Source organism: Canis lupus, chromosome 20 (assembly GCF_003254725.2).
Source record: "Canis lupus dingo isolate Sandy chromosome 20, ASM325472v2, whole genome shotgun sequence".
In the NCBI taxonomy this organism is placed as follows: domain Eukaryota; kingdom Metazoa; phylum Chordata; class Mammalia; order Carnivora; family Canidae; genus Canis; species Canis lupus.
Genome location: NC_064262.1, coordinates 56815092 through 57072148, shown reverse-complemented (window position 1 = coordinate 57072148; position 257057 = coordinate 56815092). Strand labels below are relative to the sequence as shown.

The window sequence follows — 257057 nt, the reverse complement described above, 5'->3', positions numbered from 1 at the left end:
GGCGCCGAGGGAGGAGGACGGGCCCCACCGGGAGCCGACGGGCGCGGACTGGGGCCGTGCGTCGAAGAAATGGGACAGTGCACCTAACTGTCGTTCAGCGCGGCGCCCGCCCCGTGGGAAATGCTGTTTCCTCGCTGGTGGCGTCTTCCCAGCCGATCTGCGGTCCTCTGAGGAGCGACCTCCCAGCCGTTGCCGTGGGCCCGGCCTGTGGAGCGAGAGGACTGTTCGCTCGGCCAGGATTGGGTTAAAGATTGAAGAGAACGCGCCAGGTGTTCTTCCCTGGCTTCCACGTCTCCCAGAGGGACCCAGGGAAGTCCAGGCTCGGCACCTTGGCAGAAGCCAGCCTGCACTGCCTTGCCGGGGGTGCAGCTTGCACAATCCAGGAGGAAACAGATAAAGTGGGGACGTGGAAGGGCGAGTGGAGGCATCTGCCGTGAGGGTATAGATCAGCGTGGCAGGCGGCAGGCACAGCAGATGCAAAGGCCCTGGGGCAGGATCGTGCCTTGCGTGATTGAGGAGAGAGGAGCTGGAGCAAGGGAGGAAGGAGGAGCTGAGGACAGACAGCGGGGAGTGGTGGGATCAGGTCTCGCGGGCATCTTGCCCTAAAGTGAAAGCCGTGGGCAGGATTGAGCAGAGGGGACACGGCCCGACTCAGCTTTGAGCTGCTGTGCACGGAGGCAGCAAGCTCTGTGACCAGGCCTGGGTGGTGCCCGGCAGGCGTGGGCCAGTTCTGGATACTTTCCGGGGCAAGCAGTGGGGGGACAGCACTTCCAGGCACTCGGATGGTGCCAAGGGGTCATGTGGACCCCAGGGGTTAGGGTCTGAGTGACACAAACTGGGAGGTGCTGCCCGAGGCGGGGAAGCTGTGGGGGAGCTGGTGTGCAGGGGCTGAGAGAGCTATAGGGTTCAGTGACGTGCATCAGATCTGAGCAGCTCCCCTGCCCTCGAATCGCCACAAATGTGGGGCTTGTAACAGCTGGCACTTAGCACCTTCCCGTTTTTGCGGGTCCAGGGTCTGGGCACAGCTTAGTGGGGCCCCGAGCTCAGGGTCATGCGAAGCCACCATCCGAGTGCTGGCTGGGCCGCGTTCTCAACTGAAGGCCAGACCGCAGAAGGCCCTGCTTCCAGGCTCACTGGGGTCGCCGGCAGATGAGGGAGGGCCTGGCTTTGGCAGCCGGCCAGCTGGTGGCCATGCTCGGCTCCTAGGGGACATCTGGGCTTCTCCTCGATGGCCACGTAGTTCATTAGGCCGTGAGGGGGTCGTTAGCTCCAGGCTGCTAAGACGGAGCCTTACATCATGCAGTAGTCACGGCAGGGACAGGCCTGCAGCCTTCGACTGGGCAGAAGAAGCAAGTCACTCCGGGGTTGAGGGGGGACAAGGCTGCCCAGGGCTCTGAACACCAGGCGCTAAGGGCCCGCCGGGTCACCCTGGGTCACCCAGAAGGAGGTCCTGGGAGCCAGCTGGACCCAAGTCTGCAATTCAGTAGATGAGTGTGGCTGGGAGACGTCAGGGATGTTATTAAAACCGCAAGACTGGATGGCATCGCGGAGGGGAGGGCACGTACCTGCAGGGAGGCCACGAGGACACTCATTAAATCTTCTTTAAATGGTCTATTTAAAAAAAAATTTTTTTTTAGTCACTGCAACACACAGTAGAAAACAAAAGGAGGTGAGTGACAATGAATAAATACGTACAGGGAAGGAAACCCACCCCAGACAGACGGGCAGGAGGACTCTCAGTGACTGCAGGAAATAACGTTGTAGTGCAATGTCCCCAAATATCAAGTGAACGCAGGGGAATTCCCGACAAGCAACATATCAATCTTTTATTTTTTTTTGAGATTTTTATTTATTTATTCATGAGAGACACACAGAGAGAGGCAGAGACACAGGCAGAAGGATAAGCAGGCTCCATGCAGGGAACCCAATGCAGGACTCGATCCCAGGACCCCGGGGTCACACACTGAGCCAAAGGCAGATGCTCCATCGCTGGGCCCCCCAGGTGCCCCCATATCAACATTTTAACAAAGATGAGCCTCGACAGGCCTGGGAGGCGGGTCGGGGAGATGGTCCTGCAGGTGTAAGTCCGGGTCCTGTCTTCGGGTCCGATGTCAATGTGCTGTTCATGGATTCTTTTGTTTTGGTGTTGATGTTTATATTTTTAAAAGATTGTGTGAAAATATTGATCTTGACTGAGGTTTTAGGTGTCCCTCTTAAACTTTGCCTTGGAGGCCAGCACCCCGATCGTTTCACCCAAGGCCCTGGGCTGGGTATCCTCCCTGAAGGCTGTGCGCCCACAGCTCACGCCCTCTTTTTGAAAACAGTCATTGGCAAGGGTTAGAGTAGCATTAAGGACACGCTGGCCCTAAGCCGAGACTCTCCGTGGCATCATCGGGAGGCTGGAGGCGGTTGTCCCTGCCTTGTTCCCAGCATGGCTCAGCTTGCAATGTCTTCTTGCTCAGCACTCCCTTGGGGAGCCCCGAAAGGCTCCAGACCCTCCTGGCAGGTGCAGACGGAGAGTAGGGTGGCCAGGTGTCCTGATTTCAGCTTATGACTACAACAGTCCCAGGTGACCTGAGATGACTGGTCACCCCAAACGGGAGTGACTTGCCCAGTGTCACCCCATCACTGCTGAGCTGGGACGAGTGTCAGGCCTTTCGCCTCTGGCCTGGGCCAAAGAATGCTCTGAGCTGGATGCCGGTCAAGCCACAGGGTCCAGTTGGAGACGCCAGAGTTCGCGGCTCCCAACTCCGTTCTGCATGCTCTGGGCTGTTGTCGTGCGTCCCAGAGACCCTTTGCTCTTCCTTCCCTCTATCGTGGTGCACACTGCAGACCTTAGAGCCGGTGCAGGTCTTTCTTGAAGCTTCTACCAATCATTCCCGTAACTGGGAACAGCAAGTCTCTTGCCTGCTCATTCCTCTTATTTTACAACTGCACACTCACTCTTTAGATCTGTCTGGGGTGTTCTCATGTATCTCTTGAGCGCAGGTGGTAACTTATCCTCCGTTTCTTAAAAAAAAAAATAATAAGCTCTGCCTCATCCTGTCAAGGGGTTTCTCTCAGCTCAAGATCACTGTGTGAGCCAGCAATCGCCGTCTTGTGTTCTCTTATTTTCTCTTAATCAGCTATCTTCCCTCGTTGCACTCAGCTTTTGTCATCCATTCTCTTCCACCCCCAATCTTCGCAAAAAATAAAAAAATAAAATACATTCTAGAAGATATCTTGTAGTCTGAGATTAAGGGTGTGAAGGTTCTTCTGGAACCTTCTCTCTTAAGTAAGCTGCCCACTTGTGTAAGATAGCTTGTCTCCATTACATCTCAGTGGAAACTGAGATCTATCTAAACAGGCAGATTTGGTTTTTGGCAGATTTGTTTTTTAAGTCCTAAATGAAAATAAATAAAGTCCTAGTGAACTTCACATCTTGGCCAGAAGCCTACTTCAATTTCGAAATATGAGTGTTTGGGGTAAGTTGGGTTTTATTTTATTTTTTTAAAAGATTGATTATTTATTTATGAGAGAGAGACACAGGCAGAGGGAGAAGCAGGCTCCATGCAAGGAGCCCGACATGGGACTCGATCTCGGGTCTCCAGGATCCCACCCTGGGCCGAAGGCAGCGCTAAACCGCCGAGCCACTGGGGCTGCCTGAAAGTTGGGTTTTAAAGTGACTCAACTTTATGACTGGAGACTGACGATGATTAGCCTCTCATCAGTCTGGCCTTCTGCGTTTGTTTCTCAGCATGAAATGGAATATAAAGCAATCCAGAGAGGCTACTTGGGGGTCTTTAGCCGACTTTTTGCAAAGCTGATATAGGCACACTGACAATTTATTCCTTGGCAAATTGTCAGCTTTTCCCTCAAGCAACAAATGCCTTGTCTGTGCCAACTGTTTGCAGAGGCTTTACAGAAGGTGCATGTGTGTCCTCAAGGAGTTGACAGGGGTCTAGAAAGTTCTCTAGACTGTGTCCATATAGTACTTTATAATCACTTCCCAGCCAGGCTGTTGTTTCCACGGCCTTACTGCTCTCTACTCCGTGGAGCATTGAGCCAGCACCGAACACCCCTCTTTCTGGAATTCACACTCACAAGGACAGGCACAAACTCCTGCTCTATCCGTTCCTTGCTGACTTCCCGCAACAGTTTTTCTTTAATTGCAGTAAGGTACACGCAACATAAAATTCACCATGGTAACCATCTCTAAGTGCATAGCTCAGGGCACCCACTCCCACCACTGTCTCCAGAACCTTCCATCACCCCACACGGACCCCCCACCCCCTGCCCTGGCTCCCACCATCTCCTCTCTGTCTCTGGGGACCTCCTGGGAGTGGGGTCCTGCAGGATTTGTCTTACTGTGACCGGCTTATTTCCAAGCAGAGTCCTCAGTCCATCCATGTTGTAGCAGGTGTTAGAATTTCCCTCCCTTTTAGGGTTGACTACTACCCTATCGTATGGGTGGGCCACATTTGCTCATCTCTTCATCCACCAGTGGACACTTTGGTTACCGTGAATAATGCTGCTGTGAACATGGGTGTGCGAGCATCTGTTTTCGATTTTCTGAGTGTGTACCTTGGACACACTGGGTCTGGCTCCTCTCACTGAGCCCGGTGTCCTCAGGGTCCATCTTTATGGTGGCAGGTGTCAAGATTCTCTTGGGAGCAGAATAAACAGCTGGAGGTTGGAGCGAGGGTCAGTGAGTGAAGTGTTGGGGAGGAGAGTCAGGCCCACGACTGTGGACTTGGTGCTGAGGGTGGCACGGAGCTCCTGAAGGCCGGGGAGTAGCACCGTCCTATTGTACAGACCAGAGTCTCTTCCCCTCGGCTCTGCGGACATTTGGGGCGGGTCACTCTCTACGGGGCATCCTGGGCACTGTGTGAGGGGGGTGTGGAGCAGCATCTCTCACTCCCACCCCCAGTGCCAAGAGTACCGTCAGTTGTGACAGCCACAAACATCCCTGAGCATGTGCTCAGTGTCCCCTGGAGGCAGAATCACCCCGAGGGAGCCCCTGGTCTAGGGAGGTATCTCTAGTTGCACGAAAGATGGGCAGCCCGGGGCAGGCCTGGAGCAGCAGGAGCCACCAGCCCAGGGAAGGGGCGAAGGTATAGGAGCAGGAACGGGTGGGTGTGATCCCTGGAGAGGAGGAAGGGGGTGGAGTGGGCTGCTTTGGAGGTGACCAACAAGGAGGGGGAGGGGGGTGCAGAGTCATGGAAGGCTGAGGTGGGAGTGGGTGCTGGTCCAGAGCAGCAGACAGGGGGAGTGGTTCCCGGAACGCAGGGAAGGGAGGAGTGAGCAGCTTTGCCGGGGTAAGACGCACCCAGCTTGGGACATGCTGAGGTGTCAGTAGAGATGTCTCCAAGTGTCCATTCCCACACGGAGCCCCAGAACTGGAAACTTCTATGTACAGGTTGCTGCTGAATAAATGATCATGGGTGCTGTGGACTGTCCTAGGGGCGGCCCCTGGGAAAGGAGCCACGGAGAACGGGGTGGGAGAGGGCGAGGGCCTGCAGGTAGTGATGAGAAGGGGCTTTTGCATGGCTCTGGCATGAGTGTAACAAATGGTTTGACACACTTTGCTCTGTGGCCACTTACATGGTGCCGTCGAGATGTGGCCGGCAGAGGAGCCAGTTAGTGGGGACACAAAGACCTCCGGGGAGGCCCCTGGTCAGTTGGGGGGGTGCTGGGGAGGGAGTTTCCTCTCCTGACCACCAGCTGGTGGAGGCCGCATGTCTGAGAGTCTGCAAAGGCCCTGGGGGAACGGGCACCCCCAAGTGTGGGGAGGTGGCAACGTCGGGAACTCCAAAGGCCCTGACGTCGTGTTGGCTCCAGTGTTGTCGTTGTTTGGGTTTTTACCACCCACAGCGGAAGAGGTGGGTGAACAGCATTTTCTTCAGTGTCCTTGCAGACGTGGCTGCTCCTGCTGTGGTGCATCCATGAGGCCTGACTCCCGATCTCCTGAGGGCAGCAACTCCATCCCACGCCAGTTCACGCAAAGACCGGCTCCGTTGCCCGGGGAACCCAGAGGACGTGGCCCGTCACCCCGTCTTGTCCCTTGAAATTCTTCCCTGGGTGCCCCTCACGTCCACTGCTCTCCTCCTCCAGGGCACTGCCCTCCTGCTCCTCCTGTGGCCAGGCGGGGTCGCGGCCAGGGGTCCCAAGCCTGCCACCGGCAGTTGAGGAACCCCACTTCCTCCCGGTCATTATTAGTTCAACTGGTCGTGATCCTGTTGTTTCTGGTCTAGAAAAAGGGCGATTTCGTACAATCGAGACTCAGGGAAGACGCTTGGTTGGCTGGCTTGCCTCAGTCACGTACAGCCCCTCGGGCCAACCGCGGCCAGGAGTGACGGGTGGGCGCTGTGGCCGGCGGCCCGGGGTTTGGTGTGGACCTGGCACTGATGGGGGTGCGCACGAGAGCCATGACTGGCGGGCGGCCGGGCGGCCCGGTGGTTGGGGCGACACGCTTGGGGTGAACCTTCCCCGAAGAAAGCGATCCGGGAAGATGCCCCACGCGTCGTCGGAAACGAGAACTAAGGGACAAAGGCGATCACTGGCTATAAGCAGACCCGAAGAGGTTAACTACCTTGCTGGGGCCCCTCGCGACGGCCAGCGACCCCCCCACTAGAGAGCACCTGGGGCAAGGGCAGGCTGGCTCTCAGGGTGTTTTCCTACGAGGGCGTCCAACGTCCTGAACCAACAGCGAGCGTCTCTCCTGGGTCAGCATCGTCCACAAAAGGCCTGCACTGGCTTCCTGCTGCTGCCGGCACGGTGCGGGTCTCCCAGTGTTGAACCTCGGGGGGGCAGGGCTGGTCCCCCCCACTACCCCCGGGGCCCATGGGGACCCGCCTAGTCCCATCCAGAGGCGCCCCCTGCCCGGCCGGAGGCCCCTCCTCCGTCCTCACCACCAGCAGTGCGGGGTTGCCGGCTGGGGCTCCCCCCTCGGGAGGACCTGGTGAGGACACCGGGCCCCCGGGGGCCGTGACTTGCTCCCACCTGCGAGATCCCTTTAATGTGCGAGGGGACATATCCAGGGTCCAGGGGACTAGGACGGGCACACTGTCGGGGCCATTATTCCACCTGCCGTAGGGTCGGCGCAAAATGCCGTTTCTGTGGAAGCGCCGGAGACACCGCCAGACTGTTTGGAGCAAACAGTCGCCGCCTTCTCTGAGCCTCGCTTGGTTCCAAGGCAGATTTCGTAGCTTGACTGACTGGTTTCTGCGCTGCAGCGCCCCGCCGATGCCGACCGGGTGAGGTTCCCCGCGGGCTGCAGGGGCCGGAGTGCGGTCAGCAGGCGCGGCTCTCCCGGCTGTCCCGGTCTGCCCGAGGCCGGCTCCCGGCTCGCCGCATCCTGGGTGTCTCCGCGTGGAACACAGGTCCAGCGTGTCCCACTCTTCCCCACGGTGCTTGGCTTCCTCCTCCCTCCTCCGGTGCGTGCATGCGTCCTCCTCCTCGCTCTCCTCCCCTCCCTCCCTGCCTTCCTTGTGGTAAAACACACACGACATAAAATTCACCGTCTTGACCGTCTCTGAGCGCAAAGCTAGGGGCACGAGGCACACGCACCCTGCCCTGCACCCACCCCCACCCTCCGTCTCCAGAACTTCCATCTCTCCACAGGGACCACCCCCCCACCCCTGGCTCCCACCACCTCCTCTGTCTCTGTGCACGGGCCTCCTCTGGGGACCTCCTGGGAGGGGGGTCCTGCAGGAGGCGTCCTTCTGGGTCTGGGTCCCCTCCCTGAGCCCGGTGTCCTCGGGGTCTGTCCACGTGGGGGCAGGTGTCGGGCCCCTTCCTCCCCGGGGCTGGGTCATATCCCGGGTGTGGACGGGCCACACCTTGTGTATCCTTCATCCACTGATGGACCCTTGGGCCATTGGACATCTGGACACATGTCTTGGCCGTTGTGGCTGCTGCTGCTGTGAACACAGGTGTGCAAGAGCCTCACGACACTGCCCTCAGCCCCCCTGGGTGTGCACCTAGGAATGGACCTGCCGGTTCCCCTGGTCGCTCTGTGTGATAATCCTACGTGATTCCTACGGCAATTGTATTTGTTTGAGGAGCCACCAAACTGATTTTCCCCGGTGAGCACCCTGCCTTCCATTCCCACAAGACTTTTGATTCCACACCCTCACCAGCCCTTGTGTGGCTTTAGGTAGTAGCCATCCTAGTGGGTGTGAAACCTCTCTCTAGTTCTTCCCTTGTCACGAGCGTACGGCCAACTCTAAAGCGAGGCTAAGACCACCCACGCACCTGATAACAGCCTGCAAGTTTGGGAGTGTTTTGCAGTGAACCGCTAACCCTCAGATTTCATATGTTGAAGCCCAAACCCCCAATACCTCGCAATAATCATTTGGAAATAGGGTTTTTATGGAGATGATCAAATTAAGATGAGGTCATGACAGGGGGCCCTAGTCCTGTACTACTTGTGTCCTTAAAAAAAGGACACTCGGACAGACAGGCCACAGGGAGAATGTCCTGTGCAGATGGAGGCAGAGACGAGGCAACGCGTCTACAGGCCAAGGGCCACCATCATCGCTGTGACCAGCAGAGTCTAGGAGAGAGCCTGGGGCAGGTTTCCTCCTGGTGGCCCCAGAAGGGACGAGCCTGGCCTCCAGAGCTGGGAGGGAATAAATCTCTGCTGTTGGAGCCACTCAGCCCGCGAGCCCTGCTGCGACGGTCGGGAGGCTCCGGCAGGCAGGTCCCCCACACCACTCTTGGGAGTGACAATTCCGTAGAATGACTCAACTCACCAAAAGCTGCTGAGGTCACCGTTATTGCTCAGAGGGATTAGCATTCCGGATTCAGATCGGCCGGGGCAAGGCCAGCCCACGCGGCTCCAGCGGGGCGCCGCAGCCCCCATGGCTGATGAGCAGCCCACGTTGATTCCTCACGGTCGTGGAGGCTGGAGTCCGAGTCCGAGGCGCCGGCAGCTTCCACGTCTAGAGTCCTCTCCCGGAGCGGGGGCCGGGAGCTCTCTGGGGCTCTCGTGAAGGTACCATCCCGCTCGTGGGGGCTGCACCCTATGACCTAATCCCGTCCCGGAGCCCCCCTCCTTGCACCATCACCTCGGGAGCATGGTTCCAGCATATGGATCTGGGTGCGCACAGGCATGAGCCCCCGGGAGCAACACCCGGCATGAGGTCTCCACTGTCCTCCCCGTCCTCTCCCTCTCAGGGCACGTATGGCGACACGCATGGTGTTTCGCCAATCTGGTGGCCCCCCTCACTTCCAGTTTCGGGGTCCAGAGTTTTTAGTAGGACTTCGCTGCATGACCCATTCACTGATGGCCCATACGGTTGATCTCGGCCTCCAAGGGATCACCTCCCAGAAACTGAGGGCAAAGTCTGGGATTCCTTTTAAGCAATCCTAAATTTTACCTATATATCCTCTTAACGAGCTCCCTTTATGCTTTTGAATTCCCACTCTGTTCTCTTCTGGCCAGATTTGCCTTCTCAGATGCTTCTTTAGGAAAAATTAAGAGAAGGGAAAACAAGGCACGCTGGCCCCACAAGCACTCCACGGGCCACGGGTACATAGAAGGGGTTTTGCTTGGGACAATAAAACCCAAAATGTGGCCTTTTCTTCCAAGGACACCAGGACCCCGACCTTGGTGGAGTGGATGCTGTGTGTGGGCTAGGAACAGCAATCCGTGTTTTCCAGGTGGGATCAGTTGGACCCTGGGGACCACAGCATCCTAGGTGGCGTCTGCCCAGCCGCGTGGCTTGATGTAACACTGATGGTGACCGCTAAGGACAGCTTTGGCTGCACCCGGTATTTCAACATAAAGCATATTCACTATCGTTCAGTTCTAAATGTTTTATTTAGGGGTACCTGGGTAGCTCAGCCAGTTAAGTGTCCAACCCTTGATTTCTCCTAAATATTTTATTTAATTACCTGTAAGTTCCTCCTGGAATTATTAATTTTCTAAAAGTAACTTTATTTTATTTTTTTTAAAGATTTTATTTATTTATTCATAGAAACAGAGAGAGAGAGAGAGGGGGGGGGGCAGAGACACAGGCAGAGGGAGAAGCAGGCTCCATGCAGGGAGCCCGAGGTGGGACTCGATTCAGGGTCTCCAGGATCACGCCCCGGGCTGCAGGCGGCGCTAAACCGCTGCGCCACCGGGGCTGCTCTAGAAGTAATTTTAGATTTTTAATCAAGGTTTCATTATTTCTAGTTATCTAATTTAGCTGTACTGTTGTGAGACACGTGGGTTGAGTGTAGAGTTTTTGGGGGTTTTGTTGACATTTGCTTTGTGGTTAAGTGGGAGGTTAATTCTTGTAAATATTTCATGTGTACCTAAAGAAGTAACTTTATCCCTTAAAACAGGGAATATAGATCCATTAAGTAAACCTGTTAAGTGTTGAGTTTTGGTACTGGATATGTAAGAGTTTAGGATTTTTCTTCCTTCCATTTTGTGCCTTTTATTTATTTTTTTAAAGATTTATTTATTTATTTATGATGGACATAGAGAGAGAGAGAGAGAGAGGCAGAGACCCAGGCAGAGGGAGAAGCAGGCTCCATGCAGGGAGCCCGACACGGGACTCGATGCCGGGACTCCAGGATCACACCCTGGGCCAAAGGCAGGCACGAAACCGCTGAGCCACCCAGGGCTCCCCCCTTTTATTGTTTATAAGAGACTACTTAAAACACCCTAGCTGGCTTAAAACAAAAAACAAAACTTAAGCTCACAAATTCTTCTAAAGTTTAGTATATTTGTACTTTTTCTTTCTCTGCTTTTCTCTCTTTTCTCCTGCATTTTATTTTATTTTTTTAAGATTTTATTTATTTATTCATGAGAGACCGAGAGAGAGAGAGAGAGAGAGTGAGTGAGAGAGAGAGGCAGAGACAAAGGCAGAGGGGGAAGCAGGCTCCCTGCAGAGCCTGACATGGGACTCAATCCTGGGTCTCCAAGATCACACCCTGGGCCGAAGGCGGTGCTGGGCCACCAGGGCTGCCCTTTCCTGCATTTTATATCTTTCTCACTCTACTTTTTGGAAGCTAAGCATTTCAGTTCTATTATTGAAGCTGCTCTTAAAAGTTTATCATGCATCCTTTGTTTAACGAAGTGTGAAATTAAACACGAATCTCCCCTTTTTCCTCTGAGCCTTAGAGTCTTTCAACTGTACTCATCCCTCCATCTTTTTAAAATATATATATATTTTTAAAGATTTTATCTATTTTTTGATGAGAGACGCAGAGACACAGGCAGAGGGAGAAGCAGGCTCCATGGAGGGAGCCCGATGGGGGACTCGATCCTGGGACCCCGGGATCACGCCCTGAGTTGAAGGCAGACACTCAACCGCTGAGCCACCCGGACGCCCCGAGTAGGCAGCATTCTCAGAGGTTCCGAGGATTTCTGCTCTCTAGCACACGCCCTGCATACCCCCTCCCCCTGAGTGAGAAGGACCGCTGAGTATCAATCACTCCTGTGATTAGGTCACATTAGATGAGCAAGGCTGCCATTGTTGCCTTATGTTCTGTGCAACTCCATCCCAGCACACTGCAGTGAGTTTCCCCCACTGGCCCTGATAAAGTGGCCACAGTGTTGTCAGGGGCCTGGGAGCGAAGACCAGCCCTTGGTCAACAGCCAGCGAGGAAGTTAGGGCCTCAGCCCCACAGCTGCAAGGAAACAAATTCTGCCGACGGTAGGGAGCTCAGAAGCAGATGCTTCCCCGGCTGAGCCTCTGGATGAGAACGCAGCCCGGCTAACACCCGGCTCGCAGCCTCCTGAGGCCCGAGCAGAGGACCCCGCTAGGACCACAGAAGCTGCAAGACAATGACTGTGTGTTGTTCTAAGCTGCTGCGCCTGTGGTAACGCGCTGAACAGCTGGAGCTGATACGCGCTTTCTCTGCGTTGGCCCTTATTTTACCCCTCCTGCTACAGGGCTTTCTGCGTTTTGTCCTCGCTGTGTGGAAACCTGTTCCTTCCATGGGCACTTACTGAATTCCTGCTTATCCTTCAGAACTCAGATAACACATCCCTCCCCCAGGAAACCCTTCCTCACCCCCTGTCTAGATCAAAGCTCCTTTCTACACAGACACAAAACCCCAGGGGTACATCTTTATTTTCAAGCCTTAATTGTAGCTCTAATTTTAATTTATTTGGGTCTCTGCCATCAAGATTTAAACTCTCTGAGCTCAGAGAATCTCATCTATCTCATTCAGGGCTGGGTACTCAGCACAGAGAATCCAGGCCTGGCCCGTCATAAATATCAGATGGGCAGAAAGCTGAATGAATAGTGCTTCTATATTCGATGCTAAATAGCATTGGGCCCCTTCTGTGCCCTAATGACAGTGATGACAAGACAATTCGGAGAACACAGGAATCCTTAGAAAACCCACGGCTTGGTGCGGCGGGGGGGGGGGGGCGGGGGGTAGCCAGGGCAGCTGGGGCTGAATGAATATAGTGTGTGTGTTTGGTCGGGGGAGTGTCAATGAGCTCATACACTAAACTTGAGTTTCCAGCCCTAATCACAGAGGTGAATCTTGGTGTCTTTGTCCCTAAAACATTTCATCAAGTGATTCTTAGAGATTCCCTGGCTCCTCAGAAGGCAATTCAGCTCAAGTGTAAGAATAAAGGGGTAAGTGTTATACAGCCTCACTCCCCGCCACCCCCGCGCATCTCCCCTTTCTCATCAGCTCCAGATGGTGGCGGTGAGGCATGGAGTGGCCGTTCCCATCGGGGACGCACTCTCTTGCAGATGGAATATTTTGGCTGGGCCCCAGCACAGGGTTTCAGACTTTAACAATGAACATACAGCACAGTCACATAAATTTGAATCTCAAATAAACAGCAAATACTCTTTTTTTTTAGTATAAATATGCCCTAATGTTGCACAAAATACGAGAGACCGTATTAGCGAGGCTCTTCAGAGAAACAGAGCCAACAGGAAGGAGCGGGGCACGTTAAGGAACTGGCTCACACGGCCACGGGGGCTGGCAAGTCGGCAACCAGCAGTCAGACTGAGCCCCAGGGCAGGGCTGGTACTGCAGCTCAAGTCCCCAAGGCCATCCGGAGCCACATGTCCTTTCCTCCGAAGGCCTTCAACTGATTGCATGCGGCCCATCCACAACAGGGAGGGTCATCTTCTCTACTTAAAGGTCTATTAATTTGAAAGTCAGTTGCATCTAAAAATCAGCTTCAGGGCAACATCTACCATAGTGTTTGACCAGAAAACCCGTTACCATAGCCCAGCGGAAACGTGGACATTAACGACGCCGGGGACAGAGTCATGCCCCAGAGCATGTTTTGCTCACCTGAAACTCGGCGTACCTGGGTGCCCAGCACTCTTCCCGACGCCAGCCGCCTTTCGTGCCCACGGGCCCCCGAAGGAGCTCTGCGGCCTCTCGGAGCCATCGGCTGCCTCCTGCACCAACCTCGTCTCTGCAGGATCCTGGTGCCCGAGACCAGAGCCCCGCGGGGGAGGCGCGGAGGCAGCGGGCGCAGGGGCCCTGCAGGCGGCACCCCGGGCTCGGCTCGCGGCCCGCCTGCTGTCCCAGAACCCGGCGTCCCTGGGGGAAAGGCGGGCCGGCAGGCCGCACTCTGCCCACCCGGCAGGCGGGAGCTGGAGGCCCGCGGCGAGGCCGCAGCTGCTCTTCCCGCCCCACGGCCTCCCCAGGGGACCGAAGGACCCGCAGGCCTCGGCCTCGGCTGCGGCGGACGCGCGAGAAGGCCTCCAGGGCCCTCGGCGGGGTCTCTCGCGAGACTGCGCTCGAGGGGCGGCCTACGGGGACCCCAGCTCGGATCTCTCGCGAGACTCAGATTGAGGGGCGGCCTAGGACCCCCACTCGGGTCTCTCGCGAGATGCGCTTGAGGGGCGGCCTAGGAGGACCCCCCACTGGGATCTCTCGCGAGACCGAGATCGAGGGGCGGCCTAGGAGGACCCCACTCGGGTCTCTCGCGAGACCGAGATCGAGGGGCGGCCTAGGAGGACCCCCACTCGGATCTCTCGCGAGACCGAGATCGAGGGGCGGCCTAGGAGGACCCCACTCGGATCTCTCGCGAGACCGAGATCGAGGGGGCGGCCTAGCAGGACCCCCACTCGGATCTCTCGCGAGACCGAGATCGAGGGGCGGCCTAGGAGGACCCCACTGGGATCTCTCGCGAGACCGAGATCGAGGGGCGGCCTAGGAGGACCCCACTCGGGTCTCTCGCGAGACCGAGATCGAGGGGCGGCCTAGGGGGAACCCCAGCTCGGGTCTCTCGCGACACTGCACTCGACGGGCGCGTTGGACTCGTGAACAGAGAAGCACGTGGCTCCTCCCGGTCCTCAAAGAACTGAGGCCCTCAGACCGGGCGTCCTGGCGGCGGAGGGGGCGGAGGCCGGTCCCTCCGGCGGATGCTGGCGGCCGCGGGTGGTCACGTGGAGTCCAGGCCACGACGGACGCCGCGGGCACCAGAGCTGGCGCGGGCCCGGCTCCACGGGGGCCCGAGACGTCCCCGTCCCGGGCAGGGGGCACCTGGTGGAGGCCGCGGGGCGGGGGTGACCCTGGGTCCCCGGGGCCTCCCAGAGACGGGCAGACCCCGCGCTGCGGGCGGTGAGGACGGAGGGGGCGCCTCTGGGAGGTGGGGGCGGGGGGACCGGGCGACCAGCCGTACCCGCGCGTGGGCTTGAGGGCGTCCGAGCCGATGTGGTTCCTCCCGCGCTAGGTGAGCCGTGACGGTGACCGGGGCCGCAGGGAGGTGGAGCGTCGCGCCTGGCGGGTCACGGAGCCACGCCGAACCCGCGTGTATGACAGGCGCCCAGCCCCCCTGCACCTGCGACACCCCTGCTTAGGGGCGGGAGGCGTCCTCCAGCTGACCCTGTCTTTCCACCCTTTCTTGCAGCGTCCGGGTCGTCTGCTCCGTGTCTGGGAGCCATGGAGCCCATCGCTGGGGACCTGCAGCTCGTGCCTGGGGCACCAAAGGAAGTCCCGGCTGCGGGCTGCCGCGTGGCCCTCTCTGCCCTGGCGGCCGCCAGCGTTGTGATGGTCACCCTGGGAGTCCTCGTGGGTAAGCGGCCGTGGGCTTGCACGGGTTCAGGCACTAGGTGGCCTACACGAAAATGCTTAGAAGTGGCTTGGTGGTATCCGCGTTAGGATCCCAGGACCAAAGGGCTGAGCAAGCAAGCATGGAATTGAATCTCAGGCCACCAGGAGAGAAGGGAGGCAGGCCAGGAGCCTGGGTGGCAGTCTGGGGCGGATGGGTGCGAGGATGGGCCAGGTATTCACGTTTTCCACAAACCGTGTTCTCCCAGGAAGTTCTCACCATGGAGTGAGAAAGGAGGCAAGTAGGAACAGTGAAGTGAACTCCTTTGGATATTGAGAAATTTGAAAAGTACTCATACTTTTCAAATTGTAAGAAGCGAACAACGGGGCGCCTGCTTGGCTTGGTTGTTAGGCATCCGACTGTTGATTTCAGCTCAGGCCTGGATCTCAGGGTCCTGGGATTGAGCTCCAGGTCAGGATCCACACTAGGTGTGGAGTCTTCTTCAGATTCTGTCTCTTCCTTTGCTGCCCCACCCCACCCCCCACCCAAGCGAACAGTGGTCTGTGTTCCTGCGATTCACAGTGGCCTCTGTTTCCTGTTTGCTCCCAGTAGAAAGTCACCTTATTTACGGTGAACCGTACAAAACTGTGGTCTCTCTGTAGAATGTGGGGTTGCAGATGTAAAAATAAACAGGAAGCTCTTTTTATACTTTAAGAAGAGGATCCCAAGATGCTAGTTGAAAAAGTAGGGAGAGGGGATGCCTGGGTCGCTCAGTGATTGGGCGTCTGCCTTCGGCTCAGGGCATGATCCTGGAGTCCTGGGATCAAGTCCCATGTCGGGCTCCCTGCATGGAGCCTCTTCCTCTGCCTGTGTCTCTGCCTCTCTCTCTGTAGAGCCTCTCATGAATAAATAGATAAAATCTTAAAAAAAAAAAAAAAAAGAAAAAAGGAAAGAGTAGGGAGAGATGCTGAATAGCAAGAAAGGGAAACGTGTTTGCCTGTGTGCATAAATTGTTTCTGGAGGGAGTTTTGGAGCCTAACTGGTTACCTCTGGGGAGGACAGCATGCAGTCAAGCACAGGAGGGAGATTTGTCACCAGATTCGCCTTTTGCTGGCTTCTGATTTCGAACCACGTGGAGCCATTACACCTATTGACCATGTTGTCTGTTTGTAAGTTATAAAACCCATCACCGCAGCTGGCCACGGCCTACCTTGATTTTCCATGTGACAACTCTGTGGTATCAGCAACTGTGAGTGGTTTGCAGCCTGACAGGTCTCCACGCAGAGACATGTTTCCGTAGATGATACCTAGGGCTGTCTCGTGAGAATTCACTAGGTGACAGCAGGGTCTGCGTACCTCTTGGGGCTTGTCCATTTCCTTCCACTGCATGTCCTGGATTTGCCGTAATGTTTGTGGAGAGTGTAGATGGACATTCCCCGTGAGACCGTGGATATCCTTAGCCACCACACACAGCAGCTCTTCCCCTGTTGCCTGCCTTGTTGCTACTGGGGATGGCAGCCCTGAGCCCTGGGGGCTGGTTACAGTTAAAGCAGTTAACAAATATTATTGAAAAGTCAATTCCTTGGGACACCTGGGCGGCTCAGTTAGTTGAGTGTCAGACTCTTTTTTATTTTAAAGATTTATTTATTCATGAGAGACACAGAGAGAGAGAGAGAGGGAGGCAAAGACACAGGCAGAGGGAGAAGCAGGCCCCATGTAGGGAGCCCGACATGGGACTCGATCCCAGGACTCCAGGATCACACCCTGGCCCAAAGGCAGGCGCCAAACCGCTGAGCCACCCAGGGATCCGAGGGTCAGACTCTTGATCTCAGCTCAAGTCTTGATCTTAGGGCTGTGAGCTCAAACCCCACGCTGGGCTTCATGCTGGGTGTGGGGCCTACTTTAAAAAAAGCCAGTTTCTCATCCCCACCAGCCACCTTCCTGGGCAGCTGGTGGATACCACACTGGACAGCACACATCTAGAACATTCTGTCATTACAGGACATTCTGGGCAGCGCTGCTCTGGAACAGGCTGGCTCTCAGGTGCTAAGCTTTCTACAGTTTGTGTGTGTGTGTGTGTGTGTGTGTGTGTGTGAGAAAGTCCCCTTTTTGTCATGAAGTAATGATAATAAGTGACAGAGAGAAAACATTCTTCTCTGATAGACAATAAGTTGGCAATCCTACGTGGATTTCTTTGGTTTTTATATGTAGTACACATGTATATTTCTTACCTATTTTATTTTTGTATTTGTGGAACATCTGGAGTCCCTCACAGCCGGGGGTGACCGACAGGCCCCCTAACAGCAGTGGGAGTCAAATGCAGGAAAGTCCGTGCCGTGTGAGTGTGTGTGTCCTCATCTGACGGGGAGGCATCCTAGAAGGGGCATCCTGGAAGCCCACACGCATTGAGATTAATACAAATAAAATCCTCATCAGGACCCATGAAACTTAAGGAAGGCTTTAAAAAACATTTACAAATTTTTTAAACTTGTAAATAATTTGTTTTTATTATTTTCTTAAAGATGTTATGTATTTATTCATGAGAGACAGAGAGAGGCAGAGACACAGGCACAAGGAGAAGCAGGCTCCCTGCGGGGAGCCCAACGTGTGACTGGATCCTTAGTCTCCAGGCTCAGGCCCTGGGCCAAAGGCTGCACTAAACCGCTGAGCCACCCGGGCTGCCCTAAACTTATAAATAATTTAAAGTTAAAACGTATCCCCTTCCCATACAGCTCAAAATTTTAATTGGTGGTGGTAGCCTTGAGGGAAGCTGGGGGTCAGACACACGGGACCTTCCTGCTATTCCTGAGCTTTCTGTGAGTCTGTCATTATTGCAGAGGGAAAACAGGCTTAGTTGGGGGTACCCAGCTGACTCAGCCCATGGAGCAAGCGACCTTCGATCCCAGGATCGTGAATTCAAGCCCCATGTTGGGGGTAGTGATTGCTTTGGAAAAGAAAAAGAAAGAGAAGGTTTAGAGTACAGAGCATAAACATAAATACCTTGATTCACACAACAGAGTGGTCATTTTTATTTTTTTGTTAACTTTAACTTTTTAAAAAAATATTTTATTTATTTATTCATGAGAGATACACAGAGAGAGAGAGGCAGAGACACAGGCAGAGGGAGAAGCAGGCTCCATGCAGGGAGCCAGATGTGGGACTCGATCCCAGGACCCCAGGATCACGCCCTGAGCTGAAGGCAGACACTCAACCACTGAGCCACTCAGGTGCCCCAACTTTAACTTTTTAAAAGATTTTATTTGTTTGAGGGAGAGCGAGCGCAGAAGCAGGGGGAGTAGCAAGCAGAGGGAGAGGAAGAAACAGGCTCCCCCATGAGCAGGGAGTCTAATGTGAGGCTTGATCTCGGGACCTGAGATCATGACCTGAGCCGAAGGTAGATGCTTTACCAACTAAACCACTGAGACGCCCCAGGGTGCTCATTTTTGAATACAAGCTATGTTTAGAATTGACTTAGCATATTCAACTGTATTGCTTTCAGTAGAGGAGAGGAAAAGGGAGAAGCAGACTCCCAACTGAGCAGGGAGTCGGGATGTGGGACTCAATCCTGGGACCCTGAGGTCATGGCCCGAGCCAAAGGCAGATGCCTCCCCGACTGAGCCACCCAGGCACCCCTATCATCTATTTTTTTTTAACTGAGGCAGAGCAGGCCTGCAGCGCTACGTCTGCGGCAGGGGTATAGCACCGTGGGTGGACAAGTCTCTGGGTTGTGCTGGGCTTGTCGCGCGTGTGGCTGCCGGCCCGCACCACGCACACCGCGGGCTGTGCCCCGCTGCCTCCGCACCCGCCCCTCTGGCAGCCGTCAGTTTGTTCTGTTTACAACTCTGAGTCTTTGCTGTTGTGTTCTTTTGACACAGTACTTCCAACGGTTGGAAATCTGTGTTCTTTCGAGGGTGGCATCATGGGACTGTGGTCCCAGAGTCCTGATGCCTCCTGGTTGGGATCAGGCCCCTGTGGCATTTTGTGTGAATTGCTCCAAATTGGAGGAAGGGTCTCCTCCTGAGGCCATTTAGCCGTTCATGGCTGAAGCCAGCTTCAGGCCCTGAGCCAGGCACACCTGGTGAGCAGGAGCTGGTCCTGTCAGAAAGCCTGGGGACATCTGGGTGCCTTCAGAGGGTGACCATAGGGTCGGTCATCGAGCCAAGAACATGTGTGAGAAGTGAAAGGGGGCCCTGTTGATGACCATTCAGGCTCCCCGCCGGAAGTCAGCCCACCACCTGTTTGTTGGGGTGATGGCTCCGGGGTGGCTGGGGACATTGAGGCTGACTTAAGTGCACCCTGACCCCGAAGTTGGGCTCTCTCACGGGGCCCTGGTCTTGTCCGCAGCTTCCCTCTCTACACAGGGGGTCGACGTGGAGCACACGGCTGAGCTGCAGGGGGTCCGGTATGCCCGCAGCCTGCAGCGAGAGACCTCCGAGTACTACCGCGTGCTGACGCCCGCTCTGGAAAGGCTGGTGAGGGCGGCCACGGGCTGTGACCAGGCGAGCAGAGCCGGGGGAGGCCCGGGCAGGCGCTGAGGCAGAGAAGAGGGCACACGGGGCACGGAGCACGAGGCCGCTGGGGCCGGCGCTGGTGGGCCCTGAACACGGGGGAGTGGCAGCAGTGGCGTCTGCCCCTGCTGGGCTTGGGGCACTTTGACAGGTTATAAGTTGTGGTGGGATCAGAACCCTCACACCGCTGCGGGGGACCTGACGGAGGGCAGCTGCTGTGGAAGCCGGCAGGCAGCCGGGCAGGTCAGGCGTGACTTCCATATGATCCAGCGATTCCACCCAAGAGAAAAGAAAGTTCATGTCCGTGCAGCCCACACACCTGTGTCCACAGCCGCAGGGTTCATGAGAGCCAAAAGGTGGAAACACTCAAATGCCCGTTGATGGGTGAATGAACAAACACAGGAAGTCCATCCACACTCGGGCACGTCCCTCGGCCACGAAGAGGAGTGCGGCCCCCCTACCTGCTGCCCTGGGGACGGACCCTGAGCCCAGGACACTCGGGGAGGGAACCAGACACAGGAGGCCCCACGGGGTGGGGGGGAGTCCATGTGTGTGACACGTGCAGGACGGGCTCCTGCATGGACGAGGAGAGGGCTCGTGGTTGTCAGGGGCTGCCAGAGGGGGGTGGGCTGTGTGTGACTGCTCATGGGGAGACGGGGTTGCTTTTGGGCTGACGGAATGTTCAAAAATTGGTTGTGGTGACGCCTGCACAACCCTGTGACGGCACTAAAACCCATCCGGTTGTATGTTTTTAAAAGCTGTGTTTAAAGGTGGGTGAGTTTTATCTCAAGTTGAGAAAATATTTTAAATTTCGTTCCAAGAGAAGGAGGAGGGATCACTAGGTGAGAATTCATATTTTGAAAAGAGCACTCTGCCTGTGGCCTGGAGGCTGTAAGATAAGACGTGAGAAAAGCAGGGCAGCGCTTAGGAGTCCCCACCACCCAGACCAGGGGTCAGCACGCTTTTCCTCTAAGGCCAGACAGGCTTCTCCGGCTCAGCGGCTCAGCAGGTGCCACAGAGGACTGTAAGTGAGTGCTTGTGGCTCTGTGCCAATAAAACTTTATTTGTGGACGCTGAAATACACATTTCAAATAACGTGTGTGTAACATGAAATACTATTTTTTAAAATTTTTTATTTATGATAGAGAGAGAGAGGCAGAGACACAGGCAGAGGGAGAAGCAGGCTCCATGCACCAGGACCCCGGCGTGGGATTCTGTCCCGGGTCTCCAGGATCGCGCCCTGGGCCAAAGGCAGGCGCTAAACCACTGCGCCACCCAGGGATCCCTGAAATACTATTTTTCTTTTGACTTTCTCCAGCCACTTAAAGACATAAAAACCATTCGTAGTTTGTGAACTGTATAAAAACAGGCCAGGACTTGAATTCAGCCTGTGGGTGTTAGCTTGCTGACCTCGGTCCCATACCCTAAAGCACTGACTGAAAGAAATAACAACACAAGCCCTGTGCATAATTTAAAATGTTTTTAGCAGCTACATTAAGGAAAAGAAAGCAGGTAAGTTTAATTTTAATAACATATTGAATTTAACCAAGAACATTGAAAATATTTCATGCCCTCGACATAAAGTAGGTATTAATGAGACAATTCATTCCTTTTTTTTATTTTTTCGTATTGAGTCTTCAAAACCCAGTGCGTTTTGCCCTCGCATCTACGGATGCTAAATTTTCGTCAGGAACACAATCAATACGTAGATTCTATAACATTTACATACCTGAGTTGCTCCAACTATACTTAAGAGTCTTCTGGTAACTGGAGTATCTTTTAAAATTTAAGTATGAATTATGTGAAATGTGAAGACCAGTTCCTCTGATCCCAGCCATGTGTGACCAGTGGCTGGCACGTGGGGCAGGGCAGGTGTAGAACACTGGCCAAAATTTGTGGACTGTTCTGTGGGCCAGTGCAAGCCTGAATGTGGGCAATAGGGACATGGACTCAGAAAGTGGAAGTAAGAGAAACAGAGGGACTCCTGGGAGGGAGAACTCTGTATCCTGTGCTTCAGGGAGCGGGAGTCGTGACCATGAGGTTTAACAGCCAAGCTAGAACACTGACCATGAACAGGGATGCCATTTCATAACTGCCCTGGGAGAGCAGGTAAATTGGGACATCTTGTCACCCTAGGTACAGGTCACGTGAGGTGCCAGGCAGCTCTCGGGAACCCCCAGCCTTGGTGCTGCTGGGGACAGCATCCAGAACAATACTCATCCCAGTTCCCAGGACAGGAGCCTTTCAGTGCTAAACCTGAAACAGCCCCAGGAGAAGTGGACAGTGGACGGTCACTCAACAGCACACGAAGGATAAGCAAGTTCCTAATAGCATCGATTTACACAAAGCAGGATTTTCTTAATGTAAAATCCATGTAAAATAAAATTAATTATTTTTTAAAGTTTTATTTAAGTGATCTTTGCACCCAATGTGGGGCACAAACTCATGACCCTGAAATCAAGAATCACATGCTTGGGGCACCTGGGTGGCTCAGTTGGTTAAGAGTCTACCTTTGACTCGGGTCATGATCTCCAGGTCCTGAGATCCAGGCCCACGTTGGGATCCCTGCTCACTGAGAAGTCTACTTCTCCCTCTACCTCTGCCGCTTCCCCTGCTTGTGCTCTTGCTCTGTCAAATAAAATCTTAAAAAATAATAATAATAATTCAGTGGCATTTAGTATATTCAACAATTCTTGCAACCATTATCTCTGTAGTTTCAGAACATTCCATCACCCCTAAAGCAAATCCATCCCCATCAGCCATCAGTCCCTAGCACCCACGAGCCCTGTCCCCATCAGTGGACAAGCCCGTCCTGGACGTGTCACACAAATGGAATCACAGTGTGGCCTCCTGTGTCTGGTTCCCTCCCTGAGCGTCGTGGGCTTAGGGTCTGTCCCTGGGGCAGCGCGTGTAGGCACCTCACCATCATGTGGATGGACATTTTATTCATCCATCTGCTGATATGGCAGTTTTTCATCCAAATAACCTCAAAGTGCCCTTGTCATTTACATGGCTCTGTGACTGCTGGGTGTACTGAGAGTGAGAGGGGTGCTTTTCTTTGCCCCCCAGCTCTGGATGTACACAGCAGGTCCCAGCAGGGCAGGTGCCTAATCTGTGTGCTGGTCTTGTCTATGTTGCAGTTTGTAAGCAGCTTTCAGGAGACAGAGTTGGAGGCCAGCTGTGTGGGCTGCACTGTGCTGGGTTACAGGTGAGTCGGAGTCTCCTTCAGGTGAAGGAATCCTAGTAGACACCCAAGAGATCCCACAAGATTCCAGCAGGAGCCCTTCTTCTCCAAAGACTTCTCTCCTGCCTGCAGGGATGGGAATTCCAGTGTCTTGGTTCATTTCCGGCTACACTTCCTGCTGCAAGCCCTGCAGTCACTGAGTCTGGGCCTGGAGGAGGAGCTGTTGCAGCAGGGACTCCGAGCAAGGCTGCAGGGGCATGGTATCCCCCTGGCTGCCCACGGCACCATTGTGTCTGCTGAGCTCAGAGGCAAGTAGGCAGCAGACACTGAAAGAATTAGGAGGAGGTAGCTGTAGGAGAGGAGGCCGTGGAAGGTTGCATTAAAGTTTAGGTTTTCAATAGTTGCTCCCTCCCATGAAAAGTAAACCCATACACAGTGCTTTACCCTCAGTGGTACAGAGCGGGTGACAGCAAACTGCAGGTGGCCAGAGTGTAAATGCTTTTGTCTTTGCAGCCCACTGGATGGATCTCTGTTGAGACCACTCCACTACGCTACTGTAACGGGAAGGTTAAAGACAGCACATAAACAAATGGGGACGTTTATGTATTGATAAAACTTTATTCACAAAATCAGATGCTGGGTTGTATTTGGCCCACAGCCATTGTTTGCCAGTCCTGGTACAGGAATAAGAGTAAAAGCTAAACCGCAAAATCTGATGATGCAGGTTCTATATCACGTACCAGAAACTGCACATAAAGTCTGATGATGCAGTGCATTGTGATCTGAGAGCCAGACAGGAGTTCAGTTGTGTCATCAGGTCAAAGATCGATCGCCTTGACATTTGCTCCGCAAGACATTTATGGTCCTTCCCCTCCCCCAACTCTGACATGCTGGGTGGGGGTTAGTAACCTCTCTGTCAATGCTATCTCATTGAATTCTCCTCAGTTTCATGCCTGCATAATCCACTGAGGTGACCACTGGCCCCATGTGGCTCTTGAGCACATGTCATGCAGCCAGTGAGGCTGAACAAGAGGTGGTTTCATTTGATTTCATCTTAAATTGATTTAAGTTAGAACTTAAGTGGCTCCCGTGGTAGACGGAGCAGCTCTTAGCTTTGCGATCCAATGTTTTCAAAGAACTAGTGCAGCTCTCGGCTTTGCAATCCAGTGTTTTCAAACAACTACAGAACTCGCTGAATAAGCTTATATCTCTTGTCTGTTTCACTGCAGGAAGCCAGAAAGGCCCATTGACGGAAAGAGACTTAAAATCAGGTATGTCTTACCCTCTCCCCTGGAGCTCCCTGCCCTCCGCAGAGTTTCTCTGATTGTAGTCCTGTGGAGAGGTTCCCAAGACTTCATTCCAGTACACAAAGAAATCCCTCAAATGCAGTAAATGCTACTTTTGCACACCAGCCTCCTCCAGAGGGCTGGGAGGGAATAGATTCAAAGTCCTGTGTGGACAAAGGATTTAAAGATGAGACACTTTGAATTACACATGGCCAAACATGAATGAGAGAAAACATTACTGATCTTTTTTGGAAAGTGGTGGGAATCTGCTGTTAAAAGAGAGTTTAGAAAATAAGAGTGAGTACCACAGAGTCCTCAACTAGGAGTGATCCAGGCCCCAGGGGACGCTGGGCAGTGTCTGGGGACATCTGTGATTATAAGGAGTTGGGACTCCTGGCCTCAAGTGGGTAGGACTAGGACCCCACAGAGAGCAGTCTGGCCCCAGAAGTGAAGTGTATATTTAAATGGTTAACATGATAAATTTTATATCGTATATGTTTTACCACAACTTGAAAAGTTCAGTTTCACCCATATCTTTTAAAAACTATGGGAAAAAAATAATAAAAAAATAAAAAATAAAAACTATGGGTATTGGGATCCCTGGGTTGCTCAGTGGTTTAGCACCTGCCTTTGTCCCAGGGCATGGTCCTGGAGTCCTGGGATTGAGTCCTGCATCGGGCTCCCTGCAGGGAGCCTGCTTCTCCCTCTGCCTGTGTCTCTGCCTCTGTGTGTGTGTGTGTGTGTCTCTCATAAATAAATAAATAAAATATTTTTAAAAAACTACGAGTACTAGAAAATGTGGAAATTCACATGGTGCAACTCTATTTCTATTGCATAGCTCTGGCCTTTGTGCAGATCGACATTCTTGTGTTCCATCTCTGTACTAATTCTGAGGAAATTATTTCAGAAATGTTCAGGGCTAAAAAAGTAAAAAAAAAAGGAGAGGTTTTCCATGCTCTAGAGACTCTTGGTGCAGCCAGGAGAGATGGAGCGGGGATCAAGAACTTGGTTCATTTCTGCCCTCAGGTCACTGTCCAGGGAACACCTTTTCCTGCCGGAACAGCCAGTGTGTGACCAAAGTGAACCCGGAGTGTGATGACAGAGTGGACTGCTCTGATGGATCTGATGAGGCCCACTGTGGTCAGTCTCCTATCTGGATGGTCTCTGGGCCATGTCCCCTTTCCAGGGTCAGCTTCTGGTTCTGTTCTCTCGCCCACTGTGCACATTACACGTGTGCACATTACTGGAGCTGGGCTGAGAAAAGGAGAGGGCACTCATGATATGGCTGAAAAGACAGATCCTCGCCAAACTATGAGAAGCCTCAAATGCCAGGAACTGGAGCTCTGTCCTATATGCAATGAGATTTGAGCAAGGGAGTCTTACAATTAAAATGCTGTAAGAGTAGCCAACATTCTCTAGCAGTGCTAGCCCATGCAATAAGGTAAGAGCAATAGTTTAAGTGTGGAAAGGAAGAAAGAAAACCATCACAGTTTGTACTGGATCTGATTGTTTATATAAATGAATAAATTGACTAGCCAGCTATTAGAAAATAAGACAGTTCAATGCTGAGGGGAGAATAAGACGAACAACACATAAAAACTATTGCTTTGCTTTATACAACCAACAACAGATTAGAACATAGAAGGCAAAGAACCCCACTCGTGATCAATAGCAACAAAAGATGAGTGTGTGGAGCGTGTAATGTAAAATTATAAAGCTTCATTGAAGGCTATAAATTGAACTAAGCCAAGACCCAGCATTCCAGGAAAAGACGTATGTATAAGAATTTTGAAACTTGCAACATACATGGTGAAGGAGACATTTGTCGCATGTGGCACTTGGATGTGAGGAGTGATGTGTGGAGGCTGGTTGAGATTGGGGGCTGTGGTTGGGGTCCGCAAGGCCCCCTCAGGGTCAGGGATTCCCTTGAAGGACTCGTAGAAGTCAGGTGTTCTATGTATGGTTATGGCTTCTTCAAAGGAAAAGGCGCAGAGGGCAGAGTGGGCGAGACCAGGAGTGAGCAAGTGTCCCGCTGCCCTCTCACAGTGGAGTCACGTGGACAGCCCTGAACTCACTGTCCCAGCAGCAGCATGGACTGCACACTCCCAAGTGTTCCCAACCAGGGCAGCTCGCCGAGCCTCACTGTCCGGTGTTTGTCCTGGGGGTTAGTCACGTGGCTGTGTAGCCTCGGCACAGCTCACTTCATGTAGGAGAGACCCGGGGCTGCCGTAAAGGGAGTGGCCTAAACAGCAGACACGTCCTCGGTCACGATGCAGGGGCTGGAAGCCCAAGATCAAGGTGTCCGAAGGTCTGATTCCTTCAGAGCTGGTGGAGAACCTGTTTCCTGCTTCTCTCCCAGCTTCTGGGGTTTGTTGGATGCCTAGTATTTCTTGGCTTGTACAAGTGTCACCCAGATGTCTGCTGGCATGTTCACAAGGCATTCTCCCTGTGTGCAGGTCTGTGCCCAGACTTCCCCTTTATATGAGAGCACCAGTCATTGGATTTAGGGCCCTGCCTTCTGGGGCTCCTGGTTGGTGACCTCTGTCTTGCAGACTGCGGTCTACAGCCTGGTTGGAAGACGGCAGGCCGGATCGTGGGGGGCATGGAAGCATCTCCTGGGGAGTTCCCGTGGCAAGTCAGCCTTCGAGAAAACAACGAACACTTCTGTGGGGCTGCTGTCGTCAGGGCCAGGTGGCTGGTGTCTGCGGCCCACTGCTTCAACGAGTGAGCCCCGTGCCCCTTGGTCCCACCTGCCTTCCCACTGTTGGAGGGCCACCTTCCAGCATCCTCAGAGCCCCTTGGAGCTCTTTTCTCTTTTCCTTTTTTAAGTATATTTTTTTAAGATTTTATTTGAGAGAAAGAGGGAGAAGAAGAGGGAGAGAGAATCTGAAGCAGACTCTGCCCTGAACGCAGAGCCCAACGTGGGGCTCAGTCCCACAACTGGGAGTTCATGACGAGCCAAGAGTCGGACACGTAACTGACTGAGCCACCTAGGCGCCCGTCTTTTCATTGTTGAATCTGAGAGAGGGCGGGCTTTGTGGAACAGAACCGAGCCTTGTCCCGTGTTCCTGCTGGGAAGCGTGCTGTTCCGTGGACTGGGTGCGGGGCCCGTGAGACACATCAGCTGTAGGGCCAGCGTTAGGGTGAAGAGAGCGAGGTACTCACCTGGGAGGGGGACGTGTAGGGGCGGCCTCCAAAAAACAGTCGTCGTGACAAGTAATACTTTCATGTCATGTTGAAAAAAAAAATCAAAATGAGTGCAAAGAAATAAAAAGATCCACAATGAACAGAATAGCCAGTTCTGAAATGGAGACCAGGTCAGCCAGGCCGGGCGAGTGGGGCCCGGGCAGGCCGGATCCCCGCTTGGGGCAGAGGTCAGTGCTCTGTTCATCGTGGGCCTTCTGCGTTCGTTCAGGTGTTCGCCGCAAGGCGTGAAGATCCCATGTATCACGAGGGCTGGGGTTTGGGGCGCCCCCTTACCATTTCGTACCCAGGTCTGTAGCTTAAAGTGTTGGTCGTTGGTGCAGGATGGATTTCTTCTGCGCGTATGTTTGTTCTTGACAATGTTGCATGGAGATACCAGTTGCGATGACTGGGTTTCGGGGCGCCCCCTTGACCTTTGCCCCCCCAGACGGGTGCCTCCCTTGCCTCTTGCTGCTGCCCGTCCCACGGGTGGGCCTCTGAGCTGTGGTCTGTCTGTCCTGCAGGTTCCAGGACCCGAGAGAGTGGGTGGCCTATGCGGGCACGACCTACCTCAGCGGCGCAGGAAGCCAGCACGGTGCGGGCACGCGTGGCCCGCATCATCCCGCACCCGTCGTACAACCCGGACACGGCCGACTTCGACGTGGCGGTGCTGCAGCTGGACGGCCCCCTCCCCTTCGGCAGGCACGTCCAGCCCGTGTGCCTCCCCGCCGCCACGCACGTCTTCCCGGCGCGGAGGAAGTGCCTGATCTCGGGCTGGGGCTACCTCAGGGAGGACTTCCGTAAGTCCCCGCCGTCCCGGGTTCAGTGTTTGCGAGCGCCGCCGCCTCGAGGTGTGTGCAGCCCCGGACACGCGGGGCCGCGCTTGCAGCCGGGGCCGAACCGGGCAGTGCGCCCGGTTACTGTACCAGCTCAGACCGGGACCCGGTGTCTCTTCCTGGTGTGTTCGCTGCCACGTGGTTTGCATTTTTGTGCTTTCTGACGGTGATTTCTGAAGGGGCCCCCAGGTTTGGGGACAGCTTTGCTCTCTAAAGGGTCTGGAGATCCGACGCGGCTGACCTCCCTCGCAGGGCCCACCGCCTGTGTTCTGGGGTTTTCTCAGGTGTTTCTGCCTGACATGAAGGAAAAAAATGCTGGGTGATTTTTACACCTTCTGAAAAGGAAAGGATTGGCCCCATGGACCTGATTAGGAGGGAAGACAATCCCGACACATCCGAGCCTCCTCAGTTCACTGAGCACCGGTCCAAGGACTGGGCAGGAAGCAGGGCAGCCTCCCCACGAGGGGCTCAGCCCAGACCAGCGTCATCCAAGAGCGCTTTCCTTGGAGCGGTCATGCTTTCCATTTGTGTCACCTGCGGTAGGAGCCACCAGCCCCCTGCAGCGTGGCCTGTGCAGCTGAGAATCTGAGCTGTACATTTTATTTCATTTTAACACACTTATGTCTGCAATTAAGTAGCCACATGGGGCCTGACGGCTGCCATACCGGACAGCACAGCTCTGGAGGGAAGGTGGTGATGAGCACAGTGGAGGAGAGTGAGGTAGGGATGGAGGGTGGGGGCTGCAGCTTTAAATGGGTGGTCAGGAGGGGCTTCTTGACAAAGGAGATGAGGGAGGAATGCAGGCAGGTTCTGTAGGGTCAACATTCTAGGCAGCTGGAACAGCATGCCCAAAGCCCTGGCGTCAGCAGTCCAGACTTGGACTTTTAGTTTGAGCTGAGGGAAGAGGGGGGTCACCCCAGAAGATTCGAGGAGACAGACAACATAATCTGATTTAATGTTGAGCAAAGATGGCACTGGCTGTTGGGCTAAGAAAAGATTTCAGCTCAGTAGGACGGAACAGCCAAGGCAGATGCGGGGAGGCTCAGGAGGGGAAATGAGGAAGGAGCCGGTCCTGGCTGTTAACTTGGATGCCTCTCTGCTGCCTGGGCCAGCAGGTTAATGGTGGGCATTGGTAGAGCGTTTCCTGGGCCACTTTCTGAGCTTCAGCAAGTCCCCTGGGGGCGGTGGGGACACAGGGTCAGAGCGGACGTCTACAGCCTCCAGGCTCATCCTGCTGGTCCCTCCCTGTCCCGGGCAGTGGTGAAGCCAGAAGCGCTGCAGAAAGCCACCGTGGAGCTGCTGGACCAGGGCCTGTGCGCCGGCCTGTATGGCCACTCGCTCACCGACAGGATGATGTGTGCCGGCTACCTGGACGGGAAGGTGGACTCCTGCCAGGTGAGCCCCGCAGCCCACGGGCCCTGCCCACCTGCCGATGGGGCTCATGGCTCCCCTCCCCGAGACAGGGCGTCCTCACGCTTTCTGTTCCAGCACCAAGACTTCCCCTGCTGGACTTGGAGCGCGGCTACGGTTGTCTGAGCTGCTGGGTGGGGAGAAGGTGGGAGAGGGCGCTGCGTGTGCTCAGGGCGCCAGATCAGAACGGGGCCTGGAGAAGGTGTTGGGGAAAGCTGGGGAGAGCCTGTGTCTGAGGGTGTGAGCCGGTGTGAGGAGAAGGGGAAGGGCAGCAAGACCGGGCAGCTGCTGCGGGAGATGCTGCGGCAGCCTGTCCGCCGCGGCGAGCGTGACATCCCCAAGGGTCTCGTGGGATGGGGAGAGGAGGGGCTGTTTATCTGGGGTGGGCTTTGAACTGCCAGCCGTGGAACTGAAGATCTCAGACACCCTCTTGTATTTTCACAGAAGAGACAACGGGCTCTGAGCCGCGGGCTGCCGGCCCCCCTCTGCCCCGTGAGCTGGCGGGCAGACGCGTCTCAGGAGCCCCGTCGGGACTCCTTCTGTGACTCCGCAGCTCTGGGATTGGGGCTGCAGCGGCCAGGAGCCCCGGCCCCCCCTGGAGGTGTGCTTTTGTCTCCCAGGGCGACTCAGGAGGCCCCCTGGTCTGCGAGGAGCCCTCGGGCAGGTTCTTCCTGGCCGGCATCGTGAGCTGGGGGATTGGCTGTGCCGAAGCCCGGCGTCCCGGGGTCTACGCCCGAGTGACCAGGCTGCGTGACTGGATCCTGGAGGCCATCAGCACCGCGAGCAAGCCTCTGGCTCCCACCGTGGCTCCCACCTCCACCACCCCCAGCACGGCCTGGCCCGCCCGTCCTGAGAGCCCGGTGGTCCACAGCCCCGCCAGACCCACGTGGGGCCCCAGCATGGCGCCTCCTGACGCAGTGACCGCCTCTAAGCCCCAAGGTACTTCCTGGGGGCACAGGCAGGCGTCCCCCCCCCGCCCCCGCAGGGCTGGGTGGATTGGTACTGGGAAGCAGACGGGCAGTGGGCCGGTGACGTCTGCCCTGAGCACAGGCGAAGGCACGCTGGCCGCCCTTCAGACGGCACGGCCAAGTCAGGCAGTGCACGAGGGTGGACTTGGAATGTCCTCAGGGCTCCACCAGGGGCTGGCGACTTGGAGCCGTCACACTTGGGTCCTTGCACACACCTCACTCACAGAAACGTACACACGCAGAGGTTTTAATGCCCGAGAGCATGCATTTCTTTTTTTTGTTGTTTTCAAATTTTCCTGTACGTGCTTGTGTGCCTCCTTTCCCGTGAGAAGAGCAAATTAGCTTGTCTAGTTTTTTAATTTTTTTTTTTTTTTTTTTTTTTAATTTATTTATGATAGGCACACAGTGAGAGAGAGAGAGGCAGAGACACAGGCAGAGGGAGAAGCAGGCTCCATGCACCGGGAGCCCGATGTGGGATTCGATCCTGGGTCTCCAGGATCGCGCCCTGGGCCAAAGGCAGGCGCCAAACCGCTGCGCCACCCAGGGATCCCTGTCTAGTTTTTTAATTTCTATTTTTTTTAACTGCCACGTCAAACATAAAATGATTCATCCCGAACTTCCTTGGGCATCCCATTCGTTAGTGTTAAGTATATTCACCTTGTGTGACGGGTCTCCAGAACTTTCCATCTCTCAAACCTGAGGCTCTACAGGTTTGTCCACTACACAGCAGTTCACGTCCCCCCACCCTCAGCCCTCGGCCGCCTCCGTGTCTGTGACCGACGGCGCCCTCCCAGGGGCCCAGTGACATCCTTCCGTGATTGGCTTCCCGGGTTTACGCAGGCAGAGTTACAGCTGGGCTTAGGGGGACTTGGAATCCTCGCGTCTCCGTGATGCGGTCTCCTTGCTCGGGGACAGGGCGCGTCTGTCCGCCTTCGTTCGCACATCTCTTCATGGGGTGTTTGCTCGCAGAGCTGGCGCGGCCACGGTGGACGGGATGCTCCTGTTCTGTTCTCAGCTGGTTTGCAGCCAGACGGCTCGCGGGGTTGCCTCCCTGAGCTGTTCCATAGGACAGACCCTGGGGGCCAGCGGCGAGGCTGGCAGGACGCGCCCTCTCCTGAGGACGCTGCGCGGGCACCAGGGTGCACCCGCCACCTTCTTCCTCACGCGACCTCTTCTGTAGAATCTGACGGCAACGTTCAGTGACAGTCGTCACGCACTCTCTCTGGGGGCACCTCAGTGTCTTCGGCCCCGGGAAGCTGCCTCAGTTACAGCCTTGGTGCCAAGCCCCGGAGAAGGGCTTTCCACGCACAGCGGGCGACGTCTCGTCCTCTGTGGTCTCTGAGGGCCCGGGTGCAGTCAGCCCAGATCGGATGCCATCCTCCCTCGTGGTCAGCCCCACCTGCCATGCTCTGAGTGCATTGAAACTCTGCTTCGTTTAAGTGTCACCCACACACCAGCCTGTCCCCAAATCCTGTAGTGCCCTGATTGCCACAGTCCTCCCGTGTGCGGCTCCGTCCTCACCGTGAGCCCGTGAGCCTGACCTCGAGGGCCGCAGGCCGGTGTCTGGCGGGCTCAGGCCAGTGGGGCCAGGGCACTCTGTGATTTTCTCTTGTCCTTTTGAACTCACCTGCCCCCGCCGTGCCACGTCCTTGCCAGGAGACCCTAGGAGTTTCGTCATCCGTATAATAGGGAGGCTGCACTCAGGTGGGCGAGGCCCCTCTGGAGCCATGGTGCTCCCTCTTGGCGCGGCTGGGATGCCAGGACCCTCCTCTCTTGTTCCTCACAGAGTGCGGGGCCAGGCCTGCCATGGAGAAGCCCACACGGATCGTGGGCGGGCTGGGAGCAGCCTCCGGGGAAGTGCCCTGGCAGGCCAGCCTGAAGGAAGGTTCCCGGCACTTCTGTGGCGCCACTGTGGTGGGTGACCGCTGGCTGCTGTCGGCTGCCCACTGCTTCAACCAGTAAGACCCACCACAGCCCCAAGGGCAGCTCAGCCTCCCCTCCATCACCAGGTGCCCCCAGCAGATCCCCCCTGGGGCTCCTGGAGGGTGTTTGCATGTCCATCCGCACAGCAGAGAGGAATAGGAAGGAGCAGGAGGGGTTGGGGGGGGCATCTCTGGGATCCTGGTCCTGGGAGGCAGCTCCTGTCTCTGAACTGGCCTTTGGAGGACAGATAGGAGCTGACTAGGGGAGGGGAGAGGGGATGGGGGCGGGGGGGATGGACGGAGGAGGGGATGGGGAGGATGGGGTGAAGGGAGGGAGGAGGGGGAGAACGGGGTGAAGGAGGGGAGGGGGGAGAAGAGGGAGGAGAGGGGATGAGGAGGATGGGATGGAAGAGGGGACAGGATGGGGTGAAGGAGGGGAGGGAGAGGATGCGGAGGGGAGGGGGGAGGATGGGGTGGAGGAGGGGAGGGAGGACAAGGTGAAGGAGGGGAGGGGGAGGACGGGGTAGAGGAGGGGATGGGGGAGGATGGATGGAGGAGGGGATGGGATGGGGTGGAGCAGGGGAGGGGGTAGGGGGTGGAGGAGGGGACGGGGGCTCCCAGAGCGCAGTGTCTGTGTCGACACCCCAAAGCACCAGGGGCCCCTCGTGTTGCATTGTGGGGTTGGCTCCATCTTGTTCCCTCCGGAGCAGATGAACCCAAGGGCCTTGCCCTGCCCCCAGCTGGGAGCACTTGGGTACCCGCCGTGTGGCCCCTCCGTCCCCCAGGCACCCTCCCCACAGCCGGGCCTGGGGCGGCACGGGTGCCAGCAGGGGTGCCAGCAGGGTCTGAGCCGCCCCTTGTCAGCAGCACGAAGGTGGAGTTGGTGCGGGCGCACCTGGGCACCGCGTCCCTCACGGGCGTCGGCGGAAGCCCAGTGAAGATGGCGCTCAGGAGGGCCGTGCTGCACCCCCAGTACAACCCCGGCATTCTGGACTTCGACGCGGCCATCCTGGAGCTGGCCAGGCCCCTGGACTTCAACAAGTTCGTCCAGCCCGTGTGCCTGCCGCTGGCCATCCAGAAGTTCCCCGTGGGCCGCAAGTGCATGATCTCCGGCTGGGGGAACACGCAGGAGGGAAACGGTGAGCTCCGCACGGGCCCGGGACCCTCCGCGCCAGGGCACGGACTCGGCCCACGGGCCCCGGAATGGCCGCAGCCCCGCCGTTCGCTTGCAGAGGGTCCCGGGCTTCCCTGCCACAGCAGCACAGCGGGTCGTCCGTGAAGCCAAGTTTACGTACTCTGTGGGTCCCCGTGGAAAAAGCTTGCAGACGCTTGTGCTGTGCCCTCCAGAGCCCCCAGGAGCTAATGCTAGCTTCGGGGCCTCAGCGGCCTCCCTGCGGCCTGCACGGTGCTAGGGAGGCTGCTCGGGGACGGTGGTGATTCTGGGCCGCGAGCGGGGCTCGGGGCCGGGCTCCTTCCCACTATGTGACTGGATGGGCGTCCCTGCAACCCTGTGGGACTTGGGCTCTGCATCCGCAGGATGGGGACGGCAGCTCGCTCTCGGGGTTGCTGCCACAGCTGAACCGAGGTTGGGGGGGTCTCCTGTCCTTGGCAGCTACCAAGCCTGACATTCTACAGAGAGCGTCGGTGGGCATCATAGACCAGAAGGCCTGCAGTGCCCTCTACAACTTCTCCCTCACGGACAGGATGCTCTGTGCCGGCTTCCTAGAGGGCCAGGTGGACTCCTGCCAGGTGAGCATTCAGACAGGAGGCGCCGTGTGCAGGCGTGGCGCCCACACCCTCCCTCGGGCAGTTCCCCTTGCTCGGGTCTGGGTTCCGGGAGCTCTCCTCGTGTGCGCAGAGGCAGAGGGAGAGACTTGCCAGTGCCACACAGCAAGCCGGGGAAACCCGAGAGAACGCACGTGTCTTTATTTATTTATTTATTTTATTTATTTTATTTATTCATGAGAGACAGAGAGAGAGAGGCAGAGACACAGAGGGAGAAGCAGGCTCCATGCAGGAGGGACTCGATCCCGGGTCTCCAGGGTCACGCCCTGGGCTGACGGCAGGCGCCAAACTGCTGAGCCATCCAGGGATCCCCCGCACGCGTTTCTTTTTTTTTAAATTTATGATAGTCACACACACAAAGAGAGAGAGAGAGAGAGAGAGAGAGGCAGAGACACAGGCGGAGGGAGAAGCAGGCTCCATGCACCGGGAGCCCGATGTGGGATTTGATCCCGGGTCTCCAGGATCGTGCCCTGGGCCAAAGGCAGGCGCTAAACCGCTGCGCCACCCAGGGATCCCCCCCGCACGCGTTTTTAAATGTAGGTTTAGAGAGAGGTTATTTCCAAGCAGAAGATGAGGTGTGTGGTGGATGCACATGAAGTGTAGACACGCTCCTTGAGAAAGACGCTGGAGGGGAGGCTGACCCCAAGTCTGCACATCCGTGACGCTCTGTCCAGCAGGGCAGCTGCTGAGCGCCTGAGCTGGGGGACCCGTCCTAGGGGAGGCCTGGCTCCAGAGCCCCGCTGTGAGAGCTAAGGAAATCCGGTCTTACTTGGAAACATCAGTGCAAACCCTTAGTAACACGTTGGCGGAATAACTCTAGGAATGTATTAAAAAGACAATAAGTCACAACCACTGTGGGTTCGCCTCCTAAAGGCTGGTCCGACACAGGAGAACCAGGTACCACCAGTCCTCATGTTAGTGGAGCCAAGGAGGGAAAAGGCATCATCTTCAAAACACAGAAAAAGACATTTGATAATTTTTTTTAAGGATTTATTTATTCATGAGAGACACAGAGAGGCAGAGACACAGGCAGAGGGAGAAGCAGGCTCCATGCAGTGAGCCCGATGTGGGACTTGATCCCGGGTCTCCAGGATCACGCCCTGGACCGAAGGCAGCACTAAACTGCTGAGCCACCTGGGCTGCCCACAGTTGATACATTTTTAAACATTTATTTATTTATTTTGGAGAGGGGCGCGGGGAGGGCAGGGGGAGAATCTCAGGCTGACTCCCCACTGGGCATGGAGCCCGAAAAGGGGGTCGATCCCATGACCCTGAGATCAGGGCCTGAGATGAAACCAAGTCAGACGCCTAACTGAGCCCCCCAGGAGCCTCCAGCATTTGGTCATTTTTAACAACCACTTGTAATTACAATTTTTAAAAAGGCAAGTCCTATGTAGATGACAGACACCAACAGCAAACATCATCTGTGGTGGCGAAACAGAAGCTTCTGTCAAACACAAGGCTGCCTGCTGTTGCCAAACATGTCTAGATTAATGCAGAAAGTCAAGAAAAAAGAAAGGACAAATGGAGATTTGTAAAGTTGACAGAAATGTGATCTGCAGTAACATGCTGCCTCCCAGAAAGAAAATAAACTGGAAACGCAGAACCAAAGGAGAAATCCGGAAAACTCTTGGAGCCACGGCATGGCTTGAGATCAGCGTACGAGGTCAAGGACGCTGCTTTTCCCAGCAAAAGTCAGTGTCGTGGAAAAAGGGGTCCCGCTGACAGGACAAACCCCGTCTGATGCCCAGAAATAAACTCGAAAAGGTGTTCAAGGTTTTCATGGAGAAAATCCTTGAAGTCTGAAGAAAATAAAAAGGTCTGGATGGACGGGACAGTCCACTGTGTTTATGGAAGGGAGGCCTCGAGGTTACGAGCACCGCGTCTCCCCGTTCGTTCTAGAAGTCCGTGCGGCTCCAGGCGCGACTCCAGCAGCATCTGCCGGGACTCGGGACTCACAAGCTGGTGTTGAAATTCACGCAGAAGAGCGAAGGAACGTCCCCGCCGGGGCAGGAAATCTGCTAAAGAATCGGGGTGGGGGGGTGCTGCCAGGATCAGACAGGAAAGAACCCAAAATAAAACGGAAAGTGTTGATAACTCCTATTTTGGGGTAAACAACCAGCCCAAGGCTCAGGGACCTGAAACAACAGTCGTTTATTGGGCTCCTGGGTCTGCACTTTGCTGAGGGCCCAGCGGGGCCGGGTTATCTCTGCTGCCCCAGCAGCAGCTCCGGGAACCTGGGGACCCACCTCCCAGCCATTCCGACCCCCGCGGCCCGGCGTGCTGGCTTCCGGGCGCCGGCGTCCCAAGAGGCCCGGCAGGAGCCGCGTCCTGTTCCGTGACCTAGGCTCGCAAGTCGCATCCAGTGACGCCTCCGAGCCCGCCAACTGGCCCCCACGCCGGGGGGCCACCGCAGTCCGTGGGGCGGGAGGGCGGTCACCCCATCTCTGGAAGATGCAGTCTGTCCTGCAAAGTGGTAAAGCCCGCACCAGGACCGGGGCCGAGGCAGGCGACAGAAAAGCAGCCTTGGGAGACCACGTGAAGCAAAGGCCGCTTCCCCCAGGTCTGCAGTGAGCGCCCCGCGAGCTCGCAGGGCTGCCGCGCCATGGCACAGGGGGTGCAGGGGGCCGCCCAGGTCTCCAGAAAGTGGAACCAACGGGCGTGGAGGCCGAGAGCGCACCTGCGGCAGAGGGAGGCCGACCCTCAGCCTACGGGGGGGCGGGAGCGGAGGGGACCCAGCAACACCAGCGACTCCAGCCGAGAGGGGCACATCTCAGGAAGCTCTGAACACGGACGGACACGATGCCCACGGTTTCCGGGGGGGGGGGTCGGGACACGGCGCCAGGGCCCCAGGGGCTGCCGCTGTGACACCCCGAGGTGGTCAGAGATAACCCCGTGTACTTTGTGAAACTACAAACCAACATAAAGGCGTAGCAGACACCCCCCCAAAACTCCCAAGTCGTCCCCCCTCCCCGGGGCAGTGGGGCGCCGGGAGCAGGGGCGGGGTGGGTCAGTCCACGTTGCCGCCTGCCCGTGGGTTGGAAGTTCCTGGGTGGGGGGACCGGGGGCTCGGGTGTCCCGCGGCATCCGTGGCCTCTGCCGGGAAGGCTCAGAGGCCGATAGGCCAGAAGCACGTGGGGGGGTTTGTCCTCGCCCTCGTGGGCTGCGACCGGGCCTCCCGGGGTCCCCCCCAGCGGGTGGCTCCGGGAGCGCCCCGGAAGCTCATGGCGGTTTTAGGACCTTGCTCTGGGAGGCACCTGGCACCTCCCGAGTCTGGAGGTGAAGGCAGCCACGGGGTCGGCCCGGGTCCGCGGGAGGCAAGCCGGGACCTCGGGGTTCAGAGAGCACGTGGGCCCGGAGAGGCTGCAACGTCCCAGGGTCCCAGCAAAGCCCTCGCCACTGGGCCATCCCTCCGGAGCAACAGGCGGGAACGTCCCTGGCCGCGGCTTTGGTGTTGCGCGTCCTCCGCGGTTCACGTTTCTATGTTTCCAAAACAAATACAAGAACAACCGAAGCTCAGAGAAGTGACTTGATGGAGGTCAGGCAAGGTCACACACGGGTCTGAAGCCAGGTCCCCCGCTGCCGGGAACACGGGGCCTGGCAGGGCCGTCTGCGCCCCGTCCCTGTTTAATTGAGAAAGAACTGACCTCGTCCCCACGAACGTAAGGCGACTGCGTGGGGGAGGCGTGACTCACAGCAGGTTCAGCTCACATCCATCTTCTCCTTCCTTCACTTTCAGGGCGACTCCGGGGGACCCCTGGCCTGCGAGGAGGCCCCCGGCGTGTTTTACCTGGCGGGGATCGTGAGCTGGGGGGTCGGCTGTGCTCAGGCCAGGAGGCCCGGCGTCTATACCCGGATCACCAGGCTGAAGGGCTGGATCCTGGACACCATGTCCTCCGGCCCCCTGCCCAGCCCTCCCCCACCCACTGCGGGGACCCCCCCCACCACCAGGCTTCCCTCCAGGACGGTGGCCGACCTCACAGTCCCGGGCGACCTGGCCAGCAGAGCCACCCTCCAGGCCACCAGCCGACCTGCCAACAGGACCACTGCGAGCACGCCTGCCGGTGGGCAGACAGCACTTCCCAGCCGCCCAGGGACCACCACGGGCTCCCAGCCAGCAGGTGGGGGGGGGACGTGTGGGTGGCAGGGGCCCTGCACCCTCTGCTCACGCTGTTGTCACAGCAACCACAGCAGACGTTTGTTCTCTCCCGGGGCTGGAGGTCACAAGTCTGTGTGGCCACTGTGCCCTCCCCGTGACCTCACTGGGCCATCCTGGTGTCTGTCCTCATGGCCTCTTCCTGGAAGGACACCATTCACTGCATCAAGGCCCCCTGTGACCTGAAACTTAGTCACATCTTTTTTTTTTTTAAGATTTTATTTATTCATGAGATTGAGAGAGGCAGAGACACAGGCAGGGAGAGAAGCAGGCTCCATGCACGGAGTCCGATGCGGGACTCGATCCCGGGACCCCTGAGGTCATCCCTGAGGTGAAGGCAGACGCTTAACCAGAGGCCCCCAGGTGCCCCTTAATCACCCCTTTAAAGACTCGTGTCCACGTGTCACATCCTGAGCTCCTGGGGGCTGGGACTTCCCCTGTATGAATTCCAGGGAGGACACGAGCTGGCCCCAAGTAGGTCCGGGAGCCAGGGACACGGGCACACTGTCTAGCGGCCAGTGCCTTGTCCCAGACCCTGTCTGCAGCTGTTTACCAGGGACTGTTCGGGGGCACCTGGGTGGGTGGGGCCCACGTGGCAGGACCGTCTCCAGCCGAGCTCGGCCTGGGGTGCAGGGGGAACTGGGGAGCTAGACACAATAAAGAGGCCAGCAGGGGTGAGGGGAGCAAGCCGGCCCCACAGGTCCCGCGCTGCCGTGAGGGACACTGCTGTGGGCTCCTTGGCCTCTGAAGGGTTGTTACTTTGTGTTGTGTTACCCCGAAGTACAGGAAACAGGGTCTGCGCCTCCAGAACAGAACCCCAGCAGGCGCCGGCTGCAGGGGAACCACGGGGAGGGCCAGGCCCGGCTTCTGCAGGACGTGGGGTGCGCTGGCTGGGCCCCCCTGAGCCACCACCCGCCCCTCCCACCCGGCTTCAGTGTGCAGGGATGGGACGGTCACCCGCGCCAACTCCGAGGGCAGGAAGTGTTTTTGTCACTGAGGCGGGGCTCTCTAGGGAAAGGTTGGGGGGGGGGCGGCAGGAAGGTGGAGGGGGGTTGCCAGCACCCCTGCAGCAGACGTGGGCCTGGGGCGCCCCCACCCAGAGGCCAAGGGTCAGGTCAGCTTCCTGCAGGTGGGAGGCAGGTGGCAGGGGCGGGGCCAGCTCCCGTCCCGTGGAGGCAGGTGCTGCGCACGTTGCCGCACCGCGGCCCCAGGATTCCCGGCGTCCCAGTCCGTCTCCAGCATCCCTGACTACTCCCCCAGACCGATCCAGGGCTTTGGGCCTCCCTGGGTATTGGGGGGTGACCTGGCCCTGGCGCAGCAGCTGGGGGCCACTGCCCGGTCCTCCGCCCCCCAGCCTCTCCCGCACGCGTGCCTGCGGTGTCCTGGCCCCGGGAGCCAGACGGACCCGGTCGGCCGGGCCATCGCCCCCCGGGCAGCGCGGGGTCGGGCCGGGTCTGGCCTCGGGTCTTGTTTGCCTGGGAACACGCAGCGGAGACCTGGGGAGCGTGGGTCCTGGAGCCCCTGAAGCTCCGCACACACGGGGACGGAGAGCGAGGCAGGCAGCCCACGACCCAGGCCTGACCCAGGCCCCGCGGCAGCCGCCCCGCGCCGCCTTTCCAGATGCTTCTGGCAGCCATGCCGCGAGGGGGCAGGGGTGCGCTGACTGCAGCTGGGTCTGGCCCCCCATCATTTCTGCTTTTCTCCTGGCTACAACCTGCAGGTTCTCAGTCTGGGGCCCGGGGTGGTGCGGAAGCCCCCGAGTCGGCCCACAGTTTTGCGTTGTTCAGCGTGGGGCAGTGTTTCCACAGGAGCGCTTCCCGTCACACGGCCCAGGCCTGGTCCACGTGGCATCAGGAGCCTTCCGCTGGGTCTGGCTGAAAGGGACAGTGCGGGGGGCCGGGCTCCCCTCCCTCCCCGGGACAGGCGGCAGAGGGCAGGCTGCGGAGGGGGCACCGCGCTGCCTTCCGCCCCGGGAACCGGGAAGGCTGCTGGTCACGCGGGCCGAGAGCCAGGAGGGCCTCCAGGAGCTGCTGGGACGGGGCAGGGCGCTTGGCAGCAGCTCAGGGTGGGCAAAGGCCCTGGGGCAGCGGGGGACTGGCTTCTAGGGCACAGAGACGTGCCTCAGGGTGGACAGAAGGCGAGAGGGGGTGCTGGCCTGAACTTCAGCTGGGGGGCGGCTGGAATCCTAACTGCATTCCGAGAACCGTTTGAGAAGCACCGGGAAGCGCGTTCCCAGGCACCGGATCCAGCGCTCGTCCCAGGGGAGCTCACCGGAGGGCCCCCACCCACTGCTGGCTTCTACCCCGTGCACTTGGGGTGCAAGGCGGGGCTGGCCTCACCTGCTGAGCTGACCCCGGCTCCCCGGCAGACTGCGGCCTGGCACCGGTGGCAGCGATGACCAGGATCGTGGGTGGCAGCGCCGCCGGCCGAGGGGAGTGGCCGTGGCAGGTGAGCCTGTGGCTGCGGCGCCGGGAGCATCGCTGCGGGGCCGTCCTGGTGGCCGAGAAGTGGCTGCTGTCGGCGGCGCACTGCTTCGACGTGTGAGTGTGGCCCGTGTGCTTCACTGGACCCACTTTGTGGGGGAAAACTCCCTGCCCCCCAATGCCTGGCCCTGGAGGTGGCCCCCAGCCCCGCGCCCACCGCCCCAGGCCGTCCCCTCCACGGCCCTTGTCTGCTCACCCGACCCGCCTGACCCCGACACCAGGGACTGGGTGGGGAGTGGGTGTGGTGGGGGGCGGGGTCCTCCAGGGAACTTTGGCCCTGGCTCACCCCGCTGGGACTTGGCATCAGACCCAAAGGCCCCCCGGCCTGTCCTCCAGGGGGACGCCCAGCTGGGGGCGCACCGTGGGCCTCCCGAGGTCGGGGGGGGGGGGGCGGCAAGCGGGTCCCGCAGGTGTCACGTCAGGGCGCGGTAGCGGGGGGACCCCGCGCCCCGAGGAGCAGCCCGCGGCGGCGCCAGCAGGGCCGGGGTCTCGCCGACGCCTGTGCCGCGCCCGCAGCTACGGGGACCCCAAGCAGTGGGCGGCCCTCCTGGGCACCCCGTTCCTGGGCGGCGCCGACGGGCAGCTGGAGCGCGTGGCGCGCATCTACAAGCACCCCTTCTACAACCTCTACACGCTCGACTACGACGTGGCGCTGCTCGAGCTGGCGGGGCCCGTGCGCCGCAGCCGCCTGGTGCGGCCCATCTGCCTGCCCGAGCCCGCGCCGCGGCCGCCCGACGGCGCGCGCTGCGTCATCACCGGCTGGGGCTCGGTGCGCGAGGGAGGTAGGCGCGCCCGGCACCCCCCCGCCCGGCCCCCCGCCCGCGCCCCCCCCTGACCCCGTCCCGCCCGCAGGCTCCATGGCGCGGCAGCTGCAGCAGGCGGCCGTGCGCGTCCTCAGCGAGCAGACGTGCCGCCGCTTCTACCCGGTGCAGATCAGCAGCCGCATGCTGTGCGCCGGCTTCCCGCAGGGCGGCGTGGACAGCTGCTCGGTGAGCGCACTCCGCCCGCGCGCCCGCGCCCAACCGCCCTCCCGGAGCCGCCTCCCGGGGCCCGGCCGGCGGCGGCCCGCGCTCAGGCCTCGCCTCTCGCCCAGGGTGACGCCGGGGGACCGCTGGCCTGCAGGGAGCCGTCGGGCCGCTGGGTGCTGACGGGGGTCACCAGCTGGGGCTACGGCTGCGGACGGCCGCACTTCCCGGGCGTCTACACGCGGGTGGCCGCCGTGCGGGGCTGGATCGGGCAGCACGTCCAGGAGTGACCGCCGCGGCCGCCGCCCGGGGCCAGGAGGAGGCGGCGGGGCCGGCCGCGCGGGGGAGGGGGCTGCGGGCGGCGTCCCCGCCAACCTTGTTGCAATAAACGGCCGTGCCCGTGCCCGTGCCCCTGCCTCTGGCTCCGCACCTCCGCGCCGTAGCAGGGGCCCCTGCCCCGTCCCCTCCCCCGCCCCGAGGGGCTGCCGGGGGCCCCCCGGGGACGCGCGCGACCACCGCCCGCAGAGCCCCGCAGGAAACAGCGCCCGGCTTCTCTCCGCCCCTTTTATTCGTCCGTCCACCGTCAGAGGTCACAGCTCGAGGGTGGGGGGTAGGAGGCGACCGCACCCCCAGGTCCAAATGCGCATTCTCCGCTCGAGGCCGAGGTGGGCCTGGCCACAGCAGGGGCCGTGCCGCCGCTCCAAGTCCCGGGCCCCCGGGCCCCCGGGCCCCCGCCGCGCTCGCCGGCCGGTCTCACAAGCACGCGCAGGCAGGACGCACGGGCGGACCCCGCCTCGCAAAGGGCTTTTATGGAAACAGAGTGAGAGGAGGGGGCCGGGCGCGGCGCCCCGGGGTCACATGTTGGCTCGTTCCCGCTGCAGCCGCGAGTTGTAGGCGCGCGACACGGTGTTCCAGGCGTCCATGTAGCGGTCCATGCACATGGCGATGCACTTCTGCAGGCGGGGAGGGCGCGCCTCAGCTCCCGCCCCGCCCCGCCCGCGCCCCGCGCCCGCGCCCCGCGCCCCCTCCCCGGGCAGCGGGCTGCGCACGCGCACTGGTCCCGCCGCGACCGCCCCCCGGCCCGCGCACGCGCAGCTGCTCCCCGCCGCCCCGCCGGTACTCACCTGCTCGGAGTTGTCCAGGGAGCCCCCCGGCTTCCCGATGCATTTCCGGAAGCACTTGTCCGTCATCCTCTGTGGGGACACGCGAGCTCAGCCGCGACACCCACCCCCGTGGACCCCACCGCCCACGGCGCCCGCCCCGACCTGGCCCCGGACCTGCAGCAGCTCCTGTGCGTTAGCCACGGCGATCTGCACCTTCACTTGCTCCATGATGAGCCCCGGGTCCAGCTTGCCGCCGCCGGAGCTCCCGAAATCCGACCCGAAGCCACCCTCCATGGCTCCGCAAAATCAACCGAACCGACACCGCGTGCGCCGATCCGTACCCACGCCGGAAGTCGGCCGCCCGGGGCATCACGGGAAATGGAGTCTGGGCGTGGAGCCGAGTTGGACTACAACTCCCACAAGGCCGTGCGGCCCCCCGAGCGAGCCGGCGGCGGCGGGTGGGAGGCTCGAGGGCCGCCCGGGACGTCCTCTAGTCGCACAGCGGGTGCCGCCGCGCATGCGCACAGCGCATCACGTGAGCGACAGCGCGGGCCGCCCCGGGGTCTCCGACCCTCCCCTCCCGCCGGGCGGGGCCGCCGCGTCACAGCGGACTCGGGGGCAGCACTTAAAACCAAAACGTTTATTGGAGCGTCGTACAAAAAGTTTCCAGTCATAAAATGCATATTACAAATCATCGGAGAAAGAAAAAGACCACACGTTTGGCATGCAAGGCCCCGGGCGCGGCCCGGCAGGTTGAGCCGGCAGCCGGGGCTCCGGCGCGGGGGCGGGGCGGGGGGCGGGCGGCGGGGGAGCCCACTCCGCGCCCCTGGAGCCCTTAAAGCTAAGGACGTCGGACCCCGAGCTGCTGCCCAGGCCCCCCCCCCCCCCGGGACGCCTGCAGCACGGAGGCCACCCGCCCGGTGCACCGCGCCCCCGGGGCCTGCCGCGGCCTAGCGTGGCCGCTCCCCTCCTGGGGAGGCCGGGGCTGCGGGCCCAGCTGCCCCGAGGCCCAGCCTCCGCGCCCAGGTCCGCTGCGGACGCCCCGGGGTCGGGCCGGGTCCGGCCGCCGTCCCGGGGCCCGTCAGCATCGGGGGAAGCGGGGACACGTTTCCGTCCTTGAGAAGCGAGCCCCGGCCCGCGGACACTACACCTCCAGGGGCCTCGGCCCGGCCGCAAGCCGCGTCCCAGGGAGGCGGGCGTGGCTCAGTGTTCGTCTGCAAGACTCAGCTGCCCTTTCGGAAGGACCCACGGGGCAGCGCCCCTCCCCCGGGGCGGTCCCAGCGCCGCCCGCACAGCCCTGCAGTGGGGCCGGGGCCGCAGTCTGGGTACTGACCAATGTAGAAAAATAAATATCCATTAAAAAAATAACTTCTGTGTATCTATGTGGAGGGTGTAAACGGTGAGCGGACGCGGCGGCGGGGTGGACAGGTCCGGGGCCACCGGGGGCACCGCCACAGCCACAGCAACGTCCCTTCAGGGGGAGGCTGCGGACAGGAGCGGGGCGGGGGGTCGGAGCTCAGACCCAGCACAGGGCAGAGGCCCACACCGGGCGCCGGCCACGGGCGCCTCCCCTGCCGTCGCTGTCGCTCCCCGCACCCCGCACCAGGGCGGACCGGCTCCCAGCCGCGGGCAGTGGCGCCGAAACCCAGGGCACCTGCTCCCAAGGTGATCCCACTTCCCCCTCCACCTGTGCCCTTGCCCTTTACCTGGTGACAAGCCTCAAAACAGAGCTGTCCCCGTTCCCATTGCTTCCCCCCCCTCTGCTGGTCCTGCAAGCTGAAGAACTTGACTACAGAAAGCTCCAGAAACCCAAGGGCCAGCCAGCCAGGAAGGGAAAGGGGCACACTGCAGGGCGCCCCAGTACGGGTGCCGAGCCCCGGCCAGCAGCCGTGCACCACCAAACCAGGAGTCACCCCGGAGCCCAGGCCGGCAGCCATGACCTGCACCCCAAGCCCCCGCGCCTGCGGCCGGGCCACCAGAGTTCCACAGCGGATGGGCCTGCCTCCACCAGCTCAGAACCTGGACTCTGGATTTGGTTTTGAACGAGCTTGACAGACAATTCAACTGCTACCAAGTCCTGCCCTCCGTCCACTCAAGGGCCCCAGGGTAGCTCCCAGAGGGGGCCCCGCGCGTCTGTGGTGGAGGCAGTGGGGACCCGGAGGAGCCCCCAGCCCGGCCGGGCCCTCCAGCCTGCACGCCCAACCCCCGCGAGCCGTCCGGTTCCTTGGCCTTGAATTCAACCAAATAGTGAAATGGGGCACCAAAAAAAATGTCTGGCCAGTGGCGAGGAAGGGAGGGTCCGAGGAAGGCGGAGGAAAGATCCCAAGCCGCCCCGTGTTCCGGCAGTATGCCTACAAATTCTCTAGAAACGTATCAAGGACTAAAGACAGCCAATGATATAAAAATAGTTTTCAGTGGCTCTGAGTGAAGAAAGACGAGCCATGAGGCGAGTTCCGTTCACATCACGCGGCAGCCTCGCGAGGTGGTCCTGGGGTCCCCCTGGAAAGAAAGGCCGGCAGCCTGAGAGGCCGATGCGTGCCCACCTGGCCAGGCAGGTAGCTGGCGGCCCGCCACCCTGCCGGGGAGAGGCCGGACCATGGCCTGCCCACCCCAGGACAGCAGCTCCCAGCAAGCGGACGGCCAGCAGCTTCAGCCTCACCTATCCCTGTTCCAGAACCTTCCACATCCCCTTGCTTCTGCTGGGAGCTACACAGCACGTCACAACTAAAGGTCAGACACCAGCCTTACCTCGTAGAGCTGCTGCAGCTCGGCCCCAGGACCTCAGGAGCCCTTCCCCAAAAAACCATTTCTTAAGCCCCGGTCTCTCGGGCTGGGGGAGCAGCGGCGTCAGGGCCCGTTCGCGGAGGACCCTCAGGGCTACACTGCTGCCTGGAGGTGCTCCTGGGGGCCCCGGGCCAGAACCCGAGGTCCACACAGCGGGCAAGAACCCAGATGCAAGGCACTGCTCCCACAGCCCACCCCGGCGGCGAGCTGCAGGGCATCCAGGCCCGGACCCGGCCAGGTGTGCGTGTGCACCTGCCCGCGTGAGCATGCGTGTTCCAGCGCACATCCCCGGCTGCCACCTTGGGGCCTTTACCTGCTGATGGAAAAGATCCTCCTCGCCAAACTCCGCTGTCTCCTCTTCTCCCTCCTCCCCGTTCTCGGTCTCCCGCACCACCGAGGACTGCTTCACGGTTCTCATGGCCACTTCCTGTGCAAGATTTGAGCCACAAATGCTTGACCCCTGGGGGACGGACACCAGCCCGTCGTGCCGGCGCTCAGGTCAGGATGTTCCGGCCAAACTCCGGACGCTGCAGAGCCACGTACCAGACCCAGGGCTGCACCCACGGGCCCCACGAGCCAAAGCTCCGCCCCCGGGCCCCTGTGCGCCCAGTGGTGCAGTAAGGGTTGGACGTGGGGGGGGGGGGGTGCCTCTAGGAGGGACCCTGGCAGGCCTCGGCACCCACCTCCCCATCAGCGTTGATCAGGACAGTCCGGAAGCTCTCGCCAGTGCCCCAGCTGTTCTGGGTCTTCCACACGAGCGTCGAGGGGGGGCTGTGGGCCACTCCCGCGCCAGCTGCCCACACCTGGGGACACAGGGGGGCCTCCCCGTCAATACTGGCTCGGTCCCCAGTACCACATTCCAGCAGCCAGCTCCCTATCGCCATCCCTGGGTCCGGCCGAAGGATGACATGTCAGGGGACCGACAACCCCCAGCTCCACGGTGGCCACGGGCTCTCCCATCAGTAGACACAGGCCGAGCTGTGCCCCGCGGCCCCAGGGCGCCACTCCTGTGAGTCTTCTATCCCTGTGCAGTGCCCGCCAGCCCACACAGCCTGGCCCCCCGCACCATGAATGCTGACACGTCCCAGGGCGCTGCAAAGGGCTCCAGTGGCATGACGCTGGCACAGGTGACCCGTGACAAGAGGCGGATGTTCCCAGAGCCAAATCACTCCATGCCTGCCCCCGGCCCAGCCCCATGCCAGCTACCCTTCCCAGTAGTCCCCTGGGCAGTGAAGACTGCCGCTTCCCCCTCCACGAGTGGCCCCACTGTCCCCACCGTCCCAGCAGCCCGCCCTTCCACGGCCACCTACCGTGACAGTCTGGCCGGCACGCAGCACGTACTTGGGCGTGAACTTGTAGGCGATCTCCTCCCCTTCCAGGACCTGCCTCTTGATCCTCCAGTTGCCCAGAGACTGGTCCTGGCACAGGGGACACCCGGCCTCACACACAGCTCGGGGAGGAGGCCCCGCCCGAGCCCGCGGGGACGGAGGCCGCTCACCTTGTCCGAGCTGTTCTTCAGCTGCACGAACCTGCCCTCCAGGTCGATCTCCTCGATGCTGACGCCGCCCGAGGCCGAGGCCTGCTGCGCCAGGTGGAAGCTGGTGGTGCTGCTGCTGCTGCTGCCGGAGCCGATGCCGCTCGAGCCGGGGCCCGGCGACTCCTCCGCCTCCAGCCGCTTCCGCTTGCTGCGGCCCGAGCGGCCGGCCGTGGACACGCTGCTGCTGCTGCTGCTCGACGTGGCCCGCGATACAGTGATCCGTGACGACGGGCTGGGGGTCAGCTTCAGCCTGCGCGACAGAGGGGAAGGGGAGACCGGAGCTCCTGAGCGGCGGAACCCCGGGGGCCCCCCTTCCCCGCCCCTGCCCCCCACGCCCCCAGCCCCACCTCTCCTCCTCGCCCTCCAGCAGCTTGCGGTAGGCGCTGATCTCCATGTCTAGGGCCAGCTTGACGTCGAGCAGCTCCTGGTACTCGGCCAGCTGCTGCTGCATCACGTCCCGCATCTCTGTCATCTCCTGCTCCTTGGCGTCCAGCATCTTGCGGAACTTGTCCCGCTCCCCGGCCATGGTCTCCTCCAGCTCACGAATCCGGTCCTCTGCTGCGCTGGCCTGGCAGGTGGCAGGGGACCCGGGGCCAGGTCAGGCCTGCCTCTGCGGCTCATGCAGAGATGCCCACCCGGCTGCGGCCTCTCCCCACTCCTGCCTGAGCCGGCGGGCGCCCACAGCAGGAAAGCGGCCCTGGGGTGGGCGGGGGACAGAAGGACCCCCGAGCATGAGGTTCGTGGCTCGTCTACAGCCAAGTCGCCTGAAGGAGGGTCCCACTGCGGGGGCGGGCCCGGGACCATGGCCCTCGGGAGTCACCTGCTTCTGGAGGCCGGAGAGCTGGTAGCTGAGGGACTCCAGCCGCATGCGGGCTTCCTTCAGCTCCTCCCGGGCAGCGCTGGCGGCCTTGTCGTTCTGGTCAGAGCTCAGCTTGGCGCTGTCCAGCTAGAGGGACACGGGCAGGCCGGTGAGGGGCTGGCGGCGGCCAGGGAGCCTCGCCGCGCACCCTCCGGCCCCGGCCAGCACCTTGGCCTGGTAGGTCTGCTCCAGCTCCAGCTTGTACAGCCGCACTTGCTCGTCATGCTGGCTGCGCAGCTCCTCCAGCGCCTGAGCCATCCTGAAGTCGTACTCCTGCTGCCGGCTGCTGTCCACCTCCACCAGACGCCGCTCGTGCCGCCGCCGGGTCTCCCGCACCTCCTGGGGCGCAGCAAGGTCATCACTGCACTGCAGTGGGGCCCCGGCCCTGCCACTCACCTGCCTCCTGGTCACCAGTGTCGTCAACCCAAGTGCCACGCCCAGGCCAGGGCTCAAAACTATGCAAACAATGAACCGCTGGGGAACCTTCCCGGTTCTTGTTCACACAGTTCACGGCCGCAGGAGTCAGAGTCACCAGAGTAGACACGGCCCAGATGTCCCCCAGCTGACAAGCAGGTAAATACAAGGTATCCCCCATGCACAGGAACGCTACTCAGCCACGAAAAGGAATGAGGCGCCCACATGTGCCACCCGGGGAACAGACCCTGAGCCCAAGACGCTCAGGGAGGGACCCAGACACAGGAGGCCACACAGTGTGTGAGTCCACGTGTAGGACACGTGCAGGACGGGCTCGTCCAAGGACGGGAAGGGGACTTGGGTGTGGGTGGGAAGTTACAGCTGATGGGCATGGTGTCCTTTTAGGTTGACGGAATATTCTAGAGTTAGAGATGAAGGCTGCACAACTCTGAATGTACCAAGATCAACCACATTGTACACTTCAAAAGTTTTATGTGTAGGCATATTTTAATAAAGCTGTTGTTAAAAGAATTCCTGATGAGGGGCACCCAGGTGGCTCATTCAGTTGGGCATCCAATGGGTGGCTCTTGGTTTCGGCTCAGGTCACGATCTCAGTGTCATAGGATCAAGCCCTGAGCTGGGGCTTTGTGCTCAGTGGGGAGTCTGCTTCAGATCTTCAACCTGCCCCACCCACATGCACCTTCTCTCAAATAAATAAAATCTTAAAAAAAGAAAAAGAGGGCAGCCCCGGTGGCTCAGCAGTTTAGCACCGCCTTCAGCCCAGGATGTGATCCTGGAGACCCTGGATGGAGGCCCATGTCAGGTTCCCTGCATGGAGCCCGCTTCTCCCTCTGCCTGTGTCTCTGCCTCCCTCTCTCATTCTGCATCTTCCATGAATAAATAAAATCTTTAATAAAAAAAAAAAAAAAAAGAAAGAAAGAAAAAGAAGAAAAAGGAATTCCTACCAAGCCCATCTCAGGTACCTGGGATCCAAGACAGAGACCCGGCCCTCAGGACCAAGCCTGCGGGTCGCCATAGCTACAATAAATAAACCAACGGCTCGGGCCCTAGACTTGGTAGGGTCAGGTGCACCCAGAGGGCACTGTTCACCAGCCCCGGGCTCCAAGGGAAGGGGGCTCCCTCCTCCAAGAAACTCACTCCAGCACAGAAAGCAGGCACTTACCACACTGTGCCATCAGTTTGCAAGAACAATAGGACTGTTTCTCAAGGAAGCCAATCCTGTTTACAGAGAGGCCATGAAGCTCATGGAAGCCAGAGCAGCACACCCCCCCGCGCAGCGCCCCCTGCGTGGCTCCCCGCCAAGAGCTCCCAGCTGCCAGCCCCTCCAGGAGCCCCTGCAGGCTCCCCTCACAGGTCCCCGCATAGCTCTCTTCCTCCGCCCCTTCCAGATCCCCTCCGAGGCCCCAGTTCTCCGGCAGATGCCTTCAGGGCTTCCCTCCCGGGCTCTCCCCACCTCCCCTGGCAGCCCTGGCCTGGCTCTCACTGGGCCTGGCTGCAGCTGGAAGCCACTCCTCAGTCGTACGGGCATCCTTCCTGGCAGCAGCTCCCCAGGGGCACTGAGTGCATGCACCAGCTGGCCTGAGGTTCCATTCAGGACCATGACAGGACAATGGGCTCTGTCATGATGAGCTAGGGGGCCGCCAAGCCACGTCCCCTTCCAGAAGACACAGAACCCCTCGCTCTGCCAGGAACGTCACTCAGGAATGCCATACCCAAGGGCCCGGGCCCAGGGATTAAGAGGCGGAGGGGTGGGGGGGTGGACCCAAGAAGCAAAGGCAGCAGTGTGCCCTCCCCTGGCCTTTCACAGAGAGGGTCTGCCCTGGGTTCGGGGGGGGGGGGGTGCCCCCAAACATGTCCATGTCCTAATCCCCGGAACGTGGGGGTGTGACCTTATTTGGAAAAGGGGACTTTGCAGATGAGATTAATAAGAGTCTCACAATCAGATCGTCCTGGATGACCTGGGTGGGCCCTAACCCAATGACAGGGCCCTCTTCGCGTCCTCTTAAGACACGAAGAGCAGAGACCGAGGAGAGGCTACGTGAAGGCAGCCCGGGTGGAGGGATGCAGCGACGAGCCAGTGTCCCCGGAGGCTGGGAGAGGCGAGGGACCTCGGGAGGAAACGCACCCCGCCTCCCAGAAAGTGGGAGGACACCGATGTGCCCACACAGGGAAGGCCCCCTGGCCCAGACTCACCTCCTCAAAGACGGGAGGACACCGATGTGCCCACACAGGGAAGGCCCCCTGGCCCAGACTCACCTCCTCAAAGACGTTCTTCCGGAAGTCGAGCTCCTCCTGCAGGCTCTGGCAGCGGTTCTCCAGATCCACGCGCATCAGCGTCTCCTTCTCCAGCTGCTTTTTGGCCACGGCATGACCATCCTCCGCCTGGGAGACACAGGCCAGCAAGCGAGGTGACGACCCTCGTCTGCCGCACCGTGTGGCTTCTGGGGGCCCAGGGATCCCCTCGGACACGCACTCCAGCAGGGGGTGTCGGGGGGCTGGACACCCAGCCCAGGCCGCTCCCCCCACAGGCCGCCTGCCGCCTTAAACCTGCCTTGGCCAGCTGGGCGCGCAGCTCTGCCAGGTCACTCTCCAGGACGCGCTTGTCGCTGAGGGCGGCAGCCAGCTCCGCCTCACTCCGGTGAAAGAGGGACTCCAGATCCTTCACGCGGCCCTGGGCCACGGTGAGCTCGCCCTCCCTCTTCTTGGAGCTGCAAGTCAGGAGCGGGGTCAGCAAGGGCGGCAAGTCTGGGGCTACGGGAGCCCCCCAGGCAGTGTCGGGGGCCCAGGGACAAGCTCCTCTGGCCTCTGGCGGTGGGGGCAGCTGCTGCAGGGGCCAACCTACCCTGGCTCTGGGGTAACGGAGCCCGGCCCGTCGGCCCAGAAGGTGCCCCTTCTTCAAAACTGCTCTGTATCAGCTAACAAATACAAGCGCTCCGAAAAACCTCCAAGAAAGAGCTTGAATGTCAGGTTTTGGTGATTTGGGGACACAGGAGGTATCATTTATGGGATAATGACTTTTTAAGAAATTAATGTATAGCGACCCCTGGGTGGCTTTAGTGGTTCAGCGTCTGCCTTGGGTTCAGGGCATGACCCTGGGGGTCCCGGGATCGAGTCCCCACTGGGCTCCCTGCATGGAGCCTGCTTCTCCCTCTGCCTGTGTCTCTGCCTCCCTCTGTGTCTCTCATGAATAAATAAAATCTTAAAAAAAAAGAAATTAATGTATAATTTATTAAAGTTGCATATTAAAATGTCAGCCTTTAAAAAGTCAATCTTATTTGCAACCTTGACGTATTTTAAGCAGGCTCCTCTGATATTCTAGTAGACGATGCCCCCAATATTAAAGACAGCAAATTGATTTTTTCACAGCCAGCCATTACCAGCATGGGCCTGAGGCTCTCCAACACCTCTCAATGGAATTCTCAGTCTTCCTGGAGTTGAATGCAAGCCCAAGAAGGTGACAGAGCCATCCCCAGCAAGAGTGGGGGCCCCCAGGAGCTCCTCCCAGCACACCTCTCACGGGGGCACTATGGGGGCTGAGCAGCATCCACCCAGTGAGCGAGAACCACGGGGGCCATGGCATCGGCTCACATGAGGTGGGGTGGTGTAGACCAGTGCCTTCAGCTCCCGAACTGCCCGCGTCCTCAAAAGCAGCCCTGGGAACACAGAGCTCCACTCGAACATTTTATCATCAGCCTCCACGAGGGTCTCGGGGTCCTGCCATCCCATTCCTGAGTTAAGCCACACAGTCCTGCCTCCCCTGCTCACGGGGGGCTTCGAACCCTAAGCCCCTAGAGCAGGTTTTGCGGAGTTTGGGGAAACAAATCTTTGTCTGTCAACCATTACCAAGAGCCCACTGTGTGGGGAAAGCCACTCTCATGCCAGAGATACATTTGGGAACACCCTTGCTCTCCCGATGCAGAACGTCTTCGTGGGTGGCGGTGACAGTGAAACATGCCACCTGTCAGACACGAGTCTGCAACAGAAAGGCAGGGGAAGCAGGACGGGAGGGGAGGGAGGAGCATGAACCAGGTGGGAACTGCACTGCTGCGCAAGCCCTGCCAGGGGTAGCCCCCGAAATAGATCTGAATGAGGGGAGCATAAGAATGAGCCACATCCGTTATTTCCGGGAGAAAACTATTCGGGCAGAGGAAGCACAAGTGCAGAGGCCCTCGGGCGAGGTGTGCCTGGGAAGTCTGAGATCAGCAACGAAGCCCGGGTGCCAGGAACAGAGGCATCAGGTGATGGGGAAAACTTCTTTACTTTTCTTAAGTTTATTTAAATAATCTCTACACCCAATGTGGGGCTCGAACTCACCACCCCAGGATCAAGTATCGCGTGCTCTTCCAACTGAGCCAGTCTAGTGCCTCAATGTGAAAATTTCTCAATTTTATCCAATATTCAGATTCTCCAGAGCTACACAGAATGGTCCAGAAAGCAGGGGTACTGGGGCCTCCCACTGGCTTACGTCTCACTGGCCACGTCTTACGAGCTTGAGGGCGTTAACGCAAATTCCTCATTTGTCTAACAGTAAGTCCTGGAGGATTTGTCAGGCCCTCCACGCAGCTACCCACGTTCCTACCATCACAAGGATGGGATAAATTGGCTAGGGAAAGAACACCAGATCTCAACAGCCCCATCTCCCGGCTCTGGAAGGGCTCCTGCGCCTAGAACAGAAAGTGAGGCACCCGAGCGCCGGAGGGCGGAAGAGGCGTCCACAGGCCCAGCGAGGACAGGAAGCCTGCCTTGTGGGGCAGGGGCCACAAATCCTTGGATTGGCCATTCCTCTTGTCCCGCCTGCCACCCGCCAAGCCCAGCATCAGGCCAATCTGCTTGCAGGCTGAGGAAAGTGACTCTTGCGACAGTGGGCACAGCTGCCAGCCACAGACACTGTCGCAGAACAATGGGAGCAGCTTAACACGGCCCCAGCAGCCCCGGGCATGGAACATCCCGGCAGTCAGGAAAGAATCCTGGCACAGAGGACACTTGATGGCTCAAGGAGGGACATCTACAAGAGGCTCCTTGTGGCAAAAGCCCCCTGCAGTGGGGGCATGCAGGGGAGAAAGTACGAGACCAGCCAGGACGGCTCCGTTTGGGTGAAAGCTGCTCCTGCTGCAGACTTTTACTTTTTTCTTTTCTTTTTTTTTAAGATTTTATTTATTTATTCATGAGAGACCCAGGCAGAGAGAGAAGCAGGCTCCATGCAGAAAGCCCAACGCGGGCCTTGATCTGGGGACTCCAGGATCACGCCCTGAGCTGAAGGCAGGCACTAAACTGCTGAGCCACTCAAGGATCCCCACTTTTATTTTTTTCTTTAAACTATTTTGCATTTTCTGCTTTCTTGACAGAGAGCATCTGTGACTGATAAGCAGAAAAAAAAAACAGGGCTTCTTAGCCCAGAGAAGGAGCCAAACACAGGATCACAGGCATCTGGAGGGTTCTGGAATCTGTACTGATCCTAGAGAGTGGCTGGAGTCCCAGGCTCTGGAATTCACTCAATTTTCCCCAAAAAGCACAAATCATCTTTTAATTAAGAAACCTAAAAAAAAAAAAAAAAAAAAAAGAGAAACCTAATAAATTGAGGCACCTGGGTGGCTCAGCAGTTAAGTGTCTACCTTCGGCTCAGGTCATAATCCCGGGGTCCCGGGACCAAGTCCCACATCGGGGTCCCACAAGGAGGCTGCTTCTCCCTCTGCCTGTGTCTCTGTCTCGCTCTGTGCCTCTCATGAATAAACAAAATCTTTAAAAAAAAAAAAAAGAAAAGAAAAAAACTAATAATTGATGAGATACACCGTCTACGTGGCTGTTTAACAGTGCAGATGGCCTTTGCTCCTTGGCCAAAGACCGGGTGCCTTGACTGTGTGGGTCTACCTCTGGACTTTCTGCTGTGTTCTCCACGGAAGAACCCAGGGGCACATCCCTGAGAGAAGCCCATCTGAGGCGGCTACACACCATGTGGTTCCAAGTCTAGGACGTTCTGGAAAAGGCGGAGCTGCAGAGGCGGTGAAAGGACCTGTGGTGGCCGGGAGTTTGGAGGGAGACAGGAACAGGTGGAGCAAGGGTTTTCAGGGTAGTGACGCTATACTGGCAGACACAGCTTCCTTATATACCTGCCCAACGGGAGTGAACCCTAACGTCAGCTCTGGCGCTGCCTTGTCTCTGACATTGCACACTTGCTAATGCGTGGTGTGTAAGGTGTTTACCAGAAGGGAACTAGAGAAGAGATTTTAGATACTTTGTTTCTACTCATCTTCCTATAAACTGCCTAACTACCACCCCTCAAACTCTATTTAAAATAAAATGGAGACACCCGGGCAGCTCAGTGGTTGAGCGTCTGCCATCGGCTCAGGATGTGACCCCGGGGTCCTGGGACCGAGTCCCACATCGGGGTCCCTGCAGGGAGCCTGCTTCTCCCTCTGTCTGTGTCTCTGCCTTTCTGTCTCTCATGAATAAATAAATAAAATCTTAAAAAAAAATAAGTAAGAAGAGAAAAAAAATCCCACAAATGTGAAGGCGACCCTGTTGATAGTTAGGACTGTGAGTGGGGGCTCCGAACCAGGACTCAGTCCTGGTCACTGCCAAGCTGAGGGACCCTGGACAAGCCTGGCCCCTGCCTCAGTTTACCCGAGTAGGGACAAGGACAGTCCGGCCCTGATCACATCTGACCACGTGCTGTCCCGTACAGTGTCCTCTGTGAAGCACTTTGTTCAGGTACCATCCCCACCAGTGGCGCCGGGTTTCCACGCCATCCACGGGCCTTTTACTCATAAGCAGACCCGAGGGAACGTGCCTTAGAAGAGAAGAGGCCGGGCCCGAAGGCCTCCCACCCACCCGGCCTGGATCCACGCTCTGGGATTCCTGGACGGGAGGGAAGCAGACCCCATTCCCCCGGCGGGCCTCCCGACAGGAGCCCTGGAGGCTGAGGGAGCACGTCCAGGTCCCTGGGGCCCCGACATGGCAGGGGTGGGGTGCACACCAGTGGCTCCCGAATCCAGGGCCGAGGGGAGGCTGGGCCCTGTGGCCTGGGGCCTCCTCTCTGGGAGCGGCGGTCCAGCAGGAGCAGCTCCCCAAGACTCTGTTTCAGGGCAGCTGCTCAGGTTTCAAATCTGCCTGGGGCTGAATTACGTGGGGGGGGGGAGGGGACAAAGGTGGTGGGAAGGGGCACGTAGAAAGCCAGGCCACAGCACCCTCCAGGGGTGCGCACCCCCCGGAGCCAGCCGCAGGACCCTGCAGCAAGGGTGCCCAGGTGTGGGGAGGCCTGCCCTGGACACACCACGCCTCGGCGTCCGGGCGGCCAGTGCCGCTGCACACCTACCTCTTGTTCGCCTCCTCCAGCTCGGCCCTCAGTTTCCCCAGTTCGATCTGCAGCCGGGCCCGCTCCCGCGCCGTCTCATCCAGCACCCTGCGGGCATCAGCCAGCTCCGACTCGTACAGCGTCTTGATGCCGCTCACCTGAGGGGAGCAGGAGGCCCAGCTCAGGGAGAACCCCCTTCCCCACCAGCAGCAGGGGCCCCCGGGCTGGACACAGCTCCCAGTGATGCGGGGACCTGCCCAGCCAGCCCCACCTGCCATGTCCCCTCATCCCCTGCCCCGGCCACCCACCAGCGGGCACACGGCTCATGCTTCTCGTGCCTTTTCGCCCCCAGCCTCCCCCCACCGTGCATAGGGCCGGGCGCAGGTATTCACAGGTACCTGCAACCAAACCGGGACAGGGAGAGGCCCTCAACCCCACTAGGGCAGCTAGAGTCAAAGAGACAAAGGGGAACAAATATCGGCAACACAAAGAAATCCCACGGCCCGTGGAAGCCAGCAGGGCAGGTCCCCTCCACCCCAGCGAGTCCACTGCCGGAACCTACCGCCCAGGAGAAGCGACATGCGCATCCACGTGAACCCATGTGCGTGTTCACAGCACAGTTCACAGCAGCCAGAAGGTATAAACGACCCCAATGTCCGTCGGCGGACGAGCAGATACACACTGTTCCCCACGCACGAGCACATCCCTAGGCCGTGAGCAGGAGTGAGGCGCCCACGTACTGCCCCAGGGATGGGCCCCGAGTCCCTGGTGCTCAGGGAAGGAACCAGACACAGGAGGCCCCGCAGGGTGTGAGTTCGTGTGTGTGACACGTGCAGGACGGGCTCCTCCACGGACGGGGAGGGGACTCTTGGGGACCGGGTGGGGGGTGACTGCTGATGGGGGCCAGGCTCCTATGGGGGATACGGGAATGTTCTGGAGCTGGACAGGCGATGGCTGCACACCTCTGAACACGCTAAAGCCACCGATGCGCACAGCGGGATGCGAGAGCCGCAGGGGACAGGAATTCAGTTCAATAAAGCTGCGGGCGGAGGCCCAGCCCAGGCGCTCCCGGGCCACTCTGGGCGCAGCGGGTGTCGCGCTGGGGGTGCACGGTGGCTGGGACCCCTCCTTCCACGGGAAAGGCCCCTGAGCAGAGGGGGCCGGGGAGCTGCCGAGGACCTGCCACGTGGGGTGACCACCATCGCTCCTGCAGGGGCCGAGGAGCTTCCCGGACCTGGGACTTCTCAGAAGAGCTGGGGCTCTAACAGCCCATCTGAGACCCGCCTTCCACACGCGACCCCCCGGCCCCCGCCTGCGCATCCTGGGCCTCGGTCCAGCAGCTCCCAGTCACTTCATCCCATAGGTAAGGCGGGACACGGGCTCCTGGGCCCGATCTCACAGATGGGGAAACGGAGGCACAGAACAGTAAACTGGCCTCTCCTGACCCGTCGCTGCAGGGCAGAGCAGGCCCACTGGGGGCAATTCCAAGAGGATGACACATGCTGGTGGAGCAGAGACGAAGGTTCTCCCTCCTGCACCCTGGCCACCACCGCCCACTGCGACGGCAGGGGCCTCCCTCCCGCAGAGCCGGTCACCTGTGGCCACGCCCGATGTTTCCAACGCTGGGAACTGGACTCCGGAATCAACCTTAGGTCACAAAGTGGCCACTCCTGTCTCCAGAGGTAGCTGGGCACCCATGTTTACGCGCCCAGCTCTGTGTCCTGCCATCCTACCTTCCAGAACTCTCCTAAGCCGGGGGGGTGGGCAAGATCCCCTCCGCCACCCCAGACTGGGGTCCTTTCTCACACACCCCCACATCAGGTGGGGGTCCCGGGATGACCAGGAACCAACACAGCAGTCATAAAGGTGACCTAGTACTGAGCCGGCTTGGGGGAGGGGCAGGAGAAGCGGTCATGACACTGTATTTAAGTTCTCGATGGGGGCACCTGTGGGGCTCAGTGGTTGAGCATCTGCCTTCGACTCAGGGTGTGACCCGGGGTTCTGGGATCGAGTCCCGCATCGGGCTCCCCGCAGGGAGCCTGCTTCTCCCTCTGCCTGTATCTCTGCCTCTGTTTCTCTCATGAATAAATAAATAAAACCTTAAAAAAAATAAGTTCTCCATACTTCAGTCAGTGGAAGCTTTGCACTAATTTTAATTTTTTTTTTTAAGTAAACTCTACCCCCAACGTGGGCTTGAACTCACAACTCCAACATCAGGAGTCACATGCTCCACTGACTGAGCCAGGGGGCATGCCAATAATTTTAATTTTTTAAACATTCCAGCAAAACGTTAGTTGTCCCACTGCCGCAGCCCGACACCAAGGAAACACCAGGTGGACCCCAGCAGAAGGACATCCTACAAATTCCTGACCAGTGCTCCTCATGACTGCCCAGGGCAACCACACCAGGGGAGCCTCAGAAGTGGTCTCTACCCCAACAGGCCCAAGGAGACGTGACATCTGAACGCCTCGTGGGGTCCCCAGGGCTCCTGGGACAGAGAAGTGAGGGGAAACTGAGGACTCCCAAATGAAGTATGGGTGTTAGCCAATGACGTCGATATGACGTCAGTACTGGTAAAATCACTGTGATAAACGCTGATGGGGGGGGCATTACTAGGGGAACCGGGTTGGAGTACGCAGAAACCCATACTTTCGCCATTTTTCTGTAAATCTAAAACTAGCCTCAAAATAAGGTTGAGGACACAAAAATACACCGTATCGCCTGCCTCCACGACTGAGATGTTTGGCACCCCCCGATTCCCTCGTCCCAACCCTGCACCAAGGCCACACTCTCGCCGCCACCTCCAGCGTCTTGTTTGAAGTACCGCGTTCTGGGGTGCCCGGCGGGCTCCGTCGGGGGAGCGCGCAACCCTTGATCTCAAGGTGGGAGTTCAAGACCCGCAGTTGTCCAGATCACTTAAAGCACTAAGTTCTTGCAGTGGCCCCTGTCGCTTATCTAGGCCGGTGGAGCCAGGCCCTCGGGCCACATTCCATCCCACCCGCTGTGTTCGTCCCTGCCTGCAAACCCAGGACCAAGGTCTGTACATCTTTAAGTGGCTGGGGGCTGGGGGCTGGGGGCTGGGGGCTGGGGGCGGGGGAGAAATCTGGCGACACAGGTGAACTGCAGGAATTCAGATCTCAGAGCGTATAAATAAGGTTTTCTTGGCGCGCAGCCCGGCCCTTCCCCCTGCACGTCCCCCTGCGCGGGGTGCGGGTGGCCTCCCACGGTAACCCCAGGGCTGAGGGGCCGTGACCACACCTCCGGGCCGCGGAGCCGAAAATGCTGACTCTGGCCTCTTCAGAAAACATTTGCCAACCCCGCTGCAGCCCTGGGACAATTCAGAACATTCTTGCAGAGCACAAGCTCCCAGCCTCTTTCAGGCCACTAACAGGTGTGCTCGGGGCAGGCCTCCCGGCACCTGTGACAGTCACTGCGGAGCCCGGGCGCAGCAATGGGAGACCCGTGGCTTGGGCCTTTTGTCTGGTCTTTTATGGCATCTGCAAGCGCCAAGAGTGAACAAATGTGTCAGCATGTGTTGGCCAGGGAGGGGTAGCATGGGGGGAAGTCCAGATAACCCGAGGTGACCCGTTCCTGTTCCTGTGTCTCTGGGGCACGAAGTCTTCCCGGCTGGGAACCACAGCTCTGCGGGCAACCCCCAAACACAGGCCACCCCCAGTGCTGCTACTTCCGCCCACCCAGCTCCCTGGGTCCACCCAAGGGAACCCCCTACCCACCCCACCCCCCCACAGCAACAGGACACCTGAGCAGGTAAGGGAAAAGAAACCGAAGGCTAGAGAAACTTAACACCCGACTGGGGAGGCTCCCTGGAGAACTGCCCCCCCTCCTGGGTCCCATCCCTCCCTGCCAGCACCCAGGAGCTCTCTCAAACAGCAATTGCGCCCAGCCCGGCCCCAGTCCTTCCAGAAACCCTCCAGCGATACGAGCACACGAGTATTCAGCAGCACTGCCCACCCGAACAAGAGAAGTATCCTCGGATACCCGGGTGGACTCGTACGTGGGCACGTGAGAGCGAGCGTGTGTGTGAGAAGGGCAAGGGCTTGGCAGCTTGAGGTTTCCCTCACGCACCTCAACTGGACTTTACTGCGAGCGTGTGGTACGCTTGTAACGTTTTACAGACATCCTCAAAGGGTTCCTGAGGTGGCTTCTCCTGATGGCATTTGGGGCTGGAACATCCTCTGGGGTGGGGCCACCCTGAGCACTGGCGGGGGGCGGGGATGTGCGGCACCCCTTCCCCACCCACTCAATGCCAGGAGCACCTGGAACACAATGAACATTAATGTCCCCGGCATCACGCACGTCCCCTGGAGCAGCGTCCATCCAGGTGAGAAGCTGCTGTACAGGTAAAGCGCACACCGCTCAGCCCACGTCCCTCCTCCTGGAGCCACCTTCCCAGCGCCCTCTGCGCCTCTGCCCACCCACCTCACCGCAGCCCATCAAGCCTGGACCCCACTGTAGCCCAAGGCCGTTTCCAGGTCCAGCCCTCTGAACAGCCCATGAGGGCACCCTAGGCTCGCCGCTCCAGCACCCCCCCACCAGCAGTCACCAGCTCCCCCCACTGCCCAGGTGAGAGGGACACTCATCACCTGGCCCACAGGCAGCTGGAAGCTCCAGGGGAACAAGCTGGTTGCAAGTCCCAGCTCCAGCTGAGGGCACACCCCTCACCCCCAGGTGACACCTAGAGCCCCTGCATGGCCCCTGAGGTCACAGTGGGGCAGGTTTATCACCCACAGCAAGACTGCCTTTGTTCCCGTGAGTTCGTCTGGATTCCAGAAAGCCCAGACCAGCCGAGGAGTAACGCTGCTGCCCAGACAGACGGGCCTGATGGGGTTCCCCTGGCCCTCTTGCACGCACTCTGGGTACAGCACCCACGCGGTGCAGGCTGGCACCCACTTCCACTGGGCCCAGCAGGCTCATCACCCCATCTGCAGGTGGCACAACCAGGCCAAGGGAAAGACGAGAAATGCGGACGGCGCAGCAACCAACCCGGGTTCCCTGCAGGCAGGCACCAGGCCGCATCCTGAGGACACACGCGTGGCCGAGGCAGGCGGCCACGCTCGCTGGAGGGCCAGGGCGGGCGAGTCTAGCTCCTAGCTCCGTGTTATAAACAACAAAACCCGCCCAAGGTCACACAGACTAAAAGCAGGGTGCATCTGAATTTGAATCCAAGCGCAAGCAGTATAGACAGCACCTCCTACCAACGAACCTTCTTCGTCTCCATCACCCAAGCCACTTTCTGAGCCATTCCCTATCCTGGCAACTATCAGAGGCAACAGAACCCACGGGATACCTCCTCTGGGCGCCTGTCCTCCTTCTACAAAATAAACACTAACAGGCAAGGCCTCGCAGGTAGCACAGGAGGGGGCAATGTTTCCATTTTACAGAAGAAGCACCAAGACCCAGAGTGTAAGTGACTTGCCCAAAGTCACACAAAGGGCAAGTGGCTCCCAGAAATGACCCCCCAGCTGCTCTCCCACGAGTCTGTCCCACAGTCCACAGTCAGGACAGGGCAGCCGAGGCTCAAGCACATTCTGGCTTCAGGGCCTGGCTCTCCTACTGGGCCCTCAGGGGGAACTACAACGTTGAGCACCGCACCCCTGATTCAGAGGAACCCCATTTGGGTTTTAAGGGGCCAGCAGGGGTCTGGCTGAGTAGGGGGGGGAGGGCCTGGGCCCAGTGAGGGCTGGTGTAGAGTTGAGCTGGAGCCACAGTTCCCAAGCAAGGAAAGAACTCGGCCTGGACCCCTGGACACCCGGCCCCTCGAATGCCCCCCCAGGGGTGGGGCTTGCCCAGCCCCTTCCTCCTCCGTCTGTAGTGAAGCCCTGGGACCCATCTGGAACCCAAAACTTCCTGCTGGATCCCCAAAACCAGACGTCACCCCATCCCCTCATCCCCTCCAGGTTGTAGAGCCTACCAGGCTCCATCCCATCAGCCAACCGGGTGCCCCAGGGCCCAAATGAGGACCTCTCCAATTTCCCCTGGGGCATCAGACGCCCCCCCCTCCCCTCCGGCGCCCCCCCAGCCCAGGTGCGGGTAGGAGATGGAGCCCGCAGCCTAACCACCTCCCCGGAATTCAGCACAGGACTCCGCAGAGCTGGATGGAGAGCAGCGCATGGGACGCCCCCCAGGGACCCCCACGAGACCCTCCACCCTCCACCCTCCGCAGGGCCCCTTCCCACAGCCTGAACTCCCAGGCTCCTCGGAGACCAGAGAACCCCACCACATCTCCCAGGACGCCGGAGCATCCGGATGCATCCCGGGGCTCCCCGCCACTCCTAGGGGAGCTAAGAGATCCCGGCCAGGGGATCCCCAGATCTCCGAGCACTCAAGGCTCGGGGCTGCCCCAGCTCCCCCAGTCGCCCAGAGATCCCTTAGGGGATCCCTCGGAGGACCGTATGCCTCACTGGGGGGGGGGGCGGGTACATGAAACCCCCTGCCGGGCCCTCGGCGGGCGGGGCCTGCCCCAGGGTGCACCCCTCGCTTACAGGCGCCCGAGAAAGCCGGGGAAACCTTCGGTGGGCGGGGCCCGGTCCAGAGAGCATCCCGCATCCCTCGCTCACAGGTCCCCCAAAGATCCCGCGGCCTTCTCCGTGGGCGGGGCCTGCCCCAGGGCGCACCCCCCGCCTGGGCCCCTCTCCCCGAGACCTCCTGAGGGTCTCCTCGGTGGGCAGGGCCCGCCTGGCCTCCAGACCTCACGGGGGGGGGTTCCCCGAAACCCGCGGGGCATCCTCCGAGGGCGGGGCCTGCCGAGCGCCCCCTCCGAGGCCGGAGCCCCCCCGCGCCCCCCCAAGCCCCGGGGACCCCGGTGGGCGGGGCCCGCCGAGCGCCCCCTCCGAGGCCGGAGCCCGGCTGCGCGCCCACCTCGCGCGTGGTCACCTCCTCCCTCTCGGAGATCTTGAGCAGCAGCCGGTCGTTCTCGAGCTCGAGCGCGCGGACGCGGTCGATGTAGTGCGCCAGGCGGTCATTGAGCTCGCGCAGCTCCTCCTTCTCCTGCAGCCTCGACAGGCGCGTGGGCGACAGCGGGGTGGCGGGCCCGCCCGCGCGGCCGGACAGCGGCGTGGCCATGGCGGCGGCGGCGGAGGGGGCGGCGGCGGCGGCGGCGGCGGCGGCGGCTCGGGGCCCGCGCGGCTCGGGACGGCGGCCGCGGCGCAGCGGGCTCATTCAATCCGCGCCGCCGACCAAGATGGCGCTCGCCGCCCGCCGCCGCGGAGCAGCCTGGGACTTGTAGTCTGTCGCGGCTGCGCGGGGCGGCCCGGGAGCTGTAGTTCCCTGCGCGGGCGAGACCCCCTCCCGCGCTGTGCTTTGCTGTTTGTTCCTCCAACTGCTGGCGTCCGGGGCCGAGTCTCCGGCCTGAAACCCCCAGCTCGACCGCAAATGACACCGGGTTTCTTTCCAATAACCACTGTCCCCGCTTGGATCTCCTACCCCCCTCTCTGGAGTCCTATTACAATTAGAGGTGAAGGAAACTCAAAAACAAGCTCAGTGATGTCGTTTACATGTAAAATAAAATAATAAAATAAAATAATTAAATTAAAAATGGTAAAGGTTTAATTTATTTATGACAGACAGAGAGGCAGAGGGAGAAGCAGGCTCCATGCAGGGAGCCCAATGTGGGACTCGATCCTGGGACTTCAGGATCACACCCTGGGCCAAAGGCAGGCGCTAAACCGCTGAGCCACCCAGGGATCCCCTTAAACTAAATTAAAAAAAAAAAAAAAAAAAGATAAAATGTAAAATGTAAAATAAAAAACTGAGCTCACAGCAGCACCTGACTGGCTCAGTCAGAAGAGCATAGGACTCTAAATTATCAGTTTGAGCCCCCCCATTGATTGTAGAGATTACTAAAATAAAATAAAATAAAATAAAATAAAATAAAATAAAACAATAAACTTAAAAAAAAATAACCGAGCTCACAGATACAGAGAACAGGTGGTTGGCGGTTGCCAATGGAGGGGTGGGAGGCAGGCAAAATAGGTGAGGGGTCAAAAGGTACCAACTTCCAGTCATACAATAAATAAATCAAGGGGAGGTAATTAATAACACTGTATCCGCATATTTGAAACTTGCAGAGAGAGTAGACCTTAGACGTTCTCTTCACAAGAAAAAAAATTATGTGTGCTGATGGACGCTAACTGCACTGACTGTGATCATTTCAACAATGTACACAAATATCAGATCATTAGGTTGTACACCTGAAACTACTACAATGTTATAATATATCTATTATACCTCAGTTTAGGGACCTCAGGGTGGCTCAGCGGCTGAGTGTCTGCTTTCAGCCCAGGTCATGACCCCGGGGTCCCAGGATCGAGTCCCACATTGCGCTCCCTGCATGGAGCCTGTTTTTCCCTCTTCCTGTGTCTCTGCCTCTCCCCCCACCCCCTCTGAATAAATAAATAAAAATCTTAAAGATAAAACAAATAAATAAATAAATACTTCAATTTAAAAGAACAAAAACACCTCAGGGAAAGAAGCCAGGCACAAAAGGCCACATATCGTCTATATGATTCCACTCATATAAAATGTCCAGAAGAGGCACATCCACAGAGCAGGGTGTCAGCGCCCGGCCATCCCGGCCGGAGTTTCCTGTGCTGGGCCAGGGTGCAGGGGAGCATCTCCAGGTGCATGCCAGCAGCACCATGCCCCCCTCCAGTCTGATCAATCAAAATATCTAGACATTTCCACCTGTTGCCTGGAGGCAAAATTGCCCCCAGTTGAGAACCACTCCCTTCCTCTCACCTGGGACTCGCCAGAAGAACCATCCTTCCCACACATCCCACGTCGGGGATTTGCCTTAAACAGCCTGCTCAGGGACTCCAGCAAAAGGCACCCGGAGAACTGATTGCCCTTCCAGCCTTCTGGGGAGGCCAGAAGGTGTCCCCGCCACGCATCCTCACCTGTCAGGAACACCTGATGCTCACTCAACTCCCCTCTCTCCGGGGCGGGGGGCGAGGGGCACCACCTGAGAACCAGGGCAGGAACGAGTTCCCAGCTCACTGTCACTATGCCGTCTTCCCCAAAGCTCCCTTGTGCTTTGATTTTTAAAAATATTTTATTTAGGGATCCCTGGGTGGCGCAGCGGTTTGGCGCCTGCCTTCGGCCCAGGGCGTGATCCTGGAGACCCGGGATCGAATCCCACGTCGGGCTCCCGGTGCATGGAGCCTGCTTCTCCCTCCTCCTGTGTCTCTGCCTCTCTCTCTTTCTCTCTCTCTGTGACTATCATAAATAAATAAAAATTAAAAAAAAATATTTTATTTATTTATTCATGAGAGACACAGAGAGAGGCAGAGACACAGGCAGAGGGAGAAGCAGGGTCCCTGCGGGGAGCCCGACGCGGGACTCGATCCCGGGCCCCGGGGGTCACGGCCTGAGCTGTCGGCTGCCCCTCATCACTGGGAATAGCCGGCGCCGCAGACGGTCGGGAGGATGCGCGGGCGCTCAAAGCGGAGCAGGGGTCCCTGACGCCCCTGGGGCGAGGGGGGGAGGGACTGACATTGGCGGGCGCCGGGGGTCTCCTGCCCCAGAGCGAGCTGCAGCGCCCTCCTGGTCAGAGCTCCCGCTGACCGGTGCCCAGAGCCCCCCGGGACCTGGTCCCCACTCGGGGCCCTGCGGGGTCCCACCCGCGCGACCCTGCGCTAGCGCGCCCATCCTGTCCCGGCCCGGACGCCAGCCCTCCTCCCTCCTCCGCCTTCCCGTCGGTGACCCTATTGTGGCCCCAATGCCCCGCCCAGATCTCCGGGCGCCGGGGGCTCCCCCCACCCTACGCGGGCCCCCCGGGGGGGCTGGACTGCAAGTCCCAGAGAGCCCTGCGCTTCCCGTGGGTGGGGTCCGGGGCTCCCCCTCCCCGGGCGGTTTGGGAGGCGTCGGCCACTTTCAAATTTTGGCGCTGGGCGGGCGGGCCGGGCGGCGACCGCGGCTCCCAGCCCCCTCCTCCCCCGCGAGCTCGGGCTCCCCCTGCGCAGGCCGCCCCCGCCCGGAGCGCAGCGGGATTCGAACCCAGGACGCGCGGGCCCGGGGCGCAAGAGGGTTACAGGCTGTGTCGGGGCGGGGGCGGCGCCGGGCGAGCAGCTCCTCCAGGCGCTGCCCCCCCCCCCCCCCCGGCCCTCCACGCCCCTCGCCCCGCGCGGGCTTTGGCGCCAGATCTTTCAAACTCTCACTGCAACGGCTGCCCCTGGCTCGGGGCCCGGCCCGAGGACCCGGATTCCGGAGCCTGGATCTGTGCGGCCTGGATTCCGGAGCCCGGCGCGCGGGGAGGGCTCACTCCGGAGCCGGGCCAGGCCTGGGGGCTAACCCGGCATCTAGGGGCAGAACTCGGCCGCCCTCCCAAGGGCTGGAGCCTATAATCCCAGATGGAATCTGGGTTGGTGGGGGGGGATGCTGAGGCTGGCGGGCGGCTGTGGCCTACGGGGTGGAAGGCTCTAGAGGCATAGACCAGTATTGATGGAGTCCCCTGTGCCAGGCCTCGGAGCCGCATCAGTGTGACCCAAACAGAGATCCCTGCTGGGGGGGTGGCGGGGTGGAGAGGACACAGATACACTTCACAAGCCAACCACGTGGCTGGTGGAAGAGGGAATGTGGGCAAACAAGGTCAAGGGGCTCGGGAGCCCCTGCGTAGGGGGATGCACTTTTTTTTTTTTTTTTTAAGATTTTATTCATTCCTGAGAGACACGGAGAGAGAGGCAGAGATACAGGCAGAGGGAGAAGCAGGCTCCCTGTGGGGAGCCTGATGTGAGATTCGACCCCAGGACCCCGGGGTCACACCCTGGGTGGAAGGCAGATGCTCACCCACTGAGCCACTCAGATGCCCCTGAAAAGGTTATTTTAAAACTGAGCTTTGAAAAAATAGATAAATAAATAAAAATTAAAAAAAAAAAAAAACTGAACTTCGGGGGCACTTGGTGGCTCAGCGGGTGAGCATCTGCCTTCCGCCCAGGGCGTGATCCTGGGGTTCTGAGATCAAGTCCCACATCAGGCCCCCTGCATGCAGTCTGCTTCTCTCTCTATGTCCCTGCCTCTCTCTGTGTGTCTCTCATAAATAAATAAATAAACTAAATCTTTAAATAAAATAAAACTGAGCTTTGGGGGCCCCTGCGGGGGCTCAGCAGTTGATCCCGGGATCCCAGGATCGAGTCCCACATCGAACTCCCTTGCAGAGAACCTGCTTCTCCCTCTGCCTGTGTCTCTGCCTCTCTGTCTCTCTCAAGACTAAGTAAATAAAATATTTTTAAAAATAAAACAAAACAAAATAAATAAAACCGAGCTTCGTGGAAACATTAGTGCAACCATTTTGATTTTTATCCAGCTTTATGCTTTCAAGCAGTTTCGGGGACAGATGTGAAACAAGTACGTGATCTAATGTTAGTGTGCTAGTTATCTGTCACTATGTAACAGAGACCCAAACGCAGTGGCTTAAAGCAACTCACCTTATCTCCGTGGCTCAGGAATCTGGGTGCGCAGTAGCTGGGTCATCTGGCCAGGGCTTCATGAAAACTCACTTCAAGCTCACTTGCACAGAAGGATCCAGCCCCTGCAGGCTATAGGCCTTAGAGTGTCAGGCGGGCCGTTGTCCAGGGGCTGTCTCAGTTCCTTATCACATAACAGAGGTTCTCATTCGGGTTTTGAAACCCTCTGTATTTGTTGTAATAGGAAAAACAAAAACAACCCAAATATCTATCGAACAGTGGACCCAAACCTCCATGGACATTACACGGTGGAAAATGATGCTGCGGTGAAGATGAATGCCCCAGGGACACGCATCCCCAGAATGACCTCCCAGGTGTAAGATTGTGCAAAGAAAGCAAAGCCCACAAGACTACCAGCAATATCCTACCATTTTTATAAAATTCAAAACCTGGCTAACCTAGCTGATGTGATGCAATTGAAAGGAAAAGTGGAAACATGGTTACTCAGAAGTCAACACGGTGGTGTTGTCTGGTGAGGAAGGGGGTGACAGGTGGGGATGGGTACATAGTGGTGGGGGCTTCAACACAGGGTCACATCCTGTTCTTTTTTTTTTTTTTTATGATAGTCACACAGAGAGAGAGGCAGAGACACAGGCAGAGGGAGAAGCAGGCTCCATGCACCGGGAGCCCGACGTGGGATTCAATCCCGGGTCTCCAGGATCACGCCCTGGGCCAAAGGCAGGCTCCAAACCGCTGCGCCACCCAGGGATCCCCCACATCCTGTTCTGAAGGCTGGTCGTTGTGAAGTCTCTACTCTATAAGCTGGACATGTAAGTGACAGATGCTTTTTCTGTGTTTGATAAATTTCATATATCAAAAATGAAAAAAAAAAAAACACACCAACTTTCCTTGGGCTGCTTTGTAGAACAACGTGGTCCCGGGGCGCCTGGGTGGCTCCGTTGGTGAAGCATCTGCCCTCGGCTCAGGTCGTGATCTCGGAGTCCTGGGATCGAGCCCCACATCGGGCTCAGCAGAGAGTCTGCTTCTCCCTCTGCCCCTTCCCCTGCTCACGCTGGCGCTCTGTCTCTGAAATAAATAAATAAAATCTTAAAAAACAAAACAAAACAGGCTCAGCAGTTTAGTGCCGCCTGCAGCCAGGGGCCTGATCTTGGAGACCCGGGATCGAGTCCCACATCAGGCTCCCTGCGTGGAGCCTGCTTCTCCCTCTGCCTGTGTCTCTGCCCCACCCCAACCCCCTCTAATAAATAAATAAAATATAAAAAAAAAACAACGTGGGCCCAATATAAATAGAATACCCTACCGCCAAAGAGCAATGGTAATCCTGTGACCTCATAGACCTGTTAACTATGCTCCCTGGTAATCATGTTGCAATATGTAAATGTGTGAAATCAATATACATTGTACACCTTACAGTTGCACAAGGTCATATGTCAACTACGTCTCAATTTAAAAAAAAAAAAGAGTATCCTAGGGGTGCCCCTGGGTGGCCCACTCTATGAAGCATCTGCCTTCAGCTCAGGTCATGATTTCAGGGTCCTGGGATGGAGCCCTGTGTTGGGCCCCCTGCTCAGTGGGGAGTCTGCTTCTTTGTCTCCCTCCCTCCCTGCTCATGCTCTCTCTTGCTCTCTCTCCCTTTTACTCTCGGTCTCAAATAAATAAAATCTTTAAATTTTTTTAAAATTAAAAACAATTTTTTAAATGAAATCTTATTTAAAATGTGGTTTCAGGGGACGCCTGGGGGACTCAGTGGGAGCATCTGCCTTCGGCTCAGGGCATGATCCCGGGGTCCTGGGATCGAGTCCCGCATCGGGCTCCCCGCATGGAGCCTGCTTCTCCCTCTGCCTGTGTCTCTGCCTCTCTCCGTGTCTTTCATGAATAAATAAGTAAAATCTTTAAAAAAAATTTTGGTTTCAAGATGGCTGGCTGGCTCAGTTGGAAGAACATGTGACTCACGATCTCAGGGTCATGAGTTTGAGTCCCATTTGAGTGCAGAGAGGACTTAAAAAAAAAGCTTTAGGGATTCCTGAGTGGCTCAGTGGTTTCGCGCCTGCCTTAGGCCCAGGGTGTGATCCTGGAGTCCCGGGATTGAGTCCCGCATTGGGCTCCTGGCATGGAGCCTGCTTCTCCCTCCTCCTGTGTCTCTGCCTCTCTCTCTCTATGTCTATCATGAATAAATAAATAAATAAATCTTTTTAAAAAAAAACTTTAAATCATTCATTAATTATTTATTTATGAGAGAGAGCGGGAGAGAGATCGAGCAGGATGAGAAGCAGAGGGAGAGGGAGAAGCAGGCACCCTACTGAGGGGAGCCCGATGTGGGCCTCAATCCCAAGACCCTGGGATCATGACCTCAGCCAAGGGCAGACGCTTAACTGACCAGGCGCCCTCCCCCTCCAAAACTAAAACTTAAGAAAAAAAAAAAAGGTGGTTTCTTAGGCACACCAGCCACATTTTAAGGGCTCCGTGGCCACACATAGCTGCTAGCCACCGACCAGCACAGGTGAAGAGGGTGCTGGGAGAGTCACCCGGGGAGGGACTGTCGAGCCCAGGGCTGCGGTGGGTGCTGCGCTCAGACACCCTGTCCCCCGCCTGGACCTCTCCCTACATCCTTGTCCAGGCCTCACTGCAATACCCGGACTCACAACCCCCTGTCTCCCACCCTCTGGAGCCTCCTCCCAAGGCGCGCTGCGACCCCTTGTGCACAGTCCCGGCCTCAGGTAGCAAGGGGCAGCTGGGGTTTTTTGGGGGTGGGGGTGGGGGTGGCGTGGATCCGCGAGCTGGGAAGCCCCCTGCGTGCAGGTGAGGACCCTTCTATAGAGCAAAGCCCAGGGGGAGAGAACCAGAGGCAGGCGGTGTGGGCTCCGGCCGCCTTCCCCACGCCCCCCCGGGAGGAGAATGTCAGCTTCAGGCTTCCCGGGAGCTTCCGAGACGTGGGTCCGGGTCTGTCTCGGGGTAACAGCTACAGACTGGCTTACGTCTCACAGTTCCGGGAGTCGGGAGTGGGGCTCAGAGGGGAGGTCCTCTGTCCCAGGCGGGTCGATGGGGTCCCTGGGTGGCGTCCAGCTCGCGGGCGGGCCAGGCTGGGGCCTGAGCCACCCCCTCTCCCGGTCCGTGGGGTCCCACGTCCCCACGGCTGCAGCGCAGCGGGACGTCTTACGTGGGATCTGGTCCTGCGGTGGGCAGGGGGTCCCCACGAGTGGCGAGTCCCGGACGCAGCCCAGATGTGGAGAGGGAGGCGGCAATCAGATCCACCAAGGGGAGGGTGTCCCAGGACTGCAGCTGGGATTCCCCAACAACTTTATTGAGATACAAGTCACAAAGTCACATAGCATACAATTCTCGCCCAAAAGTGCACAGTTCAGTGATTTTTAAAAAAATATTCACAGCACTCGGCATCCACCACCATCCACATTAGAACATTCCATCTCCCCAAAAAGAAGCCCCATCCCTTCCCGTCCCCAGCGCCCAGCCCCTCTCCGTGGACGAGCCGTCCTGCCACCCCGTGGGGCCTCCTGTGTGTGGCTCCCTCGCCGAGCGCGTGGCTGGGGGTCCGCCGGGGTTCGTGGGGGCCTCGCCCCTGCTGCAGGTGACGGAATTCCAGCGGGTGGAGAGCTTCGGCCGTCTCAGCCGCCATCAGTCCATGGACATTTGGGTTGATTCCACATTTTGGAAATTAGAAACACTGCTGCTGTTAATATTGGGACGCGCGTTTTGTGGGGACAGGGCGTCGGGCTCCCTCGGGTGGAGCTCCCAGGCGAGAGGCACAGGGCGCACCTGGGGAGCAGCCGCCAGCCTCCGAGGGCTCCCTGCCGCGCACGTCCTCCCTGCGTGGGTTAGGATCCATCCTGGGCTGTGAGGCCGCCCCGGCCCGATGCTCCCTGTGTCTGCGGCCGGAGTGGGGGGCTGGACGGGAGCCCAGAGTGCACTGGGCAGCAGCAGCTGGTTCTCACTGGAGGGTTTCCGAACGTGGGTTCTGCGACCCCTGTGCCCCGAATTCTTGCCCTGGTCCCACTAGTGTGAGAGGCAGGCTGGCTGGCCGTGACCCCGAGGCTGGAGAGAACGGGTGGGTCTGAGAGCCTGTTTGGGAGCCAGAGCCGAGGAGTTAGGTGCTGCGGGGCAGGGAGGTTCAGGGGGAGCCCCACCCTGGCCCCTGGAGCACCCCTCTGGCACCTCCGACCTCCGCTCCTGCTGGCCGGCCTGTCTGCACGTGTGGCCCTCCTCCTGCCTGGGAGCTCCGAATCTTCACTGTCTGTTGGCCTGACCAGGGTCCCCCTTCCCAAAAGTCCCGTCCCTTGGAACCTGTGAGGGGGACCCTGTGGGGTCTTTGCAGATATAACTAGTTAAGTTCTGATGAGGCCACTGGGATTGAGGCGGACTACGTCCTTGTGAAGACACAGACCCCCAGGGAGACGCAGAGATGGGAGCCGGGCGCCCGTGAGCCAAGGAGCGCCAGCCCCGCCAGGGCCCAGACACGTCCCCAGGGAACCAGCCCTGCCACGACCTTGACCTTGGACCTCTGCCCTCCAGAACCCGGAGAGATAGATCCCTGCCGTGCTAAGCTGCCTGGCGTGCGCTATTTGGACTCGGCTACACCGCCTACGGTGGTCAGTCCAACACTCCCCCGCGTCCCGTGGCTCTGGGCCCCGGCCTGTCCCGGGGTCTGGGGTGAGGGTGGTCTGCGGTCTCCCCGGAACTGCATCCTCCAGCCAGCGGTCGGCTCAGCCCCCGAGGGGTAGGAACTCCCCCGCGAATGATAAAGCTTGATGCCGGTCAGCTCACTGGCGGCCACCCCACCGGCCCCTTCTTTGGTTAGGGGACTCCTTCAGGCGTGCGACCAGTGCCTCTTTTTTTTTTTTTTTTTAACATTTTATTTATTTACTCATGAGATACACACACAGAGGCAGAGATGCAGGCAGAGGGAGAAGCAGGCTCCCTGTGGGGAGCCCGACGTGGGACTCGATCCCGGGACCAGGGGATCACGCCCTGGGCCCAAGGCAGACGCTCAACCGCTGAGTCCCCCAGGGGCCCCATGACCAACGCCTCTTTATTGAGCACCTACTGTGTGCTGGAACTACCTCGGTGAGCAAAACACACGAACCCCTGCCCTGGCGGAGCCCATATTCTAGCAAAGGGCACGGTAATGGAGGTATATAGCATGTGTGCCGGTGTTAAATGCTAAGAAGAAAAAAAGAGGGGGGTATGAAATGTGCCGGTGGGGTGTGTGTGAAGCATCTCGGTCGGTGGCCAGGGAAGCCCCGTGGAGAGGGGGACAGAGGCCGGGTGACCCAGGGCAGGAGGGGTGTTCCAGCGAGAGGAAAGGCAAAGGCTGGGGCAGCAGGAAGGGCTTGGGGGGGGGGGCCGGGGGGAGTATTTCATTTGGGGAGGGTGAGCAGAGGAGGGACCCTGGAGGGCAGGGGTGTCCGGGGAGTGGCTCCTAGCAGATTGCCAGGTCACCCCCGCAGGGGAGGGGTGCAGAGAAGCGCTTTCCGTGCTTCCTGTGCGTGCACCAACCGCTGTCTAGGTCACCCTTTCTTGCAGCCTTTTCACTAGTGTGATTTTTCCATGAAAAGAAGGAGTTTGAGAGATTAAGTCCCCAGCTCCAGGACCCTCAGCTTAGGAGGGCTGCAGGTGGGGTGCGCGCCGGGTGAGTGTGACTTCGGAGCAGAAGCCCTTCAACCTGCTGCTCCCCGCCCCCGCCCCTCCCCAGCAGTTCCCAGCCTGCCTGGCCTTCTCGCCTCCTGGCCTTTGCTCTTGTCACCTCCTCCCAGCCCGTCCAGTCTTACCAACATCTCAAACTTCAGGTGATGACTCACGTCCAGTCCACCCGGAAGCCTCTCCTTAGGGACAGGAATCAGGTCTTGCTCATCTCTGAGAAAAAAACAACAACAACCCACATGATATCAGTCATGACATCAGCACTTTTCCTGCTTCAAACCTGCCAATGGTTTTCTGGCACATCCAGAGTCATACCCAGACACCCCGGTCACTGTCCCCGAGGCCCCCGTGTCTGGTCTCATCTCCCCCGTTCTGCCCGTCACTAACTCTGCTGCAGCCCCCTGGGGCTCCCTGGGCCAGGTGTGGCCTCACCGCAGGGCCTTTGCACATGCTGCGCTGGAAGCGCTCTCGCTTCATGCTTCCCAAGCTTGGCTTCTTTGTGTCACTCAGGTCTCAGCCCCAGTGTCACCCCCCCTACCCACCCCACCAGAAGCAGTCGTGTTACTGCCCACCCCCAGCGCCGTATCAGCTCCCCTCGGGCCTCCAATCAGTGCCGCAGAGATAGAAAGCACCCCGAGTCCGAGTCCGAGGCATTTGCTCCCCACAGGGCCCTCTTCTAAGTGGACCAGAATGAACTCGGTGGGTGGGTGCTCAGAACACTCGTGGCTCACGCTGTGGTTTCCGTGAGCAGAGAGCGGAACGGGGTGCCCAAGCTCACGCAGCGGGACAGGGACAGAGCCGGGATCCAGAGCCCAGCAGTCAGAGGTGCCCTTGGTCCTCCCATCCCCTCCCTGTGCTGTTTGGGGGGGCCCTGTCCGCATCCACACTCCGCCCCGCCCCTCACGCCCTCTCCGGCTTGGCTCCGGTGCCACAACCAGACGCGGTGGCCTGGGGTGCTTCAGCCCCGGTCCCTGACTTGTCACCGTCCTGGAAGTTGGAAGTTGGGGGTTGGGTGGCAGCAGGGTGGGCTCTGGGGAGGCCTCTCACTCCTCACCGGTCCTCACGTGGTGGAGAAGAAAGTGCTGGTGTCCCTTCCTCTCCTTATAAGGGCACTAATCCACCCTGGGGCTCCACCCTCATGACCTCACCCAGCCCCAGTCCCTCCCAGACGCCCCACCTCCAAGTGCCACCCCACGGAGGTCAGGGCCTGGGCTTACAGAACCCGAACTTGTGGTCCCTAACACCTCCTATCACCGTGGGGGGCTCCAGGCGGCACCCCCACCCTCCTCCCAGGCCAGGGGCTCCTCCCAGGACATTCCAGCCTCAATGCTGGCTGGGAGCCCGAACCCCCCCTCCTGGGCAGGTCCACCCCTCAACCTCCTTGGTTTCTTCCTTCATCCATGGGGAACAACCCAGGTTTGTGCAGGGGTGGGTGGAGGTAGGGTGCTGGGGTTTGCAGGCGGGATCCCAAGAAGCAGGGCCTGGACACGGGTGAAGCAGAAACTCAGTCAGGATGAGAAACCCTATTTTTGTTTTGTTTTGTTTGTTTTAAAGATTTTATTTATTTATTTTACAGGGAGAGAGAGAGAGAGAGAGAGAGAGAGATGAGAGCGCGAGAGCGAGCGCACCAGCAGGGGGAGCAGCAGGCAGAGCCAGAGGGAGAGGCCGACTCCCCGCGGAGCCTGAGCCGGGAGCCCCACCTGGGGACTCGATCCCAGGACCTCAGGATCACGACCTGAGCCCAAGGCAGACGCTTCACCATCGGAGCCCCCCAGGCGCCCTGAGAAATCTTATTTTGATGTCATGTTTTTAACCAAGTCAAGCCAATGGGAAAACACAACAACAACAACAACCCACAGATACATTTTCAAAATTTTTAATGAGGGCAGATCAGTCATCCTGATTTTTCCTTTGGGCCGGGGCTCGCACAGGGCTTGCTGCGGCACCCTGATCCTGCCTCGATGGGACACCCTACGATTCCGTCCATCCTGGATTTGGGGGGGCATCTGTTTGAGTCAAACTGTCACATCAAAATATTTGTCTCACTCTGGGCCAGTGGTGATGGTTGCACAGGCTGGTCACTCTTCAAAGCCCTCTGAGCTGGACACCAGCTCAGCTAAAAGCGGGCTTGATGGTTTGTGAATTATATCTCAATTTAAAACATGAGAGAAAAAAAAAAAAGACTATTTTGGTGACTGAGTTCTTCGCTGCTCCCTTAAACCTTGCCTCCCCCCGACCCGAATGTCCATGCTGCCTGCACCCCAGCGCCGCCCTGCCAGCCAGAGCAAAGCAGAACCTCAAAGAACCCGTGTCCGGACCCTTCCCGGGAACCAGCCTCTTCCCGAAAAGCCAGGCCTCTGCCGGGCAGGCCCGTCCCGCCTCCACCAGGCCAGCACCTGCTCAGCCTCCCTCACTCCCCTTGCTCCGTCCGCTCCCCAGGCGGCTTCCTTGACCCCCGGGTGCCCCCCCACACCCCGTCCTCTCTGGGCTCCAAACATCCCGGTGTCACCCCCGGGGTCTTGGGCTACCTGGTGCGTCTGGGAATATCCTCAGAGGACTCGGAGCTCTGTGCCCTTGAACTCATAACGCCGTCTGCGGGGGCCTCGATTCCTTCCCTGTAAACTTGCCATGACCCCGAAGTGCCACCTTGGGGAGGGGGGGCGGGGGGAGCCCCCAGAGAGGGCCGCCTCCAAAATGCTCAGCAGCCAATAAAAGTTTGGTCTCATTAGCACCTTCCCTGCAACGTTACTAAAAATGTGGCTCCGTTGATCAATTGTAGAGACAAAGGGTCTCATTCTTGAGGTGCAGGTGGATGTGCCCGTTTTCTTGCTGGGGATGTCAGCAGGGGGCGGGGGGCTGTGGGTCTACCCTCCCCTGTCAATGTGGTCAATGGTCTCACATGGGGGGACTGTGGGTCTCCCCCCCAGTAGATGGGGTCACCTGTCCCTGGGGCATATAGGGACATTCTCAAGGCCTGGGTCTAGGGTAAGGTGCACGGGGCATTCGCCTCAGGAATGAAATCCAGGGGAGGGCGCCAAAAACTCAATCATCAAGATACATATTTTAAAAATTCAAAATCAATGCAAAAGGATCCATGGTGAAGGAAAGGTGAAAATCATAAATAAAGAGAGGATCCGACCCTGTACCTGCACAGCTCCCCTGCTCCCTCGCCCCCACCCCGCCCTGCCCCGCCCGGCCCTGGCCCTGTTGGACATTTTAAATCTTGATATTTTGTTCATCATAGGTGGGGTGTTTCATTTTGCATACATTTTCATTTTTACTGCTTTAGAATGTTGTTGATCTTGATGACGGTGTTTTGTGGCATTCCCTCGAAAGTTGTGCCTGAGGCAAGTGTCACACACTCCCTACCCCACCCCCCTGCCCTGCTTCCAGTTAGCTTCACTGACGAAAACAGGCAACCAAAACAGCCAAAAGGCACAAGCAACCCCATGTCCACCGATGGACGAATAGATAAGCAAAATGTGGTCCGTCCAGACGCTGGAATATTGTTCAGCCTTAAGGGGCGCCAGGGTGGCTCAGCTGGTGGAGCCCACCAGTGATTTCGGCTCAGGTCATGATCTCAGGGTCGTTGGATCAAGCCCCGAGTGGGGCTCACCCTTAGCGTAGAGTCTGCTTGTCCCTCTCCCTCTGCTCCTCCCCCTGCTCGTGCTTTCTTTCTCCAATAAATAAGTAAATAAACAAAATCTTAAAAAAAAAAAAAAAGGAAGGAAATCCTGGGGCACTTGGCTGGCTCAGTCTATATGGCCTGTGACTCCCCATCTTGGGGTCGTGAGATCAAGCCCCACCTTGGGCTAGAACTTGCATTTAAAAAAGAAAAAAAAAAAAGGAAGGACATCCTGACACCTGCTACACGTGGAGGAGCCTTGAGGACATTGTGCTCAGTGACATAAGCCAGACACAGAAGGACAAACACTGTCTGATTCCATTTATAGGCGGTGTCTGGGATAGAGAAATCCAGAGACAGAAAGAATGGTGGGTTCCAGGGTCCGGGGTCCTGTTTAAGGGGCGCCGAGTTCGTGCGGGGGCTGATGGCTCCGGCCGGCGGTGCTGGCTTCACTGCACCCTGGATGCATTTCATGCCTCTGGATGGTGCATTTACAGATGGTCTAAGTGTCTTTCACCATCATTTAAAAGGCAGACACCCCCGGGCAGCACTTTGCCTCTTTGCTTTTCAAAAGACAGGACATCGATAAAGTCACATGTTGCACAAGATGTTGTGTCTATGAAATACAGCGACCGTCACCCCAGGCCCAGCCTCCTCACCCGCCGCCTCACCCCTCCCCGCACGACCCCCGTGCGTCCCTTCCGGCGCTTGGGGCGCAGGGACCTCGTGCGGCCACCAGGTGGCGCCGCCCCGCCTCTCGGCGCCCGGGAGGTTCGGCGCCAGCCCGGTGGGCGGCGCGGAGGCGGTGCGATGCGTCAGCCGGACCGCGGGGCCCGGGAGCCCCGGGAAGCAAGCCGCGGGGCTGAAGGCCAGACCCCAGGCTGGCGGGGGAGGGGACGCTGCTGTGAGTCACGCGGGAGCCCCCGATCGGCCGTGGGAGGCAGTCCCACGCTGCCTGCCCGCCAGGCTCGTGAACCGCCTTCCTGGGGGAGACGGCGAGGCCGGCGGCCGTCCCCCTGTCGCACACGTGTGGCTCCAACACGCCCTGCACGGTGGCTTGCGGGAGTGCGTGTGCGAGGGAGGGGGGGGGACTGCCCGTGCCTCAGTTTCCCCTTTTGTCTAATGCACATAAGCATGGACCCTGCTTCCTGGGTCCTGGAAAATTAAAAGACTCATGATGCCGTGAGCCTGGTGCACAGGACGCGCGCTCCGTCCTCATCAGCGTCCCCTCCGGAAGGAGGGATCAGAGTGGCCACGGCCCCTGCAAGCCGACCTGAAGGGGCGGCGCGGGCGAGAACAGGGCGCCCCGGCCTCCCCCGCGGCCAAGTCCCCGCACCCTCAGGTGCAGAGGGGCGCTCAGGGGTGCAGCGCCAGGCGCCGGCAGGGGGCGCGGGCCCGGCTGCCGCAGGGCCACCTGCGCCTCCCACGCGCGCTCCACCTTGAAACTCGCGGCGGGGGGGTGACGAGGGGGCGACCACTCTCGTCCCTCGAGTGCCTAGAGCTGTGCAGCCCTTGCTGCTGGGGACCTCGAGGCGGCCAGCCGGTGCCACGGGGTGACACTTCCTGCGTGTGCCCCTTATTTTATTCAATGCTTCCTGCAGCTCCGTGAGGCTGGGACGCGTTCTCAGGGGGCAGGTGGCCACACAGAGGCCACCTTCGCAGCTCCCAACCTGGGGGGGCCTCGAGGGGGCCTCCTGCGACCACCACCATCCATGGGACATCTGTGTGCCCTTTATTTTATTTAACGCTCCCTCCAAGCCAGGGAGGCCCGGGCTGCAAGGCCATCAGACAGGCTGGGACCCAGAGCTCCAGACAAGTCACCCCGGGTCTGGGGTCTCCGCGGCCACCCCCCTGCCCGCCTGGGTGGGATCAGGCTGCGAACTGGGGCCCCCCGCCCCGTGCAGGCCTCGAGCACAACTTGGGAAAGGCGCGGGCCGGGGACTCTCCCGGGACCAGGAGGGGATTCCAGGCGCCCCCCCTCCCTCCACCAACTCCGAAAGGCCGCGCCGGCCTTGCGCGCTGGAAATCCCGCGCGCGCCCCGAAACGCGGCTCAGCTGCCGGGAAATCAGGAGGAAAACTTCTGCTTTTTTTTTTTTCTCTTTTCTGGCGCTCGCGCTCCCCCGACCCCGCGCCCTCCTCCCCGCTCCCCCCACGTGGGCCGCGGCGTCGGCCAACCGCGGCGCGCCTCTCTCTCGCCTTTGTGGACTGGCCAATAGGAGGGGCGGACGCGCCGCCGAGGCCACGCCTCCAGCCCCGAGGCTATAAAAGGCAGCGCCGGCGGCCGCGGGCTCAGATCGCCGGAGCCGTGGACGCGATCCCTCCTCTGCGGCCGCGCGGATTATTCCTGCCGAGGACTTGGGCATTTTTCTCCGCCTTCTCTGGGGGAGGATTTCGCTGCCTCCCGAAGGTCTTGACCGAGCGCTCGGGCTCCGAGGGAAGGGTTTGGGCTTTCCGGCCTCGGATTTTGCATTTTCTCGCCTGGGGCTGCCGTGGGGCTGCTTTCCACTGTGGATTATAACTGCAACATGACGCTGGAAGAGCTCGTGGCGTGCGACAACGCGGCGCAGAAGTAAGTAGCCGGGCCACGCGGGGACCCGAGCGACCGGTGGCCGGCAGGGCGCTGACCCTCCCTCTCTCCTGCCCCCAGGATGCAGACCGTGAGCGCCGCGGTGGAGGAGCTGCTGGTGGCCGCGCAGCGCCAGGACCGCCTCACCGTGGGGGTGTACGAGTCAGCCAAGTTGATGAATGTGTGAGTCACACCACGTCCCCGGACTGGGCGCGGGTGGGGACCCCCTCCGCTCTGCACGCTCCCTGCTGCACCCCTCTCTCGCACAGGGCTCGGGTTTCCCCCAGCGTCCCCACCGTGCGCTCAGGGCATCTGTGCCTTCCATCGGAGGGGGGGAGAGGTTGCAGTATCCTGACGGCACCCTTTGCAAGCACCCACCACCCTGTTTGCTCCTGCCTGCCCCCCCCCCAAGTCCTGAAGCGTGCATCTTCTCCCCACTCCCCTCCAGCTGCATGCACATGCGATCCCTCACTGGGCTTCGGTTTCTCTTTGCCTTTCGAAACTCCCCCGTGCCCCGTGGCCTTTTCTGAGTCCCCAGCTGATCCCGTCTCCTTCCTCTGGCCCCCTTTAGGGACCCTGACAGCGTGGTCCTGTGCCTGCTGGCCATTGATGAGGAGGAGGAGGACGACATCGCCCTGCAGATCCACTTCACGCTCATCCAGTCCTTCTGCTGTGACAACGACATCGACATCGTCCGGGTGTCAGGCATGCAGCGCCTGGCCCAGCTGCTGGGAGAGCCGGCGGAGACCCAGGGCACCGCCGAGGCCCGAGACCTGCACTGCCTCCTGGTCACGGTGAGTCGCGGCGGCTGGCCCCACCCTGCCCAGGCACCTGGGCCCGTGTTTGTCAACAAAGTGGAGCTGGCCGGCCTCGCACCAGCTCAGCACTCAGCCACGATCGGCATGTCCCGTGGGCCGCCCGCCGGGGCCTCCTTCCCCCGGGGAGCTATTTTGAGCTGGCCTGTTTTCCCCAGAGGGGCCCTGGGAGACGGAGGCTTCCTGCCCACTCCTGGGGCTCCCACTGAACCCCCTCTTTTCACCCCGTCACAGAACCCTCACACAGACGCCTGGAAAAGCCACGGCCTGGTGGAGGTAGCCAGTTACTGCGAAGAGAGCCGAGGGAACAACCAGTGGGTTCCCTACATCTCCCTCCAGGAGCGCTGAGACCCTTCCCAGCATCAGAGCCTGTTGAGTTGCTACCAAAAAAAAAATAAAATAAATATTTGACCCCTCCCCCCAGAACAACCCCCCAAAACAACCCAACCTGTGAGACCATGGGGGCAGAATCATTGGAGAAGAGGGGAGCGTGCAGCCGCCCCCAGGGCGGTGAGCCCGGAGCAGCGCCCGTGGCGGCCCCCGAGAGAGGAGAAGAGGGGGACCCGGGCCAGCAGGAGACGGGAACCTGGAGCTCAGGCTTTGCGACAGAGCAGCTGGAGTGGGGGAGCAGCGGCCTCCCCCACCGTGGAGGGCCTGGACTCCACACTCGGGTGGAGTGAGACCTACTGCGTCCCCCACCCTTCTTGTGACCGGCGCTGACATCTGCATGAGACTCGCTTGACCGAGGGTCTGCACCCTTGCCGGGACTATACTTTGGGACTTGGGAGCTGGGGCCGAGGTTGCTCTGTACCCATGAACTCCCAGTTTGCAAATGTAATAGACAATCTATTTTGTTACTTGCACTTGTTACTTGAACCACTGAGAGAGCTGGGAAGCTTATATAGATACATATATTTTTACTTCTATGATGACCTTGTAATAAATTTCTAAAGCTTCTGGGTTCTTGTGTATTTGCCACCTCTGAGAGGGGCCAGGACCTCTGCGCCCCTCCCCGCGCCCCAGCCTACACTGCCCACCGAGCCCCCTCCTGCAGGCTCACCAGGAAGTGTTACTTAAGTCCCTGTTAGCAGCTCCAGGCTCCTTTGCAAAAACAGTGCCTCTTCTCTCTGCAGCCGGCGCCAACCAAGCCCAACAAACCTTTGCCTCTTTTTTTTTTTTTTTTTTTTATCCTCCCTCCTGCCCCATAGCAATTAAAAGACCGGTTTATTACGAAACCTGGCCGCTGTGCCACAGCTGTTACTGGCTGTGCTGGAGTCAACCCCAAGCTCTGGGCATATAGAGACGCAGCCCTGGGGGGCTGGCTGCAGCCCCTGCCTGCCCGCCCCTCCCCCCACCCAAGGCCAGAGAGGTCAAGGGGGCATGGACCCCGGTGGGCTCAGGGCTGCGGGGCAGGGCTGGCCTTGCAGGAAGGGCTCCTCCAGGCAACCCCCCGGGAGCGGCCCTCCACCCACCCAGCCTTCTCCCTCCCCAGATAGGCTCCTTCACTGCACTGAAGAAAAAAAAATTTTTTTTTTCTTTCCCCAAACTAAGATCAACAAGCAAAAAACACCCAAGGAAGTCGTGCTCCCAGCCCAGCCGGACTTGGCACGGGGCTGCCTCTTGCCTCTAAACCGAAACTGTGAGGCCGGCGGCCACCTCCCGGTTCTCCCGGCGCAGGCGGTGCCTCCCCCGCCGCGGGCTCCCCGCCCCAGCTCCCGCAGGCCCCGCTCTTCCCGCCCCGGCTGCGGGGTGGGCCGGCCGCGTGTCCCCAAGCCCCGCGGGGAGGGGGACGGGGCGAGCCCCGCCGCAGGCCGCGACCTTTCCACGGAGCCCTACGTGGGCGCGGGAGGAAAACCCCGGCGGTGCCCCGGGAGTCACGGGGCTGGGGGGAGCCCCGCCGGGGCGGTTGGGAGGGAGGGACAGGTGGAGGGGGAAGCCCCAGGGAGAGGGAGGGAGGGGTGGGAATTCATCCTGGGGTGGAGGGAAGGGGAGACCCGAGCTGGGGAGCTGGGGAGCTGGGGAGCCGCCGTCCCTGGGGCAGGGAGGAAACCCCGAGGTGGAGCCTTCCATGGGGACCCCGGGGTGAGTGGGGGGAGCAGCAGAAGAGGTGTGCAGAGGTTAGGGGGAGGGGAGATGCTAAGTGGAGCGGCCAGAGCCCTGGGGGGTGGGAGGGGGGGAGATTGGAGGGGAGAGGGTTTGGGCTGGGGGGAGCCTGGGAGGAACCTAGAGGGGCTGGCAGCTCAGTAAGGACCCTCGGGTGGGGGAGGGGCAGATAGGGAGCCCCAGTGGGGAGGGGGGATCCCTTCTGGGGTTGAGAGGTGAGGAGGGAGGAAGGGGACTCAGAGGGTGAGGGTGTGGGGGGAGGGGGAGGGGGATCCCTGAGAAAAAGCCAGTGGGGAGGGAACCCCCGCCTCAGTGGGATGGGGCTTAATGGGGAAGAACTAGCGGGAAGAGGGTCCGCCCTCTGTGGTTGGCTCCTCTGGGGGAGGCTCACCTGCCTCCTGCTCCACCTATCTCCATCTTGATTCTGGCCATCCAGAAGGACCTGTGACCTGTGACCCTCTCAGGCCTAGGTCCCCTGTCCAGTAGGGCAAGACCCCAGGCTCCTGGGCCCCAAGGACTTACAAAGGCCTGGGTAGGCTCCCAGTTGTGTGACTCTCAGCTGGTACCCTAGCCCCTCGGTGCCTCAGTCTCACAGCCCAAAATTCAAAATAATAATGCTGTCTTCCTCACAGAACGTCGAGAAGGTTAAATGAAATATGTATTGTTTAGACGGGGGCTTCCCACATAGAAGGTTTAACAACGATTGGCCATTATCATTGCTGGCCCAGCACTATTATGATGCCCCGTGCATTTCCAGAATCATCTCCTTACTCTACCCTGTGACATCATGGCGAGCCTCCCATGCAAAATTTAAGAAAGCGGGTGCCCCAAAGTCAGCAAGTTGAAGACTATTTTCAAGCAATGTTTTTTTTTTTTTTTTTTTTTTCCAAGCAATGTTTTAAAAACTCGAATGGAAGGAAAGGACAGGACACTTTTGCTGGCGGACAGAATCGTAGATCAGAATCGTAGATCACGGTAGGGTTGGTGTGGCTCATTTTTCCTTCTGTCTCAGGACCCAGCGCATCTCTTTCCCTCGCCCCGGTTTGACCCAAACTTGGGATATTTGGTTCCTTCATGTGGCAGGTGAAGAACACAGGCCAGGGAGGGGTGAGGCCTCCCAGCATGGAGACAGACCCACGGCCTGGAATTCAAACCCGCAGCTCTCTGGGCATGAGCCTGTGCAAACGCAGGGGCTCTGGCCTTAGGTTCCAGCAGTGGTTCTCCTGCTACGGTCCCCGTTGCTGTGGTGGTGGCGGTGGTGGCGCATTAACAGAAGCTTGAAGTTTCCCTGACTCACCGAGGAGACATGAGCGTTGGGTTGTGGTGCCGCCGTCTCACGAGGCTTATTCCATCTTCCCTGGACAGAAACACCCTGACGCCTTGACTGCAGTCCTGGGTGCTGCTGTCCGTTTTCCAGAAGCGAAGATGAGGCCCAGCGTGGAGGAGCCACAGACTGGCCAAGATCTTGAACTGTCACCGACGGGCTGGTCAGCCCCTGGGGACAAGGCAGGCTCAGGAGAAAGGGGATAGACGGCACCGGCCCCAGGACACTCCCCCGCACAGTTCTCTCCAGAGGGGGCCAGAGAGAAGCTGCCCGGTCACCTCTGCAGGTGGCTCCCCTAGGCTCCCGTTGCCAGGAGACAGGGCCCCGTCCGCAGCAGGAGGGTGCAGGTGGACATGCGTGGTGGGATGCAGGTTCGCTTCAGGGTACCCGAGCTCGCTTCTGCCCACACCTACGCCGCGGACCTGAGACACACATGCACGCACACAGGTGCACACCCAGGTCCCCAGACTTCACACACCCTGTCACCCAGACACTCCTGGGCAGAGGCCGGAGCTCCGGCTTCCCCTTCTCCTTCCCCTGGGGCCAGTCACTTAGCTTCTCGGAGCTCCCCCTCCGTGTTTGTCCCTTAGACACAGCCTCCCCTGAGCATCTGTCTGTGTGTGGACACACACCCGCCAAAATGGACGTGGACGCAGAATTACATGCATGTTGACAGGTATGTAAATACAGATGTGGTCTCTGCCCCCAGGCCCTCACAGCTTGTAGGATTCACCCATTTCCCGAACCCCCGATGCCCGGAGAAGGGGGCTGGCCTTGTGAGCGTGTCATGAAACACATAGCGTGTGCCTGGACTTGAGCACAAGCAGGGGTGTGGGAGGAAGAGGGCCAAACACGGCAGCCAGGTTGGGAGCAGTGATAGAAGCGCCGGCGTTGCCCGGGGCGGCTTCTGCTCGGCTATCTCGGTTTGGCCTCCAAACAACTGCACAAGGTACTGACTATCCTTATCTGCTTTTCACAGAAAGGGAGCGCACGGGCTCAGAGAAGTGCAGCAACTTGCCCAAGGTCACACAGTTGGACAGTGGCACAACCGGGGAGCAGGCCAAGGCCCGTGTGATTCGCAGTTAGGATTTTATATCTATTTATATGTTCATTTTTATGTAATTGAGATATAACGTACATACCATAAAATGTACCCCCTTTAGGGGGATCCCTGGGTGGCTCAATGGTTTAGCGTCTGCCTTCGGCCCAGGGCATGAAACCCTCGGGACCAAGTCCCACATCGGGCTCCCTCCATGGAGCCTGCTGCTCCCTCTGCCTGTGTCTCGCCTCTCTGTGTGTCTCTCATGAATAAATAAATAAAATCTTAAAAAAAAAAATGTACCCCCTTTAAAGGGTTACTTAGTGGTTTTGAGCATGCTTCACAGATTCGTGCAATTATCACTGAGGTCTAGTTCCAGAACATTCCATCACCCCAGAAGAAGGCCCGTCCCTGTTGGCCATCACTCCCCATCCCCTTCCCCAGCTCCTGGCACCCATGAGTCCGTTTCCTGTCTCTGTGGCTTCGCTGTGTTCGGCACATTTCACAGAAATGGGATCACACACCAGATGGCTTCTCATCCTTACATGATGTTTGGAGGTTCACCCATGTAGCGCGTGTCACGATCAAACTTGGATGGCCTGCCCTGGGTCTGTGGTCCCATGTGTGCACGCTAGCAGCCCCCCGTATGGACCAGGACACGGGGGAGGGCACCCAGAGTGTCGCGCAGAGCTGACATCAGCGGGCACGCCAGGCGGGGGCTTTGCACCAGGCCTCCCGCCCAGACACTGCTTGCACACCCGCCGTGTAAGCTCTGGCTTGTGCACACGCTGACCCCTCTGCCCCGAACCCTCAGGACGACCTTTCCCCAAGCTAACACCGGCTCACCTTCCCAGGTTCTCAGCACCTGCGAGGTTGTAAGGACAAATTCAATCCTGCCACCGTTGGCTTCTCATCTGGGTCCCGGGTGAGGCTCAGGCCGCGAGAGGACTGGGACGCCCGGTTCTTCACAGCCGAGCTCCCAGCCCGCGACCCCTGCCCTTCGTAAATGCCCGGACACAAAGCCTCGGGTCTGTTCTGGGCTGTGTTCGGAGATGGACCCACCGAGATGACCTCCTTCTCCAGGACAGATTGTTTTGTCCCTGAGGGACACGCGCTGGCCTTGCCAGGTGCCGGGTCCTGAGCAGACGGTGACACCATCCCAGGGAAGCTGGAACGTGGCCCTGCGGAGGCGGCGGGCTGGGTGCCCCAGGAGGCTGCTTCAGCTCTCCGGGCTCAGTTTCCTCAGCTGTGCAGCGGGGCTACGGGTGGGGGGCCCACCTCTCGGGCTGCTGTGAGCGTCACTTGGCTACAACACGCAGCGGGGAGCCTGGCGGGGGAGCCTGCGCCAGGATGCGCCGTCTGCGGGCTTCTTTCTCCCGAACCGGCCGTCTGTCCGTCCACCCGTGGGTAGCGGGCGCCCAGAACTCCTAACCGACCGGGGCCTCACGACTGTACCCAGGGCCCCTCCCCCCGGGGGCTGCTGAGGCAGCGAGTGGCCTGGAGTCTCCCTGAGAAGTGGCTCGGGGCGGACCCACGGGGCGGGGCAGCGGTGTGGCCGGTGGCCAGAGGACTGTGCATTCTAAGCTGTGGCCGTGGAGGCCCCGCGTGTGTACACTTGCACGCACGAACAGCACGTGCTCAGATACTCAGGCTTGCCAGTAGGCGCAGAAACACACACACACGCACACACACACACACACACACACTTGCATGGTTCTCACCCTCACACTAGGCCCACGGTATGAGTGTCCTGGGGCCGCTGTAACAAAGTGACTTGGGTAATGGCTTCTGGCTCCGGAGGCCAGATGTGTGAGCCGGAGGTGACCTTCTTTTTTTTTTTTTTTTTTTGATTTTTTTTATTTATTTATGATAGCCACAGAGAGAGAGAGAGAGAGAGAGAGAGAGGCAGAGACATAGGCAGAGGGAGAAGCAGGCTCCATGCACTGGGAGCCCGACGTGGGATTCGATCCCGGGTCTGCAGGATCGCGCCCTGGGCCAAAGGCAGGCGCCAAACCGCTGTGCCACCCAGGGATCCCCCGGAGGTGACCTTCTGTGGCTCTGACGGCGGATCTCTCTGGGCCTCTCTCGCTTCTGGACGGCCTTGGGTGTTCCTGGGATTGGACGGACTGTTCTCCTGAGTCTTCACGTGGGCTTCCACGTGTGTGCGTCTCTGGGTCCCAGTTACACCTTCTTGTGAGGGTGCCAGCTGGATCGGGTCGGAGGCCGCCCTCGAGAACCCGTCCCGACTCTATCGTCTGCAGAAAACCTACCTCCAATGAGACCCCCTTCCCAGGTACCCAGGATCAGGACTTGAGCATGCTTTGAGCCGACACGATTCACCCCATAACCACCACCCCCCCCAACAGAAATACCCAAACGTGTCCTCCCGTCACACGTGCAGACACTCGGGAGCCCAGTCTCACACTCAACAGACGAGAGCACATGCGCACACATGCATGCACGCCAGCACACACCCCTCTTTAGCTTGCTCTAGGTTTTCCCGGCAGGCGCCCGAGGACCAGGAAATGAATAAGGACACCCACCCAGGCCCACAGGTCTTCACGCAGGAGCGGGGAGGGGGTGGGACAGGTCCTATTTATCCACCAAAGGTGTTCCAGGGACCTTCCTGCCTGCCCCGCGGGCGCCCTGCCGGTACTGCCCTACCGCCAGGCTGTGGGGTGCTGAGGATGGCCCCAGGTGACCCCTGGGTAGGTCAAGGGCATCTGGGTAGCATCTGTGCAGCGAGGTTCTCCCACCACAAGGTACAGGGCAGCTCGTAGTCTCTGTTGACCTCTGGCTCCTTCCACCAGGGGGTAAGATGGCACGGGGCGGGGGTGGGGGGCGTGTTTTCCAGGAGATGCCATCCCCTCTTCTAGGAAAGCAGCAGGAGGAAGTCAGGGCCTTCCTGGTTTCTGAAATACTTCTCCCTCCTTCCTCGCAGGGGTCAGGGCAGGACTCCCGCGGGTCCCAGCCCTGCCTTCAGCTTTTACCTTCCCTCTGGAACCACCGCCAGCATCCGCCGGCCGCGGTCCCGCTCGGCCTGGGCGCCCTGCCTGGTGCCTCACCCCGCTGTCCCCTCTCTGGCGACCCCAATCCCCAGGCAGGAGCCGTGGCCTCTCTGCTAGATTTTCAAGGTCCCAGTGGCGCCAAACTCCTGGCCCGGGCTGCACGGGGATGGGGAGGGATGGGGAGGGATGGGAGAGCCCGCTTCATCTGTGGGAAGGGAGAGTCTGGGAGGACAGCCGGGAGCTGTGCCGCGAGGGAGAGACCCGCACGCCGCCAGCACGGGTGGGGAAGGTCCTTTGCCAGGGACCGCGGTGGCCGCCACCGCCCCCACCGCCCCGCGGACGCCCAGCCTGACGCCCAGCCCCGAAGCCACCCCCGCCCCCAAGGACGCACGGCAGACACTGTCGGACGCGCAGAAGCTCCATCTGGAGAGCCCCTCCCTGCCCCTTCCCTGCATTGTTCGCGGCTCCCCGTTCCCACCCCGCCCCCTCCTCCCGGGCGCCGGAGGTTCCCAGGCTCTAGGGCTGGGGTGGGATGGGGGGGCGTCTCGGGGAGGCGGAGGCCCAGCGCAGGACCCTCGTGCACGCGTCGGAGCGTGAGCCTGCGATCTGGCGCGTGCACGCGTGGGGCGACGACGGTGCCGCAGTCCACAGCCCGCGCGCCATGGATCCCTCTCGGGTGGCTGCAGGGGGAGGGGGGGAGGAGGGGGCAGCCGCCCAGCTCGGGATTCGGGTCGGGTCGGGGCTCTCGGCGGCTTTCTGTCTACCGGCGGGGCGCGCGGCGCGCGTGACTCAGTTTCCCCAGCCATAAAAGGGAAAGTCTAATCGCCCTCCCACGTGGCGAGGTGGAACCCTGTACTGCACGGAAGCGCTCTGCAGAACGCTGGGCCTTGAGAACCGCGACCACGCCTTCCCCCCACCCCACCCTCCCGCCAGACACTGGGGGTGGAGGGGGGCGCTGACCCCGGCCCGAGACGCCCCTCCCGACCCAGCAGGCAGGAGTCCCCGGCTTCCTCGGTACTTAAAATTGGGTAATTGGACACAGAGGCGGGTGTGCGAGAGCCAGAGGAATCCCCGAGTGGGCGAAGGGCCGGGCCTGTGCCCCCCGCTTCCCCACGGCGGCGGCCGCGACCCTCTCCGGGCCCCCTCGAGTGCGCCCTGGGCGCGCCGCCGGTGCGCCCCGAGCCCCCGCGCTGGCCGCCGCCCCCCTCCCGCGCCCGGCGGTGCCAGCCTCCCGCTGGTGCCCGCCAGGCGCGGTGTCTGCGGCCGCCCGGTGGGGGGGTCTGCGCCGGCGGCGGTCCCCGCGGCGTCGCCCTCCCCCAGCCCCTGGCGGCGGGCGGCCGGGCCGAGGGCGGGGCGTCTGCACAGACCCTCCTTTTGTGAGAGGCGCCTTCCCCGGGCGGCCTGGCGCGCAGGGCCCGGGCACCGCGCCAGCGCCCGGAATAGCCTCCCTGCCCCGCTGGCCGCCCCACGCCCCGCCGGAGCCGCCGGACCTGCCGGGCCGGGCGCGGGGGTGGGCAGGGCCGCGGCGGCGCGGGGACCGGTGCGTGCCCAGCCGCACGGCCCCGCCACCACCCCGCGGCCGCCCCCTCCCCCCGCCCCGCCTGTGCGCGCACGCTGCGGGGTGCACACCCGCGCCTGCATGCGGACCGGCTGGCGCGGACCTCCGCCGCCGGCGAGCCCTACTGTGCGCAAGGCCGCTGTGCACCGTCCCTCTCCGAAAATGCGCATGTGTGCAGCACCCCGCCCCCCACCTGTGTACAAACACCTACAGAGAGATGTCCTCGCGTGTGCAAATACTGGCCGTGTGTGGCACCGGGAGTGTGGGCATGAGCCCACGGTGCACAGGCACAGACGTGCTCACAAATATCCATTGGTGAAGAAGTCCCCTATTTTCAGATACTCTCATCCGGGCGAGCACCCACATGTGAGTAAAAATCCCAATGCACGCACACCTGGCATTCTGCTGCACCCTGCGTGGTGGTGGTCAGGATAGGGCAACACTGTCCAAGTTCAGATGCTCACTCTGCAGACCTCCTACAGCAGCTGGGGGCGGGCGGCATTTAGGGCGCCCAGGGGAGAGCTGAGACCCTCCCCTAGGGTCCTCCGGGCATGCTTGAGCTTACCCCACGTGGAGAGACTTTGCTCTTTCGGTCTCTTCTGGCTCTGTGGGGGCGGGGGGGGGGCTCTGACTGTGTGGGAGGAAGTGGGTTGGACACCCCCCTGCATTGTGTGTGGGTAGAGGCAGAGGACTCAGTCATGCAGGGTTGGAGGCAGGGCCTCCTGGGACCTTCCTGGAAGCCCAGGGGGCAGGTGCAAGGGCAGGATGCCAGCGGGTGGCTTCCCTGAAACTGGGCACAGCAGCTGGGAGAGGTTTCCGGCCCGCCCGGCCCCACCTGGCCCCGGGCACTCTCGGCGCATGGGCGGGGCAGGCAGGTCCCAGACTGCACATGCCCGCCCAGGAGCCGCCAGTGGACCTGCACACACACTCCTGTGTGCGTGCATGTGCGTGGGCCAGGCCGCTGCTAATTCTGCAGCCCGTATCACAAACATGTGCTTGTGCATACACCCAGGCTTGCCCTCGTGTGCCACACGGGAGCCACAGAGCACAGCCATGGGGATCCACGTTCACCCTGAGGCTCTGTGGGACAGAGGTATCTGATTTGCTCACTGCTTCGCTCTAGCACCTGACGGTTGGTTGGCGCTCTGTAAATATTTGTGCAGTGAGCAAATGAATAAAGGGACACATCATTTTGCAACTATGTGCTGAGTGTCTAGTGCACTGGGCTCTTGTACATCCAGGAACAAGAAGATCCTTAGACACTGTAGACTCATCGTCAGGGATGAGAATACGCTCATACCTGCACATACCTGTGGACACCGTGCACACTGATCAGGAAACACGTGAATCACTTTAATCGTTCACTGCGGAAACCAGAGCCAGGTGGACACACACAGCTCTCGTGGATGTGCGTGCATTTTTGAGCAAATGATTATCCTTCTATTTCTCTAAAATCTGTGCTATCCGTCCCAGCCACCTCTCCCAAGGCTACTGGGTGACCACACCTTGGTTTGGAGGGGTTCCCCAGGGCACGGGGAGCCTGACACCCTGCTCCCCAAACATCTCTCTTATCACATGGCCCCAAGGCCTGGAGTTTCCACCATTCGAGCTGCTCCTAGGGCTTAGGCTGTTGTCTGCAGAAGGCTCCAGTAAACGTGCAGCCAGAATTGGCAGGGTCAGAGCCGTGCAGGTTGTGGGACTTGCAGAGTGGCTCCTGGATATTCCCAGATATCATCTTTCCATTTTACAGCCAGGGAAACTGAGGCCCAGAGAGGGGAGGGTGTTCCTGTGGACTTGGAGAGGGGAGGGGCAGACTACGAGAAGCAGATGCTCGCCGGGAGGGAGGGGAGATCTTTCCTTCTCATCCCCTTGCAACTCAAACCAGTAGATTCCCACGGCTGCCTGCTGGGGTGGGAACAGGAAGGTGGGGGATTGCACTGGGAGGAGGAGGCCTGCGGGGGGGGGGGGGCGGGTGTCTGTCTGCGTCCTGGAGACAGACAGAGAGGCGGGAGGCCCAGAAACACCCACACACAGCTGACAGAGACCCAATCTGGGACGCGCAGACACAAGTTGGCTCTCTCCCGACGCACGAGGATGCCCTCTTCCCAGCCTTCAGATGGGGCTCCTGGGGGCCCCTGCCCTGCCTGGGCGAGTGTGACTGTGTGTAGGTGTGTGCCCACGTGCATTTGGAGAGTATGCACGGATGCGTAGGTGTCACGCATGTGTGCACTGCATCTATTTCTGTGTGGATAGAGGTGTATGTATTTGTGTGTTCCGTGTGCACAGCTGTATGTGGGTATTTGTGTCGCTGTGTGTCTGTGTGCGTATTTTTGTGAGTGCCCATGTGCGCAGATGCATGTGTGTGTATACTGATAAGTTTGTGTGCATGTTTTACGTGCACGGGCACACGTGTGTGTTTCTCTGCCTGTGTATTTTGTATGTATGCACACACATGTGCTTGGGTGCCTTGTGTGTTTGTCTTCGCGTGTGCTCACACACGTTTGTGGGGATGCGTGTGCCTGTTTTTTGAGCGCCTGTAGACATGTGTGTGGGACAGGTGCTGTTGGGTGCTCTAGATGTCCCAGCATCCAAGCTCCAAATCCAGGGATCTTCAGGTTCATGGGATCTGGGGCCACTCGTACACACTCAGCGACAGTCGTGGTAATAACAGCCTGTGGTCTATCGTCTCTCTACTTCACAGTAGGCTGTTTTTTGCTAAACACCTTGTATTTATTTATTTAAAAGATTTTATTTATTTACTTGGCAGAGAGAGAGAGCACAAGCAGGGGCATGGCAGGCCGGGGAGCGTCTCCCCTCCTTATATATAAATGTATGTATAAGGAGGGATGAGGGACTCGATCCCAGGACCCCGGGATCACGCCCTGAGCCGAAGGCAGACGCTCAACCGCTGAGCCACCCAGGGGTCCCCAGGTTTATTTTTTTAAAGCTGGGTCCTTTGAGGTATAATCCACAAATAGTAGATTCATACTTTTTAGATGTACAATCCCTTAAGTCCTGACAAACAGACACCACTGTGAGGCCTTACACAATCAAGATTTAAAGTTGGTCCACCATCCCGGAAGCCCCTTGCTGCCCCAGGTCAGCTTCTGCAACTGGGCACCTGCTCTGTTCCCCTCTAGTTTGGCCTTTTCAAGGAAGTCATAAAAGCAGGATTACCCAACCTGCAGCCTCTGAGTCTGTTCCTTAAACTCAGCACACTGCATTTGACGGGCGTCCACGTTGCCGCACAGATGAGTACTCTGTTCCTTAAAGAAAAAAAAGATGCAATTATTCACATACCACAAAATTCACTGGTTTGAAGGGTATAATTAATTCCCTGGTTTTTAGTGTTTCATAGAATTGTGCAGCCATCACCTCTGATTACAAAATATTTTGATCACCTCGAAAAGTAACTTTGTCAGCTGTCACCCCCTCCTTCCCCAGCCCCCGGCCCCCACCAGCCCCCTTTCTTGTCCAGGGACAAGCCGGCCAGGGACGAGGCACACACGTGGACTCACACGGTGCGCGGCCTTCTGTGTCTGGTCCCCTCCCTCCCTATAGGCCCTGCGAGGTCGGCTCCTCCCGGGGCCCTGCTGAGTCCTGCTCCCTGGTAGGGACTCCGGTCAGTTGACCGGTTCTCCAGGGACGGACAGCTGGGCAGTTTGCAGTTTTTGATAATTAGGAACAAAATTGCCATGAACATTCACCCCGGGGTCCTGGTGGGGACCTGTTTCCACTTCCCTTGGATAACACCGAGGGTGGGGTGAGTTCACAGCTTAGTTCGTTTATTCCTCCTAACCTAGGAGGTACCTACTATGACTAGATCCATCTTATGCATAAGGAGGGGAGTCGCTCCCACGAGCCCTCTCTGGGCCTCACACACACCAGGCCGCGGCCCTGCAGGACCCAAGCAAGTGCCCCCGGCTCCCCGCTGCGCGCACAGCAGCGTGCCCTTCATGCCCCACACCCCGGGAACAGACGCTGGTGGGGCCTGCAGACCCAGACGTGCTGCAGACACACTGCGATTTGTTCATCTTTCCAGCCAACCCGTCTCGTCCTGACAGTAATTAGCTCCCAGACTGGCGGGGAGACAGTGAACAGGCTCCGAGTCATCGCCGCGGCCCCACGCCCACAGACCAGTGTGTGTGTGTGTGTGTGTGTGTGTGTGCACGCGCGTGTGCGTCCAGGCTGCGCCCCCACCCCTCTCCTCCACCCCACACCGTGCAGGCAGGCCCTGGGGAGTCGGGCCTGGGCGCTAACCCCTCCCCAGAGCCAGCAGGGCTGTGCACGCGCGCCCACCGTGCCTTCCACGCGGGACCGCGTCCCGGGGGTGTCGGAGCACGCACGCGCTTGCTGTGCCCCGCGGGGAGTCGCCGCGCGCGCCGGTGGAGCGAGTGCGCGCGCCCCGGGCCGCGTGGGGGTGGGCCCCGCCGGGAGCACGCCCCGCCCCGCCCCGCCCCGCCCCGCCCCGCGCCAGCCCCGGCGCCGTCCGGAAGACCTGCGGCGGCGACGGCGCTGGCGTCACGGGTTTCCACGGGGGCCCCGCGCGGGGGCCGGGATTCCCTGGCGCAGGAACGCCCGTGACGGGCTGGGGATGACATCAGCCCCTGCGTGTCTGGAGCCGCGCAGGCGGGAGAGGGGCTGGGGGAAGGGACTCCGGCCCCCCCCCCCCCCCCCCGCGCTCGCCCCCTTTCACCGACGCGGACACTGAGGCCTCCGCAGAGCCTCCGGAGAGCGCTCGGCGCCGCCGGCTGGTGGGGCCGCCCCCGGGGACCCGGGAGCCCCGATCGGGAGGGAGGCCCCCCCCACATCCCCGCCAGCCCCCCACCCCCCCCTCACCCCCGGCCCTGCTGCAGCGGGAGGCCCGGCCGCCGCGGTGGCAGAGGCGGGGCCCGTCCGAGCCTGGGCGCCCGGGCAGCCGGGCGGGGCGTGCACCCGCGGCCTCCGCGCTCCGGCCGCGCCAAAGCCTAAAAGTAGCTCGGGCGGGGCGGGCGGCTAAAAATAGGCGCAGCGGCGGGCCCTCCCAGCGCCCCGGGTCAGCGGGGCTGGGGCTGGGGTCGGGTGAGGAGGCGCCACCTCCGGGGGTCCCCCCGCCCCCCCACGTGACCCCGGGGTCAGCGCGCAGCCGGCGGGGTGGGGAGGTGCGAGCCCTGGGGGGGAGGCGCCCCAGGCCCCCTGCCCTCCGCAGGCCCCCACCCTGCGCCGACAGGCCTCGGGTTGGGCGGGGAGGCCGCCTTCTATTTTGGGAAGGTGTTGGAATAATTTCCCCGGCTATTTTTAGCCGGTTCGGGGATTCCTCCGCCCAGGCTGGCCACCCGCCTCTCCTCCCCCGCTGGTCCTCCGCCTCCCTGCTGACCCAGGGCTGGCCTCAGCCGTGAAGGGCACGCAAGGACACACAACCTGGTGTCCCCCCACTCCCCGGGTGGGCATCTCCCTGGAGCGGGGAGACCCCATATATCCTGGTTGGGGAGGCAGCGGGAGCTGTCAAGGGCGTTCCCACGTTCCAGGTGAGCCAGACGTTCGGGCCTCCAGGAATCCGTGACACCCCACAGCTGGATTCCATCTCCAGGGCAGAGTAGGTCTCCCCAGTCTCTGACCTTTCACCTCCTTTCAGTGTGTGACAGGTCTGCCCTGCTGAGAGCACATCTTGACCCCCACACGTCTTGGTTGGGAGGGGGGTGTCCCATGGCCCCAAGAGGAAGATCTGTTTGGTGAGGGTAAACTGAGGCAAAGAAAGGATACAGGACTGGGCCACATCTTAGGCTACCGACGTGTTCATCTCCATCCACACTTGACAGCTTAACACCTGGGTAACCTTGGGATAGTGACTTGACCTCTCTGTGCTTGGGCAGCCCACCTTCGGGAAAACGGGGTAATGATGGAAACGGAGTTACCCTGAATGTGCAAGGGAACACGTGGAAGCTCTTAGAACAAGATCCTGGCAGGAGATGGAGCAGGTGGCTCCAGAAAGGACACCGAGATGAGTCTGGCTGAGAGGAGAGGGAAGTTGTGGGCTCCAGCTGGCTCCGCACCTTGAGACCACTCTCCCCGGCCATCCCCTGACTCCTCATGGTCCTTGAGGCTGGCGGGAGGGACCCCATGCTACAGCTGAGGAAACCAGGGCTCTGGAATGATTTCATGGCCAAGGGTCTCATGCCTGGTGACACACGGGAGGCCAGCGCCGTCTCCTGACTCTCCTGGCTCTGACCCACGGCGTATTCCACAGCTGCCTTCTGCATACTTTCAGACGTTCTTTTGCTCATTCAGCAAATATTTGTTGGGCATCAAATGAATTTCCTATGGCTGCTGTAATAAGTCACCACAAAAGTAGTGGCTTAAAGCAACACAGATTTCTTCTCTCTCAGTTCTGGAGGTCAGAAGTCAGAAACCAGCCTTCCTGGGGTCCAGGTACAGACTTCCTGGGGCTCCCAGCTTCCCATTACCTTCTCTCTCTGACTCTCATCTCTCTTATAAGGAACCTTGTGATGACATTGCCAGCACTGCCCGCCCCCCTCCCCCTGCAGTTCTCCCCATCTAGAAATCTTTAATTTGATCTCATCCGCAAGGCCTGGAAAATATGCACAGGTTCTGGGCATTAGGATGTGGCTCTCTTTGGGAGAACCATGCAGGCAGCTCCTTTGGTCAGACCCTGCTTGGCACCGACAGCCCGGCATAAAAACTGACCCGTGCCTGCCCTCTTGGAGCTCACAGTCCGGGGTGCATGGCCACCTCCATCAGATGGATACAATGATCAACAAATTATTATAGAGTTGCTAGATAAAATACAAGATACCCAGTTAAAGCTAAATTTTAGGTAAGCAACAAATAACTTTTTAGTATAAATATGTCCCACATAATAATATGTCTCATTTAATGGTTGTCATACTGACACTGAAAAAAATTTAAGAATTTTAAAAAAGTATAGGATTTGTGTATGTGAGTAGGCCACAGGTTATAATTTGTCACGGAAGGATTTTATCGGAGGTGACAAGCCGCAATGCGCGTTAAGGTCACTCAGGCCTGGGTGCGGAGAACCGGGCCCAGGTACTGACGGAAGCCCAGAAGCCCGGCACCCAGGGGCGCACCTACTGCCTCTGTGCAGTGAAGGGGCCACTTCCTGTGTTTTATAGCCTCGGGGGTGGGCGGGCCTATGTGGGAGGCTCTGCCCCTTCCGACTGCACGTGCATCCTGCCCTCCCGTGGGAGACCCCGACAGCCGTGGCCCTGGCCCCTCTGCCCCTCTGCCCCTCGCAGGACCCGCTCCAGGGTTGGCCCTGCTGCAGAGAAGGGGGCCCATCGTCCTCCTGGGGCCTCGCGGGCTCGCAGACCTGAGGCAGCACTGGACCCCCCCACCGGCCCCGGGAAGGTGGCTCTGCTCCCTGGCTGGCTCCCAAGGCCTGGCCGGAGCCCCGGGACAGCATCCCCCTGCCCTGAGACACAAGGTTCCTCGGGACACCATCCCCCCCTACCCCAGGACACCATCCCCCACACCAGGACACTGTCCCCCCATCTCAGGACACCTATTCCCCACCATGGGGTCCCCCAGGGCACTGCCCCCCCACACTACCCCTCCTCCCCAGGGACACCATCCCTCCCTACCCTGGGACACTGTCCCCCACCCCAGGACACCACCCCCTGGAACCATCCCCCCGACGTGGGTCCCCCTGGATGCCACTCCCCCACACCATCCCCCAGAACACCGGCACACAGGCACACTGGACCCCCTATCCCCACCTGCTCTCTCTGGGGTCCTTGCCGGAGGTGCACCCTCCGTCCCCAGCCCCACCGTGCAAGGACCCGCCTTCAGGGAGCCCATATTCCCGTTGCATCGCCTTGAATCCCAGCAGCCATGACAGTGGACGATGCTGTCTTTACATTTACTTATTTTTTCTGCAGCGCAGGTTTATGTCTGTGAGCCGACTGCCTCTCTCCAGACAGGATGGGCTGACTGCTGGAGATAAGGCTCCGGGACAGATAGTCAACCCGGCGTCAGCATTCAGCAGGAAGCGCTCGCAGGACTCAGAGGAGACGGTTGTCACTTCTTTGTACCATATGGCCGCTAGAAGTTGAGAGCATCACAGCCTCTCAAGCCCGTCAGCCAGTTTTACTTGGTGAAAGCCTGTTGCGTACTTCACACCTGTTAAGTGTCTTCGCACCGACCTCGGTGCTACTGATTACGCTCACCTGACAGAGGAGGACACTGGCTGCAGAGCTGCGCTGCTGGAGCGGGCCCCTCCTTGGTGGCAGAACTTGCCCTGCCTGCTCCTCCTGCATCCCACCTTGTTGCTTCTTGTTGGGATGTGTTCGGAGGAGGCTGTGCAGATGCCCTCCTGAGACCGTCAAGGGGGGACAGTGGGTCCCCCAACCCTGGGCCTGAGTCCACCGCAGGCCTCCCGACCCGCAGAGGTGTGTTCTGAACACAGAGCCTCAGGGCCCCGTGGAGAGCGTGTTTCCATGCATGCTGGCCAGGAAGGAGGCCAGACACGAAGGGCATTTCCTCCTTTGCTCTGCTCCAAAGGTGGCTGGGACGGGGCCGGCGACAGGCAGCGGGCGCGTGGGGGTACTTCCTCCCGGCCCGGCCACTCTGGGACCTCAGGGTCAAGTTTGGCTTTATTTTACCCTCAGCCAGCATCCCCGCCGCCCCCCCCCCCCATTGCAGCAGATGGGTGAGTGGAAGCTCTGACCCCACACTGGAGCCCAGGGGGTCCTGGGCTGAGAACCCCTCCTTTCCAGAGGCAGCCCCCTGGCTCTGAGGAGGCGGACGTGCGTGTCTACGGGCCTCGGTACTGCTCTGGATTCTCCAGGTTCTTAGGGGGCAGGTTGGAGGCGAGCCCAGCCAGCTGGAGAAGCACGGCTTTTCCTGAATGTTCTCTAGAGTCGGATCTCTTACCTGGGGCTTGAGGCAGCAGAGGGGGTGGTGTCACCAGTGCTTGCCCCAGAACCCCCAGGCTACTCCATCTGTGACTACGAACTTTCCCGCTCATGGAGCGGTGGGGCAAGGAGGCACCCCCGAGATCCTCCACGGGAACCGACGGAGCAGGAGCAGGAGGGACGTGGTCGGAGCTGGGCCTGAGGCCCTGACACCTGCCGCTGGCCCGGCTGCACCCCGCCTGCCCTGCTCCCGGTGGGCCGACAGGCTGCGCTCCGACCGGAGGAGAAGTGTCCTGTCGAGCTCGGGCTTGGAGTTCTTCCCCGGGTGATACACTTGGCCAGAGAAGAGAGCCACATTCTCCGGGCCGGCCCGCCAGTGAGGCTGGCGCGTCACTCTTTCCACTGCGAGCCCCGGGCTGGCTTCTGCGCGTCAGCCACACGTGCGTGCACAGCCGGAGTGCCCGCCTGACGTGGCCACCCACAGGGAGCCCCAGCCTGGAGCTGCTGTCTCCCAGGCCCCTTGGGTGGGGGCTCCCCCATCTTTTTTGGGTCTGGGTGGGGAGGGAGACTGCATCCTGGGCCCCCTGATTGGAACCTGGTGGGGGCGGGGGGCGGGAACTGGCGGGGCCGCAGGCTCCGGGGCACAGGTCCTGAGGGCCGGGGTTAGGGTCCTGTCCCTGGGATGGGCTGGGCCTTCTGCGCCACAGCTTGTGAGAGTCTCCAGGTGGAAACGCGCTTTCTGATTGTTGGGAACAGGCCGGTGCAGCGCAGGCTCTTCTCTCATTTGCATCAGGGAGTTTCCTGAGGTTTCTCTGTTGGTGGCAAAGGTGTACGCAGGGAAGAACCTTCAGGATGACGTACAGATGGACATTCCTGCCGGGATGGCCGAGCTGCCCCCCCCCCAGGAGCCCCCAGGCCCTTCGGGGGTCGCTTGGGCGGCACAGCTGTCTTGCCCAAGGTCACAGCCTGCAGATGGCCCCCGGCAGTGGCAGGTCCCGCTGGCGATGGCCTCATAGGAGGCAGTTCTGACCAGCTGGCCCGGGCCTCGCAAGGCCCCTCCTTGGCCCAGATCCCAGGGGGCCTCGCCGGTAAAGCTGTAGAACACCGTGCAGTCTGCTTCTCAGAGACCCCGGCCCGGTGTCCGGCAGCGGCAGCCGCGCGTGGGCATCTGTGTACTACGCCGCCTTTTGCAGAGCAGGAGCTGGAAGTTACGGAAATGAGAGAGTGTCCAGGTGCGCGGCAGGGCTCTCCCGGCTCCTACAGTCCTCTCGTCACCATGTGTTGATGCAGTGTCACTGTCTTTGTGATGACAAAGAACCTCCCCGAAGGTCTCCCTGTGATGCTTTTGGCCTTGCTTCCAACTCTGAAATGAAGCGCCTGGTTGTTAGAGGGACTTGCTCAAGGTCACGGGGAGGCTGGGCCGTTTCTACCTGTCGAGGTTTTAAAATATGTATATATATATTTAAAATAATAAGAACGGGGGGCAGGGTGGGTGGCGCACCCGGCCGGCTCAGTCGGGGGAGATCGTGTGACTCTTGATCGCAGGGTCATGAGTCTGAGCACCATGCCAGGCGTGGAGATGACATAAAATAAATAAATGAAATTTAAAAGAGGAAGACGAGAAAATACTGAAACAGGATAAAGGAATCGTGGACGAGAACACAATTGCTGTTTGCAAAGCCACGGTGGTCTTCCAACCCTGTCTGCCTTTGCCTCTCTGTTACACCTGCTGTTGGAGGGAGCGTCAAAGCCCAGAAGAGGCCCCGAGGTCGGTGTCGGAGATGCGCAGAGATGCGGCGTCCTAATGCTGTGCCCTCGCCGCCACCGCCACGTGCCCACGCTGCACTGCCCGGTGTCCTGTGCTCACGAATTCAAGAACAAGAGAGCCGCTGTGCTGCTGACCTGGCTGCGAACGCGCGCTGTGATGCGGGAGCTGGAGCTCCGAAAAGCCTTGAGACACGACCCCGCCGAGTTCAAGGTCAGCCTCTTAATTTCATAAAGACAATGCATTGGTGGGATTTGAAAGGGACATAGGATTTTTTTTTCCCTCTTGAACAGAGGTTTTGTGAAGTAGAACCCAAGGCCGCTGCACATTGTGCTGCGTTTCCTGGGATGTTGGTTGTGGATGCAAAGGGGGTGGTCCAGGCTCCCTCGTTCTGAACAAACCCTCTTCGGAGCTCCGGTGCTGGGAGGAGTCCCTGGGGCCCGAGCTCGGGAGGGCTGGTGCTTGGTTCGGCGCTCGACTGTTCCGTCTTGAAATTCTTCATTTTGAACAAGGGGCCCTGAAAACTCTGTAGCTGGCCCCATGGAGAGGCCTCGTGACTCAGAATTGGCCACTTCTCCCCTCATGGGTGGGAAATGGTACTAGTGTCTCGTGTAGTGGCCGCGCTGACCATCGTTCTGAATTTGCGTGCTGTCTCTGTGGACGTGCCCAATTTCTCGCTCTGACTCAGTGGTCGGCCGGGCCCCGGCGGCTGCCTCTTCTGCTGGCTGCCATCCTTGGAGTCCCCAGAGCTGACTGGAACACTCCAGACCACCGGCGCCACCCCTGAGGACCTCCGTCGCTTCTCCAGCCCCGGGGGCTGCCCCTGCCACCACCACCCTCGGCCCTCGGCCCGCCCGCGCACCCTGCTCCTTGCGGTCCCTGCGCCCTGCCCCCTGGCCTTGGCTCTGACAGCTCCTTCCACGGCTGGCCTCCTGGCTTGGGTGGGCGCCTGGCCGTCACCCGGCCGTGTGCGTTTCCTGGGTCCCCCCGGGACAAAGCCCCACAAACTCGGTGGCTTGCAACCACAGAGATGTCTTCCTTCTCCATTCTGGAGGCCGAAAATCTGAGATCAAGGTGCCAGCAGGGTTGATTCCTTCTGGAAGCTCCGAGGGAAAAACTGCCCCAGGCCTCTGTCCCGGCTCCTGGGGCTGCCCAAAGCCTCGGCTTGGTGTCCCGCTGCTCCCGCCTCTCCCCAGTCTCCCTGCCGCTCGGGACCCAAACCTTCCTCCTTTCTCTCTGGCAGACGCCCGTCGTCAGACCTAGGACCCCCTCCAGCCCACAGGCAGCTTACCTGCAAAGTCCCTGTTTCCAAATAAGGCTTGTTCACAGGTGGGGGGTAAGGGGCCTGACTTGAATGTGGATTTTGGGGGGGCACAACTCAACCACTGCGCTAGCCTAGCTGAAACGCCATCCCCTCCTTTGCACGGTGATGACTATTGACTCCGTTGACCCCACACTGTGTCGCGGGACAGTCAGGGGTCCATACTAAATGGATCAGTGAAGTGCGTTTGGTGGGAACCTACGGAGATATTTCCGCAGCCTAATGCAAGAATCTGGAAGCATCCATTGCACTGGGTTGACTAGGGTCCCCTCCAAATTCCCGTCCACCTGGAACCTCCAAATGTGACCGTTTTTGGAAATGGGGTCTTTGTAGATATAGTAAGTTAGGACGGGGTCATGCTGGAGTGGGGTGGGCCTTGCATCCAGGGGTTGGGGTCCCTGCGGAGGATGAGGGACACAGGGAGACACGGAAGGGGCCTGGTGACGATGAGGCAGAGACGGGATGAGGTGTCCCCCCGCCAAGGGACACCGAGGCCGCCAGGAGCCACCAGAGCTGCAGGAGGAGGGAAGGGTCTTCCCCTGGAGCCTGCAGGGCGCGAGAGCATAAATGCCTGCTATTTCGAGGCACCCCCCCCGTCCTTGGCCACAGTAGCCCCAGAAGCTCTGGCACCCACGCTGTCTGGGAAGGAGGGGCCCCTGGGTGGGAGTGTGCAAACCTGAGGCGTGAGGAGGGCCCCCAGGTGCCCCCAGGTGCCCGCGCTGGTGCTGGCGGGTGCAGGAGAACCCCCCCACCCCCCGAGCGGACGAGCGCGGGAGCTGCCTGTCTCCCCAGTGTGTGTGGGTCAGACCGGGAGGCGAGGCTCCTGAACTGCAAGGTGCTTGCGTGTCCGTGGCCGGGAAAGAAGCCCGCAGAGTGGAGGGGGTGCTCCCGCCTTGGGGAAGAACAGGTGCCCGACGGCGGCGCGGGGCCTTTCCTCCCAGCGGGCTCAGGGGTGCTGTCTGGCCCTCCTTCCACCTTTCGGGAGGTGCAGTGCCTACCGGGCTTTGGGTTTGGGGGGACAAGGTGTGCCCGTCTGGATGCACCCTGCCTGCCAGCGACGCCAGCCCTGCGTCGGGGGCCTGGGTGCCGGCACCGTGCCCTGCACCCAGCATTCACTCCAGGAGCATAGGTTGTTCGGTTTTTTAAATGTGCCATGTCGTGTATGGCCCCGACGGCATCTTGCGGCAGGCGTCACTGCCCGAAGGGACCCCTGCGCTCCCTGCTCATCCCTCCCGCCCTTTCCCAGCCTCAATTGTTCAGGTCTCCGAGGCTGTACCTGGCCCAGAACTTTCCCGGGCTGGAATCACGGTGCACAGCCCCTAGGCCTAACTCCTGCGGCCTGCCCTTCTCAGCTTCTTGTGAGGACGCCGCGCCCAGGGAGCCCCCCCAGCTGCAGGTATTTAACTACCTGTCACCCGCGGGGTTCCTTATCCATGGGAGGTGGGGCAGTCACAGGCTCTGGAGAGGGGGCTGTGACTCCTTGGGGGAGGCCTGCCCGCTGGTTGTCGGGTCCCCAGAAGTGCGCGGCCATCCTCCTGGGTGCTGGGGCTGAGTCCGCCAGGCCGCTGCACGGGGGGCAGGGGGCAGAGGATCCCTCACCTGCTCAGTGGGATTCGGGGCACAACGGGATCCCAGCCTGTTGATCCATTCACCTGCTGCTGAATACCTGGGATGTTTCCAGGTTTTGAGTATTATGAGAAAAGCTTCTCTGAACATTCCTCCTGAGACCTTTGGTGACACAGGTGTGATCCCTGTCAGGTGAAGGTCCAGGAGCAAAGCACCCAGGGCTCTTCCTGGGGTGGCCCCAGCATGTCCCCGCCAGAGGCCAGTGCCAAGGGGCCAGGCCACTCCACACTCTCGGCAATACCTGCCTTACCTTTCAGCCACTCAGGTGGATGTTGGGCAAGGCTGTGTGTGTTTTACTTTTTGTGGTAAAATACACATAACAGGAGATTCTCCTTCATAACCGTCTCTAGGTGCAAAGCTCAGGGCACAAAGCACACTCACCCTGCCGTGCACCCCTCCCATCTCCAGAACCTTCCATCTCCCCACACGAAGACCCCGTCCCCAGGAAGCACTGACCACCCCCTGCCCCACCCCTGGCTCCCACCACCTCCTCTGTCTCTGTGGATGGGCCTCCTCTAGGGACCTCCTGGGAGTGGGGTCCTGCGGGAGGTGTCCTTCTGGGTCTGGGTCCCCTCCCTGAGCCCGGCATCCTTGGGGTCCATCCACATGGAGGCAGGTGTCGGGGTCCCTTCCTTCCTGAGGGTGGATCGTATCCCGGGTGTGGATGGACAGGACTGTGTGTATCCTTCACCTGCTAATGGACCCTCCTGGGTGTTGTGAATCATGCTGCTGTGAACATCCACGAGTGTGCAAGCACCTGCTCCAGGTCCTTCTGTGTGCACAGCCATTGGTGGGGTTGCTGCATTAGGTGGTAATTCTATGTTTGGGTTTTTTATTTTTAAAGATTTTATTTGTTTATTCATGATAGTCACAGAGAGAGAGAGAGAGAGAGAGATAGAGAGACAGAGAGACAGAGAGACAAAGAGGCAGAGCCACAGGCAGAGGGAGAAGCAGGCTCCATGCACCGGGAGCCCGACGTGGGATTCGATCCTGGGTCTCCAGAATCGTGCCCCGGGCCAAAGGCAGGCACTAAACCGCTGCGCCACCCAGGGATCCCTATGTTTGGGTTTTTTTTTTTTTTAATTTTTATTTATTTATGATAGTCACAGAGAGAGAGAGAGAGAGGCAGAGACATAGGCAGAGGGAGAAGCAGGCTCCATGCACCGGGAGCCCGATGTGGGATTCGATCCCGGGTCTCCAGGATCGCGCCCTGGGCCAAAGGCAGGCGCCAAACCGCTGCGCCACCCAGGGATCCCTATGTTTGGGTTTTTTTTTTTTTTTTTTTAAATTTTTATTTATTTATGATAGTCACACACAGAGAGAGAGAGAGAGGCAGAGACACAGGCAGAGGGAGAAGCAGGCTCCATGCACCGGGAGCCCGACATGGGATTCGATCCCGGGTCTCCAGGATCGCGCCCTGGGCCAAAGGCAGGCGCCAAACCACTGCGCCACCCAGGGATCCCTGTTTGGGTTTTTGAACTGACTTCTGAACTTATAATTTTTGACACAAAGTGGGTAATTTTTATGTAGGTGAATCTATAAGTGTTTTACACAGAGAACATTCTCTGCTGGGAGGTCAGAACCTCTCATTGACAGATTTGTTATTAAACTGGAACTCTTTCCACGGTCTGGTTGGAGTCAGACCACGGCTCATTCGGCTTCTCCCCTGGGGTCTCTGGTGGCCAACGGTAGCCCCTGGGTGACTGGAGGCAGGTGGCACCGGGCCTGGAGCTCTCCAAGTCCTCAGGAGCACGAAGCACTTTCCCGCAGGTCGGGCCAGACAGTGGCAATCCCGAGCCGAGGGGCACAGGGGCTCAGGCCTGCCAGTCCTCACACGGGGCTCCCCAAAGTTTCCTTTTTAAAAATTTTATTGAGAGAGAGAGAGCATGAGTAGGGGCACAGAGCAGAGGGAGAAGCAGATTCCCCACTGAGCAGGGAGCCCCACGCAGGATGCGATCCCAGGACCCCGGGATCATGACCTGAGCCGAAGGCAGATGCTTCACCGAATGAGGCCCCCAGGTGCCCCTCCCCAAGTTTTCCACCTACAAACTGGAACGCCCCCGCTGAGGGCTGCTCTGTGGGGCCGCCCCTCACCACTGGCGCCAATCCCACCCCCCCGCCGCCCCGGGCGGTGGGCACAGAGACAAGGACCAGGGAGTCTTTGTACTGGGGATTAGTTCACTCTGTATTAACAATTCCACACAATATTAAAACACTGCAAGAAAGTGGGTGTGGCACACCTGGAATTGTTTTTGTTGTCATTTTTTTTTTTTTTTAAATCAGAAATAAAAGCCACGGAACATCCAAATGGAGGTGGGATAGAACCTGCTAGAACCACAGATGGCTTCTGCGAACCGGAACCGGTCTTTGCAATGTTTGGCAATGGTTTCCACGGACAGAGAAGGAGGAGGGTGGAGTGTCCGACATATGGCTTCTTTCCCGGAGACTCCGTGGCAGGCTGGCTTTTTGTAAGTGTTTTTGACGGACGAGTGACCGTTGGTGGCCTCATTTTGGCCCGGAAACTGGCCCTGGTCACTCGCCCTCGGGGCGGGCTGACGGCCTTTCCTGCCCCCAGAGCTGAGAGGGGCCGGGCGGCGCAGAGATGGACGAGCTGCCTGGAGGCCCGGCGCCCGGAAGGACGCGGCTGGGTACATGGTGGGGACGCAGGGACACGGTGGGGATGCGGTGGGGACACGTGGGCTAGAGTCACAGGAAGAAGGGCAGCACCTTCTGCCGCCAGCGGTTCACATCCCCGGGGCCAGAGGTCACCCCCCAGTCACTCAATCCTTGGCCTGGGAGTCACCTGTGGGGAGGGGTGCACATTCTAGCTCCTTCCTGGAGTGGGGGAGGGACACCCAGGCAGGCTGTAGGAGAGAAGGGGACCCTGTGTCTCCCAGCCCTGTTTTTTGGGGGGTGTGCCCTTAATTTCCCCCCCGTGATGTGGCCTAGAGACACTGGTCCCCCCAGGCCCCTTGCCACCTCCGCTAGCTCCCGAAGGCACCGCGCACACCATGTTTCATGCGGGACACTCGCGGGGAAGCACAGGCAGGAAACGCTGTTGCGTGTGCACGGCGCTCGGGGGTCTACACTACGGACACTGGGATTTACTCTAGAAGGAAGAAAGGAGGGGTCTTTTCCTCAGCTAGAAAGACACCCAAGGTGGGCCTCTGCTGACGGCCACCCCCGGGGTCGAGGCTGGGGCCCCTGGGGAGGCAGCTGGGCAGGGGTGGCCACGTGCCTCCTCACCCTCTCTGGGCCTGGTTTACCCACACTGCTTGGCCCCGGGGCTCTGACTCGAGTTCGAGTTCATTCAGGGCTGGGGTGCTGCCGGCTGAGCCCTGAGCTAGGTTTTGGGGCCACCCGGTAGGGACACTGGGTGGGGCTGGACGCGGCACAGCTGGCGGGCAGGGGTCGGACTGAAACCAGGGCCTCGCTGGGGACCCGTGACCCAGGACCAGCCCGGGATGGTGGGGATGCGAGGGAAGGCGGGCTCCGGGGATTAAGGCTTCTTTCACAGAAGTGGCCGGACAGGGCTTGCTCTGCCAACTGCCCCTCGAGTGTTGAGTCTCGGGGTGGATTCGCCGGCGCCCCGGCCCCCCGCTGAGCGAACGGGTTTTGTTCCGTCTTGCTGCTCTACTGGGGACAGCAAGAGGCTGACTCCCCGCCCAGTGAGAGTGGCCAGGGCATCGGGCCCTCGCAGCTTCCCCGTCCAACGGCAGGTTTGGGGAAACTGGGCTCCCCAAAGCCCCCGGTGCTCCCGGACCGGCCGGAGAGAGCTGGGAGCCGAGGAGCAAGGCTGGGCCCTGCAGCCAGCCCGCATGGGGACGTCACCCACCGGCACAGGGACACATCCCTCTCATCCCCAAACCTTAATGCTGGTGGGATCTGGGCCTTGGCACTTGCAGGGGCTCGGTGGGGGGAGCAGGAGCCTTGAGGTTGGCACGAGGACCCAGCTCCTGGCCTGTAAGGTGAGGACCCTCTTGGCGCAGGGCACACGGGTGCAAGGGTACAGGGGCAGGTGGGGGACAGGTGTGCACGGGGTCCTCCCTTTGCCTCCTGCTCCCTTAACTGTCCAGGTCAACTGTCACAGGAGCCGAGTGATCAAGGAAAAACCACGGGAGGGAAGAGCCAGGAGCTGTCTGGGTTACGCATCTCACCCCGAGGCCCTGCAGCTGCTTTCTGGAGCTTCACGCCTTTTGACCTGTCAGGCAGGGCCTCCCCGGGCTGCACTCCTGTTTGCAAAATGGCCATGGCGACGCGCAAAAAGTGGAAAAAAACAAAACACAACACGACAACCCGGCAAAGCCAAATATGACCACAGCTTCTAACTGCTCAAATGGCCGTTTCGTGCTCAAAACAAAACAGAACACAGCTGACCGTTCCAGTGACCAGGGCAGGTTGCTGGAAATCCGCTTCCCTGTGGGGTGGGGTCCCAGGAAAGGGCGGGGGGCCGCAGCGGGGCTGTCGGGTGATGTGTGCCACACAAACGCCACACAAGTGCCACACAGCAGGGCGACACTTGGCCACGCAGGGCACGCTCCACAGACAAAGCCTCCCTTCTGGCCTCTAAAATCCGCGGGTGCATTCTACACAATGTGTGGCTGCAGGCTCAGCCGCTGAGCTCGGGGCTCCGGGGTGTCGAACAACAATTGTTTAAACGGAGAGGGGACCTGTTTCCAAAACACGCCGCTGTGCCCTTCCCCCACTACCCACTTTTAGTCTGCTGAGCACAGAAGAAACAGTAAACGCACTGCAGCGTCGGCCTGGCACCAGTCTTTGCACAAACAGCCAATTGTGCGAGAATCCCCACCCGCCAGGGCGCACGGGACAGTGGCCAGGTCACCCACCTCCTTCCCTTCTCCCAGCCCGGCGCCGCTCTGGACCGCAACCCGAACGGCAACCAAGTTTCAGAAAATTGTTAGCACATCACTTGGGCATTTCTGCTGTTCCTGATGGGAAGTGGCAGCGGCACCCCCAGCGTCTTCCGGCCGGGCCTGGGAGGGCAGCGCTGCTGGGCTCGAGAATCCACCTAAGGCCGGGAGACACATTTTACCCCATCCGCCGTGGGGGCTGTTCGCATTTCTTTGGGTACTGGAAGTTTTGGGACTTGAAATGTTTTGCTTGACTGTGTAGTGAATGAGGCCCTAGCTGAGAGAGACAGAGGGAGGGACACACCAGAAAACAAGGCTACAGAATAATACAGGGCTTCTTGTCCTTAAAGGGATTCTCGGAGGCGGGGACTCCGACCAGGAGGGGGTCATTCCGGGCGTGCTGCTCGCAGTAGCTCATGAGTTCTGACGAGGCTTTGGACACCTGCGTGTGGGCAGAAGGACAAGAGAGGACAGGTAAGGGCGGCTGCCACACGCACATCCGCCGCAGCCAAGACGGGAACGACCCAGTGTCCACCCACAGGTGAATGCAGACACCCAAGGCGCCCACACGCTGCCCCAGGGATGGACCCGAGCCCATGACGCTCAGGGAGGGAACCAGACACAGGAGGCCCCACCGGGTGTGCGTCCGCATGTGTGACACATCCAGGATGGGCTCCTCCACAGATGGGAAGGGGGCTCGGGTGGGTCTGGGCTGGCAGGGGTGGGGTGGGGAAGGGATGGGGCTTCTTTTTGGGGTGATAGAATGTTCTGGAACAAGATAGAAGTGGTGGTTGCAAAACACGAATGTGCCATCACTGCTGGTGATTAATTTTATGTTAGGTGTGTTTTACCACAATTTTAAAAAGATCAAAGAAGAGACCGAGTCTCCTTTAGCAGGAATAGCCCAGATTTTGGACAAAAAGGTCAGGGAGAGACGGAGGCCTCTTTAGGATTCAGACCAAGACTCCATTCCCACCCAAGACAGGAGGGCCCAGGAAGAGCATGTCTGAACCTCAGAGGGGCAGCCAGAGCTGGCTGGGGCCCGGTGACCTGGGTGAGGGAGCTGACACCTAGGGCCACCTGCATGGGGGTCCCCAGAAGAGGAGGGGGAGATGCAGGGAGGGGCCACTCAGCCCCTGGGAAGGCCAACACAGGGACATCACAGCAGAGGACACGGCCCAGGCCTGCACACCCCCCTCCAGGGTGTGCATCCAGGTGTGTGGTAGGCACCGGCCCACTCCGCTCCCTGCCAGGCTGGGCTGGGGGCTAGGTGCTGGGGTGCAGGGGTCCTGGGCCTGGGTGAAGGGGCCCCTGGGTCTCCTCTCCCATGGCGGGAACTGTCAGAGGAGCTCGGGCCCCCCCTGCTCTCCCACCTGCAAGGTGACAAGAGGAGGAGCTGCGTGGGCGTGAGAGGGTAAGACAGACAGGGGTGAGAACCTTCCTTGGGTCTGTGGTCTGGGGCCCTCCCTGTTCCCCTGAATGCCAAGGCCACCCGACTTCATCTCCAGGGCTGCCCAGTCTGCAGCCTGGCCTCTGGGTTCATCCTGGGGACACTCCTGCCCACAGACAGTGACAATTGCCACTGTCCTGTGCCTGTTGGCCGCTCCCAGGGCCACCGCCTTGGATGAGTCTGTGGAGCTTGGTTTCTAGAGTTGTATTTGGAAAGCAAGCCTCCAAAACGACAAAAATAGCCCCTGGACCCTGGAAATAACTGATGCTGTGGCTTGGGCATGTGGCCCCCTGCTCGCACCCCCGGCATCAACAGGAAGGCCCTGCCCAGAGGGCCGGGCCACAGCCGTGCCCGCCTCCCTGCCCCTCGCCAGGCCATGGCCCACTGGCCTTTCAGATGTGCCGATGTTTGTGGTTCGTGTCGCCTCAGGCGGGACTGGGGTGGGGAGGGTGGGCCCCGTCCTGCTCCCCTCCTCCCGACAACGTTCAAAGGGGCGACGGGACTCCTCCAAAACATCAAACGGGGTGGGATGAATCACGCTCTCCGCCAGGGCTGGGGCCAAACCGGCTCGCTACAGTAAAACCACTTCAACCGAGGTTTTCAAGGCTTTCTCTTTCTTCAGCCCGAAGGAATGCTTTGAATGCTCAGAGTTCTGGAACATTGAGACACCTCATGGGAGCCGCCCCCACCGACTCGGGGGGCTGCAGGAGCCCTCCTACCCGCCCACTGGGCTGGAGGTGCACTGCTTCCCACTCCCATGCACCGGGCTATCGGTCAGGTGTGAGTCTGTCTGGGAGCTGGGCTGCCCCCAGCAGGGACCAGGGAGTGGCAGGCGCTCAGAAAATCGACATCTGAACAACTCTGTGGGGTTGATGTTTGATTTTATGTGCCCACTTGGCCAGGCCACAGTACCAAAGTATTTGGCCAAACACCAGTCTAGATATCACTGGGAAGGTCATTCTTATATGAGATTAACATTTAAATTGGTTGACTTTGAGTAGAGAGATGAGCCTCTAAATGCGGGTGGGCCACATACAACCACATACAATCAGTTGAAGGCCTTCCCGGGAAAGGGAGTCTGCCTCCAAGTGGCCTTGGGGATTCAATCTGCAGTGTCAACCCTGCCCTGGGTCTCCAGCCTGCCCTGTGGGTTTCTGACTTGCCAGCCCCCACGGTCGTGTGAGCCAGTTCCTTAAAAATACCCCTTTCTCTCTGCACATCCTAGTGGCCCTGCTTCTCCGGGGAGCCTTGACTGGCCCCAGGGGTAGCCAGAGCGGGGCCAGGGCAGATGCAGAAACCACCTGGGTCTCTCCAGGGAGTCTCCCGGCCGCGTGAGAGCTGGGGCAACCACCTGTTGGAGGTGCCTCGACATCCTTTATTGAGTGGACACGGGGGTGATGAGGTGATGAGGTGACCCCTTCCTCATGTGACGAGGCCACGACTAGACCGCTGGCCCCTGCAGAACCAACGGCCCAACCGGGCACTATTGTACTTTGTTTTTGGGTCTCTGGTCCCTGATGGGTTAAGTGTCTGTGAGCGGGAACTGCTTGTCCTTTTTCTTTTTTTAGCATAAAAAGCAAACACACTTATTTCAAAAAATCCAAACAACGCAGAAGTGAAGAAAGCAGCCGGCAAAGAGCCCTGGGTCCTCCCTTCTCTGGACCACATCTCTAGCTTCTGTCTGCATCTGCTGCAACAGGGCGCCAGGCTGAGCCTGGCAGACCAGCGGGCAGGAGACAAGAAAGCCTTCTCTGGGGCCCTTGAGGGAAGGACTCCAAGAGTTGGGGGTGGGCTCGGCCCTGCCTCTGACCCCACTGCAGTGACAAGGCACTGTGGCATGTCGGGTGGTCACAACAGCCCAGGACACAGTTTTTCGTATCAGCTGGGTCTTTCCATTGAGAAAAGGGAGGCCCAGAGAGGTTAGGGAGTAGCCCAGGGTCGCACAGCAAGGGGCACGGCTGGCACGCAGCCCCTGCTCTTGAGCCGGACCTCGGTGCATGGGGTCTCTTCCCTCCTCCACCCACGCCCGACCAGCTCACCTTGATGCGCTCGATGCCAGCTTCGATGCGGAGCTGCTCCACCAGCTTCCGGGCCTGGGCTATGTTGTTAGTGGCTGACATTGTCTGCCATCAGCTCTGGGCCCCTGTTGTTCAGAGAGCTGCGGGGGGAAGCAGATGGACATGAGCTGGCTCGTGAAGCCCCAGGCCTGGACCTGAGCGGCAGTGGCCATGTCCCTGGTTGAGGTGGGGGTGGTGGGAGGCTCAGTTGAGCTGTCTCCCACAGTCCCTGTCCTGTGCTGGTTGGGGGTAAGTGCTCCCTGGATGTGACCACCAAGCATTTCAGGACAGTCATCGACACGTGGATGACTCAGAACGGACTCATGGGGACACAGTTGCTGACCCCTGCCCTGTTCCATAGCCCCCCAGTGCCACTGACACTGAGCAGGGTCTCTCTCTGGGGGTGTCACCCTTCGATGCCAGGATGTCCCAGTTGTGATGGCCACAGACGTGCCCAGATGTGGCCAAGTTCCCTGGGGCAGAGTCGTCCGGGTGAGACTCTGGCTGTGGACCAAGGCAGATCACCTGGGAAGCACCTGTGTGCTGTGCATCCTGTGTCTGGCATCCCATCCCTTCCTTCATCAGTGAGCTCATGTGCCCAGCAAACTGTCCCAGAGAACAGCCCCCCATGTGCCAGGCACTTCTCTGAGAACCAAGCTGAGGGGGAAGCCCGTGGCTCCTGCCTGTGTGGGTGGCTGGTTCTGACTTCCCACCCCAGGCCCAGCCGTCCCTGGGACGCAGCCAAGTAGCATGACCCGGGCTCCCACAGGAGGCTGCCTGGGGCAGGGCAGGAGCACGAAGCGCTGGCTCCTGCCTCTGGCATGGGAGAGGCTTCTGGGGGTGGGAAGGGGGTCACCAGTGAGCAAAGGGAGCCCACTTGGTTTTGCAGGTTTTCCAGAGCTTTCTGACGTGCTGACGTGGCTGGGACAAATGACCACAGACTAAGGGGCTGAAAGCAGCAGAAATTTGTTCTCCCACATTCTGGAGCTTAGCTGAGATCCAGGTGGGGGCAGGGCTGGGCTCCCCCTGAGAGGGTCCAGGGAGGGTCTTCCTGCCTCTTCCAGTGGCTGCTTTGGCCACGGTCCTTGGCGTCCCTTGGCTGTGGCCACAACACTCAGTCTCTACCTGTCCTCACATGGCCTTCTCATAAGGACACCTTCATCCAGTACCATCTCTTCTTGATTAATTGCATTTACAAAGACCCTATTTCCAGTTAAGGTCCCTGTTCTGAGGTTCTGTGGATATGAATTTGGTCACTCCTTGAGTGTAGATGGTGTGCTCAGAGCAACCACACAGCACAGGCAAACGATTCTGGATAAGCCTTCTTCCTGAACCCCAAGGAGCCCTCCGCCAATTCTCCCAGGACCGTCGCTCTGTGGAGGGGAGTGCTTGCTGCTTTTATCGACTGAAGAACACCTGGTGGCTTGCTCGCTCCCCCGCACCTTCAGGAAATGGGTGTCACGCCTAGCAGTTCATGGCAGGTCCGAGTGCCTCCCCACCTGCTCGCTCACCGAGAAGACCGATCCTTTATTGCTCCAATGATTCTGGCTTTGCTATGGTTTGGGGTGATCTATTTTCTTTCCCAAATATTTTTATTAATTTATTTTAAAATTAAATTTAAACTGCTGAGATACCTGGAGATTCACATGCAGTTGTAGGAAATAATGGAGCCCGTGTGCCCTTTGCCCGGTTTTCCCCAAGAAAATGTCTTACAAAACTGCAGTCAGCATCATGGCTGGGAGGACCGTGGGGCGCCTCCATCCATAGGATCCCTCCTGCCCCAACTCACCCCCAGGCCCCGGCGACCACTGATATGTTTTCCTTTTCCAAACTTTGGTCATTTGGGGAATGGTGTATAAGTGGAACCGAATGGCCATAACCTTTATGGGTTGGCGTTCTCCCCGCGGGGCCCAATCCTCTGGCGACACATCCAGGCTGCTGCGTTTATCGCCAGCTCTCTGCCGAGCAGTGTTCCCCACCTGGACCGGCCGCAGTGCAGTAGTTCTACCTTTTGGCTCTCACGGATTCAGCTGCCACAAATCGTGCGCAGATTTTTGTGCAAACACAAGGCTTTATTTCTTTGAGATAAACGCTGAGGGATGTAACTGCGTGTTCAAGTTTTAGAGAAAATGCGAAGCTATTTTCCAGAACGGCTGCACCATTTTACAATGCACACCAGCAGTATATGAGGGGTCTTAATTTATTTTCATAAATCAGCTGTGCACATTTTCCCCCTGTTCCTTAAGGTGATGAAAATTCTACTTCCCCTGAGGTCTTCATTTAGTGAGGTCTAGCATAAGGGTTCTAACATGGGTGATCCTACCCCCCTGAGGATGCTGAGCTCCACGACCGGGGTGCTCCCAGCACCGAGGGGTGGGGGCCAGGGATGCTGCTCAGTCCCCACCATGCTCAGGGCCACCCCAGAGGATGACCCACCCTGATGTCTACAGCGTCCAGGCTGAGGAAGCTCCCAGGAGGACCTGCACGGGCGTCAGGGCCTGAGGTCAGGAGTCTGGGAAGACACTCAGTCGGTAATAAGCAGCACTCTGTGCTCTGTCATGGTGCAGTGTGCGCAGTCTGCCTCGTGGCCACCAGAGCCAGGGAGCTGCAGAGTAAAGGCAGGTTTCAGGTTTTCTCCCTGCCTCCCTCCCTTCCTTTCAGTTTCAATTATTTATTTAAGTAATCTCTACACCCAGTGTGGGGATCGAACTCACAACCCTGAGATCAAGAGTTGCATGCTCTTCTGACTGACCCAGTCGGGCGCCCCAGGTTTCAGATTTTCAAAAACATATTCTATTTAGCAATAAAAAAACAAAACCAAAAACATGCTGCTGATACCCACAGCACCTCGAGTGGATCTCCAGCCAGTTATGTCGAGTGAAAAAAGCCAATCCCCAGAGGTTACGTTATGTGCGCTTCCATTTATAGATCATCTTTGAGATGATGGAACTGTTGGAATGGAGCATAGATTTGTGATTGTGGGGAGTGGGAGTGTAGGTGTTGGCAGGAGGGGGCTCCTTGTGGCGCTGGACACGTGGACTGCCCTGAAGGTGGCCGTGGGTTCTTGCCCCTGAACATGTGATAACCTTGCACAGAATTTCATACAAACACACAAGTAGAACAGTGGCAATGGGATAAGGTAGATGGACGGTATCAGTGTCGATGTTCTGGTTGTGATATTGGCCATACTTCCACAAATGCTACCCCTGGGGAAACAGCGAGTGATACACGAACTTTCTCTCTGATTTGTTGCAACTGCATATGAATCAAAAGTGACCTCCATAAAAGTCTCAATTAGGAAAAAAAAAAAAACCCTTCCACACTGCCTGGCTCCCTGTCCCTTCCGGCAGACATCCAGCCCCTTTTTGGGTCAGAAAAGGCCTGAGTGTGTCTGTTCTGGGAGCACAGAGCCCACGTGTGGGTTTCTAGAGGGCTCTGATTCAGCAGAGAGCTTCAAAGCAGCCACAAAACATCCAACTCAGGGAAAACTGCCCTTGGTTGGGCTTACAAATACCTAAATTACTCAGCGCTAAATATAGATGTGTACGGAGAACAAACGGGCTGGCCCCATGGTGTGTTTTCCTTGGAAGGCCGGGGAGTCCTGTTCAGCATCCACACTCAGAAGTACCCACCCAGGCCCTAGGACCCCCACACCCGTGTGGCCACCCCAAACTGTGGCCTCCCTCTGAAGCATGAAGCCCCTAAGTGTGGGTGGCTTCCTGTTCTAGGCACAGTGTCCTGAGAGGCACCCTCTGTGCTGGGTTATAACCGTGGCCCCAGAGAATGGCCAGGGATGGCTGCACTGGGGGGTGCACATGCATGTAAGTGTATGTGTGTGCATGTGCATTGCACGTGCATACATGTGCGTATGCGTGTGCGTGTATGTGTGAGCATGTACATGTGCGTGCTGAGACGCTGGGACCAGACACTGGTTGCATCACCACAGTGCATGCAGCAGACTCAAGCCTCATCCTGGCTGGTGTCATAGCCAGTCACTGACTCATGGCCCAGCCGTGGCCCCCAGGATTAGGCCAACTCTAGCAGAAGAGGCAGTGGCGCTGAGTCAGCCCAGGGAACATTCCTCACCAGTTTCTGCTCCGCAAGAAGCACGTGATGGCGCTGGGCGCTCAACCTGGCCGGACCTGCCTGGGCCCAGCAGAGACTCACCAGCCCCGGGAGCCCAGGACAGCCTTGGCAAGCTGGGGGGCAGGAGGGAGGGGGCGGGGAGGTGGGTCACAGTCCTAACTCCCGGGTCTGCCCCTGCCGAGGGGCCTGTGGGGCATGGCTTGGGGTGAGGTTCACCAGGCACTGCCTGGCCTCTGTGTCAAGGGCCAGGAAGCCACCATGCCACACATAAAGGGGCTCCTGCACAAGACTCATGTGGGAATGTGTGAAAGGCAAGGACCACTGAGCTCCCCAGCCCTGGGGTACATTGTGAAGCTCTGGTGATCATAAAGGGAGGGCCGTCACCCCCAGATGGAACAGGTCTGACATGACACACGCGGCTCCAGGGCACACAGGGTCAAACCAACCACGGGGAGGGGCAGATTTCTTCCGTGGTGGGCCACAAACACAGCAACGTGGGGAAACAGTTAGAATGGGGTCTCTCCCACCTGGCCCTGCCGACCTGGGGCCGGGTCATTCTCCATGGGGTGTCCTGGGTGTGTGTGTGGCTGAGCAGCACCCCTGGTCCCCACCCCCCCATGCCAGGAGCACCCCAGTGTGACAGCCACAGATGACCCCCCGACACCACGCAGTGTCTCTGGAGGGGCAGGATCATCCTCAGGTAAGATCCCCCAGGACACTGTGCTCTGTGACCATCTGACTGAGGTCCCAGGATGCTGCACACACTTATTGACACACCATGAGTGGGGGTGACTCACAGATGCTGGGGTTGCCTGATTTGTACCCTTTGACCCCTGGGGGTTTACTCTGGTGTCCAGCGTGAGCAAGGGTCAGACTCAATTTTTTTCCCCAAATAATTAATGCAGGGTTTTTCCAGCCTGAGCACTGCGGACATTGGAGCTGGGTCGTTCTCTGGGGGGCATCCTGGATGCCATGGGGGCTGAGCAGCACCCCCCCATGCCAGGAGCAGCCCACAAATGTCCCCAGACATCACCCAGTGTCCCCAGAGGGCACAGCTGCCCCTGGTTGAGAACCACTGGATTCAGACCTTTACTTCACACCCAAAGAGATTCCATCTAAAGAGCCATAGAATAAGGAAGAAAATATACACAAGTTGGTAAAACTGCACAGGATACTTATTCTCAATCATGGAGAAGTTACGTTCTAGCAACTGAAGCAACAGAATGAATGGAGATTAGCAGCTCTGATCTTAGTAAAAATATAGAATTTCACGACAAACGCCAACTAACGTGGAAACCAAGACCGCCGACCCAGGAAAGGCCAGGGCAACGCATAAGCTGACGGGTGACCCCGTTAACATGCTAATAACACTTCGGCCGGGATGTGACACAGGGACTCACTGATGCAATTCTTCTAAGAAGTAACTTCACTGGTAAAAAAATTACAAAACGGCCTCGTGAGCCACGGAGGGCAGCAGGCGGAAAGCACCACGAGCTGCCCCTTTATTTCCTCGCGACGCCAGGAAGGCCAGAGGAAGAGCACCACCTGACACACTCATTGCAGACTCCCTGGTCTGGTCACCCCGTCTCAGCCTCATAAACCGGACATCAAGGACTCCAAGGAGGTCCCCTCAAATCTCTCGCTTGAGCATTCATCACAAGGAGGGGGAGAACGTCAAAAGAAATACAAAAACTGTATACAGAGAGGTGTTTACAACTGTGTTATTTATAATAGTGAAAGCTCAGAACGAAACCACAACCTCCTGCTCTGCGACGGGGGAACGGCAAATTCATGGGATGTTTCCCAGGCGGAGCGTTACGTGGCCATTATAAACAGTACATAAAAAGGCGGAGCACCGAGGAGGCGCATTCAAACGTTCAGTTATCTACCATCGTGGCAAAATATACGTGGATAAAGGCAGACAGGGAACCTCAAAGTGACGATTTTAAGTCAGCTCTACACCCAACGTGGGGCTCGAACTCATGACTCTGCGATCAAGAGTCATATGCTCCACCCACTGAGCCAGCCCGGGGCTCTGCAAAGAGACAACTTTGTTAGTGATTGTTTTCATGACTTCCTTCGGTGAAATGCTTCCTGTTAAGGTATAATTTGCATACAGTAAACTCTGTCCTTTTGGGCACACAGTCGGGGTTTTACAAACACATCCCGTCATGCCTCTGATACCTGCCGTCTGGAGGCTCTGTCACCCTAGGAAACTCCCCGTGTTGTTGCCTCCGTAGCCAGGCCCTGCAGCCCCTGATCTGCCCTCTCCTTGTCTAGTTTTGCCTCTTCCGGGAAGTCTGCAAACAGAGTCACAGTGTGCGGGGTCTGGCTCTGTTGCCTCCGCATGATGCCCTTGTGGTTTGCAGTGTTGCGGGGCCCACCAGCATTTGGCTCCTTTTCCGTGCTGTGTAGTATTCAGCTGGGGGCTGTGCTGGGGTTTGGTGGCTCACTCACCAACTCGGCGGCCCCAGTGCTACTGGTCATTGTGAAGAAAGCTGCGGGGAATGTCCACACGCAGGGTTTGTGGGAGCCCACATTCCCACTCCTCCTGGGTGAACCCCAGGTGTGGGATCCCTACTTGATTGGCAGGTGCGTGTTTAACTTTATAAGTTAAATATTTTCCAAACAGTTTCCAAAGTCACGCACTGGTTTGTACTTTGAAATAATCACAGACAGGGAGTTGCAAAAATAGTACAGGGAGTCCTGTGTGCCCTTCTTGGGTGACATCCTGTACAACTGTAGGGTAACAACAAGCCGAGACACTGAGGCTGGCCAACGCCATGCTCAGGAGTCACCAGGTCTCTCATAACTCATTCGTGAGCTGGATGGAATTTTTTCCCTACCTGTCCCTCCAGGAAGGCCTGGCCACCATCCCTGACCCAATGCCATGCCCCTTCCTCCCAAACTCTTCATGGGATTAGGCCGCCTGCCTGCAGGCCTGCCCCACGTGGCCGTAAGCCCCACAGGGCCGACGAGGTTTGGCATAAATGTTTGTTGAGTGGATGGATGGGCAGACGAAGGTGAAAAAGTGTCACCAGATCGGTGGCAGCTTTGGCAGAGAAGTCTGGGCTTAGCCTGCAAGGCTACAAGGTCGGCTGAATGCTTGTGTTGATCACATCCTAAATGTGCTTGGTCAATAGTGGGGAGTCCAGGGTCTCTTCCCACTCTGCGCCATGGAGAGTGGGGCCAGATTATTCTCTGTGATCATTCTCCCATAGCACCCGCTCCGTGCCTGGAGCACCCCTGTCGTGACAACCACAGATGTCCCCAGACACTGCCCCAGGTCCCCGGAGCAGAATTTAAGTCCTTCATCGAAGTCCTTTATCAGAAGAAACTGCAGTCAAGAGAGGCTCATTTGGACAAAATGTAAAGTTCTTTTGGAACTGAAATGGTACTGAATGAAAACAGAAGCTTCAAAAGGGGCTTAATTTTCTTAGCATCCACCGACTCCCTGTGACTAGAAGTCACATGGGGGAGCTGCCCCTTTGAACTTAACCAACCATACTTTTGAAGTGGGTGAGGCTTCAGGTGTTGGAGAGAAGAGAAGTGGGAGGGGGTGCTGAGTGGAAGGTGGCAGACCTAAATTCTGCATGGATCCCAAAGCTGCGTGACTTTGGGAAAATTGCCTCCCCTCTCTGAGCTCCAGTGAACTCTGCCATCCTCAGAGTGACACTCCCTCCATGGGTCGGGCCTGGCAAACCTCTAGGTCCTCAAGTTCCAGTGCCAAGGAACGAGGTGCCCAGAGGCTGGCAGCCATGGACGAGGCCCTCTTTGAGGCACCTCTGACAAGTGCTAACTATAAACACGGCTGCCGGAGAAATGGAACCAAGACAGGGTGCCCTGCACATCCTGTGCCCAGCAAAGGTGGACGGGCAGGTTTCCTGGAAGCTATTGAGAAATCCTGCTCCGCGTGGAGCTGCTGTGCTGAAGTGGCCACTCCCCTCAGCTGCCCAGGGGCCGGGTGGGACAGGTGTCCCAAAGCCCATCTGGCTCCAGGGAAAGCTGGGCAGTGTGAAGTTGATCAGATTAAAAATAGGACTGGATGACGATAGTGAGAGAGCCAGAAATTGAGAGCCCCAAAACAATCCATTTTCTGTTGTCTGACTTAATGCTTGCACGTCTGCGTCCCTTCTGGGCCATGCAGCAGAGGCGAGGCTGGATCCTTTCAAGCTCTGCTATGAGCCCCCAGTCCATGATGCAGGCCATGCCCTGGCTATGTCTGAGCCGTTCTGAGTGTGATCAGAGGTGCTCTGGCCTCTGGGGACCCTCAGCCACAGAGCCCACTTGCCAAGACCCCAGAGCTTTCAGGTCTCAAAAGTGGGGTGATTCCCAGTCACCTCGTTCCAAGGGACAAAGGTGGCCACCAGGCCCTGAAGGTGCAACAGGCAGTACATGTCTGGAAGTGGGTTCACGTCCCGGTTCTGCCCTGCCCCGGGTCTTAGCTTCCTCCACTGGAAAATCAGAGGGCTGTTCTAAAAGCTGAGAAGGGATCCTAGTTTGTCACCTGGTGGTTCTAAGATCCAGATGATCCATGTTAATTGCCTCCGCCTAAGGCACTTGGGTTTTTGTTTTTGTTTTTAAAGATTTTATGTATTCATTTATGAGAGACACACACACAGAGAGAAAGAGAGAGAGAGGCAGAGACACAGGCAGAGGGAGAAGCAGTCTCCATGCCGGGAGCCCAACGTGGGACTCCATCCTGGGACTCCAGGACCATGCCCTGGGTCGAAGGTGGGTGCTAAACCACTGAGCCACCCAGGGATCCTGGCACTTGGGTTTTGAATACAAACCTCCATCTGCAGGGTCTGGCTTACACCACAGTGGGCCAAGCCAATGTGGACAGGCTCTCCTGCTGAGGGCAACCAGAAAATCTGGCACATCTGCTTGAGGGTGCTGGAGGGTGATTAGTGAATAATTTGTAGCTAGGATCTGGGGGAAGACGGAAGCCCAGGAGTCTGGCTTTTGGGGTAACTTTTTTCCAGGACGGAAGGTTTGCTAAGAGGCCAAGTGACGCTTCCATCAGCCTTGCAATGCTGGCAGTACAGAGACTGAGATCCAGGGCCCTCCAAAGGGAGGGAGCTGGGCAAACTCCTCCTTGGTAGAAACTGAACAAAGCACTACAGTCTGAGCATAGGAAAAACTCAGGTGTGGGAACAACACGGGCAGATACCGTGTGTGTTTTTCTTGGGCATCTGAATGAATGGCATTTTTGGACTCGACTGTATTTTAGACGGAATTTAATTTTACTGTCACTTCTACTTTAGGTGACATTACCTGAGAAAACGCTTCCCAAATAATCATGCAAAATCATGTGGTCCTAGCATTTATTACACACACAACAGGATATGGGTAAACAGGAAGCAGGAGGGCCCTTAAAGCAACTGCAGCTGAGTGCCGAATAAACTCAGTCCTCAGTACTGGACAGAAGTGACCCTAGGTTGCTGGCAGCCCCAAATGCCAGGCACGAGTAAACAGACACCATCTCTGGTGGAAAACAACATTAGCTTAGGATTAAAATGATTTCCACAAACAAGGCTGCAAGCACAATGTCTAGCACACAGCTAGCAATAACCAGGCATACATGGAGATAAGATGCCACAAACGAAAACAAGCAGGAATAACGTTCCCGACACTGGAGTTAACCGACGCTTTAAAATAATTGTGTTGATTACATTCAAGGAGATAAACAGGTGAGATTGGCATTTTAGCAGCACTGGACACTACGGAAGAAAGAAACAGTGGACATGTGCATGATGCCAATATCTGAAACTTAAGGACTCAATGGATGGAACAGTATTATTAAGACAACTAAGGGGAACACTGGTGAGCTGGTGGACAGGTCAGGGGAAAACATCAAGAATGAAGCAGAGATGCAGAGGGGAAGGAAAGATGGAAGAGAAGGTAAAAGACATAGAGAGAGAGAGAGCAGTAAGGCCTCGCACACATGTGAGCAGGGCTCTGGAAGGAGAAGAGGGAGGATGGAACAGTGATAACAACAGATGATTTCCCCAAACTCAGGATTAAACAAAATACTACTTTCAGCCACAGGTTCAAGAGGCCCTAAAACCTCAGGCAGGATAAACATCTTCAACAACGACAGAGAAATAGCCAGTAAACCCATGAAAAGGTGCTTCCTGATTAGTTGTCAGGGAGATACGAATGAAAACCATAACGGGAGGCTGCTTCATCAGCTCAATGGGGGCAAAAATGAAAAAGACTGGCAACTGTATATATTGGGGATGGCATGGAAATGCTAAATAATAAATAAATAAAGTCTTTCATGAGACACACAGAGGGAGAGGCAGAAACACAGGCAGAAGGAGAAGCAGGCTCCCCGCGGGGAGCCTGATGCAGGACTCCATCCCAGGACCCTGGGATCATGACCTGGAGCTGAAGGCAAATGCTCAACCACTGAGCCACTCAGGTGCCCCATGTCACACGTTTCTGATGGGAGTGTAAAACAGTACAACTGCTCTGGAAAATGGGTTGGCAGTTTCTTAAGAGGCTAAACACATACCTAACCGATGACCCAGCAATTGTGCTCCTAGGGACCTACTCAAGATAAACAAAAACATACTTCCACAAAAGGACTTGTACGAGATGTTCATACGTCTTTATTTATAACAGCAAAAACTGGAAATGACCCAAATGCCCGCCAACAGGAGAATGAATAAACAAACTGTGCTAATTCATGCCATGAAATATGACAGCACAATGACAAAAAAAAAAAAAAAAAAAAAAAAGAGCCTGCAGAGGAGAGGAGTCACACGTGTGAATCTCAAAAATATTTTGTCAAGCAAAAGAAGCCAGACACCAGAAACAATCTATGTCCTGATGGAGACATCAACTTGTTGGTGTTCACAGGTATATGTTTGTCTAAATTTGCCAAGCTGTATATTTAAATCTGTTCATTTTACTGACTCTGAATCACACCTTAATAAAATCAGTTAATTACAAAGCAAGCAAGCAAACATCAGCTGCTGGAGGGAAAGGGACCAACAATTAGGCAGACTCGGTAAAAACCAGATCTGGTGAAAAGAAACTTCAAGATTTAAGGTGAAATACAGACGTTTCGAGACTAATAGGAACAGACTGCCTCTGCAGCAGACTCGCCTTGTTGAAGTAGAATAAAAGGATATTAGGGAAACATGAGCCCAGATGGGAGGGAGGAAATGCATGAAGGAGTGAAGGAACCGGGACAGAACCTGACAATATAACTTGAGAGCTCTCATGGAAAACTCAACAGGGAGCAGAAGCCCCTCGAAAAGCCTTGGCGCACCACAGGAATCACGAGCCGCCAGCTCCATATTCACCTCCAACCAGTTTTTCAACAGCTGTTCTGTGTGCCGGCCTTAAAAATTTTAGAATGTTCTTTTACATTATGCTATTTTGGTCATTGTGTTCCAGGACTGCAGCCCTGGGTGCTGCTTCAGGCGGCTGCTAGTGACTTTTTCTCTGGATTGTGTGACTTCACACACAGGAGAAACGAAGTCAGCATCTGAAAACTCCATGTGCGCCGGGATCTGGCCCGGGCCAGACGGAGAGACCCAAGGCTGGCTGAGCCCAGGGGCTTCCTGGCCCGCCAGGCCCTCCCCATGCTGCCCGCAGCCTAAGGCAGACCCCTGTGCCACCCCAGCAGGGGCACCGGCTCCAGTCTGCCCCCTAGCCATCCCTCCTTCCGACAGCTAGAGCCTGACCCTCCCCTAGCAGAAACCACAAGGGGCTCCTGCTCCCTCATAGAATCGAATGCACGGTCCAAGCTTAGCACTCACTGTCCTCTGCCAGGAGTTCTTCTGCCAGCATGTCTCCTGCAACTGTGGCCCGAATGTGTCTCCCCAGATTCATGTAGAAATCCTAACCCCAAGGTGATGGTATCAGAGGTGGGGCCCTCCTGAATGGGAGCAATGCCCTTAGAAGGGGCTAAAGAGACCTGAGTTCTCTTTTTCTACCATCTGACCCCACTCTCTGAGTGTGAGTGCTCCCCAGGTAATGCAATGGGCCATTCCGGGTCTCCCTGTACAAATTCCCACGATGTGTGGGGACCTGCGCTTGCCCAGGGGATCAGTACTCCTGTCTGCCTGCCTCTCCTGAGGGCTGTCAGGTCCTTGGGGATGGGGTCGATGTCTTTCTCCAAAATATCTTTTGTCCTGGCCCCTGTCCTTTCTTTCTAGGAGAAATCTCACCACATGACTTCTCTGCTTAAAACCATCCCCAAGCGAAATTTTAGAGAAACAGGACGTGTCACCCACGTGGACTCATGTGCCATGGGGCCTCCTATGTCTGGTTCCCTCCCTGAGTATCATGGACTCAGGGTGTGTCCCCCGGGCGGCACGTGGGGGTGCCTTGCTCCTGTTCAGGGCCGAGTGATATTCCATCATGTGTGCAGAATAACATTTTTAAGCAAACAGTTTTTACAACAAAAGGAAGAAAAAGGAAAGACCTCATCTTGCTGCTGTTGAAGCCAAAGCCAATGCTGTTTTCCTAATCAGAGCTAAAACCAATCAACAGCTTGCCAGACCTCAAGTGCAAAATGTAAGATTCATGTTTTTGGCGGGGGAACAGAAACACAGAGTGCTAGTTGGCATGGGGTGCTGTGATGGCATGCAGACCCAGTCCTGGGCATGCCTTGCTCTCTGAGCCCCGGCTTTCTCATCTGTAAAATGTGGAGGTGGAGAAGAGTTTGATTTATTATATAGCTTACGTACAGATGGGTGCACCTGGGGTTGCAGCCTGTTGAGTGACTCTCAGTTTCAGCTCAGGTCATGATTTCAGGGCCATGAGATTGCCCCATGTGCTCTGTGCTGGGTGAGGAGTCTGCTTGGGATTCTCTCTCTCTCTCTGCCCCTCCCCCCTAATATAAATAAATAAATCTTTTAAAAAATTTCATTTATTTATTCATGAGAGACACAGGCAGAGGGAGAAGCAGGCTCCCTGCAGGGAGCCCGATGTGGGACTTGATCCCAGGACCCCGGGGTCATGACCTGAGCCGAAGGCAGATGCTCAACCACTGAGCCACCCAAGTGCTCCTAAATAAATAAATCTTAAAAAAAAAAAAATAGATGGTGCAGCAGCTCCGTCCTATGTAAGCCATGCACACGGGAAGCTCAGTCGGATACCTTCACGTACACCTGTGAAACCATTGCCTTCCTAGGATCATGGACGCATCTCTCACCTCTGGAGGCGCTGCGTTTCCCAGCTTCTCTTGCTGCTCAGAGGCCAGGCGCTTTCTATTTGTTCTGACCTCACCTTGTGGATGGGGCATCAGAGGCCTGGAGACGCAGAGGTGTATTCAAAGTCACCCACCAGCAACTTGCAGAAACGGCAATAAAGAGTACTAACAGTCCCTATCATCCGTGAGGGCCCTGATACCGGGCACCAGAATTAGTGTCCCCACTTTTTACACATTTGGAAGCTAAGGCTCACAGATATTTGTACGTTAATAACCTTCCTGACATCACGTGGCTGGTAGAGATTGGAAGGGTTCGAATGTAATTCCCAAACCAGGACTCATCGGGAGAAGAGACCCAGGGGCAGCCTGGCCCCGTCCAACCACACTGCCCTGTCCCCCTCCGTGCCTGTCCCCCCGGCACCCAGAGGCAAGCTTCAAGGTCAGGGCTGGCATGGGCTTTGTATCCTCCACGGCCCCCTGTACTTGGCAGAGGGCTTAAAGGGTAGGACCTACAGCACTCCTGGTCTGAGGGTCGGCGGTCCCAGGGTTCTAACACCCACAGCAGTCCCAGGAGCCTCAGGACCGCTTCTTCCTTTGGGCAAGGACTGGCCACTGTCCGTGCTGCAGAGCACTGCAGATGTTGGGGGACCTGGGGTGCTGGGCCCCAGGCAGCCCTGCCGGCTGCCAGGTTCCGAGAGAACTCTGAGTGAGATTTAATGATCAAATGTCTTAGCTTTGTGCTTCCTGCCGAGAGGTGGTGTGTAGGCGAATCCGGGACTCTGAGTCCTGGGAATATTTTCCCAAGGACGAGAGCACACTTCCCTGCCAGCTTCCAACAGGGCTGTCTGTGTGAGCCTGAGAAACCTGTGCGTTCCTCGGAAGGCGTGTTGCTCCGGCACCCTGTGGGGGACCCTGGAGAAGGCTTCCCAGGATTGTATTTCTCCTCCTCGGCCCTCCTGACGCAGGCTGGCTGTGCTGCAGCTTTCATCTCTGAGTCAGACGGAGTAACGGGTACCAGAGGCTGCAGCTTAGGCCCAGACGTAGCAGGCGCTGAGAGGTCATTCAGACCCTGCGTCTGGCCAGTGTTTAGCGTGACGGTGTCTGCACTGCCCACAGGGGGATGCATGGCCAGCAGGTACCCAGGACTCGCTGGGGTGGCCCTGGCCCCTGCGGGGATCGGGGGTTCTGAGCCGCTGAGCAAGTGGGTCTGCACACATGTGGGCTGTTTGGCCCCTCGAGGGAGCTGAGGCAGCCCCTCTGGTCAGCCTGGGCGACGCCTCCACCCTCGGAGGTGTTTTCCAGCTGCACAGGAAGCAATGACAGCCAGACAAAAATGCCGGCGATCCCTCTGAATTCCACACATAGCTCTCATAGCTGGGGAGAGCGCCACTCCCAGCCTGCTCTGGGAGCCCGCACCCCAGCAGCCTGGGCCGTCTTCTTACCAGAAGAGGAAGAGTGCTGTGCCAGTGGAGGCTTCTGAAAGTTGGCGGGCTGGGATGCGTAGCAGGAAAAGAATGTGAAAAATGTGCCTGGTGGGGCAGCAGCCAGGAGGCAAGGGCCTTCGAGGAGCAAGCTCGGGGTTCTGGTGGCCTGAGGGCGGTGCAGCCCAGAACGGCTCACAACCCCTCCTGGTGCCTGAGGCTCAGCAGCCGCCCGGTTTAAAAAGAGGAAGGTCAGGGAGGAGGTCTGGGCTGCTGGGGAACGTTGTTTCTGCACCCAGTGGGCTCCGGCTTCCGAGAGCTGCCTGCAGGCCGACACTGACACGGGGCACATGGAGCTGGCCGGCTGGTGGGAGGCTGCTGGGGGCGGGGGGGGAGGGGTCTCATGTGACCAATTCTGGGCGCTGAATGTTCACTGATAGCCCTGGGACCCCGCGGGAGGCCTGTCTGCGTCTCTTCTGCAAGGTGCAAATTCTCCAGGCGCGGGATTCCAGAGGCAGTAACTCCCAGGCCGGAAAACAAGACCGGGTACTGATGGCACCGGAAGACAAAGTGAGCGGGGTTCAGGCAGTCAGCCCTCCCGGTAATCCACCACTCAACCATGCCGTGTCTCCCACACAGACACGTCTTCCGGAAGCAGGCCTGGGGGAAGGTGGGTCAACGAGCCCTGGATCTCAGATGGTGAGTGCTCCAGCAGGGCCACTAGGGTCCCGGAAGCCGCAGGGCAGCCCTCCTCAGAGCCAGGGGCTGTGTGCCTGTGTGCCTGTTGGAGAGATGAAACACATCCCTCTACGATGACCCCCAGGGACTGCGTGTAATCTCTTGGCTGTGAGTGTGGGTGGGATCCAGACCTACCATGGTAATGTTGCTCCAGGCAAAGGTACTGCACTGGCTTTAAGGAAGGGAGATTGCCCGTGGTGGGCCTGATTTAATCAGGTGAGCCCTTAAAAGGGAGGAGAAATGATCTGAAGCTTGAAAGGATTTGGTGCAGGAAGATCCTCTGCTGCCGACTCTAAAGATGGGGGGTGCTGGGTGGAGCAAGGAATGGGGCTGGCTGCTAGGAGCTGAGAGCCAGCAAGGGCATGGGGCCCCCCGTCCTGCATTCTGGAACAATCTGAATGAGCGCAGAAGACCTCAAGCTCCAGATGAGACATTTTGACTTCGGCCTGGTGAGATCCTGAGCAGAGAAACCAGGCACGCCACATCCAACCTCTGACCTCCACACCTGGGGACCAACCTGTGGAGTCACTGGGTTTGTGAGTTTGTTACACGGCACAGGGCTGGTCCCAAGGCCCAGGCGAGGTTGGAACAGGGCCTCCGGGCTGTTGAGGGGGCTTCCTTTTAGCATTCTCTGTGCAGGACATGGGTCCTGCAGCCCAGGATCGTCCCAGTTGGCATTCGCTGCTCACAGCTGAGTGTGGACACCACGCTCAGTGTGCTGCGTTCATGACTTCTGACATTTTTCCTCTGAACCTCCTGGAGATGTAGGCCGAGCATTAAAACCAGGGGGGTTCCCAGCAGCTCCCCACTAGCGGCTGAAGCCATCCCTGTGGCCCCGGTAAACGGGCATGAGTGTGAGTGCATTTCATCTCCCGATGGCAAAGCCTTGCCACGCCTGGCCCAGAGAGCTCAGCGGCTCCCCGGCGGTCCTCTCATGGGGCCGCCGGGGTTGTGGGGCTGGTGCTGGGGGGGTCAGAGCCTCAAAGGGGGAGGTAGGGGCAGTGAGCTGGGAGGGCAAGGGCAGGCGGCACAGCGACCCCTCATCTTCAGGGAGAACAGACACAGCCTTCAGTTTGCTTTAAAACTTCTGGAACGGATGACTTGATAGCCCACAGAGCTTCTGAATTTGTCCCTCCTGGGCCCACAGTGAGACCCTCGCCCCTGCAGACCATTAAATGGAAAGGAAAAACCCCAAACCTTCCAAAACACTACCCTGCAGCCAGATTCTGTTTGGGGGGCTGAGAACAATGCTGGGAGGGGGAACGCAGCCCCCACCCCCCACCTGCTGGGGGAGGACTGTTGCTGGGTACACCGCATGCAGGAGAGACAGGGTGTTGATGTCGACGGAGGAAAAAAATCCCAAACCAAAACAAAGGGAGACAGAGGAGGGGGAGAGGAGGCTCTGAGGTGCCGACAGAACACGCTGCCCCCTCGCAAGGTGTGCAGACGGCGGCGGCGCATTTACCTTGATCAACATACATTTCCTGCACGTTCTCTGCATGCGTGAGGCCCTGGCTCTGCACACCTCCAGGGAGAGCCTGCACTGTAGCGCATGTCATGAGACCTCCTAGAACCGGGACCCCCACCCAGGGGTGACGGTGTCCCCAGGGGACACAGGGCGGTGTCCTAGTACATCTGTGGCCCTCACAATAGGGGGTGCTCTTGACACTGCAGGGGTGGGGCCAGGGATGCTGCTCAGCCCCCCACAGCGCCCAGGACGCTCCCTGTGAGGGCGACCTGCTCAGAACGTCAGCAGTGCCGGGGCAGGTGGGAGAGACCCCGCTGCAGACTCTATAGAAGTGCGCAGGCAGTGTGCACAGCAGGCTCTGGATATCATTGTGAGAAAGCGGGGTGTGTGTGTGTGTGTGTGTGTGTGTGTAAGGGCAAGTGCCTCAGCGTGTCCGCAGCAGCTGGGCTGGGGTCACGCCCCAGTCCTGCGAAAGGCCCTCGGGCGTGTCGGCATTTGCACATCCATCTAGGCAGACACAAAACCTCTCTGACCCCCCAAGCCTGGTCTCTGCCACCCACCTCCGAAGTCCCTCTGGGGCTCCAAGCACTGGGTCCCCCCACCCCCTGGCCTGTGGCTTCTCCAGGGTCACGGTCCCCCTGGCCTGCTGTGGGGTGGGCGGCCACATGAGGGCCTCCTCTGAGCCTCTGTGCACCCGTGACCTCTTGGTGGGACGGCGGGGGTGGGGGGTGGGCAGGGAAGCTCTAGCTGGGATTTTGCCAGGTAGATATTTCCCAAGAGAAGCCACGGACCCTCTGGAAAACAGTGTCTCATGACTCTCTCCCTGTCAGCCTGGTCCTTTTGTGCCCAGGCTAAATCGGTCCCCCAGGCAGCTATATTTAGAAAGGGCTGGGGATCCCTGGGTGGCGCAGCGGTTTGGCGCCTGCCTTTGGCCCAGGGCGCGATCCTGGAGACCCGGGATCGAATCCCACGTCGGGCTCCCGGTGCATGGAGCCTGCTTCTCCCTCTGCCTGTGCCTCTGCCTCTCTCTCTGTGTGACTATCATAAATAAATACAAAAAAAAAAAAAAAATTTAGAAAGGGCTGGGGACTCGGGGATGAATGAGGCGTCCACAAGCGAGGGAAAACAGCGCTGCAGGGCACGTGGGCGCTGCCTGGGGCCGGGAACGCAGAGCCCAAGAATGAGCCGGCCTGTGGGCGCGGGCAGTGACCAAGGGTGACGATGTGGCTGATGCGGGAGCAGAGGAGAAGGCTCCCTCTGTCACCCGGAGGATGACTGCAGTCATGTGAGGGTTTGCAAGCTGGGGACGACGGGGCCAGGACACTGAGCTCCCATGGCTCATGGCACTCCTGCTCTTGGCTTCCGAGCACGGAGGAGATGCCGTCACCCCGGCCCCACGAGGGGCAGGGAGGCGGGGGGCAGAGTGGAGTGGAGGGCAGACCCAGCCTTCCCACCTTGGTTCAGGCAGGTCCTTCTCCGCCTGGGCCCGGACAAACTCCTCTGTCCCCTACAAAGCCCTGGGAAGGTCATCCGCTGAGATGCCCCTGGTTGGCCATCGGAGCACAGCCAGAAAGCCCTCCTCCGGGAGTCCAAGCTCTGTGTGCGTTCCTTGGCCCATGATGCACTCCCTGTGGTCCTGTCCCAAATAACTACCAACTTGGTGGCTACACATACATATTCTCTGACAGCTTTAGAGGTCAGAAATCTGACATGAGCCTCCCAGGGTAAAACCCAGGTGCGGGCAGGATTGGTCACCCCTTGTCCCCCCGGGGCCCCAAGGAGACCCTGCCCCCGCATCTTCCAGAGGTGCCCCCTCCCGGGCCTGCAGCCCCTCCTCTGTCCTCACCACCAGCAGCGCGAGTTCTGCACATCTCTGGGATGCCTACCCTCTGCCTCCCTTTCAGGAGGACCTGGTGAGAACGCTGGGCCCCCTGGGAACCCAGGGTCACCCCCACCTTGGCGGCCCTCATTACTCCCCATTGCCAGGTCCCCTCTGCTGTGGAAGGCAATATATTCACAGGTTCCAGGGACCAAGACAGGGATTCCTGGGCACCTTAACCCCTCTCCGCTCTACAGAAGGGGGACAGCCTGTCCAGGCACATGCGCAGAGGCTGAGCCTCGGACCCAGGCCAGCAGTGGCAGCTCCTGGCTCTTGGGCTCTGGGTTGCTGGCCAACACCCAGCTCCTGAAGGCTCCGCACTGCACCACAGAGCTGTCAGTGGTTCCTGGGCATCTGTGAAGTCCCCAGGGACGTCCCACTCCACCTTTAATGTTGCTGGAAAGTCCTGGGATGAAGCAGACCCAGAGGGGCTCTTCCTAAGGGCTGGCCATACTTAGGGGCATTCTTCATGTTAAAAATAAAGAACTGCAGAAACTAAGAGCCAATACTGGGACGGACTGAACAGTTTCCGAGACTTTCCTGGTGTGGGGGACGCAGAATCTAAAGTGGGGTCTTGCTGGGAGTGACTGCCCTCCACAGCACCAGGGTCACTCACTTTGTGCTATGGTCGTCACATTGAAGTGTGAGGCCAGGGATGCCCCCACAGTGCCCGGGATGCCCTGAAGAGAGGGCCCCAGCCCAGTGTCCACAGTGCCAGCGAAGGAACTCTGGTCTGGGGATATTCGGCCCCACAAGGCAGCTTTCCCATGAAATCTGTGTGCTGTTCAAAGGAGCAGCCCAGCTCATAGCACCTGCTCCTGGTGCACACCCTGAGTCCTTCGTGTCCAGGTTAGAACTCCTGAGGGGCCCCAGAAGCCCACATGGTGCAGACAGGAAGGCCTGGGGTCAAATGTTGGGTGCCTCTCTGCACTATAGCAAAGCGTCAGGATGTCTGCATGGAACCCCCATTCAAGCGCCAACCCACGTGGGTCCAGATGGAAGCATGACCCCCAAACACAGTAAAGGTGAAGCCCAGAATGCAAGTTCCAGCCAGCGCGGGCAGAGGGGAGGGCTTCGAGGCCCCAGCTGAGGGGCTGCTGGTTACACTCATCCGAGGGCATGGAGGGGGGGATAAAGGAGCCACATCAGCCACGTGGTGCTAAGAGTGGGGTTTTGCTCTCTTACAAAACCTTCCAGAGAGGACAACCACAGTAGCCATGGGCCCCAGCGACTGGAAGGGAGGGATCTCAGTGTCTGGGTGCCGACTGGTGGCCGTGGGCTGCTGGGCACCAACTCCGAGTTTGTGGGAAGCCTCTTCTGGGAGTGAGTTAATCTCCACTCCCAGTGGCCTCTGCCCCAAGATGAGGTTTCGATGACCCGCGCGGAATTTCTAACAATGAGATCGAGTGTCTGGTTCTGCTCACGCTGACATCCCCTTTCTCAACCGTCCAAATTCCATTACGCCTTTTCTTGTTACTGCAGGAAGGCAGCCAAGCCCGGGGCTGCCCAGGGAGTGCTGAATCTCCTGTGACTCTGGCTGGAAGGGGAACTGCGGCTGCCTGGGGGGCTCGGTGCCCCAGCCCTCAGAGTCTCTGCAGGACTGAGGGGACCAGCACACAGGAAGTGGAGTTTGGCATAGAACCCACGAGTGCGATCTTGTGGGATCCACAATGGGGCTTCCGTAGGGCAGCCAGTGCATTGTCTGGTGGAGCCTCCTGCACTTGGGTCCCCACCTGTGAGATCTTCCTTGCTGCCGTGGCAAAGTGCGGCTGTGTTTAGAACCCATGTGGCAAGGGGCTGTGGGTGAGCCCCAGGAGCTGACGGCAGCCCCAGCTGACAGGCAGCACGCACCCGGGTGCACAGTCCTACAGCTGTACCCGGAGGGAGCTCAGGGGTGGGGTCTTGCCCAGGCTCCAGGTAAGGGTGCAGCCTGGCTGACACCTGGATGGCGGCCCTGTGGGAGTCTAAGCAGAAGACCCAGTTAGGCTGTGCCCAGATTCCTGACCCACAGAAACTATGGGAGAACGCGTGGGTGGCGTTGGGGGTAACTTGTTATGTAGCATCACTAACTAATACAGCACAGGAGTGTGACTAGAGATACTAGAGCTAGAAACCAGGCTGGGAGGAGATGGTGGGGGGTAGCCTGATGTGGCCCCCGGGACGTCCCCCCATTTTATCCTACAACATCATGCCAATAGAGCCTTCTGCTTCTAAATGGATTTGACTGTAAAAATAATCTTAGAGAATACAAAAATAAGGCAAAATGATAATGTCTCTCTCATGACTCCCAAATCCCTGACTAAAATGAGCTCTCTAGGAAGAAACAGCTGTGTGTCCTGTTTGGGGGTGCAAGCCCATGGCCACACAGCTGGTGAGGCACAGAGCCAGGAGGGAGCCCTGGTGCATCCGAAAAGGAACCATGCCAGCAAATATGGATATTTGCTTATCAATCAGTTACAGGCCAAAGAGCCATCTAAAATGAAACATTCATCACTGGGCCATGTCCTTTGCTGCATTTTATTTTTTAAAAAATATTTTATTTATTTATTCATGAGAAGGAGAGAGAGAGGCAGAGACACAGGCAGAAGGAGAAGCAGGCTCCCTGCGAGGAACACGATGTGAGACTTGATCCCAGCACCCCAGGATCAACCACTGAGCCACCCAGGTGGCCCCCTTTGTTGCATTTTAGAACAAAACACCTGAAGACCGGTGGACCTTTCTGTGACCATCAGAGGAACCCAAAGGTCCAAGACTCCCCGCCTCATCAGACAGCTCACCAAGCACAATCCTGCCTCCTCCTCAGCCGCACACGTGCCCCCGTGCTCTTGTGTGTGCCCAGCCTGATCCCACACCTGCACGCCCAGACAGAGACCAGGCGGGAGTGTCTGAGCACTCACATCTGCTGTTTCGGGCGTTTGGGAAGGCCTGTCCCCATGCCCTTGGCATATGCATGAGATGCTGGAGCACCAGAGAGCCCCGACTGCGACTCTGGCACCATGCCGACACCCTCCACAGCTTGCTGGGGTCTTCTTCCTCCCCTTCCCTACACCACTTCTTTTTAGCAGCTTTACAGAGATGTCAGTTTAGAACCAATGCCATTCACCATTTAAAATATACAATTCAACATTTTTTGGTATATTACGTTGTCAGGTTTTAAAGTGCATACATGCGGTGAAATGTATATAACAGAACACTTGTTTTAAACATTTTTTAAAAGTTAAGTAGGCTCCACACCCAACATGGGGCTTGAACTCATGACCCCGAGATCATGAGTTGCAGGCTCTACTGACCGAGAGGCCATGTGCCCCTTGTTTTAACCATTTTTAAGTGCTCAGTTCAGTGGCATTAAGTATATTCACATTGTGGTGCAATCACCACACTCTATCCAGTTCCAGAACATTCATCCCAAAAGCAACCCCATCCTCATCAGCTTTAACTCCCATCCCTCCCCCAGCCCATGAGCCCTCTCTCTGTCTGTGAATGAGCCCATCCTGGACATGTCACACACGTGGACTTGCATACTGTGTGGCCTCCTGTGTCTGGTTCCCTCCCTGAGCGTCGTGGGCTCGGGGCCCGTCCCCGGGGCAGAACGTGTGTGTGGGTGCCTCGCTCCTGCTCGCAGGCAAGGGACGTGCCATGTTTTGTTCATTTATTTATCTGTTGATGGCACCTTCTGGCTACTGTGAACACATGTGCACAAGTATCTGCTGGAGTGTCAGACTATCCCTTCGTTGGCATCCTGCCCCTTTCATGGGACGTGGCAGTGGCCCCGGGGCTCCAAGAGGCAATCCGGTGACCTGGGAGACCAAGGGGCAGTGAGTTTTCCATGTCTGCTTGGCTGGGCCACAGGATGCCCAGGTGTGTGGTCAAGCATTATTCTGGATGTTTCTGTGCGGCTGTTCCTGGATAAGATCAACATTTACACCAGTGGGCTTTGTTAAGACAGGAGAAAGATCTCAGATCCACGACCTGACTACATTTCAAGGAAGGAGAACGGGAAGCCCAAGAGAAACCCGAAGCCAGCAGGAGGAAGGAAGTGACAAAACCAGAGCGGAGATAAATGAAACAGAGACGAGAAAAACCGCGGAAGAGTCAATGAAACCAAAAGCTGGCTCTTTGAAGAGATGGACAGCGCTGGCCACCCATCCTCTGGACTGATCTGGAATAGCAGGGGGAAGGCAGGCGTCACAGGATGGGGAACAGGAGCGACCGGCTGCCATCTAGAGCTGCACGTGGCTGGCGGGGACACCCAGAACGCCCAGCACCAGCACGGGCAGCAACTGAGCCGGCGGGCTGTGCTTCCTGCACGCACATGGCACGCCCCGCCCCAGCCCCAGTGTCCACTCACATCTGCCAGAGACCTGCTCCAGGGCCCGGGCTGCACGTTTTTAGATCTATGGCCTCGTTTAATCTCTGCAACATTCTTCGGAAGTTGGGGGATGTTGTTTCCGTGGCAGAGATGAAAGGAATCTGCCGAATGGGACAGAGCTGGGGAGAGGCGGACCTGGGGTCTGCACTCGGGTTTCCTGGCCACGCGCCCGGAGCTCTCTCCACGGCGACATGATGCCCAGTATGTCATGTGCGCACCAAGTACTGTGGTTTGCTTGTTCCTTTTTATAAAAAACAACAGATTCCAAACTTGTGAAGTAAGATAAAAAGCTACATACCTTTTCCAGTTTTTCCAAATGAAAAGAGAGAGACAGAGAGAGGAATGTGGTTCAATAGTTTTGACTTAACCACCTCCTGCTTTTCTCAGAGAAATAATTTGCTGTCGCCAAAGATGGGGCATGTGAACCGGAACCGGCCATGTCCTCCAGAGAAACTGGCTGGGGGGGTCCTGGAGAATCTGCTTTACTCTTTACAACGACCCAGTCAGGAGAGACCCTGTGTTTCCTGGGGGGTGGGGGGTGTCAAGTGTTCCCCTGGGACTTCCACTCTCCCATTCCGGAGCATGGCGGGCCGGGCCATCTGACACACCAGCATCAGAAAAACAAAACACTCAGGGACCGAGCCTTGAAATGTAATGCTCAGTGTTTTTCCATGTCTGGTTTTCTACTTTGCTGGAAGCCACGTGCCGGGGCCAAAGAGGGAGAGGTGGAAAATGCAGACTCCGGGCAAACCAATTAACCTCGGGTGGAGGAGGTGACAGGTATATGGGCACAGGAAGGCGCGGGATCTGAGGCTGGCTGCCGAGGGCCAGGGGGTCAACAGGAAGGCCAGGAAGTCCCGAGATCACACTAGGGGTGGGCCCGGGCACTTTGGAGCTGTTGTTTTCCAGGGAACGGGACCTCTGGTCCAGGTGGAACCCCGGACAGAGCCGAATCTCTCCTGATCCTGGACAGTCACACAGCATGACAGTCCGTGGGGGCCACTGTGTGCAGCTGTCGGGGTGACCCCAAGACTCAATACCACCTATACCCCATGCTGCACTGGCTGCCCTGCGAATGCACTGTCTGGGGGGCTCCTCTTTCCTACTTCCCAACCACGGCCATGGAGAGAGGCAAGTGGGACCTCTGTCTAGTCCAGCTACATCACCGTGGCCAGCACCCGTGAGTCTGGGAAGCTCCAGGCTGCGAAGGCCAGGCAGATGCCTTGGTCTCTGCCCCCCAAGGGGCCCCCCTGCAGCTGCTGAGGTCCTGCAAAGCCAGCAACCCCTCAAATTTGGGGTGGAGGGAGTGGCGCTGGTCCTTGGGGCTGATTCTGCTGTGGGCTTGCCCTAGGGGGGCCAACAAAAGCCCTTGCCCCTGGGCCAAAGCAGGGCTCTGTGTTTCTGGCTCCCAAGATCTCCTACGCTCTTGAGAGCCAGCCCCCGTTCCCTTGCAAACATTATTAGCTCTTTCCACAAACCAACAGGTTTTTTTCCACTTGCACAAAGGGTTGCGCCACTGCTGCCACTCCTGGGCCACATGAGCTTTTCTCAGCCCCCCTGGGCCCTGGGGGCTAGCATCACAGGCCAGGGGGTGGGGGGCCTGACTTCGGGTGGAAACCTACCCCACGGCCTGGTGGGGGAGGTCCAGTCAAGGCTCTGGGAGGCTTCAGGGTCTCAGACACAGGAAGGAGGCAGCTGAGTGGTTTTCTCTAAAGCAGGTCTCTCCTGGGGCACTGGGGACACTGGGGACACTGGGGTGGATCATTCTCTGTCGGGTGTCCTGAGCGCTGTGGGGTATTGGGCAGCATCCCTGGCCCCCACCCACTCCACGCCAGGAGCACCCACTGGGGTTGAAAAAAACAAACATGTCCCCAGACATCACCAATGTCCCCTGGGGAGCAGAATGTCCCCCAGGTGGGACCACCTGTGTCAGGAGGTTCCCCTGACCCCCAGGAGACTGCACTCTGTGACCATCTGACCCCTGAGGTCCTGGGATGCTGCACACACTTAACGACACACCCTGAGTGGAGGGGACTCACAGACGCTGGAGTTGCCTGGTTTGAACCCTCCGACCCCTGGGGGTTTACTCTGGTGTCCAGCGGGAGCAGGGGTCAGATTCCACTGTTTTCTCAAATAATGCAGGGTCTCCTCCATGGCATAGACATTTGGAGCTGGGTCGTTCTCTGGGGGCATCTTGGGTGCTGGGGGGCTGAGCAGCATCCCTGCCCCCCCCCAATGCCAAGAACCCCTCCCTTTGTGACAACCACAGATGTCCCCAGATACAGCCTCATACCCCTCAAGGGCAGAACCAGCCCTGGTGAGACCCCTGCCTTAAGGGAGGGTCGGGTGAGAGCCACTGTGGAGGCGCAGGGCCTATGCCAGCCTGGCCAGAGCAGGGTGGGGGTGGGGGTGACAGGCGGCACCGGGTGGACCCCTACCTGTGGGCCAAGCTCCTGTGCTGAGTGCCACCAGCTCTTGCCACAGCTGGAGTTCACCATCCGCAGATTCCTCTTTCTCGAATTTACCTCATTGTTAACATTTATGTGTAACCCCAGTCGATTCTTGGGGGGGGGGTTGTTTCTCAGTCATCCTCAGACACATGCAGAGCAGTGACAAATCTGTCACCCACCCAGCTCTTGGCTGAGGTGGGACGAGACACCGAGGGTCCATCTCAATAGCAAACGTCACAGGGTTTGCATTTTGTGCTTCTGGTGGCTGAGTTGGTCCAAGTGCAGAGTGGCAGTGCTGGCTGGGGTTCTGGAGCACAGAGGGCTACCATGACCTCGCGGAGAAAGGACACGTGTCAGATATGCTGTGTGCAGCAACACTGACTGCGCTATTGGCTGTGAGCGCGGTGTTAACGAGCCGACTGTATGTTAACTGAGGCATCTTTGCACAGAAGCTTGTGTGGCGCAAGGTCACGTACACATCAGCTGACGAAGATGTGACCAGAGGCTTGTGGGAACCTAACCTGGTGTTTCCCCAGGAGCCACACTTCATACTCACTAACTCAGCGTCCACAGTGACATCACAGGACAGAACTGTCACTGATAGCAAGAACCCACTGTAGACATGCATCTGAATACAGAAACATAAATATATTTTATATGACTGCCCATTACCGGATCTTAGGTTGTTTCTGATCTTTTTCTCATCTTAAATAAATTTACCATGAAAATCTATGCACATAAAACGGATAACCACGCACACGAAGCCTGTGCACGCCTCTCCTTTTCCCCCCCGAAGACAAATTCCTAATGTAAAATCCTAAGTTCAAAGGGACAGGGGCTTAACCCAACTTCTCCCTCAAGAAGGCTATGAAAAGGTCCCATCGGAGCCACAGGCACTCTTGCCATTGCCACCACCCTGCCAACACGCCAGGGAGCTCCGGGTCTCGGACCTGGCCACCGTGTGTTTTCCTACGCTGTCTTGTTTCAAGTATAACACACTGACACTGCTACAGAAGAGCGTACAGAGCACTCTTCACAGCTCCGTGCATGTAAAGTGGGACACCTGTGTCACCAACACCTGCATCCAGACACATAGCATTTCCCGCACCCTGGGAGGCATCCCAGTGTCTCTTCCCAGAGGGCACCACTATCCGATTTTCCATCATTCAATTACAATTTTCATTATTATTAACCTGACCCTCGTTTCTGAAGACACAAAAGAGGGTAGTTTCTGATCACGGGATGAGCTTCCTAGAGGATTCCGGAAGGTTCTAGAAGATAGCCAGCCAGCAGCATCTGCTCAGAGGCTTTGAGAGGTCAGGGTGTCTGGCTGTTTGGGCACGTTCCTGGTCTGGCTCCAGGCATTTGTCTGGACACCTGCCTGCTCGCTCTGTGAGCCTTGATGCCCTGAGACACGGGGGCCCCATGGCATCGCTCCCAGGTCACTGCAAGGACAAAACCAGGTGAGCGAAGTGCCCGGGGCACTTCCCACAGCAACGGTGAAAAGAATCATATAACACACGCATTACACAGAGCTGCGTGGAAGTAAATCCAAATTGCTAGAAGTGGGAGCATGGGCTCCCAGGGTCAGGGCCCCACTGGCCTGGGTCAAGTACAGAGGCCCTGGGTTGCAGGGCTGCTGCAGAAGGGCTGCACCTCTTCAGTTCATCCTCGTGTCACACACGGCAGAACCTCCCTCGGGGTACAGTGGGACGGGGCCACGTGGGGCTGGGGTGCACATGTCATGTCCCCCCAGTGCTTACAAAGGGTCAAAAGATTATTTTCCCTCCTTTCTCCTACACCCCTGAGAAACATGTTAGGACTGCCATTGCACAGCACGTGGAGCAGGGCTCCCGATGCTTCTGGAGACACATGCTACACGTGGCTCACGTGTTAGATGGGAGGGAGGAACGTTCCAGAATGCCTGGCTAGTTGATTCTGTGCAAATGCATGAGCAAGGCCCTTCTTTATACGCAGGAGCAGAAGGAGCACATGTGCATGTGTGTGCATGGGCATATGTGGGGGGGATCGCTGGGTCAGGGGGTCTCACCTGGGGGACCATGTCTGAGCATGTCTGTGTCTGTCACGACTGGGAAGTCCTGGCACCGAGCACGTGGAGCCTGAGGACGCCCTTCAGAGAACAACCCGGCCTGGTGTCTGCAGTGCCGGGGACACTGGTCTAGGTCACTTTGCAGCCATCACCGCGAGCAGGCGCTGCTGCCTCTGTGCCCACACTGCCCCGGGGCCCTGGTCTGCGGCTTCACATCTGGGTGCCCCTGCCTTGGCCCTCGTCCTCCCAGCTCCTGCCACCGGGGCGTCTCCTAGAAGCACTAGAACAGTTCATCTGTCTACCCTTTCCCTCGGTACATCTCAGAAACGCCGAGCAAACCGCCCCGCACAGGAAGCTGCTCCGGGCAGGGAAACAAACGGGAAATGCTGCTTTCTGATTGTGACCGGCTCTTCTGGGCAGCTGGCGGGCAATCCTCGGCCTGGGCACCACTCAGAAGTGTCTCTCTCTTTTACTTCTGGGAATGAAACTGGGCTCGCGGCTACCATTCACAGCCTTCACTCGCTTGGTGCCCGGCAAGAAGATCCAGCAGATTGGGAAGGTTCAAATCAAACCCTGACCGTCAGGCACCATAAAACCCCAGAACAGCTGCTCCTGTCCCGTGAGCTCTTGGTCTGTTCTTTGCCTGAAAGCAGGGTTCCAACCTGTCCCAGTTGCAGGGAGACACACTTATAGTTCTTGCTTTTTTTTCCTTTTTAAATGTGACCAATACATAAACAGTATTCATGTTCTGTTCAAAGCTGTCCTTCCTTTCAGTATCTAGGATGGGGTCCTCCCCACCCCTGCGCTGCTGACATCAGCAGAGTCACTCTGGTGGGTGTGGGGGGGTCCCCAGCATGGCAGGGTTTGAGCAGCATCCTGGCCCTACCCCCTCCATGCCAGGAGCACTGAGTCATGACAACCCCAGGTGTCCCCAGATGTGGCTCCGTGTCCCCTGGGGGCAGGGTCACCCCCTTTCCATCAAGAACCCACCACTCGGGATCCCTGGGTGGTGCAGCGGTTTAGCGCCTGCCTTTGGCCCAGGGCGCAATCCTGGAGACCCGGGATCGAATCCCACGTCAGGCTCCCGGTGCATGGAGCCTGCTTCTCCCTCTGCCTGTGTCTCTGCCTCTCTCTCTCTCTCTGTGTAACTATCATAAATAAATGAAAAAAAAAATTAAAAAAAAATAAAAAAATAAAAAAAAGAACCCACCACTCTAGGATTATTGAATTAATGTCTCCAAATCACTTCACCATCTTCATCTGAAGTATGAATTTTTAACATAGCTGTCAACTTACTTCTGAAATATGTACTTGCATTGAGATAATGGACATACAGCACCGTGCACTCTGCAACATCATCACCAAGGTAACCATCAGTTGCTGTGAACATTTCTACCTACCCTCCCACCCCTCCCTGGTCTGAGGATTAGAGGTGGTTATGCAGGTGTGCGCAACACACACATACACACACATGCACCAGTCATGGGGGAACGCAGGGGGTGCTGGGCTGGGGGGATGGCAGGACAATACCGAAGAACCAGTCACAAAGCAGGGAGTGTGGTTCTGTGTAGGGACTGTTCTGGGTTCATCTTAAGTACAGGTAGTTTTCAGCAAGATGGAAATAATGTCCGTTGGTTGTAATGGGGTGGAGACTGTCCCCCAAATTCATGTTCTCCTGGAAGCTCATCATGTGACTGTATTTGAAGAAAGAGTCTGCACATGTGAGAGGTCATCCTGGACTGAGGGCAGGCCTCAAATCTAACATTGGCGTCTTTCTTGCAGGGGCAAGGGCTGATGCTCAGACACACAGGGAGAGGCCCCGGGGCCACAGAGTCGCATAATAGGGGGGATCCTGGAGCCCTGAGGAGCTGGAGGAGGCAGGAAGGACCCTTTAAAGGGAGCAAGGGGCCCTGAAACCTTGATTGGGGACTTCTAGCCTTCAGAATGTGAGAGCATACATTTCTGTTCTAAGTCACCAAGTTTGGGTCATTTGTTACAGCCGCTCCAGGAAAAGAATACCTTGGTCATTAAAAAAAAAAAAAAAAAAAAAAAAAAAAAAAAAGGCTGTAGGTGTGTCTCTCTGCAGCTGTGACATGCCAGGACCCCAAGTGAGAAGGGTCCCTTGGACTGACAGCCTCAGGGCAGTTGGGGAAATGCAGAAAATGGATACCCTCACCCCCAGCCCCAGTACAATGCCCCCACCTCTGGGTGGTCTGCATGGGAGGAAGGGTCTGTTGGTTCCTTCCATCAGGGCGAAATCCATGAAAGTGCAGACATCTAGGATTAAGGAACCAGGAACGCAAGGCTCCCAAACCTTGGAATCACCCCGGGGCCTCGATACACAGAGGCTGCATCCTGCTCCCAGAGAACAGGATGGAGTTGGTCTGGATGTATCCTGCTGGAGGGGGCCCAGGTGGCCCCAGCGCCGCCGAGGGCGGGACCCCCAAGGCAGGCCAGTACTGCCTCCTGCAGGAAAGTGAGGCCCAGGAGTCCAATGTGTTCTGTGCTCCCAGATGGTGAGAGTGGGGAATATTTGCAAATGTTTAATGATAGTAAGAAAAAGAGATCAAGAAACAAAAAATCAAATTCTTGTCCTAAGGGAACTTTTTTTTTTTTTTAAGATTTTATTTATTTATTCATGAGAGACACACAGAGAGAGGCAGAGACACAGGCAGAGGGAGAAGCAGGCCCCATGCAGGGAACCAGATGCAGGACTCAATCCCAGGGACTCCAGGATCAAGCCCTGGGCCGAAGGCAGGCGCTAAACTGCTGAGCCACCCAGGGATCCCCAGTCCTAAGGAAACTTTCTGTGTGTGTGTGTGTGTGTGTGTGTGTGTGTGTGTCCATGTGTATAGGATTTTAAAGATACACAAATAGCTGATTACTATATGTGAATAAGGTGCTAAGTTATAAACACACTTTTTCTGTAAAAGGCCAGATAGTAAATATTTCTGGTTTTATATGACACATGGTCTCTGTTGCAACAACTCAACCCAGTTGCTGCCATAAACAATAGGTAATACACATGCTGTGTGCCAATAAAACTTTATTTGCAACGACTGGCAAGGGGGCCAGATATGATTGCAGTTTCCAGAACCCTAACCTAGAGGGATGAACAGACTCTGAAGATAAGGGATGGCAGCTCCTCATAAGGTTAAAGTGGAGTTTCTATCTCACCCAGAAATTCCATTCCTAGGTGTCTACCCAAAAGAAATTAAAACATGCGTCCACACAAAAACACGTACACTGATGTTCACAGGAGCATTATCCATAATAGGCAAAACATAGAAACAACCTAAATGTCCATCAATCAGTTAATGGATGAATAAAACACACACACATGCATAGGTATATATATATGCATACAATGAAACATCACTTGTCCATGAACAGAAGCCAGATGCCCACACATGCCACCCTGGGGACGGACACCGAGCCCACGATGCTCAGGGAGGGAACCAGACACAGGAGGCCCCAGGGTGTGTGAGTCCACATGTGTGATGCATCCAAGACAGGCTCCTCCATGGACGGGGAGGGGGCTCATGGGGGCTGGGAGCTAGGGGAGAGAGGAATGGGGTATAGGGTAATTTGAGGGATGAGAAAGTATTCTGGAATCAAATAATGGTGATATAATTGGATGATCTTGTGAATGGACCAAAAATATTGAACTGGATACTTTAAATGGGTGAATTTCTGGCATGTGAATATCTCAATTTTTTCACAAAAGGAGTTAAGGCAGGAGGCCTCTGAGAGCAGTGTCCATGCGTAAGGGTGGAGTTGGAGACCCATGGGAGGCCCACGTGGGGACGGTGTCTGGAGTTGGGGCCGCGATGTGGGCGGTCAGAGTGGAGTAGATGGGGGGCCAGTGGCCGAAGCCAGACAAGTGTGGTGAAAAACAGGCATGTCTGCTGTGAGGAGAGTCTGAGCCTCTTACTGGGGCGGAAGGAAGTTTCCACACCGGGAGTGATGTATCCGGGGTGGAAGGGACAAGAGTGGGGCCTCATTCTGACTTTGGAAGTCCCTCCCCATGAGAAAATACTAAACATATTTTATGACCCCACTGGTGTAAAGATAAATATGATCCAGTTTGGAGTATTACGTTCACAATTCCTTGTGATTTAATAGGAAATTAAAGTACCCTGTGGGCTTTATGGGTAGGCAGAGCTGCAGACCAGGTGGGATAGGGGGTTCGATACCCCGAGGAGAACCCCTCAAGGGGTGTAGACCTTGGCTGTGATGGGAGGGAGAGGAATCTGAGTGGCTGGGAGCATGGGGGAGGGATCGAGGATGATTGAGGTTCGGGGAGCCCCTCTGCACCCAAACCAAAGAGCAGGGCTGTGGGGAAAGGGACGAGCAGGACCCGAGATCCAGTAAATGGCAGGGTGTCTGCTCTCTCAAGCAGTGGCAAGGGCAAAGCCAGACACATCCTTCTGTCTAAGAAGTCGCTGCAGCCAGAGGAACAAAGCCTGACCTGCAAGCACAGAGCTGCTTCTCCCCTTGAGGCCTTTGGTGCTCGGAGTCCAGCTTCCGAGACCACGCTGGGGCCTCAGCAAGAACCAACCCTGCCGACACCTGGTCTTGGACTTCTGGCCTCAAGTGCAGGGAACCCAGTGTGTGGTACTCTGTTACGGCCACCCGAGGACACTCACAGACATCCTTGGGTGTCGGCTTGGTCTGACTTTGTGCGGAAGAGTCAGTGACAAGGGGGCCAGAATTTGGGCCACGGTGACCCCTGCCCCAGTGTCCCCCACCCCCCATGGCTGAGGCCTGAACAGAAGCTACAAAGCAGGGTCAGCACCATCTACCCTGTAAAGTAGTTGGGAGTCGAGTCACGTCATGGCCATTCACTTGGTCCCTGCGGCAGGAAAGCGGCTATGGCCACTGTGAAAATGAATGTGTGGCCGTGTGCCAATAAAACTTTATTTATAAAACACACTGTGTGGGCCTGTTGGCAACCCTGGTCTGGAGGTTCCCTGACCCGGTTATGTGCTGTGATCGCTTCTGGGCGTTTTCCCCTAAAACACAATTCGCCTTTTCTATCTGCAGATTTATCTTTCCTTCGGTTTCTTCTCCCTTATCTCACTGACATGTTGTCTGTGGCAGCTTCTGCACCGTAGTGGCCAGTGGGGTCATTGAGACAGAATGTCTGGTGCACACGGTCGGCATACTCGCTGTCGGGCCCTTTCCAGGAAAGGTGTGCCTGCCCCGGCGAGGATGGCGTCCTTTGAGCTCCAGCAGAAGGAGCAGGCGGCCCAAGAGGAGGAAAGATGAGCACCCTCGGCAGTACTGGGTGCGATGGAGTGGAACAGTCTGTGCCGTGTGACGCGCAAGTTCCCCAAATGTGTCCGCGGGATGCTGTTCAGATGCGCAAAAGTCAAGGAAGGGCATTCTCAGCTTACACGGACTTAGGGAGTGCACACGTACAAAGTCCGTCTGGACAAGGTGCTTCACGATGCAACCCAGGCATTCCAAGATGGATTTACACACAGACACACTCAATAACACATGTACACACACCATGTGCACACAGGTGCGTATGTCCGTGTATACTTACACATGTATACACAATCACACACGTGCAGTTATACACACGGAAGGTCCTTCATGCGGCCTGCAGGTGTGCCCTCACTGTGCTCCCCACCCCCCTCTTCTCTCCCCTACGTGTCCATCCCTTCAAGCTGACTTCTACTGACACTGCATTTAGGGCCACCCTGCTCCCCGGAGCCTCATCTCCATCCTGCTCTTCCCTTGATCACATCTGCAAAGACCCTATTTTCAATCAGGGTCACATTTGGAGGCTCCTGATGGACGGGGATTTTGTGAGGATGGTATCCGAAACACTCCACGCCTGTTGTTCGTGGGGAGGTGAGTAATGCCCTCAGATGACCTTGGGGTCCCCTCCCTAAGCTCCGGGGTCAGAAGGCAGATATGGGGTATTCCCGACAGGCCGACATGTAGCAGCGTTACTGTCTGTTCCTTGAAAGCTACTGATGAGAGGGGACCCTGGGCAGGGGGTGCTCAGAGCTCACCCAGTGGGTGGGAAGCCGGCTTGTCACCCCCGTCATGTGACCCTTGCTTCCTTCCTGTCCACTTGTCTGAGGCAAGTGCAGCAGCAGCTCACAACAACCTCTTGTATATCTCTGGTGCTGGGGAGCTCACTTCCCTTCTCAACAACCACTTGAGCCTTCACAATGCACTGGCGAGGATGGAGACCAGGACTTACCTATGCTGTGGGCCAAGGTTTTGAAACAGCTTCACTGAGACAGAATTCACACACCTCACACTTGACCTATGTGAAGTACACGACTCAATGGCATTTGGTGTCCTCCCAACCAACCCTGCTGTAAATCTCAGAACCTTTTGTCACCCCACAAAGAAACCCCTTACCGTTAGCTGTCACCCCCAACTCCTTTCCTCCCCAAGCCCCTGGCGATCACTACGATCACTAACCCCCTTTCTGGTGATTTCTGCTGGCAGGCTCTAGGCCGGCATGACTCCTGTCCATTAGCCCGACAAAAGCAATCAAACACAGAAGCTCCATGCTTCTGTGACTTGCTCTCTGACACAATCCCGCAAAGACTACGACGCTAGCTCTCTGCTCTTCTGAGCACTGGGGTATCAGGCAGCTGGGCAGAAAGAGTGGGACCCTCATGGACGGGAGTGAAGGTTCAGGAAGGGCGCAGGTGGGTCACAAGGGACGGGCTCCCTGAATTTCACTGACACCTCCCAGATCATGGCTCTCAGTGCCTGGCCCCCACCAGGGGTCTACACTGATGGAGGAGGCCAGGCTGATCAAAGGGAAGCAACCAGAAGACACAGCCCAGTCGCTCACATCTGTGTGTCCTCGGCCGGGCAGCTTCCCTGCTCTCGGCAGAGAACCATCTCAACGTGAAATTGATAGCCACCCCCTGTGGTTTTGTGTCTGGAGAAGCTGGAGAGCTGGGCGTGAATGTGACAGGCTGCAGTGGTGGAGGCCCGCTGTGGTAGGGCCCACGGCTCGAGCTCTGCAGCCCCGGGAAGCCAGGAGCACCCCAAGATGGGGGAGGCTTTCTTTGTACCCATGGGCCTGGAGGCCAGCCAGGAGCCGTCACCTGTGCTGGGCGGAGTCCAGGTAAAACCCACCTGGCTTCTGCCATTGCCTCTCTGAGGGTCCTGGTTCTAAACATTCTGCTGTCCTACCTGACGCCAGACAACACCATGGTCTTGCCTGTTGACTAGAGAACATCCCGACACCTGCCCCACGTGGACGGACCCCGAGGACACTGGGATCAGGGAGGGGACCCAGACCCAGAAGAACGCCTCCTGCAGGACCCCACTCCCAGGAGGTCCTCAGAGGAGGCCCGTTCACAGAGACAGAGAGGAGGTGGTGGGAGCCAAGGGTGGGGCGGGGGGGTGGGGGGTCTGTGCTTCCTGGGGACATAGCCTCTGTGTGGGTAGATGGAAGGTTCTGCAGACGGATGATGGGCGTCCTCTAGTGTACTCACCATCCGTCCACATGGTGGCAGGTGGCAGGGTCCTTTCTTTCCTAAGGCTGGATCGTATTCCGAGTGTGGACAAACTGCACTGTGTGTATCTATTCCCCTGTCAACGAACTTACTTTTCAGCTACTCTGAGTCATGCTGCTGTGAACAGGGGTGTGCAAACATCTCTTCGAGTCCCTGCTTTCAGTTTTTCTGGGTAGAGACCCAGAAGTGAGTTGCTGGATCATACAGTAATTCTATTTTTAATTGTCTGAAGAAAATCCATACACCCACTAGACAGTTTTCCACAGCAACTGCCCCATTTTACATTCCCACCAGCCGTGCAACAAGGGTTTCGACTTCTCCATATTGATACCTGCTTTAAGTCCCATTTTAATCTGAATCACAGAATGGGCTCACGGTTTCCCCACTGGCCTGCCGGGGACCCCGTGCCAGAGTGTCTATGTCAGGCTTTGTTTTGCTCACAGGGCACAGGTTGTCCCTGGACTCTTGGGAGCCAGGGAAAAGATCCTAATTGGGTTTTGTCCTGTGTGTGTGTGTGTGTGTGTGTGTGTGTGTGTGTGTGTGTATTTGGGCCATTCCTGAGACTGCTCTGGAAAGCCGCTAGGAGATAAACAAAACAAACCAGGGGGAGGGACGTTACCCTGGCGCACGCAGGCACACGTATGCATGCTGCATGCATACGTGTTCCCAGAGCAGGGGTCGCAGGGCTGGTGGCCCCCGAGACTGAGTCTCCCACCCCGAGGCCAGGCCGTGCCGGGTGACGTGCAGGCATGCAGCCTGGGCGGGCCGACAGCAAAAACAAACATGCCGGGTCAGTTCCAGCAGCGCGCTCTGTCCAGCCTGCATGTGGGGTGCTGGGGAGCTGCACGGGGTGGGGTCTGCTCTGGTGTAGGGCCACCATGGCTCCCAGACACGTGCAGAGCCCCCAGAGGACGGGGCCACCAGCATGGGACGGAGACAGGCTCAAAGCCACTGCTCTATACTCACATGCCCGGAAAAGGGGAGCCTGACATCGCATTTGTTCTGAGCTCATGGACTCCAGTGACCAGGGCCCCGGAGCGTAAAAAGCTCTGGAGGCCTGGAGGCTCTGGCTGGTGGGCTCGCAGACTGGGCTCCTGGTCAGTGGTGGGCTTTCCATGCCGTGTAACTAATCACCACCAACGTGGTGGCTTCAGACACCACCCATTTAGTGGTTCTGGGGGTCCCTGCCTCAAGGCCCCCAAGAACCAGCTGGGCTACTGTCTCACCAGAAACCTGACGGAGGACGGCTTGACTGCTCCCTCAGGTTGCTGGTACAATCTGCCTCCCTGTGGGTGCAGGAGTGGGGTCCCCACCTTCTTGCTGGCTCAGTGCCCAGAGGCCACTCCGGGGTCTTAGCCACATGGCCCCTTCCAGGACCCCCCCACCCCCAACGTGGAAGCTTGACATCCGTGACTTTTACTACACTCCCTGGGGTGGAAGCAATCTTGCCCACTGCAGCGAGAGGCACGAGGGGCACAGTGCCTGAGGGGAGGATGCAGGCCACAGGATCAAGTCTGCAAAGTGCCTGAGACCATCTGCCTGGGCTCTGAAGACGGACGGTTTGCCTGAGGTGCTGGGGCTCTAAGCGGGGAGACACCTGCCCACTGCTCCCTAAAGCAGGGAGGCCCTTCTGGCAGCAGTCTGGGCTGCTACACGTGTCATGGGTGCATAGAACTCACTCACGCAGATATTATGTATGCCATGCACTTGCAGTTATGAACAAATCTGGAAAGAAAAGCAGAGCTTTCCTACAGGACGTGTCATGGTGTCCACAGGCAGCACCGTGGTGCCACGGCCAGAGGTGGGTTTTAGACGTGAGATTTGCCAGGATGCCCTGGAGGCTGAGCTGGACCCTAGGAGAAGCACTGGGGAGTCTGAGCACAGCGGGTAGCCCCACAAACTTCGCCCCAGACTTGACTTTATAAAGCTACTTGTGTTTTTCGTATTTGACTGAATGTCTGACTCTTACTTCAACTCCCCGATACGAGGCGGAATATGAGTAATGGACGCACAGCTGCGTTGTGGCGCATGCAATAAGCCCATCGTCTTGCAGGGCTGTGAGGGCTGGCAAGCTGCCCCAGGGGTTGGCTCACTGCGTGGTGGCCCCTGGCCCCATTACTGCAGAACCCAGAGGATCTGGCAAAGCAGCACCTGCCTGCTGGCCCTACAGACCACCTCAGCACAGCTGACGTCAGGCCGGCTCATTTTCTGGGGCATCCTGGGCACTGTGGGGTGGAACCTCATCCCAGGCCCCAGAATCATCCAGTCCCAATGTCAACAGTATCAGGTGCAGACACACCACTGGAAAGGATTTCCAAGTCACACGGCTGGGAAGGGGTGGAGCGGGGGCTGGAACCCATGTCTCCTGCTTCCCAGGTCGTGGGGTAGGGATCCCAGACTGACCCCCCTGCATGGAAAACAACCAGCCCTGGCCAGGTGCCAGTGCCGCTGGTCTGCAAGGGGCCAGGAAACGGGCCGGAGAGAGGCTAAAAGGGAAAACATCCTGAGAATGCAAACTGCCCCTCCCCAGCCCTGGCCCTCACCCACCCATCACAGCCAACTCTGGAGGGACCCCCTACCCTGGGTTCCTGCTCCTGCCTGCACAGGTCTGGGGGCAAAGGCCTGGGTGGTGGCTGCCCAGACACACCTGACATGTGTCGTGTGACTCTAGGTCGTTTTGAAACTTCAGGGTGTTAATGAGAGCAAAGGCGGCTCCTCCCAGCAGCTCTGGCCACCATCCCAGGCTGTGGGTCACCCTGTCCTGCACCGGCTGGCTGGGTGGGCCCCCAGCGCTCTGGCCAGTGACTCACCCAGGACACAGCCCACAGGGCCCAGCCACGCTAACCATCCGGCTGGTTATGGGACCCGGGTGGGCAGGGAGACAAGGGAATGTGGGAAAGTCAAGGAGTAGATATGGAGAAGGCAGGCAGGGGTCCAGACAGCAGGATTTGGGGACTCCAAGGCCTGAGCACACACCTGGCTTCATCTGGGAAGCGTTGGGAGCGTCTGCCTCAAGTCTGGAAGCGTTCAAGGTGACAAGGTAGGGAGACAGGCAGTTCTGTGTCTGCTCACCTCCTCTGGACACCAGAGGACAGGCCACCCATCTGAGGCTTTGCAGGACCAGGCAGGAGGGCAAAGGATTCTTTTCTAGGCATCAAATCGGCAAACAACAGGGGTGCAAATCCCTACCCTCAGTAACCGTACAAGTTCTCTGGGGCGAAGGTAACAAAACCACCCGAACCATGGCTTAACCCCACACCAAGCTGCTCTTTACTGTTCTGGAGGTCAGAATCCAACATGGGCCTCCCGGGGCAAAATCCAGGCATGGACAGGGCAGGTATCTGTCCCCCACCCCCAGTCACCCTGGGGCCCAGGGAGACCAGCTCTTGCCTTGTCCTATTTCCAGAGGTACTGCCTCCCTGGTCCACAACCTCTTCTCCATCCTCACTGCCAGCAGCGCGCAGTCTGTCTGTCTCTAGGGCTCCCCCCCTCTGCCTCCCTCTCAGGAGGACCTGAGATGCCAGGGCCCCTCGGGGAAGCCAGGGTCACCCCCGCCTTGGGGTCCCTTCTGCCACAGGAGGCAACCAGGTTCCGGGACCAGGACAGGGAGGTCTTTGGGGACCACAGTGGACACACACACTATTCTAAGAAGGATCTTTTATAATGACTGCCTGTGTTTAAAATCAAGATGTTATAGCAACTCGTGTGATCCACGCCCCAGGTTTTGTAACTCCTTATTTTCTTGGATCCCCTACCCTACCCCAAGCCCATCCACCAGCCTTCTGTTGGCCTCTAGGCTGCCTTTCTTTCCAACTCGGTTAAGCTACTGCCTCCTCCAGGAAGCCTTCTTGGCTTTCCTTTTCCCTGGACAGGCTGCCTCAGTGCCATTTCCTCCTCAGCCACTCCACTAAGCTATATCAGGGCAAAGCAATCTTTGCAGCCCAGGGCCAACCCAGGACAGACACTCAATAAATGAGCTATGAAGGGATTATGGTGGAGGGTATGTCCCCTCCCCGCCCCCCAGCCTCGGGTCCTGTGCCCAAGAGCCCTCAGGCCCCTCGTCAGATGGAGGGACAAAGCAGGACACATCTCCGAGCCTCTTGGGGCTCACCTGTTTTCTTGCCCTTTTGGCCCTTCTCTGGCCACCAGGAAGACCTGATGTGGGCCGTGTAGGACAGTCTCCACAGCCCCCACAGCCAGTGCTGTCTTGGGCAATCCCTGCCTAACAAGTCGTTAATCTGTGGTTTGGCCCCAATCCGCCCCCGACAGAAGTTTTCTTAAGGACATAAGGTTCCCAGTAAAGAGATGAGAGGAAAAACAACAAAAGGACAGGCTCGGTGGCAGAGTGGCCTGGGTGCAGGTGTCAGTGTCCTCACTTGCAAATCACCCAGGACGGCTGGGGGTGGTCTCTGAGTCTCTAAGCACAGCAGGTGAGGGTGCCTGCTGCTGTGAGGTGGGGGTGGGGGGCCCTTCACTTGCCCCCAGGTTCCCCAAACACAGCAGCAAAGGCTCACTGGTGGCCAGACGCCCCGGCTGCACGCGTGGCTTTGCACCCCACCCTGTGCGGACAACGCTCCCTGCTCCATCTACGGGGCCACCTGCCTTTGAGGATGGAGACCATGAGACACGCCCCAAGTGCCTGCAGAGTCCCGCTCACTCCTTGTCACTCAACAGATGCTGGGTCAGAGAGAAGCACGGTTTGGTACAGGATGCAAGTTTGCTCATGACTGGCACAACTCGGTGGGGTAAAATCCCAAGGTTTTCACAAGGCACTGTGTGGCTGCTTACACAGCTGTGCTGGGGAACCATGGATGTTTGAGAGTGAGTGGGAGCAGTTTGGGGAGGGCCCTGGAGGTACCCAATGCTGGTTCTGTGACTCTCCACTTAGGACAGTAGCATCATCCTAGGAGACCCGTCCACTGTCTCCTGTGAGGATCAGAACATTGGTCTATAGGATTCCTAATTTAGTATAACTAAGCAAAAAGGCAAAATGAGAAATGCTTTGTCACAGGAACAAGCGACAAAATGTTGAGGTCCTTAATATATAAAGATCTCCAACAAATAAGAGGTCAACAAACCAGCTTAATGAATGTGAGATCCTGAATAGCGTGAACAACAGAGAAAGCCCACTGGTGAAGTTCACATCAGTTCTAGGCTTTGGTCAATGGCATTGCAAAAAGGTTGATTTCTGAGTTTTGATACATGTTTGGTGGTTATGGAAGATGTTGACCAAGAGGAAGGTGGGTAAAGGGTGTATGGGAATTCTCTGCCCTGTTTCTGTACCAGTATGTGTCACTTTTATAAATAGGAAACAAGAGCTGTTTTCTGTAAGTAGCAAAGCATCTCAAGATTTTAAAAGTGAACTGTTGACAATGGACATAAGCAATTCACAAATAGCATTGTGAACGACCATGAATGAAAAATGCACCACGCTGCAGTAATCCAAACATCCTTTTGGCCTCTGACCCAAGGAGACCAATAAGCCATAGCACCTGGATGCAATGAGGGGCCCTGAATGGGGTATGTCTGGGAAAATGGGAGGGCAAGTGACAGAATTTGGACATGGAGCTTGGAGACAGGGTTGGTGTGGCGTCTCCCGATTTTGCTAACTGTACTGTGGTTACGTAAGAGAACGTCCTTGTTCTCGGCAGATTCTCAGTAGAAGGGTTAGTGGCTACGGGGCTGCTATCTCCAAGTTAATCTCCAAGGCTCAGAAAAAATTAATACTCACTCACACACATTCAACTACACATGTAGACATAGCCACACATGTACAGGCGAGTTGTTACCGTGTACGCTACAGTCATCACTCTATGCACGTGTACACATCCCGTGGACACACACCATAAACACACACATGTACACACAGTATACACACACCGTGCACACACATGCAGCACACACAATACCAGGGCACAAGCATGCATGTGTGCACAGACGCAGGTACACACATGTACATATGCACACACGTGTACACACACACACAGAATGAACAAACAGGGCAGGTGGACACACTGGCAGTGCTATGGAAAAACGGGCATGGGGAATTCCTCGCACTGTTCTTGCAAGTTTCCAGTAAGCTTGGAACTACAGCAGACACCAAAGTCAGTCTGGAAGGTCTTCCAGTGGCTATTACAGGTGAACTTTCCTAATTTTTAAAATGTGGGAACAGCATTCACATACCATAAAATCCATCGTCCTAAAGTGTACAATTCAGTGTATCCTGTCTTCTGTAAACCTTACATGCTTCCTGAGAAAAACCTTTAAGATGATTATGTGTCACTTTTATAAATAGGAAACAAGAGCTATTTTTGAAAAGCCCTGACCTCTTGCCCCCTTTACAGACTGTGGCTGGAGGGTGGGTGGGGAGGGTGCTGGCCAGGGTCCCAGGGGCTCGGGGATGGCATGAGCCTGAGAGGAGCTCAGCCCAGGGTGTGACAGCCAGGCCCCGTGTTGGTACAGGTGCCGGGGCGGCTGGCATTTCCCACCCTCTGGAGTGCCTTCCCTGGCCTCTGATGAGTTTCCCATCTGCTCTGCAGGCCCATAAATTCAAAGCGAGGGCTGCATGCGGGAGCCGCCCAGGGCGGCATGTCTGGCCTGGGAAGCTGTGAGCCAGGGTGCACACCACGCTGCCAGTGGCCCGGGGCCCGGGAACCCAGCTGAGACTGAGGGACAGGGCACAGTGGGAGGGAGATGGGCTGGCCCAGGCACACATCCCCGTCTGGACATCTGCTGGCCAAGGGCCTTGGTCTCTGATACTCAATTCTTCAAATGGGAAAAGACACAAAAGTGATGCACACACCCGTCGGCGGGAACTCTGAATAAATACTATATTTGGCTCCAACAGAACATGACCTCGAAGTCATCTTGGCCTGGACACCAAGGTCAACCACAGCAATGGGCCACGGTGATGGCACAACCCCTCATATGCTGTCAGAAGGACACTTCACCCTAGGGTCTTCTTCCTCAAGACCCATCACCCCAGTCTGACTGCAGAAAAACACCAGACAAACCCTAGCAGGGAGACTTCCTACAAAATTTCTGGCCAGTCCTCCCCGCTAACTGTCTAGTCACAAAAGCTAGGAAAGCCTGAAAACTTGACACAAGCAAGAGGGGCCTATGGATACGTGGCCAAGAAGCAATGGCCAAATGCCAGGTGAGACCCTGGCATAGGAAGCGGATGTAATGGCAGAGCCAGTGACACTAGGGTAAATCATGGAGGCTGACACACCAGCGTGGATTCTTGGCTGTGTCACTGCACTGCAGTCACATCCAGGCCAATGCGAGGGGACACTACCCGGCGGTGGGTGGGCACTCTCTGAGCTGGCTTTGCGACTGCTCTGCAAGCCTCAAACCATCCAAAAGGAAAAGGTTCACCCTGAAGATAACCAGAGTTGGCAAAGTGCTTCCTGAGGGCTCCATTCAGCATGGCCCCGGCTCCACCCACGTCCCATGGGGTAGGAGGTCTGAAAGCTGGAGCGTGGCCAGCGGGCCATTCTGGGGAGGCATGTCACGCTCGTGCCTCATGCCCCTGCAGTGGGACACCCCTGTGGTGGAGGACGTTGCATCTTTGTACAGAGCCATCCCCTCTTGGCACTGATAGGTCAGCATCTTTAAGATAATGGTCCTGTGTTCCCAAAATGTTCCCCTGACAGTGTCAGCATCTGCTGTGGGTTGAATCGTGCCCCTGAACCCATGATGTGACCTTACTTGGAAAGAGGATTGTTGCAGATGTAATCAAGTTAACAGGAGGCTGTTCTGGAGTCGGGGGTCCCTAATCCAATACAACAGTGTTCTTATAAGAAGAGGGGAATTTGGACACAGAGACACACAGAGGAGAGGCTGCGGGAGCCTGGAGACAGGCTGGAGTGATGCTCTCACAAGCCAAGGCACCAGAGGACACTGCTGGAGCCTCGGGAGGGAGCATGGCCCTGCCCCACCTGGATGTCGGATGGCTGGCCTCTGGAGTTGAGGGACAACGGATTTCTGTGGTTTTCAGCCGCCCTGTGTGTGGTGACTCCGCCATGACGGTCCCAGGATGCTGACACAACAGGCGGTGGTGAGCTATGCCTCACGTGGCCCTTTCTGTGGTTATCAGCTGTCCTCTACATAGGAGCATCCCTTCCTCTCTGTGCCATGGGGAGAATAACAAGTCCAGGGAGTGGGACGTCCCACAAGGTGAGAACGGCAGCCAAGTAGATGCGCGCAGGCAGCACAGCCTCCGGCTGGGCTCTGGATCAGGAGCAAACCACTGTGGCAGCTCCGAAAGCACAGCTAAGGGACAGTGTGGTGGTTCTGGGTTCGCACTGGGTGGGCATAGGATGACACGACGGCCCTGGTGTTGTGCGGACATGGGATGGGGTCCCTGTTCTTGCCCAGGAGACAGTTAGGGGCCGGGGTATGACACCTGGAAATCACTTGCAAACCAAGATGCACGTGCTGAGGTGAGTGGGACTGTGGGAAGATGGCAGGCAGGGTGACAGGGAGAGAACGTGTCCACAGGTGGACAAAGACACAGACACAGAGGACTGACAGGTGACAGACCAACGATAGATGGGTGGGTGCCAGATAGAGCAGCTGCAGCCAGGCACACCTGTGCACACACAAACACACGTCCCCTCCGGGTATTGCCTAGAACATTCCTGAATCCAAGTTCTCTGACACATTCCCCCCAAACCTCCTTCCCATGTCCCCCTCGCCCATCCTGCTGGCCCCACTTCCTGCTTCCTGTCTCCCTGCTCACTAGGGACTGTCCCTGCTGTAGTCTTGGCTCCCCCAGCACTACGGACATGGGGCCGGGTCTTTCTCTGGGGGTGTCTCGGGTCCTGTGGGCGGCTGAGCAGCATCCCTGGCCCCCACCCACTCTATGCCAGGTGCCCCCTAGTCCTGACAACCATAGGCATCCCCAGGTGTCGCCCAGTGTCCCCTGGGGGCTAGTGACGGGCAGTCCTTGCCCCTGCCATGAGGGTCACTGTCAGGATGGAACACGTTGGGGGTGAGGTGGGGGAGCTGATGCTGGGCTCTTTGCCCAGGCTCTGGGCTCAGAGGGAACCAAGGTCACGGAGACTTGGAGTCAGGGAGGGGCAGGCTGCTGACAGGCTCCGGCTGGCTGGTCTCTGGGGAGCTGTTTGCTGCGTTTTCCCTCCCAGAGAGCTCAGAGGTGCAGATCCCCCTCCCCAGATAAGGATGGGGATCCTCACTACAGAGTCACGTGGAAGGGAAGCTGGTGACCCCTCATCCCTCGTCCCAGTGACCCTGGCCCGCACCTTCCAGTGTCAAACCGTGCAGCTGCCCCCAGGCCAGCACACACTTACCAATGCCCCCCACCAACTTCTTCTGCAACTCTATTCACTGAGTGTACGTTTAGGAGGGCAGACGGGTCCAAGCTACAGCCCCCCATTTTTTAATCCTGGCACGGGGCTAGAGCAGGGTCCCCTGACCCAGCCATGAAGGGGGCGGAGGTGGCGGGGCAGTGGGCAGGCAGCCGGAGAGGTCCAGGGGTGGGTGTCAGGGGGCAGATAAAATAAGTAGATGTGTTGGGGATACTCAGAGCCTTTCTGTGGTTGGAGAAGGTGTCTGCAAACACAAGGAGGAAAGGCAGGCACGAGCTGGGATGGGCGGGGCTGGACGGGTGAACTCAGTGCGAACGCTGGACAGCTTCCTCGGCAGGAGGCAGATGGACAGGTGCATGGGTCACACGTATACACGTACTCAGAAGATATAGAACTAGCTAGAAGCAGTCACAGGCACATGCACACAGACTGTGGTGCACATGCACCAGGCCGCATGGGGACTCCCTAGCTCTGCCCATGGAGGGCACCTAGAAGCCGTGACACCCCCAGAGTGATGAGCCCAGACAAGGGAATCGAGGGTCGCCGCGAGATTTATTTCATTTCACACCACAGGCCCCATGTCTGCAGCTGGTGGACAAGACACCTGTGATTCCCTAACACCCACCTAACGGTCCCCAAACACGTGCCCGTCGTCTTGAGCTTATGGAAGCGGCCAGTCTTGCTACTTGTTCACCAACACTCGGCAAAAGGAGAGACTCAGACGATTCTCATCACAGCGCTGGTTCCCGGGACCAGACGAGGCCAGCTACTACAGACTCAGCTGAGGTCAGCAAAGTGCGCAGTCCCATCCAGCTCACTGCTTGCTTTTATTTTTATTTTTATTTTTTTTATTTATGATAGTCACAGAGAGAGAGAGAGAGAGAGAGAGGCAGAGACACAGGCAGAGGGAGAAGCAGGCTCCATGCACCGGGAGCCCGACATGGGATTCGATCCTGGGTCTCCAGGATCGCGCCCTGGGCCAAAGGCAGGTGCCAAACCGCTGCGCCACCCAGGGATCCCCTTGCTTTTATAAATAAAGTTTTATTTATTGGAACACAGCCACACACATGCGCTTCCAGATGACCACAGAGGCCACGTGGCTGAGCTGAATCAGTGGAACAGAGACTACATCCCCAAAGCTGCAAACACTTGCTGTCTGCCTGGCCCTTCACAGGAAGTTGGCCTGCTTCTGGGTAAGGTGGACCTCAGGGTGGGCTGGCGGCTCTCCGTAACACGAGGCATCGCCGGTCTTCTTTGTAGAAGACTTCTGGCACTTCTCAGGCACGCTTTCGGTGGGGGCCACCATACTCCCTGCTGCCTCTGGCCTTTGAGGGGCCATGTGCTCTGTGTCTCCCTCCTCTTATAAAGCAGCACCTTCACCCCGCTGACCTGGGAGGCCCCCGCAGCCTACCTCATCCCAGCCAATTTTCCTTTAAAAGAGAGATCGTCCCCAGGGAGGAGTTCCTTGCCAGTGTTTCTCAACTGGGGGCAATTCCTTCCTCCCACAGGGGACACCGGGCAATGTCTGGGGATGTCTGTGGTTGCCAGGACTGGGGTGCTCCTGGCATCAAGGAGTGGCAGTGTGGGATGCTACTCAGCTCTGCCCTCCAGCACCCAGGATGCGACCAGAGAATGACCGGGCCTGGTGTCAGCAGTGCAGGGCTGGGGTGTTGGGGAGCCACTCTGTCTTAAGCCTCAAGTAGCAACAGCCAGGATATCTGAGCAGAGAGGCTAAGGCATCCACCCGGCTAGGGGAGGCCCAGCCATGCCCTGGTCCGGGGAACCAGGATTTAGCTCTTCACCAGGCTCTGCTTTCCTACACTCTGATACAAGAGACCACTGAGGACAGGGACTGCCAGACACCTGGCGAAGGGGACACTGGTGAGTGACCAGACATGATGCAGGACCATCAGTGTGATCATCAGCTCTCCAGTGCTGCAGGGGCACAGAAAAAGGAGGTGCTGGGGCTCTGCTCTACACTGTTTCTGTGCAGCACTGTCCATAGTGTCCCACACCAGGCCCAGGGCTCGGCATGGGAAGGTCTGCCTTCCATCTTGCCAGGGCCACTCACGGGGTCTGCTCAGACTGCATGGGGTTGGCCAAACTCTTCCACTCAAGTCTCTGACATCCTTTTTGCTTTTCATTTCTATTTAAAAAATTTTGGGGGGCAGCCTGGGTGGCTCAGTGGCTTAGCGCCGCCTTCAGCCCAGGGTGTGATCCGGGAGACTGGGGATCGAGTCCCATGTCTGGCTCCCTGCATAGAGCCTGCTTCTCCCTCTGCCTGTGTTGTTTCTGCCTGTGTCTCTGCGTTTTCTCTGAAATCATTATAGATTCCAAAGAAGTTGCAAAAAAAAGGTATAATGGAACCCTTGCCCAGCCTCTCCCAATGGTGACAACTTGCGTATAGTTAGTATCATCGATTAACAAACATTCAGAAAAATGATGTTTGGTACGATCCACAGAGATTACTTGATGACCCTGATTTTCTACATGCATATTGGTGTGCACTCGAGTCTATCTTTCTAAGCCATGCGAACACACATGTAGATTCACGCCCCACCACCCCCGTCAAACCCCCTCCTGCTGTCCCTGTAGCGCCCCTCCTCCTCAACCCTAACCCTTCCCCACTGTACTGACCACATGTCCACGCTCCTCAACAAGACAGAGCAAGCTGGGTCTAGCAGTACCTGCAGGGGTTTCCATGGCCACCTGGGGTGTGTCCCAGGAGCATACGGTTGGTTTAACACCCGCAGTGGGTCAACATGACACACGGCACCAGTAGAACAATGGATAAAACCACAGTCACCTCAACGGATGCAGACAAAGACCTAACAAATCTCCACACCCCTTCGTCATAAAGACACTCCTCAAATTGAGAACAGAAGGGAACTTCCTCAACCTCACAGGGCCTCCGCACGAGCCACAGCCATACTTGTACTCATGACGAAAGCCTGCAGACCAGGGGAGGGTGGGGAAGACCGCTGCTCAGTGTCATACTGGACGTCCTGGCCAGGGTGGCTGGGCAAGAAGGTGAAAAAAAAGGCGTCCAGATGGGAGAGGAAGTTGGAGAACCATGTCTGCACTTGCACACGACACCGTCTGGTGCGGCACGAGCCTGGGCACAAATGCACGGCAGCGGCATGGCGTGCTACAGGCTGCCTAGCACGCATGTAGGCTGCCAGCCTTTCCCTAAGCACGGCAGGGGTGCAGGAGGGGCTGCCAGGTGACAGGAGTCCTGCTGAGCCAGGACTAGCTGTTGCGACCCGATCAGCCAGAAGGGCATCAGATTGACAGTCACATGGAGATGATGCCATGTGGGCTCTCTGCACAGGGACAGGTAGCAGATCTCATAAAGCACGTCAGGAGTTGTTTTTTGCCTTTTGTTTTGTTTTGTTTTTTGTTTTGTTTTGTTTTGTTTTAAAGTCAACAGCTGCCCAGGGCTCAGCAGGGGGGTCAAAGGGCCTGTTCCTCCGCTGGGAACAGGGTGGGGCCAGAGGCGGCTGGAGCCGGACGCCAGCCCTGCGGGAACGTTGTCCCGTCAGGGGCTGTATTTCTTCTCCATCCTCCTCTGACCTTCGTTCCAAACTGCCTGCTGACGCATCCGTCCTTGGCTGTGTCGTGGGAACCCCAAACTCAGGGTGTAGAGCTCTGGGAAGCCGGCAGCACCAGCAGACCAGACCCACTGACTGTTGCAGCTGGTGCCTTCCCCTCCGGGACCCCCATGGTTTCGTGGTACCATTCTTCTGCCTGTTGCTACGCTGAGACATGGGGTGGGGGGTCCCCCTGCTGCCCCGGGTGCCGGCTGACTCCCAGGTCCCCCTTCCTTGTGGCTCCTCACAGTCTTGGGTCTGCTCTAGACCTTCCCGTACCATTCCCACCTCTACTTCTCGAATGGCTTCCTCCTCCCCGGGGCCAGGCAATGGGAGCAGTGAGGACAATACCACATGGATCTGGTGCCCCTGGGCCCTCTGCACGTGGCTGTACAATGCTTGTCATTTAAAACATCACTGCAGGGGCGCCTGGGTGGCTCAGTTGGTTAAGCATCTGCCTTCGGCTCAGGTCATGATGGTCGGGTCCTGGGATGGAGCCCTGCATCAGGCTCCCTGCTCAGCCATAGGTCTGCTTCTGCCTCTGCCTCTCCCCTGGCTTATGCTCTCTCTCGCTCGCTCACTCACTCACTCTAAATAAATAAATAAATAAATAAGTACGTAGGTACATACATGCTTACATACGTACGTACGTAAGTAAATAAAAAAAAGTCACTGCACACGTGCCACCCTGGGGACAGACACCAAGCCCACGACTCTCAGGAAGGGAACCAGACACAGGAGGCCCCACAGGGTGTGAGTCCACATGTGTGACACATCCAAGACGGGCTCGTCCATGGACAAGAAGGGGGCTTTTGGGGGCCAGGGGCTGGGGGAGATTGTGGGGGGAGTGACAGCTAATGAGGGCGGGGCTTCCTTTGGGGTGATGGAATGTTCTGGAACTAAATGGGGGTGATGGTCGTGAATCCTGGCAGATATACTAAAAGTTGTTAAATTCTACACTTAAAATGGATGAAGTTTATAACGTGTAAATTGTGCCTCAATAAGGTGTTAGAAAATAAATTATAGGCAACATTACCAAGAGGTCAGGCCCTTTATCTAAATGGATTTTTCAGGGGATTCCTGGGTAGCTCAGCGGTTTAGTGCCTGCCTTTGGCCCAGGGCGTGATCCTGGGATCCCGGGATCCTGGGATCGAGTCCCACATCGGGCTCCCTGCATGGAGCCTGCTTCTCCCTCTGCCTGTGTCTCTGCCTCTCTCTCTCTCTCTGTGTGTCTTTCATGAATAAATAAATAAAATCTTTAAAAAATATAATAAATGGATTTTTCGAGTGTGCCGGTTTTTAAATGCATCAGTAAAACAGAAAGATTAGAAGCAGTATGGAACAAATAGACCAGGTGAAGGAGAAGCGGAGGTCAGCGTTCAGTTTCACTCTGTCAAGTACATAATCATTTTCATGTATTTTATAGATAAGAAAACAGGCTTAGCGATGGTGGTTATGTGAATTACATGCTGGTAGAGCCATCCTGTCTGTCTGCATCCATCCATCCATCCATCCGCCCATCCCATCTGTCTGGATCCGTCCATCCATCTACGCATCCTGTCTGTCTGGATATGTCCATCCACCTTGCACCCACCCAGCCCTCCATAGACATACGTGCAATACAATCAGTAGAACTGCAAGTGGAATCCAGGGCTTGCAAACCATGGTCCAATACTATTCTTTTCCTTTTCAGTTTTTTTCTTCTTTTTTTTTTTTTCTCTTCTTATCCTTTTAAAATGTCAATACCTATTTTATGTTTTCAAAGTTGAATGCAACGATAAGTACGATAAGTACGTTGCTCCTTGGGTTCCTGATGTTCCTGGTAACCAAGCAACCGTCGTCTCTCCGAGGACATGGGAGCATCCTGCACAGCATGTCTGCCTCATACACAAGTGCTCCACACTCAGAGAGCTTTTGGGAACTGATGATGCACAAGTTAGAAATAATCAAGCCTCCTTGCCACTTCTTATTGGATTTGTAAGGAATACTCCTACGTGCCTACACTATTTGCTAGCATGCCTCCCTACCTCCACTCTGCCCAGCTTTCTTTCCTGGGAACCACCAGCGATGCATGGGGTCTGGCGGGGCGCTCTGCACACTGCGGGGTGTTCTGCACACTGCGGGGTGTGTCCAGGAGCCAGGTTGCCACCTGGCACTCCAACACCACCTGGCCTGGACGGCTTCAAAGCAAACCTTGCTCTACTGAAGCCCAGGCTGAAGGGCAGAACTGGCATTTAGGAGAAAAATGTGATTTCTGCTGCTGCTTTATGACTTTAGGGTTTTTTTCTAGAACTCACCACCCTGAGATGGAGAGTCACTCGCCTCCCTCTGCTGACTGAGCCACCCTGGCAACCCTGCCATCCTTACTTCAGGTCTCCTCCTGGATTTCAAGTAGTTGAAATCTTTTTATCCCCCGCACGTAACTACAACACCACTATTACACCCAAAATTCACCACAGTGTCATCATCTACTCCCCAGTCCATTAGCAACAGGCCCTGATTGTCATAAATGTCTGCTTTATGGCTCTTTTGTTCAAACTGGGAGCCAGTGAGGCCTGTATGTTGCGTTTGCTTGGTTTATCTCTTCAGTTACCTTCTCTGTCAATTATTAGTTAAAAAAAAAAAGTTTTAGTTTTCAGAAACCTTTTAGACTTACAGAAGCAAAAAAAAAAAAAAGAAAGAAAGAAAAAAGAAAAAAATAGACTTACAGAAGCATTGTGAGGATAGTACAGTTTCTGCATCCCCACACTTCGTGGCTCCTATTGTTGACTTCGGGTATTACTGTGGTACATTTTTCCCGATTCCTGAGCCAACACTGATACTTTGTTATTAACTAAAATCCATACTTTATTCCGATTTCCTTACTATTTCCCCAATGTCCTTTCCTCCCATAGGACCCCACACAGGATTCTACTTTGCACACACTTGTGGCAATGGTTAGTGTCCACCTGAGTAGGCCAGGGAGTGCCCTGGGGTGTGGTGTGGTGGCAAGGGACCCCTGAATCTTCAGCCTGAGGAATGCAGGCCATCCTTCCCCGTGAGGGTGCACCTTTCCAACCCACTGGGGGCCTGAACACAACATGAGATGGAGTCCATGAGAATGTGCTCTCCTTACTGCCCAGCTGGGACATCGGCCTTATCCTGCATTTCCATCTTGGACTCAGACAGGGACTTGCTCCATCAGCCCCGTGGGGTCTCCTGCTGGCCCACTGCAGTTCTTAAGCCTTCTCAGCCTCCTTGGCTGCACGGGCCAATTCCTTATGAAAACTCTCTTCATTCATATATGCTGTTGGTTTTGTTTCTCCGGAGAACCCAGATCATACAGCTGTTGAGCTTCCTTAGGTCCCTCGGGCCTGAGACAGTTTCTCAGATTTTCCTTGTTTTTCATGACCTGGACAGTTTTGAGGAGGCCTGGCCAGGAATTTTGTAGGAAGTCCCTCATTTAGGATTTGTTTGATGCTTTTCTCACATAGTTAGACTTGGGTGATGGACCCTGGAAAGGAAAAGCACAAAGTGCTCTTTCCATCCCAGTGTATGAAGAATATGCACTTCATGGGTATGACACCAAAAGCACAGGAAACAAAAGAAAAAATAAACAGAACTTCATTAAAATGAAAAACTTTTTTTTTTTTTTTTGAGAGAAAAGCAGCAGGGAGGGGCAGAAAGGAGAGGGAGAGTGCTAAGTGGACTCCATGCCCAGTGCAGAGCTCAATGCAGGGCTCAATCTCACAACCCTAAGGTCATGAGCCAAAATCAAGAGTTAGATGCTCAACCAACTACACCACCCAGGCATCCCATAATTAAAAAGTTTTGTGCATTAGAGGATATTTTGAATACAGCAAAAGATAACCCAAAGAATGGGAGAAATTGTTTGCAAATCATACACCCGATAAGGAACTGATATGCAGAATACATGAAGAACTCCTACTATTAAGTGAGCAACAATTTGATTAAAAACATGAGTATCTGAATAGACGTTTCTCCAGGGAAGACCTACAAATGGCCAGGAAGCACATGAAAAGATGCTCAGCATCATTAATCGTTACAGAATGCAAATCAAAACTACAGTGTGGGGCTGCCCCGGTGGCGCAGCAGTTTAGCACCGCCTGCAGCCTGGGGTGTGATCCTGGAGACCCGGGATCAAGTGCCACGTTGGGCTTCCTGTATGAAGCCTGCTTCTCCCTCTGCCTGTGTCTCTGCCTCTCTCTCTGTCTCTATGAATAAATAAAATCTTTAAAAGAAAGAAACACTACAGTATGATCCCACCCATTAGGATGACTATTATAAAAAAAAAACAGCAATAATAGAAACAACAAGATTGGTGAGGACGTGGAAAACCTGGAACCCTTGTGAATGGCTGCTGGGAACAGAAAATGGTGCAGCTGCTATGGAAAACAACATGAAGCTTCCTCAAAAAATTAAACATAAAATTACCATAGGGTCTAGAAATTCCACTTTTGGGTGGTTATGTACCTAAAAGAATGGAAAGCAGGTACTTGAACATATACTTGCACACCTGTGTTCACAGCATCATCATCCACAATGGCCAAAAGGTGGAAGCAATCTAGTGTCTATCGACAAATGAATAAATAAACACAGTGCAGTCTACACACACCTGGGATACGATCCAGCCTCAGGAAGGAAGGGACCCCGACACCTGCCCCCCATGTGGACGGACCCCAAGGACACCAGGCTCAGGGGGGAGACCCAGACCCAGAAGGACACCTCCTGCAGGACCCCACTCCCAGGTGGTCCCCAGAGGAGGCCCATCCACAGAGACAGAGAGGAGATGGTGGGAGCCAGGGTGAGGGGTGGGGATGGGGAGTCAGTGCTTCCTGGGGATGGGGTCTCTGTGTGGGGAGATGGAAAGTTCTGGAGATGGTGGAGGGGTTGGGTGCAGGGTGGGGTGAGTGTGCTTTGTGCCCTGAGCTGTGCACTGTAGAGACAGTTAAGATGGTTCATGTTGTATTATGTATATTTTACAATGAAAAGAAGCTACATATGTGTTTAAAAGGCCAGGACTCGGGATCCCTGGGTGGCGCAGCGGTTTGGCGCCTGCCTTTGGCCCAGGGCGCAATCCTGGAGACCCGGGATCAAATCCCACGTCGGGCTCCCGGTGCATGGAGCCTGCTTCTCCCTCTGCCTATGTCTCTGCCTCTCTCTCTCTCTCTGTGTGACTATCATAAATAAATAAAAATTAAAAAAAATAAATAAAAAAAAATAAAAGGCCAGGACTCGCTTAAGGTTTCATCATCAGGTAAAGACAGATGCAGGGGATCCCTGGGTGGCGCAGCGGTTTCGCGCCTGCCTTTGGCCCAGGGCGGAATCCTGGAGTCCCGGGATCGAGTTCCGCGTTGGGCTCCCGGCATGGAGCCTGCTTCTCCCTCTCCTCTGCTTGTGTCTATGCCTCTCTCTCTCTATGTCTATCATAAATAAATAAAAATAAATTAAAAAAAAGACAGACGCAGACGGACACCTGCCCAGCTGTGCAGAGACACCCGGCGTCTGTCCCCGTCTGGGTCTTCAGGGCTTCTCTAAGCACTGGTAGTCATAGCCCAGTTCTTACCCTAAGTGGCTCAGAACCCGGAGCTAAGGAGTCAACATAAAATGTGGTCCCGCACATCTGGGGAACTTACCAGAAGCCGAGCCACTGTGAAGGGACATGTTCTCAAGCCAGGGCACCAGGGATCACCTAGATAAAGCTCAGCATTGCAAGTGTGCAATGCACTGGGTGTTGTCACATATTCACCTCTGCGTGGGGGCATGTGCCTGGGAAAAGTCTGCAAGAGTCTCAGGGGGGAACAGGAGTGGTGAGGACAACAGGAAGACCAGTCTGTATGTAGCACAGACTCTGGCCGGGCCTTCTATTTAGCTTCTCCATAAGTTCTCCAATTCAATGCTCACAACCACTCTCTGCAATAGATGGGTCTGAGTCCACCACACAAACACACCCATCACTCTTTGTACGAATGCAGATGCTGAGACTCAGGAAAACCAAGAAACTAGCCTAAGACTCAAAACAACAGTTTGTGGCCAGCATTGGACTGGACAGTTGTCCACCCTGCCCACACCCCCAGTGCCGGTTAAAGCTGGGAAACAGGGTTTGTGGTGGGAGATTTCGGTTTCCTCATGCCCGTACTGTTACGTGTATTTATAAATACATCCTCAGTGGGCGTGAAATTTGACTGGAGGCGGGCGACAGGGGTCTTACTCTGCACAGGTGCAGTGGTACCGGTAGCATGTAAAGGGACCCTCGGCATCCTGGCGCCCTTCACCTTCCACGAGTCTCCCGCACAGACCATCTTCTTCTCGGCTTTTTGATTCCCAGGACTTCACTTCTCCCCAGTAATGTGCAGCCTCTGGAGGTGTACGACTGAGATTTTAGAAGTGTCACACAAACTCAGGGCATCTAGATGTACGATGCGTTTTCACCCGCTGCTGGCTTTGCGTTTTCTGACAAGCACTCAGGAAAAGAAAGTCCCCAAGGAGGGTAGTCACGAGAGAGAGAAACAAGGCTGAGAAAGCTCGGCCTTACATGGAGCCAGTATCACTTCTGTATTATTTCCTTGTAGCAAAAGGGGGAACAAATATGAAGCTGAATAAAAAGGTCAGCTCACTTCGAGCTGGAAAGAAGTCTAGTTTCTAGAAATGTCTCCAAAAATGGGAAGCTGGGTTTCCAGAGTAGTTTCCACTGGGTGCGGGGCGAGGAAGGGGCTGCAGGGAGGGAGGGGCATGGCAGGAAGTGGGGTGCCTGTGCTCAGCTGGGAATATTGAGGCCACGGGGCTCCACTGCTGGCTGGGTGTGCAGCGGAGCGTGCCTTTTGGGCGTTGTTCTGGTGCACAAACAGCACGTGGTGCCTTGCTGGCCAGCCGCCGGCCTGCCTGCTGTCCTGGGCTGACCTTGGGGAGCACTGCACTTTCCCTCCCTGACCTAGAGAATGTCTGTCCTCGTGAACGTTCACGCTGAGATCTGAGGTTTCGATTCCACCAAAATAAATACAGCAGTGGCCCACCCCTTGCTCAATTAATCCAAATCAAGCAGGCTGGTTTCTGAGCATTTCAAGAGTTCCCAGTGGAGAAAGCATGGCCCTGCCAGCCTCCAGGACGCAGAAGATGGGAGCTGAGCAGACGGCCCTTGAGGCAGCCCTGCATGTAGCTCTTCCATCTGCCTGGCAGTCCCCAAAGTCAGGGAAGCTGGGGCACCTCACTGAACTCAGGTGGGTCCATAACACATCAAAGTTAGAAGGCAACATGGCAGTCCTGGTATGAGGAGTCTGTCAACGATGAAGGGGGTTCCTGGGGACCCGGAACAATAAGAAACACCCTGCCTGAAAGATCCAGGAGCCAAGTACCCCCAGGGCTGAGTGGAAGTGAGACCACCAAGGCTCACCTGCACATCTCGGACCCTGTGGGGTAGGAATTTGCTAGAAGAGGCTTTTCCCCCCATACACTGTGGACATCTGATGCTGGGTCATTCTTTGGGATGGGGCATCCCAGGCACCGTGAGGGTTAGCAGCATCCCTGGCCCCACTCAATCTTGACCAGAGATGTCATCCTATGCCACCCGTGTCCCCTGGGTGAGAGCCCTAGTCTGGAACTCAAGACATCTGAGCAAGCAACTGTCCTTTGCTTCAATCCGAGGAGCATATACTACTTCTCCTGAAAGATTGATTGGGGGCTCCCGCTCCTCAGCTTTGTGGCCCCAGGTAGGTCAGGCCCATACTACAGCTGCACTGAGTGAGGGGAAAATGAACAGACGGCGGTGAAAATGAGACATGGTTTTGCAGGGAAGTCCAGCTCACACTCACATGAGCAGTAAACTGTACCGTTCTTCTCAGTCTGTGTCCCCCTGAGAAAGGTCCACGACTGATAAAACATGGGCAAGTACCAGAGAGACAGGAGCGGGGAGGGGACCAAAGTGAACACAGCACCTGCTTCCTGGGGTTCCAGGCCTTCCAGAGCCAACTTCTGCACTCTCAAGCCTGCAGGGTGGTGGTAGTGGGGCTCACCCCTTAAGGAAGGTTCCTGATGCATTCAGCACCAGATCCGATTTGCAGAAACTCAGGTGGCTGCCCCAGGGGTGGCTGATTGCATCCTGGGGGGAGTTAAGACGAGTCTCATCATTGGCAGATATGGTGTCATGGAACTAGGGATTGTGAGCGGGGTTAAAAATAAAACATGAGGGGCACCTGGGTGGCTCAGCTGGTGAAGTGTCTGCCTTCAACTCAGGTCATGACCCCGGGGTCCTGGGATGGAGCCCCACATAAGGCTCCCTGCTCAGCGGGGAGTCTGCTTCTCCCTCTGCCCCTCCCCCCCGTGCATTCTCTCAGATAAATGAATAAAATCTTTTTTTTTTAAAAAAAAAAAGGGGGGGATCCCTGGGTGGCTCAGTGGTTTAGTGCCTGCCTTCGGCCCAGGGCACAATCCTGGAGTCCCAGGGATCGATTCCCACATCAGGCTCCCTATATTGAGCCTGTTCTCCCTCTGCCTGTGTCTCTGCCTCTCTCTCTCTGTGTGTCTCTCATGAATAAATAAATAAAATCCTTAAAAAAAATAATAAAAAAATAATAAATAATAATAAAAAATAAAATGTGAGACAAGTTTCGTACACAGAGCGGGCTCTGACTCCCACCCACGACTCTCTGGCTGCAGGGGAAGGGTCCGTGCCCAGAGCCAGACGGGCAGCGACTGCAGCTCGGCCATCAAGCCCTGTTCAAGAGGCCCTCGAGATGAAAAGCTCGCAGGTGAAAAGCTTGCAGGGTGTAACTACCTGTAACAACATGGTCCTCTATGCCAGACATCTGCTCCCTGTGCAGGTGAAGGCAGAGCCAACTGTCCCACCCCTGGAGGGAAAACCAGAGGCGATGGACTCCCAGCATGAAGGCAGGCCCGATGGTAGCCCACCCCACCTGAGCGCTCTGCTTTATCTCAACTCTAATCTTTTAAAAGCCTTATTAGAGGAGCGCTCTGGGGGCAGGCGGGTAGGGTCACTGAGTCCTAGCTGCTCCCTGGCTGTGGGATCTGGGAAACCAAATCTGAACTGATTTCCTGGCTCCTCGCCTGCACAACGAGGTGAGTAGCAGCACTGGCCTCAAACAGATGAGGCAAAGGGCTCCTGGATCCCTTATTCCAGCGATTTGTAAACATTCTGTTTCCAGGACCCGTTTCTACTCTTAAAAACGATCAAGGCTACATGTGTGATAACACCAGGCCAGGTGCGGACACACGCACTCGTGCGGTTGGCCCATCTGCCGCCCTGCTCTGCTGCCAGCTCTCCGGAGGCAGGGTCTGGGGGCTTTTCCCTTGCCACGTCCCCACTGTTTGGCAGCAGCAGAGCCACCTGCAGCCAGGCAGCTGATGGCACCACCCCGAGGTGCAAGATTCTGTCCAGGAAGAGAAAGGGTGGTGGGAAGCCCGGTGGCCCCGGTGCCCCCTCCAGGAACTGCAGGGAGTACTCCGCAGACCTGCCTGCGAAGGAAGCCTGCTGGGCCCTGAGACGAGACACGCTCTGACCGGGGCTGAAACATCCCACGTCCTAGCCTTGTTCCACCTGTGCCCTATACTCCCTCAAGCAGACTCTGTCTCCCTTCTGCCTGGGGAGAAGCTGCCAGCAGAAAAGAACAATCCACAAGGGCTCCAGTCTCCACCAGCCCCCCTGAGCCAGCAGAGCGAGGGAGCAGGCAGGCGTGGGGACACCCTGGGCTGGGGCCTGGAGCAGCTGAGCAGGAGCCACTACGCAATCATAACAGCATGTGCTGCCTCCGATGGTATTCTGGGAATCTAAATTAATCCCAGACACCGGGCTGCGAGGCAGAAGCAGAAGCCGATCTCAGCCCGGGCAGCAGGCCACCCGTGTCCTCCTTTTTCCTAGATCAGAACTGCCTTTTATAGCCAGCTCGATGTTGAACAACTGGGCGGGGTCAAGGGCAAGAGAAGCAAGAACTAGAAGTGCAGGACATGCAGGGAGCGACCAAATCAAGGCTGGAACTCAGACCCTGGGCTCTGGGGCGGGCACTTGGCACAGCAGAGCCAAGAGGTCAAGGGTCCAGGGCGCCTGCAAGGGTGAGGGGGCAGGGCCTGGGGGAGTGCTGCCACGTGTGCCAGAGTGCCCTGGGAGGGTGGGTGCCCTGCCCACCTTCCTCGCTTCTGAAGGGGGAGGTACCATGCACCAAGTGGCAGAGCTGAGGTCTGAAGGCACACCTGTGTTCCCACCCCACTGGGCTGGGAGGCAGCGGGGGACCCGGGGTGATGGTGATGGCTCCCTGGGCTGCATATGCCAGACAGTCCCGAGCTTGGAAATGCAAACTCAGGGCCATGTTTCCAGAGGCCGGAGCAGGGTTCAGGCTTGCGGGCAACGGCTGAATCTAGAGACCAGCCATATGGGATCCCTGGGTGGCGCAGCGGTTTGGCACCTGCCTTTGGCCCAGGGCGCGATCCTGGAGACCCGGGATCAAATCCCACATCGGGCTCCCGGTGCATGGAGCCTGCTTCTCCCTCTGCCTATGTCTCTGCCTCTCTCTCTCTCTCTCTGTGACTATCATAAATAAATAAAAAATTAAAAAAAAAATAAATAAATGTAGAGACCAGCCATATGGAGAACGCAAGCAGGTGACGCGGCCAGGAGCAGCCTCGGTGTTTGGGAGGATGATGCAAGTCTGCTTGTATTCACTGTGCACGGAGTTTTCAGTTCTTCGAAGGTCGCGGAGGCTGGGCGGGACTTCGGTTTGTCTCGCCTGATCCATTTCACAGGTGGGGGGAACTGAACACAATAGTCAGGGGCCCCTCTGTTTGGAGCAGCTGCAAGTTTTCTGCCTTGTGCCTCTGAGCTGCAGTGTGGACGCCTTTCCCCACACCTCCCGTGTTGCACCATAGGGGCTGTGTCTCCCACCACCCCACGTTCACAGAAGGAGTGTGGCCTGTCAGGATGCTTTTCCCAGAGAGACACAGGATGACCTGCTCCCCAGAAACAGCAAGCCACAGGGTCCTCGGAGAGCAGCTGCATTCTGGGGGTGAATGAGGTACAGCTATGGAAGTGCAAATCCCTTGCGCAGCCCAGATTAGTTCCTGCAGCTACTGTAACAAATCACACTGATTTGATGCTTAGAACAGCAGAAACTTATTTCTGCAGTACTGAAGGCCAGAGTCCAACCAATATCACTGGGCTGAGGTCAAGGTGTGGTGGGGCCATGCTCCCTCCTTCCTGCCCACTCCAGTTCCTAGGGCCTAGGCACCCCGTGGCTGGTGGCCATGTCCCTGGTCTCTCCCTGTGATCACATGGCCTCCCCTGAGTCAAATCCCCTTCTGCCTCCTTCTTTTTTTTTTTTTTTTAATTTTTATTTATTTATGATAGTCACACAGAGAGAGAGAGAGAGGCAGAGACACAGGCAGAGGGAGAAGCAGGCTCCATGCACCGGGAGCCTGACGTGGGGTTCGATCCCGGGTCTCCAGGATCGCGCCCTGGGCCAAAGGCAGGTGCCAAACCGCTGCACCACCCAGGGATCCCCTGCCTCCTTCTTATAAGGACGCTTTATGATTACATTCAGGCCACATCGGGAAAATCCCTCCATCTCAAAATCCTGAATTTAGTCACACCTGCAAAACGGTGGCCCTTTCAGATGCCGCATTCACAGATTCCAGGGATTTAGGACCTACTACCTCTGGGGGCCTTTGTCCCCAAGCACAGTTTCCAGGGCACATGTGTGCGCACAGGAAGAGCTCCTTTGCTCAGCATCCAGGCACACCTGTGCAAGGACAGGGGTCAGCTGAGTGTGGCTGAGCTCTCGCCTGCAGGATGTGCAGGGCAAGGAGGGGAAGGCCCTATCCGGCCGGTGAGAAAGCCCCAGCACTAGACAGCAATGTGACAGTGATGGCTGCCCGATAGTCAAAGTGAAGGCACGTGTGTTGTCCACGTTAAAAAAAAAAAAAAAAATTCAAACGGTAGCAATTTTTAAAAAAAAAATGAAGTTGGGAAATAAAATTCACCTGGACTCAGGCGCCCACAGGGGCTCGGCCTGGACCCGGGGGCGACCCCCCCTCGCAGGCAGCACCCCCTTCCTGTTGGACTGAAGAGGCGGTGCTGCCGCCAGCTGCAGGCGCGCCAACCTGGCGAGGTGTGTAACCACCAAACACACATGACAGGCTTTCTGGGGAGCAGCCCCGGGACAGCAAAACGCTAAGCTGCAGCCGACAGCAGCACAATTAGCTCCTTCCTGGCCCGAGGCCAGAGAGCACCCAGAAAGCTCGTGGGGGGTCTGCAACGCCTCCTGGAGGGAGCTCACAGCTCAGATGGCATTTGAGAAAAAAGGTCAGGCTGAGCCTGCCGGCTGCCAGCCCATGACACAGAGCAAACCGCATGGAGTCAAAACGATCTGCAGGTGGCTGGTAGGTGGAGCTGAGGAGGAGGAAAACCGAAACAAGAGAGTAGTATGATTCAGCAGAGGCCCTGCCCACACACGATCTGCCCTGCGAGAAACAGAGGCCCAGACGCCATGCGAGGCAAGGCCGGGGACTGGGATGGCAGACGGGGCCGGGCAGGATTCCTGCACGCACACGCACACACGCACGCATACGCACACGGGGGCAGGGATATCCCGCTGGAGGTGCGTGGACCAGCCAGCATCACAGGAGCTCAGGGTACAGCACACGAAGCTCCCCCAGTGACGCAGGTTGGTAATCAGAGATAGGCAGGGGGCTCAGCTGTCCCCAGATGCACGCACACCTGTGCTGCCTTACACACACCCCGGAGTCCCGAGCCGGGGACCCTGCAACTTCCCTAGCCACGGTGCTTCCTCCAGCATCTCCTTCTGCAGAGAGCTGTGAGACCGTGCTGGAGTTCCTCCTGGGGTGACCAACAGTGCAGCACACGGTGGCCCAGGGCCACCCAGGTCTGTCGTTTGCTGGCACACTCTCAGCTGGCACCAAGGCCGCCGTCGGATCCCTGCAGGCCTGTGAACACGCTGAAATCTGCAGGCCTAAAATACAAAGCCACACTTCCTTCTGCCTACTTAAATTTTTAAAAAATTTCTATTTATTTATTTACTTATTTTTTAAGCAGGCCTCACACACAGCATGGAGCCCAATGTGGGGCCCAAACTCACAACCCTGACATCAGGACCTTAGCCAAGGTCAGATGCTTAACAGACTGAGCCACCCAGGCCCCCCGCCTACTTTTTTTAAAAACTCAGATGAGAGTTGCATAAAATGAAATGAACATTTTAAAGTAAATATTTCAGTGGCATTGAGTACATTCACAAAGTTGTGCAACCACCACCTCTACCAGTTCCAGAACATTCCATCACTCCAAAAGAAGCCCTTTCCCTACCAGCATCCCCCTCCCCAGCCCTTGAGAGCCCCCTCCCCCATCCATGGACGAGCTCATCCTGGACGTGTCATACATGTGGACTCACACCCCATGGGGCCTTCTGTGTCTCGTTCCCGCCCTGAGCATCGTGGGCTCGGGGTCCGTCCCCGGGGCAGCGCATGTGGGCACCTCACTCCTGTCTGCGGCTGAGGGCTGTGCCCATGAGTGGTGCCACCTTGATTGTCTCCACCTCCTGCCTCTTGTGAATCATGCTGCTGGGAACATGTGTGTATGTGTCCTTATATGAGCATCTCTGCAGCTCTTCTGCGTACATTCTTAGGACTAGAACTGAGGGGCTGCTGGGCTCCCTTTGCACCATGGCCATCCCTCCAGTGCCCAGTGCAGGCCTCGCATTCTGCACTATGTACTCCTGGAGTCCCTGCAGTGCAACCCCTTGGTGTGCAGGTGTGCACTTGTCTGACGGACATGTGCCCTGAGGTGACGGGCAGCGGGGATCCTATAGGACAGCAAGGAGACTTGGGCACTAAACCAGAGGGACACCCCAAACCAAGCTACTGAGGGAAATCATATTTTAATGTTCTGTTGTAAAAAATCAAAATGACGTACAAGATCTATGAAGAATTAAATCCTGAATTCAAAATCAAGACAGGATTGGTAACTATGTTATGAGAGCTACACTGGAGCCCGAGCCACAAGGAAAAACCAAGGTGCCCGATCCTGTCTGCATTTAATTAACATTTTGAAATTCAGTTTATTGTGGATTTTCACATTAACTTTGAGTTATTCATAGAAATAGCAAATAGTGTTCAGTTAGAATGTTCTACTTTCATGTAAGATCAAATTAGAACAAATTGGAATAAACAAGTTAACGTTAACACGAATTTTAAATTTTACATTACATTGCTGTTTATCTTGATCCCTGTGGTTCTTGATGCCACCCCATTTTGTGTACCCCGGGGTGAGTGCCCACTGGCTGCACCTGGCCCTGGCCCTGGGACCATCGGGGGTCCTGATGGATCTGGCTGAGAGCCCAGCCCTGCCACCTCCTGGCAGGGGTTCCCCAGACTCCCTTCAGTTTGGCCATTGCTAGAACCCCAGGGGTGCAGAGCAGCTGGGGGGTCGGATCCTGGGGCCAGGCAGCCGGCAGGGTCTTGCCTGTACATGGGAGCCAGGCTGCCAGGACCAGGAAGGGGCCAGCGTAACCCAGAAGGTGCTATAGGAAATGAGGCGTCATCTGTCGGTCCCAAGGTAGAGCAGAGTGGGGAGTGGGTAGCAGCTGGTGCATTGTTTTCCTCAGTCCCTATTTCCCGTCGACAACACAGGGGTCGTGACACAGCCCCCACTGCTGGTGGGGCAGGTTTTAGATGAATGTCAGACCAGTCTCTGTCTCAGCCTTAGGGCCCTTAGGAATAACCTCTTAGAGAAGTGGGCTCAGGGCAGGTGGTCCCCCAAATGCCCGCAGCAGGATGCACCCTGCTGGTGAGGGTTAGCGTCCCCTGGACACATGTACAAACAGTCCTAGGGTGTGTGGAGGGGAGGGAAAGAGGCTACCAACTGGTCCATAACTCAGCAGAGGCCCCTCGGGGAGCTTTTCCGCCATGCTGCCACCTGTGAGGCTTCAAGGAAGCATGTCAACACTTTCTTAGAAAATGATCTGGGGGATTCCTGGGTGGCTCAGCAGTTTGGCGCCTGCCTTTGGCCCAGGGCGCGATCTTGGGGTCCCGGGATCGAGTCCTGCGTCAGGCTCCTGGCATGGAGCCTGCTTCTTCCTCTGCCTGTGTCTCTGTCTCTCTCTCTCTCTCTCTATCATGAATAAAGAAATAATAATAATAATAATAAAAAGAAAATGATCTGTTCTGCAGATGGTATCAGTGGGCACTTCCTTCAGCCCCGCCTGGCCTGGTGCTGTGCCTGACAGTCAGTGCAGCCAGGCCAGCTCTAGGTACACTCTGGCACCCTGCCCTCTTCTCCTCCTCGGTCCGAGTGGGATTCCGGCTCCCAGAAAGCAAGCAGAGGTGCCATCATTCCAGCCCCGGGCCTCACAGGGCAATAGTCCAATGGCTGGTGTTATGCGTTAAACTGTGTCCTCAGCCCAAATTCATGTATTGACGTCCTAACACCCAGCATGTAGTTGGGAACAGGGTCACTGCAGGGGTACTTAGTTGAGGTGAGGTCACACTGGAGCAGGGGGGGCCCCAAAGCAATGACGGGTGTCCTTATAAAAAGGGGACATGTGGACCCAGACAGGCTAGAGGAAGCCCCATGAAGATGGGACAGAGATAGGGACGATGCTTCTACAGGCTCCAGAACGCCAAGATTGCTGGTGACACCCGGCCACCCAGCCCTGAAGATGGGGGGCCTGGGACGACTTCTCCCTCTGCAGGAACCAGCTCCATGACACTTTGGTCTTGGACTTCAGGCTCCAGATCGGGAGAGGATACATTTCTACTGTTCCAGCAACCAGGTCATGAGAGTTTGATACAGCCACCCTAGGGGACCAAGTCACGGGAGGTGACTTGGGAGGCAGCAGACCTGGGAGGTCTGGTGAGAGCCTGCTGTGCTTCGATCTCCCCCCACAAACCCTCAGACACTCCCCGTGGTTGGACGGCAGACACCTCAGGAAAAGCACCTGGCAAAGGTCTCAGCCTCAGGAGTGGCTTAGGCAGCCTAAGAAATACGACAAAGACCAGCCTTAACTTTCACAAGTTAAGGAGGGGCTTGGACGGAGGTGCATGGCCGGCACATTTCTCCCAGGCCGGCTGGGTTTCAGGGGGGCTCAGGGTGTGCACACCTGTCTCCTGAGCGCTCCAAGAGACTCTCTGTCCCAAAAGCCAGCAGAGGCAGACACTCAAAGCCAGAGCCAGGCAGGCAGCTGGCCTAAGACCTCCCTGGCTCTGGTGGCATTTTGTGCTGGTGTGAAAGCAACACAGGGCGGGTTCCCTTTCACCGCTGCCCCCCTGCTGCTGAGCCCCAGCCACTCCCGCCCAGACCCTTACGAAGCCACTCTGTCCAGTGATTCGGCCCCTGGCGAGAGCCTCGACAATGCAGTGGGAGATGATGACTGGGAATCCGGATCGCGCACGTCTCTGCACAGACTGACTCAAGGGGACAGGAATTCCGCCGGCGGGTGTCTAGACTGCGGTGTTTCTGGGATGCAGGAACCCGGAGCCAGGAGTGTTGGCCCACGGGGAGGGCTGTGCTGCCACCTGGCGGCCACGGCTGCACAGCTCCACAGGTGTGGGGGTCCAGTCCTTCACGGGGCCTGCATGAAGCGGGAGGCCATACCAAGCCTGCATTTATTTGAGGCAGGATGAGACCCCTGGGTTTGTGGCTCCACTGACCGCCCCCCAGGAGACTGCTCTCTGTGACCATCTGACCCCTGAGGTCCTGGGATGCTGCACACACTTAACTACACATTGAGTGGGGTGACTCACAGAGGCTGGTTTATATGGTGTGACTCCTTGGGGTTTATTCTGTGTCTAGTGTGAGCAGGGACTAAACTTGACTTCTTTTCCCCAAATAAGGAATGCAGGGTCTCCCCATCCTGGCACTGCTGACATTGGGTTGGGTTAGTCTCTTTTAGGGGGTATCCTGGGCACTATGAGGGGCTGAGCATCCCTGGCTCGAAACTCCTGGATGCCAGGAGCACCCCAGTTGTGACAACCACAGATGCCTCCGCACACATGGCCCCGTGGCCCCTGGGTGCAGTCATCCTGGGTCAGAAACTCTGGCATAGGTGATTATTGTTTTTTTCTATTGGAACCAAATGTCCCTTCTTAGAAGCAGAAACTGTACAGGCTGCTGCTGCCAGTGGTACCCGCGGAGGTGGCTTCTGTCCTCTCACCTGTGAGGGGCCCTCTATCAGGGCTGGGTGGTGTTGGGGGAACACGGGAATGAGGGCTCAGGGAAACCCCACATGCTCGGCCACAGGCGTGGAGGTGGGTCTGTCCTAGGAGGGACATCCCACCAGGAGGGCTAACCTTTTGCCCCAAAATTCTGCTTCTGGATTTTGTTTTGACGATCCTTAAGCAGGATCCTTTCTCCTCCTGGCTTTGCCTGGACGCAGGAGTACATGAAGACTCTGGCTGGCCAGTGGCATGTTTGCCTTTGTTACCCTTCCCTTCACTCGGCGACACAGATTATATTTTAGAACCACATCTGGGGATCCCTGGGTGGCTCAGCAGTTTAGCGCCTGCATTCGGCCCAGGGCGTGATCCTGGAGTCCCGGGATCGAGTCCCACATCGGGCTCCCTGCATGGAGCCTGCTTCTCCCTCTGCCTGTGTCTCTGCCTCTCTCTGTCTCTCTCTCTGTCTCTCATGAATAAATAAATAAAATCTTAAAAAAAAAGAACCACATCTGTGTAAAAATGAATATACCTGGGTTTGTTATTAAATAAATACTAATATGTTATTCACCTTTTGTTCACTGGTTTTATTATCTTTTTATTTTTTAAAAGATCTTATTTATTTATTTGAGACATGGCAAGAGAGAGAGAATGAATGGAGGGGGATAGGGGCAGAGGGAGAAGCAGGCTCCCCGCTGAGCAGGGAGCCCAACATAGGGCTGGACCCCAGGACTCTCGAGATCGTGCACTGATCTAAAGACAGACTCTTAACCCGCTGAACCACCCAGGAGCCTCTTGTTCACTGATTTTAAAAGAAGTTAAAACCAACACATTTCAGTGGGCCGTGGACTGCGTCTGTGGGCGCGGGGTGCAGGGCCTTCCCTCCTGCCCAGGCTGGGACTGGACGTGCCCAGCTCCTGTGCCTGCTTCAAAGCCTGGGCCAGGGATGCAGGGCAACATCTGCGGACATCAGTGGCTGTCCCTGGCCTGAGTGGGTGGGCCCAGGGATGCTTCTGAACCCCCCCAGTGCCCAGGACTCCCCCTAGAGAGTGAATGAGCTGCCCCGTGGCACTGAGACCCTGGGCTATGCAACGGACTCGACTGCAGAGCCCGGCAAGTTCTGCCGCCTGAAGTGAGAGGCTGAGCATCAAGGTGAGTGAGGGGCTGGCAGAGGGCTGCGGGCACACTGACTTCTGAGGGAGTGGCACAAACACCAGGTGCGGAGCCCCGTCCCCAGGGCCACCCCAGGGCTCCACAGGGGTGAGGGAACCACCTGGGGGCCGCCCAGAGCTCCCGAGATCCAGGGCAGCACTGTGCACAAGCCAGGCCGCAGGTCACCCAACACTCGCTGCCCACCAGGGGGAGGGCCGGGGGCGGGGGCTGCCCTAGGTTCTGTGTGTCTGAAAAGGCACGTGACATACAAGCTACCATTTTACACTGTTCAATTCAGTGGTGCCTGTGCAACCCACACCTCTCTGGTTCCAGAACATTCCATCACCCCAAAAGGAAACTCATCCCATTAGCTGTCACCCCCCCTTATCCCTCCCCCAGCCCCTGGCCCCCAGAGCCCCCTCCCTGTCCATGGACAAGCCTGTCCTGCATGTGTCACACATGTGGACTCACATCCCGTGTAACCTCCTGTGTCTGGTTCCCTCCCTGAGCATTGGGGGCTCGAGGTCCACCACCGGGTCCACCCCCCGGTGTGGGCACCTCACTCCTGTTCATGGTCAAGGGACATGTCTGTGTATGGGGGACACTGGGGTCATTCCCACCTCACGGCTGTTGTGAAGTGTGCTCCTATGCACACATGTGTGCAGGCTTCTGTGTGTGCACTCCCTTGGGAATGGACCTGCTGGGTCATCTGGTAACCCCGTGTTTACCTGCCAGACTGTCCTCCCCCACAGCGGCCACCCCCCTTCCGTGGTGCATTAGTGCACTGCCATGCTGCACCGCCTTGTTTTAGTGGCACGAGGATCCGTACCTGCTGGTGCCTGGTCTAGTGAAGACTCTCAAGAAATGGGCCTCCAGTCCCCCCCACATCCTTACAGGGGTGTGGAACCCCAGGATGTGGTTATGCCAGGCCAGACAGTGGCAAGGCCTGCCCTGCCTCTTGGGCAGATGCTGCAGGGCAATCCTGTCCATTTCCCGGGGGTCCTTGTCCCCAGTGCCGGCAGGACATCTTCAGCTGCAGGTGGCTGGCACCAGCTCAGGGGCTGAGTTGACACAACATAACAGGACTATTCTTGGGGTGAAGGCCAGTGAGCAGACCCCCACGCTGAGGAAAGGGAGCTGGAGAGAGCACAGGGCTGGGGGCTGCCGGCCTGGCTCTGAGCCTGTTTCCCACCTGCTGGCCCTGTGGGGGACTGGAAGAGAACATGTAGCTCAGAAGGTTCCGGCAAGTGAGATCCTTGCACAAGTGGGCTACCCAATATTCGAGCACCACGGAAACTACTGTATTACAACCCAATATGTGTGAAGGCAGGGCTCCCTCCCCTGCACTGCTCCGTTATTGTCTGTGGGCGTCCTGGGTCCTGTGGGGGGCTCAGCAGCATCCCTGGCCCCCACTCCTTCAACGACTCTAGTCATAACAACCACACACATCACCAAACATGGCCCGGGTGAGCCCCTCTGAGTGAACAGATTCTGTTCACCCCCAAAGGACTTTACATTTCATAATCCTGACACAAACTCTAAAGCTTGAAAGTTTGCCTCGAACACAACTCAAAGTCCCTGTGTGCTGGGATCACGATGGGTCACCGTAGGAAACCCTCTGACTCAGAGGTAGGCAAACCATGGCTCTGGGCCACCTGTCCTTATAAATAAAGTTTTATTGGCTCATGGCCCATTCATTTATAAGGGGCGCAACTGAATAGACAGAGACAGTCTGGCCCACAAAGCCAAAACTATTTACTATCTGACTCTTTACACAGAAGGTTCACAACCCCTGGTCTAGGCAAAGCTGAGGGGACCTAACGTCCTAGACAGGACAGATAGGCACGCACACAAACAATTCCATCAAATAGAGATAATTTCACTTGGCGGCACTGGGGGACAGTAGGTAGTTCAGAAGGACCAGGTACAGTCGGGGGAGGGAGGTGGGATTCCAGGATGAGCTAGAGGAAAGAGGTCTGGCTGAAAGGGGACCTCGGTGTGGGTATGTGGATGGAAGGTGGCCCAGGGGTCGGTTCTTACAACTGTCTGGGAGGGGAGGGGGGCGGCGAGGCCAAGCAGCCACTGTGAGGCGTGGGGCTCTAGGCCTCAGGAGATCAGGATGGGGGGCACGCTGCCAGGGAAGTCACGTGACCTGACGAAGCTTCTGGGGCTGGGCGGCCTTTCTTTCCTCCATGTGACACAGCCCTGACTCAGCCGGGCTAGATGGTGGCCGGGAAGTAGGTCCTACCACTACTTCTGGATATTGGGACAGTTTTGCGGGAGCTGGCCCAAGCTGGCTCTTGACCTCTCGGCCTGCCTCCAGCCCCACCCGGAGCTTGCTGGAAAGGGCGCCCTCCCCGCCAGGCTCCCTCCCGGGTGTAGGCGAGCTTCCTGGAAGCCCTAGGCACAGGGCCACAGCGCAGCCTGCTGACATCCTGCCAGGCTGCTGCCAATAAGACCCTTGGCTGCCGTGGAAGGGCCCTGAGGAAGCGTCATAGGTGTCAGCACCATGCCCGCTCCCTGTTCCAGCAGAGGACAGTCGCTCCCCGTTCACATGGGCTGTGCCGTGTGCAGGAGCTCTGTCCTGCACGGAACAGGAGGCATTCCTGCAGACAGGGAGTGAACCCATGTCCCCGTGACTCCCCACCCACCAGAGTGGAGGGGAACCCAGCCAACATCTGAGACCAGAATCACAGAATCTCACGGCTGGGGCTGGGCACTCTGGGGGGTGTGCTGGGACTGTGGGGGCTGAGCAGCACCCGTGTCCCCAACCCTCGGTGCCAGGAGCACTCCCAGTTGTGATGGCCACAGACGTCCCTACGTCACCCAGTGTCCTGGAGGCAGAACCACCCCCAATGAGACCCCCTGTCTCAGTCCAATGATGGAAACAACTTTGGAAGCAGCTGGGTAGACCCTACATTCAGTGCCCTGCGTCGGCACCAGACGTGTTTGAGGAGCACAGTGAGGAGCCTGCAGAGGTCCTGGTCCCTGGGGCGGAGCCTGCAAAGTTCTCGACACAGACACTATTTCTGGTGGCCTGATCCCTGGAAAGCACAGTTCCCAGCCCTTCTGCTTCCCAGCCAAGAACCAGCAGAGGATTCTGGGTCCAGCAGCCTTCCTGGCATTGCAGCTGGTGTCTTTGCATATCCCCAGGCTGTTCCCAGCAGGTGCTGGCAGAGGGACCCAGCTGTACCCGAAGGACAGGGCTCTGCAGCTCCAGCACCCTGCCTCCCCTCGGCAAAGAACCTGGACCAGGGGTGGCTCTCATGTGGGCCTGACTGTTCCTGGGGGACACTGGGCAATGTCTGGGGAACATCTGTGGTGCTCCTGGCATCCAGTGGGTGAGGGTTGGGGATGCCACTCAACCCCCACAGTCTCCAGGGTGGCCCTGAATGTCCACAGTGCTGAGGGGGAGACGTGCTGTATTAGGTATTTGGCAAAACTTGAGTCTGATCCCTGCTCACACCTGGATACCAGAGCAAACCCCCAGGGGTCAGAGGGTACAAACCAGGTTGAGCCTGGCGTCTCTTCTCCCAGCTCAGGTCACGTATTCCATCTGCACAAAAGAACAAACTGGCTGGGAAGAGGAGGGAAGGTGCAAGCCTACGGCGCAGGCTCCCGGGGGACAGGGCCTGCCCGGGGTACGGGGCCTGGCTGACACCGACCCCGGGTCTCTGTCACAGGCAGTGGGGTGAAGCAGAGCTCCAGAGCCCCGGCCTGCGATGGGCCAGGATTCGCAACCTCCTTCTGGTCCGCCCTGTGCAGCACACACACAGAAGCCCCGGAAGCAAACGTGCACAGGCACCAGGCCAGCTTCTTGGCCTTGCCATGGGAGGAGGACCCAAGGCAGGCGCTCACAGACAGCCAGTGTGGCTAACCCAGCTGGCCGGGGCCCTGCACTGAGGGGGCCCACCCTGTCCCACAATCTACTCTGTCTCTGGTCTCCCCACGGTTTTGGAACCAGGGGCCCACAGGGCCTGTACCTGGCTGATACATGAGGAAGTTTCTGGGGCCCCCCTGCTCTGAGCCCCACATGGGCCACTAACAGTGCTCCCAGGATGCTCAGGATGCCGGTTTGGGCAGATGGGGGCTGGTGTTGGGGACACCCGAGTTTCCCAGCAAAGAGAGACCTGGAGTCCCATCTGAGAGCAAGCCCAGCTCTAAACCCATGTCCAGTGTGAGCAGGGACTGGACTCAATTTTTTTTCTGAATAATTAATGCACGGCCTCTGCCCAGCACTGCTGACGTTGGAGCTGGCTGTTCCCAGTGGGGGCATCCGGGCACTGTGAGGGCAGAGCACACCTTGGCCCCCACCCTGATGCCAGGAGCGCCCCAGCGTGACAACCACAGATGTCCCGGACACCACCCAGGGTCCCCTAGGGCAGACCTGCGTTTTCCTGACAACTGCTGGTCTGAACCAGGAACTGAGCTCCTCCAGGGAGGCTGAGTTGACCGACTGTACGGGGCCCAAGCCTGCACTTGCCCCTTCGGCCCCTGTCACCCTGATCAAAAGCCAGGGGCCAGCCTGGATGGTGGGCCATCCTTGGGGCACCTGGCCATGAGGCTCGAGCCCATCCCCACCCTGCAAGACCCGGCTCATTCCCCCTTCTGCCCCGAACACTCCTCCCTGTCCCCTCCTCAGAGAACCTCCTGGACCCCTCCAGGTCCAGCAACCATGACTGACAGGGGACTGGCACTGGGTCAGGACTTGCTGATTTGCGTGGCCCCAGGGCGGATGCCCCCACCCTCCACCGACAGTGGCCACAGCTCTTAGCCACACTTGCCTTCCTTCTGTCCCATGTTTGTTTGTTTTTGTCCCACTTTTTTTTTTTTTTTTTTTTTAAGATTTTACTTACTTATTCATGAGAGACACAGAGAGAGGCAGAGACCCAGGCAGAGGGAGAAGCAGGCTTCATGCCAGGAGCCGGACGTGGGACTCAATCCAAGGTCTCCAGATCACACCCCGGGCTGAAGGCGGCGCTAAACCGCTGGGCCACTGGGGCTGCCTGTCCCACGTTTTTAAATGAGGTTTTCACTTGGAATAATCCGGGATTTACAGTAAAATTGCAAAGACAGCAGAGAGAGTTCTGTCCACCCTCCACCCGGTGCCCCTCACAGGAGCATCTTCTCTTCCAGGGCGTGTTTGTCGCAGCTGGAAAGGCAACATGGCCATGCCTGACGCGGATGCCCCTGGATTTCCTGTGAATGCCCTTTCCTGCCCCAGGACCCCATCCTGGGGGTGGCTGTCCTGCTCCCTGGTGTCCCTGTCTGCCCCAGTCTCTGGGGTTCCCCTTGCCACCTTCCCATCAAAGCTGCTTGCTTCTGAAAACATGGTTACTTTTCGTTTAAAAAACAGTCACTTGGCATTTATTATTGTTATTTCTGAGTGAATTAATAAATATTTAAATCTCTTCTTAGCTTTAATTTTGAGTCTGGTGACTTTCGATAAATAGAACATGCTCTTTGGAATCCTGAGGACCAGAGAGTTGAGAAGCTCTGTCCTGAAGCCCATCAGAGACCATGGCCCTCGTGGGGTTCTGCGCACAAAGTCTCACTGGCGTGCGACCACATCGCTGTGCCCATGTGTTGTCTCCGGCGGCTTCTGTGTTATAAGGGCAACGCTGAGTGGTTACGACACAGACAGCCTGGCCCGCAAACATTAAAGTGCTCCAGGTATAGGCCTTTCCAGAGAAAGTTTGCGCCCCGTGGTCTAGACTGTAGCAAGTGTGCACCGGTGCTTGTACATAATCAGACTGAAACCTTACTAGTGCGTAGGGCCCTGGGATACCATCCAAGAACCTGTCATGTGACAAGTTCAAGGAAATACCGCTGTGGAACATCATTCACCTGCGAACAGGGGCGAGGCGCCCACAGGCTACCCCGGGGATGGACCCTGAGCCCATGATGCTCAGGGAGGGAACCAGACACAGGAGGCTCCCCGGGGTGTGAGTCCACGTGTGTGACACGTCCAGGACGGGCTTGTCCATGGACAGGGAGAGGGTTCAGGGGGGTTGGGGGGTGGAGGGGTGACAGCTGATGGGGATGGAGTTGCTTTCTGGGGTGATGGAATGTTCTGGAATTAGATCATGCAATGGTTGCACAACCGTGCAAAAGTACTAAAACCCACTGAATCGTACACTTTAAAAGGGTGAACTGTACAGCAAGTGGATTATATCTCAACAAAGCTGTTATAAAAACATTTTTTTTTAACCAGTAGAATTAAGAAAACAAAGCTAACAGGCCTGTACTTAGGCTCCCAGACGCCGCCCTATTTCATCTGCACACGCCAGGTCTCGTCCTCAGTGCCCCGCCCTGTGATCCGTCCCACAGACATAGTTACGGACCCCCCCTACCCCAACGCCCCGGAGTAGGGCCCACCCCAAGGGGCTGCTCAGATGCAAGATCAACATGACACACAGAAGGGAAAAAGTTCAAGTCATTTCCCATCCAGGCAAATGAGAAGAATCTCAGGCAAGAATGCAACACTTTCAAGCCATTAAAAGCAAAAGAAAAGGGGCACCTGGCGGGCTGGGTGGGTAGAGTGTGCAATGCTTGATCTCGGGGTTATAAGTTCAAACCCCATGCTGGGTGTATAGATTGCTTAAAAATAGAAATCTTGGGCAGCCCAGGTGGCTCAGCGGTTTAGCACTGCCTTCAGCCCAGGGCCTGATCCTGGAGACCCGGGATCAAGTCCCGCGTCGGGCTCCCTGTGTGGAGCCTGCTTCTCCTTCTACCTGTGTCTCTGACTCTCTCTCTCTCTCTCTCTCTCTCTCTGTGTGTCTCTCATAAATGAATAAAATCTTTTAAAAAAATAGAAATCTTTAAAAGAAATAAAAGCCAAAGACAAGATTTCAAGGGGACATCCCAGCTGTTGGTGGGCTCCCAGGCCCGTGGTGCCAGCCACCTCAGGAGACCGGGGGCTTCCTTCGTGCCATCGGCACCCCAGGCTAGGAAGCTGGTGCTGGGCACAGAACCCACCTGCGGGGTGGAACTACGGGTGGCGCTCAGGCTGTCCTGTGACCTGGGGCAACCTCTCCCGGCCGTTTCCACCCTTGTTTTTAAGAGGGGTGAAGGATGGGAGTGAAGCTCCTCTCCTGGCAGAGGGCCCCAAAGGTCAGACCACAGCTCAGCTAAGAGACTTGCAGACAGAGGCCCATCTGTGCTGCTCTGATGTGCTCGGGGCCTCCTCCTGGGGAGGTCCCCCCCTTCCCTCTTGCACAGCCTCCCTAAAGGAGGACCGAGTTCACCCCCCACCTCCCATGTCCCCACATGGATATGAGAACCTCAGAAGGTGACTGATAGGAACTGACTTGTGTCCCCCAGATTCCTCTGTTGAAGCTTTAACCCCCAGCATGACTGTCCTTGGACTTGGGGCCTTAAAGCAGGTGATTAATGTAAATGAGGTCACAAGGGTGGTCCTAGTCACACATGACCATGTCCTTGTAGGAAGAGGAGGGTGGCACCCAGATACACACAGAGGGCAGACCCCCTGAGGATAGGGGTCAACAGGGTCTGCACACCCAGGAAGCCACCTCAGCACACATCCTGATCACAGACCTCCCGCCTCCAGGTCCCTGAGAGCAGATTTGTCATTGATGCTGCCCTGACTGTGGGGTCTGGGGGTGTTGCTGCAGCAGGCTTTGCAAGTGACCATATATGAAGAGAGGGAGGGTCTCTGCAGGTGTAACTGCTTATGTTAAAATGAGGCCAGACAGGATTAGTGTGGCCCTGACCCAGGCACTGGTGTCCTCATCAGAGGAGGAGACATACAGGGAGAGGCCAAGGCTGCAGGGTGCTGGGACCCTCAGGCACTGGAGGAGGCAGGAAGGACCGACCCCTGGAGCCTGTGGAGGGAGCATGGCCCCACTACACCTCCACCTCAGGCTCCTGGCCCCAGAATGTGGGAGAAAGAAATCCTGTGGTTCTCAACCCCTTGGTGCACAGTCTTTTGTTACAGTGACCGCAGGACACTGACACATGTCTCTCTGGTCTCCCCTCAACCCACCCTACAGTTCAAGAAACTGGTCTGATGAAGGGGACCTCCACCCATCCTCATCCTCAAAGCATTCCTGCTGCCCTCAGGTGACTGCCACGTGGTACCTTTTGCAGATTGCCTTTTTTTTTCTGTTCTTTCTTTCTTTCTTTCTTTCTTCTTTTTTTTTTTTACTATATTGATGGGTCATATTAGTTCATTCTGGCTGCTACCACAGAACTCACCGACAGGGTGCCTTAAACCACAGACCTTACTCCTCACGGTCCAGGAAGCTGGAAGTTTGAGATCCAGGGGCCTCCAGGGTTGGTCGGTCCCTGGTGTGGGTGGGTATCTTCACAGACGGCCACCTCCTCACTGTGTCCTGGAGAGAGCGCTCTGATCTCTCTTCTTCACCTTACCAGGGTGCTAATCCTGCCATGGGGGCCCCCTCCCTCGTGACCTCACTTCACACTGGTCCCCTCCCAAACCAGGCCATTGGTCAGGGCTATCACATGAATTTGGGGGACACAAACATCCGGTCCCCAACCTGGGGGTACGTCATCATTCTTAAACACCCATTACATACAGACCAGGCCCTCTGAGGCTCCACAGTGCCTGGCAGGTGAGCTTACTTGGAGCCTGGCCATCACAGGCCTGGCTACCTAACAGCACCCCCATCCCTCCCGTTGAGCCACGCCTCTTAATGGCTTCATCTTTGTGCTTCTGAGGGGTGCACAACTTCCCCCTAAAAGAATTTACAGTCAGAGATGACGCCTGGGAGGTGGAGCATGTCCAGGGAAAGACACAGATACCCATAAGGGCTGGTTCCAGGCAGGAAGGCTAAGAGCACAGGGGGAGGGAGATGTCATTCTCAACTTTACCAATTGTACCTTAGGACCTTTGATCTCATGGCATCTCTATTTGTGCAAAAAGTCTATTTTTTTCCTAGACGTGTGCGGGTCCAAGCGAGGGTGGGTGAGGGAGAAGGCATATCTTGGATTCCACAGTTCACGCTGGGCTCCCCTGTGCCTTGGGGGGGAGACACGTGGCCCACAGGCTAGGGTGAGGTGTCAAACCAGAACAAAAAGGTACCTTATCCCCAAAAGAAGTGAAAGCAGGAACTCAAACAGGTATTCCCACCCTCGTGTTCACAGCAGCATGACTGATTCACAACAACCCCCCAAAAAGGAAGAAAAAACTCAAGCATCCACTGACGGATGAATGAACATAATGTGATCCAGCCTCAGGAAGGAAGGGACCCAGACAGCTGCCCCCACGTGGACGGACCCCGAGGACACCGGGCTCAGGGAGGAGACCCAGACCCAGAAGGACACCTCCTGCAGGACCCCACTCCCAGGAGGTCCCCAGAGGAGGCTTGTCCACAGAGACAGAGGAAATGGTGGGAGCCAAGGATGGGGCGGAGGGCGGGGGGTCAGTGCTTCCTGGGGACGGGATATCCATGTGGGGAGATGGAAGGTTCTGGAGATGGTGGTAGGGGTGGGTGCAGGGTGGGGTGCGTGTGCTTCGTGCCCTGAGCCGTGCACTTAGAGACGGTCAAGGCGGTGAATTTTAAGTGTATTTTACCCACCAAAAAAAGAAAAAGAAAATGAGAAGGTGTTCCAATGCTCCGGAGGTCGCCTCTGTCCTGGTTTTGCCGTGTGTGGCGCAATACGGCCTGTGCATAAGCATGGTGGCCACAGGGCCCTCGTGGCGTGGAGCCGCCATCTCGGCTGGGCTCCCTCCAGGACGCAGTGGAGCATGCTGGTCTTCTGGGAAGTGTGCAGAGACCAGCTCTGCCAACCATCCCTGGTAGGAGCCAGGAAGGGGAGTGCAGGCAGTGGGCAAGGAAAGCCGGCCCCTCTGGTCCACCCCACCATGTCCCAGGTGTTCACTGGGCATGGAGAGATCCGCTGCAGGGGCTGGGCTGTATCTGCCCCGAGAACAGAAAAACAAGGTGAGCGGGGACACTGAGTTACTGCACAGCTGTGGCCCTTCCTGGGGGCTGCAGGCTGGGCCTGCAGAGGATGGATTCCGTTTGCCACTTTCCCAGGGGTGCAGGCTCTGGGCCAGGGGCACATTCTGTGCACATGGTCAGCCCCTTCTTTCTCCTCCTCCATCACAGGGACAGGAGCAGGGGTCTGGGGCTTGCCACCAACCTGCCAGAGTGCCTGGGGCTCCTCCCTCAGCCCCAGCGTTTCCATGGGTACCAGACAAGCCGGGTGAACTCAAGGGTCTTTGGGGAGGAAGGAGGCAGAGCCCAAGAGGAAGGGCCCTGGGGAGGCTGACCCCCAATGACCACAGGCGAAGGGACATGCTGCCTGTTCATCCAGAGCCCTGGCTATGCCCAGGCCGGGGGGCTGCTTACCTCATCGACCCCTTGCAACGACCCCGGGAGTTCACCAGAGGGAAACTGAGGGTGGGGGCCAGCTTGGCTGAGGGTCTCAGAACTGGGAGGGGCTGTGCTTCCGGGGCCTGGCTCCAGCGCCCACGGCCATCCCCATCCCCCAGCCGACCTGGCCTGCAGCACTGTGGAACCAGTCCTGAAGCCTAGGGGCCCTCTGCCCACCACCACTGGGGGGGACTGAGCACCCTCACCTTCTCTGGAAACAATGTCAGTTCATTGTGGCCAGGGATGGGCCTGGAACCCACGGCATGAAGCACGGCTTCTGCCCTCGGCCTCCTTGCTTCTTCATCCTCAGCGTATACACCCCTTCCTGGCACCGGCATCAACTCCTGTGCACCTGTACCCAGGCAGCTGCAGGGCATTGTTAACCTCAACTCAGACATCACTTCCTCCAGGAAGGCCTCCCTGAACACCTGCACTCACTCTCACCATCGGTTTGTTCACTGGGGTCTCATCCAGCACAGTCCTGCCCCAGGGGACACTGGGTGATCATGACTGGAGGGAGGGGCTGGTATTGAGTGGGTGGGGCCAGGGATGCTGCTTGACCCCCACCCTGCAGTGCCCAAGATGCAGCCCAGTGTCTGCGGCACCCAGGGGGCCAGCTGGATCTACCCCACAGCGCCAGGACATAGAAGGCCGGTTAATGGTTTGCCAGGGGGACCAGCTGGTGTGACCCCAGCCCGGATCCCAGATGTTGGCCATGTACTCCATGTGCCTGTCCCTCACCCCCGTGACCCCCGCTCCCATCAAGGACACCCACAGCTGGCAGCCTGGTGCCAGGGACATCCACTTGGAGTGCTGCCAGACCTTGCTTTCTGCCACTCCAGCTGCCTCTGGCCTGGCGAGCCCCACGTGGGCCGAGGGTGCCCGGCTGTGGGCGCCCCCTTCCCACAGGAGCAGGGGTCTGGATGAGCGGGAACGTGAGTCAGGCAGCCAGGGAACGGCATGTCGCATTCCAGGAGGCTAATGAGCTCCAGCGATGACGGGGCCAAGGAAGCTGCATGTGATCGTGACTCCTCCTGGGTTCTGTGCTCTGTCCCTGATGTGTCACTGCCCGGTCACAGACTCACCTCTCAGTGCAGGTCAGGTGAGGATTGTGCCGGAACCTTCTCTCTTTCACTCACTTGCTAAGCACTGGCTAAGCATCCCTGGCCCAGGGCATGGACGCAGCTGATGTGAATGTCCCAAAACACTTACCATGTGGCCCTGGGCAAGTCGTTAGCCCCTCTGCCACCATTTCCTCATCAGTGACAGGGACGCAAAGGGGCCTCAACTGAGGCTCTCGGCCTGAAATCAAGTAGCTGGTGGGCTCGGGACCCGCTTTTGCACAGCTGCTAGGAGGCCCCCACTTCCTCACTGACTCCTGGATTCACGACGTGGCCACTTGGTTTCCTCAAGGCCATAGAATGTCTGCTGTTGCTCTCTCTGTCTCTGTCTCTTTATTTTGGCTAAGAACAAACACCTATCTCACCCATTTTTACACGTATCGTTCATTAGCATTAAGAATATCCATGTCTGTGTGCAATGGATGTTCACAACCTTTTCATCTTTCAAACCCGAAGCACTGTTGGACACTAACTCCCTTCTCTGTCCTCCAGACCCTAACACCGACTGTCCACCATCTATCTGCGGACCTGAGTCCTCTGGATATGCTCCTGGTCTCCTTCAAGAGCTGGCCTGATTAGGTCAGACCCACCTAGACACTGTCTCTCTTAAGCCAAAGTCAACCAAATAGGGGTCTTCCTATACCTGCAAAATCGCTTTTGCCATTTCCCGTTAGCCTAAGCGTAAGAGTGGCATCTGGTCTATTCAGGGGTTCCACGCACACGAAGAGCAGGGATTAGACGGGGTGTGGACAGCAGAGGGTGCCTACCTGGAGCAGCATCTTGGAAGCTGCGGCCCGCATGGCCACTGTAAATGCCACGGCCACTGTAAATGCTGCGGTGAGGAATACCCACCCCCGGAACCCCTCTCAGGTGTCAGATTCTGCGAGGCATGGAGAAGACAGTTGAGAACTTCAGGGGGAAGGGGAGGAAGGCTTCATTCAAACAAGGGGATATTGTAGTGGGCCTCCAGGGGTTGGGCAGGGCAGACGAGGGAGATCAGGATGGGGTCTCTCCCCTGTAAGAGCTGGAGTATCTCACCATGACTTTTGGCCCTTCCATGGATGCCAGGACAGCAGAGGGGACAGTGGACCCAGCCTCCATGCTCAGGAAGGTCAGGTGAGTGGCCTGGGTGCGGGTGTGTATGGGACATGCACCTGGACTTGAACCTGAGCCTTCTGGCGCTGGTGGCTCCCACAACTCACACCTCTTCCCTTCTGCAAGGAGATCTACCAGAGGGCTGGCTGCCCCTAGAGTTGTGGGGAAGAGGAGGGCACTGCTGAGTACAGGCGTGGCACATGGTGCCATCGAGGCAGACACACCTGCATCTGTTTCCCCGCTGCCTGCCCTACTGGTGCTGTGCATATGAGTGAGAAGAGCTCTGTCCACTTTATGGACATGGGATGGTCCTGCACACTCCTAAATGAGGCGAAGCATGTGGCAAACAGCAGGGAACCACGCACACACAGTCCTCGTCCGACTGCCTGGTTCTGTACCATAGTTACAAGACATGCCACGGCTGGCGGCAGCTGGATGGGAGGGGGGGCACAGGGCTGTGCTGTGGGAGAGCTCGCAACTCCCTCTGAATCTGTAAGTATTCAAAATAAAGGCTTTTGTTTTGTTTTGTTTTGTTTTGTTTAAATAAGGTAAGGATGCCTTCAGCCCAGGGCATGATCCTGGATTCCCAGGATCGAGACCCACATCAGGTTCCCCGCAGGAAGCCTACTTCTCCCTCTGCCTGTGTCTCTGCCTCGTGTGTGTGTGTGTGTGTGTGTGTGTGTCTCATGAATAAATAAATAAAATCTTCAAAACAAAAAAAATAAAATAAAATAAAAAGAAGTTTAAAAAAATTAGGTGAAAGGATGCCTGGGTGGCTCAGCAGTTGAGCGTCTGCCTTCGGCTCAGGGCATGATCCCAGGGTCCCACATCAGGTTCCCCGCAGGGAGCCTGCTTCTCCCTCTGCCTGTGTCTCTCCCACTCTCTGTGTCTCTCATGAAAAATAAATAAAATCTTAAAAAAAAAAATTAGGTGAAGCCATGAGTAGACTGAGGTGTAACTGGGACAAGACACGCCATGCATTCTCCAAACACCTCCTCTCTCTCCCAGTCCTGACCCCCGGTGTCCTGGCAGCACTCCCAGCAAACACGGGGCGGAAGTCGGACCAGAGAATGAAGACACCTGCGGCGCAGCCCCAGCTGGGGCTTCAGGCTGGCTGTGTCTTAAATGACTGTGTTCCTGTCTTTCCCTCTGTGGCCAGCAAGATTCTGAGGGCCCCCAAATCCTTGCCCTGTGCTGAACACACTGTGTAGACTAACCCTGAGTGTGGACTGGACCTGGGAACGTGATATGATACCATCCCCTGCTTAGACAATTTTGTATGGAAGAAGTGGGTTTGAATGATGTAATTAAGCTTCCAAGTCAGTTGACTTTGAATTCATTAAAAGGGGAATTCACCTGGGTGGGCCTGGCCTAATCACACAAGCCCTACAAAGGGTCAGGGACCTTCCTGACAAGAGAGGCTGGAAGTGTGCGGAGGCCAGCGGAGGAGTCATGTGGCTCGGACAGGACTTGAGAGTGGCCTCTAAGGCTTGGGTGGTCTCTTGCCAGCTGCTAGCAAGACAAAGAAACTGAATCCTGCCAACAGCGGGAGTGAGGATGGAGGCGGTTGTCTCTGCGGAGCTGCGGTGAGAAGTCAGCTCTGGCAGAGCCCTATGAGGCCCCGAGCACAGCAACAGCCATACCGTCCACACTGTGGACCTGTGGAACCAGGAGCTGATACACGGTGATGCTGGCTGTGTCTACTACACTCTGTGTGACGCAGCGCTGGACACCCTGGGTTTCCCAACCACTCTCACGGTCAGTCACACACAGAGGGTGCTCCTCTCTCTCAGAAAGTCCAAAAGCTGGAGAGTGGTGAGCAAGGAGTCATGCACAAAGACCAAGATACAGTATTGCCCCTCCAAAGACCTCGTCGCCAGTGTCCCTTACACGGGGGTCGGCAGTGACAATGGGAGACCACCAGTGATTCAGTCTGTGGGCATCAGAGGTGAGCCCCTGACAACCCATGGGCCTGCCCTTGGGGCACCTGCTCAGACCTCTGCCAGGCTGCAGTTGGCGTAGCAGCCCTTGGGCCCCAGGTAGCATCCCTTGGGCCCTCCCTGCCTCCCTCGCTGGGCACTAGGCCCCCTCCTGGCCACACCTGAGCCCTCGGCTTGCACCCCCACACTGCACCCGGGGCTTCTGCAGACAGGCACAAACAGTTTAGCCCACGGGGCCCAGGCACACACACGTTTGTGGACTTAAAGTGTGAAGCAGGAGAAAAAGAAATCAGGGGCCACCAACCCACCAGCTCCAAGGGAACCAGGCTAAGAACAGGCCCCAGGAAGATGCCAGGACCCTGCTGCCCACCACAGGGCTCCCGTTTCCCCCGCCCCCACCTTCCTGTCACATGTGACTGTCACCCCGTGGGTGTTTTGAGTCAAAAGAGGCTGCAGTTTGATGACCCTCTACTGGCAGCAATTGAGCCCTGCCCTGCCCCGAGGGAGGCTCACTGTGCGAGCTGTTGCCCAGCAACGTGCCTGTGCCCTAGGAGGCGTGGTCTCCGCCCCTGTGTGGCCACAGGGCTGCTCCAGTTCTGGCAGGCCCACTGATGGGGGCCCTGCTCCAGCAGTCTCCCATGTAGGTCTTGATTGTCAAATTGGTAAACTCAGGGTCGGGTAGCATAGAAGGGTCGGGGAGACAGCTTGGGTGGAAACACAAGGGCAAGAAAGTGTGATCTTGACTCCCTCGGGATGTGAGAGTGCTGTGCAGCAGAGATTTCTCCCCTCACCACGGTAGACACCTGGCAGGTCACTCTCTGGGGGCGTCCTGGGTGCTCTGGAGGGCTGCGCAGCATCCCTGGCCCCACCCACTCAATGCCAGGGGCTCCCCGGTCGTGATGGCCACAGACCTCCCAAGAGGCAGCCCTGTGGCCCCTGGGGGAGAAGAGCCCCAGGTGAGAGCCTGCAGTGGAGGGAGGGCCAGACTCATGCATGAGCCACCCCTGCTGCCTCGGGAAGCACCATGTGTGTCCTCATCGGCTGGATCAGCACCTGCGGGCTGCAGGGAGAGGGTTTCGGGCACCGTGGGCTGCAGCAGGGGCCCCCTTGACCCCCTTCAGCATGGCACCCCTTAATTATGTATGTTTTGTATATGTTTTCTGTTGGGAAGGAGGCAGCAGCCCCTGACCTTTCGTGAGGAGAACATTTTAAGGTTTTGATTGTGTATCTTGGCAGTTCTTGCAGGATAACAGCTTGTCCACAGACAAAACTGATAGTAACGTGCATTTCGACACGCCTGGGACAGACCCGAAGCGGGTAGCCAACCAGGGGGAAGGCAGCGCGCTCCGACTTGCAGGCTGGAGTTTGCTCCACGCAAGGGCCACTCTGGAGATAAAAGGCTCTGGCGGTGCTCTCGGCAGGAACGTTCAAAAGCTTCCAGGGGAACAAGGAGCAATCAGAAAAATACACTCTGCTGTTTGAAGGTCGCGGAGTTCTTTTGTACTCTCTGCTGTGAGCAAGAAGCTGGAAATAAATGCCTGTCCTTGTCTGCGGCGTCCTCCCCCTCCCCCAAGCACTGTGGACGTTGGGTGGGCCACTGTGCAGGGGTGCCCCAGGGGCTGAGCTGCACCCACTAGATGCTGCATCCCCAGTATGACAACCACAGGGGTCTCTGGATACCACCCAGTGCCCCCTGGGGGCAAGATTGCCCTCATAAGAATCACAGATTTAACCTAATATATGCAAAATATCATTTCCACTGAGGGCCCACTTCAGGTGCTCGGTAGCTGCCAGTAGTTTCTCCCATGCTGGAAATTGCAGCTCTAGACACCAGATTCAGCTCAAGGACGACGTCTCATCCAAAGGAAAGCTAGTGCCACCATGGCCCAGACCACCCATGCCCAGGTGACTCCAAGGTGAAAGTCTAGTGCCCTCAGGGGACAGGGGGTCTGAGCTGTCCCTGGCAGCTTCCATGCTGAAGGAATGCTGACTTGCCACTCCAGGAGGTATGCACCAGCTGGCTGTGGTCCCCACCCTCAGACTCCAGGGCAGTGAGAAGACCCACCCAGTAGCCAGGAACCCCATAAAGACACAGTGCGAGAGAAACCATTAAGACAGGGCCCTCGGGATCCCTGGGTGGCGCAGTGGTTTGGTGCCTGCCTTTGGCCCAGGGCGCGATCCTGGAGACCCGGGATCAAATCCCACGTCGGGCTCCTGGTGCATGGAGCCTGCTTCTCCCTCTGCCTATGTCTCTGCCTCTTTCTCTCTCTCTGTGTGTGACTATCATAAATAAATAAAAATTAAAAAAAAAAAAAAAAAAGACAGGGCCCTCGTCCTACCACCAGGGGACCCCAGCCCATGTCTGGGGACATGTGTGGTCATTTCCACTGTGGAGGGAGGAGCTCCTAGCATCGAGTGGGTGGGGCCAGGGATGCTGCCCCCCATAATGCTCCCTGTGCCCAGGATGTGCCCCAGGGAGTGACCCACTTGGTGTCAGCAGTGCTGAGGCGGGGGAACCCCCAGTGAGCCTCCAGTTCTTTCAGGGATGTCGGCTCCTAGAGAGCCAAGGGTTTTTACCTGTTCTGGTCACTGCCATTTCCCCAGAGCCCAGCCCAGGTTTACACTCAGAAACCCCTGCTGAGGGAAGGGACGAAATCTGGGAGGGCCACCCTGTGCCCAGGCAGTAAGCACCCAAGACCACAGGTGCTCAGGGCAACACCCGCCAGATTCCACGCCCACGCGGCCCCAGGGGGCTTCTGTGGGCTGCTGTCATGTAGGTGAGTCCCAAAGGAAGATCCGTGTGGGGCTGGAGACACTGGCTGCTCCTCCAGAAGCAAGATTCAGTCTTCACGCTGGGGGGTACAGCAGCCAGGCTGCCCACCCTGTCCTGTGTCATTGTCTCTGCTCTGGCCACTGGGCCGTGCCCGGGGTCCAGGGTGGGTTTTGGGGTACAGGTGTCCTGAGCCCCCAAGGTCGCAGAGCCAGTGCTTCCTAGATCCCTCCTACACCGAGTGGAAGGGGCCAGCTGGCAGATGCCTGTCCCAACCAGGAGAAGCTCCAAATCTGCAAGGCAGGTGGGGGCCTGGGACAGGGTGACCACAGGACTCTCGGTGCTGAAATGCCCAGGGGAAGGGAACAGAGTGGTCAGGCGCTCCAAGAGAGGCCGTGTTAACACCGGGGGCGCCCGCCCACCTGCCCCTCCACCCACGCCCAGCTCAGGGGCAGGTCCTGGGGAGACCCTCATGGGCCTTCTCTGCCCCCTCGTGGCCACCAGGGGGAACTGCAGCACTCTGGCTCGGACCCTCAGCCCCACACCCCAGGGGCAAGCACCCCAAACTCTGGCTCATCTCCCGCTGGAGTGCTGGTTCTGCCACGAGAGCAGGTAGTGGTAGCCTTCGCTCAGCGCCGCCGGGCTGCTCGGAGATGGTAAACCCTGGCCGGGCTCTGGGATATCAGGCCGCCTACAGACACCTCACACAGCCCCCGACAAACAGGATGTGCTCGGTGAGGGACTATTTAGTTAAAACATAACCAGGGAAAGCCTGGCATTCCCCCTCTGAGGAGCTCCTACAGGACAGCACCTGCCAGTTCTGCCCACAGCGTGCCAGCTCACCGAGTCACTCCAAGCCCCTCCAGCAGTGCCTTCCCCACACCACGCAGCCCCGCATGCCCTGGCCCGCTGTGGGGGTCAGACCCATCAGTGAGCCTGCATCGAAGACATAAGCATAAAAGATGCAATTGAAACACAATGTAGGTGAATTGCTTTCTAGCATCTTGAAATTTGGGATAGTGCCAAACAAAACACGCAGGCGAGCGCCAGTGTCCTCAATCCGTGAGAAAACCCGTGGTGAGTACAGTGTAAGGGCCCTCTCAGAGCAATATTCACAGCGCACGGGACGGACGCCAGACAGCGGCCACTCAGAGAAAGACAAAGTTCAAACACAGTGTATAAAGAGCTCAAGCACGTCGATGGAGAGAGAGCCTCACGAGGAAGATTAGAAACATAACCCGCTGCTTACAGAAGGTACACCGGGGTGGGGGTGGGGGGGACATGTGAAAACCCCAACCATCCGACCCCGCAGCACTGCAACTGGCCCGGCTGCTCAGACGGGTGGGCAGATGGCTTTGGAGACAGGCACTCGGCAGGGGCCGGGGCGGGGGTGGGGTGGGGGGTGGCGGGCAGCGGCTGTCAGAAGGGGAAGCCGGGACACCCGGATTCTCTCTCTCCCTCACACGCACAGCACACCTACATATGGGAATCCACCCCAGACGACAACCAAACAGGGATGCACAAGGTCTGCACAAAGACATTCGTCCCAGAATATAAAAGAGGGGGAGAGAGAGAGAGAAAAGAAACAGAAAAAGAAACACCCCCAGAAGCCAACCCATGGATCAATTAAATCAGCTGTAAAATTATTTTAAAAGCACTGAATAACCATTTGCCTACAATATGAAATGCTAAGGCGACGTCAAGAGAGATGAGGGAAAAGCAGGTTTACTGACAGGGAGCATGTTAAAGAGTAAATCCTGTTTATCCAGAATCGTGTGTGTGGACGGAACTCACAGGAAGACAGGAAAACGCTCACCAAGACACCAGCACGCCATCCCCCGGCGGGCACGCCGTCATTGGGCGAGGGCTTTAGGGCTTTGCTACTCCTTTGCCTGCACTGCCCTTTCTACAGGACGTCAGTCCACCTCCACCTGGCCAGCTGCTGGTGGTCCCCAAATACCCCACCTGACTGGCAAGTCTGCGACACGGACGCCACACAGGAGATCATCCCTGTGGACCTGCTGGGCACCCACACGTCCTGCTTGGCTGAGGGTTCCAGCTCCTGGCCTCTGTCCTCTCCAAACCACGTCCCCTGCAGTCTTACTGAGGTGCACGTCACAGGCCATAGAACTCGCCAGTTAGGAGCACATAAGGCGAGGAGTCTGGTGAGGCCACCAGCTCGCCCAACTGCCCCCCATGCACACCCACGGCAAGTCTCCATTCCCACCCCAGTCCTGGTGGCCACCAAGAACCTTCCCATCCCTGCAGACTGGCCTTTCTAGAAACTTCATGGAGACAGACCGACAGGATGTGCATCTTAGGGGTCTACCTCCTTTTCTATCATTTTTTTTTGCTTAAACACACACACACACCCAGTTTAGGAATATCCAATATTATAAAGACATCCAATATCCCTAAAATTTACTGACAAATGAAACACAACCCTAATCAAAGTTCCATCAGAATTTTCATTAGAAAAACACACAAGAGCAGCAGAGCTGCTCTTCCCAGGAGGGTGGAAGGGGAGACTGGGGGCCACCACAGGCCGCTGCACCCCCACCCCACCCCCACTCACCTTCACACCGCCCCTGCCCCACATGCTAAACGCCACTCGACACCCTTTGGGAATGATACCGATGGACAGACAGATGGAGTTAAGAGGGCAGGATGTGAGCCTCAGAGTCCTCCTGGCTGCACAGTGCCTCCCAGTCACCAGGACGGGCACCAGGTTTGAGATCTGTCATGTCCAGTGACTCGGCTCTGCTCCTGGCAGTGGCTCCGGATGGGCCACCCTGCACATGCCAGAGGGCCCTGCCCCTCCACGCCAGGCCGGCCCACATTTACGTCAACAGTGAGAAAACATCATGACACTGACCTGTGCACGAGGCCTAGCTGTCTTTGGTGCCAAGGATCAGGAACCACACGTCCGCTCCCTGGAAGAAAAACAGAACCGTTCAGTGGAGCATCATTTGGTCAGGAATGTGTGTCCATCAGTGGCGGCTGTGAAGAAGAGTCTGGAGCTCACAGTCAGACTGCTATAAAGACCACCCCGCGGGGTCCTGCCTTTGGCTGTCCAGCCAGACTCGGGGACGGCGCACACACAGGCTTCCCAGCACAGAGGTGGGACTTAGGAAAGCAATTTGCCAGAAAGATCTCTTAGAAGTTTGCAAGGTCATCCCTGCTAAATTTTCCAAAGGCTCCAAAACTAAATGGATGAAAGGACTGGATGGTTATGTGATCTTTTGTGCTTTGTCATGATGTTCGCCTGCATCACTTGACCCTTGTGGTCTCCCATGAGGATGAGGTGGAAACCGAGTCAAGCCCCTGCCCCAGGGCACCCACCAACTCACCAGGGTCTGCCTAAGGAGATGTGAGGACCAAATGCAATGTGGCATCCTGGATGCAGTCCCGGGGCAGGACAAGGACATTAGGGGCAAACTGGTGAAATTTGAACAGAGCAGGGCTGGGTTCATGAAGTGCATCATTGCCACAAAGGCACTGTGGGTCCGGAAGGAGGAGCCAAATGAGGGAGACTGGGTGATGGGCAAATAGGAATTCTTTGAAACTCCTGAAAACTTACAATTATTTTAAAATTAAAAAGTTGGGATCCCTGGGTGGCGAAGCGGTTTGGCGCCTGCCTTTGGCCCGGGGCGCGATCCTGGAGACCCGGGATCGAATCCCACATCGGGCTCCCGGTGCATGGAGCCTGCTTCTCCCTCTGCCTGTGTCTCTGCCTCTCTCTCTCTGTGTGACTATCATAAATAAATAAATAAATAAATAAATAAATAAATAAATTTTAAAAAAAGTTATTTAAAAATAACTCAATTCTAGGGCACCTGGGTGGCTAGGCATCCAGCTCTTGGTTTCAGATCAGGTCATGATCTCTGGGGTCATGGGATCGAGCCCCATGTCAGGCTCCATGCTTGGTGAGGAGTCTGCTTGGGATTCTCTCCCCCTCTGCTCCTCCCCATGCTCTCGCTCTCGCTCTCGCTCTCTCTCAAATAAATAAATCTTTAAAAAACAAACAAACAAACAAACAAACAAACCCTCAAAGATTTCAATGCTGGTTCCCTTTCTGGGAGTTCGGGCCATTTCATGGTCACCCAGGGGCCAGGATGGAGAACTGAAATTCCCCACTGTCACCTGCAGGTGGCGCCACAGCCCCAGAAATGCCCCAGACAGGCCGGGGGAGCTGCTGGGACCTACCTAGTGGGAGGACGGCTGCTGCTAGATAGAGGCCAGAGGGCGCCCTGAAAGGCCAGGCCAACCAGCAGGGATGATAGAGGAATGGCCAGAGCAATATGCCCCTGACCCTGGAGGCCGAGACCTGCAGGGGTCACCTATGCACACAATCCTTCAAGTTTTTATTTCTGAATCAATTAAAGACTCACAAGAAGTTGCAAAACTAACCAGTCAGAGGAGTCCCGGGCACTCTGTACCTAGCTGCACCCCTGGTAGCTCCTTACACAACTAGGGGACGCTGTCAAAACCTGTAGAGTGACTGATAACCAGGTATCGTCTTCTACGGCTGTCCCACTGAGATCGGGTTCTTGTGCCACAGAGTGCACAATAATGTGCTTCTAGTATTCTCAGAGTCATGCAACTATCACCACTACCAACTTTAGGACTTACTCATCATCCCTAAAGGAAACCCCGTCCCCATCAGCCATCACTCATCCCCTCCCAGGCCCTGGCCCCCATGAGTCCCCTCCCTGTCCATGGAGGAGCCCGTCCTGAACATGTCACACACATGGACTCACACCACAGGCCTCCTGTGTCTGGTTCCCTCCCTGAGTGTCATGGGCTCAGGGGCTGTCCCTGGGGCAGCGTGTTCACAGCCAAGGGACGTGCCTGGGTGTGTGGATAGGCATACTGTGTGAATCCCTTCACTACTGATGGGACACTTGGGTGTCCCCACCTGCTGGCTGCTGTGAACCGTGCCGCTATGAACATGGTGTCATGGATCCTTTTCAAGACAGTTTCTCACTCCCCGCCTTCACGTGTGTAAATCACCCCCCCCTCCCCAGCTCTGTAACAGCAGCCCTGGCATTTGAACTTGGGCACCGAGGTAACCACCACAGACACCCCCACTGTGGCTGTGCTCGGCCCAGACCAGCTTGAGCAACATGCCCTGCAGCTCTGTCCCGGGGCCCTTGAGTCCACAGGCTGTGAGCTGCACCAGCTGGCGCCTGGCTGTCCCTGTGACCTTCACCCATGCAAAGATGCTGGGCTTTCACTTTCCCCGTCAGAGGGAAACCACAAGCTCTCCTGAAGGGCCAGCAGTGGGATGAGGTGGGACCCGGCAGCAGGATCTGCTCCAGGATTTGTGAGCCGGTAGCCAAGTGAAACCAGAATCCCTTGTTCAATAATTAGGACAAACTTGAAGCCAGCGATGACAGTGGCCATTGGGGTGTCCTCGTTGGAAGGATTACTGCCAACATCTGTCCTGGGCAGGACTTCTGATGACCTGGGACCTTCATCCTGTCTACGTGCTTCCTTTCTCTTTCCCTTTCCTTTAAGTTGAGATAGAATTCTCCTACAATAACATTCATCCATTCAAGTGTCCGATGCAGTAGCTGTCAGGATATCTGCAAGGCTGTAGAGCCACCACACTAATGCCAGGACATGGTCCTCAGCCCCTGGAGAGACCCTATGCCCCCAGCACCACCAGCATTGGGTGGTGATTCAGTCGAGCCTCCAGGAAGAGGCGAGACCCTGCAGCACCAGAGCCGCGTCGGTTCTGCAGGCCACTGCACTTCACCGCACCCCACGCTCCGACCCAGTCAGTGCTCAGGGAAGGTCTGCAGGGCCGGGGACACCAGGATGCTCCCCAGGGCTGGGTGACACTGGCTTGTGAGATGGGAAGGGCCGGAACCCCACCACGTGCCTGCAGGACTGGCACAGGGGCTTGGGGAGTGCAGGTATGGCCAGGAGCAAGCCCTGGCACACAGGCCCCTGCTCTCAGCTACATCGTTTGTCAATGTGAGAAGGGAGGACGGAACACACAGATCAGCAACCAAGGGCAGCCGTTGGAGCCTGTCGTCAGTAACTCTCCATCAAGGAACCGAGGGGCCAGCCCCGACTGACACAGGGTGTCTCGTCCAAGAGGAAGGCAAGTCACAACCCACTTCACTCCATCAGAGCCTCCAGAACTTTTCCAGAGGGATGACACAACCCTGCTGTGTGCAAACGCTACTGTCCCTCCCTCTAGAATTCAGGGTCCCCCACTCTCCCATCATTGCTGATATAGAAGCTGGTCATTCTCTGTGTGGGCGGGCATCTGGGGCAGGGGGCATTGAGCAGCATCGCCCACCCACTGGATGCCAGGACAGCCCCAGTGGTGACAACCACAGACGTCCCCAGACCTGGCCCAGAGTCCCTGGCAGGGTAGGGGGACAAGCTTCCTGAAGCTTCTATGCTTCTATCTGAAGTTCTGTGCCCACCTGGACACACTGGCTCATGAGCCGCTGCTGCCTCTGAGTGCCCTGTCCCCTTTTGGGGGGTAAATCCCTTTTCAAGTAGAACTCTGTTATCAACCACCAGGCTAGGAGAGGGGTGGGGCAAAGACTGACCTGAAAGTCAACTAGGACTTTGGTTAATGGTCATATATCAATACTGGCTCATCGATCACAACTGTGCCACACTAGAGCCAGATGGTGACACTGGGGAAACAGGGTGGCGACGGGAGACGTGGGAACTCTATTTCCTGCTCAGTTTTCCCATAAACCTAATGCTACTTTAAAAAGCTGTCTAATAAGGGAGGGTCTTGAAGAGACAAATTAGAATTCTGATTTTAGAAAGGAGGAAGGGCGTAGCGAGGGCGGGCAGGGGAGGGAGGAAGGGAAGGGGGAGTGGGGAGGGGAATGGGAGCCCATCTTGGACCAGATGATGGCTAAGTGCTCACATTTCACCAGTGACTCCTTCAACAAGCTGCTGCGAACCAGACCCGAGAGAAGCTGGGTCAGTCCTGGCCAAATGCATTTCCTACTTCTTCCCCCAAAGCTCCTTCAAGGCTTGTAACCATATAGTTGGGTGAGGATCAGACTCTCCTGAGCTCTCAGGCCTGGATTAACCTATACGAGAGCCATCCCCCAGCCCACAGACCACAGCAGCCCCATGAGCAGATCAGAGCCCTTAATACAATCAGTCCCAAACCTCCTCCCTCGGATTACTCCCAAATCCCATTTGGTCAATGGAAAGCATATTGTGGCCGGTCATGAGCTGATTTCTGCAAGATGGCACTGAGCAGCAGCCTGCCCCTTCACTGCCCGTGACCCTGTGTGGCCCTGAGACCAATAGGGTCTGATAGCAGGGACTCTGATACCAGAGGCAATAATCCTGACTGGGCCCTGACACCGACAGGGCCCTAACCCTGGGGGACCTGGATCAGCGGGGAGCTGATACACCTGCCATCAGCACTGACTCACCTGACGTCTTCACCTAGGTATTTACTCAATCATCACAGGTTTCTAATGGTAAGCACTGAACAGCATTGGATTTTTCATTTTCTTGTTTTCCCAACATCTATCGACCTGATAATCTGAGGAGACACAAGAGCCCAGTGGGATACAAGAAACTCAATAAGGGGAGAGCAGCCCAATGACAGAGGTGAGAACATGAAATCTTTGGGATTTCACGAATTATCACTACATAAATGCCAGCATCTAGTTTCTGAAACTGAAAAAAGCCACTGCCTTTATCTCCTGTCCTCTAAAGCAGGGTCTCTCCTTCCCCGGCACCACTGACTCTCTGTGGGACGTCTGGGGGCACCGTGGGGTGTCAAGTAGCAGCCCACACCCCTGCTTACTCTATGCCAAGAGCACCCCAGTCATAAGGAGCTCAATATCCCCAGGCATCCCTCACCACCCAAGGGGCAAGACTGCCCCCAGCTGAGATGGGCTGCCCTGACCCGGCATGTCTCCCCCTCCCGGGCTGCAGTTCGTGTCCCTGGGAACTGAGGGTGGGATGGGGGAGTGGGTGTCTGAGCCCCCTCAACTTCCCACGCTGACGCCCCCTGGTGTGTGGCAGGAACGCTTGCCTGCTTGGAGGGAGGCTCGATATAGATATAGCAATGCAGCGCTGTCCTTCATGCACTGCAGCGATCACCCCAGCCTTCCCCCGTCACCACAGCAACCATCTAAATATGTCACCCTGACGAGGCTCTGATTGCAAATGAAGGGGGAGGAGAAGCCTGGGGGCCGGGGCTGGTGGGGAGGCGCCCCAGAGCAGGGGTGACGTGGCTCTGCCTGGACTGACCCAGGGCAGGTGCCATCACACCCCTGATTGGACAGGACTCGAGGGCACGGTTTGCTTGACCCCAGGGTTAAAGGTCTCTGGGAGCCGAGCACCGGAAGGCACAGGAAGGCAGAAGGAGTGCTGCTGCTCTATGACCTTGAGTCTAGGATGACTCAGAGGCCCTCCCAACATCCCCCCCATATAACCCAGGTTGGAAGGCTGCCTGGGTCACACCTGGACCATTGGGGTTTACTCTGATTTCGCATGTGGGCAAGGGATCTGGCTCAATCTTTTTCCAAATAATTAACACAGGGTTTTCACCTGCCCCCCCAAATCTGGCACTGCTGACACACTGGGTCATTCTCCGTGGGGGCGTCCGGGGTGCAGATGGGTCGGCGGCATCCCTGGCCCCTACCCACTCAATGCCAGGAGCCCCCCACCCCCGTTGTGAGGGCCATAGATGCCCCCAGAGGCCATGTCCCGGGGGCAGGACTGCTCCCCTGTGAGAGGTCATCAAATCCCCACTACCTGGAATTGTAATATATGGATGGACAGGCAACTGATTTGGGAGAGAACCAATCTCTGACGAGAGAGAGAGAGAGAGAGAGAGAGAGAGAGAGAGAGAGAGAGAGAAAGAAAGAAAGAAAAGAAAGAAAGAAAAAAGAAAAGAAAGAAAAAAAGAAAAAAGAAAAGAAAAGAAAAGAAAATGTAGAAACATTTCTTTCTCCACTCAGAATTAAAATGGTGACAAAGAGTCCCACGGGAGGGGGTGGGTGGGGACACAAATTCTTACATCCCAGGGGCAACGCTGTGGCGCACTGTCCTAACTTCCCAGCTTCACGGACTCCCCTGTGCCTCAGTTTCCAAATCTGTAACACAGAGACGATGGGAGCATCTATCCCACGAGTGCTCTCCAGACTAAACAGCTGAACATCTGGGGGTGCCTGGGTGGCTCAGTTGGTGAAGCATCTGCCTTCCGCTCAGGTCATGATCCCGGGGTCTGGGGATGGAGCGGCAAGCTCTGCTCAGCAGGCAGTCTGCTTCTCTGTCCCCCTCTTCCCCTCCCCTGTGCTTGTGCTCACTCCCTCTCTCTCTCAAACAAATAAATAAAATCCTTAAAGAAAATAAATAACTGAGCATCTATAAGATGTTTCCATTGGTGCCTGACATTGTTAATGGGGCACGACTGCTTTATCATCAGAGCTTCTGTGTCATATACTACGTGTCATACGGTAAGTCATACACCACAACTTCATTACTCAGAGCCTGTGCTTCCGGCTTTGTTGACAAGACCAGGGCCCAGCAACATGTTCCGGCGAAGGGCCACATGGTAAATACTTTTGGCTTTGTGAGTCAGGTGGTCTCTGTCGTCACTACTACTACAGACCTGATGGTAGTAGACAAACAGGTGCGGCCATCTGCCAATAAAACTTTATTTACAAAAAAAAAAAAAAACTTTATTTACAAAGGCAGGAGGCCTGCTTTCGGCCCACAGGCTGTAGCTTGTGACCCCTGGAACAGAAGACAGTCTATTAAAACATGGCACTATTTTAGCCACAAATGCTCATATCCAGGCACCACTGCAGGGAGAGTGTTCCAATCTCATCCCAAAACTAGACCCTGCCTGGGTCACATGGAAAAACTCCACACTGCCCCAGCCTGTCACTCAGCAAAATTATCTCAGACCATTCTGTGACACAGAACACTCACAACTGAAGAGGTGCCACTTTTAAATTAATAAGAGGGCTGTTGCTTTCCTGTCACCTTGAAAAAAAATCCATCACCCGACTTGGTAGTAAATACCTCACCTTTATCAACTGGCTAGTGAGCCTTGGCTGCAAAGGGCACCCAAAATGTCTAGACCTGGTGAGCGCAATTGCCACCAGCAACACCCTTCATGACCCACCCCCAGAGCAGGGCACAATGTATGTACACAAAGGTCTGAGAGACTGCCACAGTCCCCATGGGGCCTGAGACATGACCAGTGAATGTGGTGTGGGGTCCTGGATGAAGTTCTGGGGCAGAAAAAGAGTATTAGGGGGAAAGCAGAGAAATCTGAAGTATGGAGTTGGGTTAATAACATACAGAGGGAGGGGATCCCTGGGTGGCGCAGCGGTTTGGCGCCTGTCTTTGGCCCAGGGCGTGATCCTGGAGACCCGGGATCGAGTCCCACATCAGGCTCCCGGTGCATGGAGCCTGCTTCTCCCTCTGCCTGTGTCTCTGCCTCTCTCTCTCTCTCTCTCTCTCTGTGTGCTATCATAAATAAATAAAATTTAAAAAAAAATAACATACAGAGGGACGCCTGGGTGGCTCAGTGGTTGAGCGTCTGCCTTTACCCCAGGGCATGATCCTGGAGTCCCGGGATCGAGTCCCACGTTGGGCCCCCTGCATGGAGCCTGCTTCTCCCTCTGCCTATGTCTCTGCCTCCCTCTTTCTCTCTCTGTGTCTCTCATGAATAAATAAATAAAATCTTTAAAAAATAAAAAAAAATAGTGACATACGGATATGGGTGTATTATCTGTGACAAAGGTACCACCCTGAGGTAAGATGTCAACTGCAGGGTACCTGGGTGTGGGCTACATGGGAACTCTGTACTGCCTTCCCAATTTCTCTAGGGATCTCAAACTATTCTAAAATGAAAGTTTCCTGAAAGAGAGAAAAGAAGAGTGACGACGGGCAATTAGCTGCTGATGCCAGGGAACGCTTCAAAGTGTGAGGGACCATTAAGTCCCTGTGACAGCGCCTAATAATGACACGGTTATATAAAACCTAGAAGAGAAAGCCGCTAAAAACAGGATATGCTAATCAACAGGGGAAATTTGCTCTTCTGACAGGAACAGGGGGCGGGGGAAGACAGGTGGCTGAGCAGTCTCCCCCACCCCCACCGGGGCAGTCACAGCAGATCCACCCCACTGCAGGGTCCTGCTGAGCAAGCTTCTGAGACATCTCAGGCAGAGCCAGGCCACGCGGCACATTCACTCAGAGGCCTGCGAGGGTGAGCCAGTACAGGGGCCCGGAAGAAGGCAAAGGTTTTATGGATGGAGAATTCTGGAAAGTAAAAGGGAAGCTGTGGGCCAAAGAAAGAAAGACAACTAATAGAATGTGGCATGCTGGTCTTTGCAAGTTACCTGATTAGACACTGTCATCTATACCAGGGTCTCTCCCGGTCGGGCCCACAGACATTCAGGGCTGGTTCGTTCTCTGTAGGCGGGGGTGGGGGTGCGGGGTGCCGGGCACTGGGAGAGCTGAGCAGCATCCCTACCCCACCCACCCCCTCCATGCCAGGAGCATGCCCAGTGTGATGACCAACAGGCGTCCCCAGACATCACCCAGTGTCCCCTGCGGGCAGAATCACCCCAGATGAGAACTACCAACCTACAATATCTAACAATCTACATACAACCCATAAGAAGTAAAATTATCTCTGCTCTACAGATGGAGAAACTGAGGCTCAGAGAGATGAAACCAGCCTGAGAAGAAGAAAGAGATCATCATGTGTCAAATCCCACTTTTAATAGGGAGAGGCCTCTGAATTGGGAAGGAGGCAGTGCTGTTCTATCTGAGACCGAGGCCAAATCTGGCCCACCACTCACTTCATAAATAAAGTTTTATTCAGACACAGCCATGCCCATTCACATATACATCATCTATGGCACATCTGTACCTACAAAGGCAGAACCCAGGAACTGCAACAAAGACCTCTGGCCTGCAAAGCTGAAAATACTTACCCTCTGGCCCTTTACAGAAAGTCTGTTGACTCCCCACAGAGAGATCCCACATCACCACTTCAAGGCCCTGCAGGGTTTCCTTCTCAGACTCTCAGCGGAGGTGCATGGTGGATATTTTGTTGGAGGAATGGCACACACCACACAGGAAGCCTCCCTGGAAGTTAAGCAAATCTGGCCTGGTTCTGCTCGGTTCAGCCCTGAGGGTCTGTCCCCTGGCTCCCCTCCTAGGCCACAAGAGGGTCTGCCCCTCCCTGTCTGCCTTCCAAGGAGTGCATGTCATCGTAGGCGTGCCAGGACTGTCGGGTGAGTGGCAGCTGGCAGCACGCCAGCCCATCTGCCTCAGAGGTGCGGCCCTGGTGTGTGGGCTGTGCTGTCCCCTCGACCCTGCGCTCACGTGGGACACAGCAGAGGCTTCTGCTCCGAGCTCTGGTGTTCGCCTGACTGTGCAGGTCATGCCTGCAGCCTCCAAAGGGTAGACCAGACCATGCTGCGTGAGGATAAGCACTGCTGCCCCACTCACGCTCCCAGAGTTCCAGCTGCCTTGGCACAGCTCTGGGTCCTGGTGCTGAGACCCACTGAAGGTTCCAGAATCTGAAGGTCACCTTGCTTCACACTTTCTCCTCCCCTCCCCGCCCACCTTGGGTACTGGGGGCCGGTCACTCTCCAGGGGGGTGTCCTGGGCACTCTGGAGGACTGAGCGGCATCCCAGGCTCCACCCACTCGATGCCAGGACCATTTCAGCTGTGATAATGAAAAATGTCCCCAGATTTTGGCCAGTGGCAAATATAGTATGGAATCTGCTTGCTCTCTAACAGTAACTCCTGGATGTACACTCTGGGTTTGACTCCACCCAACACTCAGAGGCTAAACCAGGGGATCTCCGTGGTGCCACAAAACAACTCCGGTGCAGCAACCCTGACACCTTGAGACATTCCATGCCCATCAAGTCCCAAACATGCGGTCAGCTGGGGGCTCCATCTGTTTTCCAAAGCTTGTGTACTTCTGATCTGAGCCTCGCCAACTGTATGCATTTCCCTGGGTGGCCGTAACAAATGACCACAGACCACGCAGCTTAAAACCACCTTGTCTCCCACCTCTGGAGCCAGAAGCCCGAGACCCAGGCATGGTCGACAGTGATGACAGTCGGGAAGAAGGAGGCCTCAGACCACCTCTCTGTCTGCCCTGGATGCCGGTGGCTCTGAGCCTCCCACGGCCAGGAGTGGCTGGCATGTCCTTCACACTAACCACAAAGTGCTCCCCTGAATTGCAACACACTTTCCTGACTTTCAGCTACTTCCTGGGGGGCTCTGTATGGGAATGAGCTGTGCATGAGGATATTCCCCCCTGCAAGGGTGGAGGACCACAGCGGGGGTAGGAGGATGTATGCCATGCTCCAGTGGCCATCCTGGGGTCCCAAGTGTGAGATGGGCTCCAGGGCAGGCAGGCGGTGACAATGTGGGATCCTGGAAAAATGACACTTGGCTCGCTGGAAGGGGGCACAGTTCCCAGCCTAGCTCTGTCACCACATGGGAAGTGCCCAATGTAGTCAGCTCTTCCAAGTATCCTGAGGGGCTGGGAGGTCTTTCATCATAAAATCTCCGGATTTTTAAATGTTGGCACTAATTCAAAGTTTAAAACCACTGGGTTCTGGCTCAGCCAGGGGATCAAGGTCAATACTAGCTGTGGACAGCATGTGCCCCTCTGTGTGTTCTTACCCCAAACCACAACCCTAGTCTGATTGCGAGAAAGTACCAGACAAACCCAGATCTGGGATGTTCTGCAAAGCTCCTGACCTGTCCTCTGCATGACTGACCAGGCATGAAAGGCAAGGAAAGTCAGAAAAACAGTCTCAGCCCAGTGGGACCTAAGGAGACACGACAACTGAATGTCATGTGGGATCCTGAGTAGGGTCTTCGGGCAGAAAAGGGACATTTTCCAGGAGATGAAAGAATAAGGAAATCTAAATAAAGTATGGACTTTAGTTAATCATGATGTGTTGATATTGGTTCAACAATTGTGACAAATGTACCACACTAAGGTAAGATGCTAATACCAGGGAACATTGGGTGTGGGCTATGTGGAAACTCTCCATACTGTCTTTGCAACTTTTCTGCAAATTCAAAACTACATCACATGTTTATTTTAAAGGTTTGCAAAGTACAAACTAGGTGTATTGCTGTAACACACTGCAAGATGTTCATGATTGCCTTATAACTTGTTCTTAAAGTCTCCATTTGTGTTCCAAACTCAATTTGTCCTCAATAAATATAAATATATAGCCATGATAATTTTTTTAGAAATTGAAAAAACTGCTGGGATGGTCAAGCTCCCAGGTGGGTGAACAGAGTTCAGTCTATGAACCAGGAGACCCAGTAGGAGAACAATGGCAAAAATGGTTAGAAGGTGGGGAGCCCTTTGGGGGATTTGTGTACAGCCCTTCATGGCACAGAGGGGGCACCGAGGTCCCTGGCCCCCAGCAGCCTCCCAGCCAGCAAGGGCCTCAAATCACATCAGGGGGCACTGCTCCCAAGTGGTAATAGTGACTGCAGCTTCTGTCTAAGCTGGGCCATGAGGAGCCTAACGCCACTTCACCTTCATACCAATATGGCTGCAAGGTCAGGAACCACTCCATTTGTTTGGGTATTTTCTTTTCAGCTAAAGAAAACATAAAATAGGGACTCTTGGGTAATTCACTGGTTGAGCATCTGTCTTTGGCTCAAGATGTGATCCCAAGGTCCTGGGATAGAGTCCCATATCGGGCTCCCTGCAGGAAGCCTGCTTCTCACTCTGCCTATATCTCTGCCTCTCTCTGTGTCTCTCATTAATAAATAAAATCATAAAAAGAAAGAAAGGAAGGAAGGAGGGAAGAAAGAAAGAGAGAAAGAAAGAAAGAAAGAAAGAAAGAAAGAAAGAAAGAAAGAAAGAAAGAAAGAAAGAGAAAGAAAGAAAGAAAGAAAGAAAGAAAGAAAGAAAGAAAGAAAGAAAGAGAGAGACTGCCCAAAGCCACTATGAGGAAAAGGAAGAATTCAAACTCAGAAAATGTAATCTAAATGACCACTGAATACGTGATATGTTAAAGATTACTTCCCCAGAGAAAGGAGGCAGGGGAATGGGAAATCTGAGAAAGCCTCATGATTAGGAGGGAAAAACAAAGGCAACCATCAATGTAGACCAATATGACAGACCAATGTAGACAGAAAGAACTAGCCACAGTTGGGGATAGAAGATGGCATGCAAGCTATAAAACCAAACAAAGTGGCAGCTATGGACTCCCCCATAGGAAACATGAGGACATTATTTCAGTTCAAGTGCACAGCCCAACCTGTGCTTTAAAGTCTGTTCCAGGGGCACCTAGGGGGCTCAGTTGTTTAAGCATCTGCCTCAGGCTCAGGTCATGATCCCAGGGTCCTGGAATCAAGCCCCATATTGGGCTCCCTGCTCAGTGGGGAGTCTGCTTCTCCCTCCCCCTCCCCCTGCTCTTGCTCACTCTCATGCATGCTCTCTGTCTCTCTTTCAAATAAATAAAATCTTAAAAAAATAAAATAGAGTTTGTTCCATGGGGTTCTCTGGGTGGCTCAGTCAGTTAAGAATCTGCCTTTGGCTCAGGTCATGATCCAGGGGTCTTGGGACCAAGCTCCACATCAGGCTTCCTGCTCAGCGGGGAGTCTGCTTCCCTCTCTTTCTCCCTCTGCCCCTCTCCACCACTTGCTCTCTCTCTCTCTCAAATAAATAAGTAAAATCTTAAAAACAAAACACAAAACAAAACATGTGACTCTTGATCTTGGGGTCATGAATTCAAGCCCCATGTTGGGTGCAGAGATTACTTAAAAATAAAATATTTTTTTAAAAAGTCTATTCCATGAAAATTGAGTCCATGGAGAGATCGAGTCCATGTGGAGCTCAGCTCCAGGAATCTGATTCCCAGTAGGGAGTGGTACAATCACATGCAGTCAATGTGCAAGCAATTCCACCTACTACCACACAAAGAAGGAGCCTAGTGCCCCCACAAAAAGCAGGCACCATACAGAACACCTCCACACATAACTTACTGGATGTTGGCCACACTCTTCCTAAAAAAGCAAACTTGACATTTTTAACTCTGAGCTTTTGACCTCAGTAAGTAGCTTCTTAGTTGTAAGGGAAAAACTAGATATTTTTCCCCGACATTTTTATTTAATGTTTCTATCATTAATGTTTGGTGTTTTCTTGTTTTTTCCTTTTTAAAAAAGATTTTGCTTATCTTTTGAGAGAGAGAGAGGAAGAGAGAGAGAGAGAAAGAGAGAGAGAGCATGAGCAGGGAGGAAGAGAAGAGGGAGAGGGAGCAGCAGCCTCCCCACTGAACAGGGAGCCTGTCTTAGGGCTGAGATCACTACCGAGCCAAAGTCAGACACCTAACTGACTGAGACACCTACATGTCCCAATTATCGGCATTTTGATTGGGTATTTAGACTGTTCCCAATTTCTACTTTACAAGTAATGCTAAGCGAACATCTTTATGCCCACCTCTAATTACTTTCTTAGTCTACATTTTTAGAGATGGCATTATGGGATCAGAGAGCAATAAATTTTTTTTTTAAAGATTTTATTTATTCATGAGAGACACAGAGATAGAGAGAGAGGCAGAGACACAGGCAGAGAGAGAGGCAGGCTCCATGCAGGGAGCCTGATGTGGGACTCGATCCCAGGACTCCAGGATCACGCCCAGGGCCGAAGGCAGGCGCTTAACCCCTGAGACACCCAGGGATCCCCCAGCAATAAATATTTTTAAAGTTCTTGAAAACATACTACTAAGTCATTGTTGAGAAAGTTTATCCCATTTTATACTGCTCCTCCTCCCTGCTCGTGCTCGCTCTTTCTCTCTCTCTCTCTCTCACTTTCTCTCTCTGTGTGTCTCTAAAATAAAGTCTTTGGGGAAAAAAAAGACAAAAACCTGAAATTTATGGGGCACCTGGGGGGCTCAGTCGGTCATGATCATGGGGTCCGGGATCGAGCCCCACGTCGGGCTCCCTGCTCAGCAGAGGAGTCTGCTTCTCCCTCTCCCTCTGCCTTTTCCCATTTGTGCTCTTTCTCTCTCTCACTCTCTCTGTCAAATAAATATTTTTTAAAAATATGAAATTTATTTGAAACCTTCAAATTTGTATATCTGAAAATATGAGAGCAGTGCAGCCCACTCCTGAATGCACTCACAGCTGCAGCTCTGCTAGAGCTACAAATTCTCCCAAGGTGACTGACAACGCGGAGGACACCTGCTTCGATGTGGAATCTGGGGGTGGTGAAGAAAACACAGATTTCCTTAGCTGATGTTCATAACTCAGATTCTTTCACTCAGTAGCACATACTCCATCAGGCAGTTTCTCTACATTATGGAGTTTGAAAGCTGTTCCGTTGTATACCACCGAAAAGAAAAACTGATTCAGGAAATAACACTATACATTATATATATATCGTACTACTTTTCTTAAAACAGAACTGCAAATAACGCCTCCCCCTCTGGCTGAGACTAGAATAGATAAAATCCAGATTTTTACACACTTGGGATTGGTAATGTTTTAACACATGGGAAATGCTATGGGGTTGCAAACTGCTTTATATTCTTCAAACATATTTCCAACTGTGCCAACCACCCTAACAGTTGGATGTGTTCGTAAACGAACCAAAACAAATCACATTCTCGGGGACAGATACAGAGTGGCGACTAGAGGGTCTCTCTGCCGCAGAAGAAGCCTAATTAAACCTCTGAACCATCTCAGGAATGAGAATGTGGCTTTCAGGAGACACCAGGGCTCTGGGAACACAAGGAAGGGCAAGTGCTGCGGCCACATTTAGTGTTACCCTGCAAAGACCAGGAAATGCTGGCCAGCAAGGAGAAGGGGAGGTAGCTCAGAGGTAGAGTTGCAGGGAAAACATTATTGACCAGACAAGCCTGGTTAGAGACCAGAGATGTCAGCATGCCTGGCCCCTCTCCTGAGAACAGCTCTGAAGGACCATCATGACCTGAACTGGTTCCTGTGCAGGTCTCAACGTGTAAAGAACTGCTGGGAAAGCACTTCCCCGGGGGTCCTATAGGGTACAAGGACAAACCATGTGTTCCTTGCATACGGTTCTCAGTGGGAGAAGCGGGACAATTCTGCCCCCAGGGAACATTAGGCTGTGTCATCTGTGGTTGTCACGATGGGAACTCCTGGCATCCAGGGGGTGGGGCCAGGGATGCTGCTCAGCCCCGCAGGGCCCAGGACGCCCCACAGAGAAAGAGCTGCCCCCCCATGTCAGCAGTGCAGGGATGCGGTGAGGGGGTTGTGTGACTCTGCTCAGTCTGGCCCTCAGGTCTAGAGGGACTCCTTCTTCTTTATTACAGAGCCAAATCTGTGTCATCACCACCGAGGGGAAAATGGCCACTTAATTACATTTCCATATGTGCTACGGAGAGTTTCCCAAGGGAAGATGGCCAGGAATATCACCTGGAGACAGGACTACTGTGCGTCTCCCGAGCACTCTAAGCCCAGCTGTGGGCCCCAAGTGTTCCTCTGCCAACTGGGTATCTCAGAGCAGCCCCAAATCCCAAACATATCTTTTTTGGCTTTGATCCCTTTACAACCACCTAGGGGCAATCCTGCCCCCAGGAGACCCTGTGTGGTGTCCGAGGACATCTGGGGTGGTCTCGACTGGGGACACGGGACTACTGGTATTGAATGAGTGGGGGCTAGGGATGCTGCACACAGTGCCTGAAGTGCCCCCAATGTCAGCAGTGCTGAGGGGAGGCCCTGGCTCCCAGGCAGCACATCTGGAGGAGAAAGACCAGCACGAAGGCTCAGAGTGTACAGTGGGGATTGCACCTGCAAGATAACAAAGCCGCCGAAAGCCCAGCAGAGCACGTGGCGGTGCTCACAGCATCTGCAACGATCGCATCTCATCGCTGCCATGACTCTGAGCTAAGCATTCTCACTTCCCCATTTACAGGTGAGGAAACCTGGAAGCAGAGCCCCCTCAATGCTGGAGGAGGCTTTGGAGTTGGCTGGTTTTCTCCTCGACATGGCAGTTCCTGCGTCCTTATCCCATGACCTGGAGCACTGGGAACAATGTTCGAAGCAGGGTCTCTCCCCCCTCCCCGCCCACTGTGGACACTTGGGGCCGTCCTGGTTTAAGGGCTAGATCAACAACTTTGGTGACCATGAGGGCGTCGGGCACCTAGGGGGGTTACTCAATGAATGGTTCTGCTTTTTTTCATCTTTCTGGGGGCTGGGGGTGGGGGCGGGCCAGGCCTGGCATGGTGCGCTCCTGACAGGGGTCAGCCTGGAGCCCTCCACAGCCTCTACAGGGAGGTCCCAGCATCACCCTCACTGCCAGGCAGAGGGACACCACTGCAGCATGCAAATGCTTCCCCCAGCCCTGAGACCCACTCCCAGAGCAAGTGCAAGACCGGACACTGCCCTCCATGGAAACTAGGGTGGCCTGTGTGCTGCCACGCTCCCACAAACTGTCACCGTGATACCAGGAGCCCTCTTGTCCCATCCAGAAATTTCTAACCTTTGGCCACCTGCATCCGACCATCAGGGCCAGCAGCCTTCGGAAAATGGTGTGGCTGGGGTCCAGTCTCTTTCGTGTGGCTCTGAGTGGAAAGGGGGTGGGTGGCTGGAAAAACGTACATGTGAGGTGGATGTGTGGCACCAGAGGCCACTGGGCCTGAGGTGGGAGCCACTTTGGCCGCTTGTGTCTCAGGGCACACACCATCCGTTGCTGGGCTTGGGCCTTGAATCAGAACAGAGATAATGGAGAAACAACAGAACGTAACTGCCCAGGGACAGCACGGTGATCACACGTGGGTGGGTTGTCCACCTGGGTCCTCCAGCAACCTGGCCACTCTTGGGGTATCCCACGTCACCTGTCATGGGGACAGTGCCTCAAACAGAACTGAGACCAACTCCTTACTCTGCTCCCACCAAGGCCCTGACCTGAGACAGGGGAGATAAAATGCATGTGCCTCAGTTTCCCCTTCTGCAACACAGATAGGGGTCCAGCATGGCGGGGCGAGGGCAGCAGGTAGCGCCCTCTGAACTTTACCTCCAATCCCATCCAGCTTCATGGCGGCTCACTGCTAAGAGCCTCAGCTCCTAGAGTGGCCTCTGGTGTCAGGTCCAACCCACCACAATGGAATCCCATCCCACATGCGGCCCAGGGCCACCCAGGGACCAAGAGCTTCCCAAGATAGTCCCTCTGGTTCCCAAATGAGTCCAGCTCCTAGGCCAAAGCAGCCATGTCACCAGGACTGGGTCTGATCCCACCCTTGCTTTGGTCCACACCTGCGGTGGCAGTTGTTAATATTAACTCACACCATGAGGTGAATGTTCACACGCGGCACCAATAGAACAGTCATCACAAGTGCAGCAGGGTCACCGCCTCACACACCATCCCAACCCTTAAGACAGTCCTGGGTGGTGATTCCTATTCGTTTTTGCCCATGAGGAAACCAACAGAGAGGCTCAAACCACGCAGGGAAAAAGTCATCCAGGGCTGAGCAGGAATTCCAACCCCAAAGCCTCACTGTGCCACCATGTGCTCCATGTTCCAGAAGGTTCCAGAAAGCCCTGTAATTCCCAACCTTTCACCTCTTACATACACCTCTTACTCCCTGGGTCCCTCCTCCTCAGCAGTGCCACATCTTAACCTTACTCACTGCTTTCTCCCAGAGGCCTGGGAGCACCTGCCTGCCCTCCCCACCTAAGCTGCACACGCAGCCAGTTAAGGCCCAGAGCTGGCAAGACTAAAGTCAAGGGTGTGACTGTTCAGCAGCCCCAGACACAGAGGAATTCATGCCCTTGTGCCAGACTCACAAGGACATGACTTAAAATGAGAACGTGTCTGTGATCACGGCTTCACTGGGGTTGACCTAAGGCAGAGGGAGGGGAGGGGCTCTCGGGAAGAAAACAGGGTCATTCCCCCTCGGCCCTTAACCATCAATGGTTGCATGCTCTGGAATATGACCACTTAGACCAAGAGGTGTTTTCGGAGTGGGGGGCAGGCATTGATAAAATATATATAATAGAAAATTTACAATTTTAACCAAGGTGTACATTTCAAAGGCATCTAGTATATTCGCGGAGTTGTGCAACCATCACCTCTATCTAGTTCCAGAACATTCTATCACCCCAAAAAGCAACCATTTCCCCATCATCTGTCGCCCCCTCTTCCCCGCTCCCCAGCCCCCGGTCCCTGCGAGCCCTGTTCCCGTCCGGGGACAAGCCCATCCTGGACATGTCACACATGCAGACTCACACCTCGTGGGGCCTCCTGTGTCCAGTTCCCTCCCTGAGCATCATGAGTTCGGGGTCTAACCATGGTGTGGACATTCACGAGTGGAATTGCTGGGTCAGAAGGATGCTCCGAAAAAAAAAAAAAAAGAAGGATGCTCCATGTTTAATTTTTGGAGGAATCTCCAGACCGTCTTCCACCGTGGCTGCCCCCCTTATGTTTCCCCAGTCCTGTGAGGGCTCCCATTTCTCCCCATCTGTGACAACACTTGCCACTGCTGTCAGTTTGATGCCAGCCGTCCTGGTGGGGTGAAATGCTGTCTCACTCCAGTTTTGATTTACATTTCCCTGAGAACTAAATGACACTGAGCATCTTTTCATGTGAGATCAAAAATTTTTAAATTTTTTTTTTACTTTTATGTTAAGTATGCTCCATGCCCAACATGGTGCTTGAACTTAAGAACCTGAGATCAAGGGATGCCTGGATGGCTCAGCGGTTGAGCTCTACTTTCAGCTCAGGGCGTGATCCTGGAGTTCAGGGATCGAGTCCTGCATCGGGCTCCCTGAGGGGCCTGAGGTGTCTCTGCCTCTCTCTGTGTGCCTCTCATGAATAAATAAAATCTTAAAAAAAAAAAAAAAAGTCGCATGCTCCACTGACTGAGACAGCCAGACACCCTGAGAGCAATTATTTTTAATACCAGGATCCAGGTATCCGGGAGCCAATTCCACTGCTAGAAGAAGTGTGGTGGTCCATCCCCGAGACCCAAAAATCCTATGCAAAATGCAGGAACTGTCTCAAGGAAGAGTTACGAAGTGGAGGAGCCCAGGGGCTGGGGCCCTTCCCGGCTTGGCTCCCCCTTTCTGAGCCTCAGTGTACTCATCTGAAGACAGGACCTCAGAGGGGCACTTCAGGGTCAACGCAGCCCTGGGTGGAAATCACCATACGCAATGTGAAGTGAGACAAGAGTGGCCAGCTAGTCACCCTAAGAAGGAGGAGGGAGAGGGCAAGACACAAACCAACAAAAAACAAAGCTCAGTGTAAAGAAAACTGAGCCAGGCCCCCTGGTGACTGCAGACAGAGGTGGCTGGGGGTCCCACAGGTTCAGAGCATCAGGAGCTGGAGAACACTGGACGTGGGGGTAGGTAAAAGCAGGGGGAGGCCAAGAGGTGGCCTCAGGAGGGGCGGGGTGTGCCGGTGCAGAGGGCATTCCAGGCCAGGGAAACAGGAGTGGGACCCCAGGGGGGTGAGGGAGAAAAATCAATCGTGCAGAGAAAGCTGCCCCGGGCGGGCTGGTGCAGGGACCTGCCAACCGAGGCTCCGAGGCAGAAATGAGGATGGGGGTAGGGAGCCGATGAATGGAATCAGCCAGAAGAGCATAAATCCTTTCAAAGCCCCTAGGGCTGAACTGTGAAAGCAGCAGCAAATGGACTAAAGTCCCACTGGGCACAGAAGCACAATCAGTAAGTTTAATAGGTGATGGGCCCCACGATGCCACTCCTGGGTATCCACCAGAACTGAGAACATCTGTCCACACAGAAGCTGGTACACACACATTCACAGGATCACAATTCACAACAGCCAGAAAGTGGAAGCAACCCATGTGTCCAGCGATGGATGCAGGGATAAAGACTGTGATGTATTCACACAATGGAATATTATTCAGCCATAAAATATGAACGTGGACAGACTTTCAGCACATGACACGCAGGGAGGGAACCAGACACAGAAAGCCACACAGTGTGTGTGAGCCCACATGTGTGACACGTCCAGGACAGGTTCCTCATGGTCGGGAAGGGGGCTCATGGGGCCGGGGGGTTGAGTGGGAGAGGGGACTGAGAGGGATGCAGATGGGGACAGTCCTTCATGGGGATATGTCTCTGTGTGGGGAGATGGAAGGTTCTGGAGACAGGTAGTGGGGGTGGTTGCCTGACAGTGTGAGTGTGCTTCATGTCGCTAAGCTGTACACTTAGAGACAGTTGAGGGGCACCTGAGTGGCTCAGTCAGTTAATTGTCTAACTCTTGGTTTTGGCTCAGGTCACCATTTCAGGGTTGTAGGACTGAGCCCTACGTCAGGCTCCCGGGGAAGTCTGCTTGGGTTTCTCTCTCTCTGCCCCTCTCCCCAGCAGCTCTAATGCTTTCCGTCTAAAATAAATAACTAAATCTTTTTTTTTTTTTTTTTAATTTAAAACGGGGGCATCTGGGTGGCTCAGTGGTTGAGCATCTGCCTTCGGCTCAGGTCATGATCCCAGGGTCCTGGGATTGAGCCCTATATGGGGAGCTTACTTCTCCCTCTTCCTCTGCTGCTCCCCCTGCTTGTGTGCATGCTCTCACTCTCTCTGTCAAATAAATAAATAAAATCTTTTAAAAAACTAAAAATTAGGGCACCCCCGGTGGCGCAGCAGTTTAGCGCCGCCTGCAGCCTGGGGCGTGATCCTGGGGACCCAATGAGTCCCGCGTCAGGCTCTCTCTGTATGATGCCTGCTTCTCCCTCTGCCTGTGTCTCTGCCTCTCTCTCTCTCTCTCTCTGTCTCTATGAATAAATAGATAAAATCTTTAAAAAAAAAACTAAAAATTAAAAAAGAAAAAATGGTTAAGGTGGTGACTTTGATGTTATGGGTAATTTGGGAGGAAATGGGTGTGGGGAGCAGGGTGGGACACTAAAACTGGGCTGAGTAGTGACAGAGGGAGAAGTAAATGGGGACGATGTCTGGTGTGACAGATGCTTGATCCATGGTGCAGGCCACAGCTGACAGGTTCCTCCCCCTGGAGGCAGGGGGCTTGACAGGGGATGGCCACATACTCGGCACCTGGCAACAGCCCGTGGTTGGTAGCTGAGCGTGATGAGGCCACTGAGGAAAAGGCCTTGGTGTGGCCAGGCTGCTCACTGCCCCAGGTGGCTGGACAGGATGCTGGAGGGAACCCCGTCCTTCCTCCAGGGCAGCCTCCCTCTGAGGCCCAGTTCCGCTTTCAAAGGACACCCAAACACCTCCCCACAAAACAGCCTGCATTCCAGCAACCTTTTGTTTCCCCAGACACAGTATCAACATGTAAGCAGAGACCCACAATAACCCTGTGGGAAGCAGGCGGTTGGGTGCAGAAGAAAGGAACACCACTACCATCAGGCAGCATCTGGCCCTGGGCCACAAGTGTCCCAACTCTGCCCCCATATCTAAAGCTCCCCCTCCTTTTATTCAAACGTGGTACCTACACAAAGCCACCAGTAGTGGTTTGTAATGCATGGGTTTGGGTCAGCGGGGGGCGGGGGGGGGGACACCCATGTGTTTCAAATCAGAAGGGAATGGTTCTCCACCCCCCTGCAGTGTCCATGGCCACAACATGTAAGACAATAATTTTCTAGCTCCCTCAAATTATCTCCAGCACAGCCTCTGCTGGGGGTAGTGGAGCCAGGAGAAAGTTTACATCAAGCTGTAAGGATGGACCTCAAAGCTGGGAGGACGGGGTGAGGAATCCAGCATGGGAGAGTGAGCTGTCCTCGGCCCTGGGGTCCCCTTGGCAGAAGGAAGGAAGGGTGGAAGGACACAGATCCAGGCCTCTGACCTCCGAGTGGGGAGGCAAACACTACCTGTGACAGGTGACCAAGGGTAACAGGTGATGTCATGCGGGTGTGATGTGTCCTTACCACTGTATGTTCTTCCCCAAAACCCATAACCCTGGTCCGATCACAAGGAAACATCAGGCAAACCCAGATTGGAAGTCGTTGTGCAAAATTACTAACCAGGCGTCCTCAAGACTAGACAAAAAGACAAGGAACATCAGAGAGGCTGTCTCAGCCCTGAGAGGGCCTAGGGGAACATAGGGTCTTGGGGCAGAAAATGACGTTAGGGGAAACCTAGTGATTCTGAACAATGCGTGGCCTCTGGTTAACAGCCATGCGTGCAGGTTAATTTCTGAGAACAGTGAAGGCACCAGGGGAATGCAGGATGTTAGCTCGCATGGAGGTTGTGAGGGGTACATGTGAACTCTCTGCACTGCTTTCACGACTTTCCTTACACCTAAAATTAGCCCAAAGTGAAGATTTTATTAAAGAAAAAAAACCCAGCCTCAGAACTAAGTGCACCATCTTTCTCAGAGGTCCCCTTGGAGACTTACCGTACCCTTTGTCCCACTTCTCAGCTACAGAGGAGGGGATCTGGTCAAATTGAGAACCAGAGGCAGAAGCAGACCTCTTGAGCCCCAAACCCACATCCAGGGGTCTGAGGCTTGTGAACACTGTGGGCATGACTTTGCTTCCTTCATACAGAGCTGAAGGGCCCTTGGAGCCCTTCAGTGAGACCCAGAGACGGTAAGACCCAGACCCAGAGATGGGTGCCAATCTGTTTCTTAAACAACAAAGACTGTCTGGCCTACCCACACAGCCCCCCAGCCCCATTTCCTCCCATCGCCTCTGGTTGCCAACTAAAACAACCCTACGTTCCCAGAGCAGCCGTTTGCCAAAAGGCAAAACAAAAAAACAAAACAAACCTTCTGTTTCTCATCCTGGCCTCAAATCTTTAAAGCTAAGCCTACCTGAAGAATGACGGCTTGTCAGTGCTCAGCCTAAAGAGAGAGGCGTTTCTAAGCTGAGCCTGTGTTGAACAGAGAAACGTCCTTGGCTCCAGACAACAAAATTCACTGTGACCCGAATGGGTGTTCAAACCTGGCTCCGGGCAAACTGTCACTCCTGGACATCATTCTAAAAAACCACTCATCGCCTGACGTCAAAATTTTCTGTCTGAATATGTGTTTGGAAGACCACTGTTCCATCGTGTTGCTGTTTTATTTTTATTTACTTGATATGCTTTTTTGGTTTATAGCTAAAAGCCATGAGCATGAGACATTTATATGCAGTTTTACGTTTGTGCATCTTTAAGTAACATGATAATAAACATAATTGGCATTTAAAAATGGGATCTATTTGGAGCTATCGGATGCCGTAGTTCATCAAATCTAAGATCCCATTATTTCTAAGATTGGCTGTTACGTCTCGTGACACTAAAGAAAATAAATAATCAGTCTCACTAAGTATGGCATGACGTTAGGGGGAAAAATCATCCTATGCATCTGTCCCCAAATCATTAACCTCTGCTCAACCAGGAGGCTATGGGGTATGAGCTCCCGGCAAGAGAGCATCAGAGGCAATTCTCTTAAGGGAAGCGTCACTTGCTCTCCCAAGACTGGTGCTAAACCAAACAGATAAAGCTGAACTATGAATCCCAAGTTCAAGTCCCAGCACTGCCACAAAACCACAAAACCTGGCCTGTTTCCTCATCTGTAAATCCCGCAAGTTAGACTACCAGGGTTGACAAACTTTTCCTATAGGAGCCAGGGAATTGGTATTTTTGGCTTTGCAAGCTACAGTCTCATTACGTTGTAGTCTGAAAGCCACTGTAGGCAACATGTCAACAAATGTGTGTGGCTCTGTGACAATAAAACTTTATTGGTGGACACTGAAACTTGAATTCTATATAATTTTCATATATCATGATATATTATGCTTCCTTTCATTTTTTTTAAACCACTTCAAATGTAAAAACCATTCTCAACCCAAGGGCCACACAAAAACAGAAAATGAGCTGGATTTGGCCTGAGGGCTATGGTTTGTCATCCCCTGGACTGGACAGTCTAGGGAAATCTTCCAAAACTGACTTCCTAAGACCCTCAATCCACATTCTCAACCACCAGATACTTTAGTAGCTCTAAAAACAACTCACAACATGTCCAAATACTCATCTACACTCATATGCCTTTAGAGGTCTGATTTTCTCCTAAAATTTCCCCTATTCACTTCCTATACCTGTGATGTCCAGTATGTGGCACTGAGCACAGGAAATGTGGCTCATCCCGAGGTGTAAAAATCTATAAGTGTAAAATACATACTGGATTTTGAAGACCTCATACAAAAGAAAGTAAAATAGTTCATTTGTACCTTCTTCATATTGATGACATGCTGAAATGTCAGTATTTTGGATATAGTGAGTTATGTAAAATGTAGCATTAAAATTAGTTTCACCTAATTGCTTTTTTGAATGTGGCTGGTCGAACGTATATAAATACATATGAGGTTCAAATCCTATTTCTATTCATCAGTACAGTTTCTTGGAGTGGAGAACATGGGAGAATAATTCATAGAAAACTCCACAACCAGGGATCCCTGGATGGCTTGGCAGTTTAGTGCCTGCCTTCGGCCCAGGGCCTGATCCTGGAGTCCTGGGATCGAGTCCCACATCGGGCTCCCTGTGTGAAGCCTGCTTCTCCCCCTGCCCGTGTCTCTCATATATAAATAAAATATTTAAAAAAAAAAAAACCTCCGTAGCCTACAGAGTTACATCTTTTCGAAAAGGAACTCAAGGTTACTAAGCTATTCTTATCACTTTGTCCGTAGAAACAAAATAGTGGTGGGGAGGCGGGGGCAGATGAATTGGTGGAGGATTTTTTATGGCAGTGAAACTACTCTGTGTGATACCATAATGGCAATGCTTGACCTCATACATTTGCCCCAACCCATGATACAACACCCACAGTGAGTCTGAATGTCATCTATGGACACTGGGTGATCAAGACGTGTCCTGGGAGGTTCACTGACTATAACAAATGTCCCACTCTCATGGGGATGTTGATAATGCAGGAGCCTGGGCAGGGGGGCGGGAGGGGTATATGGGAAATCCCTTCTGCTCAATTTTGTTACGGACCTTAAAATGCTCTAGAAAATAGTTGATTTAAAAAAAAAACCCAAACAGGCCTTTTTACTTTAATGCAATCACAGATTCATACAATCTGATTAGAAATAGTTCAGCCCATGGGGATCCCTGGGTGGCTCAGTGGTTTAGTGCCTGCCTTTAGCTCAGGGCGTGATCCTACAGTCCTGGGATCGAGTCCCACATCAGGCTCCTTGCATGCAGCCTGCTTCTCCCTCTGCCTATGTCTCTGCCTCTGTGTGTGTGTGTGTGTGTGTGTGTCATGAGTAAATAAATAAAACCTTAAAAAAAAAAAAGGAAATAGTTCAGCCCAATATTTCCCAGCCAGGGGTGATTTGCCCCCCACCAGGGACACTGGGCAGTGTCTGGGGACACCTGTATTTGTCACGACTGAGGGTGCTCCTGGCAGTGAGTGGGTGAGGTCAGGGATGCTGCTCAGCCCCCAAGAGAGCCCAGGACAGCCCCATGGGGAGGAACCTGACCCAAATGTCAGCAGTGCCGAGAGGGAGACCCTGAGTGAAATGACAGGGTAGATTCAGCCCTGCCTCGGGGCTCGCACAAGAGGTGCTGCTCACCTCCACCTGTCCCCTGGCAAACTTGTCAGTGCGAAGCTCATCTCTGGCCCATCCTACACACAGGATCCCCATCTCTCCACCCCCGGAAGGCTTCTTTTCTTGCAGCACCTGTGGAGCTCATGGCCTGTCTCCACCACCCCCAGGGACCCTACTCAGAGAGCCAGGCCAGGGACAGAATGGACCTGGGTCCCCCATCTCCACGCCTCCCCACGCATGCACACAAGCATCTCATTCACGTGGCACTCCCGGCGCCTGGCACCCGCTCTGATGCTTAAAATAGGCACACAAGCAGCCTTTGTTGGGGAGAGGAAGGAAGGAAGGAAGGCAGGCAGGCAGGCTTCAGACAAAGGAGAAAGCAAACCGCACCATCCAGGAAAGGGGGCCTGTGCTGAGCGGGTGGCAGGGAGGGGCAGGAGGGGCGGGTTCTGCAGTCAAAGTGAAGGTCACTGTGGAAAGGTGAGGTGGGGCCCACCCCCACAGTGCCCCCAAGGCTGCAGGAGGCATTTTGACTCTGTCAAGTGGGTGATGAGTTGGTAGAGGTGGCAGGGAAATGACAATACATCTGTGCCTTACAGAGTAGATTCTGGCCGTGTTGGAGCTTCCCACCTGAGCAGGCCATGAGGCCAACCAGCTAGGATGGGTGGCGCCAGAGACCACGAACCACTTAACTCAAGTGAAAAAGAGAGAGGCAGAACCTGGAGGGCTGACACCTGGGCCACCCCCAAGCTTCGGTTTAACAGGCCACAAAGTGCCAGGAAAAAGTCACTGAAATAGCAGCTTGATTGTTCACTGCCAAGATGTGGGGGCAATCCAGATATCCAGATATCCACAGCCAGGTGAATGGAGAAACAAAGCATGTCCATCCATAGGGTGGAATATTACTCACCCACAAACAGAAGCGAGGCCCTGACACGTGCCGCCCTGGGGACAGACCCCAAGCCCACGACACTCAGGGAGGGAACCAGACACAGGAGGCTCCATGGTGTGTGAGTCCACGTATGTGACACATCCAGGACGGGCTTGTCCACAGATGGGGTGGGAGTTCGGGGTGGGGCGCTGGGGGCTAGGAAGTGGGGGACAGGGACTGATGGTTAATGGTTATAGGGATCTTATATGAGTAATGGAAGGCTCTAAAGTTTTTTTTTATTAAAGATTTTATGTATTTATTCATGAGAGACATAGAGAGAGAGAGGCAGAGACACAGGCAGAGGGAGAAGCAGGCTCCATGCAGGGAGCCTGAAGCAGGATTCGATCTCAGAACTCTGGGATCACGTCCTGAGCTAAAGGCAGATGCTCAACTGCTGAGCCACCCAGGCATCCCGGCCCTAAAGTTTTATGGGGATGCTTGCACAGCTCCATAAACTTCCTCCCAAAACTGAACTCTATGCTGAAAATGGCTGAGTTTTATGACGTGGAAATTATACCTCAACGTAAAAATTGAAAAGCAGTAAGAACTTCCCCTTTACAAAGTTCTCAAGGAAAACTAGTAGCCATTTCTGGAAGAGTCTCAGGGTTGCCTGAAGCTCCCCTGCATGCCAGCTGTCAGGGTGGACGAGGAGGAGAATGGAGGCCACCCACCACCACCCCACCACCCCCGGGGACAAGCCATTTCACCTCTTCAGCTCTTCGACCTGGTCTCCAAGGTGTGCTAGACGACTAGGCCATGACTTTCTCCAGACCCTGCAGCCAGAGAGGCCAGGCCGAAGGGTGGCACAAGAGAGGAGCAACAGGAAGCCAGGCCCACAATTGTCGAAAAGAACAGCAGGAAGCGGAGGGAGGCTCCTCGGATGGCAGAGGCCAGCCGTTAGAGGCCCTGGGCACCCAGCGGACGTAAGACAAACCTCCCCCAGGACAAAGATCCAGTAGGGCAGTCACCTGCTGGCTGCTACTGCAGGGCACAGAGGAAGGCAGGGAGTAACTCTGCATGGACACCCAGCAATGGTGCAACTGTCCTGGTAACCATCCTCTCTAGAAAGCTCCAGAAAGTTCCAAAGTCACGGAGGCCGTGCACAATGGCTCTTTTGTAAGAAACTACAAAGGGCTTCAAGAATAGTAATGACCTAGTAAGTGCCATTTTAAAGACTATTCTTGGTCTCCAGATGCAAATGAGAAAATTTGTAACAACACCTTGAATGGAAGAAGCAGCTTTTTACTCTACTACACAGTGTACAAAAATAATGCGTCCATTCAGTAAATTCGAAGCTGAGCCTGTGTGTTAGGTCATTCATATTCCACCATCCTTCCCTTCAAACCACAGGACCACGGGCTTTACGAAGCATGAAATGAGAGCAGAAAACAATGGCATCAAGCACAGGATATTTCCTAAGTAAGACAGATTCTCCAAACAACTCTGACCTCTCTGCAACCCTCACACTCTATAGGTTAAAAACAGGAAAATGAATCTAGAAGTTTGGCATCTTTCAATGCTTGTGAACTTATCAATTCATCCTACGCATAAGATCACTGTAATGTGTGTTCAAGAGTCACAGAAAACCCACCAAGAAGGAAGCCAGGTTCTGAAATCTTCTAAAGACATTCTTCCTCTCAAACTGAGCACTCTAGATTTAAAAGGCAACCCCAGGGCAGCCCCGGTGGCGCAGCGGTTTGGCCCTGCCTGCAGCCTGGGGTGTGATCCTGGAGACCAGGGATCGAGTCCCACATCAGGCTCCTTGCATGGAGCTTGCTTCTCCCTCTGCCTATGTCTCTGCCTCTCTCTTTCTCTCTCTGTGTGTCTCTCATGAATAAATAAATAAAATCTTAAAAAAAAATTTTTTTTTTTAAAGGCAACCCCAAATCTGAATGGCCGACCTTCCTAAGGATCAAAGGTGAGATATGGTCTGCAAAGGGGAAAAGAACCTCATTTTGCCTGAAACAGCGGGTTTCCACCAGGGTGATTCTGCACCCAGCCAGCGCTGGGCAAGGTCTGGGGACGTCCGGGCCATCACAACTCAGGGTGCTGCTGGCATGGAGTGCATGGGGCCACGGATGCTTCTCAGACCCCACAGTGCCCAAGACACCCCGATGTTGGCAGTGCTGAGCGGAGAGACCCAAGTCCATCATATGAGCTCCAGCTATAGAGTTCATATAATTAAAGAGCATATAATTGCGGCACACGGGTCCCCTTAGGGTACACATTGGAATGGCGCCCGGGGGTACACCTAAATCAGAATGACCCATGCAACATTCTCTAAGTGAATGTGCCTATTTCTGGACAGGCCTTCAGAATTTCCTGGTCTCAGACCCTTTGTTTTTTTTCCCCTTACTTTTAATAATATGGACTTCACCCCACCCCCTGAAGAGATTCTTTGTTAAAGCTCCAGGGGTGATCTCATGTGCACCCCAAGGCTGAAGGACCGGAGTCAAGCTCCAGCTGATTCCTCCCCTCCCCTACCCTCTGTGACAACCCAGTAATTCTACCCACCCACCTTCCCCCCTCCCAAAAAAAAAAAAACCCTTAATTTAGAACATTATTATCGACGTCTCACGTCCCCCTGCCATGTGCCAGGAGTGTGCTAGGTGCGTGCACTCCCTCATCTGACCCCCCCCCCCCCCAGCAGCCCTATGAGGTGCCTGCTATGGCCTTCTTAGTCCCCTCTCACCGAGGAGCAAAGTCAACTCCCCCAGAGGCACCGAGGCCACAGCCACGCAGCAGCACACAGGCCCGCCGTCCAGAGCTCACTACACTCTTAATGTCCGCAAGAGCTCGGCGTCCAACTGGACAAGTGTGTGAACTTGGCGTTTCTGCATCCGGGACACCCAGCAACAATCAAAGCCTCTGAGCTGCTGTTCATCACACCTGTCTTCTCCCGCCCACCTTCCAGCCCCCGGCAACCCCCACTCCCCAGGAAAAACAAAGTGCCACCCACACGTCTCAATACTATGGCCCCCAAAACTCCCACCTGGGTTCCTCGTTCCTGAGCCCAAAAACTCCTGAAAAATTCAGTCACGGACACAAACCTTTCTGCTTCCAGGACCGTCTCCTTATACCCTACATCCTAGGAGCGGACCTCCCAAAGTGTGTTGGACTCCCACCTCCTCCAGCTCACTGTGGCCAAGGGGCTTCTGCAGACCCCTCTCCGGCACCAAATGATCAGCCCTCCAAAACAGGGGGGCGAGTGGCCTCCACAATCCTTACAACTGACTTCTAGCCAAGACCCCCCCATTTCCTCCTGACTAGTTGCCTTCCCCCAAAACAGCAGCACCAGGTTTCACAGTGTCCACAGCTGGGCCCCCAGGGCCCTTAGGATCCACCCCCACACCCCTGCTCCAAGTAGCCTGGAGCACTTGCCGCCCATCGCAGCCTCACTGTGCGCCTTTCCCAGATCACCCCCACGCCCCCCTGGGTCCCCAGCTCCCCGCTGGCTGCACGCCTCCCCCCGCCCCTGCAGCCCCCTCCTCAGCCACCCTCCACTTTCAAGTCCTCCCCCACCTGGCCCCTCCTCAGATAACCGCCACCTGCAGCTCTAGCACTATTCCCTCTCCCCTGCCAGCTCTGATGCCCAGCTCTGCCCCTCCCCTGCCCCCCTACCCCATTCCCAGCCCAGACCCCCAACTACAGCCTCAGCCCCTTCCTACGGACTCTGAGCCCCCGACTCCGGCGGGGACCGGGACGCAGCCCCCTCCTCACGGACTGCGACCCCGACTCCAGCCGGGACCCTCGACTCCGACCCCCTCCTCACGGACCGCGACCCCCGACTCCAGCCGGGACCCTCGACTCCGACCCCCTCCTCACGGACCACGACCCCCGACTCCGGCCAGGACCCTCGACTCCGACCCCCTCCTCACGGACCGCGACCCCGACTCCAGCCGGGACCCTCGACTCCAGCCCCTTCCTCAAGGACCGCGACCCCGACTCCGGCCGGGACCTCGACTCCAGCCCCTTCCTCAAGGACCGCGACCCCGACTCCGGCCGGGACCCTCGACTCCAGCCCCCTCCTCACGGACCGCGACCCCGACTCCGGCCGGGACCCTCGACTCCAGCCCCTTCCTCAAGGACCGCGACCCCGACTCCGGCCGGGACCCTCGACTCCGGCCCCCTCCTCACGGACCCGCGACCCCGACTCCGGCCGGGACCCTCGACTCCGGCCCCTTCCTCAAGGACCGCGACCCCGACTACGGCCGGGACCCTCGACTCCGAACCCCCTCCTCACGGACCGCGACCCCGACTCCGGCCGGGACCCTCGACTCCGGCCCCCTCCTCACGGACCGCGACCCCGACTCCAGCCGGGACCCTCGACTCCAGCCCCTTCCTCAAGGACCGCGACCCCGACTCCGGCCGGGACCCTCGACTCCAGCCCCTTCCTCAAGGACCGCGACCCCGACTCCGGCCGGGACCCTCGACTCCAGCCCCCTCCTCACGGACCGCGACCCCGACTCCGGCCGGGACCCTCGACTCCAGCCCCTTCCTCAAGGACCGCGACCCCGACTCCGGCCGGGACCCTCGACTCCAGCCCCTCCTCAAGGACCGCGACCCCCGACTCCGGCCGGGACCCTCGACTCCAGCCCCCTCCTCACGGACCGCGACCCCGACTCCGGCCGGGACCCTCGACTCCAGCCCCTTCCTCAAGGACCGCGACCCCGACTCCGGCCGGGACCCTCGACTCCGGCCCCCTCCTCACGGACCGCGACCCCGACTCCGGCCGGGACCCTCGACTCCGGCCCCTTCCTCAAGGACCGCGACCCCCGACTCCAGCCGGGCCCCTCGACTCCAGCCCCTTCCTCACGGACCGCGACCCCCCGACTCCGGCCGGGACCCTCGACTCCGACCCCCCTCCTCACGGACCGCGACCCCGACTCCAGCCGGGACCCTCGACTCCGACCCCCTCCTCACGGACCGCGACCCCGACTCCGGCCGGGACCCTCGACTCCGGCCCCCTCCTCACGGACCGCGACCCCGACTCCGGCCGGGACCCTCGACTCCGGCCCCTTCCTCAAGGACCGCGACCCCCGACTCCAGCCGGGCCCCTCGACTCCAGCCCCTTCCTCACGGACCGCGACCCCCGACTCCGGCCGGGACCCTCGACTCCGACCCCCTCCTCACGGACCGCGACCCCCGACTCCGGCCGGGACCCTCGACTCCGACCCCCTCCTCACGGACCGCGACCCCGACTCCAGCCGGGACCCTCGACTCCGACCCCCTCCTCACGGACCGCGACCCCCGACTCCGGCCAGGACCCTCGACTCCGACCCCCTCCTCACGGACCGCGACCCCCGACTCCGGCCGGGACCCTCGACTCCGACCCCCTCCTCACGGACCGCGACCCCCGACTCCGGCCGGGACCCTCGACTCCGACCCCCTCCTCACGGACCGCGACCCCCGACTCCGGCCGGGACCCTCGACTCCGGCCCCTTCCTCACGGACCGCGACCCCCGACTCCAGCCGGGACCCTCGACTCCGGCCCCTTCCTCACGGACCGCGACCCCCGACTCCAGCCGGGCCCCTCGACTCCAGCCCCTTCCTCACGGACCGCGACCCCCAACTCGGTCCACAGCCAAACCGGAGCCGTTCCAGGGCGCCTGCCCCGGGCCGCCCAGGGCCGCCCTCCGCCCCGGCCACGCCCCTGCCCCCCGAGCCCGAGGCAGGGCCGCCGGACCCCGGCCCGGCCGGCGGCTGCACGCGCCCTTACCTGAGCTCTGGCCGCCGCGGCCGCCTCAGCCTCGCCGCGCAGCCGAACCCGCCGCCTAGCCGGCAAGCGCCCGCTCCCTCCGGGGGCGGGGCCGGAGCCCGGGGGACGGGCACTGGCAGGCAGCGCGGCCAATCAGGAGCCCGGACGGCGGGAGGCCCCGGGAGGGGCGGGGAGCGGGGCAGGCAGCGGGGTAGGCTGCGCCCAGGCGAGGGGGCGGGGCTCGCAGCGTGGGCGGGGCCAGGAGGTGGGACGCTGAGTGGCATCGCCGCTGGCCACCCGCGAGCGGGGAACCGCGTGGTGGGGGCGGGGCTATGCTAATAGGCACATTGGCCCGCTGTGGTGTGGACTCCACCACCCGCGACAAGCAGATTTCCAGAGGTGACTCGGTGACGTCAGTGGGGTGCGAGGCCCTCCGCGAATTCGAATCCAAAAGCCTAGCACCTGGGCCTCCCTGGCGGGAGAAGTACGTCCCTTCCTCACAGAGCGCTTGACCTGCCGGACAACAGAAACTGCGCCCTTATTCTGAGCCTTCTACATAACGCCAAGAGGCGAAATCCCATTGTCCCCATTTTACAGAGGTGGTAACTGAGTCTCAGGGAGGTTACACCCAAGGTCATTCCCCAAAACCTGTCTCATAACTTCCAGGGCTTCTCAACTTCCTAACTCCTGCGCCCGGATCTGAAAAAGCAGGTTCCCTGGCCCCCACCCAGATTGAAGCATCCTGTGGGCCCTGGACCCCTGGAATGTGTATTTTTAATAACTCCCCCTGAAGATGTTGGGAAATGGATGGTACATCTGCAAAAGCACAGACAGTCAGGGAGGGGAGAATTTCTTAACACAGGAAGATGGAGCCACCAGATTCCGGGACTTCTAGAACTTTGTGCAATATGCTGCTATTCTGTGATCTGAGCCTCCAGCCCTCCAGCTGAGGGGCCCCCCCTCCCCTCCCTGGGGCTCCTGTCATCCCTGCAAGAACCTCCCCACTGCAGGCGCCTGGAGGCCCCAGCCCATGTCTCTACACAAGGGTCACAAACTGGCAGCCCCCCCCCCCCGGGGGGGGGGGAGTGTGGCCCCAGAATTGTTGAAAAATGTAAGTACGTTGGTAACATTTAAAAATCAGGGCATTTCACAAAAAGAAGTCTAGATTTCCAGGCCCTCTTGAGAAATCAGAAGGTCTGGCCGTTGCTGCGTGGGCTGGGCAAGGTGGCTGAGCATGCTTCCCCCCAAGGACATCATCATGTGGCCCCAAAGACAGAGGAGGCAAGAAAGGTGCTTTTCTCAAATCCAAAACTTAAAGGGGCACTGAAAAAAGGAAAAAAAGAAAGAAAGAAAGAAAGAAAGAAAGAAAGAAAGAAAGAAAGAAAGAGAAAACCTTGCCATCAAGATAAATACTATGTTAATGCAATATTTAAAAAATTCAAAATAAATGCAGAAATAATCCAGGATGAACAAAATACCAAAATGTTAAGGAAAGACAAGATCCGATGCTGCACTTGTGCCAACCACCTCGTTGCTTCTCCCAGGCTGTGTCAGATCCTATCTCTATTTAAAATATTGATATTTTTTTCGCATTAAATATTTCTTCACAATGTGTGTCTTGCTGGCTGAATTCTTGGCGTCCCCCACTTAAGTCTCCTGCGGCTGGTGAATGCCTCCCTCTCCTCACCCTCTCTGTGCCTCTGCTGGGAAGTTTGCAAACTCTGCCCCAAACCATTTAACAGATGGGGAGGCTGAGGCCCTGTGGGGTCCTCCCCATGTAAAAGGAGGCTCACCGCACCTGCTCATTCGTTCCCCGCATCCGGCTGCAGTAAGTGTGGGCTCTGGCGGGGGTGGGGGGGTCTCTTGTCGGGGGACCACCTGGAGGAATGCTGAACTGGCTACATCACAAATGTGCAACCTGCAACCTCTTCCACAGTTCCTTCCCTCGACCTCTTCCCTCACCCCCATCCCCCACCTCCTCATCCCTCACCTTCTCCACCCTCACCCCATCCCTTCACCTCCTCCTCATCCCTCACCCTCATCCCTCACCTTCTCATCCTTCATGTTTCTTATCTTTTGCAGGTGGTGGGCTGCCCTCCCCGACCCCAAAGAAAGGACACTGATGGGGAATGCAGGATCCACTTTTTTTATTGCAGGAAGACTATTTCTAGAGCAAATGCTACACAGACCCCACAATGGGGGGCAGGGGGCACCCACATGCGGGGGAGGAGGGGCAGGGGTGGAATCACAGCAAGCATGGCCTGGCATGGTCCCCAGAACCAGGGATGCCCAGGCAGGATGGGCCAGAGACTGGGGCAGGCTCAGGCCCCTCCTGCTGCAGAAGCCCTTTCTCCCCAGGGGACCAGGGCCTGGGGCCAGGAAAGGCCTGGAGGTGGGCGGGGCCCCAGGGAGATTGTGCTATCAGGGTGTGTCCCTGAGAAAGGGCTGCAGACCCCTGCCCAGCAGGGCCCAGGAAACGCTCCCGGGGTGGGGAAGGAGCAACACCAGATGCTGGTGGGCCCTGGACCCACCACAGGATACAGGGGCTCAGTTGTGCTCAGGCAGGATGCCACCAGCTCTTCCATGCCCGTCCATGTGCCAGGCGGTGACACACACACTTGCACACACACATTCCCTCCCTCTCTACATAGTGTGCCCAGTAAACATTTGTGGAGTCCCACGAACACAGAGAAGACCAAACACACTGCTACCGAGATGGACACAAGCAGCCCCTCTCACCTATAAACAGTCCCCATGTGGTCACATGACTGTACCACGACATGGCCTTTCTCACATGCACACACGCATACACACACACATAGAGGTCAGTCCCGATGCGCCCAAGGACGTGCAAGCATGCACACACAGCTTTGTCATGCCCCAGGACACCCAATGCTGTGAGCAACCCCAGGGAGACACGCACGCGGCAAGGAGCCGAGGGTAGCTCCCGCTGACTTCCAGTGGGCAACGGAGCCACTTGGGCCTGAAACTGCAGAAACTGGATGCCGCTGATAGCTGTGTGAGCTCGGGAGCAGATCCGTCCCCAGTCAGGTCTTCTGATGAGACTGCAGCCAGCAGGCTCTGATCGCAGCCCCGTGAGATCCTGAGTGGAAGTCTTGGGGAAGCCATGCCCGGACTCCTGACCCACAGGAACGGAGATGACAAAAGTGTCCAGTTTCCGTTGGCTGACTTTGTGGTCATTTGTTAGGCACCCAGAGATGATCGATACAGAGTCTGAGCCAAGAGCCACCTCACTACAAAGCCAAATGGGCTTCCTCAGGCAGCAGAACGAACAGGTTTACAGATGCGGTCCTATAAATCACGTCCCCCACTCCCCAAAATACAACCACTTACAATCACACTTATGCTGGTACAAAGGTTCCCAGAGACACAAATAACCATTCCTGAGGACAACCACACTGCCCACCCCTACACATAGCCTACACCGTTATTACACAGAGACCGTGACACAGACTTACCATCCAAATGACAGCCACACACACACAAGTGCACGCATAGACACATGCTGAGACACAAGCGATCTGCCTGTGTGCTCCAGGTTGTACAAACCCACCACCCCCTGGTCACCCCCACCCCAGGCCTACGGCTCACCTTCATGCTTGTCACACAGCCCCTTCCCCCTCCATGAGTATAGAGTTATGTGGCCACTCTCGGAATCTCATGGTGGCTGATATCCCCTGACTCCAGGACACACGTCTTGCTGGGCAGAGCCCCCCAACTCTGGGGCACAGTTGGCAGGAGGCAGTGGGCTGGGCAGAGCTCTGCATGGATTCCCCTCAGATCCTGCTGGTGCTGGGTCCAGTCGCCTGCCCCTGGATGGGGCCCCGGGTGCCCCCCCCAGCACCCCACGTGCCCCTGCCTGAGGCTCAGTGGTAGCAGGCTGTGCCAGTGTCTGCAGGCCGGGTCTGGGAAGGCCCTCCATATTCATGCTGGATGGTCCCCTTGAGTTGTGCTGTGGCCACGGGCCAGTCCCAGGCCTCTCCCCTGCCTGTACCCAGCCTCACCCTACACTGGGCGAGGAGTGGGATTCCAGGCTGGCGGGGCGCTGCTGCAGGCTCTGTGGTTATTGCCTGGTGGCCTGAGACCCATCCCACAAAGCCCCCCGCCCCTCACTGAGGCTTGGGGACAGAGGTGAGGACTGATCTGGGACCCGGGGTGGGGAGCACAGGCCGGAGGTTATGAAGGATGGAGCAGGGGCAGCGTCTGTTAAATACCAAAGGGGGGAAAACAAACTCTGAGGTCCATGTGCATTTCAACTCCCCCTCCCCAGCACGGTCACAGTGATCCGATGGGGGAGACACAGGTCTGCCTGGGGCGCCCGAAGGAAAGAGACGGATGGGCAGGGACAGGGAGGACCCAGTGTCCTCGGTCCCAGCGGGAACAGGCAGCTTCACCTGTTTCTCAGGTGCGGATCCAGGGGGCCACCTCCAGCACGTGGCTCTCGGGGGTGCAGACAGGCCTGGGGGGCGGGGGCGGGAGGCAGAGCCGCGCAGCAGAGCCAGGCTGGAGCCCCAGACCTGCCGCGGGCTCCCCGGGGCCTCGGTCTCCCCCGCAGAGGTGTTGGGTGAAGGAAGAGAAGTGGAGGAGATGAGAGGGAGAGAGAAGGAGGTGGGGAGGAGGGCAGGGAGGCCGGCGGCTGGGAGCGGAGGACTGGGGGGGGAGGAGGAGCAGGGGCGTGGGGAGAGGCGTGGGCCGGCTGGTGGCGGGCGCTCCGGGCTCACATGAGGACGCATTTGCCCTTGACGCGGTCTGTCCTCTTCTGTTTGCTGGCGCGCTTGCCATCGATGTTGAGGCTCATGTTCCGGCGTGTCTCCAGCGTGAGCAGCTCCTGGAAGAGCTCCTTGACATTGTAGTTCATCTTGGCCGACGTCTCCATGAAGGCGCACTTCCACTCCTGGGCCACGGCCTGGGCCTCGCGGGTGTCCACCTCCCGCTGCGTCTCGTCGCACTTGTTGCCCACCAGCATGACGGGGATGTCCTCTACGCTGCCCTTGATCTGCACGATGAGCTTGTAGATGGGCCCGAGCTCCTCCAGCGACTGCTTGCTGGTGATGGAGTAGACCAGGATGAAGGCGTGGCCCTTGGAGATGGACAGCCGCTGCATGGCCGGGAACTGGTGGCTGCCCGTGGTGTCGGTGATCTGCAGCGTGCACACGCTCTTGTCACAGCTGATCACCTGCCGGTAGGTGTCCTCGATGGTGGGGATGTAGGTGTCCCGGAACGTGCCCTTCACGAAGCGCAGCACCAGCGAGCTCTTGCCCACGCCGCCCGCCCCGAACACCACCACTCGGTAGTCGTTGCTCTGCTCAGGCATCTTCCACGCGGTGGGGGGCGGTCAGGGCCGGGAGGGCTTGTGCCAGCTGCTAGAACCCCAGACCGACCCTGTACAGAGAGGAGCGTCAGGCACAAAGGGCCAGCAGTCAGGAGGGACAGCTCTGGGCCCCTGGGGGTGAGGCGACGGTACAAGGGGCAGCTTCTCAGAGGAGGTGACATTTCTCCTGTGTCCTGGGGAGGCCCTCTGATTGAGCTGGCTGACTTCGCAATTGTGCCCTGCGTGTCGGCTTGGAGCCAGCCCCCTTAGCCTGCTTCCCTGCCCCAGAACCTGGGGCCCAAACTCGTTCCCAGGGGACTCTGCTGGGAGGTGTGCGCAGATGCCAGTGTGCAGTGCACTCACTGTTTCCCCACCTGCTGCCCCCCTCCCAGGCTGCACTGGCTGCTCCTTCTCTTCCCGGGGTGGCCATGAGCTCTTGGAAGCCAGCAGACCTGGCTCTGTGACCTGGGCAAGCTGCGTTGCCACCCTGAGCCTCTGTTTCTGCCTCTATGAAATGATGCCTCTCTCTGACAACCACAGGCTCCCTGCTGGGGTCCGAGGTGGTGGGCTGGGCAGAGCTCCGCCTGGATTCCCTTCAGATCCAGTCACCTGCTCCTGGATGGGGCCCTGGATGCCCCCTCCCCAGCACCCCCACGTGCCCCTGCCTGAGGCTCGCTGGTGACAGGCTGTGCCAACGTCTGTGGGTCCCTGAACCTCATGGGAGCCACACGGTGGGGTGTCTTTAACATGCCTGTCGCCTTGGGCCCAGAAATGACAAACCTGGTGGCCCAGGGCCACTGCCCCAGGAACTTGCACCATAAAGCTGCCCTCCTCTCTCATCCCGTGAGTGTGGTCCTGATGCTGGAGGTCTAAGAGCCACAATTTGCAAATCATGGCACTGATTTCTGATAGCAGCCTCGATCAGAGGTGGGACAACTGAAACTGGACCCAACAAGAAAGGTCCCCACTTCCTGCACTCTGCATCCAGAGGGCAGTCTGGTCTGCCCTAGCCGATGGCTCAGGTCTGCTGTATCTGCAGGAACAGATCTCCCTGAAAGGGTGTCCTCCAAGCCTCTCCCACTGCCCCTGTGCTCAGAGATCCAGATCCAGTGGCCTCTTAAGGCACAGCAATTCCTGAGCTGTTGCAGAGGGGGAGGAGCCCTGGGCTGGGGTGGGACAGCAGAAGGCCTGTCTCCAGCAGGGCACCGCTTCCCTTCCTCCTTCCCAGAGGTCTCTGAAGGTCCCTCAGTATGGAGGGCTATCCACCGTGGGAGAGAGGAGACAGGAGATTACAATGGACCAAGGTCCCTCCCTCAGGTGCGTGGGGGTGTAAGACCAGGTGTGAACCTCCTGGTGAGAACCTGGCAGGTTAGCTGGGGTCCCTGAGTCCTGGTTTTCTGTGAATGGGAGCATGCAAGGAGCCTGCTCCACAAGTTGCTGGGACAAGCAGCGTAGAAGCGGGATGAAGCCCACAGCCAGGCTCCTGGCACGCGGGGCCCTCGGTAAAGATAGACCATCGTAACCATCAACCACGAGGGCTCTGGGTGTAAAGCACTTGGCTGGTAGTGGGTTGTGAAGGCAGGCTCTGAAGGATCAAAAGTACCGGGTTTGCCAGGAGCGGATATAACGATAAAAGTAACAGCAGACACATACCCCACTTACGTGCCAGGCACACTTCTACACGCTCACCAGTACTCACTCCTAGTAGACCATTTGGCATGTTGGTGACATGCACAGCAATTCTCAGCACTGGGAGGAAGCTGCGGGTGGGGGGGTTGTTGGCAAGGGGTGCCAGCCCGCTCTGCAGGCGCTGCCCTTCCCTGGGTGGGCACCCTGAGAGGTGGGCACATGAACGTGCCACCGGGCACCGCCATCACTGGCCGGAGACCCAAGCCGCCCTTGCCCTGCTCTGGGTGCAGACCCCCTGGCAGGCTCCGGGCCCATCAGCAGGATGTCCTCCAGGAGGGGCCCTGCTGGTGTCTGAGTCCCTGCAGTTGGAGCCCCGGTCCACTCACCCCCACGTCCAGGCCAGACACCCACCCACCTGGCGCTGTGGAATCCCACCCTCACCTGCTGTGGGGTGGGGGCAGGGGGTCTCGGTCACCGAGGCTCAGAGGGGGAGGCACTGGCTCAAGGTCACAGAGCAGGGAGGTGGCAGGGCCGACTAGGATTTGAATTGGGCCCGAAGCTCCCCAGCCCAGGGTCCTCCTCTAAGCCCGGGGAGCAGGCCTCGACCCAGGGGAGGGCAGAGGACACACACACTCTCTGCTCGGGCAAATGGGGAGGGGTCTGACCTCGGCACTGGGAGTGACGGGGCCTGGGGAGGGGACGCACACCCGGGGACTAGCCCACGGCTCCGGCGGAGGCTCTCGGTGGTGGGGGAAGGGCCCGACCAAGGGAGGGGCTCCCGGGTGCGGGGCTCGGCGGGGCCGCGGGGGCAGGAGGCCGGGCAGACGCTCCGCGGGGAGAGGGCCCCTCGCAGGGGCTCTGAGCGCGCCCGACCCCCGCCCGGAGCAGGGCCGCGGCGGCCCGGGGGAGGGGCGGCGGGGGCGCGGGCGAGGGCCGCGGGGCGCAGGGCGCGGAGGGGAGCTGTCCAAGGTGGGCGCGCCGCGGCCCGGGCGGCGGGGCCCGCGCGCTGGGGGCTCCGGGCGGGGGCCGCGGGGGCGCAGGAGGGCCCGGGCCCGCGCCCGGGGGGGGGGGCTCGGACAAAGGAGGGGCGCGCGGGGAGAGGGCGCCGCGGGCCTCGCGGGTGGGGTGCGGCGGGGGCCCCCGCCCGGCCCCCGCCCCGGCCGCCTACCTGGGCGCTCGTCCTGCGGCGCCGCCGCGGCTGCTGCTGGCCGGCTCGTGTCCGCTCGGGCGCCGCCGCCCCCCGCGCGCCCGCCGCCCGCCCGCCCGAGCCGCCGCCGCCGCGCCCGCGCCCGTCCCCGCCCGTCCCCGCCCGCCGGGCGCCGCGCTCCGCCCCTCCCCGGGGACCCGCGCCCGGCCAAGGTCACGGCCGCCCCGACCCCCGCCCCGCGCACACGCGCCCCCGCCCGCGCCCTGGGGAGTCGCCGGGCCGGCTGGGGGGGCGACGGGGCGGGGTCGGCCTGCCTCTTCGGGAGCCCCGCTCCCCAGGGTCACCCTGGAGCCAGGCGCGGGGCACGAGGGCGCAGCGTGAGGTCACCCCGAGCAGAGGGAAGGGGGTATTGGCGGAGCTGCAGCCTAGGCCCCGGCGGTGCTGGGGTCGGTGGTGGGGTCGTGGGCCAGCCAGGGTCCCGCAGGGGAGTGGGGCCTTGCCGGGATGACCGTGTGACCAATGGATAGCCATGTGGGAGAGAGGGGCAGGCCCAGGGGGACTGCAGCTGGAGACCCCCCGTCCTAGGGGCTCTGTGCCAGAAGGGGAGTGAAGGCAGCACAGGTCCGTTCCGGTGCCCCTAAGGGCTGCCCCCCCCAGGGGGAGAGGACAGCTGTAAGTCTGGGGGGACCACTTGAAGGTGGGGGTGAACAAAGGGGGCTGGGCTTGTGGGTTTGGTAGGAAAATGTCCATCTTCCTCAAATAAGAGTTGCCTCTAAGAATAAATGTTTGCCTTTCGGAAGTGCCTGGACACTTGAAGCGTCTGTGCTGCCCACCATTAAGGCAACAGGATTCCATCACTCCCTCCCTCCTGAAGGACTGGAGGGAGGGCAGAGGCTCATCTCAGAGGAGACAGGACTTTCGGGTGCACCAATCGGACCTGGGGTGGGCGCAAGACAGCCCCAGACTCCCAGAAGCCTGCTGGAGTAAGATGCAGGTACTAAGGGGAGGCAGGTACTAAGGCCCCACAAGCAGGCACTTCCTGAGGTCAGAGCAAGGGGAGGGTGAACAGTCTTTGGTAGGTGGTGAGCTTCCCATCATGAGTGTATGAGCAGATGGTCGGCTGGAGCCTCTGGGCCCCTCTGAGCCTTAGCTTCTCGGTTCCAGTTGACCCACCACCTCTAAGGCTCTGACTGAGGTGGATGTTTTCTGCTCCCTTGGACACAGGCACTGCCCCCCAAGACCACCTGGCTCCCAGAGCCTGGGCCCCTGAGGTCAGTCCTGCTTCTGGAGCTTGGAGGTCCTCATCTCCCCCTGATCCAGCCCTCCACTTCACCCACCCAGACCGCCGCGCCTGCCTCCTTCCTGGTCTCCCAGGATCACCCTCCAGAGCACCCCCACCCCCAGGCATTCAGTGCCTCCCAACCCTTTGCCTGCAGGGCAAAGCCAGCTTCTCAGCCTGCTGTTCTCGCCCATCTGAGACCTGACCTGAATTCTCCTCCTAGTCCTGGGGGCTGCTTGCAACTCCTCCCCGGAGACACCTCCCTCCTGCCCTGTCCTTAGCCCTGTGGGGGCACCTCTGAGGATGGTCTGGCCCCAGCCCCTCATCTTGGGGTGCCCTCAACCAGAGATGGAGACGGCTGGATCGACAGATAATAACTGCTGCTCTGGGTTGCCACGTCCCAGCCAAGTGCCCCTGTGAGCCTCAGTTTCCCCATCTGGGAGCGAGGCTCACTGTTGTCTCACCTCTCGGGGTTGCAGGGAACAAGCAGTATGACGTCCATCTTCATGGGGCTGCCAGGCACACAGGTGCCCCGAGGCAACAGCCCCACTCCCTCCCATTCCAATGGCCTGCCTGCCTCGGTCTCCCGAGTGACGGGTCTGCACTTGGGCCAGGCCTCCAGCCTCTGGCCAGCTCTCTGGCTCCTCCGGGCGCCTGCCCAGGCCAGGGCAGGCTGACTCATGCGTAGGAGCGTGGGCACAAGCAGCAGCTCCACTCTGCGGCTGCTATTTATAGCTCCCAGGCCAGGCTCTCGGCCTTGTGAGCCGGGGGAGGCCAGGCCCGAGTCCCCTCTGTGCTGTCCCCAGGGCACGGGGACCCAAACCCCACTGGAACACCCCAAACCACGATGGCAGTGACATCTTGCCTACAGCCAGCTGGGAGAGGCCTAGCCTTTGAGAGCAGGGCTGTGTGTGGGGAAGAGGAGGCTGGGGCTAGAACTCGGGTCCATTGGGCCCTGAAGCCACAGCCCAGCCTTCTTCCTGTCTCTGGCTGGCCGTCCCTGTCCGGCAGAAGTCCTCTCCACGGCAAGGGACAACCGTTCACCTGCCAAGTCCCACCTCCTCAGCCTGGCCTGGCGGCCCGTGGACTTCTCCTTGCCCCAAAGCTCTGGGCCAGGGGTTGGGGTGGGGGGCATACCTGCCCTCCTTATCCCCAGCCCCCCACTCCTGGCAGTGCTTCGGGGCCAGGAAGGTGGCAAGGTTGCCTTCTCTGCTCTCTCTGCGTTCATAGGATTAAAGCAATTATGTGGGCAAAGCAGAGGCCGAGGGTCATGGTCTCCAGCAGATGCCGGTTGGTCCACAAAGGTTTTTTTGTTCTTAAGTTTGGCGTCAAAGTTCGAAAATGAGAAAATCATTTGTCAAAACCCAGTTCGCCTTGGAGAAGGACTAGGCGGGCGCTCCCGAACCTGAATTCTGCTGGTCGGGGGCTTCTGCAGGCGCTGGGCCCCAGCCCCGGGGGCGATGCTGGTTCCCCTCAGAGGCCGCCTGCCGGGCCGAAGGAGGCAGCTTGGGTTCCTCCCAAAATACAGGGCACTGCTGTTACCGCTAACTCTCAGGGGCGGGGGTCCCTGAAGTCTTCACTGCGGGCACAATCAAGCCCCACGATGCTTGGGTGTTTTTACAGACCGCCAGGGCGGCTGTGGTCAGTCAGGAGAAAAAGGGCCACAGCTCGGGGAAGACTCTCGGCCCTCGTCCCGCACAGGCTGTCCCCCGCTTGCTGGCAAGCTGCCATGTGTCCTAGGCCCCAGGAGGGACTCTGGGATATTTGTCTGGGGACACTTGCGGTGGCCACGACTGACGTGCTCCTGGCATCATGTGGGCGGGGCCCAGGGATGCTGCCCAACCCCCCCCACTGTCCAGGACAGTCCGGTGTCAGCAGTTCTGGGGGAGAGAGACCCGGCGTCGCGCATCAGCACCCCTCGTGGCGCATCAGCACCCCCGGGGGCTGGGTGGAGATGCGGACCTGCAGCCCGGCCCCCAGCCAGGATGGGCTCACAGCCCGCACCCACGCCACGGGCGAGACGGCCCGCATGTCTGTGGTGCGGGGCGCAGACCGTGCCCTAGCTGGTCAGCTGGAGCGGCTGCGCCTGAACGTGCTCGCGGGGAGGCCCAGCTGGTTCCAGAGGGGGAGGCCCGCAGACTGCGCTGCCTGCTTCCTTTGGTCTAAACGCAGCACCCGGCCATGCCTCCCGTGCACCCACGAAGTGGGGGCTCTGAACCGCCCACCTGTCCAGCCGGTCCCCCCTCCCCCGGGCCAGGCCGGGCCCCGTCCATCGCTTCAGCGCTCTGTTGGAGCTCCGCATCAGCCAGCTGGGCTGTTCCTGCCCAGGCTTTCGGGGTGGCAGGGGGCACAGAGGGGTCCCTCTTGCCCCAGCCCCTGGCTCTAGCACCCAACAGCCCAGAGAAGGGTTCCTGCATCTTCACAGACCATAGCCTCGCAGCGGCCCCCTCCTCGCCTGCAGGGGGTTCTGGAAGGTCAGACGGGCGGGCCACTGGCTTCGTCCAGAAGCTAGGAGGCGGTCCAGGCTGGGACAGGAGGGATGCATGCCTCTTCCTGGCAGGGCCACTGTCCAGAGCTGGTGGCCAGGCAGGTGTGCGGGCAGCGCGGGCTGGGAGACGCCGTCCCATCCACCGCCTGCCTCTGGGGGCTGGAACCGGTGCGCCGCCTCCCCGCCCCACGCTAATGACTTCTCCACCAGAGATGCAAACAGCAGACAACAGAAGCCCCGACACACTGTTATTAAGGTTGATTCAATCCCCGAGGCCCCATGCCGCCTCATAATTCCCCCTTTGTTTCCAGATCAAGGAGGGGAATCTGGTTGACTCCACCCCGCTGTCGCCTGCCTTGGAGCCTCCACGAGGGGCAGCCCTCCAAGGGCTGACGGGCTCACGACTGGAGCCCGGAGCCTGGTCCCAAGGTGATCCTCCTCCAGGCAGAGCTCCCGTGGTGCCCCGGGGCCTTCCTGCTTGGGGCCGAGCAAGTGGTGGGGGTGGGTGGGCCTTGGCTCAGCCAGGTCCACGCGGACAGAGTTGGTGCTTGGAGTTCTGTGCTGAGGGTTTGGGTCTTTGAAACAGACGGCAGTGTGTGCTGCCAGGGCACACTCCCATCCGGACTACGGCAGCTGCGCCTCCAGCCCTTGCCAGGTGTCCCCACCCCCACCACCTCTGTCCCACATGCACAGGATCTCAAAGCTAAGTGACTCGCCATCACTTCCTGTGAATTGGAGCAGTGAGCGGGCCCTCGCTCTCTGCACTAAGGACATGCGGCCTGCCCTGCCCAGTCGTCCCAGGCACCATGGGGGCTGAGCCGTGTCCCTGGTCCCACCCACTTGACGCCAGGACACCCCGTGTGACACCGCGAACATCCTCAGACACTGCCCGGAGCACCCCGGGGAATCACTTCCCTGAGAACCACAGAGTTAGCGAAAGACCCGCAAGAGGCAGGGATGTCCACTGGGTGGGCCACACGACGTTTCCTCAGTGTTACAAAGTTGCGTACAGATGGCCTTTCGTGGCTGATGTCCAGTTTTGCACAGGGGCTGATCCGGGGCCAGGTGGTGATCAATCCACAGTCTTATCCAAGGGAAAGCTCTGTCACCATGTGGCAGGGCTCCTGTGTCTGAGCTGCGGGGGTGGGGGGAAGGAGCCGCTGGGCAGGCCTCGGGACCCTGGTCCAGGCCGGACGTGGCCACCAGAGGCCAGGAAACCCCAGGAGTGAGAGCCGCTTCTCCAAGCGTCCCCCCGAGGGCAGAACGGCCACGCTTCATCTTCGTGTGAGGTGGTCTGACCCTCACCCGATGGGGAAAGCTGACCAAAACCAAGACACTGTCACCCCCATGGCTGGCCAACCGTGGCAGCTTCGGCAAGCAGGACCCAGGGTTGACCTGAAGATAGGAGGGGTAGCCGGTAGTGGCCGTGGGGGGCTGCTGTGGCCACATAGCCCCCTCACACCTCTCAGGGCCCCAGGGTCCTTGGGGGCCTGGAAGCAGCTTGCTGGGGCTGGTGGGAGCCTAGGGAGAGCAGGTCGGCCGCGAGTGACCACGGCCCCGCAGATGCAGAGGATGTGAGGATGCTGGAGACTAGGGTGGTAAGGACTGTCCGGGGGGCCCGCAAGTCTCCCTGCTGGTGTGGTGGTGCTCTTCCCGGGCCTGAGGTGAGGGGGACGTGGCCTTGGAGCCATCAGTGGGGGCAAGGGGGGTAGTTGGGCTGCAGGGTCCCCAGGGCCATCCCTGGGAGCTGATGGCTGGTAGGAGGGTAGGGACCCTGCTGTGTGTGTGCTTATGGCAGCGACGGGGGAGCGCGGAGCGGGGGCCCCTGGTGCGGAGGCTGCCCCAGCCCACATGAAGGCAGGCTGCAGAACCTAGTGGCTCTAGTGACCCACCCACTCGGGGAAAGGGCCAAATGGGTAGAACCTTCCAGTTCCCAGATGGAGTGGAGTGGTGGCGGGCACAGGCTGACGACACTGGCTTTGGGACACAGCAGGAAGGATGATGTCCCCAAACCCATGGGGGTTACTTTCCCCTGTCCAGGGGGACAGGGTCAGGCCACATGGGGTTTGGAGATGGGTCCCCAGGAAAAGTCAGACAGTTTCTAGCCACAGGGCTGACAATTTTGCGACAGTGTGGGGGCAGGCTGAGCAGAAGTCGAGGCTCTCAGATACAATTCCCTGCTCCCCCGGCCTCTTACAACAAAACTGAAGGCAATCGCAAAGCTTGTGTGGCCTCGTGCTAGGAGGGGCTGAGTGGTGGTGGCAGGCCAGCCCCCGGGGCGTCCATGGGGCTGGAGTGGGGGACCAGAGGCCCCACCAGGCCCAGGGCCCCGGGGCAGAAGGGGCATGAGCTCGCCAGGAGGTCCTGCAGGCAAGGAGTGAGGCAGAGGCGGGAATGCAGGGTCCTGGGAAGGCGCGTGGCGTGTGCCTGCAGCCATGGCGCTGGGTGAGTGGGCAGGGAGCCCACGATGGAGGCCGGGAGGCCAAGGCAGCGAGAGCCCAGCCCAGGCCACAGGCCGCACTCCCTCCTGGGGCGCCCCTATACGGGCTTCCAGCCAGATGCAGCAAAATCCCCCAGGAGAGGTTTTTGCCCAGACGCCCGTCCCCGGAGGCGGGCCTCAGGGTTGCTGCGACAACGGGTGAGTTAAACACAAGGTTGCCACAGAGCCAGTCCCCAGGGTTTGTGCCAGGCCCAATCACCCTGCGCTCCGTACCCCCAGAGGCAGGTTCTGGCTTTGTTTGTGTGTGTGTCTGGGGCAGGGTGGGGGGTGAGGGGGGACCGTGGGGTGCAGCCCCTGTCCCACAGCCTGCTGAAGTCCGCCTCACCCTGGGGACAGTGGGCTGGGAACCACTGGCCAAGCTGGCCCCTGGCCCCACCTGCACATCTCCATGGGCCTCTGTTCCCTCAAAGAACCCGCAGGCTCACCTGGCCCACCACGTGGGGGAGGAGGCGCGCCAGAAGGCAGGGAAGCCGAGGAAGTCAGGGAAGTTGGGAGGTGCCGGGGACGCCGCCAGTACCCCTGGAGGCCCTGCCCCAGGTGGCAGGAGCCCAGGGTTCCCTGTGCAATCCCCAGTGGCCACTCCACGCTGCCGGGCTCCTCTGCCGGCAACAGAGCCACCAGGGAGCAGAGGACAGAAGTCTCAAGCCTCCAGATGGGCTCGGCAGCTCGGACAGGCCCCACTCCCGTCCTGTCCACAGGTGGGAGTGTGTGGGGGAGGGTCCCAGCCCGACCCCATCTGGATGCCTGGCCCTGCCTCCTGAGTCACCAGATCCCGATGCCAGAGGATGACATGGCCACACAGCTTTGGTAAATAATTTTAAGAGAAGTATTTTTTAAAGTAGTTGCTGTGCCCCAGGCTCAGGGTGTCGGATCTGGGGCGCGGCCCCTCTGTGCACAGGCGGGACCAGGGCCTGAGCTCCCCCGCTTCGGGGGAGGGGATTGGGGGGTCGCCTGGGTCCAGTGGGCGGGCGATGGGCACCTCACCACTTGAGGAAGACCATGCCGGCCAGGACGGCATAACCCAGCACCAGAAAGAGGACTTTGAGCAGACGGTCGCTCTTCTCCTCCAGCTCCTTCGCGAGGATCTCGAAGAAGGTGACGAAGAGGAACGTGCCGCCCGCCAGGCCCTGCAGCAGCACGGAGGCCACGCTGCTGGGCACACCCTGGGCGCTCTCGATGCCCAGGCCGATGCTGATGCCCAGGGGGATCATGGCGCTGACGGTGACGGCCAGCTTGGCCGCGTCCCTCAGGGCCATGGCGCTCCTGGCCATGCTGATGCCCAGGGCCACAGCCACCAGTGTCTCGTGGATGGCCACCCCCACGAACAGGCTCACTACCTTCTCTCCATCCTCCTGCAGGCCCAGGGCCAGGCCCTCGAAGATGGAGTGTGCCGACAGGGCAAACACCAGGCTAAGGAGGCGCAGTGGGCTGGAGCGCGACAGCTCCTGGACACTCAGCCCGTGGGCGTGGGCGTGGGGCTCTGCATAGAGCGCGTGGCCCCGTGTGCCCCCCATGAAGGGGCTCTCATACTCCGAGTCACTGCCGGCGTCGGAGCCAGCGTTGAAGGTCTCCAGGTCGATGAAGGATGGCTTCTCCTTGCGGAAGGTCAGGATGAGCTGCTCCAGGAAGACGGTCATGAAGAAGCCCAGCATCACGATGGTCTCGGCCAGTGGGTAGTCAGTGCTGATGTGCCCAAGACTCAGAACTTTCTGGAGCTGGAGCAGAACATGTGCAAGAGAGGAGAGGGAGGGAGAGAGGGCTTCAGAGCGGGCAGCCTGGGCTCCAGCCACCAACGCAACAGGGGTTGGGAGGTATCACCACTCGATTAGCAAAGCACAGAAACACCTACTTCACATGAGAAGCCAGAAAAAGGGGAAGGTGGGCTCACCCTCACTGGATTTGAAAACAAACAAACACACAACCCTGCTACAAAGGGCCCGTGAGCTTCACGCTGTATCCACTACATCAGCCAAATAACAATCAAGAGCAAGCAGGGCTGGATTCTGGTCCCTAAAGATACGTCCACTTGGAACCACAGGACGTGACCTTATTTGGGAGGAAGGTCTTTGCAGATATAATTAGGGTATTATGGGCTGAATTGTGTCCCCCACCAAAAATTCCTATATTCAAGCCTCCAAACCCCCAGAATTTCAAAACTAACCCTCCTGAGAGAAAGGTTCTGTAAAGAGGTGATTCGGGCAGAGTGAGGCTGCTAGGCTGGGCCCTGCCCCACCAGGACTGGAGTCCCTACGGGAACCACCCCGTGAGGATGGCAAGGCCGGTGGCCTCAGAGGGACCCAGGCCCGCCAGCACCTTCCTCGTGGAGCCCCGGCCTCCCCACGGACAGGCTGCTCCACCTGAGGCACTTTGCTCTGTGGCCCCGGGAAACACATAGGAGATAAGGATCTTGAGACGACACACCATCCTGACCCAGGACACAAGAGGAGGGGATGCACAGAGACACACTGGGAGATGGGCACGTGACCACGGAGGCAGAGACGGGGTGATGTACCCACAGGTCACGGACGGCCGACAACCCCGCGAAGCAGGGAAATGGCTCGGGGCCGACTCTCCATCACTGTGCCACCAGCCAGCCTCCGCGGCCCCGACGCCCATGCGGGGTCGGCTCCCACGGCACACAGGGCGCGGCTGTTTCCCAAGGTCTTCCCATCACCCCAACCTCCCGGGAGAAAATGCTGGGAATGAGCGGGACTCCGCACCCGCGCCCCATCTCACGGATCCCGGCGCCATCCAACCGGGCTTTCCGGTGAGGGAGGTGCTGTCCATGCTGACACGGAGGCCACTAGCCACACGTGACCTACGAGGACCTTAAACACCGCTGGGGTGGCCAAGGACTCGCCTATTGAATCGTGTTTTCATTTTAATTCACTGAAACTGGACTGGACAGGCACGGCGAGCGGCCGCTGCTCCACACAGCACAGCGCTGGACGCGGCCCAGCGAGCTGGGGGTGCGCTCCTCGGAGCTGGGTCCGTGTTCCCTGGACTCGCCGGGATGTGTGCGCGCCACAAGCCTCTCCAGCCCGGGGTAGGCAGCACCTGCCGTCAGCTGTCTGCACCCCCCACCCCGGTCTTACGGCTGCTCGATGGTCATGATTTGGGCCTTGGTGCCCCTGTTATTCCCGAGCGCTCCACCTGGCCGGCACCCCAATGCTATGCTCACAGCACCCCTTTCTCTCCCATCACAGCCTTCGCGACAGCCTGGGAACGCATTTGCACACACACACATCCCGTGGCTTTCCTGCCCGCCACCCAGGGCACACAGGCAATGTCTGAAGACTTGTGGGGGGCAGCGCTGACACCAGGGCTGGGTCATCCTCCGTTGGGGGCCGTCCTGGGCACTGCAGGGAGGTGGGGGTGTTCAACAGCATCCTCCACCAGGAGCACCCCCAGTTGTGGGGACCACAGATGTTCCCAAACATCGTCCAGTGTCCCAGGGGGCCAGGACTGGCCCAGGTGAGACCCCCTGACCCAGTGACCTGCCCTCCCTCGGTGTCCCCAGGGCACAGGATCGTCCCGGCATGGGAACCCCTGCCGCAGAAGGCTGTGTTCTGTAGAAAAGCCATTTCATTCATTTGCTAGGCATCTCCAGAAGGCCTGCGTGTGCTCCAGCCCAGAAAACACCCACTGTCCCCCGACGGACGCACACGGATCCGATCCTCTGATCAGGAGAGACAAGGCAGACACACAGAGGCCACAGCTCCCGTGCCACTATCTGCGGGGGGTGGTGGGGTCCTGACCCACCAAGGCTTCAGTGTAGGCAGGGGCTCAGAGTGGAGTGGTTTGGGGAGGACCACGAGAGGGACGAGAGTGCCACGTGTACTGAAGGGGTCAGGAGGAGCAGGGCCATCACAGCAGCGGGCCTGAGGCAGGAGTGTGATGAGGGGTGAGGCGTGAGAATGCACAGAATGGGGTGGGGGGAAGGCAGCGCTGGAAGTGGCCCTGGGAGCACAGACGGCCTCAGGGAGGACTCGGAGATCCTACCCCCAGGGATGCCATCTGTGTGAGCTTCCCACGCTCTGTAATGAAGGAACACAGGGCGGGCAGCGGAAAACAATAGAAACCTGTCAGCTCGCAGCTCTGCACCCAGGCACCCCACGCACCCCACGGCTTGCTGTTGAAGATAGTGCCACGCTGGGGGCCCGGGCACCCAGGGACCGAGGGTGGCCCTCGGCCAGGGAGAAACGAGGCTGGCGGTCTAACAACAGGGAGGGAACTGAACTTGCCTCCCCACCACATGGACTTACCACTCCGATGACCTGTCAAGCCCTGACATGAGACCACGGCCCAGGGAATGTTGCCTGACGACAGCCTGGAGCAGAGGACCCAGCTAAGTGGTGTCCACACTCCCGACCCGCAGAAACCGTGAGATAATAAACAGGCACTGTGCTAAGACGCTGACACTGTTACCACTTGTTATGCAGCAGTAGCTAACTGATACAGGTGTCGAGGGGAGGCCCAAACCGCCGGCCTCAGGGACAAAGTGCATGCTCCCCACGTGGGTGGCCTACTCAGGTAAAACAGGTGGGTTCACCAGCTGGGAACCCCACATCTGGTTCAAATCCCCTGTTTACCAGGTTAAGGCCCAGAGAAGAGAAGCGACTAACCCAGGGTCACACAGCAAATTCCTTTCCTGTCCCCCGTGCAGGGTCAAGGCTACCAGTGGGGAGCCCTTACCTTGTCCCTCACGGCTGGCAGGAGAGCATTGAAGCATGTGGCCAGAAAGACCCCGCCTCCAAAGGTGTTGCAGAGTGAGAGGATCTTTTTTGAGCGATGGGCCTTCTCAAAATCCGTCTCGATGATCTTCACGGGGAGCAAGGAGCCAAGCAGCATGAAGAAGAACACGCCCACCATGCAAAGGATTTTGGCCACCAACAGCTTCATCATGGTGGCGGCCCGGACTGCTCTGGTCGCTGCAGGGCCAAACCATGTGTGGGCGCACACTCCTGTCCCACGGTGTGCTACCGGGCCCAACCACGCAGCCGGGGGCTCATGCCTGCGTGCAGCCACTGTGAACACGAGGGGTGACCACGTCAGCTTATTGGGTTATCTGACCAGCCCTGGCGACCAAGCGTACCACCCCCAGTGCTTCACTCCATGCGGGGCCTGGCACATATCACTGCCCCCTGCAGAGAGTTCTCCACGCCTGTGCTGTCCAATATGACAGTCAGTGGCCATGCCTGTCTGTTTGAACTAATTAAGATCAAACAAAAGGCAAACTTCAGCTCCTTGGTCACACCAACCATATTTCAAGTGCTCAGCACCCACACAACCACAGTAGCGACCGTTCGGGACGCCACGGACAGAGAACATTTCCATTGTTGCCGAATGTTCTACCGGGCGGTGCTGCTCCACTGGCTTCCCACTGCCCTTCCGTAAAACCAAGCAGCACACCCGGTAGCGAAGGCTCTGCACCATCAGCCTCTGCTTCCCCTCACCCCACACGGGCCTTCGTGGTCCTTAAGTAGGCCCAGCCCGTTCCCACCTCAGGGCCTTTGCACAGGTTGTTCTCTTGGCCTGGAATACATCTTCCCCCCCCACCGACCACCCTCTCGAGGAGGTGTTGTCTTTTAGGTCGCTGCCCCCAGGATCCCCTGGAAGGGCCTCCCATCCCTGGCTGACCTCTGCCCTAACTGTATGCCTTGTACCCACCACGAGGCCTGGTGCAGAAGAGATGCTCCGTAACCACTGGGAAATGAACAGGTGAGCCGGAGCATGTGGACCTCAGTGAGCCCAAGAGGAGCAGATGTCGCCCGGGACTGGAAAGCCTCACCCCCAGTAGGAGGGCTCCCGGCTGCTCCTCTGTCCTGACGGTCCCCCTTCCCTCCCATTCCTCACTACCCACGTCCGCCCTCACTGAGGTCTCCAGGTGTCAGCCCCGATGCCACTGGCTGGCTGCCCCCTTCCCGGGCATTACGTGCCGGCATCATTTGTGCTGCAGGAAACGACATCACTTAGAGCCCCTGAATGCACTCGCTTCCTGGGGGCTCGAGTGGGACCCCCCCCACCCCCGGACCCGGACCCGGACCCCAGCATCCAGGACACAGCCAGGTACACAGAACCAGGTAGCGGGAGGCGCCCAGCAGACACCTGCCGGGGGGTCCCGATGCCCCCGTCCGTGCACTGGGGGTCGCGGCGGGGGGGAGGCTGTGCGCTCTCAGCACCGGAGCTGCGACCAGGAGTCACCGGCTCGTTCATTCGTTCGTCCCCCAGCACCTATTGGGCACCTGCTGTGTGCACCACGCTGCACCCGGCGCCCCGCGGGGGGCGAGGCCGAGAGGGAGCCCTCGCGCTCCGCTTGCGGGGTCGGCAGCAAATCAGCGCGGAGCTCGCGGGGAAACGGGGAACCAGCAGCGGGCGCCGCAGCCCGGCCTCGGCTAACGGGCGGCCCAGCCGGCCAGGCCCCGACCCGCCCCGCCCGGCCCCGGCCCCCGGCCCGGCCCCGGCCCGCACGCACCTCCGCGGGGCCCTCGCCCGCCCGCCGGCGCCTCCCGCCGCTCAACCGCCGCGCGGTCTCGACCCCACAGCCGCGCACCGCTCCAGCCCCGGCTCCGCGCGCGGCTGCCCACGCCCCGCCCACGCCCCTGCCCATTGGCCATCCCGGGCGCCACGGGCTGAAGGCGCCGTGCCATTGGCTGCGGTGGCTGCCACTCACCTTGCGACCCCGCCCACCTCGCCTACCGGCACGGGAAAGTAGTTTCCTCTTGCTGAGCGGTAGGTACAGCCAGCAGGAGGCTCCGGCGGGAAACCCGGGCCTTAGGAGAATGGTTCCGCCGGGACTTGGCTTCCAGAGCTGTCCAGGGGCGCCTGGTGCTGAATGCCTCTCGAATGGAGGCTTGGCCAACCGCGACGGGAGAGACTGTCCCTCCCCGAGCATCCACGATGCTGAGGCCCCGCCGTCAGCTTAAGACGCAGATTCAGCTGCTCAACATTCCTGCCCATTATGTGCTGGGGCCTTTTCCAGAACACCTGTGAGCCAAAGATTGCTCCTTCCACCCACCCCTCCTTTGGAGCTTACCTTGTAGGACAAGACATAAGACACAGAAAATGATCGATACACGACATAAGTGATGGGATTATGTCAGAAGGTATCAAGTGCTCTGGGATAACAGCCCTGGAGAGGCTACCAAAGTGCTGGGCACAGGTTGCTATTTTAAGTAGGATGCTCAAATAGGCCTCCTAGAGAGATGTTTGAGCAAAGATGAACGTGGAGATGTTGGCCCAGTGGCAACCCACGTCTTGCCAACGTGGAGGCAAATTGTGACACGCATAAGGGGCTGAGAGTAGGGAGACCTGAGGCAGGCGTGTGCGAGATCGTGTGTGTGCCCAAAGCACAGTGATGTGGGGAAGTGAATTTGGAGGTAAGAGGAGGTAGGTCACAAAAGGTTTTGGAGGGAAACAGGGAGCAATTGAAGAGTTTTGATCAGAGATGTGACAGATCTGATGTATTTTAATGCAGTCATTTGGTTATTGGATCAATGCTCCCAATAGGTCAAGTAAGATGAACACCGAAAATCATTGATTTTTTTTTTTTAAGATGGAGACAAGGTAACATTAAAAAAAAAAAAAGTCATGCCCTATAAAAGCAACCAGTGTAATGAAGACTTTATTTGTTTGTTAGTTAAAATCTTATGGTTAGGGACGCCTGGATGGCTCAGTGGTTGAGTGTCTGGTCTGCCTTTGGCTCAGGACGTGATCCCAGAGTCCCGGGATCAAGACCCACATCGGACTCCTCACAGGGAGCCTGCTTCTTTCTCTGTCTGTGTCTCTGCCTATCTTGATTAAATAAATAAAATAATTAACAAAAAATAAAATCTTGTGGTCAGCCTACTAGGGGCCAGGCATGGAGAGAGCTGCTAAGAATAAAGGGGGGAATGCTAGAATGTGGACAGACCCCGAGGGACCCAGACCCAGAAGGACACCTCCTGCAGGACCCCACTCCCAGGAGGTCCCCAGAGGAGGCCCGTCCACAGAGACAGAGAGGAGGTGGTGGGAGCCAGGGGTGGGGCAGGGGGCGGAGGGTCAGTGCTTCCTGGGGACGGGGTCTCTGTGTGGGGAGATGAAGGTTCTGGAGGCGGTGGTGAGGGTGGGTGTGCGGCGGGGTGAGGGTACTTCGTGCCCTGAGCTGTACACCTAGAAATGGTTAAATGGCGATTTTAATTTTATGTATATCTCACCACAATTTAAAAATTTAAAACAATTAATGGAACAAAAAGCGAACCCCATGTCCTCACAGTTCATCTAGTGTGGGAACCAAGTGTTAATGAAATAGTAGCAGGCTGCAGTAGGCAGATTTCTAAGATGGTCCTACACGATCCCACATCCTAGTATTCATGCCTATGGGTAATTCCCTCTTCTTGAGTGTGGGCTGCCCCGGGTGACTTGATTTTCACAAATAGAATATGGCAAGGCGTTGGGGTGTCAGTTCCAGGATTAGGTTACAAAAATGCGGACTTCTGTCTTCCTAGCACAACTCTTGGCTGCCTTGATGAAGGAAGCTGTGATGTTGAGGTCCACGCAGCAAGGAACTAGGGACCCCCAGCCAGTAGTCAGCAAGATGGTAAGACCCTCAGTGAAAGAGCCAGTAAGGAACTGAATCCTGCCAACCAAGACAGCATGAGGGGTCTTAGGCATGATGTCCTAGGCATGATGTCGGGTGACTGCCTCTTAGTGGGCACCTTGATTGTAGACTTTGGGAGACCCTGAGGCTGAGCGCCCAGACTGTAGGCAATGCCACGAAGAGAAAGAGGAGATGCAGGAGCCAGGATGGAGGGTGGATTGGTGGGACCCAGCACTGGTTTGTCTGGGTGGGTTGCAGGAGTAGGAGGTGTCAGGGTGACGTCTCCTAGTTGTATGGTTTGAGCGATTAGATGGATGTTGGTGTTGTTCACTAAAATAGGGAAGGCTGGAGGAGGTACAGATCCAGGAGGTGCTGGAGGGCTGAGTTGGACTTTGCAGAGGCTAAGTAGGAGATATCTGTAAGTTCTCAACATTTATTTCTTTTAAAGATTTTATTTTATTTACTTATGAGAGATACAGAGCGAGAGGCAGAGACACAGGCAGAGGGAGAAGCAGGCTCCATGCAGGGAGCCCGACGCGGGTCTCGATCCCGGGTCTCCAGGATCACGCCCTGTGCTTCAGGCGGCACTAAACCGCTGAGCCACCGGGCTGCCCAAGTTCTCAACATTTAATGCCAATTTCTGCCTTCCTCATTACAGGCACACAATATGTGGTGGCTCCTTGTTATTATTACACAATTTATTATTATGCTGAGTCTTTCCCTAGTTTCATAATTCACAGCAACAAAGAAGATTGTTTGTAGTGAGTGCACACCAGGTAGCTGCCCACAGGGTGACACCTTCCTATAAAAGAATTCATGATGCCCAATATTTGTCCATAGTTATTTAGAGAATGAGGTTGCTCAGAGAGGGATGTATTTTTGAAAGCATCTGAGGCTCCAGGACCTGTGTATGAGCACATATCTTCAGGGTACCAGAGGGAAAAAAAACATGGGATGTCTGGGTGGCTCAGCGCTTGAGCGTCTGCCTTCGGCTCAGGGCGTGATCCTGGGGTCCTGGGATCGAGTCCTGCATAGGGCTCCCCATAGGGAGCCTGCTTCTTCCTCTGCCTAGGTCTCTGCCTCTCTCTCTTTCTCTCTCTCTGTCTCATGAATAAATGAATAACATCTTTAAAAAAAAACCCACCACATGTGAGTGCACTGACTACTTCAAAGATCTCCCGTAGTGGAAGACACCACGAGTGGGCTTAAACGAGTGACGGACCAGAAGGTAATGCTGACGAGAGAAGGCGGAGCGCTTGACAGAGAACAAACATCCTAGAATAGAAATGGGAAGGGAGTGAATAGGCAGCCCGCAGGAGAAAAAACGCAAGAGGGGAATAAATATCATGGAAATATGAAATAAAGCCATTTTGACAGCTTTATTGAAGAACGATCTACATACAAGGAATGACACATATTTAAAGTGTTCAACTCGGTGAGCTTTGACGTGTGTGTGGTAGACGTATGAAACCACCGTCGCGGTCAAGAGTGGGCGTGACCTGCACCCCTGCAGATTCCCTCCTGCCCCTTCCCCCTCCACTCCCTCCTGCTCGCGGCTCATCTGGGTAGTTTCTGGTGTTGGCTGTTGGCCGATGGCCCTGCTCTGGCCACTCTGGCCACGCCTCTGGGTGTCTTCGGGTGGCCACGCATTCACGTGGCTGTTGGGCACGCGTCCATGCTGGTGGTGTACATCGGGGTCCCAGGGGTGCAAACACTTGGTTCTCAGACTTCATACAGCCTACTCTTCCCCTTTGGTGCACAGCGACCTGAGCCTGCTCTCCTGGGAAGGCAGCTTGCGCCAGCTCACAGTGGCATCTGGGACCTAGACACAGGGGCTTGTGCCCTCGTCACCGACAGGGGGCTCTGTGTCCCTAAGTTGTCTCTGTAAACGTACAGTTTGTGCTGAGCACCTGCTGCCCTCCTGAGCCTGGGGTCCCGGCCGAGCCGGGCAGAGGGCCCCACGAGACCGACCTCCGCGGAGAACCTGAGCGCCGGGTCTCTCCCAGGCCCAAGACCACGCCTCATGCGCGCGGTCACAGTTCGTGTTGGGGGAACTGAGCGTGTCCTGTGGGTCACCCGGGGATGGACCCTGGGAGCTGGAGCCTGGTGTCCCCGCCCCGCCCCCCAGCCTCCGCCCTGATCTTGTGCGCTTTACGCCCTCTCCATGGAAGGCAGGGCCACGGGGCTGTGTGTGCTGAGCCCCAGGGCCCCCGCACGTCCCGCACCTGGGACCGGTCCTGGGGGCCCGGATGCAGCTCTGTAACAGCAGCACTTGCTTCGTCTGGTCATTCTAGCCCTTCTGGTGTATTCGTCTTACATTATGGGTTTAATAATGTTCCTCAGGTAGCTAATGGCATTGAGCCTCTTTTCATATGCTTACGGCCTAACTGCATATCCTGTTTTTCTTTGAAAGGCCTGTGTTTTGCCAATTTAAAAAATCGGGTTCTATTTTTCTCTTGGATTTGTAGGAGTTCTTTATATATTTTTTGTCAAATACGGATTGCAAATGGCCTCAGCCACTCAGGCAGGCTGGAGACCCAAGGAAGAGTTGACATTCGCTGTAGTCCCAAGGCCATCTTGAGGGGACTGGTCTTTTCTCTTAATGCCTTCAACTGGTTAGGTGAGGCCCACCCACCTGCATTGTGGAGGGTCACCCGTTCTACTGAAAGCTAATTTAAATGTCACTCTCATCTAAAAAATATCTTCCCAGCAACATCTAGACTGGTGTCTGACCAAATATCTGGGTATCTGGGTATTGTGGCCTGGCCACGTGGACACGTAAAATTAACTATCCCAGTGGTTTGTTCTCTTCAATTTGCCTACTCCAAATCATATTGTGAATTTTCTATGGTTTTTATAATTTTACCTTTTTTTTTTTTAGATTTCATTGTATGCATATCAAAACCAGGCACAACTAACCCATGGCAGTAAACACTGGGGGAGCATTACCCTTTAAGTGGCAGTGAGCGTGGGGGCAGGACGAGGGTGCTGGTTGGGCTCTGTTCTTGGTCCGAGTGTCAACGACAGGGGCGCCCTCGCTCTGTGGAACCCACCGAGCTGTGCACTTCCACGCATTTAGGCTTTGATGAAGGGCGGGAGCAGCGTGGGAACAAGAGAGGGAAGAACGGATCCCGCCCCCCCATCCCACCGGCCGGGTCTCCACGAGCTTCCAGAGAGCTTCCACGGCCACGAGCCGAGCAGCCTGTGGGGCTCCCCCTCCAGCCCCCGCCTGGAAGGGCTTCGCGCTCTCAGGCACGCGGGATGGTGGCGCGATCCCTCGGACCGTGGCCGCTCCTAGGCTCCAGCCCGGGCCGTTTCAGGATTCGCCGGAGGCTCGTTCCTCTGGTCCGGAGGCCACACGCCAACCGCCAGGGACGGAGGCGTCGGGAGGCCGCGGCACCGGCGCCACCTGGTGGCCTCAGTGTCTCATCTCCGAGGGCCACTTGGAAATAACTGGTTTTCGGATGCAGCAGGGGTGGGGGGTGCTGGGAAGGCCGTCGGGTTTGGGGTTTCCAGGCTGCCCGGCCTCCAGAGCTGGTCAACGGGCTGCTCTTGCCCGGGGTGGGGGGGCTCGGCCTGGGGCTGCGGGGGGCTGAGCTGCATCCTGACGCCAGGAGCCCCGGGCTGTGATGACCCCCGGACCCGGCCGGTCCCCCGGCGCCCCCGGGACCCCAGGCTGTGGCAGCGCCTCGCATCCCGGGCTCCACCTACTCCTGGAGGCCTGCTCGGGTCACGACTTCTGCGAACGCCGCGTTTAACGGCCGAGTTTTCCTTCCCTCTCAACGCACCTGACAGGAACGTTCAGGAAGAGCCTATTTCTACCTCGTGTGGGATCGAGCGGTTATTACCCGTGACACACGTCTCGTCAAGTCGCACGGGGAGCTGCCAGCTTCTGGGATGAGACGTTGACAGCTACTCCCCCCCTTCCCCTCTTCCCACTCTGCCGGCGGTTCCAACAGAAAGTTTCTGGATCCTTCCCGCACGCTTAGGCCGGGTGTGGGGTGACGTCGGAGGACGGAGGACGCAGTGCTGGGCTGCTTGGTGACCGACGCACGGGCAGGAGCAAGGAGATTATCTGGGAAGACCTAAAACGCACAGAGGTTTCTGGAACATGTGGCTCACGTCCGAGCGCCCGCCCGCGCTCCTGGGTGGGGACCTCCGAGCAGGTGCACCCGCATCACGCGGGCTGCTGTGCCAAGTGCAGAACCCGAGCGGGGGGGGGGGGGGAGCTGAGCAAAGTGAGGGTCGCAGGCCGGGCTGGCGGGGGCGGCACCGCATCCCCGACCCCCACCCAGATGCCGGGAGCACCCAGTCCTCACAGCACAGGCGTCCCTGGAATCAGACCAGTGTTCCCTGGGGCAGGACCGCGCGGCGAGCCCGCGGAGGAACCCCGTGCGCCCCGGACCCACCGGCCTGCCCCCCATCTCGTCCTCACGAGGCGGGGCGCTCCCCGCCATCTCGCGCCCTTGGGCACAGGGCTCCTCCCAGCACAGCGCCCTGCGAGGGGGTGAGGGGGCCAGGACCAGCCCGGGAAGCTCTGGGCTCCCGGGCCCACTTCCCTCACCTGCAGCAGGTGTAAGGGGGTGCTGTGGGTTACCCAACAGAGACC

General features: G+C 57.4%; 8 protein-coding genes and 2 long non-coding RNA genes across 19 annotated transcripts; 4 read left to right on the top strand and 6 right to left on the bottom strand.

Annotated features, from left to right (window-relative positions):
- Positions 1 to 13908: 13908 nt before the first annotated feature.
- TMPRSS9 (transmembrane serine protease 9) lies at positions 13909 to 41994 on the top strand. Its single transcript, XM_025456835.3, is given in 20 exon segments — positions 13909 to 14526; positions 14816 to 14980; positions 19301 to 19428; positions 22605 to 22672; positions 22781 to 22956; positions 23878 to 23919; positions 24961 to 25074; positions 26487 to 26658; positions 27642 to 27699; positions 27701 to 27917; positions 29212 to 29348; positions 29984 to 30302; positions 32118 to 32289; positions 33121 to 33392; positions 33866 to 34002; positions 37778 to 38159; positions 40563 to 40734; positions 41194 to 41459; positions 41530 to 41666; positions 41771 to 41994. Coding segments are annotated over 20 exon segments (3495 nt in total). The 5' UTR covers positions 13909 to 14327; the 3' UTR covers positions 41933 to 41994.
- Positions 41995 to 42192: 198 nt separating this feature from the next.
- Positions 42193 to 43117, bottom strand: TIMM13 (translocase of inner mitochondrial membrane 13). Its single transcript, XM_025456838.3, has 3 exons — positions 42920 to 43117; positions 42767 to 42835; positions 42193 to 42595 (listed from the first exon to the last, which is right to left on the bottom strand). Exons 1-3 carry the CDS (start codon positions 43037 to 43039, stop codon positions 42497 to 42499), a joined length of 288 nt encoding a protein of 95 aa, XP_025312623.1. The 5' UTR covers positions 43040 to 43117; the 3' UTR covers positions 42193 to 42496.
- A 2017-nt stretch (positions 43118 to 45134) lies between these two features.
- On the bottom strand, positions 45135 to 62869 carry LMNB2 (lamin B2). 5 transcript variants are annotated; one of them, XM_049098367.1, is made up of 12 exons: positions 62531 to 62869; positions 55673 to 55809; positions 50912 to 51068; positions 50554 to 50742; positions 48094 to 48264; positions 47887 to 48012; positions 47414 to 47634; positions 47028 to 47316; positions 46840 to 46947; positions 46213 to 46332; positions 45843 to 45956; positions 45135 to 45265 (listed from the first exon to the last, which is right to left on the bottom strand). In XM_049098367.1, the coding sequence occupies exons 1-12, from the start codon at positions 62828 to 62830 to the stop codon at positions 45203 to 45205; spliced, it is 1995 nt and encodes a 664-aa protein (XP_048954324.1). In that variant the 5' UTR covers positions 62831 to 62869; the 3' UTR covers positions 45135 to 45202. The 5 variants fall into 5 exon arrangements, with proteins under 5 accessions (XP_048954324.1, XP_025312621.3, XP_048954325.1 ...); XM_025456836.3 differs by having other exon boundaries at positions 45135 to 45244; positions 62531 to 62868; XM_049098368.1 differs by having other exon boundaries at positions 50617 to 50742; positions 62531 to 62867.
- A 7465-nt stretch (positions 62870 to 70334) lies between these two features.
- On the bottom strand, positions 70335 to 73827 carry LOC112666235 (uncharacterized). Of its 4 annotated transcripts, none has more exons than XR_007404368.1 (3): positions 73724 to 73827; positions 72876 to 72960; positions 70335 to 71169 (listed from the first exon to the last, which is right to left on the bottom strand). It is a non-coding gene; the product is annotated as an uncharacterized LOC112666235 (long non-coding RNA). The 4 variants fall into 4 exon arrangements; XR_003140786.3 differs by having other exon boundaries at positions 73320 to 73822; XR_007404369.1 differs by having other exon boundaries at positions 73731 to 73821.
- A 4822-nt stretch (positions 73828 to 78649) lies between these two features.
- Positions 78650 to 80711, top strand: GADD45B (growth arrest and DNA damage inducible beta). The gene is made up of 4 exons (XM_025456839.3): positions 78650 to 78942; positions 79021 to 79122; positions 79511 to 79733; positions 79989 to 80711. Exons 1-4 carry the CDS (start codon positions 78899 to 78901, stop codon positions 80100 to 80102), a joined length of 483 nt encoding a protein of 160 aa, XP_025312624.1. The 5' UTR covers positions 78650 to 78898; the 3' UTR covers positions 80103 to 80711.
- Positions 80712 to 83337: 2626 nt separating this feature from the next.
- Positions 83338 to 84539, top strand: LOC125753155 (uncharacterized). The gene is made up of 2 exons (XR_007404280.1): positions 83338 to 83857; positions 84161 to 84539. It is a non-coding gene; the product is annotated as an uncharacterized LOC125753155 (long non-coding RNA).
- Positions 84540 to 104218: 19679 nt separating this feature from the next.
- On the bottom strand, positions 104219 to 229618 carry GNG7 (G protein subunit gamma 7). Of its 2 annotated transcripts, none has more exons than XM_025456844.3 (4): positions 229517 to 229618; positions 197287 to 197344; positions 110729 to 110847; positions 104219 to 107681 (listed from the first exon to the last, which is right to left on the bottom strand). In XM_025456844.3, exons 3-4 carry the CDS (start codon positions 110807 to 110809, stop codon positions 107556 to 107558), a joined length of 207 nt encoding a protein of 68 aa, XP_025312629.1. In that variant the 5' UTR covers positions 110810 to 110847; positions 197287 to 197344; positions 229517 to 229618; the 3' UTR covers positions 104219 to 107555. The 2 variants fall into 2 exon arrangements, with proteins under 2 accessions (XP_025312629.1, XP_025312630.1); XM_025456845.3 differs by lacking the exon at positions 229517 to 229618 and adding an exon at positions 201839 to 201909.
- Positions 188201 to 229575, top strand: LOC112666966 (basic proline-rich protein-like). Its single transcript, XM_049098223.1, has 3 exons — positions 188201 to 188420; positions 227430 to 227817; positions 227871 to 229575. Exons 1-3 carry the CDS (start codon positions 188201 to 188203, stop codon positions 229573 to 229575), a joined length of 2313 nt encoding a protein of 770 aa, XP_048954180.1.
- A 2007-nt stretch (positions 229619 to 231625) lies between the features above and the next one.
- DIRAS1 (DIRAS family GTPase 1) lies at positions 231626 to 239540 on the bottom strand. 2 transcript variants are annotated; one of them, XM_025456843.3, is made up of 2 exons: positions 239347 to 239540; positions 231626 to 234898 (listed from the first exon to the last, which is right to left on the bottom strand). In XM_025456843.3, exon 2 carries the CDS (start codon positions 234828 to 234830, stop codon positions 234234 to 234236), a length of 597 nt encoding a protein of 198 aa, XP_025312628.1. In that variant the 5' UTR covers positions 234831 to 234898; positions 239347 to 239540; the 3' UTR covers positions 231626 to 234233. The 2 variants fall into 2 exon arrangements, with proteins under 2 accessions (XP_025312628.1, XP_025312627.1); XM_025456842.3 differs by lacking the exon at positions 239347 to 239540 and adding an exon at positions 237625 to 237714.
- A 5133-nt stretch (positions 239541 to 244673) lies between these two features.
- Positions 244674 to 250457, bottom strand: SLC39A3 (solute carrier family 39 member 3). Its single transcript, XM_025456840.3, has 3 exons — positions 250346 to 250457; positions 248566 to 248897; positions 244674 to 245585 (listed from the first exon to the last, which is right to left on the bottom strand). Exons 2-3 carry the CDS (start codon positions 248773 to 248775, stop codon positions 244851 to 244853), a joined length of 945 nt encoding a protein of 314 aa, XP_025312625.1. The 5' UTR covers positions 248776 to 248897; positions 250346 to 250457; the 3' UTR covers positions 244674 to 244850.
- Between the last annotated feature and the right edge of the window lie 6600 nt (positions 250458 to 257057).

Coding starts and splice junctions, on each gene's coding strand:
- TIMM13 (XM_025456838.3), bottom strand. CDS start 43,039: ATGGAGGGTGGCTTCGGGTCGGATTTCGGGAGCTCCGGCGGCGGCAAG. Junction 42,836..42,919: donor ACGCACAGGAGCTGCTGCAG/GTCCGGGGCCAG, acceptor GTGTCCCCACAG/AGGATGACGGACAAGTGCTT. Junction 42,596..42,766: donor CCCTGGACAACTCCGAGCAG/GTGAGTACCGGC, acceptor CCCCGCCTGCAG/AAGTGCATCGCCATGTGCAT.
- LMNB2 (XM_049098367.1), bottom strand. CDS start 62,830: ATGAGCCCGCTGCGCCGCGGCCGCCGTCCCGAGCCGCGCGGGCCCCGA. Junction 51,069..55,672: donor CTGGAGGAGGCGAACAAGAG/GTAGGTGTGCAG, acceptor CCTGACTTGCAG/CTCCAAGAAGAGGGAGGGCG. Junction 45,266..45,842: donor AGGATCTTTTCCATCAGCAG/GTAAAGGCCCCA, acceptor TCGGCCTCTCAG/GCTGCCGGCCTTTCTTTCCA.
- GADD45B (XM_025456839.3), top strand. CDS start 78,899: ATGACGCTGGAAGAGCTCGTGGCGTGCGACAACGCGGCGCAGAA. Junction 78,943..79,020: donor TGCGACAACGCGGCGCAGAA/GTAAGTAGCCGG, acceptor TCCTGCCCCCAG/GATGCAGACCGTGAGCGCCG. Junction 79,123..79,510: donor TCAGCCAAGTTGATGAATGT/GTGAGTCACACC, acceptor GGCCCCCTTTAG/GGACCCTGACAGCGTGGTCC.
- GNG7 (XM_025456844.3), bottom strand. CDS start 110,809: ATGTCAGCCACTAACAACATAGCCCAGGCCCGGAAGCTGGTGGAGCAG. Junction 107,682..110,728: donor CTGGCATCGAGCGCATCAAG/GTGAGCTGGTCG, acceptor GCCCACACGCAG/GTGTCCAAAGCCTCGTCAGA.
- LOC112666966 (XM_049098223.1), top strand. CDS start 188,201: ATGTACTCCATGTGCCTGTCCCTCACCCCCGTGACCCCCGCTCCCATC. Junction 188,421..227,429: donor GGGTCTGGATGAGCGGGAAC/GTGAGTCAGGCA, acceptor CCCCATTCCCAG/CCCAGACCCCCAACTACAGC. Junction 227,818..227,870: donor GGCCGGGACCCTCGACTCCA/GCCCCCTCCTCA, acceptor CCTCGACTCCAG/CCCCTTCCTCAAGGACCGCG.
- DIRAS1 (XM_025456843.3), bottom strand. CDS start 234,830: ATGCCTGAGCAGAGCAACGACTACCGAGTGGTGGTGTTCGGGGCGGGC.
- SLC39A3 (XM_025456840.3), bottom strand. CDS start 248,775: ATGATGAAGCTGTTGGTGGCCAAAATCCTTTGCATGGTGGGCGTGTTC. Junction 245,586..248,565: donor TGCCAGCCGTGAGGGACAAG/GTAAGGGCTCCC, acceptor GTTCTGCTCCAG/CTCCAGAAAGTTCTGAGTCT.